At 36.2% G+C, this 288,358-nt stretch overlaps 2 protein-coding genes across 4 annotated transcripts in view; both read right to left on the bottom strand.

The window, feature by feature from the left end:
• Positions 1–47,332: 47,332 nt before the first annotated feature.
• On the bottom strand, positions 47,333–232,004 carry LOC150105404 (uncharacterized). 2 transcript variants are annotated; one of them, XM_090394131.1, is made up of 7 exons: positions 231,516–231,993; positions 202,171–202,205; positions 168,573–168,592; positions 134,481–134,520; positions 123,517–123,558; positions 59,237–59,354; positions 47,333–50,217 (listed from the first exon to the last, which is right to left on the bottom strand). In XM_090394131.1, the coding sequence occupies exons 1-7, from the start codon at positions 231,751–231,753 to the stop codon at positions 50,171–50,173; spliced, it is 540 nt and encodes a 179-aa protein (XP_090250257.1). In that variant the 5' UTR covers positions 231,754–231,993; the 3' UTR covers positions 47,333–50,170. The 2 variants fall into 2 exon arrangements, 1 of the variants encoding a protein (XP_090250257.1); XR_016548446.1 differs by lacking the exon at positions 47,333–50,217 and adding an exon at positions 79,319–79,799 and having other exon boundaries at positions 231,516–232,004.
• A 29,466-nt stretch (positions 232,005–261,470) lies between these two features.
• The window catches only part of Mob4 (MOB kinase activator 4), a 132,461-nt gene continuing 105,573 nt past the window's right edge, over positions 261,471–288,358 (bottom strand). For both annotated transcript variants that reach the window (XM_090394130.1, XM_090394129.1), the window contains exon 7: positions 261,471–262,967. In XM_090394130.1, coding sequence (XP_090250256.1) covers positions 262,845–262,967 — 123 coding nt within the window. In that variant the 3' untranslated portion in view covers positions 261,471–262,844. The remainder of the gene's footprint in view (positions 262,968–288,358) is intronic.

The following is a 288,358-nucleotide window of genomic DNA, read 5'->3' as shown; positions in this document are numbered from 1 at the left end:
TGCCAAAGTGTAATAATGTCTTCTTAAAATCTGGACCCAAGTCACTTGTACACTACTTTTCATGCAGCAGCTTGCCAGATGTTTTCAACCCATTGCACAGAATCAAAATATATCACTGCATATAAGTCTTCCTTGTCTAGTACCTTAGACATTTTTTATAAAACGCAAATTGACTGCTAAAGCAAGATCATTGTTGATAATAATTCTCTCTAAGTAAATCTGTATAAGTAATATAAGTATAAGTAAATGGTCTTCTCCAAAAACTAAGTGATCCTTCAGCTCACTCTAACCTCAATGCATGACCCAGGGGATCATTTTAATTCTCGATCACTCAAAGATACTCTGCGGTGGTTCTACACAGTAACAGCCATATCCTATCCTATCACTGAGCAGAACTGCTCATCTCCCATTAAAATGCATCTACCGAAGGATCCCAATAAAGACCACGGCAGTAGAAGTTTTATTATTATTATTCAGGCCTCCATGGAGTCAAGAGTCTCATCGTGGGAGTTTCTTCTTAGGAAACACAAAGTCTATCATACCACTCCTTGAACTCAATGACCGTTCTTGCTCTCTCACCACGGTTCCACCATCCTCCACGCAAAGAAACCACTCCTCATCCTCTTGATCATAGCTTCCTTTCGTAACTTCCAGGGATGGCTTCTTGTCATCGCTCCTTCTTGCTGTTCCACGAAGCAAAAGAACTCCCCATTGTCCATCCTGTAGCTGCCTCTCAACAGTTTAAAAGTCTCGATCATATCACTTCTCCTTTTATGCAGTCCCACATTTCCCTCAGCCAATCCTCATAAATGATATTGTAGAGGCCTGAAACCATCTTTGTTATCCACCTCTGTACCCTTTCCACAGTTAATTTATTCCCTTCAAATCCTGGGGACCAAATTTCAGAACAATAGTCCAAGTGTGGTCTGATCAGGGTCTTATACAATGGAATGATAACTCTTATCTCTGCAGATCCTTCTCAGTATTGCAGCAATCCTCTGGATTACCTTCACCACCTTGCAGTATGTTCCCTGAATTCCAGTTTTCTATCAATCATCACCCCCCAGATCTCTTGTCTCCACTGCTACGTCCAGTACAGCTCCTCAAATCGAGTATGCAGCCTCCCATTGATGGATCCCAAACTTCAAGACTTTACATTTTGCTTCATTAAACCGACACCGCCTATTCATTTGCCCATCTGTCTATTTTATTCAAATCCTCTTGCAGGGCTGCCACATGTGGACTATTACTGATAACCCTCCCCCAGCTTCACATCATCTGCAAAGAAATGAATATCCCCTTGCAATCCATTGACAATGGCATTAATATAAAGGTTGAACAGGTCCCAGTACTGAGCCCTCTGGAACCCCACATATAACCTTCTGCTTCCTTGATATTGCCCCACCATACACAACTCTCTGATACCTATCAGACAGCCAATCCTGAATCCAGTTGACTAAACAACATTAACAACTAAACAACTCATGTGCTGCAACTTAAATATCAGCTTATCATGTGGCACACTGTCAAATGCCTTTGCAAAATCCAAAAATAATGGCAGTATATGCTTTTCCCTCATCAATTTCTCGTCACTTTATTAAAAAAGGCAATCAAATTACTAAAGCAAGAGCACCCCTTAACAAATCCATGTTGATTCTCACAGATAACATTACATTTAACATAACATTATAAGATAACATTTTTATGTGCAAACATAGTTTGCACAGAACAATTGAAGATACCAAGAAATTCTTAGTTTCATCCATTAACCAAGTGTAAGCAAAGTCTATGTACAAGTTTGCACACTTGTACATAGAGGCAAATTACTTCACATCAATTGCCTTAGTGTCCCATAATGCAATGCACATATCCTTAAGGACATGTATAATGCTATGCATTATGGGAAGAACACTACCCAGACCAGTTTTGATCTTTGAGGTCACATCAGTGGGAGCAAGAAGTGATACTAAGGTTAAAGTAATTCAGAAGTCATATTTCTATATACAAGTATGCCAAAAGGTGTCACACTTTATTACTAAAATACTCTGGGATAGAGATAGATGTTGATAGTTTTTCATGTGATTATATTAGATAGAAATTAAGGATGCCAAGAAATTATATTCTTGGTTTCATCCATTATCCAAGTAAATGAACAGTTTGCACGGGAAGTCACTTCACATATTAGGAGTGTATCAGTTATTTGTGCCTGACTTCTGATTTTGATATTGTAATGCTTTGCTTTTATCATTCTTGTTTTTTTGAGAGGTACAGATGGTATGCAACTATATATATATATATATTTCATTCTGCAAACAATATGGTCCTGGTTTAAGGCCATTTTAGGTGGTGGATGTGAAATTTGAAGATCCTGAAAGATAGGCACCCCCCCCCTTTTTTTTTTAATGATTCTTTTTAGATTCGTATATTTAGTACATTTAATACTATATAAAAAAATAAAATAAAAACACTAATGCCTTTTATTCTCTATAATTAGTAGGCTATATAAGGTTAAAGTATAAGGCTATTTTAGTCCTATCTAACTTTTGGACACCAAAACCATCAGTAATTATAAATGAAATCCAAGAGACAGACGTGCCAAATGCCACCATCTCATCACCCCCTAACACAGCATGTTATTTAGCAGAAACACTGTGGGTTCTACTATCAATTTTCTTGAGTTACAGGGAAAAAACCTAGAGTTTCTGGGATTAAAAACCCACTTTCCTGTATCCGAGATTAGCTTACTTGGGAACTAGTTGAAGAAAGAATTAGAAGTTCTCTAGTGAAGAACTGTTAAATTAAGATTTTTTTAAAAAATGGCACCAAAAATGTGGCAGAACAACAAAGCAGTGTTGAAAGCTAAAGATAATTTTGAAAGATAATGTTGAAAGCATGCCTGGTTGGCCGAGTGGTTAGCGTATCTGCTCTCCAGCCAAAAGGCTGCGGGTTCGAATCCTGCCGTGAGCATGGATGTTTGTGATTGTCTATGAAAGTACTAGTGGTATTAGTCAGTGTTGGTGTTAGGTGATGAAGGTTCATGGAGTAGTGAGATGTAGAGTAGATGCCCTCCCTCAATGAGTCTTTAGACTCCCTGGAGGTGTGATGTAATAATAATAATAATAATGATAAACCTAGAAACAAGAACCTCTATACTGATGACACAAATGAAAAAAAATTATTTCCTTGACTTCCATCGAGTCAAGACTCATCGCAGGAGGTCAACACAACTCAATACAATATTTTTCATACCACTCCTTTAACGCATCCACTGTTTGCACTTTCACCAGCCTCTCAGGCAATACATTCCATGCTTCTGCCACTCTCCATGGAAAAAACTTATTCTTACCCTTTTACTGACTACTGTTTTCTGTAACTTTCAGGGATAGCCCCTTGTCCACGTTCTTTCTTCTCGTCTTACTGTATGAAAAATTTCCTTCAGTATTAATTTGATAATATCCCTTCAACAGCTTGTCTGTCATGTCCCTCTTTGGCTTCTATTCACCAAACTCTGCAGTCTGATCAGTATATCCTCATAATCAAGATTTGTTCAGTATTGATATCATTTTTCTTATCTGTCTCTACACTCTCTCCAGGGTTACTTTATTCCCTTCTAATCCTGGTGACCAAATCTGAATACAGAAATCCAGATGTGATCTGATCAAAGCTTTATCCAATGACACAGCACTCTTCTCTTGTATGACATACTGCAAATTTTCTTCAAATTTTCAATTTATCTACAATTACCCCAAGATCAATTGATAACTTCACTTCTTCCAGTATAACTCTACCAAATGAGTATGAAGCATTTCATCTGTGGATCTCAAATTATATTTAGTTGCACTAAATCAACATCCCCATTCATTTGTTTTTATTCCCAGCTTATTCAAATATTCTTGAAGAGTCAAAACATCAGCACTATTACTAATTACTCTCCCAAGCTACACAGTCTATAAACAACAGATATCTCCCTGTCCAAATATCACTGACATAAAAAGATTGAACAGCAATGGCCTCAGTACTGAACCTTATTGAACTCAACTTGTAACCTTCCTACTGCCAGATACTGCCCCTCTGTATACAACTGTCTGATATCTCCTTTGTTCTCCACCTCTCTCTCTCTCTCTCTTTATATGCATTCCATAATCTCTTTTCTTCTGCAATTGACATTTTATGCTATTTGACAGCAATTTTTTATCTTCTTTACTAGAGATGAACAATTGTCTTTGCTGTTATTTATTTATTTTTCTTAATTTCTCATGCACTAATGTCTTCTCTTCTTTCAAATTCTTCATCCATTGTGCTGGTTTGTAAGTTTGTGATAGTTGCCTATCTTAAAATTCCTCATAAATTCCTTCTGCCTTGATATCTCTTCCTATTTATCCTCTACTTCAGGACTACATAATCACTCTAACTGGGGGGGAGGGACTAACAACGAGCAAATGAGGCTGAAGAGAGTAACTAACGTTGTTTCTAGAGTCCTAAAGGTGGTCCCTAGCAGGCTGAATTGGTGTGTCTTGGCTGTTGGGCTGATGTTCTCATTATGTGAGCTTCCCAAATTTGGGGTAGTTTCATGCACCCAAATTTGTTGAGGTTTGGAAAGGTTTTTAGAGCTAAGGCTGATTCCATGAACAATCTTTCTATATTTATATTTGCTGCGGTGTAGTAAAGCAGCTTTCTTCTAGCGTGTTCTGTGGCAGGTATCCAGAGCATGGTCTGCAAGCCCAGAGTGGTGTATTGGTAAAACTGGATGTAGTCTTTGTGTTTCGATATACTGATATTAGCTGTCCTGCCCGTTTTTACAGCTACAAGGGACCTGGTATACTCCAGGTAGGTCTAGGGGAAGTGGCCAGTCTTTGGTAGAGCAGATAAGGAATGCCAATTTCTTATATGGTTTGTAACAGGTTGTCAGGTCATATTTTTTTTTAGGATTTTGGTTAACTTTTCAGAGGTGCCCTAGATTACGGAATGGTGATAGATTTAGGGTAATCTTTTTATGAAGGGGTGAGGGTAGTGGTTAACTGGTTTTAATATTTTCTAGATTTTTGGGGGGGGGGGGGGTTGTAGCCATTGGCTAAGAACGTGTTAAGGATATGGTTCAGTTCAGTGGTCAAGGAATTGTCATCTGAACAGATTAATTTTGCCCTGTTATATAGGGTTTTTATAACCCCATATTGTTGTGAGGGGGTGGAGGTGGGATTGCTGGTGAATGTATCTGCCTGTATGGGTTGGTTTTCTGTAAACTGAGAAAGCCAAGGATCCATCAGGCTGGCATGTAATCAGAGTATCTTCTTTTTTCAAGGTGAACTGGATTCTGGGGTGTTGGTTGTTTAAGCGTGTTAAGAAGATGTGGAGTGGGGCCATGTGGACAAATGGCGAACACATCATCCACGTAGCGAACAGTAGGTTTTTGTGGAGCTCAGTTTAAGGCTTTTTCTTCAAAAGTCTCCATAAAGAAGTTGGCCATGGGTGGGGAGAGTGGTGAACCCATGGCTGTCCCCTCTATCTGTTTGTAGAATTTTCCTTGCCAAACGAAATAGCCCGAGTTCATCGTGAACTGAAATAGGGCTGAGTATCAGGAGGAAATTTGGCTTGGATGAGTTCTAAGGTATCTTTGAGTGGGACATTCGTGAATAGGGAGGAGACATTAAAATTGACCATTATGTCAGGGTGTTGGAGTGAGAGGTTTTCTATACTGGCTTTGAAGTGGGCTGAGTTTTTTGTGTGTGATGCCAGTATAGTGTGTGAGTGCTTTGCTAAATGTTTAGCTAATTTGTATGTGGGGGGAATCAATGCCATCTAACCACGAATACTTCTTGGCCTCTTCCACAGGCCAAGAAGTAGCCTTCTTAAGGAGCTTTTGGAGTGTTCTGATTTGGGAGCTGTGGGATCACATTCAATAGTGAGGTAGGTGGACCAATCTAACAGTAAAGAAGTAAGATTATCTGTATAATCTGTTTGGTTGAGAACCACAGTCGCATTTCCCTTATCTGCTTTGGTGATTACTATTTGTCTGTTGTTCTTCATTTCTTGTAGAGCTTTATATTCTCCTTTGGGTAGGTTGGTTTTTGGTGTTTTTGCTTTGGTAAGAACACCTGCTACATCCAGTCTGATACTGTTGGAAATATGGTTGGAAAGGTTGCAGATTCCACATTCTACCTCTATCATTAGTTCTTCAATGCAACGGCAAAATTGTGGCCATGTGCAAGTGCACTGAGTGCTTCAGGCTTCAAGGTAATGGAAGACAAGTTAATTACCGTTTTGAGCGGTAGTTGAAGTTCAGAAGTAGAGTTCTCTTTCAGATTTTCAAATTTTTTGATGTGCCGACATATTGTTTTAAAAAAATTCTTTTTCTGCTGAAGCGTACGAGACGTTGTAGAGAATTGTCCAAAGGTCGTGGTTCAGCATAGTCGCAAGCTCTTTCTCCAACCCACGAATAGCCTCGTTGATGTCGGCCAAGAGAACAGGAGTAGTGGCAATTTGTTTGCGTAGTAGTGCGAAGCTCGTGCAGTTATAAATGCAGAGAGCCTTCTGTGAAGAGAAGCAGTGCTTTAATTTCACACAATTTAGGATTATCTTATTATCCCAGCAGTGTTTTAAGAAGGTCAAACGATTTAGTTGTCTTGATATCTTCAGCTTTAATTTGCCATGTTGGCAGGCCTTGCATAGAATAGAATCTCCATGGATGATTGTAATTCTAGTAGATAAGCTTATATACGTTGGTAACACTATTAAATTATTTCAAGAAATTACAACATATACTAAATATTAATTAAAATAAAATTTTAATCAATACTTTCAATATTTCAGCAATGTTACATGGCCATCTTCATGGGAAGATTTTTTTTTTTTCTTTTAATATTTAGTTGTTGTCGTCATCTGAGCAATTCAGGTAAAGGCTTTTTTATGTCCTTTTTTATGTTAGAAGTTTTTCCCACTTGGTTAGACTATAATAAATTTAGTTTAATCCTTTATCCAAGTGTAAGCAAACAAAGTTTGTGCCTGAAGTATCTTCAGGATTGAGGCAACTTGTGGTAAAGGTGGACCAAGCTCTCATCACTTGTCTTAGTATCTCCCATAATGCAAAGCACATCTCCTTGCAGACATGTATAATACTATGCATTAAGGGAAGGGCCACTAGGCCAAAAGCGATACCCAGATTGCTTTCGACCTTTATTGAGGTCTTGTCAGTGGGAGCCAGACCCAGAAGTGGTGATACTAAGGTGGAAGTAATGGAGAAATCATATTTACCTATACGAGTTGCGAAAAAAGGTGTCTCACCTTATTATTAAATAACTGTGGATTAGAGAAAGACGTTGGAAGTTTTTTCCCACTTGGTTAGACTATAATAAATTTATGTTAAAGATACCAAGCAATTTTATAAGCTAGGTTTTTAATCCTTTTTCCCAAGTAAGTCAAGTTTGCGGCTACACATAATGCAACACAATATATACCCAGGTATATATTGTATATATTATATAATATATATATAGGTATATAACATAATATATACCCAAGGTAAAAAACTTTCTACATCTTACTCTCATCCTGAAAATTTTATTTAATGAGGTCAAAGCACCTTATGGCAACTTGTTTAGGTAAAATTTATAAGCTCTGTATTACTTCACCCTTGGCAATTTTTAGGTCTGGCTCCCACTAATGAGACCTCAATAAAGGGCGAAACCAGTCTAGGTAGCAACCATTAGGGGAAAATTCTAAGGAAAGTGATCAGAACTTACTCCACCTTTATGAGTTGCACTACGTGCAGCCGCAAACTTGACTTACTTGTCTGTTTGCTTACTTGGGAAAAAGGATTAAAAACCTAGCTTATAAAATTGCTTGGTATCTTTAACATAATATATACCCAAGGTAAAAAACTTTCTATATAATAAATTTAGTTTAATTCTTTATCCAAGTGTAAGCAAGCATTATACATGTCTGCAAGGAGATGTGCTTTGCATTATGGGAGATACTAAGACAAGTGATGAGAGCTTGGTCCACCTTTATGAGTTGCCTCAGTTCCTGAAGATACTTCAGGTGCAAACTTTGTTTGCTTACACTTGGATAAAGTATTAAACTAAACTTTTTATGTCCTGTTCCTGCTCTGCAGATGAAGTTGGTCTTTCCATCTTAGTCTTGGATGTCCATGGTCTCTTCTTCCTGTAGGTTTATATTTATATGCTAGTTTGGGAATCTTATTGTTATTCATCCTTTTTATGTGGTGTAGCCAATTTTGCTGATATTATTATATTTCTTGTATGATGTTCTTTGTATCTAATCATTCTCTTATTTCTGTGTTTTTCTTTTTATCTAATCTAGTCTTCATCTGTGCTGCTTCCAATCTTTGTCTGTTTCTTTGTTTTAGAATCCAGGTTTCACTTCCAAATTTGAGAGATAGTTTAGAGATCATATTATGTAATCTTGAGTTTCTTTAGTCATTTGTTTTCCAAAATTTCTTTTAATTAAGCCATTCATTCTATAGTAAATTTGTAGTCTTGCTTCCAATTGTGAATCAGTATTGTATTGCAAGATTAGATTTCCTAAGTATTTGAATTCTGTAACTTGTTCTATTATTTTATTGTTAAGCATAATTTTGACATTTTGAATGGTGTTTCCACACAATGCCATAGCTTTTGTTTTTGTTTCAGAGATTTTCATTTAAAATATTTTTGCTATTTCATTTAGATGGTTAGTTGCTAATGGGTCAAGGGTTCACTTTAGTGAGTACGGGAGCGGCAAACCCCAAAGTACCTGATGATGGACCTTGCCTTACTTCATGTAATATACACCTCTATATTATCTGTAGACAGGTCTCTACTCTTCTTTCTTTCTTGTTGCTCCTTCCTAGTCTGATGTAGTTGGAATCGGGTGTAAAGAGTATATGGTATAATAATGTCCTATGTAGTAGTGAGTCTGAGGCTATCAGGTGTGAAATGGAGGCTAACAGGATGAAATATATGATGTGTGTTCCTACAGACATGGTGGTTCAGTTGCTGAGAATGAAGAAATGCATTACCAAATTATTCTAAATGCTAAACAAGAAATGATGACTGACAAACTTATTCAAACATCGATTTGGTAGTAGAGAGAACTCATAACAAAGGAAATTTATTGAGCTGGTGCTTAATGCTTAAACAGTTTAGGATGTGACTTTTGCCACTGTTAGTATCAGTGATCATTCTGTACAAAGCTGGCAATTATGACAAACTCAGGAGAATATTACCTTTGTTTTCATGGTATCAGTTACTGAATAGGAAAGATGTGAGCAGTGCATGGAAAACTTTGGAAAAAATGCTTAAATAATACAGTAACTGAATGTGAAGAATGTTAATACAATGCATAGAGCTACCAGAGAATTCAGCAATAGGGACAGATATGATATAAGCATATAATGCTAAAGGAATGTTTGGCCAAACTAGTTAGGCTTTTGACATATTTGAATAATTTGAGTCCTCGCTCAGGAAAAATCCCACAGGAATGGAAAACTTTATAATCCCACTGCACCAGGGTTGTGAAAGATTAATATGTCCAACTGCAGACCTGAGTATCTCTGGAGAAAGATGACTAAGAAAAAGATGTGGAAGGAATACGGTATGAGCCAGATGATGTCAACTATGAAAATTATAAGGTGCAGGTCTGAAGGATTATAACTCTTGTACAGAAAGCTAATATGAAAAGAAACTGGCTCTGCAAGCTAAAGGTAATCCAAATTCTATTGTTATGCAACATAAATTCTGTGTTCAAATTCAAATGCAACATGACAATTCTATTGTTATGTTGCATATAAAAGAAAGACTAGCAATACAGAAGAGATCATTTAATTGAGTACTGATTTTTCTAAAAGCTATCAACCTAGTGCATGCAATGTTGATCTCGACAATATCTACATTGGAAGAAGAAATGCATGTATGTATGTGAGGATGAGTTACTAGAGCTCATGCATAAACTGAGTATGAATTTGGCAATAGGGACTGAATAGACATCAGCAGATGTTAACAGCTGAACTGGCTGTTTCTTTGATCTGGCTGTATAATTTAAATCAAAGGAACAGCCAGAGTCTGCATGGTTAGCCGAGTGGCTATGTGCTTCACAACCATATGTCTGGGAAAGGAGTGTACTGGGTTTTGATTCTCGTCACTGACGTGAGGAGCTTAGCATCTTTCACAAACATAGCCAAGTCTTGGGCGTGGATGGCAGGGTTTTTCTCCCCAGTTTATCTGGGGTTCTTCATCACAGAAAGCAGGCAAACCAGCCTTGAGAACTCAATGCTTCTACAGACATAGGATACACTGGGAGGAATAGGGCTAAATGTGTATGGTTGCATTTAAATGAATAGAAAACTCTCGACACTGCAAGGTAAAAGAGGGAAAAAGGAAGGAGGAACAGCCAGTTCAGCTGAACACTTTTAGCATTTGTGCTGATGGCAGCATGGTACAAAGACTGATGTCTGATTTGTTAGTATCTCTGGAGTGGTGGTGAAAATTTTGGTAAGAGATTGCATACAGAATCTATGCTTTGCAATGGACAGCACCGGTTTACTAAAGGAAGGTCATGTTTTAAATAGCTTGTTGACATTTTATAATAATGTAATGAATGAGTTAGACAAAGGAAATGTATACCCTGATGCTTTTGAACTTTAGCTTTTGACAGGATGATTCAGCATGGAATGTTGTTGCATAAGTTGGAAGATAAGAGATTTGATTATAAATTACTAGTTTGGATAACAGGATGGCTGCATGATAGAAGTGGTGTATGAGGGATGCAAGACTAAAAGATTTAATATTACTAGTGGTATACCTTGGTCCACTGTTATTCGGTCTTTGCATTAGTGATATTGGGAAAGATATAACAGGTGACATATTTGCTGATAATGCAAAGATAGGCAGGGTAATCAGGAATGCAAATGATATTCAATACTTGCATAATTTGAATAAGCTTGGAATTGTGGGCATGTGAAAATGGCTATCAGTTGAATGTTAGAAAATGCCAAGTTATGCACTTGGACATAAAGTATTCAATGGCATGTTATATATTGGTGGGAATAATCCCACCAATATTTCTTCTAGCATATGCTAGAAGAAATTGACCAGGCTAGGAATCTTGGAGTTTTAATAGACAGGAAGGTGAAGTTCAGAGGTCATACAGCAAAAATTGCATAAGCAACATAGAGGATAATTGCAATACTGAAGACAGGTAAGAAAATCATTTACAGGGCTTTAACATGACCTCATCTGGACTATTGGAAACAGATCTGGTTTTTGAGATGATGCAGATACAGTGGAGAGAGATGATGCAAAAACTTCTGAAAGGATCATACAAGATCCCAGTAGATAGAATTTTTCATTTTATGGAGGGCAGGGAGAGGACATCAGTGGAAGTTGAAAATGTCAAAGGGGTAAGAGCTAGGTTTTTCTCTTATAATGGCATGTAACTTGAATGGCTTGCTTTTGGTATAGGACTTATGAGTGCAAATAGCATCGATGAAGTCAAGAGAATGTATGATTCAGTGTGAGTGATGTGGCTTCCCTTGATGAGACCCGGACTCTGTAATAAAAATAATAACAATAGACACTGCATTTTACTGTATATACAAAGAAACAAGTTACATTATAATTCTAACCACAATATATAGCTAGCCTAGTTGGCTGAGTGAATAGTAGACTATGCTCTCTTACCATCAAGGCTGCAGGTTCAATTCCTGCTGTGGACATCGATATTTGTTAATGTTTTTATGTGGACAATGTATTTCATTACCTGATGTGAGATAATTTCAATTATATAAAAAAAAAACAATCTACCTATTAATAATGCACTATAAGTTTACAATCCATTTTTGGATTGTAAACCTATAGTTTACAATCCAAAAATGGGTAGAAGTTGGACAAAAAAAAAAGAAGTGGTCTCCATAATTTTTTTTTTATAATGAATACTGATGCTATGTAACAATGATATATTTGTGCTTTTATATTTGTCCCTTTTTTTTACATACATATCAATAGAAGCTTTTGGTTCTAGCCAAGTTGTAATACATATTTTATTATGACTTAAGAATTTGGTTAATGATAGGTGGTGCTTATATCTGTCATATTTTATGGCTGACTTGACAGTTCTGTACTCTTTCCATAACTTTCTTACATATATTTCTTTGAGAACTTGATTACTTGTTCATCGAACCTCAGATTTATGAATTTACTGCTCAGAATAAATTTATACATTAAATTATGAAAGATATCTTTCAGAATTATCCATTTTTCTCTACTGTCACGTCCACTGAATAATTCATCAGTGATTTTTGCTTGCACACCACCAAAGGAAAGAAATAAGATCCTTTCCCTCATGGTTACATGGTGAGTGGAATTCATTATAAAAATTATGGAAACAATTAATGGTTGGCATAAAAATCCCAAGAATTTGGGTGGTACACATTTAGTTCTTCAAGTTTTCCAAGCAAACCCTGACTTCAGGACTCTGGCAATTACTTCAGCTTTTATTGGCCACCTAGTGTTGTAGTAAGTTTTTCTTTTTCCACCAGAGGCCAGTAGTTTTAATGGTTGACCAAATCGATATAACTTTAGCATACCATGTAGATTGTAGTGCAACTTATTTCTTTGTATATATATATACACACAGTGGTATCTCGCTAATCCGAACCCTCCAGTAATCCGAACTGCGGTTTGAAAGAGAAAAAAAAAAGTTTTATTTATTACGTATTATTATTTTGTGTGCTATTATTTTTATTTAATAATTATTTTAAATATTATTTATTTTATTATTATTACAGTACAGTGCAGTATTTTTTTCATATTGTCGATTGTACGATTATACTGTAGACCTATTTTGATTTATTGTGTGTTCACGTTTGCTTTTATATACTGTACAGTACGTACCGTATTGTCGGCATGTATCACCGCTGTCCTTAATGAACTGATTAGTCACCAGTATTGCACAGTGTTTATCTTTACGTTCCTTCAACAACGACTTAGCCTAAAGCCTGGTTGTATATAACGCTCAGTTTTTCTTTGGTTATTGAAATCAAATGTTGTCTGAGTTGTCGTTTATTGTTTTGTGTTTTCGTAAGTTTTCAGTGAATGATTATCGATTGTTTTAGTGATTTTATTTTTCAGATAAATTTTAAAAGTGACAGTTTTATTGTTTATTAACTTCATTTTTTATTTTACTGTTTTTAACACTAAAATTTACTTCGTTAAAATGGCTACCGGGTCGAAGCCTAATAAAAGAAAACACGTAACATTATCATTGTCGGATAAGTGTAAAATAATTCAGTGTCTGAAAAAAGGTGAAGCAGCTGTACAACTTGCTAATAAATACAATGTCGGCAAATCTACAATCAGTGATATAAAAAACAAAACAAAGATAGGATTTTAACTTATGTTTCAACCATAGAAGAAGGACCAAGATACAAACTCTGAAAACAAGTGATTTTTCTTTACTTGATTCTGCTGTTTACACGTGGTTTCTTCAAGAAAGAAGTCGTCTTACTCCCATCTCCGGAGACATTTTAAAGCAGAAACTTAAGCATTTCCATTCACAAATTTACCCGGATCAGAAATTCAAAGCAAGTGATGGTTGGCTAGAAAAATTTAAGACACGCCAGGGTATTCGGTACCTATCAATATCAGGGGAAAAACTGTCTAGTGACTTTTCCACCGTAGAACTATTCCAAAAAGCTTTTTTAGAAAAAAAAAACTTGAATTAAATTTAACAGATGATCAAATTTATAATGCGGACGAAAGTGGTCTTTCTTGGAGATCGTTACCAGAGAAAACTCTAGTTCACAGAAATGAAGCCTCAGCACCCGGTCGAAAAATGTTCAAAGAGTGTGTCACGATAATGCCTTGTGCAAACGACTCAGGAAAACCTAAATGAAAGTTACTTATGATTGTAAAATCAAGAAACCCAAGACCATTTAAGAACTCCTGCCTTCTGGTTTTGTACCGAAGTCAACGTAAAGGATCAATGAATATCGAACTTTTTTCAAACTGGTTTCCCAACGATTTCGTACCGTCTGTTAAAACTTATTTAAAATCCCAGAATATGGAACAGAAAGCACTTTTATTATTGGATAACTGTCCTGAACATCCTCCGGCAGATGAACTGATTAGTACGGATGGAAATTTTACGGTTATGTTTTTGCCTCCAAACTGTATTTCATTGTTGCAACCAATGGATCAGAACATAATACAATCCATTAAATTAAAATAGCGTAAAGACCTGCTTTTAAATGAAATTTCCTAAAATTATGACGTTACCACATCGATAAAAAAATATAAATTGGAAGGATGTAGCATTCTCAGTTGCTGCTGTTTGGGAAGCCTCGGACCTGAAGCAATTCGAGCGTCATGGAAAAAACTGTGGCCTTCTAGAATTTACTAAGATAACTACGGTGATACACAGAATGAGGAAATTTAAAACGTGCATAATTTAGATAAAAATATAAATCCAGATGGTGATATTTCGCAAACAGATGTTACGGAATGGATTACAGGTAGCACCGAAAGTGAATTCGAAATCAAATCAGATGATGAAATTATAAATATGACGTTACAGAATGAATTAGAATACGATGATGACGATGAAGAACTCGAAGAAAAAAAGTAAAACATGAAGAGGCAGTTGACAGTTTTAATGTGTGTATAGAATGGGCTAAGCCGAATGATACGCCATCCCACAAAATTTTATTGCTAATGCAGCTCCGAGAAGAAGCATTCGAAAAAAGTTTAGCTTCCAAGAAGCAAAAGAAAATCAATGATTTTTTTACAAAGAAAAAAAAAACTTTTTGTGTTATTTTGTGAAACTTTTGTTTGTGTTCTGTACAAGAAAGTGATATTTTTTACGCAAATTAAATTATGTACTGAACTATGCAATTTTATTAAATCAGAGTCCTCAACAATACAGTACATACAAAACTAAATTTTTACGTTACAGTACAGTAGCTTTTTTCTATTAGTTACTTCATTTATTTACAGAATTAAATTGACGTATCATTAGAATCTGCTTATTTTTGTCTTAAACGCTAGTTGTTGTCTCTTGGGGGTAAATTCTCTAATCTGAACGAGCACGGTTTTTATTAGTTCAGATTAGCGAGATACCACTGTATATATACTCCATATGATGACCTTGATTTTGGTTTATATTAAACTGCAGGTTTACTCTAACATGGTAGTTGTTTCCATAATTTTTATAACGAAAGAAATGATATTTAGCTATTAATGTTTTGTCGATTTATGGTTAACATCTTCAGATCACAAAGTTTGCAAGACACAAGCCCTAACAATCAGTTCTTGGTGGCAACAATTTAAAAGTACAATGGACAAATGAAAAGAACTAAAGTTGTAATTTGGGGCCCCCTCTACTTTTGCATAAAAAAAGGTTTGCAGGTGATCTGAAATACTGTCTCCTTGATTTTTTTGGAAACTAGTAACCACACATTGATGTTTGGGGAGTACTTCATTTCTGCTACTGATTTCAAAAACCAACCCTCCAACTTGATTTCTATGTAGAACTCTGGTTTTCTTCCATTTAATCTTGTGTGAAGATGTATCTAAAGCATTGTTTGCCAGACTCAGGAAATGTATGTGTTCTGAGGCAGAGGTCACAGATCAGATCTTCCTGTCTATCCACATGGAATAATGACAGTTCTATTGTGGTCTTACATATTAAGGGAAGCAGAAGGAAGTATTTAGTATTTTGTCCATTTTATGAGGTTATTGCTATTGGTTAAAATTTGTGATAATAGTTTCTCAGACTAGCCTGTGACTTTTGAAGGGGAGTCTTTTCAGGATAGTCAATTTTTTCCCTCCATTTAATTTTGCATGGCCTGCAACTCCACTTTGCTCATATTGGTGTTCTTAGTAAGGGAATTTACATTGGCAGTATACAATCTGTATACTCCTCTCAATGATAACGGATAATTTCATCTATTGGAGAGCAGATAAGAAAAGATAACTTAAATATTGGTTTATGAACAATTTGTAATTGTTATTTAAGGAGTTTCCCCCTTCCCCTTCAAAGACTTCTTTAACATAAGGAACCACTAGTATTTTGGAGTGGTCTAATTGATTAGGTGCAGCATTTAACAATATGCTTATTTGTTAGGACAGTAGCCACTGTTGGTGAAATTATTAAAAATACATTCTTTTTGGAATATATTATCATTTGATTAAATAGCTCTAGGTCTGCATGCAATACCATTGTGCAGTATGATAGAGGAAGAATTTAATGCTCAGATGTGCAGATTAGGTTAGATTAGCAAGAAAGAGATCCATCTGAGAGTCTGGCAACTAATACAGTAAACATTAGTTATTTTCAATTAAAACTCATATATATATACTAATAGGCAAGTATACTAACAAATTGCCTTCCATCTAAGAAGTTTATGTAAAAGTGTTGTATTCTCCCACCTTTCCCTGATTATATTATTTAGGATATACAGGTAACTCGTATAACATGGTACTTATACAATGCAGTCTACATATTGTAGTATCCCTTGTTGAACAGTTTCGATATAAGACGGTCTACATACTGTAGTAACCCTTTATCTTTTCATATATTTTTCAATGTGCAACTTAAAAATCAAATTTTATGTTTGTTAAATTTGCGTCTATAAGTAGTGAATTTATATTAGGGGAAATACCATTTAGCACACATGTACATCAATTATTTACTGTATAAAGTGTATTAATCCAAGCTAAGCACTTTATTTTTTGGTGAGTTACAAAATGTAATGTTTTTTTTTTCATGTAAAAAAAATTTATTTTTATAGTAAAGGCCACTTAGAGTACTTCTGCGATATGGTTGAAAATGAAATTAGTGAATTAATTGATGGGGAAATAGATTTAAATGAGAAGGAACTGGTACAATCAATAGATGATATCAAACCAAATGGTGGGGAAAGTTCTGCTGAAGATGCTGATTGTGATGAATCTGCTAAAGAATTCAGTTTAAAGAAATTAGCAGGACTGAACTTGGCAAGAAAGTTATTTTATGGATAATGATCTCTCAATGGAGTGCTCCGGAAAATTCACGAGACAATTGGATATTTGTTTAGCTCCATATTATGAACTTAATAAAAAATTGCAGCATAGTGGTAAGCAAGGTCTTATTACTGACTTCTTGATAACTAAATCAGCTGAAGTATCCAATGACAATTACACAAATGATGTCCAAGAGATTTCAAGTGATGCTGACGTCCGGCCACTTGTAAATAAAGAACATCTACGAAATATTAGTTTTGAAGGTGATGACGATTAAAATATACACTTTATTTTATTTTGCCTAAAACATTTATGCATTATGTGCAATGAAGTTTGCATACACTTTATATATTTTTTTAATAATTTTATACTATTTATTTATTTTTTTAATGTTGGGCCCATACACGAGAGGTTGGCTGGTCCCCTATAGTACATTCGTACAGTATATGGGTGGTGCATTGGGAAAGGAGAAACTTGTTTACATTTGATTTAAATGCCTGTATGTTGTATTCCTTGGGAAATACGTCAAGGGGGAAGACTGTTCCACAGTACTGCAGTAGCAGGGATGAATAAGGAGGAAAAGAAACTTGTTCTGTTGGTTTCAAAGTGTACTGTGAAAGGATGTTGGGAGGCAGCTGTACATTTTCCAGTAGGCTTGGTACAGAGTGGGGGAATTATTGATGCTGTTTCAGATGAACATTTCCCATGGAAATATTTATAGAATATACAGATTGCAGAGACCAAGTGTCTATTTCAAAGTGAGGGAGTGAGTTGGTGAGAGATGGGTCATTTATTAGTCTAATTGCTCTCTGTATTGAGTCAAGCATTTTAAGGGAACTTTTAGGAGCCCACACTCTAGATGTGAGAGCAGTATTCGATAGCTAGGCAGATTTGTGATTTGTATAATGTTAACTGTTTAGAGGTGAAGTAGCATCTTGAGCGAAAGATAAAAACCTAGTTTTTTTGAATCTGAGGATGCAATGGTTGTGATGTGTTTATGCCAGGAGAGGCTTGATGTCACGGTAATTCAGAGAAGAGAATTTCATCTTGTCTGGGAATTTGAGTGTTATCGAAAACAATGCTGGGGGAAATGGTTCTTTTTTGTGAAAAATAACACAGAACTGGGTTTTACTAGCATTGAAGTTGATGAGGTTATCTGAGCCCCATTGACAGATGGCTTGGATGTCAGAATTAAGGGCAGTGGTGTTTGTCAAATGAAAGGTAGGAATGTAATGTGCTGTCATCTGCAAAACTGTGTATTGGGTTAGAGGTCAACTGAAGTAGGTCATTGATATATAGAAGGAAGAGGGTCGGTGAGAGAACTGAACCTTGTGGGACCACAGCATTAGTTGAATGTGAGAGGATGGGGAGCCATCTACCATCACACATAGTGTGCATCCAGACATGAAGCTGGCAGTCCAAATGATGGGAGTTTGCTTAGTGAGCCTTTGTGCCAGACTCGGCCAAAGGCTTTAGACATATCGTGCAACTACTTGGGATTCACCGAATTTCTCCAAGGCATTTGTCCAGTGATGGGTGATGTGAGAGTATTTCCCCTGTTGAACGGCTTTGACGGAATCCGTATTGGTGGTCACTTAATAGCCGGGTATACCTTTAAGGTAGATTAGGAGTTGAGAGTTTTCTCCCTTACTTTAGATAGAACTGAAGTGAGTGAGATAGGGCGGTAGTTAGATGATTTGTCACCCTTTTTAGGAATGGGTTGAATATAGGCCAGTTTCCAGGCTTTGGGATATATACACCAGTGGAGTAAAAGAGTATTTACAGATGTCATAGTACAGATGTTTTACAGATGTCAAAAAGCAGGAAGCTTGCAGCTTGTCCAAACAGCCATTTGGACAGGCTGCAAGCTTCCTGCTTTTTGCCCGTTCAAATTCTGTTTTAGAAGTATTGATAATTTTCTTGCATCTGTTTCGGGCTTCAGTATAGGCTTTGAATAAGGATGGGGTTCTTGATTTGAGCCAGTTGTGTTATGCCTGATTTTTCATTTGTACAGCCTTGGCACATTTTTTGGAGAACCAGGGTTTAGTTAGGGGATGGCAGTTCTGAGCAGTGTGGGGAATATATGTTTTCATGCATGAGGATTACTTTGGTTATATGCTTGGAATGGAAACAAGTCCAACCATGGGAATGAAGCATAGTAGTCTCAGAGACTGTCCCATTTGGCACTGTTATAATGCCAAACCACTCTTGTGTGGGAGTGACTGTGTAAGCGTTGTTGCATAAGGGGGGGGGGGATAGGCACTAAGTTGTGGTCAGAATTACCCATAGGGCTCACTACATATTTGGAGTGGTCATTGGTAAGGAAGAGATCTAGGATATTTAGGGAACGGTTCGGGTTATCTGGTATTCTGGTCGGTTTTTGAACAATCAGTGTAAGGTCATTAGTGACTGCAAATGTTTCAGCATCTCTGCCTGCAGGATCTGTATAACTGGAAGAGGAAAGCCAACTGGTGTTGTGGACGTTGAAATCACCCAGGAGGATGATTTTGCTGTTAGGAGAGTGGGACTGGAGAAAATCAACTTTTAAGGAGAGGAAATGAAAGAGCTCAGAGTGATTGGTGGTATTAGGAGAGCGATAGAGACAGCAGATGAATTTGACAGAGTGGGGGAGGGATATCTTCAGTCAAAGAAGGTCGAAGTTGGGCAATAAGTTAGTTGCTCTCTGGCAGGGTAAGCCAGAGCGGATATAAGCACAGATGCCACCCTTGGGTCGAAAGGAGTTAAATAGTGTATAGTTAGGAAGGTTGAGATGAATAGTGTTGGGGGAAGGTGAGATTTGAGTTTCTGTTAAAAAGAGTAGGTGGGGTTTGGTGGACTGCAGATGGTAGTGGATGCTATTAAGGTTGGAGTTGAGGCCACAGATGTTGGTGAAGTGGATATGCAAGGTTCTGTGAGGTATAGATTTGACCCCAAGAGTCTTGCACATTTCCTATGCAGTGCCTGCATACTGGTGTACTTGGTGGCATCACTTGGTTTTTTACTAATTTGGTTTGTTTGTAGTCTATCATCCAACTGTTGTCTCCATTTTGGCATTTTTCTTCTAGTAATTGTTTCATAGTTTATATGTTTTCTTAACTTACATGAATTACCTGAATTAAATAAAAATATATTTTTTGTTGGATATGTCACCGTTTATATAATCTTGAAAAAAAAACAAAAAACAAAACGATTTCGGAACTTAACCCTACTTTTTCTATGTGATCTGAGTCTCGCATAATGCAATTTATATAACATGGCATTTCTATGGAATCTAACATTTGCGTTATACAAGGGTTACCTCTATCTTGTTTTGATATTCTTCTAGGGGAAATCAGCAGGATGAAACCCATTTCACAGAGTCAGGGAAAGTAGATCATCATGGGAATGGTGAGAGTGTGTGTGTTCAGACAAGATATGAATGTCAATAAGCATGGCTGTGAATCTAGTGAAAGGATGAGTTTGTATACTTTGTGTGAGGGGGGAGGATCAGTTGCCCAACTGAGCCAAGCAAATGTAGGTATATTAAAAAACCAAGAGGTAACTTATGTCTATACACAAATGCCAAGAGCATCAGGAACCAAGGAGTTGAGTTCCCTTGATGAATATGTTGTGGCTTAAGATTGTTGGAATTGGTGAAACCTGACTCAGTCAGATGTAGTAACTGAAACTGAGTGTAAAGGGTATACTATTTTTTGGAAGGACAGAATAAGAGGGGATGATACTAATGATTTGAGTCTGGTTAGGGTAGAAACTCATGTAAGTGAGAATAGTAATAACATTCATTATATCAATGCATTTGAAGCTGTCAGGTGTGACGTGAAGAAAACACGTCTGATGATAAATAACTAAATTATTCAGCTATTAAATTATTAAGCTGATAGAAGTATATGCAGAATTGAGTAAATTTGAAGTTAATAAAGCCTGTGGGATTTTATAGATCACCTATTTTGAGGGAATGTGCTAGATAGTTGACATATTTGTTTAATTTATGGGAGAACCATATCTGCTTATGCTAAAGATCGACAAACTCAGAAACCAGCAGAAAAGCCTAGGAAAAGTTTCTCTATTCTGACTTTATAGGTGGTTCTCACTAATGAAAGGTTATTAGTAAACCTATAGCATATTTCTTCCTTGAGTGCACTACAATCAAACCTATAGCAGTCTTTCTTCTGGCATTTTAGCACTATGGGAGCAAGCCAATATGATTTCTAGATCTACATGGCAGTTCCAAGATGCGTGTTAAAGTAAAAAAATCTGGTTAAAGTGATTCCACAACACTTTCATGACACTAAATTGTCAGAAAAGACTAGTTTTTTTTTCTGGTTGGTGACTAGAATTACTTTTTTTTTTGCCAGTTCCCAAATAAACAGCTGTATATCAATAAACAACAATACTAATAATTAGGAAAACACAATGGCAACCTGTCTAGTTTATTTATTATCATCACGAAGACTAAAAATACTAAGCAGAAATGAACTTACTGAATTCAAAAAGAGGGCCAAAAACATTTCCATCTGCTTCCTTCAGTCTGAAAAACTGTCTTAAAGGCTCTCTCCTCCTCATGTAGATGGTATAGTACAAGAGGTGCAAGTTATACACTGCTTGGAAAGAGGTCAACAGACACCAGAGTGTGAGGAACAAACAACCATGGAACCCACCATAATAAGATATAGGACATCCTTTTGCTGTGAAGACTGCAGCAATCCTACAGGGCATACAATAGTGATAATGAACATTTTGGACTATATTTCCTGTAGGCATGTAATCAGGTCCTGGACTGTTGTGGACATCCCTTGACCTATCCTGATGCTCCAATTTATTCCACAGAGGTTTGATAGGGTTGAGATCAGAGCTCTGTGGAGGCCACTCCAGTGTGGTGATGTTTATAGCTCTGGTAAGAGATATTCACTGGCATCTGTCACATCCATTCATCTGCTCAGAGGGTGTAGTGTGATTTGTCACTCCATAACACAGCTTTCCAAGCATCCACCTCCTGCTGTACATGCTCTTTGCACCACTGAAGACATCGCTGCATGTTGGTTCAGATAATTGTGGGATTTGCATATTGCAGTCCTACCATGTAAACCAATGTTGTGAATGAGCCTCTGTTCTGAATGTTTTTGTATTACAGTTGATGCCTGGAACTCCACATTCAACATGCTGGCCAACAAATGGCATTTTTTACATATTATCCTTCATAGTGCCCTAAGGTCACATTTGGTGAGTATGGGAGGCCATCTGTGGGCAGCCCTTGCATTGACTCCTAGCATTTCCATCTCAGTATGTACCACTGATTATTTTCCTGGAATGGCCCAATTTGTCAACAAATTTCCAAAGATAGCCCTGGAACATAGCATCCTATCACAATGCCTTTCAAACTCGTCAGTTCCTTTCTAGCAGCCATTTCACAGTTCCACTGACTTTGCAGCATCACATGCCTCCAATTCATACTGGCTACAAACACAGTAAACAAACAGATATATTGTGTTACATAGCACAATATACCTGCACATGGGAGTACCTGTTGACTTCTTTTTCCTCCTAATTCAAAGTTATCTTAACACCTTAGAGACAACTCCAATCTGATATCTTGGTTTCAACAACCTCAAATGAAAGTAGAATCATAACAAAAAGGCAAATTAATTACAATTGAGAAATTTTTTGAATCCAGTGCTGTAGGATTGTTCACAATTTAACATTGCATTTTACATAAATAAAACACCATACTCCATTGTCCACATAATATAGAATTTATTATATTATACAACTTGATTTCCAAATAACACCAAGATTTCTGTCTAGAAAACTTGCATTGAGGTTCATAATCTATCATTAACATTTTAATTTTTTATATAATATAATAAATTATAATAAATTAAAAACTGAGTTAAATATTTTCTATTATAACAATGATATCAAAATTTATGACACTATTTTTCAGAATGGAATTTAAGATCTGACTTTCTCAATAATATATAATATGATGCCTAAGTTTTTGATAGTTCAGGAGAACAAGTGAAAAACAACAACAAAACAAAACAAAAAAACAAGTTTAATATATGGCCAAAGTCAGCAAAGTAAACTGGAATGGTGTTTTTAAATTTTTCATTTCATGATGCTAAACTGAATTCACTGATTTATGAATGATGCAGAATTAAGGAGAGACTCCTCAATCTGTAACTGAATTATGCAGAAGCACCCCTGCTGAGTCAGAGGCTTAGCATGTAATGGTATGCATCTGTTGATGGGAATCCTCAGTAATGAATGATATAATGAAAGGGTTATACAACCATTAATCTTTTCTTTTAGTTATACATTGTTTTATACTTTTTTTTTTGTTTGTTTTATTAGTTTCTATTAGTTAAAAGAATCATCTTTTCCAAACAGGTTCTGATACCCATCCAGAATGAGAAATTAGTTTCATTTATACTTATTTTAATAAAGTAAGCTGAATTCATATTTTGGGCACTATAAAGGAAGTCAACTTAACTTGCAAATCTAAGTTTTCATTGACGAGTATTACTCAGTTGTGACATTCTATTATTTACCAGTTTGTAGTAGCAGGGACTGCAAGTACTAGAATAATTTAATTTTTAATGTGCTGAACGAGGGCATGGCGAAAGAGGCGCCCACCATGGGTGCAACTAGGTTTGGGGTGTAAAACGAAAAAAAAAAAAAAAGGATATAAAAGTTCACTATTTTATATCGTATTTTTAAATTTTGGCAATACGCTGCTTTAGACACACAAATTCTGCAACACACTGCAACTCATTTTGATGAGGTTAATAGTAAGTATTTAACATGTTGCATTCAGTAAAATTTAACTTGTTACACATTTAAAATTTTCAAAATTTTTGGGTTGGGGATGGGGGGCAAGTTAGACACTTGCCACAGGTGCTTCATATCCTCGTTACTGTACTGCTGTTATCACATATATGTAAAAATAAATAAAGCATTACAGATCCTTGCTTGTTACTTCATAAGAATGTTCAACAAGATAATCCCTTTTCTTCTCATGCCATGGGTATCTTCCAAACATGGCTCAATATTTAGAAATTATCCATCTAATTACAAAAACTTTTGTTGATATTTCATCAAAAAACTAGCAACAACTTCTTATACTTCACTGTTCCTATGAAAATGATAGTTTTTGATATATGTCATCCTGATACCTCTCATTAAAGTTTCTAAAGCATGCATGAGAAATTAAAAAAACTCATGCAGTAATTTTTACATATATAACACCACACAATTTTATCAAAGAGATATTTTATTAACTGCTTGTATTTCACTGAATTTCAACCCAGCATCATCAGAGCAAAACACACTTGTACTCCCAAATTGTCCAGACAAAAGATCTAATGTCCTATTTTTTGGCACCCTCGGGTTTCCTAAAATGAGTCTTAGTCCTTTAAGGAGGTGCCCATGCAATAATAAAGTAATTTATCGCTGTGCTTCACAAAATAAATTCTGCTTTCACATTCTGGCCCTAGCAGGGACATATAACAACAGGAAAAAAAAAAAAAAAAAAAACCAGTTCTGCGGGAGTTTCTCTTAGGATAACATTCTCCCAAATTTTTGACAAATTAATGCAACATATTTATTAAGGTTGGGAGAATTCTTCAAAGCCATTGCTGACTCAACAAGTAATCTTTCAGATCTGTAATGATTCCTAAATAGCACATTCGTTTTCCTCCATCTAATCCTGTGTGATGGTGTGTCCAAAGCATGGACACACCATCTATAGCAAGTCAGGACATGCTAGTCCTGACTTGCCATAGTAATAGTAGCGAATGTATTTTTCATGTTCTTCCAGGTGGATGTTAACTAATCTTCCTGTTTGCCCATAATAGGCCAACTCACAATCACAGGGAACTTGATATACTCCTGGGTGTGCTAAAGGATGAAGTTTATCCTTAGGCGAGCAGATCAGACTGATCCGCTTGATATAGGTATTACTGTGTTATAATTCATAAAACATCTCTTTGATAAAATTGTGTGGTGTTGTTAATACTGTTAAAAATAAGTCATGAATAACAGTCAACACCTAAGCTTATCTATTAGTTTTACATATATAGCCAAGTTCCTTGAGAAGTTTGAAGTAACTGCCTAAAAAATTAAGATACATTACCTTAATTTGTGATATGTTTGTTGTGAAAAACATATCACTATGACTTTGTAAAAGTATCTGAACATTAAATGAAGGTTATGCACTTTACAACTAGATTTTTTTTTTTAACTTATTTGTTTATTTGAGTTCTAGCTTAAATGAACATGCAGTGATGCAATTCTAATGTCCAATGTGGAGACAAATAGCATTTAGGATTTTCTCATAAGTTTTTATAATGAAAGCTGCATCATACTTAACAGTAAACAAAGGATAGTGTTAGAATAAGATTCTGTAAGCCCACAGATGCAAGACCCTTCTGCACATGTCAGAAGGAGAATCCATTTGGATAATAGGATAATCAATAGATCTTGTGAGATGAGTTTGTTTATTATTACAGGTCGGAAAATTAGCTTCTCTTTTATGAACATTGCAGATTTAAAGTGGTAACTATTTTGCTTGTATAAGAGTTGGAAAATTTTATTATAAAGCATGTGATTTCGCATGTTGGTGACCAATTCATGCATCCTTTATTTCTCCCCTTCAGCATGAATCGACTTTTCTTGGCACATTGCCAGACTGAGTTCTATGAAATGTGGGTGTATAATAAAAACACATCCACAGTAAAAATGTTTATTTAAAAGTATAAATTAGATAAGCAGTATAATTTGTTTCATAAGCCATTGTTGTTAACAAATGAATAATGGAAAAAATTAACAAAAAGTATTACGTAAACATATGGAGAATGGTAGACAACTATCAGTAAATTTGAACTTCATGAAAGAATGGAGAAATTACTTTCAAGAATTACTGAATGTTGATAATCCCCAACATTCAAGTCAGTTAGAGGACCTGCATCTAACCACTGCTCTACCAATAAACTGTGAAGACTTCACTGAAAAGGAACTAAAAATAGCAATAGATCAAACATACCCAGCATTTTTGAAAGCTTCCGCTCTGATTCCATCAATCCCTCGGGATTTTCCTGCTTTTAACACACATTCCAATCTGCAATTGCCTTAATGCCATAATGAATCATGCTTTAAACACTGGAATAATACTTCAACAATGGAAACACCTTATTGTCCCTATACCCAAAAAGGGCAGTCTGAATAGAATGGATAACTACAGAGGTATTACTTTGCTATAAACCACAATATGCTTAAAATCTACAATAGGATGATACTCAATAGAACCTTACTTAACACCACATTTAAGAAAAAACCAAGCTGGATTTCTAAAAAAAAATGATGTACAATAGAACAGATACGTTGCATCAGAAGAATCATAGAAGGTTCACATGATAAAAACTTACCACTCAAAAAAGCTTTTAACACCATTAATAGAGAAGCAATGTTTAAAATATTCAGCTTCTATGGTCTATCCTCAAAAATCATACAAGCAATCTCAGCACCTTATAAAGATTATAATACTACAGTAATCTTTAAAACAAACATTTGAATCCTTTCTGATGATGTACTAACACCTTATTGGTTCTTGGTATGCTTGGACTACATCTTCCAGACCATCAACACAGAAGATCTTGGTTTTAACATTAGAACATCCACCTACACCATGCAAATAACTGATCTTAGCTTTGATGATGTACTTATTGATACAGAACCAAGAAATGCACAAAAACATCTGTCTACTATAGGCACAGGCTAAACTTATTGGGCTGCAGATCAACATTCAAAAGTCCAAAGTATTTTCAATAGGTTATGAAAACTTTATACTTCATATCGACAATAAACCTTTAGAAAGAGTAAAGGACTTTCATATCTTGGATCGCACATCAGCAATACAGATAATGATATTAGAAAAATGTAAACAGCTGGCTCTAGTCTTCCATAACTCCACACTATCTAGTAATCATCATTAATAATATCATTAAAAACAAAATTAAGGCTATACCATTTAATCAGTAGATCCATCTTGCATGGTTCTCAAACCTGGATAATAAGAACCAAAAAAAAAAAACCTACAGATCTAATTAACTCCTTTGGAACTACATGTCTCAGACTGATCCTTGGATGGAATGTATCACTAACTCTACTGTGATAAATCTGACTAAGCAAGAACCACCTGTCAATATAGTCAAAAAATTACAACTCAGAATGGTTTGGACATCAACTCAGACATCCTGAAGTCTCACCCTTTTTGGAAATCCTTATAAACCAGAAGAAGGCAATCGCAGTAGAGGAAGACCATGGAAACAATTTTGGCAATACATATACATATGTGAAACCATCAATAGGCTGAAATGTAAAACTCCATCTGACATCTACCAGTTAGCGCAAGAAAGAGAGACTTGAAAGACCATAATTTGAAATCTTTAAATTTTCAATGTAAATCTCTTTTCCCTTTCACATTTTATTGTTTATTTCACAGTTTATTGTGAATAAACTATGATGATGGAGAATGGTATCTTCCCAAGTGTAGCTGTGAGAGGGCTGGGTTAAAACGTTTTGCACTCTTAGTATTCTAAACATTTGTGCCCACATACATGTATATTTAAAAAAATAATAATAATAAAATAAATAAACATTAAGAAGTAGGTTTCAATGAGAATGTGATTTCAGATCTGGATGATGAACTTCAGCATTGTCTTTAAACAGATATTCAAATTTGGTGCTCTTATATAGAAAGTGAAAAAATTAATTCTGTGTTTGTCAAAACCAGACTAATGACATTTATATTCAATATAAAATTGGTGAATATTCAGAAATACCATTTGTGAAGGAGTAGGCCATCTCTTCAAAATAGCATAAGTTGTAATTACAGAGAATTTAAGTTTCCAGATAGCAATAACAGTTGTACTTGAAATACAAATATTCCAGTTTATGAGACAGACTGAAATATTTCTATCTAATTTGTTCTTTTACCTTATTCTAATGGATTTTATAGTTCTTACTCCACCAAAGAAAGGATAATGTTGCACGTATTTAAAATATCAACGAAGTATATATATATATATATATATTCTTTTTATCACTCTCATATATGAGAGGGGTAAGCACCTATGTCACATCAGTGCTACGTGTGTGTGCTATGGATGAGTCAGTACCACATTGTGGCTTTTCCAGAGGACAACTAAAAAAGAAGGCAAGGTGTGTTTACAGTTGTACCGAAAGATGTTGGACATCCGACTGCTCTTTTAAAACAGGCCCAATGGAAAGTAGGATCATTCCTACACTTTCCATTGGGCCTGTTTTACAAGAGCCAGTTCAGTGGAAAAGTGACCATGGAAGTAGCTATAGGAAAGACAGCTAAAGCAGTGCATCTGTGAGATAAGTGGGTCCAGTGAACCAAATTGCTCTGCTCTGAAAAGTATCACCATTACATACTATTCATAATAAATTATCATACAAAACATAAAACTGATGGAAAATTAAAGAGGCTACCCACTATAAAATACTTTTATTACTAAGGTTTTACTGGTGTAAATTTAATTTAAATTTTGCTGAAGTCTTACCAAAGATTATGATACCAAAAGAACTCATCAAAATTCACTTGATTTTATTGAATTCAGGAAGCATTTCCCTTTTTTTTAATATTAATAGTCAATTTTTTTAGTAGGAAAGCAGACTTCCTAATATATATATATTTCATTAAAAATCTGTAGTTTCATACTATCATCCTTAAACAAAACATCTACGTACTCAAAATAAATGCTGAGGTAACAGTATCATGTTCCATGATAGTTATGCCACAAAACTATCCTACCTATGAGCCTCAATTTATCTGTTCAATTCTTAGAACTTTTTATGGAGCATTTAAAGAACTCTCTCTGCTACCCACTGCCAGTATGAGAAGTATGTATATGACATCTCCTCATAATTAATGTCCTGATGTTGAAACACAAATGGCTGAACCATTCAGCAAGACCTTTACCAAGTTATACTCTGCTGAAATTCTCTTTTAAAACAGACATAATTATCACTTGGTATATCCACAGAATCCTGAAGGGTTACTCCACCTATACACAAACTTTAATTAAACTTAGTGCTCATCAACTTATTTAAAAAAACAAACAATGATTCTCCCTTAACCAAAATTTTCAGGGATACTCTTGAGCTCACACAATGTCAGTACTTCCAAGTTAAATTTCTTCGATGTCAGAGTACTCAACACTTTTCAAGCAACATATTCCACAAATGCCAAGAAATTATATTATATTCTTGTTTTCATCTATAGGCAAAAAGTATTTGTGCATGAAGCATCTTCACATTACTAGTACTTTTATTTATATTATTTATATTTATTTATATACATACACACTGCTTGTAAAGAAGTAAATGGATACCCCCCCCCCCATGTGCAAAGTGCATTGTATTGAGTCATGTGTTTGTAGCTAGTAAAAATTGGAGGAATATGATACTCGGAAGTCAGTGCAACTGTGTATGGGTAAAATGGCTGCGAGAAGGGAACTGACGGAGTTTGGAAGAGGTGTTGTGATAGGATACCCTGTTGCAGGTTTTCTGTTCAGCAAATTGTTGACAAACTGGGCCACCAGATCAACAATCAGTGATACCATACCACGATGGAAGCACAGAAAGTCAACTGTAAGTGCTACCCGCAGTGGACAACCTATCACGAATGTTGCAGGTTTTCTGTTCAGCAAATTGTTGACAAACTGGGCCACCAGATCAACAATCAGTGATACCATACCACAATGGAAGCACAGAAAGTCAACTGTAAGTGCTACCCGCAGTGGACAACCTATCACACTGACCTAATGTGACTGTGGGGTGCTATGAAGAATATGTAAAAACTGCCATTTGTCAGCCAATACATTGAATGCATTGGTCCGGGCATTGGCTAACACAAACCTGCACTAAAGCATTCAGAACCAAGGCTCACAACATAGATTTGCATCATAGGACTGCAATATGCAAGCCCCACATTACCTGAATCAACATGCAATGATGACTTCAGTGGTGCAAAGAACATATACAATGGGACTTATACTGTGTTATGGAGCATCAAAACATGCTACATCCCCCACTGAGCAGATGGATGGGTGTGACAGATGCCTGGTGAATTTCTCTAGAGTGCATAATCCCAACTATGAAATTGGGAGGTGGTGATGTATGTAATAGTTATTATGGTCCTGTTTATCCTGGTTTGGCCTCTGACTTCTTGTGGTACATGAACATTGTGGACAAAGCAACGTTCCTACTTTGTGGTGTTTCTACAGAACTGACCATGGTCTCTTTCAGTAAGACAATGCATCATGTCATAAGGCTGCTGTAACTGCTTGGTTTATGGACATGCAGTAAAGTGTGATGTGATGTTCGTTTACTGGCCTCCACTGGCCCTGATCTAAACCCTATTGAACATCTGTGGGATGAATTAGAGCATTGGATGAGGTCACAGTCCAGGACCTTGCCTATGGAAGAATGGTCCAAAATTTCCATTGATTGCTATTGTATATCGTATGCTGGTGGAAAGTATGCCCTGTAAGATTTCAGCCATCATCGCAGCCAAAGGAGGTCCTATGTCTTAAGGTGGGCACCATGGCTGTTTGTTCCTCACACTATGGTGTCCGTTGACTTCTTTCCAAGTAGTGTGTGTATATACATAAGAATTAATGACACCTGTGATTATTCATCAGGTTGCTCATTGGATTCCAAAAATGCACAGCAGCACATTTTCTTCACAGGTATAATGTCATCCATTATGGTGAAATCACTTTCCAGCCTTTATTGAAATCAACAGAACTGAAAAGGGGCAGTTAACCAAATGATCCTTGAAATAGATTAGCATGTCAGGTGACCTATGGCACAGCACCATGTAACTGCACTTTTGTTAACTAACTCTTCAATTATTCAATCATCAAAAATTGAATTCCCACTCGATAATTGAGATTACTGTATATAAATATGCAAATCTAAGTGTTATCGACTAGAGGTTCAAGACAAGAATATGCATGATATCTGAAATGAAATAAAAAGAACACCATAAATTGCTTTAGAGCAGAATTAAAATGAATATCATATTAAAAAAATTTTTTTAGAAAGTTTTAAAAAAATCCAAGATGAACTGCTTTCAGACATCAACTGCAGACTAAAATGAGTTTGAAAAACATGAACCTTGAAGACATTGGCAAAATCTGCAGAAAACATTGAATGATTCAGTCAGCAAAGCATGTAGTCAAGTTGTCTCTCAGGACAGAAAAATCAGAACTATGCAGTGTACTCAAATGTTAAAAGGAAGTCCTGGAAAAGAAGAAATCACATCAAAAACCTGACAAATCAGTCAGAATGTGCATTTAGAAACTATAGAGAAAAATGTTTTATGTAAAAAGCTGTGTTTAAAAATAGTTAAACAAAGTAACAGAAGGCAAATATAGTGAAGTTGATAAAATATTCCACAGACTATTAATAGAGACAACAGTACAGTAAAAGTCATCTGAGATGACAAAAGTAAGAATATTCTGGATGTCTGAAGCAATTACACAGGCTATGGATTTCAAATTCCATTGTGAGTATACTATAAATTAAAAATGCCAAGAAATTATATTCTTGGTTTCATCCTTTATCCAAGTGTAAGCAAAACGTTTGAGCATGAAGTCATTTCATGACCAGGCCACTTGTGTGTGTGTGTGTGTGTGTGTGTGTGTATATATATATATATATATATAGATGCAAATAACTTCACATCAATTGCCTTAGTATCCCATAATGCAATGCACATATCCTTATGGACCTGTACAATGCTGTGCATTATGGGAAATGTCACTACTTAGACTGGTTTGGACCATTATTGAGATCTCATCAGTGGGAGCCACCAAGAGGGTTGCCAAAATTGAAGTAATGTAGAAATCATATTTCCATATACAAGTAGTCCAAAAGTGTCAAACCTAATTACTAAAATACTCTGGATTAGAGAAGGACAAAGTTTTATCTCTCAAGATAGATGTTGAAAGTTTTTTCACTTAGTTATATTATAAATTAAAGATGCCTAGAAATTGTATTCTTGGTTTCATCCTTTATCCAAGTGTAAGCAAATAAAGTTTGTACATTCTTGTAATAAACTTATACGTTGGTGATACATAACTGTCAATTTTTAGGGAAAGACAACGTATACTGTTATATTAATTAAAAAACTTTAATTAATACTTCCTATATTTTGGTAATGTTACATTACATCTTCAGAGAACATAAAATTAATGATATGTGTACGCAGGCACTAACACTGAACAAATATGGCGGAAGACAACAACTGAAGTCAGTCCTAGAGTCCTAAAAGATGCCACCTAGTGGGCTAAATTGGGTAGTAGTCTTGGCTATTGGGCTGATGTTGATGAAGGATGATGGTTAGTTTTGATGTCTCCTCCTTATTCACCAATATCCCACTCAAAGACACTTTGGACCTCATCCAAGCCAAATTTCCTCTCGATATCTCAGCCCTATTTCAGTTTACCATGAACTCAGGCTATTTCGTTTGGCAGGGAAAATTCTAGAAACAAATAGAGGGGACAGCTATGGGTTCACTCTCTCCACCTCTGGCCAACTTCTTTATGGAGACCTATGAAGAAAAAGCCTTAAACTGGGCTCTACTTAAACCTAGTATTTGGCTATGCTATGTAGATGATGTGTTCGCTATTTGGCCGCATGGCTTGGACACACTCCACAACTTCTTATCACACTTAAACAATCAACACCTCAGGATCCAGTTTACCTTGGAAAAAGAAAACAATAACAATCTCCCTTTCCTAGACACTGATTACATGCCAGCCTGATGGATCCTTGACTTTCTCAGTTTACAGAAAACCTACACATACAGGTAGATACATTCACCAACAATCATCCCTCCCAACAATATGGGATTATAAAAACCCTATATAACTGGGGCAAAATTAATCAGTTCAGATAACAATGCCCTTACCACTGGACTTAGCCATATTCTTAACACCTTTGTACTAAGGTGTTAAGAATATACTTAACACCTTTGTATTTTTTATGGGTACAACCCCAATAAAATCCAAAAAATATTAAAACTAATTAACCTCAATTCCCCCCCCCCCCCCCTTTAAAACAGACTACTCTAAATCTATCATCATTCCTTATATTCAGGGTACTTCTGAAAAGCTAACAAAAATCCTTAAAAAATATGACTTGACAACTTGTTATAAAACAATATAAAAAATTGCTATCTCTTATCTGCTCCCCCAAGGCCCAGCCACTTCCCCTAGACCTACCTGGAGTATACCAGGTCCCTTGTAGTTGCAAACTGTCTTACTATGGCTAAACAAGCAGGACAACTAATATCAGGATATCTGAACATGAGGATTATATCCGTTTCCACCAATACAGCCACTCAGGACTTGCTGACCATGCTTTGAACACCCGCCACAAAATACGCTGGAAGAAAGCTACCTTACTTCATCGCAGCAAGTATAAATATGAGAGATTATTCCTGGAATCAGCCTCAGCTCTAAAAAACTTCCCAAATCTCAATAAATTATGCATGAGACTGCCCCAAATATGGGAACTTGCATTCTTAGAACATCAGCCCAACAGCCAAGATATTACCCAATTTAGCCCACTAGGTGGCCCTTTTAGGACTCTAGGACTGACTTCAGTTGTTGTCTGCTGCCATATTTGTTCAGTGTTAATACCTGCATGCACATATCATTAATTTTATGTTCCCTGAAGATGGTAATGTAACATTACCAAAATACAGGAAGTATTAAAGTTTTTTTAATTAATAAAACAGTATACATTGTCTTTCCCTAAAAATTTACAGTTAAAATTTGTACATGAAGTCACTTCACGACTGGGCTACTTGTTATAGAGGCAACTGATGTGAATTCATTAGCCTCCATATACAAGTAGCACAGTCATGAAGTGACTTCATGTGCAAACTTTATTTGCTTACACTTGGATAAAGGATGAAACCAAGAATATATAATTTCTTGGCATCTTTAATATAGAGGCAATTGATGTGAATTCATTAGCCTCTATATACAAGTAGCACAGTCATGAAGTGACTTCATGTGCAAACTTTGTTTGCTTACACTTAGATAAAGGATGAAATCAAGAATATAATTTCTTGGCATCTTTAATTTATGGTATAACCAAGTGAAAAAACTTTCAACAGCTATCTCTAATCCGTGAATATACTTTGTTTCATAGTTACATGATCAGCATTCATTTAAAAAAATATATGAAGACAGCTAGCATGTTATAATAAAAACTTCAGGTTAATATAAACCAATATAACCATCCAATGTTTCGACCTTTGTATCAAAGTCATCATCTGGAGTGAACATATATACAGAGAAAAAAAAGCTATGTTACACATACTATACACAAAGTATGCTAAAGTCACACTAATTTGGTCAATAGTTACTGGCCTGGTTGGCCAAGTGGTTAGTGTACCTGCTCTCCAACCTACAAACTCGAATCCTGCTATGGTCATGAATGTTTGTGAAAGTCTTCAGGTAGAAGATGAATGTCATCACCCAGAGTGGTATTATCACCCTCTTATTGGAGGCCTGAAGTGGCTTGAAAGAGTTTGGTTTCTAGATCAGGGTTTCTGGACCATGTGAAGATATTTATATATATATAAAATTGATATAAATAGAAAAAAAATCCTTAGCCCACCCATGGTACAAAATGCACTATATAGGTATGAAAATAACCTTTCATAGGTGGAAGCAAGAGCAACATAAAACTAATGGTCTGGCTTCTGGTGGAAAAAACTTAATACACCAGAGCTGGAGCCTGTTCAAATCCTGCTGTGGAAATGGATCTGACTGTCATTAGGTAGGAGACTAATTTCATCTCCCAGCATGGGACTCTCCCCCTTCAACAAAATCCTGAATTAGCTTATTAGCTTCAAGATTTTATGTTTGGTCTCTAGAGCAGTTTCTGGACTATGTAAAAAATAAATACAAAAGTATATAAAAATTAATATGTAAAAAATAAATACAAAAGTATATAAAAATTAATAAATAGAAAAAAGTTCCTTCCCAAGTAAACCCACAGTATAAATACATTACAGGTTTACAAAAACCTTTCAATGATGGGAGTCACATAAAACTTGGCAGAATGGGCAAAGGAGAATGGATAACAGTTTAATGTAGAATTATCATTTTGGAATGAAAAGATTATTAGCTGTGTATTACACTGATGGTACTGTATTACAGGAAATTGATGAAGCTAGATTTTGAGGTGTTGGTGGATAAGTATTGAGGTTCAGAGGTTCAGGAGTAATTTAATAATAAGGTTGCACACCTTTTGGCAACTCCTATAGGTGGGGATGACCTCTCATTGCTTCTGCCTTGGTGTCTCCACTACTGGGCCTGGCTCCCACTGACGAGACCTCAATAAAGGTCGAAACCAGTCAGGGTAGTGGCCCTTGCCTTAATGCACAGCATTACACATCCGCAAGGAGATGTGCTTTGCATTATGGGAGATACTGAGATAGGAGTGATGATAGCTTTATCCACCTTTGCCACGAGTTGCCTTGGTGTTGCACCATGTTAGCTCAGTCCTGAAGATACTTTCAGGTGCAAACTTTGTTTGCTCACACTTGGATATATCCGCAAGGAGATGTGTTTTGCATTATGGGAAATACTGAGATAGGAGTGATGATAGCTTTATCCACCTTTGCCATGAGTTGCCTTGGTGTTGCACCATGTTAGCTCAGTCCTGAAGATACTTTCAGGTGCAAACTTTGTTTGCTCACACTTGGATAAAGGATTAAACTAAACTTATTATAGTCTAACCAAGTGAAAAATAAACTCTCAGTAGCTTCTAGAATTGCATGGTTATTGAAGAACACACACACACACACTAACAATTGATGATAAGGAAGTTCTTCTTTATAAGACTTTGGTATAGCCACATCTAGATTACTGTGAACATGTTTCCTGGTTTCTTATGATAGACTGAAAATTTGTGGATTGCTGATATTGACCAATGGGCACAGGGGCTATGACAAATTTTTCAGCACTTGGCTAGTTGGGGAAGGGGGGGGGCAAAGGACAAAAGGAGTCATCCCTTTAAACAGAGTAAGAATGTGAACAGCAAGGATATGAGGATTAAATTTTTCACTTGGAGAGTGGTGAACGAATATAATGGGTTACCCAGATCTGTGCTTTGTGAATGCATTCAAGAAGGCACAATAGATAGTGTGCCAAGTGCAAGTCTTTCATCTTCCACAAGTCTTTGGATTCTTTCAAATTTATTAGCTTATTATTATACAAGCATCTCTATGGAGTCAGAAGACTCATCATAGGAGATCCCTTATTCTTACAATACCTGTCATATCTCTCCTTGAACTCACTCACTCACTGATAAAGCACTCACAGTCACCTGTGGCAATCCATTCAAACCAATCGCCACTCTCCTCCAAAAAAAATCAGGTCTTAATACAATTGTTAACCACACTCTTACACATTTTCCACTGGTGACTTCTTGTTCTCCCCCTTCCTACCATGTACTGAAAAATCTTCAGTGTCAATCCCATAAAACCCCTTTAATAATTTATGTGCTTCTATTACGTCTCCTCTTTTTTGCCTATCAGCTAATTTTGAAGCCCACGGACTGTCAATCTATTCTTATGGGGGCATTCCATAGACATGCAACAATTTTTGGCAGTTGCCTCTGGATCCTTTCCACCACAGAATTTGTATGTCCAGATCTGTGCACAGTAGTCCAGATGTGACGTCCATTCAGTCCTGAATTCTGCCTTTCACCAATTACTCAAACAATTCAATCATCACTCCTGAGATGCTGATTGGTAAATAATTTGCACTTCTGTGTTCAAGCCTCCTTTATGCAGTAGGACTATTATGCTCTTTCCACTCCTGACACCTTCCCAGTACTGAGATTTAAATTGAACAGCTTGGTCAGAGGAGCTGGTAATTTCCTTGCACATTCTTATATAATATGCAGGCCTAAATGCCATCTAATCCCATTGCTGTGTTCTAATTGAGTTCTGCAATATTTTAAACACCTCCATTTCTTCAACCTATATTCTTCCATCAGTCAATGTCACCACCAGGATGGTACATCCCTACAAAATGACTTCAGTCAGTAATTCAACTGTTTGGTTTGCTTCTGTTATCACTTTTTAAAGTCATCCTTTCATTCCTCACCTCATCTTTCAAAACTAACCATAGTTTTCACACAGGATGTCAGCAAATACAGCAATTTGAAGCAATCGCTGAACTGCAATTCATACCTTAGCAAGTTTACAATGAAGGAAAAGATCTCAAATATGCATTACATATATCTCCTGCGAAGTTGGCTAATATTATTTAACATATAACAATATATCTGGATCTCACAAACTTCATTTTCTTATGATCTGGAACAATGCTGTAGATCACAAAAAGCTAAGTCACAAAAAGGGTGCACACTATCTTCACTTTTATTAATCATCTATATGGATCACATTATGAAAGAAAGTGGCATTAAATATGATCTGGAACAATGCTGTAGATCACAAAAAGCTAAGTCACAAAAAGGGTGCACACTATCTTCACTTTTATTAATCATCTATATGGATCACATTATGAAAGAAAGTGGCATTAAATGTGATATCAGAATCAGAGATCAGCTCTTTGCTTTATGCAGATGATGTACTCTTAAACAAATACAGTGCAAGTCTTCAGCATTCTTTAACTAAACTGAGCAACAGCTGTAACAAATTTGGCATGAAGATCAGCAATAGAAAGACCAAAATTATTAAAATAGGCAAAACAGAAAATTTCTTAGTGAAGTAAAATAGACAACAGAACAGGCAAAAAAAAAAACTGGTGTTGTGGATAACCAGTTGAATAAATTTATATGGAATAAGAGAGAAATTAGCCAAGACACTAAATTATCAGTATACAAGACAGTGTTCAAACTAGTTATGGATCTGAAAGTTGGGTTAAAAATAAAGCATCTAGACCTCAGATATGACAATAAAGGAGTGACAAGATGGCATCAGTGTCAGCATCATTAAAAATGAATATATTAGGTATTAGGAAGGATTGACATTATAAGTGTTCAAGAATGTGTGAATGAGCACAGCTAATCTAAGAAGATATAGTCACTTAAATATTAGGAAGGATTGACATTATAAGTGTTCAAGAATGTGTGAATGAGCACAGCTAATCTAAGAAGATATAGTCACTTAAACAAAATGAGAGAGCAAATGTTAGCAAAACAGGTGTTTCATGCCAGGTTGGCAACAAAGAGACCCAGAGAAAGACCAAGACTTAGGTGGATTAATGCAGTCAGGGGGTACCCTAGAAGTCAGAAATATACGACAATACTGGAGCACTGACAATTGATACTTATTTGGAGGAAAATTGTTGATAGGAGATGATATTTAGTAGTTTAAGTTGGAGATATTCCATAACACTGCATATAATTGTATGTTATTATCCAGACCAACTTCAGTATCTAATATACAACATAAACAACAGCTCAGCCCTATGGTACTTCATTGGTAATGTGCCTTCTCTTAGTTTTAGTTGCTTCTGTCTTAGCAGGGACTCATTGATGGAGGCCACATACTACATGTACCAGCTGTCATACTTTTCCACTTTTGTTATTGTTATTTTACCATTGTGTTTTACTGTTATTTATCACTTGCTAAGAATTACAACCATGCTGAGAGTACTAATTAAAGCAGTGCATAAACAAATTAGTATTAATAAAAGTACTATTAATTCTTTTATGCATTGCTAGTCTACTTGGCTAGGTGGTTAAGATACTCAACGCTTCAACCAACAGTATACAGGTTCAAATTCCACCATGAATACGGATGTTTGTAATTGTCTTTAGGTAGGAAATGAATTTCATTGTTGCCTGATGCAAGCCCACCACCTGAAGTACTGTATGTCTGAAGCTGCTTGAATATTATTATTATTAGTGAAGACTCATTGCGGGAGGAAACTTACCGTACAACTCTCTGCCTCCATCACCACTACACCGAACCTCTACTACCAATCATCTACATCAACACCATCTACTGCCCACCACCACAGCTAGTACTTTTTTGTCTGTAAATTGCATGTATTCTGAAGGGCCGATTTGTCTGTATGCGGGATGAAAAACCTGAGCTTCCGGGAAAAATAACTCTGCTACCTCCGTATGAGATCGGCAAACTCGCCTTCAATTGAAAAAGTCCATATAAAGATTCCTCCCATCATGACGAGAATCGAACTTAGGCCTTTTCTAATTGAAGGGCGCAACGTACTGTCGTTTCCAGTTGAGCTACGGGAGCACTTAAAAACCTGGACGGATGCAAACTGAAAACATCTCAAACACGCCGAATAACAGATTACATACCTCACGGCTTGGAGTTTCTTGATTATGTACGAAATGAATTCATTAAAAAAATCGTCTCACACATGTTGCTAATGTACAATAAGTTTTCAGCCTTTTTTGTGGATTTTGGGGAATAACATTTAAAAAAAAAATCCTGTAGCATCCTTGACGATATCTCATCCAATCACTTGTGTTAAAATCAAGCTCTTGCAATAGTTTTCAACACTTCAAGCTCATCCTTCTTCCCCTTATCTAGTTCCGCTTCATGACACAAAGAGTGTCTGTAGTTTTTTATTTATTTTTTACATAATCCAGAAACCCTGAATGAAATCACTATATTAAACAAAAGCCTTAATTTTGCTATATCCCCAAGATATGTTCCATGTATAGATATTATTATTGAAACCCAGATCAAGCTCTTGCAATAGTTTTCAACACTTCAAGCTCATCCTTCTTCCCCTTATCTAGTTCTGCTTCATGACACAAAAAGTGTCTGTAGTTTTTTATTTTTTACATAATCCAGAAACCCTGCTCTGAAGACCAAACATCAAACTATAGCCCTACATCGTATGAAATCACTATATTAAACAAAAGCCTTAATTTTGCTATATCCCCAAGATATGTTCCATGTATAGATATTATTATTGAAACCCAGACAAAACTGAAAATGGACCCCCCCCAGAAAGAAGCCATTTTTGATAAAATAAATAACATCATTAATTGTAAAATAAAAATAGTCTAACCTCTCTCTTAATCTGCTTTCTGCAGATTAAGAGAGAGCCCTAATATCGTTAAAAAGAAATCCAGACATCATTAAAGCTGATAAAGGTGTCATCAGAAATAAAGTTGATTATTATAATAAAATAGACGAAACTTTGAATGACAAAAAAATAAAAAACTCTGGACTACTTGCTCTCCACATATCTTCAAACAATGATTTTACTTCAGATGAGTAAAAATTCATAAGGACACTTAGCCAATACATCCAATCATTTTGTATAAAGATACCAACATCACCTCTAACAAAATTATTTAAACCCTTATTAACTACATCTAAATTTAGGACTAAAAACACCAATGACTTTTCACAAAATATCAAACCTAACTGTATTCATAATGACATTCTAACTTAACTAGATGCAATGGCTTTGTACTCCAACATCCCCAGGGGATTAGACTTTGTTCACCTTGCTTATAGAAGACAATTCTTTAGACTCCCGCACAAAATTAACTCCTTATGGCCTCTCACTCTCAATAGGCCAAAATATTAGTGGGAAACTTGAACTATTTTTGGCTCATCTAAATTAGGAGACATGTATAACTTTTCTACAAACCTCAATGATTTTATCAATAGACTTAAATTTATCATGGAATCAGAACATGAAAAATCTATAAACTTCCCAAATTGAATGGTAATTAGATTTGACAACAACATAACTACAGGAAAATCTTGCCTAATGCGAATTTGATATGGTGATAATTGGTTAGTGTGATTGAGTGAAATTATATCATTTCCCGCTTTAAGCGAGTGATAAACAGTTAATGAGATTTTCTTACATTATGCAAAATTTTTTATCGCCAATCTGCAGCGAGCGGAAAAGCTGAAAATCATTAAGAGAAATGAAAGTAGCGCTAATAATACAAGGTTTGTGTGAGACCTTGGATACAGTGAGTCTACAGTTTTGACTGTATTAAATAAGAGCAAAGATTACAAAGAACAAGGAAAAATTGCTACTGCTTCTTTAAGAATGCAGATCACCCGAAATAGAAGCCATTTAATGATCGAGTTGATTGAGAATTATAACCAAAAAAGAGTATCTCTTAGTACAGGGAATATTCAGGCCAAAGTTCTGAATATTTTTACCTCACTGAAAGAGACCAAATTTCGAGAGGAATGCGAAAGCTTTACTGTGAGTACAGGATGGCTTGACCATTTTAAAAATCAAACTGGACTGCATAACATAATAACGGTAAATCTGCTAGTGCTGATAAAGATTCTGTGGCCAAGTTTCCTCAAGAATTGCAAAGGATAATTCAGGAGGGTGATTATGACAATTGCCAAATATTCAACGTAGACAAAATTGGTCTCCTTTGGATGTGTATGCCAACAAAAACTTTCCTAGCTACAACTGAAGCATCTCAACCAGGATACAAAGTATCTAAAGATCGTCTTACGTTTTTATTAGGAGGCAATGCAGAAAGTGACTTTAAACTCAAGCCTATGTTAGTTTATTGGGCACAAAATCCAAGATCTAACATTATTGAAGAACTCAGCATAATTGGAAAAGAACTTGGATTTAATGGATTGGATAATGATAATGTGAGAAACTTGCTCAATTCCCATTCAGAACAGTTAAGCGAGAATGATCTCCTTCAATATCAGTAAAGAAGAACAACATGCATATGAAGATAAGGAGTACAAACAAGAAGAGAATGTTACTACTAAGAAGCTAACTGCAAAAGAACTTGAGCTAGTTTTCAATCACATTGAGTATGCTAAGGAAACTTTGTTTGATGCTGATCCTGAATTGCAACGAAGCTTCGAAGTCCGCTGAAATCTATGCCAGCTATCGCAAATTGAATGACATGATGAAAATGTCGAGCATGATTCAAACATCTTTAATTTTTTTTTTTGTAAAAAAGTAGCTCAATCAAATGTTCAGACATTAAATAAAAATTCAAGTATTTAATTTTTATTAACTTGATTTTATCCTTTAATATAGCTTATACTGTAATTTTTTTTTACAAATTTATGCTAACTGATAGATGAATTATAATTATTCCTAGTTTATTGTATTCACTTAGCACGCATTAATTGATGGATTAATTAATCGCGTTAAGCGAGGTTTTCCTGTACAAAAATATTCCATAAATCTATACGTATTGGAAACTATCTGGATTTTAACTCCTACCATCCATACTCCATTAATGGTTCAGTTATTTTTTTCACAGTTCATAAACACCTATAAATTCTCGACAACAAACAGATATCTTAATAATGAAATTAAAAAATTAACACATTTTCAAAAACCATGAATATTCTATGCAATTAATAAATTATGAAAACCTAACAGCCAAGATTCGATTAACCACTCCAACTATTAAAGAAAATTTCCCATCACAAAAAATAATAAAATTACCCTATATTCAAAATGCATATAAAGCACTTAAACACATTTTTTAAACATACAGACTATAAATTAGTTTTCACCACCAATCACAAACTGGCTACCCATCTGAAACCCACCAAAATTCACACTCACAAAGAAATATTGGAATATCATGATGTGGTATACAAGTTCAATAATCAGATCTCTAGGTTACAGTTACATGAACATTTTTGTGACTTTTAACATTCCCAAATATCTAAGCCATAATAATAAAAAGAATAAAAATAAAACCTAATATCGACAAAACTAAAATCAATCCACACATTCCTCAAAGTGAAAAAGCTACCATACTGGACTTCCAAAAGAAAAACCATGTTATGGGTTTCAGAAAATAAAGCCATAAGAATTATAGCTTTTATTTTCTGAAATGACAGCAATTATATAAACATCCACCACCACTACGTGACTTCAGAGAATTGGAAATTCCACCATATTAAAATTACCCCCAAGTTTCTGCCAATGAGTAATGACTAGCAATTTGATGTAGCCATTTAAGTAAGCTCAGCCACCTGTTTTACTTTTTCATCTATTTTCTCACTTTTACCTTCAGTGCAACACTTTTTTTCACTTCTGATGATGCCACAATGAAACAGTTCATACACCATAATTATGTAACATTTTTATTCATTCATTCTTTTCGAAGTTTCATTATGTCCCCACGTCGCTTATCCTTTTCTGGTGTTATAATCTTTGATTATGTATTTTTAACCTTGATTTTTAATTTTTAATTATTTACTGTTGTGTTTATTTCTTTTGTAACTTATTATTTTATGGTCGTTTAGTTTGTTATGCTTCTAAACAATTTATTGGTGACAGTAATAAAAAAAAAAAAAATCAGCTAACGCCTTTTTATTCCCGTATACGGGGAGTAGGCGAGGCCATTTAGCCCTATCTAACTTTTGGAGACTGAGTGGGCAGTTCAATCTCCACTGGTACCAATCAGAGATAGATGGCCCAAGGCTATCACTAATTAAGTGGTACACAGTGAAGAGAGACGGCTCAAATGTGCCGCCATCTCGTGGTCCCTAACCCTAACACAATATATTTAACGTCTGAAATAATGAGAGTTCTACGGTCGATTTTCTTGAGTTTACGGGACGAAAAACCCGCTTGCCCGTGCCAGAGATCGACTAACTCGGGAACCGGTCAAAAAAAGGCTTAGAAAAATTTCCTCTATTCACCGACTAGACTTGAAACCAAGTCTTCCTTCGTGCAGCCAAGCGCCGGGGTGTGCAAATGCCACATCCACTGAGCTACACAAGCTCATTGGTGACAGTATTATGCCAATTATGTTCCAAGTTATAAATATCAATGTTATGAGGATAGAAACACGAAGTACTCCAGGTCTACATGCTTAACACAAAGGGATGCTCCTTAGCAAAATAAGTATGGTACGTTATATTGATTTGTAATTACAAAAGCTACACGAGAAATTTTCAGAAATATAATGTAGTATGTGGAACCTTTTTCCAAGACACTTCAGTCCTCTAATAGGGGTCTCATACTAGGTAATGAAATCCATCTCCCACCTAAAAAGTATGCTAAACCTCGATCAACCATTCTAGCAAATTCCACTTTTCTACCTTCCACATTTATTAAGGTTATTCTTTACTTGCCACTTTTCAAATTAAAATTACAAGATCATTCTCTCTTCAACTGGAGGCAAAACATCTACCTCATTTTTATACATAGAAATTCACAGATGCTATTATTAGAGTACTGCAGAAGATAGTTTTTTTTCCTCTCTCTCTCTCTCTCTCTCTCTCTCAGTAACTCAATATAAATTTATTTTACCCATCAGCAAGCTTCTTATACACTCCAGTCTATATTCCATAGTTGAAATCACCCATAATAAGAACCAGATAAAGGTTCCTCACATCACATCACAGAAAGATCTGGATTCGATTCCCATCTGACATGAAGAACCTTTATCTGGTCTCAATGAAAGGTGAGTTAGCCAGTCTCACACGGAGGTAGAGGTTTTTTTCACCTGGAAACTCTGGTTTTTCGTCCCCCCCCAGAACAGGCAAACCAGCCCATGAACACATATGGATTACAGTCAAGAATACTTTTCCTGACTGTAAAACGGTTCCTCCAGCCATAGGTCTGATTCGTCAGCATGCCACAGATAAAAATTGTGTGTGTGTGTGTGGGGGGGGGGGGGGAACTGAGATACGAAATGGCACTTTATTCAATCTGTTACCTGTTAAAGATTCCAACATTATCAGATCTTATATTTTTGTCTTCTAAGGCAGCGCTTCTCAAACTGCGGGCCACGACCCCCCCCCCCGCCCGCGGGGGCCGTAGGTTTTGTTGAGGGGAACCATGAAATAATGAAAACAAATTTAAAATTGTTTTAAGACTACATAGATTTTTTTTTATTTTAAAAGAAACGTATTTAACTTTTATTATTTCTTTTTTGTTTTTTTTATATTTTAATGGAAAAATTCACACATTGGTGTTGGTTCACAAACTTTGCTTCCTGTGTATTTCAGCACTTAATGAATATTAGTAAATATTGCTTATTCATATGTTTCATTTCAAAGCAGTAGTTAATTGTATTTACTTCGAATGCTCTCCAAGGAAGCTCCAAATCTTCCTGTCCCTTTCATCATGCGTTTGTAATTAGGCACTGTTGATATTGACTTTATATACATATCAAAACTCGTTTTATATTATCACTGTCATCCGAGCTAGTATTCTGTTACCAATAAAAGTTTCTCATATACTTCACACATGAAAAAAAGCTTAAACAAGTTCATGTGGGGAGATAGTAACTCGTTTGTAGTGGTAAACAACACGCCCTCCCTAACAGCCACTATACTGCAGAGGCAATAAAAACAAGTACTTTTATTATGCCAGTGAATAAGGTATAAGCAGTCTGTGTAATATATTTCTCAACAAATAGTGCAATTAGAGACAACTGGGATAAAAACACTAATTAATGAATCACATGTTCCCTCATACAGAAACTATGCTGTATAGATATAGATAGACTGAAACAAAACCATATGTTGCATGGGCAAACACAGTATCTAACTAAAAACTATTGTTATTAATTAGATGTGTGTGAGTTCGATTTCCCAAGGCAGCAATAAAATTCAACCGAACGCGTTAAAATTCGCAAAAGTGTTAAAACTAAGTAATAAGTAATATATACATAATGAATGTTATGGCAGTTTCACATATGGAATTCGGTTGAAGAGAGTTAGCATTTCAACTCAATTGTTAGCTATGCTCGTGTCTTTCGGTTGCACAATCTTTTTTTAATACCGAAATAATCATATGCACGTTTTAATAACCTGCCTTTGCTGTCTGTTTCACGTTAGGCTTAATTACCGTAAAGGGAGAAAAGTCACAAAAAAGAAAAATGTTCCTGGTCCGGGGATTCCCTTATTCAGGTAATATTCACTAATTTCATGTTGTCAGTCTGTGGTGAGCCAGTATCAGTAAGTGGTGTTATTATTTGATCTATTCTACGTTAAAAAATTTAACTCTGAGATGGATAAGTGGCTGATAAAAAATAAAAAAAAAATCCCGCGAACAATCAGAAGCAGACTCAAAAAAAGGGACAGTATTTCATATTTTACCAGAACAGCCCGCATCGTCTTCAGAACCAAACAGTAAGAGGCAAAAAATGTAATATATGCATTTGATTTTTGCGATATTCACTGTGTATGTTTTGTATTGAATATAAATACAATAAATATTATAATAATATATCTCTCTATTACGATTTTTTTTCGAGGGGAGCCATGAAATATTTTAATTTTTGCGAAGGGGGCCCTGATATCCAGAAGTTTGGGAAGCACTGTTGTATACAGCTAATTTAGTGTTTTGTCTAATTTCTCTCTTATTCCATATAAATTTATTCAGTTGACTTCCTACCATACCAGCTTTGTTGATTCTGTTGACTATTTCCATATTTAATTTACCATTGTCGCTAAAAATTTTGCCTAGGTAGCTGAAATGTTTTACTTGTTTTATAGGTTCTCCATTCACAATGCAGTTAATATTTTCAGTGCTTCTGCTATTTTCATTCTCTTTGTTTTCTATTTGGCCTGAATCCAGCTTTGTTTTTCACCAAACTTCCCTTCCACAATTCTTCTCAATTCAAGCATACTTGCATAAATCTCACCAGGAACACTCAGTAGAGAAATACCTCTGTAATTCTCACATTCAGTTTTATTTCCCTTTTTATATATGGGTACAAATTTGTTTGTATATTATATGGTGATGAATCTAACATAGTGTTTCATATGTCAATATATAATATTCATAAAACTAAATGTTAATTAAAGGTTGAAACATTTCTCATATTTGATCATATATGAGAAATGAATCATAATTGATTCATTTCTCATATAAATGATAGATAATATTTGTCGTTATTTATAATATTTACTAAATTTCCCCCCATAAGTATAACTGATTTCCATGGTATTTTTCTAATTATTTTGAATATGTGCAGGCTATTTAGTTTATGCAACATCCAACATGACATAACTTAGAAATAAAAAAAAGTCATATTTTAATGCAGCTACCACAAAGGACAGGTGACTTACGTAAAACCATTGTGCGCTTAAGCATACGAATATTCCAAAATTTTTACCACCATTATGTAAAATTTACAAGTTCTATTCTAATCTATTTTCAGAATCTCACAAAATGACTTAAATGTGTTTGCCATTCATTAGTAATTTACATAACGTTTCTCTTAGAATTAAAATCACCAGTACAAACTATATATCATAAAACAAGAACATAAATGTACCACTCGTGATACTCTCAGTTCAGTACATAAAACTGATACATGGATATTTATTATCATGCAGAAAAGGGTTGTGCACATGCCTGAGAACTGTAGATGCTAGAATAGCAAGCATAATAAATACTTATGCTGTGCATTAAGTCATTTCAAGATTAAAATACTGCAAAAATTGTATATTTTATACATAAATAGTATATTCTTATATCTGATTGAATAAGAGAAATTTATTTCATTTAAATTTGTGTGTGTCTGCATAAGAGAAAAGCCAAGGACATTATTTCTGTTGATGCTTACGACAGCACTTAAAATCTAAGTATACATAAATATATTGAACATGTGAATGAGAAGGAAATTATATGTTTATATGTATGACCTGTTGGACTTCACAGTTTTCAACTTTGATAATATAACTTGACTAAGGACACACCCGCATCGTACATAAACAAAGCTAAAATTAGCATATTTTTGGCACTTTGTTGTAGACACCGTTTTCTATGTTCTAGCTTAGCTTAGGTTCCAATTCACTGAGGACTAAAATGAGACAAAATTAAATCAATTACAAAGGAAGACTTTTGTATTATTTCTTCCTTACCACACACACACACACACACACACACACACAGTGATCCCTTCCTTAATTATCTGACCAGAGCAGGAAATCAGTTTTCTAGCTGGATAACTGTAGGTAGAAAGTTGTATAATACTATACCAGAAGTTTTGGTTGACAAAATAATCCTTTTGAAGGTTGGATAATCAAGATCACTGTGTGTGTGTGTGTGTGTGCAAATTTGAAGAACAGGAATGATATATATATATATATATATATATATATATATATTAAAAATTAATTACAAGAGCTAACATTTTAGCAATCTTTTCATCATATCGAAACTTAAAAAATACTCATTGTGCAAGTTTATTTATTTCAAATTTATTCAATTATGAATAAGAGTACTTTGAACATATAGTCTTATTCATAATTGGAGAGCTCAAAAAATTTGAAGTCATATGCAAATACAAAACAAATAAGTGCTGTATATAGCATCAATGTCCAGCCACAGATTCCCCCCCATTCAGGAGAAAACAATGAAATTTCATCTCACAAAATTTGAATGCATTAACAAATACTGCTCAAACGATACAACATATGTAGTATTCAGAAATGTTCAATAATAAGAAATACAGTAAGTCATATGATATCTATCTGTTCTTTCATTCAAAGGTATGGAAAGTTTGTAAAATGTCAACATTTCACCATTCACCAGAAATTAGTCCATGTCAGAAGTAATGTTTTCTTAACCAATAAACTAGCCAGAGTTCATAAACAATGTTCCTTCCCCACAAATAAAGTGAAAGATATTGTGCTCAAGAATAAAGCTCATTCTTTTCAGATACTTTCTAAATTAAGTGGAAGAAAAAACATTTTTTGAGAAATGGAATGTATGGATAGTTGTCATTACTTTCAAGCCATACTGCTTATTAATATTATTGAGAGTCACAGGAAAGACAAAAGAAATTTATTAAATCATAGCATGTGCTTTACTATCTTTCACTATCCCACTTTCCCAATAGCTACCTTAGTCCTCTAAGTTTTTTTTGAAATGGCTGCTGCAGCTGATCCTCAATATCCTGTTCTCAGACAATGAAAGATGTGTTTTCAACATGTTGACTTCCCTGAGACAGGAATGGAGCCATCTATGCTGGCTGCAGAAATGTGGCATTCTATGATCATGAAAATATACATTTTTATTTAAAATTTTTAGGAAAAAATATTTTTGATCAAATCAAGTCATGATCTTTTAAAAATGAGAGTTTAGGATTTTCAGTTCATTTATGATTATACTGGGACTTGTAGTATTTATGAAGGAGGTAAAAAAAGGAAGTCAGACACTCAGATTTTTTTTTTTTTTTTTTTTTTTTTTTGTTAAACAACAGTGTATCTGTAATCAACAAGCAATACTGAAATTGCCTAGTAGTGAGAAAAGATAGATGACTTCTACAGTTTCTAACAAAAATAAATTGATGATAAAACACAACAAGCAGCATGAGCATTTTTATACTCTGCAAATTCTGGTAATGTCTGCAGTTATCTATAATCAAAACAAGAAACAAAATCACTAGCTAAATATTTTTTTTTTCTGTTATAGAATATAGAATAAAGAAATATAAAACCTATTATGCTGTTTCATTATCAGTTTTAAGGTCTTCCCAATGCACTCAGATAAAACATGACTTAATGTATGTTATATTAAACACATTTTACAGCAGACAGATTTAGGAATATGAATTGCAAAATATAAACCAAGCTTATTTTATATACTGGTTGAAATACATTTCACATTTATATGTATTCAACTCTCACTATAACAAAACTCAGACAACAAGAACAGTTTATTGTAGTGTATAATCTATAGTGACTTTTCTTCAGAACAGCATTGTGTCTATGAAGATTTGATCATAACTTTTTGGTAGTTTGTTAATTACAGTGAGAGATGACTATATTTTTCAGCAGTCTTTCAATTTGCTAGTATATATTACTTATCAATATGGAATACCAGCAAATATTGCATATTTCATTTTTATTCTGAAGCAAAATTGATTTGTAAAAGTCTGAATTTTGAAACACATCATCAACATCACTTTTTGATCTTCATGGCAGTCTTTTTTCCTTTTATGAATGTATTATTTATGATGACAGAAGAGCATAATTAATGGAATTAGGGCTAAATACCACTAAGAAATGGCAATTGTGCAACACAGTTGCTACTACTATTACTGCATATGAGAAGAATATCATAAGATTAAAAATTTCTGAAGATGGATTTTTTTTTTCATCTGGCAGGTTAATGTCAATCCTTTAAAGCACCATTGATTGTGACCATCATCTTTCTTGATCCTAAAGAAAATATATATAATTATAATTTTTATCAATAATAATTCATAACTCCCTTTCAAAACAGTTAAAACATTATAAATTATGGAATGAAAGAATAATAGAAGCGAGAATAAAAAGAGATAGAGACTATTTAACAATAATTGGTTTATATGTCCCAGAAGAAGGAAGAGAACAGGATAATATTGATTTTTTTAATCAGCTACAAAACATATATAATAAAATAAATAAAAATGATTACATAATTTTAGCAGGAGACTTAAATGCAAGAATTGGAAACATGAAAATTAATAATAATATAGGAATACATGGAGAACATACTCTAAACAGGAATGGTAAAAATCTGATTGACTTTGTAGTTTATAATAACCTAAAAATAATGAATTCCTTCTATAAACATAAAGACATACATAAATATACTTGGGCAGCAAGAGGATGGAAATCAATATTAGATTATTTTATATTAAATGAAAAGACATCAAAATTTTCACTAGATGTTAGAGTTCAAGGATATGAAATAAGCAGTGACCACTTCCTTGTTAAAATAAAATTAAGATTACCGCCTAAATGACTACAAGTAACAAGAACAGAAAGAAAAATTGAAACATTTGTTTATAAAATTAGACTACTGAATGAAACAAATGTACAATGGCTATATGAACAAAGAATTAACCAATATTTAGATAAAATAAAACAAAATGAAGAAATGGAAATAGAATGGCTTAATATAAAAACGATACTAAATGCAGCAGCAAATGAAAGCTTAGGAAAGACCAAAAAATTCAATAAAAGGAAAAAACTGAAGATCTGGGATGATACAATCAAAGAAATAATCAAAAAGAAAAAAAGAAGCCTTTCACAAATGGTTAAGCAGTAAAAGATTAGAAGATGAAATAGACTATAAAAGAATAACAGCCATAGCTAAAAGAGAAGTCAGAAAAAGACAGAGAATCATGGAACAAATTTGTTTCTAATTTAGAACATGATTTATATAAAATAAGACCCAATGTATATAAGATTTTGAAACACTTCAATGCAGATACCAAAGAAAACATAAAATTAAACACCGAATTGAAATTATTCGGATTTCTAAATTACTACACAGAATTGTGGACAGACAAATATTTTAAAAAAGACAACTGGCAAACAATGAACAAAAATGAAAAGGAAATAACTAAAGAGGAATTAGAAATCGGCCTGAAAGAAACAAGAAACGGAAAATCACCTGGAGAAGATAAGCTAGGTTCAGAACCATAATATGCAGGAACAAGATTCAAAGAAAGACTCTTATTATTTTTAAATAAAATTTATTCAACTGGTATCACCCCAATAGAATGGAAAAAAGGAATTGTGATTCCTATCTTTAAACCGGTCGCTGGGCTGTCATGGCGTTCCTCTCGGTGGTGGATGAGGGGGGGGGGGAATGTTTGGTGGCACTACTTTGTACGCCTCCCAGATAGGTTCATGGGACCCGCTAATCACGACAGCTGCGGTCCTCCATTCATATTGGGGGTTGGATGGTTCTGGTGGCCCATTCCGCAAAAAATGCCACTGTGTAAAGCATCATGTCTACACAGAAAAGAATTAAAGCCCGGGTAGTCTCAATATGTCCGGAACGGTGGTGTCAGGGCGATATAGCAGGCCCTGACCACGTTAAAGATCCAAGTTATATTCAATAGCTATGTCCAACCAGAAATAATAAAAATCAATAATGATGAAATTAAACAAGTTGTCATTATGTATATTGACTACTTGTTTAACAGGTATAGGACAACAGAGATCAATGGTACAAAATATGGACAAAATTAAAAGATGCACAATGCTTGGGTGGAAAGCATTTAGAAAATTACATTCAATATTCAAAAGCCAACTACCAGTAGTTATACCTGAAGAGAAAAGTTTTTAATTAATGTATTCTTCCAATATTGACATATGGCTGTGAAACATGCATACATGGATTTAGTATGGAAAGAAGTATGCTTGGTATCGCAAAAAGAGTACGTGGATAAGGAATCAAACCAAAGTCTCTGACATCATAGGAAGAGTGACACATCTGAAGTGGCAAAGGGCTGGGCATACATATTGCTTGAGGACAAGATCAATGATGAACAAAAGAAGTACTGGATTGGATTCCATAAGAGGAAAAATAACCACAACGGTGACCTAAATCATGGTAAAATTTGGAAAGGCCTTCATCCAACAGTGGATTGACAGCTGATGATATACATAAATAATTTCTGATCATCAGAATTATCCACCCGTTTGTGAATCCTACATTCATTACATAAGTTTATTTTCTTCTTTCTCATCAGCTCTTCTGTCTTATCAATAATAGATATCTCACATATTATAATATTTTGTTGAAGATTGACAGATTCAGTCCACTTATAATGAGGGAAACAAAATTTCTATGCGGATTGATATAGAGGACGAAGCATGAGCTGGAGCAAATGCAAAAATGTCTGGAGTGGTTCACCTGAAAACAGAAAGAAGTACAAGAAAAGAGAAAGGAATCTTGACTAAGAGCAAAGGAAAAATTAAGGAGTCTTTTTTCTTTTAAGGTTATTACATGGTGATCAGCATTCATAGTAAAGAATTTATGGAGACACAACACACGTTAGAATAATTGCTTTACTTGACATTAGGAAAGTAACATTCGACATTTCGACCTCTGTATCGAGGTCATCATTAGGAAAAATACATATGTATGAGATACAAGCTACATGACACTACTATACAAAGGTAAAATGAATCTAGATTCTTGTTAATCTTTTAACCTAGCCTGACCTCTCGTGGAAAAAAAAAATGAATAAATAAAATCCAACATCATTTCAAAGCCGAACATAGAAAATATAAAAATTTCATGCGAAAACTGACCAGAGAGCTTGCAGGAATACACTGCCACTATATATGAGTTGCCTTAACCGAAACTAATAGGCGAATCACGAACGTTAAAAGAGCCCGTATATTGCCTTTCTAGTCCATTTTGATAGGTTTGACAGCTGTTTCAAACTCAATGGTTTTCATCAGAGACTAGGCAGAAATCTAAGAGAGCAAAAACTCTCAGCACTAGGGAATTTGAAGCATCGGAAAGGTGTATTTTCCTTAAGCGAACTCTCAGTCGGTGCTTAAAGTATTAAAGTATTTACTAAAATAAAGAGCCAAAGGCTTCATTTTGGTGATGCAAAATTATATAAATTAAGTGGATATTAAATCCAACATCATTTCAAAGCCGAATACAGAAACTATAAAAGTTTCGTGTGGCTAGTTTCTGCATGAAACTTTTATAGTTTCTGAATTTGGCTTTGAAATGATGTTGGATTTAATATCCACTTAATTTATATAATTTTGCATCACTAAAATGAAGGGGTGATTAAGGGTCAAAGCTGTATAACTGAGAGGAGACCTCCACATAGCCTTTCAAGGAATGCAGAGAACCAACCAGGGCTTCTGACCTAATGTCCAATCCTCACCTTCTCGTGGTGCATCCTGTCGGGTATCTTCTTTGATACTGAACGAATGAGGATGGGCTGGCAATTTGGGATTTAGCCGACCAAATTGTATTCTTATTGGTTAAACCAAAATAAAAAATGATGGTACAACATGACAAAATTTCATGCCGGCTGGGGCGTCGCCCAGTTAAACAAGGCCCCCGTTGTTTTCGCCAGGGAACCTGGGCGAACAGCGAAAAGTCAGCTACTGGAACAAATCTGAAAACAAACCCCAACTCAACATCACCAGAGTTAAAGATCGGTACTATCAATGTAAGAAGCCTGAATGGCAAAGAAATGGAGCTAGCTGAGGAATTAGATAAGTACCAGATCGACATAATAGGGGTGACTGAAACAAAAAAGACCAAAACTGGTGAGATCTTTCTGAGCAATAAATACAAAATGTTATATTCAGGCAATGACAATCAAGGAAAAGAAGGAGTAGCCATAGTATTCAACACAAAATACGAGGCTAATCTTCTTGAATGGCAGCCAGTCTCAAGTAGAGTAATGTGGGAAAATATGAGAATGGAGAACTGGACAATGAGACTTATTTGTGCATATGGTCCCACAGAAGGTTCTACTAAGGTAGAAGTGGAGGAATTTTTTGATGCTTTAGAAAAAGCAACTGACACAATGAAAAAGGAAAAGTTGGTCCTTGTTGGGGATCTAAATAGCAGAGTAGGAAATGATTGTGAGACATACAAAAATATTTTGGGAAAATTTGGAGAAAAGAGCAAAGCTAATAATAATGGCAAATATCTGTTGGATTTCTGCTCAGGACATGGACTGGTTATTACTAACATCATGTTCCAACATAAAAATGTGCACAAATTCACATGGAGAGAAGAGGCTAGGAATAAGAAAAGTCTCATTGACTATGTTATTGTTGATAGTGATGTTTTCTCCCTGGTGCAGGACACCAGAGTGTACAGAGGATTTGAAATTGGAAGTGATCACTATTTAGTCTTGAGCAGGATAAAATTAAATTTCATATTGAAAAGAATAACATGTAAGAAAGTTTTAAAGCGAATAAAAGTTGAGCAGCTCTCAGATGTGAACTGTAGACTAAAATACAGAAAGATTATTGAAAAAAAAATGAAAGAGTTTGAGAACAGGAATCAAACCTTGGAGATTCAGTGGCAAACTCTGAAGAAAACATTGATTGATTCTGTCAGAGAGGCATGTGGCGAGGTTGTGTACAAGGATAAAAAAATCAGAACTCCCTGGTGGACACAGGAAGTTAAAGAAGCAGTGAAGGAAAAGAAGAAAGCATATCAAAAGTTCCTGGCAAATAAGTCAGCTTTTACTCTTACAGAATACAGAGACAAATGTAAGAAAGCTAAACAGTGTGTAAAACTAGCTAAACAAAAGTCATGGGAGGATTTTGGCAAGAATATAGAAAATAAATATCAAGAAGGTGGCAAAATATTCTGGAAGTTGTTGAAGAAGCTTAGGAATGGAGGAAAGAGTGCTGTAAAAGGAGTTAGAGATGAAAACGGTAGAAAAAGATATCCTTGAAGTATGGAGTAATTACTTTGAAAAACTGCTAAATGAAACAAGCAGTGATGACAGCACAGTGATAAAAAACACTGACCAGGCATGCAGTCAGGAATACATATCCATACTTGAAGTAGAAAAAGCCATCAAAGGCTTGAAATGTGGAAAGGCAGTAGGAGTAAATGATATTCGACCAGAAATGCTGAAGTATGGTGGTATAAAAGTCTTACAGTGGCTGCACTGCATAGTTCAGAGCCTGGACAGAGGGACGAATTCCCGATGATTGGAATAGAGCTCTCATAATACCCATATATAAAAAGGGAAATAAAACTGAATGTGAGAATTACAGAGGTATTTCCCTACTGAGTGTTCCTGGCAAGATCTATACTTGAGAAACGGTTGAGAAGAATTGTGGAAGAAAAGCTTGGTGAAGAACAAGTTGGATTCAGGCAAAATAGAGGCTGTCAGGATCAGATCTTCACTTTACGACAAATAGTCGAGAAAGCATGGGAATATAACAAAGATCTGTATTTAAGTTTTGTCGATTTGGAAAAGGCATATGACAAGGTGCCAAGAGAGAAGCTATTCAATACGCTGCAGTTATATGGTGTCAATCGGGCATTATATCAAGCAATACTTAGTCTTTATTTAAGTTGTAAGTCAGCAGTTAGAATTGAAGGAAGTACAGGAAGATGGTTTAATGTTAAATCTGGTGTGAGACAAGGATGTACATTATCCCCTCTGTTATTCATTATCTATATGGATCACCTTATGAAGGAAAGTGGTATTAAACCTGATATCAAAATTGGAGATGTTAATGTCGGCTCTTTGCTTTATGCAGATGATGTTATACTTCTAAATAAATCTGCAAGATTCTCTGACTAAATTCAATTGCTGTTGTAATAGATATGGTATGAAGGTCAGCAATAAAAAGACAAAGACAATGAAAATAGGCAGAATCATTGAACATGTCAACTGTGTTGTGAATGGAGAACCTGTGGAACAAGTAAAACAATTCAGCTACTTAGGCACGATTTTTACTGAAGATAGTAAATTAAATATAGAAATAGACAACAGAATCAGCAAAGCTGGTATGGTGGGAAGTCAATTGAATAAATTCATATGGAATAAGAGAGAAATTAGTCGGAACACTAAATTAGCTGTATACAACAGTGTTCAAACCAGTTTTAACTTATGGATCTGAGAGCTGGGTTAGAAGTAAAACACTTGACCAAAGACTAGAGACCGCAGATATGAGAGTCCTGAGAAAGATTAGAGGCGTGAACAGATGGCATCAATGGCAATATCATATTAAAAATGAGGATATTAGGAAAGAACTTGACATTGTCAGCATCCAAGAATGCGTTAGCAGAGCTAATCTCAGGTGGTATGGTCACTTAAATAGAATGGGAGAGGAAAGATTAGCAAAACAAGTGTTCTCTGCCAGGTTGGCAGGAAAACGACCCAGAGGAAGACCAAGATATAGGTGGATTGATACGGTACAAAGTGCCTTAGACGATAGAAATATAAGATCTGATAATGTTGGAGTCTTGACAAGTAACAGACTGATTTGGAGGAAAATTGTAGATAGGAAGTTAGTAATGATGTAATTTTTTCATGTAGTACTGTCATATTCTGTACACCCCTTGAGGGTACATGGCAGGAATTTGATGATGATGATGATAAAATGAAGCCTTTGATTCTTTATTTAAGAAATAAATAAAATAAAAAATTAAAATACAAATAAATTAAAAATGGAACTACATTAAACATTTCTAAAGTCCTGTTGTATTGAGATTTTCTTCTGTGCTCGTTCTGGTTATAAGGAGAGTTACACTATCTGATCAAAAGTATCCAGACACCTGATTTAATATCAAACCATCCTCCTGTACCAACTCCAATTATAACTGCTAACCTACATAATGCTTATACAAAGATTATGTATTTGCTCAACACAATGTCCCATTTCACCATATAACTGTAGCCTTTTGAAGAGCTTTCCTCTTGGCATCTTGTCATATGCCTTTTCCAGATCAACAAAACTTAAATACAAATCCTTGTTATATTTCCAAGATTACTCAACTATTTGTCTTAAATTGAAAATCTGATCCTGACCACCTCTATTTAGCTTGAATCTGGCTCATTCTTCACCAAGCTTCCCTTCCACAATTTTTCTTAGATGTTTTTCTTGTGTACTTGCATAAATCTTACCAGGAACACTCAGTAGGGAAATACTTCTGTAATTTTCACATTCAGTTTTATTTCCTTTTTCATAGATGGATACTATGATAACTCTACTCTAATCATCTGCAATTCAACCCTCTGACCAGGCTTTCTGAATTATGCAGTGAACCACTGTAAAACTTTTCTTCTTCTTCTCACCTGCTCATGACAGGTTGAGTTCCTCAAAGACGAATTTTTGCCATTTCTTTCTGTCTGCTGTTTTTTTATGTAGTTCTATTATAGAGTTTAAGTGGGTTCTTTCTTTAATGTTGTCAATCCATTTCTACCTTGGTCTTCCTCTGTTGGGCTGTCAAAAATTCTACCATTTAATAATATGTCTGGTAGTCTTTCTGGGTTCATTCTTGAAACATGCCCAAACCAGCTTAGTTGGCTATTTTTTAGTGCCAATTATTGTTTATATCTTTTAATTATTGTTTCTTTAAAGGTAAGTTCATCTCTGACTTTTTCATTTGTTTTTCTTTCTGTGCAGCTTGTCTACTGATTTTTCTCTTAAGCGTTTTATTTTAAAAGCACTGAGTTTATCCATTTCTTTTTTTCTTAAGATCCAAGCACTCTGAGCCATAGAGTACTATGGAAAATATCATTGTTTTATATATCTTTAGTTTGAGTTCTTTGCTTAATCTTTTATTGTTCCATATTTTTTGTAGTCTGCTCATTGTTATCCATCCATTACTGATTCTATGTTTTATGATTTCAAAATAGTCTAGATCTTCAGTGTTCACTGAACCTAGGTAATTGAATTTTTTTACTTGTTCTATATTATTGTTTCCTATTTTCATTTGGATTGCTCTCTTTTTCTTCTTATTACCATTCATTTTGTTTTACTAAAATTGATTTTTGATATTATATTTATTACTTGTTGGATGCAGCTTGGTCAGGATATTGTCTCATTTTTCTCGGCTGTCTGTAGCGATTACTATGTTGTCAGCATACTTTAAATGTGTTATATTTCTTCCATTTACAGTTATGCCTTCACACATCTATAGTCCTTTGTCTACTACTTCTTTTAGGTACAGGTTAAATAAATATGGTAACAATGGGAAGCCTTGCATAACTCTTTTTTGAATTGTTATTTGATTTGTTTCTATGTTTTTGTATTCACTACTGCTTGAGTTTCTGGATAGTAATTCTTGATACAATTTAATAGGTATTTGTCGAACTCTCTGTTTTCTAGAATTTCAATGAGTTTGCTTATGTTTATTGAGTCAAAACAGCAGTAGAGTTTTATTTTTGTCTCTCATAAGATCTGCTAATCTGTTTAATATGAAAATTGCATCTATTGTGCTATTTATAAATCCCATTTGTTCTTCATATGGGATTTAACTCTGTTTTGGAGAATCCTGATAAATATTTTATAGCAGTAGCTTAGAAGGGTAATATATCTATAATTAGAGCAAGATCTGACATCTTGCACTAATAATTTCGCCAGAAATGGTTGAATTTCATCTACTCCAGCTGCCCTTCCATATTTTAGGTTTCTAATGACTTTTCAATTTCAAGTATGGATATGTATTTCTGACTGCATTCCCATTGGGAGTTTTCTACCACTGTGCTGACACTTGTGGTTTCATTTAGTAATCTTTCAAAGTAATTCCAGAAGATCAAAATTACAAATTTTTTGTAGTATTTATAATTCAAATCAGTATTACTAGTATAACATCCATATATCAATCTTAACAACAAGCTTAGTCTTCATTTATAAATTAATGAGGTAATAATCAGAATCACTTTGATATCTAAGGAAAAAAAAATGATCTGCATTACAAATTTTTTTAATACATATTTACCTGCTCTATTTCGGTGTTCACACAACCAAACACCTTGCCAAGTGCCAAGATTTAGCTGGCCATCAGTAATTGGAATGGTAAGACTGGACCCAAGAAAGCATGACTTGATATGTGCAGGCTAACAAATTAATATAGAGGTTCATACAAATTTACAAATTACAAGTTATAAAATTTGAATTTTCATGAAAAAAAAAAAGCAATATGTTTGTGCTATTTTTCATGTGCTTTAAAATCTTACAATAGAAATAAATATTACCTTGACAAGATTTTAACAACACTGGAATACAAAAATGATATTCTTTCCACAGGCAGTTTTAGAATTTGGGAATGTTTCAATTTTTTCACTTTCATGGTTCTTAAGCAATACACAATTTAAGTTTTATCTTCCAACAACATACATGTTCAGAAACAGACATACAAACACACCAGTCCCTGTAGGACTGCTGTTTGCTCCCAGAGTTCTAGTCATCACAAAGGAAGGATGTTTTAGGCTCAATTCTAAATGTCAAGTAGAGAAACTTTTTTTTTGGTGGAAGGAACACAAGGATCAAGAGTTTTGGATTTGGTCATAGCATCAGAAGTTCTGATAAACACCTAGAACAAAAATGATATTAAAGCAACTGATACAACCACAAGAAAGAAAGAAAATATAAGAACACAAGTTACCTTCATAACTCTACTAATAGTATCTTCTTTCTTGTGGTTATCAGTTGCTTAAATATAATGCACAAAAATAATGACATGGTATGTAGACGGAAGTGGTATAGACAGTTGGTTGAGTGGTATGGCCTCCCACAATGAATCCTTGGTCTTTGGAGGTATGATGTCATAATAAATGCAGAAATTAGTGAATGAAGTAAGAATGAAAGCATGAGCTGGAAGAAAGAGGAAACAAAATAAATGAAGAAAGATGAGAAGAAAGAACAAGGTGGCTTTAGTGAATGAAACAGTGTGCATATGCAGTCTTTTACAGGACAGTGTGAGCTTGACTGGAGAAGCAACTAGTAAACATCACAAAAGAGGAGTAAGAAAAAAAAAAGAGTTAAGGGAAAATTAAAGAGTATTACAAGAGAGAAAAAAAAAAAGCAGAGTAGGAGACTAAACTGCATGATGGCATGAATAGGAATGCGCTCAAGTGTATGATGAAATTGTGCTTTTGTGGTGAGAAGATTAAAGGCTTTGCAACACATGCAATCTAGACATAAGAACAAGAGTTACGAGTTCTCTAGCATTGTTAGCTTAGATTGGTAAAAATTCCAGAATTTAGACTTGGTTGACAGGAGAAAATAATGTCTTAGGGAAAGAATGGGATACATTTTTGGGGAGGATGCTACCAATGATAATAGTAAAAGAAACTAAGCAGCAGAAGTTCAACAGGAATGCAGAGTTAAGGGAGGTATTGTATTTGAATCTATTTGGTATGAGATAAAAGCCAATAAGACAAAAGATACAGTGGATGCTGCAAATATAGTCAGCTATCACTCATTGAATACATGGTGAGTAATTTGCTGATATATGCATCAGCAAATTACCCATCCCATAATCAATAAACACAGGCAACAGTAATCTCATTATTACAAAAGCAGACAAAGGAAGAGCCACAGTAGTTATGGACTCTAAATTACAAATTAAAAATCTCTCTCTCTATTACTACGCGACAGATCAACTTACTAGGAATTGGATTACAATCCCACAAATAATCAACACAGAAAATTATACTCACTGTTAGATGAAATCACAAGCTTTGATGGAGATACATATACAAACTTAAAACAAACTTATTTTGCTAGAACCCCATGCTTCTATGGTTTGAAAAAGATTCACAAGGAAGGTTTCCCCCCCCCCCCTCTTTGTTCTATTGCATAGAATCTCCCATATTGCATACCCACATTCTGAGCAAGTTTATTAAAAGCTCATATTGGAAACTCCCACTCTTTCATGAAAACTTCCTCCAATTTTCTGGATAAAGTGAAAAAAATCTTTCCCTCCATAATGATTTAATGGTTAATTTTGATATCGAATCCCTTTTGACCATACCTCTAGAAGATGCACCACTTCTGCTCTTACAAGCCTTTCTGCAAGATATAGTGATATTATTTGACACTGTCATTCACTCTGGTTATTTTCAATGTCAAAATAGAATCTATAGAAAAGTTAAAGGAAATACCATGGGGAGTCCACTCTCTTCTGTTCTAGCTACATTCTATTTGGAATTTAGAAGACATCTTTTTCTCATCCATACACCTTCAACCTTTGTTTTGGTTGTGTTATATAGATTATGTTTTTGTGATCTGGTCCCACAATGAAGATGCATTATCTGTTGTCCTAGGAAACAATCTACATCCATAAATTAATTTCACTACAGAAATAGAAAAAGAAAAATTATCCTTTCTAGACATAGAACTCTACTACTCACTGTCAGGTGAACTAATTACTTCCATAAGGTTAAAATTATTAAAACTATTGCGCTGTTCTCATATTATATGCTCTACACAGCAACAAATTCAGCAAGAAAACTTTTAAACATCAAATGATACATGAATCTCAGTGGCTTCTCAGAGTGGACTACATAACATATTTTTGATTTCTATAATCCTAGCTCAAATCACAAGGAAACAGTATGTAGACTCCCTATCTTGTACATTTTTGTCGTCTTTTAACCAATCTTTAGAATACTTAATAAGTATAATCTAGTGGCTACATTTATTCCATTCAACCTACTATTAGAATGGTTCTCATCTTCTAAAGATAAATGCTCCCCCTGGCTCTTCACTCACTCTTCCTGGCATTGACCAAGTTCCATGTGACTGCAATCTTTCTTACTTCAGACAAACTCGCCGTTTCCAGAGGAGAAAAGAATGCAAGGACACCACCTTACATCATGAATAGGAAATCTCAGAGATTTAGTCTTGTACAACATGGAGCAGATATCAATTACAATATCTTATGGGCTGAAACATGCTTACTCCATATCCAAACTGAATTGGAAATGACTGTTTCTTACTATGGAAGATGTGGAAGAGTATTATTCTAATCACACATCATTGTTATTCAATTAATTAGTAATACAATTAATTAATCCTTAATACAATATTTCCCCACTTATTCCTTTGTATTGTTTTATCTATAACATAGCATGCTTCTCACTATTTTAAATTAATCCATTGTTTGTGTTAACTTGCATTCAACTGCATGTTGCCACAGATAACCTGCAATTTTCAGGTCGAAAGATATGGCCTTTAAATAAATATTATTCACTCCTTTCCTTGCGTTATCATGTGAATTTTATGAAACATTATGGCATAAGTATTTCTAAAATAACAAGTAATCCTGTGAGCTACCCTGGCTACTTTAGCAATATGCCCTCTAAACTCCAATTCTCTAAATGTTACTATCCTCAAATCTCTGGTTTCATTAGTTTCCTGGAGTACACATATCATAAACATACCTCCATGGAGTTAAGAAACTCATTATGGGAGGTCCCACCTCACATGTGCAGCTCATCATACCTTGACTTAAATGTATTCACAGTGTCCCTGCACTCACCACACTCTCAGGCAATGCATTCTAATCGCCCACTGCTCTCCATGCAAAAAATCTACTTCGCATCCCTTTGCTCCCACCAATCTTATACAATCTCCAGATATTCCATGAAAAATTTCATCCATGCTAATCTGGTAATTACTTCTTACCAACTTATACGTCTTGATTTCCTCAATGTGAAACACTGCTTGTAATCTATTTCTCCCAAAATGCATAATTTTACACTTCTGCATATTAAAATTGACATCCATCATATTTTGCCCATACTATCAACATATTTAAATTATCTTGCAAGTTCCCTACATCACTTTGATTAACTATTAGCAAACCCAACTTTGTATCATTAGCAAACAACTGGATGTCTCCTTCAAATTATTTCCTATATCATTTATGTGCAAGTTAAACAGCAATGATCCAAGTACAGAGCCCTGTACACACCACTGGTCACCTGGTTCCTTAATACACTACTTTTGGTATCTGTCCATCAGCCATCCTTGAATCCATATCATATAAGAAAAGAAGTAAATCAGAAATATACTTTGTATATTTGCTCTATTGTTTATCTATTACAAGAATAAAACATTAGAATGCCATATCAAGCACAATTAACAGATTACCTAACAAGAAACCAAAATTAATGAAGATATAAAAGAATTTAAAACTTGGACAAACATAATTATTAAAGCAGCCTCTGAAGCACTTGGAAAGAAAAATAAAATATTAAAAAGAAAAACATTAAAAGAAAAATGGTATACAAATCATTCCTTCAAAAACTACAAAGGAAACAGAAGAAATATAGTTAAACCACAGTACAGCCAGCTCACCAAGATTCTTGGTATAGATTTATTAATAAAATAAAAGACAAAACATAGTGTATAAAATATTAAGGAAATTAAACAATGAAGGGGATATAGCACAAATCAACATAATACAAGAGAAACAATGGATCGAACATTATAAGAATTTATGGTATGAACCAAATTTAATAACAGAAAACAATGAAGAAATCAGTATTGATATAGAACCAATTAGATTAGAATTAAAAGAAGCAATAAAGTTATCAAAAAATAGAAAATCAACCAGATTAGATGGCATAAATACAGAGCTTTGGAAGCATAGTGGAGAAGATTTAATCACAGATTGTTTATGAGAAAAACTGCAAAATACTCTATTCAATCACAAAAGAAATGAAGAAATTATAAAAGAATTAAACCAGGAATCAGTAACAGAAAAAATTTAAAAAAATAAACATAAATGGATGGAACATGTTGAAAGAATGAAAACAGAAAGATTACCAAAACAACCATTAGGAAAAAGAAAACTAGGACGTCCTCTAAAGAGATTCAACGATGACTTCTAAGGCCAGAACAGGCCACGCTAGGCCTAAAACCTTGAAATGGATCATGATGATTGTTAAAATTAATAACTGTTGGAAGAAATGTGAGGTTCCATCAGACTGGTCAAAAGCCAAGGTTATATCAATATTTAAGAAAGGAAACACAGATGAATCAGTCTATTAAATACAGGTTACAAAATTTAGATTAAATCCTCAATAAAGAACTCAGATATATTGCAAACAATCTACTCTCAGAAGAATGAAATGCTTTCAGACATGAAAGATCATGTATAGATATTTATGTGTTAAAACAAATTACTGAAAAAAAAAAAAGATGAAAACTTAATTTAGAGATTTGTCTGGCCTTCAGAGATGGGAAATATGAGAAAGATTTTGATAAAATACACAAAGAAAAATAATGCAATATAATGAAAAAACAAGGATATCCATTACATTTGGTATAAGCTATACAAAGTCTACACTATCTATCAATAATTGTTCTGACATCCCTGTTATTTGAAGTTATGAAATATTCCAGGTATGTTAATAACATAAAAACTGGTGTGTAGGAAGCAGTATTTCATTGTAGCAGTTGAATACAGGTAGTATGCAACACAACGTGAACTCAGTGACTTCGAGAGATGTGTCATCGTGGGCTGTCACATTGGTGGCATGTCCATATGTGCCATTGCCAATCAACTGGAGCATCCAAAATCAATGGCTTGCAATGTAATCAACAAATGGAGAAGTTCTAGCATCACTAGTGCAGGAAAACACTCAGGGTAGCTACCAAAAATGATTGACAGGGACAGGAGGGAGTTAAAATGGGTGGCATGCAAAAACCAGCTATAATTGGCACAGACCATCCTTGAGTTCCAGAGCACCAGTAACATTATGGTGGGCACTAATGCTGTACAAAAAGAACTCCATTTACTGGGTTTCCACAGAAAAGCATCACACAAGCTGAACATCACAACAATGAACAAGGTGGCTTGTCAGGCCTGGTACAAAGAGTGTGTGATCTGGACAACTAACCATTGGAAAACAGTACTCTGGAGTGATGAATCAAGGTTCACCTGCTTCTAGTGTGATGACAGGAAGTGGAGGTAGCCTGTTGTATTCACAGTAAAGTTTGATGGTGTGGGATGCATTCAGCTGGTTTGGAGTGGGACCAATAGTCATTGTCCATGATTCCATGTAGGCAGCAGTACCTGATTATCCAGAATATCAAGTTTCTGACAGGGATATATCTTATCTCCATCTCTGTTTAATATATATATACTGATCAGATTATTAAAATATTGAAAACAATAAAACATGGGATCGGGTTAACCAGGAAAACTTATCAATACAATGATGTATGACTGCCCTGGCCTGAGTAGAGTCCTGATCTCAACCCCATCGAACACCTGTGGGATGAACTGAAGTGGACTGAGGTCCAGAGAGTATGTCCTCAATCTGTCACTGAACTCAGTGCTGCTTTGATGGAGGAATGCAGAAAAATTCCACCTGATGTCTGCTGCACATTGGTGGAAAGCCTCCCTCAAAGGGTGCAGGAGGTGATCAAAACCAAAGATGATGATATTAGGGTCGCCTGCTGGTATCAGCTGCAAATTGCTAAACAGTCTGGACAATTATTGGTAGACAGTGTACATAAAGATACAAAAATAGTTATAGTTAGGTAATAAATTAACATAAGAGATTGAAATTAATGATGATTTTAGACAGGGTTATATCTTATCTCCATCTCTGCTCAATATATATATATATATATATACTGATCAGATTATTAAAATATGGAAAACAATAAAACATGAGATCAGGTTAACCAGGAAAACTTATCAATACAATGATATATGCTGATGATCAGATTACATTATCATTGCATTACATTACATTTTTATAATATAATGTAATATAATAATAAAATTTTATTATTTTGTTTAACAATCCAACAATAAAATTGAACAATTTCCCAAAAGAAAACAAAAGGTAGGCATAGTAACATATCAGATGAAATTCTGAAAATCTGTGGAACAATTAAAAGAAGACACTCAAATAAAAAAACAAAATGGGAAACAACTAAAATTTTATAAAGTAATGACCATTCCCACTCTATTATATAGTTCAGAAACATGGACTGTTAAAAAAAGAAAGATGAAAGTAAAATACAGGCTGCAGGAATGAGATTTTTAAGAGCAATTAAAGGATGCAAAATTGGAACCATATAAAAAATGAAGACATCAGAAGAGAACTATATATATATATATATATATAGGAAAGAACATCTATTTTGGATGGAAAAATCTTGGCTACCCAAAGAGAGAGAGAAAGAGAGAGAGAGAGACAGGAAGACCAGCTGCAAGTTGGAAAAACCAGTGAAGCCAGAAGAGGAAAATGCCTAATCCTTAAAGAGAAGAGGAAGAAGAATTGCAGGAGGTGATCAATACATTCACACTTGATTACTTCTGGGGGGATGCATGGAATTGTAGAAGACAGCAGAGCTAGGGTAAGTAACTTTTCTTTATGGTCAAATTCCATGCACTTCTGGGTAGCACCTCACATTAAAAAAAAGTTAGTAAATTACTACAGCAAAAGAGAACCTTCATGAACCCATGCTGCTCCTCATACAGCAGTACATTCTTATCTACCTGCTCCTGAATTCTCTTTTCAATTTTTCCAGTAATTTTACAATCAGCACTTTTAACTTCTGAGATATGATAGGTATATAATTTTCTACCACATAATTTGATCCTCCTTTATGCAAAATAATTATTTTGCCCTCCTTACACTCATTTGGAACTCTTGTCAGAGCTGCGACTTAAATTAAACAGCCTAGTCAACAGCATCACCAGTTCTCTTGCAGATTCTAGTAAAACGTGTGCCAATATCCTACTTAATCCCACAGCTGTATTTGCATTCAGATTCTGCAATATTCTAAGCACCTCCACTTCACCAACTTCTGTTCTCAACATCAGTCACCTTTGCCATAACAATACCCCAAATTGGATGATATACTCTTGCAAAGCAGAGTAGCCCAACATTTTTACTTTTCTCTGTGACCTCTCTACCATCAATACTCATTAAAGCTATTCTTCCATAGTCATTCTTTCTCCTGCTTGCCACATAATAAAAAGTCTAGGATTTCTTTTGGTCTGCTAAGCTAATTTCTTCTCATAATCTGATTTTGCCTTCCTTACCATGCTGGTCACTTCTTTTCTGACCCATGTACTGTTCATGAGCTTGTTGATCACCTTTCTCCTTATATACCTTCTATAACATTTTCTTTTTTTTTGCAATCCAATGCTTAATGATATTACTCCACCTGACCTTGGTATACAGTGTGATATTGATTCCACCCAGATATCCCTTAATTATCTTCCATGCACTGTGAACATCCTTCCCTTGCAAATCTTTATGCCATGGCACTGCTTCAATCTGCCACTCCCCCTCAACTGGAATTTCCCTATGTTTTGCTATCTTCCAAGTCAAAACAACACGATCATTCTGTGCAGTTTGGAGTCAATGTGGCCACCTTAATTTATGGACAGATCTACTCTACTCTAGACAGAAAATAAAATAATAGAACAGGTGACACAGTTTAATTATTTAGGCATATATAGATCTAATTCTATAACTTCATCCAACACTCTTGTATCCAGAGTCCCCTTCCATCATATGCTGCTTCAAGTAATTACTTCTCGGTAAGTGTATAAATTCCATTTCCTTCCTGCCATTTGATTGTTACTCCTTCTAGTCTACTGTCCAAAGTTGAAGTCTTCCATAATAATTACTTGACTTGCCCTCACTGTACTGATCTGCTGTTGCACATCTTCCAAATCACCCCTAGCATATAGCAACACCCAATTTTATACTGGTGTGTTGACCTCAAACTCACCCCTCATTTCCTCAAAAGAAATACCATCTTCCCAATTGACTCCTACTCCTGCAGTTCATCATTGCTTTCATAAGCAGTAATTCACCTCCTGTCCTGTCTACTCTATCCTTTCTGAAAATATTATATCCACCATATTCTGTTCCTGTAACCACAACATTTGCTGTTATCCAAGTCTCACTAATGCCTATAACTTTTGGCAAGGTTGTTTTGCAAAGAAGAGGAAGTTTTGCACTACCCAATGGCAAAACTTCCTCTTCCTTATTCCTGATACTTCTAGTGCTAGTATAGAGAAACTGTAGCATCCTGTTAGGCACCCAAATACCACTGCATCCTAAAGTGACTACCCCATTCATTATTGTTCTCTGAGAGACTAGATTTGGCATTTTTTGTTCATTCACACACTCATTTGCTTCATGGGTGCCTTCACACACACACACTTACCTGCATCCATCCTAATTTTTTTAGTTTTCTTGACTTTGTGCTTCCACGGTCTCAGTGAACAGAGATCTCTAGACACCTAACTCCAAATCCATTCAAGTGTAATTCATCAGTATTATATACATCTTTCTGTTCATCGAACTCAGACATAGGCTCACAACGTCTACAATATTCCTTCTGCATATCTACATATTGAATTCATTAGTTATCATTGCCCTCCTTAGTTTGCCTCTATCATAGTGAGGTAGCAGACTTACAATCTTCACTCTCTTGCTTCTTCCAATAACTTCACATCCTCTCTTATACAACACCTCTCAGGTCATTGGTGCCAGCCAAAACAATCAATTCTTTCATCTTCTCTTTCTATATTCAATTAGTATTAATATTATTAATTTTCACACCAAGAAAACAAGATTTCATCGCACTTTTGTGAAGTATCCCTCTTATCAGGGGGATACCTTGTTAAGGGTGCTCGTGTTTTAGTAATCTGATTGCCTTTTATAATAAAGTAAGAAGAGGGATTGAGGAGGGAAAGGTACCTACTGCCACATTTCTGGATTTTATAAAGGCATTTAACAGGGTGCCACATGATAAGCTAATATTTAATTGGAAGTTTTTCCACTTGGTTATACTATAAATTAAAGTAAACAAGAATTATATACTTGGTTTAATCCTTTATCCAAAAGTAAGCAAACAAAGTTTGTACCTGAAGTATTTTTAGGACTGGGGCAACTCGTATAGAAGTTGACTTCGTATCACTTCTGGGTCTGCCTCCCACTGATGAGACCCTTCCCATAATGCATAGCATTATACATATCCGTCAGGATAATATGTGCTTTGCATTATGGGATATTAAGACAAGTGATGTGAAGTCATCAGCTTCTATATATGAGTTGCCCCAGTCCTGAAAATACTTCAGGTGCAAACTTTGTTTGCTTACACTTGGATAAAGGATTAAACCAAGTATATAATTTCTTGGTATATTTAATTTAAGCTAATATTTAAGTTAAAGCTCATTGGTTTAGATTTCAAATTAGCGAATTGGATTGGAATTGGCTGTCTGATAGATATGAAAGAGTTGTATAAGAGGGAGCAGTATCAAGGAAGCAGGTTGCAAGTGGGCTTCCACAAAGCTCAGTAGTGGTACCTGTATTGTTTAACTTCTATATCAATGACATTGTCAATGGACTGCAAGAGGTATTCAGATGCTTGCAGATGATGTGAATTTGGGAAGGGTTATTAGTAATAGTGTAGATATTGCAGCCCTTCAAGAGGATTTGAATAAGTTGGACAGATTGGCAAATAAATGGGGAGGAGGGGAAGTTTCATGCAACTAAATGTTAGCTGTTGAAGTTTGTGATCAATTGATAGGAGGCACATACTCGATGGAACTGTACCAGAGGAAGTAGAGGAGGCAAAGGACTTCAAGTGTGATAACTGATAGCAACTAGAAGTTTAGGGACATATTGCAAAGGTAGTGGAGGTTATCCAGAGGACTGTTAAATACTGACTAGCAGAGATAGAAGAGTGGTGATTCCATTGTATAAATGCGTTGATTAGACTCCATCTGGATTACTATGGTCAGATTTGGTAACCAGGATTTAAAAGGTATAAATTAAACTTGGAAAGGGTGCAGAGACAGTTGGTAGATAGACGAAAGGTAGAAACGTGATATGATTGAGAGTTTTAAACTGAGATGTACTTACACGGTTGATACTGAAGAGTTGTTTTGCATAGTAGAGAAAAGGGGGAAGGAACAAGGACAAGGGGACATCCATGTAGGTTACGAATGGAAGTGGTGAGCAAGAAGGTGAGGAGTGAATTTTCTGCATGGAGGGTAGTTGGACTGTGGAAATACATTGCCTGATAGGGTAGCGGAGAGCACGAACGGTGAATGAGTCTAAAGGAGTGGTATGATAGATACTGTTGTCTAGGATGGGTTAGTTATTTTTGATTTTTATGGTGCAAAGACATCAAAGATCATACTGCACTAGGACACAGGTAACAACAGTACTTGCAGAAAATGGTTAATAGGATACTATAAACATCCATGCCCATGATGGGATTCGAACCTGTTACTAGGTCAACCAGACTGGCTCTAGGCCTACCACAATGAGCCTTGCAACTTCATGCAATAATAATCTCAGGGATGGTTTTTTTCATAAGGTTATGTTACTAATGGGAGAGAATTCTCTGTCAAAAAGAAATACATTACTTTCCTCTTGTATTAAATAATCAAAAGATGACTATATCAGCATAGTAAGACAGCAGATTTACTACAGCAAACACCATTAAAACAAACTATTTGAAAGTCCTGACCACATTCCCATTATATACATAATACTGTTATAAAGGAAATTTAATATCAACTATCCACTACAAACTATTCCTAAGTTTCTTATGTGTACATTATCATCTAACAATAATACTTTAAGAACATTGCAAATTAACAGTCACCTAATATTCTTTTCAGCTTTGCTTGTTGGATGTGAATTGCCAATTGTGAGGACAAAATATTTTAGTTATGAGAAAAGGGACTACTGAGTGGCTTTGGACCAGTTCACACATGGTATACAAATTAAAATGATTGAAAGAGGCATGGCTAATGATTAATCTACTTCAGCATGAACCCTCAAACTCCATTATTTTAATTTCGTCTGATTTTAATCCACAGCTAAGATTTTTATAACTGTTTTGGCTTATATTTTCACTTGTATATCACTTTTTCATTTTTTATATGATATGAAAATACCATCTCTACTTACTGGAGGCCTGAAATGGTTTGCCAAAGTAGTGTGTTTGGTCTCTAGAAATTGGGGGGAATTAGTCATGAGTGAACATAATGGTAAATTTGGGCTGTGCTAGAAAGTGTTTTTAAATAGTGTACAGTGTGGCTCTTTATCATAAATTATGCTGCATTTTTATCATTCTGAATACAAGAGTCCTTCAGTAGAACTGTTGGCGAAATTTTTGTCTGTTTATATTATGTTTTGTTCTTACTGCTTCTGGTTCTGAAAATGGTGTCCATAAAGAAGCACATCAGTGATACTGAAAGCTTCGTCAGAAAGATCAAGTTCTGCCTTGGATTTTCTTTCCCAGTGGATGCAATGTGAAAACTACATCTATGCACTGAAAAATGTGAAAGATTTGTGGACCGTTAGGGTAAACAAAAAGAAGGAAAGCATTAGCATATCTGAAAAGTGTGTTGATAGATTAGAGCAATTAGAAATAGAAGCAAGAGTCAGGACCATACTATAGGAGGGCTGTTGCTCCCATTTCTAATCACTCTAATCTCTCAACACACTTTCACGTTATCATAATGCATTTTATGATAAGGTAACAAGTGTGTTAGATAAGGGAGAATCATATACAGCAATATTCTTGGACTTTGCAAAAGCATTTGATAGATTACTACATGATAAGTTGGTGTACAAGCTGCAGGGATAGCAATAGATAGCATATTGATTAGATGGATTGGAGATTGGCTCTCTGAAGAACGATACCAACAAGTTGTGTATGAATGGGGCTCTGTCTCAAAAAAAAAAAAAAAAGGAGGGTAACCAGTAGCATGCTCCAGGGGTCTGTTCTTGGGCCACTACTGTTTAACTTGTTTGCAAATGATATATTGCATAGATTAGGGATTCCCAAAGTGGATGGTACCGTCCCCTGGTGGGCGGTGGGATTACCTAGGGGGGGACACTAAGAAGCAAAGGGGAAGCAAGGGGGGGTCACTGAAGGTGTGTTGAAAAATGCTGAAATATGCAATAATTAATTGCTGCTGTTTGATATTATTATTATTGTTATTTCCAAGACATATACTGTTGTTTTCCAGACATATGCTGTTGTTTTCAAGACATTTTTCGTTGGTAATTTCTCAAGTGGTCCTTTTTTTACATTAATAGTACTGAGTGTGTTATAATGTATTTTCCCATATTCTTGTTTACTGAACAAAAGTGTGAAGCTTTTAGCTATTAAGTGTTGTGTCACAGCTTGGCAAATTATAGGTTATGTTCTATTGTGAGGATATAAAGATAAAAATTATTATTTACAAAAACTGCTTTCAAATATGTATGTATGCTTATTTCTGCATGTTCCAGAATAGAAATGGCATATACGTCAAAGAAGAAATGCAGGCAGTTGAGGTAAATTGTGCCAGGGTGACTAGTCTATATAACAGAACTAGGACAAAAGAAACAAATTATCAAAATGATAGACAACTGAGGATAAAAGTTAGTAACAGAGAACAGAACTTCTACCCTGAAAGGACAATATCACATTATAAGTGTAGCAATCAAAATTCTCCCTATGATAAAAACAACAAGAACTTAAGTGGAGAAGTGCAGAAAGGTAAATACATAGACTGTAATAAAAAATTTAATCATGTTCAAACTAAGTGCTATTTAAGATCTTGGAAGGAAGATAAGAACTCAATTTTCTCCACTTGTGAGTCTGGTGTGAAAAATTTTTCTTTAAAGAAAAATTTTTCAAAGGAAGAGTAAGCCTTTGTTGGATTCTGATTATGTAGAGATTAGAGTAATTATTATTTGCTTCAGAATCCAACATGATCTTCCATCACAAAGGCTAGACTTGTAAATATTATTTAATGTATATAACTTATTTTAAAACTTAATATTCATATAACTACCTTAATTTTGTCAAATATTTAATTGTTTAATCAAAGGAATGTGTTAATGATAATAAGATTCTGTATTAAATATTATTAAGCTACTTTATTTATTGTTGTGTCAATATTATAATAACTTATACTTGTAATTTAATTGCGCATTTATTGAAAAGCAAATATTCTAATTATTCCTGTTTTGTGAAAGCTTAATGTTATGTAATAACTCAATGTAGTTGTATAGCCTAATGTAACATTCGCGAGAATGTTTACGTTTATCGGTTGTCATGGAGACGCGTGAAATAAACAAGTGCGAGTGGAACAGAGCGTGGACTAAATATAGAGGAGAAAATGTATACGAAGTAAGGGAGTCGGAACGGAATTTTGGAAGTAAAAGGTAGCAAGGAGATAAACTAGAGAAGTAAAAGTAAATAAAAGGTTCTTAAGGGTAGGAGTTAAGTGGATAAATTTTTATAAGTGAGCAAGGACGAAACGGATTTAATAGTTAGCTGAAAGTGTAATCAGCAGTAATAATAAAAAGGAAATTAATGCTACAATCGGATAAAATAAAAAGCTGGACGTTTAAGGAAGAATTCTGAATGAACCTGGCTATTCTAGAATTGTGGCTTATTTCCGATTTGCTCTAAAAAGAACCTCAAAGCGTTTTAGTTAGTTTATGAGTGGTAACGTCGATAGTTGAAGTACCCCGTAATTTGATGTCTAGAATTCTGAAGTGCGTTTGATAGTGCTTTAAGTATAACTGTGGATAAGTCTTGTTGATGTTTTTTTTTTTTTTTAGTAAGATAAATAAGTTCCAAAGGTTTGCTCACAACACAATTGATGTACTAGGAACTATTTCCGGTAAGGTCTATCACAGTGTATTATTTCTATGCTTGAAGAATTGTGTTAATTACACTATGCTTAACGCTACTTTAACTGTGGAAACTCTTCGTGAATGAGAGTTAGAGATAACAATTGCTTGAAAGATATTTCCTACTATTTGTGCCTGTGATATTTTGAACTTATAGCATGACTGAGAATTGTGTGAAAACTGACTAGATTGGATGTTCCATTATATTAATTTAAGTGTAGAAACTTTGTAACCCAGAAGCTGAGAAGGTGCATGTGAAGACTTAGAAGATTGTGCTAATGTGATTAACTTGACTTAATGTTTGACTTGTTTCTGCTATAAAAATTAGAAGTAATATTTATGTATGTGTTATGTAACCTATATTAAATGTTTCATTTGTTAATCTAACTATTGTATTTGCCTGAATTTCTTTTTACTGCACCGTTCACAAAAATTCGAATCTAGCGGGAATCCCAGAAAGAAAATAAATACTTCGGCCTGAATGAATGAAAAGACTGCTAACTAACTTTAAATTGATCCTACTATTTCATATAGACTTATCTAAGGATAGAGTGGCGCAGTATAATAGAAATTTCTCTACCCTTGGATTAGTGATCAATTTACAATTAGTTGTGTTTTATTTTATGAAAGTGACTTGTAACAAGATGGCGGATTAGAACACAACATGAAAATAGAACGTCACGACAAACTGGACGAGTCAACTTTCCCAGGCAATAAATCTTTGCTTTTAGTTTATGTGTGCTTTGTAAAGGAAGAAAGTTTGGTTCAAGAATTGCTATTTGCAAAGCTACTAGATACATACACTAAAAGGGGAGTCAATATTTTGTGTTATTGAGCAGTTCATCAAAGATAAGGAAATCCCACTTACTAACATACTTTCTTGTGCAAGTGATGGAGCACCATCAATGACAGGTCGCTACAGTGGGTTTGTCGCCTACTTGAAAAAAGGCAGTACCAAATATATTTACCATTCACTGTGTCATTCATCGCCAACATCTGGTTGCAAAAAACCTCAGCGATTGCTTGCACAATTCACTACACACTGTCATTACTGCAGTGAATAACATTAAAGTCCATGCTCTCAATGATAGACTTTTTCAAGAGCTCTGTGATGAAAATGATGAACATTTTGAACGTTTGCTGCTCCATACTGAAGTTCGTTGGCTGTCAAGAGGCAACTGTTTGAGACGGTTTTATTATCTTTTTGATACCGTTGTAGAATTTTTTGAAGACAAAAAGGCTTTGCTCAGTGATGAATTCAAAGCTATCAGGTACGATGTTGCTTATTTATGAGATATATTTGCAAAATTTAATGAAATTAATTTGCAGCTGCAAGGCAATCAAGGCCAAATCTTCTATCTCAACATTTATTTCAAAGTTAAATCCGTTGAAGAGGAACCTAGGCCGTCATGAGCTCTAGCAATTTTCCAGCTTGTCCGAGTTAGATGGAAAGCATAGGGTGCAAACTGATGTTCTGCAAGTTTACTGTGACTATTTGAATATGCTGCATGAAAATATGACTAAGCGATTTAAGAATCTACTTTTGTTGGAATTTCCAGATTGGGTAATAAATCCATTTTCCGATACCGAGGTAGTGGGAGCCATGGAGGAAGAACTAATTGAGCTACAAAATGACTGAGCTGAAGCCAAAATTTAAGAAATCTTATCAAGAGTTTTGGTTGCAGAAAGATCTCTGCTCGCTATCCATCACTGTGGGGAGTGGTTAAGAAGCGCCTAGTTGCATTTCCAACATCATATTTAGTGGAATGTGGTTTTAATGTGGTCATGCAACTTCTTTCGAAACAAAAAAATAGACACCAGATAACTCAACGTGGAGATTTAAGGCTCCTGCTAAGTGATATTAAACCAGACATAGGAAAACAGGTATCACTCCATGAAGCCCATCCATCACATTAAGGATCTGCTGAACATTCAAGTCAGTAGCTGCTATTGAATAGCATTATAATACAATGTTTTATTAGATTTTAATGTAAAGTTGCTATTAAAGTTATATGTTTTTTGGATTTAAAATAAATATAAATTGTAAATTAATAATTTGTTTTAAAAATGTTATTATCGTTCTTTGTGGGTTGTGTGAATCGCTTTTCTGAATGTAGGGTGGGGGTCAGGTAAGGAAGGGGGGGATACTGACGATGAGTTTATGGAGTTGGGGGGGGGGCGAAAAAGTTTGGGAACACTGACATAGATTGACTGGAGATCTTCAGTTGTTTGAGGGCAAAGTTGGGAAGAATAATAAGCAGCACACTGCTGATGTTAATTCCCTTCAGCAAGATTTGATTAGATTTTTGGCTTGGACAAATGAGCAGCATTGTAGTTTTAATATTAATAAAAGTGCCAGGTGTTGCATTTTGGAGTGCAGAAACATAAGGCTGTGTACTATAGTGCTGTACTGCAGGAAGTAGATGAGATTTGAGATCTGGAAATGATGGTTGACAGTATACTTATTATTACTGATAAGAAGTACATTAACATGTAAAGATAAGGAGGTGGTAGTGCCACTGTATAAAGCACTGGTCAGACTACAACATAGGGACTATTGTACTCATATTAGGTCACTTGGTTTTCAATGTGATGTGGAAACATTAGAGAGAGTACAGAGGCGAGTGACTAAGACAATATCAGGACTTTGGAATGCTGGCTATGGAGAAAGGTTAAAGAATTGTGAATTGAGTTTGTTGGTGGATAGGAGGAAAAAAAAAAGTGATATGATAAAGATGTTTAAGTTGGTGAGAGGATTTTATCAGATTAATCCAGAGGGATTATAAAAAAGAGTAGAAGGTGAGAGGGGAAGAACACCAGAGGCCACCCCCTGGAAGTTATGTAAGAGTGTGGTGAAGAGAGGGTGCGAGGAGGAGCAGATTTTTTAGATGGAGAATTGTCCCTGAATTGAACGCATTACCAGAATATGTTGTTAATGCAAGGATATTTGGTATGATAAATATGTTGTCAGTTGAATGAACCCCCACAATGAGTCTGCCAACTCCATGGAAGGTGCAATAACAATAATAATAATAATTTTTTAGAAAAAAAAGGGGAGGGAGATTTTAGGGCCATGCAAACTAGCTTGACCATTAGACATGTCTCTTTTCATTATTTTGACCTACGAATGTGTCCAAACCTCAGCAGTTCCTCTTCTTCTAATAACTAAAATCATTTTCCTTAAAACTTGGTAATTCACATTCAATAAGCAATGTTAAAGAGAGTAATCTTAATTGTTATGCTATTCACATAAAAAGAAAAGATCAAAATTATGCCCTGTCAAAAATAAATGTAGATAATTAGGATGAATACTGATTTTTGTGTTGGTGCAGTAGTTAATGAGTGTCCATTAACAAGTTTACTCTTGGTTTAATGACCCTCAATGTAGAGAATCCTCAAGATTAAAAAAAAAAAAAAAAAAAAAAAAAAAAAAAAAAAAAAAAATCCAAATTATTGTAAGAATTTAATGCACCTGCTTGCCTGTTGGCCATTGCCAGCACCTCCCCTTTTCCAATCAGGCTGTAAATTTGAATCAATCCAACTATAAAGACATGGATTTCTATGAATCTTATGATTCTCTTTAATGTCTCTGATGTTTCAGCATAAAAATAATTTCCAAAGAGCAAGGGCCTTCCATGTGAAAAAATTTGATAACTTAGCAAAAAGAAACAAACTCCTCAGTTTCCCACCATAAATTGTAATCAACCTATCTTTGTGTCAGTTCAACAAAGAATAGTTTGAAAATATGACCTTAACTGCTACTCCACTAAAATCCAAAATATGGCTGTCAGTGCCCTCAAGCCTTACAATTATGTAATAGTGCCAAAGAAAATACCTACTTTACAAATTTACAAATCAGTGCCAAAATTAAATGAGGCATCTATAGCCCCCCCCGCTAGTAAAACTGCCAATAATATCCAGAGAGACATTGCTAACATTCTGAAGTTTGCATAGCTACAATAAAGAACTTTGCCCATTGCTGAACCACACTCAAAAAACTGCGAATATCATCACCATCATTGAAGTAGATGAAAGTAATGCTATGTAGTCCTTGTTCACTCTGAACATGACTGAAAAATGTCGATCCAACTCAAGGATTGATCAACATACTGCTTAACTGACACCACCCACACACAAAAAATACTAAAAAAAAAATAAAAAAAATATTAAGCAATGTAATATCCTAGTTTCCTGAAACTGTCAAATACAATAGCCTCACTTCCTCCTAGATAAAAATTTCTATGTACTTCAAATCCTACTTGTTAGATATATTCCTTAAAGATACTAACATTACAGTCAGGTTTGACATAGTCTCTCCATTCACAAAAGTATTATTATTATTACATAGTAATCTCCATAGAATCCAAAGACTCATTGTAGGAGACATGCTACCCACACTATCTATCATACCCCTCTCCTTGAATGCACTTAGACTCTGGCAACCTATTACACTTATTCACCACTCTACAACCAAAAATCTTGTCCTTGCATTCTTAACTCAATTTTCAGAGATGAAACCTTGTTCTGCTTCCATCTAGCCTTGTGTTGATATATTTCCTCTGTATCAATCCTATAAAACCCTTTTCGTAACTTCAATGTTTTTATCATATCCCCCTCTTTTCTGCCTATCAGCCAACTTTTGAAAGACACACAAAAAAAGGAAACTTCAGAACTTATTCAGACTTTCTTCATCTCGGACATAACAGACGTATTCACTTTTACCACACATACTGGTTATTTCACAATTAGCAGGAATTACCCCAAATCCTTTTCAAGAATATTTTGAAAACATAGTCTTAACCTCTACACCACTGAAACCCAGAAAATTGGGTTGGATATGTTGAAAACATTTTTAACATATCTTAAAAGTCAACATCCCAGAATCCATTTCACCATTGAAAAAGAAAGCAATAATTGTTTTCTCTTACTTGACATTCAGCAGACCACCCAACAGATTATCTTTTACTGTTTGCATGAAACCTACCCACACTGGTAGGTGCATCATTCATCATCCTTCTCAGCAGTATGGTGTTATTGAAACTTTAGTAAATAGAGCAAGAAACATCTGCTTGGGCAATAGAGTCTATCTGAGAAATCAATCACATACAAGACACAATTTTGTTAATTTCCCTAGTATAATCCCTAGACATGCATTTTATCCTTTAAACAATAACATGAGTGATGGTATATATATATATATATATATATATATGAAGCACGTTTGGATAGATGTCATGAGGGGAAAAAAATCACATAAAAATTAGGCAAATTAAAACTAAGATATATATAAAAGGCTATACAAAAAGAAACACACACACACACACACAGTTAATCACTTTATAGAGTACCAATAAAATATTAGTTTCCAAACTTACTGAACTATCCATGCAGTTGCATCACACTGTGATCATTGTTGCATTTTTAGAGTTGGTCTAGTATAACCTAAGATTCTGAGATCACAACCTTTGATCAAGGTTTTCCACATATTGTGAAGTTCATCCACTGGTTATATTCGGTGCGATGACCTCTGCTAATGCTTCTCGAACACCTCTTATAAATACATTCTGCTATGAATGGAAATAAAGATGTTATGATGTCCTTCTCTTGTCATCTACTGTTACCTGAGAAAAGATCTGTTCTATTCTTTGAATGATGTTGAATATTGCTTATATAATCTCCAGAGTAAATCTAAACCAATCTTCTAAGTTGGCCCACATAGATTTTAAGGCAATCATAATCTTGTATGCATCTTGATATTTCATAGAAAGTTGTACTTATGATATTTGTTTGGATGTAGCCAATGTTCTTACCAAATCTACACCCTCTAAAAACAATATTTGGCAGAAAGAAATAGCTCTAAAAAAGTTATACAAAAACAAAGATTACAACCGAAGATGATAAAGGATAATGCTGTAATAAAAAAAGCAAACTAAATAAGACAAAAAAAAATGCATAAACTTCTAAAAAAAAAAAAAAAAACCTTATAATTACAGCTCATGAGCCATTTAACACATAAAATAAAAAAAAGTGCAAATTAACAAAAAATATTGTACTTCTTGGACCAAAGAAATTAATAACAAGCAAGTTGAAATCATACCCTAAATATACGTGATCCTAAATATTCACAAATACAATTTAGTGGCTGATAATAAACTTTTCCACTTAAACTTGCAAAAAAGCAACTTCACCCTTTCTATTTGCAAACAATTTTTTTTTTCTTTGTAAAAAAATTCCATTGTTTCAAAACTATTTTAAAAATTTATTCATAAATTCAGACATCTTGATTAAATAGGATATTACATTTCTGTTTACTAAAAGAGACCCTTGATCTTAAGTCCCAAAATCTCTACACCTCTGACATTTCTGAATAATACTTGTCTCTTTATTACTCATTTTCATAAAACATTTTGTTATAGCAGTTATTCAATTTAGTCAAGGAATCCTGCAGACTTGTACTGGATTGATTATGGAGTAAACATCTGTATAAAATAAACAGCCAAGGTGAACATCTCTAATTTTCACAACGGGTCATGATATCAATATAATGACCCATTTTGGGCATCTAATTTTGAGCCAGAATTTCAGACCGCTAATGGGCAAAAACGTGCAGAAGATACAACCTTTCTGTCAAATCAACACAACCTTCCCATGGTGTGGCCTGTTTCCACAAAAGGGACTCTTGTGCATGCAGTGAGCATTCCCTGCAAGAAAGATATCTTCTAGTTAGAGGAAAGGCCAACCAGACCACTAGGTGGTAGATGACCATCACCTGGTGAAATACCACCACCAGGCTTATTGGAGACAAAGTAGCATATGCCATGTTTGGTATCCAGTGCAGGGATTCCAGTTTCTCTTTGCAATGCTCCCTTCTCTGTGCAACGAGAGTGATACCCTTAAAGATCATGCCACACATACTTAGAGACTCATGACCCTCTCCATTTTGAGGGTATATCTGTTAAAACAATGGTGCTGCAGGCAAACTGCTAGTGAGGGAAGAGGCAGAAACTTGACAATAATGAGTCAGAAAGCTTCTGATCAATTTCCACATAATACCATTGCTGCACAACCTGGCAGAGTATGTGGCAATTGATCAGATTGTGCCTGGAGAGGGAGTTTAAGTAGTGGTATGTGGGAGGCACTCTCAAGATGTTATGACAAGGAGACTGGTCACTCTCTGTATGGACTACATACATCCTTCCATCTAACCATGAACAAACTAATGACTCTTATAAACAATGAGTGACACTGGAAAGAAAAAGCATCTTCTTCATAAGTGAATTCCAATAAATAAAATACACAATGCAACCAATCACTTCATACAAATCATGAAAGAATCTTCAAATTAAAAACTCACTTTCACATCCACCTCTCTAACATCTGTAGCATTAACAAGTTTCTTTTGTCACAAGGGTGGCACCTGTGCCTTTGTAAGATCTCTTTCTCTTCTCACTGTATGACAGAGAGAGAGGCAAAGGGCTCAAAATTTCCTTGTCCCACCAGAGTAATATTCATCAGATGCATTTACAGTTCTCTAAACTCATAAAACTACTCAGACCTCTTTCCATTCCTCTTCATGAAACAAGACCATCTACAATCAAGCCATCCAAATAGCAATGTCATCTTCCTAGGCGACCTCAATGTCCATAATTCTAACCTGTTCCCCTTTTCACCACTGACCAAGCTGGACAAGAGATGGAAATCTTTGCCATAAGTAATGACCTACCGAAAATCATTCATCTACCAACATGAATTTCTGATAATCCTCTTCACTCACCCAATACTTTGGATCTCTTTTTAACCAGTTCTCCCTCCAAATACTCTGCAAAGGTTACCCCCCCCCTCCCCCTCTTGGCACTCAGGCCACAATTTTATACAGGTCTCCTCTCTCAAGAATGCCCTTCCTGAAGCTACTCTGCAACTCGCACCCTCTTGCACTTCAAAGGTGCTAAATGGGATTGATTGCCAGAAATTCTACTCCTCCTTTCTATGGTCAGACTATTGCTTCAGCTCATCCAACCCTGACAACTGCTCCAAACGAGTTGCAAAAATTATCCTCAACTGACACGAAGGCCTTCATCCTCCATTCTACTCAGAATATACTCATCTTCTTTCCAAGCCCTAGTTCAACAGAAAGTTGTATCAGAGTAGTTGAAGAAAAAAATTCAGATTATTGCAGTTGGCTTGCATCTAGAACTCCAGCACCATACCTTGCTTATATTAACGTGTGCAACAAATGCAAAGCAGTCATCAGCAGATCCAAATCAGATTTCATAATGGCCAACAGCAGAAAACTTGCCTCCTGTCTAAACAGAAGTTGTGCCTTCTGGTCCCTTGCTAAGGCTGTTGGACACAACTTCTGCTCACCTTCATCATGCACTGATGACCAAGGGAAATCAAAACCTACCATACCAGAATCTAAGCACTATATGCCTCCTGTAGTTTTTTGACAAAAAAAGACATCAGAAAATTACTAAATAACTTGGACACTAATGTAGTTTGGTCTCCTGGTCCTGATTCCATCTCTCCATTTGTTTTCAAACATTGTGTTCAGAGCTAACACCTGTCTTGTATTGTCTTTACAATCTATTACAACCCAATATGTGGATGCAATCTCATATCCAGCCTATTCCAAAAAAGCGAGATAAAAGTCTACTGTCAAACTACCATCCACTTGCCATCACCTCAGTCCTCTCCAAAATAATTGAATAATTGAGTGAATGGGCATGGGAATGGTGATGCCATTCCCAGTTCAATGTTGCAAAATGTAAGGTTTTAAAATGGAAATGAAGATGGGATGTAGAATTTATGCTTGGTGGGGATATATTGTTGAAGGTGGAGGAAATAAAATATCTTGGGGTTGATAGTGGATAAGGATCTGAAATTTAGGGGATATTTAGGGGATATTGCTAAAATTGTGAAGACAACACAAAGAATTCTGGGAATGCTGTGGAGGACACTGACTTGTAGAAGTAAGGAGGTTCTTGTTCCATTGTATAGGGCTTTGATTAGGCCACACACATGAACTACTGTGCACAGATTTGGTCACCTGGTTTTCATGACTGACTAAGGTAGTTTCTGACCTCTGGGATGTCGAATATGAGGAAAGGTTGAGAAGATACAATTTACAGAGTCTAGTGGATAGGAGGAGAAAGAGAGGCGATATGAGAAAGACCTACAAGTTAGTAAGGGATTGTTATAGGATCAATGTTGGAGAGGTTTTACAGAAAACAGTGGGAGATTGGGGGTGGGGGAGAACTAGAGGTCATTCGTGGAAGCTGTATAAGGAGGCTGTGAGCAGGAGAGTGAGAAGTAGGCTTTTTTGCATGCAGAGCTTTGAATGATTGGAATGTCTTGCCTGAGAGTGTGGTGTCTGCAGAGAATTTGAGTGTGTTTAAGGTGCAGTATGATGAGCTGTGTATGACAAAAGGACATCCTAGATGAGTCTTTGACTTCATGGGGTTTTGAGATAATAATAATAATGGAGAAAGCCATCAATACCTAGCCAACTTCTCCACTACCTAGAAGCCCATTAATTAATCATTGACCATTAGTATGGATTCCACCATTCACTATTGGACATGTGCAATGAAAAGGCTCAGCAAAATTTGTGCTGTCGCTCTTGACATTTCCAGGTGCCTTTGATTGTGTCTGGCATCAAGGCCTGCTAAACAAACTGCCATTCTTTCATCTACCCACCACCCCTGTGTAAATGGGTTTAGCTTCCTCTCTTCAAACTATACCACCAATGTAGGACTACTTCATGGCTCTGTTTTATCACACTCTTTCTCATGTACATAAACTATCTACTCTCAATCACCACTAATCCTATCCACAGCTTCGTAGACAATAGTACTCTCCATTCATCTTAGTTATTTGACAAACCACACTGATCTACATATTATCCTTCAATGGGGTAAGGGTAATCTGGTCATGCTCAGTGCTACCAAAAACAGTCTTGCCTCTTCTCTTGCAAAAAGAAATCTCAGCTCACATTCCCTTATCCTCAGTAATACATAGATTATCAGACACTTTCTCCACATTCTGCTGCACCTGCTAACACAAGAGCAGCAGCTTCATAGCATCTCTTTACTGTGCATCTGCAAACAGACTAAACCTGCTTTTCTTCTTCCTCTTTTGTTCCAACAGTTTCGTTCTACCTCCGTCCTCTAGAACAACTTACTGCAAGAAGTGTTTCCAAACAGCTATAACCCACAACTCTTCAAAAAATTGTTAATAAATGCTATATTTCTGAAAATTTTTCATGTGTCTCCTCTAAATATAAATCAATAAAACACAGTAATGCTTATAATAAATTTAGTTTAATCCTTTATCCAAGTGTGAGCAAACAAAGTTTGCGCCTGAAAGTATCTTCAGGACTGGGGTAAGGTGATACAACACCAGGGCAACTCGTTGCAAAGGTGTAGCAAGCTACCAACACTCCTGTCTCAGTATCTCCTTTAATGCAAAACACATCTCCTTGTAGATATGTCTAATGTTATGCATTAGCCCTTCCCTTAATGCATAACATTAGACATATCAGCAAGGAGATGTGTTTTGACAAACCACCTTTGACAAAGGAGATACTGAGACAGGAGTGTTGGTAGCTTGCTACACCTTTGCAACGAGTTGCCCTGGTGTTGTATCACCTTACCCCAGTCCTGAAGATACTTTCAGGCACAAACTTTGTTTGCTCACACTTGGATAAAGGATTAAACTAAATTTATTATACTCTAACCAAGTGAAAAATAAACTTTCAACAGTAATGCTTATTTTCTTATGGAGCACCCGTGTTTTGAATGCACTGGCTTTTACCTGATTTTAATGAATAAAAATGACATAAATAATGCATATTCAGACATATTCCTAGGGTAGACCCGGAGCACTTCATGTTCTTGTTTTACTAACTTTAAAGTTTACTTGGAACATGAACTGAAATAACACATCACTGATAAGTAGTACAGAATCATAAAACTAAGCAATCATAAAAAAAATAATAAATTGCAAGGGAATTAAAACTGAACTGCAAAATAAAAATTAAAAGCAAAGATTAAAAATACATAGCAAATTTAAAACCAGAAAGGAATAAATGATATGATGACATAATGAAACCTCCAAGAAAGAATGAATGAATATAATAAAAATGATTTTACATTACAGTGTACGAGTCATTTTAACTTTGGCATTGTCATCAGAGGTGTGAAGAGTTTCCCTTTCCTCAACTGAGGGAAGTGAAAATAGATGGAAGGGTGAAGCCGGTGACAGAAACCTTGAGGTAAAATATTCAGTGCAACTATTTAAGTAAAATCTTAAAATTACCAAGACTCAAAAAGAACATACTCACTTTTTTTTTTTACTATAAAGTGATAGCTTACTTGGATAAAGGAATGGTTACAGCATGACATTACTAGGCTTTTCAAAGGCAGTTGAAAAGATAATGCACAGTAATTCATTATATAAAATAGAGCAAATGAGAAAAGATACGAAGCTGATATCAATAAGAAAATGACTGAGGAACAAATATCAGATAAGTATATGCTCATATGTTAACAGTATAGGGAAGAGGGGGGGGAGGAAATATCCAGTCAACTATTGATGCTAAACTAAGGATGGTAGATAGTAATCGTAAATCACCTTGTAGGGTGATTTACACAGACTGACAGCATAGATAGTTCTATATATGAAAATGTAAATTCATGCACTTAATGCTGAAAAAGTGCAGCATTGTTTTGTACAAAAAATTATGTACACATTTTTTTTAAATTTTTTTTATTGCTAAGATTACTTCAGCTGTTACATGTTTTTCATATAGAATGCAACTTATATCAAAATTAAAATAAAAAAAAATACTGTATTATTATTAGGAAATTAAATCTGCAATACTGAAATTTCAGTCTTTTCCTCAATTCCTACAACTTACTGTTCTGTTTGTTATATATCAATTTTCTGAAATTATTCATAACAAACCAGATATTCTGAAGCAAATATGGTGCAAAGATGTTTAATGTAGCCGCTGTAGCACAATTGGAAGAATAGCAGAACATTGCGCCCTTCGATTGGAAAAGACCTCGGTTCATTTCTTGTTGTGACGAGGGGAATCCTTATATGGGCTTTTTCAGTTGAAGGTGAGTTAGCCGATCTCATACAGTGGTAGCAGAGTTTTTTCTCCTGGAAATTCAGGTTTTTCATCCCACGTATTGGCCTTCAGAACACACGCAATTTACAGACAAAAAATACTGTTGGTGATGATGGGCGATAGATGACGTTAATGGTAGTATCATAGTTGGAGAATTAAATAGTAGTGGAGAGGATGAGATGTATTTAGCGAAGTAGAGGTGTGCCCTCGCACAATGAGTCCTTGGACCCCCTAGAGGTGTCACGTAATAGTAATAATAATAATGTAATCCTGCTGATGCACTAATATAAACATTTTTTGATACTATCTATCAACTGCATCACTACAAAAGTATGTTACATTCTTGTCAACGAATGCACCAACTGAATGTTCTCTTAAATGAAGGAAATATTACTATTTCCATTATGTTACTATTTTGTTCTATTAGCAATATAATAACAAAAGAGAATATTCCCCCCTCCCCATAACCATAACTAGGTTCATATCTGCTTTTTGGAATACTTATATACACACATCCTCAATTTTAATTTCAATGTTAGTATACACACATCCTCAATTAGGATGTGTGTATATTAACATTGAAACACACAACTCAGTATGTAGAATATATTCTCTAGAATAATGGGTCATCTTAGAATATGAAATAAGAATTTTATTTCATACTTTATCTAGATAATTTATTCTATAGAATAAAAGTAATTCTGAAGTATATATATAAAAAAAAATAAATTTTGGTTGGCAAAATGTTGCAATGGTCAATTATTTCACTAAAATAAAGAACATGATTTTCACTGTTATAAATTTATAAATCTAATGAATATATGTGAAAAATAAAATAGTAAAAATAATATGTTAATGTAAACAGTGTGAAATGAAAATTAATTTATTTCAACATGAACTATAATGGCATTTCAAATGGCACAAAACATTTCACAAAACTCTGACCTATATCGGTTGATATAAAAGAAACACTTTCTGGAGAAAAAAGATTTGTCAAAAACACCAAATTATGACTATGCATATAATTATTCTATAATTCTGAATGCCAAATTTATAAAACCATTCTCTGTTTCTTCAAGCATAATGCTAATACAGAGTGATCATCACCCTTTCCAAAGTTTACTTCAGGAATTCTAATGCATATAGTAGAACAGATACAAGTTTGAAGATATCTAGAATCAAATCAAAAATTTCTTTCTTTCTCTCTCGCTTTTGCTTGCAAACTTAACCCTCTTTTGCCTGTTCTTGTTTTTCTAAATTAGTTTTCTTTTTTGCTGCATGAAAGACAAAATCTGTTTGAGCCAAACCCATCAGGCTCATCATCTACATCTAATCCACATATTTGCACTCAATGCAAATGTGTGCAATTTTTTAAAACATACCTGTTTCATTTTGTTAGAACTTTCATCATTCATTTCTACATTTTCATTTGCATTTACTGTAGAAATTTCAGTCTTCTTCTTGGTTGTGTTCATCAGAAAAATTACTTTCATTCTGAATGCTTTCCAAAGGCATGTTTAAATTTTCATCTTTCCTTCTCCTAAATATATCTCCAGGAAATGATGTATACAAACCTATCTTTGGCTTGAACTGAAGCAGCACTCAAAACTGCTTTATAGGAGTTCTTTTAATACCTGGGGGGGGGGGGGTATGAGCTATTTTTCACAAACTGGATTAATGAGTGCCTTACTCCCTTTACCTTGCATCCATGAAGTCAATATATTTTCAATATCTTAATTTGCTCTTTCCACACCCTGACTTTGGCTGTACCTTGGTTGGCCATGTACAATTTTCAATGGTTACAAATCTTATTTCTTTCTCCATTATCAAACTGTAGAATATAAGGTTTTCCAAAGTAAAAATATATCAACAATTTGACATGTAACTTTCTCTGCAAGTTTAGTTTCTAAAGGTTTTAGCACTACAAATGTAGATAAATGATGAACTTTCCATTAGGGTGAGATTAAAGTGTTAAAATCTACTTGATTATCTTGGAGTTCAGTGCAGCTCGAGTAGAAATTAACAAATCAGGCTACGAGAAATCCTAGAGTTTTTTTTTTTCAATATGTGGCAAGCAGAAAGAAGAATGATAATGGCAAGATGATGTAAATCAAAGAAAGTGGTAGATTTGTAATTGCTTCAAAGTGAGCAATTCATCAGGGTATTTTATCCTCAGTGTGAAATCAGGAAAAGCTCAAGTAGAGAAAGAAATGAGAGAAGACTTACTGGTAAGCAAATAAGAGGTATATAAGGAGTCAAGTAAACTAGACGTTAATAAGGCAATAGTACTTGATGACATATCACGTCTTAAACGAATGTTCCAGGGAGTTTACATTAGCCTTTGCCTACCTGTTTAATAAGTCTTAGAACATCACAACTCCAAAAGGAGTGGAAAGGAGAGAAAACTGTTCCACTTCACAAAGGTGATAATAAGGCTGTGCTATACATTATAGGCCAATAAGTATGTCTGGAGTTGGAGTCTGCTGCACTTGGTAACTAAATTGCAGCAGATGGGATTGGATGCTGGATTAGTGAGTTGGATAGGTGACCTGTTATCAGACAAGTATCAGCAAGTGAGCAATTCATCAGGATATTTCATCCTCAGTGTGAGATCAAGAAAAGCTCAAGTGTAGAGAAAGAAATGAGAGAAGACTTACTGGTAAGCAAGTAAGAGGTATATAAGGAGTTAAGTAAACTAGATGTCAATAGGGCAATAGTACTTGATGACATATCACATCTTAAGAGAATGTTCCAGGGAGTTTTCATGTGCAGTATCCCAGAAGAGGAAAGTCACTAGTGGTGTGCCAGAGGGGTATGTTTTGGGACCATTATTTAATTTGTATGCTAATGAGACCGAGATGGGTCTGACTGTTTGCAGATGATATAAAACTGGGGAAAACGATGAAGAATCAAGCAGATGTGGCCTTACAGGAGAACTTAAATGAAATGCATGAGTAGGCAAGTGTGTGTGGAACTCTCAGTTCAATGTTGCAAAGTGTAAAGTTCTGAAATTTGGTAGGCAACAATAGGATGCAAAAGTATACACTTGATGAGAAAATTTTGGAGGAGGAAACAAAAGAGACCTTGGAGTGATGGTGGACAAGATCTGAAGTTTTGAGGCCACACTGTATCATTGTCATATTCTGATGTGATGACTTCACAACATTGTGCATGAGGATATTAATGTGAAGAAATAAATAGGGTTCCATTTTATAAGGCCTCATATGATCATTGTGCACAGATTTGGTCCCTCGATTTTGCTGGTGATGAGTATATATATTGGAAAGGGTCCAGAGAAGACTAAGTAACTTGGTAACTGGGCTTTGGGGTGTGAAATATGAAGAAAGATTGAGGGAATGCAATATGCAAAGTCTTGTGAATAAGATGCAAAGAGGGATATTATTGAGACATTTAAATTGGTAACATTTAACGTGCTTAAAGTTGTTACTGGGTTAATGTGGATGAAATATTTGATAAAATGGGAGAAAGGGTAGAACAAGAGGCCATCTATATAAGAAAAGTGTGAATAAAGGCAAAGACATAAGAAGCAGGTGCTTTGTATGAAGGTTGGCGAGTGGAATGCATTGTCAGCCAATGTGGGGAATGGAGATACATTGAATGCACAGTTTGATGGGCTTTGTGTGTAACATTATGTACCAACCACTATGAGTCTTGGCTCCATGGTCTATTGTTAATAATAATAATAATAATTAATAGATATTCATTGCAAATCAATGCACAGCTAACATTTGTTTCCAGCTTATTTAATAATTCATTAAATTTCATTTTAGTTTTAATGCCCAAGTTTGCCTACTTTTTCTATCTTTAATGTAGGTTTCCATTTATGATATTATCCTCATTTATGATATACCTAACATCATGTCAAGAACAACTATTCATTAGATTATATATTAGATTACATATCTAATTATAAGAATAAGCTAGGTGGCAATTTATTATGCCTATACACAAATGCTTGGAGCATCAGAAACAAAGTGAACGAGTTCGTTGCTTCATTGAATATGATGTGACAAAAGAAAGATTGAGCGTAATGGATATACTATTTTTAGGAATGACAGAAGAGACACGTGAGGAGGAGGAGTACTACTAATATATCAGATGACTTAAGTCCAGTCTGGATAGAAATGCAAGAAAATAATGACGGCAACAATATCCCATGTAGTGGTGAGTTTGAGTCTATCTGGTGTGAAGTGGAGGCTAACAAAATGAAATATATGGCAGGGTGAAGAAATTAATTGCCAATTTAGCCTTATGGGTGCCACACAAGTGATCATTATGGCTGACTTTAATTTTCCAAACACTGATTGGGTAGAAGAGAAATCTGATAAGAAAGAAGAGGAATTTATTGCATTGTTGCGAGACAACTTTCTCAAGCAGCATGTGAAAGAAGGAACTCTAGGTCAAAGAGTGTTGGATTTGCTCATAGCATCAGAAGTCTCTGTCAAGAATATGGCTATTTTACCACAAATTGGTGACAGTGATCATGCTGTACTTTCTTGGGAAGTATCTAATTGTACTGATACTCTGATTAAAACAGGTTACATGCTGAGCAACAAAGCTGGAAATTATGATCAACTTAGAAGAATACTATCTTTGATCCCATGGTATCAGGTATTGAATGGGAAAAATGTTAGCAGTTCAGGGGAATCTTTGAAAAGTGCTTAAATGAGTGATATCTGAACGTATCCCCTAGTGTTCGAAGAATAAATAGGTTGGGAGTGAAATGGATGTGCAACCTTATTAAGCAAGTGATTCACAAAAAGATGACGTGGAAAGAATATCATAAGAACAAGAGTGAGAGAGAGTTATGAAATAAAGCTCAGGCCAGAAAATTAACCTCCCAACCGGCTGGTGTGGATGATATAGTCAGCTCTCCCTAGCTTTTTTCATGGATCAAAACTTCGTCAGCATTCTACCTTTTATCATGACATTACCTTCCTCTGCCGTTAATCTCGTTACGGCTATTCTATAGCCATTAGTGGATTAACTGTTGCTGAGTGACCTTTGTGTCCCCCTGTCTTTATGTCTATTGTGTTGCTTAGAATTTCATTTATTGTCCTAAGTTATTTGACCTTTCTTGCCTCTAAAATGATTTATTGTGTCTCTTCCCAAAAACTGAAACGAATTTCACATATGCAAAAGAAATCAATTCTGAAATGACCACTGATCAGCTTTTGCAATGAATCTATTTAATGATAGTAAATTTGGTGTATTTTATTCTACAAATCAGTGCACCGGAAGAGTTGCACTGATTGTTCTTTCACTTTCTTTATAATAATTGAATACTTTTTTTTCGGATTTCAGAATTTTCAAATGTTTGCTTTGAAAATATTATGTCAAATATTAATATTTTTAAATAATATTTATTGAAATAAATATGTCCTTTTGCTTTCGTTTCTAGCCAAATAGCATTATATGGATCATCACATTTCAGTTTTAGAAATGATTTCTTGTTATTCATAAAGACAAAATAAAAAAAAAAATGTTAAAATGCTAAATTGCATTACTCGGTTTCCGATTGCATCTTTTTGGTATCAAAAATTTATATCCAATGATATTTTAGCAGTGATTCTTCGCCTTCATCTTTTATTTATTTATTTGTATTATGCATATTACGATAATATTTAATGCATATCCTCGTAGATATGTTGAAAATATGAAAAATATCATATACGGAATGATTCAAAATTTTTGCTCATTTTGAAGATTTTCTAATGCTTCCCCCCCACCTCCTTATCCTCTTCTGGAACTGAATTGCATAACTACTCTAAATTTCTATACAGGTTTGAAAGCTTTTCTAGACATCATTCAAAATCAATTACTTCATTTTACCATTTTGACAAAAGATATACGGCAATCAGATTGTACCGTGAAGTTTCTAATTCTGTTCTATTTATTTGCAATCTAAAACCAGCTGTTTTACTGTCCACTGAAATTATGTGAAATTTTAGAAATAATGTTATATTTTCACCATGCAAAATTGTTTATATGCATACCACATACCACACAAAAGAAAGTTCAGTAGTATTATTTTTGTTTGTTTTTCTTTAAAAAAATCTAAATATTACTTCTGCTGCTGGAAGCTATTTCTGAAATAATCTACGTCATAATTATGAATGCTCAGTAATATCCTCTTAGCTGGAGGAAAAGTTGAAGGCTTACGCAGTGCTATTGAGAAGAAAGGGGAGAACACTGAAGTGCCTCAGGCTGTAGCGCAGAATATGTCAAGAATGTCTTGTTTCCTTTTCGATTGTTGATTGCCTATATCCTAACAGAAATACTGACATTTCATTTACATGCTTATACATTATTTATGCCAAAATAATTGCTTAATTTGTAATGATCAGTTTCACTTTTATTATCAAAAATTAGAAATTAAATCATACAATTATCTTGTAAAAGAGGATTTGAATTATTTTCAAAGAAAAGGTGCATATGCGTTTCATAATCTTTTTTTTTGGGGGGGGGGGGGTATAGACCTAATCAATCTGCGGATATTTCAGATAATTTATTTCATAAATCGTTCGCAAGACAGCTGTTACAAACGTAAATCACTTGGGGAACATACCTATTCATTTTAGTGTAAAATAATAGCAAAGGTTCAGTTACTTTAGATATGTAATCTAGAAGAAAATGTTATGTCTGCTGAGATTAGAATCTTACGTGAATAATTTTTCTGACATGATTTCACTATTCGTTATAATGTAACCAATTTCCAGATTTTTTCCCTCATGCAGACTCCATGTTATATGCAGTGATTTCTTCTTTGTACAACAAGAAAAAAAAATCAGATAACAGAAGAAAATATGTAGTATTTTCTTTTCCACTAGCTGAATTTACAATGTTCTTTCTTTGTGTTCTGAAGAGAAAGTGCAAATGACTTTTTTTTCTTACTATTTTTGCCATTATACCATCTCATATAATTATAAGAGTGACATTTCTCCCACACGAGAAACAGAAATAAGGTAGTAATAATATTGTTGATTATGTCAAACTTCATTGTAGCAGAACTTTTTATTACAAAACTTTGTAATATATCTCCAAAACAAGAAATTTGGAACCCATATCACATCAATGTTGAGTGTTGGCAAGGTAAAAATGTTCCCGTTAATATTTATATATTTCATTTATTAACTAGGGGGGCTATGCCCAAACCCCTGTGTTCCGGTCTGGTAGGCCAGTTCTCCTTCAATTGTGATAACTCGAAAGGGGGTTCCGCCCCTGAATTCCGATGACTCGAATTTTTAAGACTCGACACTCAGGGTAGCCCCTGAGTTTCAAAACGCTTCGAAAAACATGACATAAAAAGGCTTATCATTTTATATGTATATAGGGTAGATTTTATTTCATTATTTTTTTATTGTTTTGGTGAAATACTTTACCTGGAATGCTCTTTCCAGTTCCAGAGGAACTGGAAAGAGTATTCCAGTTCCTCTTATATTTTATTCCTTCGAAAATATCATTCTGTCATAAAAAGAACTTAAAAATTCGCCTTCAAGATGAAAAGGAAACAGTTCATTCAGGTATCCCTCTATCAATATTTGTAGTCCTGAAAAGGACTGTTTTGAAGGCCTTGAAAACAAACATTTTTTATTTCATACTGTTCAGAATTTAAAATTCTTGGACAGTGTGGAACACCTTGAAGCAAGGGTAAACACACAAAGCAGTTTTACATTCAGGGCACCAGATTTTTGTTTCCTTTCCGATTTTTTTTTATTACATACATAACATTTGCGTGCAGGTTTTTTTTTTATAAGCCGTTAGTGGTAAATTTTTGGGAAAATGGTTGGAGTTAGCAGCGTTCAACCTCAGATGTCTGGCAGGATTTCCCGTTTTTCTGCTTGCTGAAGGCGCATGTGCATGCAGCAATGCTTTCGCAATTTCTATTCTGTATTCTAGATACGTTATGGTAGACAAACATTTTTTCTTGTGCAGGAGGAAACTGTTCCAAATAACAAAATCTAATACATGTCCCAACACTTTTTTGTAATATTTTTTATGCTGTTTCCTCATTACAGAGTAGAATGATAACTGCTGATCGCAACTGTCGACTCCACCCATAGTGTCGTTGTATGCACACACAGCAATGGGTTTTTCTTTCTTCAAACCATGCTTCTCCACGGATTCCGTTGATGGATTGTGCAGAGAAGACAGCAGAAAAACATCTTTTTTGTCTTTCCAACGTAGTGCAAAGACTTTCCCTCGCTGATAAGCTCGGATTTCCCCCCCTTCGATAGCTTTCTTGAAGCCAGATCTGGAGGTCGCCTTTTTGCATTTACAGTACCATAACTATCTGTACAATGCTGTAAAAGCAAATCAGCGAGTTCAGGATATATAGAGTAATTATCCATTGTAATGCAGTAACCTTTCCCCAGTAAAGGGTCTCTCAATATCAGACAATATATATAAATAATAGGTATATTGTCTGATTTATAATTTGTTAATTTGTAATAATCACCACATAGTTTCAGTATCGAAAAATTAAAGTTATGTGGAACAATTACTAGAGAAAAATAACGAATTAAATAAAAACTGTACCTATGTTTCATAACAGTTTTCGGATGTGTGATAGTAATGCCACGGGGGGGGGGTTAAACTATCAGAGGCGAAATAAAGTTCAATTCTATTGTGAAAGGAAATGAAATTTTGATATACATATTTTGAATGATAAAAATAAGCAAATCTATCGCTTACTTTAAAAATTGGAGAATAAATATCTGAATTATGCAGAAAATATAAATTTAAATCATAACTGTTAATTTCATTTTGTAATGACCAATTATACAAGGAAACCAAGAAAGTGAACGTACAAAGAAGAGTAGATTACTATTCAACATGAAGAAAAAATTTAGTAATATGATTAAAGAATTTCATGTTATTCTCTATAAAGCAAAGTTGCTCAAGCGTGTGTCCTAAAGGAAATCTGTGAAGTATTATTCGATTTCGAAGGTTTTGTACAAAAATAAAAATAATCTAAACTGGAACGTCGGCAGCCGGTTTTCTTTTCTTTTTTTAAAAGAATATTTCAAATAATTATCGTGAATTAATTTCTTCGAGAACAAAGAAAAATCTTTTGTCTAGTAAGCAATTATAAAAAAATTAGCACAATAAAATAAAAAATTAAATTGATTCTCCAAGGTAAGGCTTTGTTCACTTAAATATTTTTAAGTGAACAAATTATACAAGATCTTTATTTTGTCCAGACATTAAAATTGTATTGTATAATAAAAAGAGAAAACAAAAATATAAATAATTTCTCTATTTTTAGTCTATCCTATATAACTAAAATCCAGTTGACCAGAATGAAACAAGGAAGTGCGTTTCTTGTTATAGGCAACTGAGAAGCAGCTACGAACGCAAGATAATCCGATTAACCATTCTCTTCAGCGTGAGGGTTTATCACACTTTCTAATGGACATGAGGGTCAAATTGCACTTCTTATCCAGGTTCTTTAAACAGGTGGGCTGAAACATATCCAGATTTAGTTGGACGTCTATAGACGTCCTAGCCGTTTGGAAGGTTAATGACTGTGAGGAAAGCTAAATCAGAGTATAAAAAGAAATTGGCCATGCAAGCTTAAGGCAATCCAAAAAAATTTTATTATGCCTCAAGCAAAAGAAAGAATGAATGAATGTGGAAGAATAACTTGATTGAATGCAGATGGTACTTGAATGCTGGAAACTAATAAGATTGTTCAGTTAATGAGTGCTCACTTTGCTAAGATATCAACCAGTTGTATGTATTGTAATATGTGTGCTATTGTTTCTTGTTATTTATAAAGCTTTTTACAGAGCTTGTTCAGTTATTGCGCCTTTGAAATACGTTATTCTAATTAGCAGTGCATGCTTTCTCTCTCTCTCGTAACCTTTCTTGCTTATACTATTGCATACTATGTTTATCTGCCTTTCGCACTATGAGTCTTATGCCTATGGATACTAGAAAATTTATTTTTATTGAGACTGCACCACTAATATCTTTTAACTGACATAAAACTCAGTAATGCGACTGGTTGATTTCTCCCTCTCTTTTTCTAACACAAATTCCTAAAGTAAAACTTTACATAAACAGTTGTGGTCTATTTGCACTTAACTATATGCTTCGGCTATCTCACCTGGTTTCCTGCTCACAAGTACGATAATTTTATGGACCACTGCATTGTAAAATAAACAATCAAGTGGCACTCTATTGACATATAAACACATTTATTTACATAAAAAAGAACAAAGTACATTAAATAAGCGATAGGGAGGTTTCTTTCTCTACCTATCCTTTGTACTTTTGGTATAAAGAAACAAACTTTCCCTTTTCAATATTAAATGACTATACAATATATATTATTACTCTGTTACTTCTCTGCTTAAAAAAATCTAATTGCCAAGAGTAAATTACTCATAAAGAGATTAGCTAGCTATGGCAAGTTATCTTACAATTTATATTCCAGTTAACAACAACTCAGAGGACTCCAGAGATTAGCTAGTTATGGCAAGTTATCTTACAATTTATAATAATTAACAACAAATCAGAGGACTCTCTTATAGATATTTCTTATTACTATTTCTTATCAGTCCATTTATGACATATCTCCTAAATTACAAGAAGAATGTACATTAAAGGATGTAATACACTTACAGAGGCTCTTTGTCACAACACCTTCCAAAAGTCCTGCATCAAAGGCTCTATGGTTTTTCTCTCATCTCAGGTTTCTGTCCGGAGAGGCTTGTTTCGGGGGGGGGGGGGGGGCGCTTCATCGAAAAATCAGCGGGTCTTGGACCGCAATCTTCCAGGTGCTCAAAAGTTCAAGCAAGAAGTTTCAGCATTCCGGCTTGAAGATTGTTCTGTGGCTTTTGGCTTTGGTTGACATCCCGCAGCACTAGGACATTTGACCGGCACTTGGTATCGCATCGGCTGTTCTCCCAATTTTTCCTCTGGGCCCGACTGCTTCTGGTTCTCTGCCGACTGCCATGGCTCTCTTCGGTAACAGTGCTTCGCCTCTGCTCTCTCGGCAACTAGATCTCGGTCTCCTCTGTCAGCAACTGGCCCTCACCTCTTCTCTCTTGACAATTGGACCTGGACTCTCCTCTCGATGTTCGGCTCAGTCCCCTTTTATTTTCGCTTTCTTGGGACCTTACACCAAGGGTTGTAAACCCCGAAGAAATCGGCAGTTATCCTTGATCTTTTTGATAAGGCCGGTCCGTTCTTTCTTCTCCTCCGTGCGCTCTTTTTTCCTTGTCTTGTCGGGCAGCAGAAACTTCTCTGAAACTAGCGGACCTCTTTGATACTAGCTTTGAAGGTGTTCATGCGCAGAGCTTACAAACAACTTTCTCACACACTTAATCGTAAACAACTTTCTTGTGCTCTTATACATAGCTATTATACATTATGCAAAGTTCCGATAGCAAAGCATTGCCTTTGTTTTTAACATTCTAGAAACTTTAGTTAAAACTGTAAATACAATCAATTCCCATAGGGTTATTTACATTAATTTTAACATAAGATACATAGAGATAAACACGTTTATTTTTGTAACAGTTCTCATGAGACTTGACCTCTGTAAAAATCGATGTAAAGTGCTTTGTTATTTTTAAACTACATCGAGTTTTACAAAGGCCCACCCCTTCATGAAAAATTTTTTAACCCAGCCAAGGTGGAGGAGCCAAGAAAGGACACTGTTGAAGACTTGCCGGTCTCAAGCGAGGAGAAATGGAGAGGGTTAGCGAGGGGCCAATCACCCCTCCTGTAAAAAGCCTCTGGTTACCAAAGAAGCCCCTTGGAATTCGGATGCCTTTGTTAAGATGATTACTAATCATTTTGGGACCTGGAATATACGCAGTTTGTTGAAAGAAGGTGCTCTTTTTAATGCGATGAATGTCTTAAGACAGTATAAAACTGGACTTTGTGGTATACAAGTGCATTGGCTGGGCCATGGTTTGACCCATAATCAGGGGTACATGCTATTCTGTAGTGGTGACGACAGAGGACGAAGAGCCCTCGGAACTACGTTTTTAATTAGGGATAAATTTCTGTGTAATATTTTAGATTTTAAACCTGTGAACAATCGACTGTGCACTATTAGAGTTAAGGGACGTTTTCAAAAGTGTCCAATGTGAACTGTTATGTGCCTACAGAAGAGAGCTCGGAGGAAACCAAAGATTGTTTCTACGAAGTGCTTGAGTGCACTTGTGTTAATCTACCATCTTATGACGTCAAGCTAGTGGTGGGAGATTTCGATGCCAAGTTGGGGAGAGAGCATGTGTTGCACCCATTTGTGGGAAGTGAGAGTCTACACGAGGAGTGCAACGATAATGGGACCTGACTTGCGAGTTTCGCCTCAGCCACAGGATGCTTTGTAAAGAGTACTATGTTCGCACACAAAGATGTCCACAAGCAGACCTAGATAACGTCGGATGGTAGAACAGCTAAACAAATAGACTAGTATTAGTGTATCAACGTCACCATAGCTCCATCTTGAATGTGAGGAGTTTTAGAGGAGCAGACAGAGATAGTGACTATTACCTGGTGGCCTACGATTTCAGGCACAGAATTGTGGTCCAGAAGCCTTCGTGTCCTACCACACGACCTGCATGGGACCTGGACAAATTGAAAACAGCGGAAAGGCAGGCAGGCTTTCCAGTTAGAGCTGCAGAACCACTTTGAGGAGGAGGAGGAGGGTGAGCCTGATAGGATGTGGGACACCATCAAATATATGGTCGTGTCTGCTGCCTCGAGAACTGTGGGAAAGAGAAGAAGAAAGGCATGGTTTAATAGAGAGTGTGAAGAAGCTGTAGTGAAACAAAGGGAAGCACTATTGAACTACTTAGCGGACAGCAGGAAGAAGGCTGCATATGAGAAGGTGAGAAGAGTGGCGACTATATGTCTACGTAAGGAAAAGCGAAAATATCTTAATGAGAAGCTGGCCAGCATAGAGAGTAATAGGGTGGCAAAAATGGGTGGGAAATGTACTGGACGATTAAAGTCATGCAAGGTGGCCAGACACAAGTGGCAACCGTAAGAGATGGGAGTGGAAATCTTCTAACAAACACAAAAGACCCTCTCACTCAGTGGCATAGATATTTTGAGAATTTGCTAAATGTCAATGCTGAAACGTCAATACTGAAGAACCATACCCCTTACCAAACTGCTAAACCATATATTGAAGATCCAACATTTAGTGAGATTACTCATGCTGTCCGCATGCTGACAAATAATAAGGCTCCAGGAGTGGACTGCATTCCAGCAGAGGTTTTGATGAGCTGCACAAGCTCATCTTGCTGCTCTGGTGGGAAGAACGTCTCTGCCGGATGAGTGGAAGGAGGCGCTGATCACCCCTGTATATAAGAAAGGAGATGTCTCAATGCAGCAACTATAGGGGCATCTCATTGCTGACGACTGGCTACAAGATACTTTCTAACATCACGCTAATACACCTCATACCATATGAGGAAGAGTGCCTTGGTGATTATCAGATGGATTTTAGGAGGAACTGTTCTACAATAGACCAACTCTTCACGCTGCGCCAAGTTTTTGAAAAGTGCTGAGAATATAACTGCGAAGTCCATAATATTTTCATAGACTTTTCTAAAGCCTATGACTCAATTTTATGCCCAAAAATGTGGCAGGTGTTAGAAGAGCTGGGAATTCCTCGAAAACTCCAAAAAATGGTGCAGGTGTGTGTAGCTTTTCTGGTGTGAAGCACTGGTCAAGTACAGACCGGTGTGAAGCAAGGTGATGGGCTTTCTCTGATTCTCTTCAATCTAGTGCTGGAAAAAGTAATTAGAAACATACAGCAAGCAGACGACCTGAACGTCATGGCTCACCAATGGGAAGATGCAGTGGCACTAGTTACTGCAATTGAAGAAGCTGTGGAAGATGTTGGCCTGAAGATAAACACCAAGAAGACGAAGTACCTTTTCATAAGTCGCCATGCTACACAAGATCTAGAGGGAGCTGCTCAGTTTCAGAGGGTGACGGAATTTAGGTACCTGGGATCTACTGTGACGGAAGACAACAAAGTCGAAGCTGATGTCCAGGGTCGGGTGAATGCCGCGAATGTGGCCTACTACCAAATGCTCCCCCCTTTTCGCCTCGTGTTTACTGTCTTGGACTACAAAGGTAGGACTATAAAAGACTTTGATCAGACCTGTTCTGCTCTATGGTGCTGAAGCATGGACTCTCACGGGTACTGAGAGTCCATGCTTCACTACCATCTGAGAGTATTCGAGAATAAGATGCTACGATGTAACTATGGAGGGGTCATAGCAGACAGAGTTTGGAGGAGGCGGTCTAACGCTGCTATACACGCTTTGTACAACTCGGCAGACGTCATGACGGAGCTGCGAGCCCGGCATCTACAGTGGCTGGGGCACCTGACCCATATGGGCCCCGAAAGGACTGTGAGACAAGTGTGGGAGGCCAGACCCTGATCAGGCAGGCGATGGAGACCGAGGATATGGGCAGATAAGGAGGAGGATCTGCAGGCTGTCAGCTGGAGACTGAAACGTGGTGAATAGTCGCAGAGGACTGTGTCCAGTGGCATTACGTAGTGCTTGCGGCCAAAAGTCCACCCTAGGCTGACAGCGCCTAGATAAGTCAAGTTTCTGTGTCATGGGTCGGACAACACTCAGATTTGTAATTTAATTTTGAACAGGAAACACCATCAGCCTGATCTGTGGGCTCTTTTGGGTGCGACTGATGTTGTGACTCATGTTTGTCACTATCCCTCGGGCAATTTACCCCTTTATGACAACCTGCTCTCATTATTCTATTTCTTCCATTACCTGGGTGGTGAATATCATTACTACTTCTCTCTATTTCTAATGTGTTCACCTCTATTTCATTCTTATTTGTGGCCTCTAATTCCTCTTTCTCATTTGAAAAGTGCTGAATATCAGCAAAAATTACAAAATGATTTGAATAGACTGGAAATTTGGACAAATGAAAATGGCTATCAGTTTAATGTTAGTAAGTGTAAAGTTATGCACTTTGGCGTGATTAGAGTTCCAGCAGCATATTATATTAATGGGGTTATGCTACAAGAAACTGAAGAGTCAAGGGATTTTGGTGTGTTGATGGATAGGAATTTAAAAGTTCAATGGTCACATAGCAAAAGTTGCAAATACAACTCAGAGGATAATTGCGATGTTGAAGCAAACCTTGACATCTAAGGATAAGAAAGGCATTTTGTCTCTTTATAAGGCTTTGATAAGACTACACCTGGATTATTGTGTGCAGATTTGGTCTCCCAGATTCCAAGGGGAATAAAGAAGTGTGGAAAGGGTGCAAAGAAGAGTTACAAAAATTATATCCAGATTATGGGATTTAAATTATGAGGATAGACTGCAAGTATGTGAATTACTGATACGAGAGAGGTCTATAAACTTTTGAATGGGTGTTATAAGTTATTATCTGATGAAAATTTTTTGTTACATAAAAAGTGGGGAATGTGGGGGGGGGAGGGGGGCATCCATGAAAGTTAAGTTTGTTCACAGTTAAGAAAGGGGAAAGAGCTAGGGTTTTCTCTCACAGAGCAGCAAGTGAGTGGAATAGTTTGCCTTAACGGGATAGTGAGTGCATGTAGTGAGAATGAATTTAAGGGAAGGTATGACAGCTGGTTTAGGTGATTTATAGCTTCACTCAATGAGTCCTTGACTCCTGGAGGTCCCAGATAATAATCGCATTTCCTCAACATCATTTTATTATTATTTTCCTATCTCCATGTGTGATGTCAATGTTAAGACAATGTTGATCGTAAAACTCCAACTCATCCCAATTTTTGTATGTTTACCATCATTTCAGGCAATGCATTTCATGCTTCTACCACTCTCCATGCAAAAAAAAAAAAAAAAAAAAAAAAAAAAAAAAACTTCTCATCTCCTTATTCAGCACTTTGTTTTGTAGCTTCCAGGGAGATGACTCAGTAGGAAATGACAACCAAGGAAAAGAACGAGTAGCCATATATTCAACACTAAATACGAGGCTAATCTTCCTGAATGGCAGGCAGTCTCAAGTAGAGTGATGTGGGCAAATATCAGAATGGGAAATTGGACAATGAGACTTAATTGTGCCTACGGTCCCACAGAAGGTTCTACTAAGGTAGAAGTGAAGGAAATTTTTGAGGCTTTAGAAAAGGCAACTGACACAATGAAAAACGAAAAGTTGGTCCTTGTTGGGGATCTAAATAGCAGAGTAGGAAATGATTGCCAGACATACAAAAATATTTTGGGAAAATTTGGAGAAAAGAGCAAAGCTAATAATACAGGCAATTATTTGTTGGATTTCTGCTCAGGACATGGATTGGTGACTGGTTTTTACTAACACCATGTTTCAACATAAAAATGTGCATAAATTCAGATGGAGAGAAGAGGCAAGAAATAAGAAAAGTCTCATTGACTATGTTACTGTTGATAGTGATGTTTTCTCCATGGTGCAGGACACCAGAGTGTACAGAGGATTTGAAATAAGAAGTGATCACTCTTTAGTCTTAAGCAAGATAAAATTGAATTTCATATTGAGAAGAATAACATGTAAGAAAGCTTTAAAGCGAATAAAAGTTGAGCAGCTCTCAGATGTGAACTGTAGACTAAAATACACAAAGATTACTGAAGAAAAAATGAAAGAGTTTAAGAACAGGAACCAAACTTTAGAGTATCAGTGACAAGCCTTGAAGAAAACCTTGATTGATTCAGCCAGAGAGGAATGTGGTTAGGTTGTCTGCAAGGATAGAAAAATCAGAACTCCATGGTGGACACAGGAAGCTAAAGAGGTAGTGAAGGAAAAGAAGAAAGCATATCAAAAGTTCCTGGCAAATAAGTCAGCTTTTGCTCTTAGAGAATACAGAGACAAATGTAAGAAAGCTAAACACTGTGTAAAACTAGCTAAGTAAAAGTCATGGGAGGACTTTGGCAAGAACATTGAAAATAAATATCAAGAAGGTGGCAAAATATTTTGAAGGTTATTGAAGAAGCTTAGAAATGGAGGAAAGGGTACGGTAAAAGAGTTAGAGATGATAAAGGTGACATGAAAACGGGAGAAAAAGATATCCTTGAAGTATGGAGTAATTACTTTGAAAAATTGCTAAATGAAACAAGCAACGATAGCACAGTGGGAAAAGACACTCAATAGGCATACAGTCAGGAATACATACCCATACTTGAAGTAGAAAAAAGCCATCAAAGGCTTAAAATGTGGAAAGGCAGCAGGATATAAAATATAAACGTCTTGCAGTGGATGCACTGCATAGTTCGGAAGGCCTGGACAGAGGGACAAATTCCTGATGATTGGAATAGAGCTCTCATACTACCCGTATATAAAAAGGGAAATAAAACTGAATGTGAGAATTACAGAAGTATATCCCTACTGAGTATTCCTGGTAAGATATATGCAAGTATACTTGAGAAACGGTTGAGAAGAATTGTGGAAGAAAAACTTGGTGAAGAACAAGCTGGATCCACAAATAGAGGATGTCAGGATCAGATCTTCACTTTACGACAATAATGAAGAAATCATGGGAATATAACAAAGATCTCTATTTGAGTTTTGTAGATCTGGAAAAGGCATATGATAAGGTGCCAAGAGAGAAGCTATTCAATACGCTACAGTTATATGGTGTTAATAGGGCATTATATCAAGCAATACTTAGTCTTTATTTGAGTTGTAAGTCAGCAGTTAGGATTGAAGGAAGTACAGGAAGATGGTTTAATGTTAAATCTGGTGTGAGACAAGGATGTACATTATCCCCTCTGTTGTTCATTATCTATATGGATCATATTATGAAGGAAAGTGGTATTAAACATGATATCAAAATTGGAGATGTTAATGTCAACTCTTTGCTTTATGCGGACGATGTTATACTTCTAAATAAATCCGCTACAAGTTTGCAAGATTTTGTGACTAAATTGAAAAACTGTTATAATAGATATGGTATGAAGGTCAGCAATAAAGAGACAATGAAAATAGGTAGAATCGTTGAAAATGTCAACTGCATTGTGAACGGAGAACCTGTGGAAAAAGTAAAACATTTCAGCTACTTAGGCATGATTTTTAGTGAAGATGGTAAATTAAATATAGAAATAGACAACAGAATCAGCAAATCTGGTATGGTGGGAAATCAACTGAATAAATTCATATGGAATAAGAGAGAAATTAGTCAGAATACTAAATTAGCTGTATACAAGACATTGTTCAAGCCAGTTTTAACTTATGGATCTGAGAGCTGGGTCAGAAGTAAAACACTTGACCAAAGACTAGAGACCGGAGATATGAGAGTCCTGAGAACGATTAGAGGCGTGAATAGATGGCATCAATGGCAATATCTTATTAAAAATGAGGATATATTAATAAAGAACTTGACATTGTCAGCATCCAGGAATGCGTTAACAGAGCTAATCTCAGGTGGTATGGTCATTTAAACAGAATGGGCAAGGAAAGATTGGCAAAACAAGTGTTCTCTGCCAGGTTAGCAGGAAAACAACCCAGAGGAAGACCAAAATAGAGGTGGTTTGATAGGGTACAAAGTATCTTAGACGACAGAATTATAAGATCTGATAATATTGGAGTCTTGCCAAGTAACAGACTGATCTGGAGGAAAATTGTAGATAGGAAGTTAGTAATGATGTAAATTTTCATGTAGTACTATCATATCCTGTACACCCCTTGAGGGTACATGGTAGAAATTTGATGATGACAAATAGTTGAGAAATTGTGGGAATATGACAAGGATCTGTACTGTCTGACCACTGATGTGAGACCTCTAGACACTTCTTCACATGGCAGAAGAAGGCAAATCCATTCCAATGATAGGGCAATCAGTGATGAGTGTTTATTATTATACATCAGAAAATTAGCTTTTCTCTTATGAAAATTCTCGTTTTTAAAGTGGTAACTATTTTGCTTGTACAACTGTTGGAAAATTTTACATATAATGTATGTGATTTCGTGTGTCGGTGACGAATTTGTACCCCAACTTATTCCTTTCTCCCCCTTCAATATGAATTGACTCTTCTTGCAACATTGCCAGCTAAGGTTCTAGCATCTGTAGTCAGACAGTACTTAAGTTTTGTAGATTTTTAAAAGGCATATGACAAGGTGCCCAGAAAAAAGCTTTTCAAAACACTACAATTATGTGGGGTGAACGGAATGTTATACAAAGCAATACTAAGTCTATATTTAAGTTATCAGTCAGCAGTTACAACTGAAGGAAATACAGGATGGTTTGATCTAAAATTAGGGGTAAGACAAGGGTGCACATTATTTCCACTGTTATTCATCAACTATATGGTTATGAAAGAAAGTGGCATTAGGCCTGATATTAAAATTGGACATGTCAAACTTAGGTCTTTGCTTTATGAGATGTATTCCTAAACACATCTAGTGAAAGTCTCTAGAATTCTCTAACTAAATAGAATAACAGTAGTAATAAATCAGGAAGGAAAATCAACAATAAAAAGACCAAAATTATGAAAATAGGCAGGAACATAGAAAACTTCAGCTACATTCTGAATGGAGATCCTATAGAACAAGTAAAATATTTCAGTTATTTAGGCAGTTTTTAGAGAAGATGGCAGGTTAAATCTGGAAATAGACAAAACAGATAAGCAAAGCTGATATGGTGGGTAACCAGCTGAATAAATTTATATGGAATAGGGGAGAAATTAGTCAAAACACCAAACTAATAGTATACAAGACAGTGTTCAAACCAGTTTTAAGTTATGGATATGAGAGTTAGGTTAGAAATAAAGCACTTGATCAAAGACTAGAGATCTCAGATATGAGGGATCTGAGAAAAATTAGGGGATTGAACCAATAACATCAATGGAAGAATCATATTAAAAATAACGATATTGGAAAGGATTTTGACACTATTAGCATTCAAGAATGTGTAAGAAGAGCTAATCTAAGGTGGTATGGTCACTTAAAATAGAATATGTGAGGAAAGGTTAGTAAAATGGGTGTTTGATGTCAAGATGGCAAGAAAGAGACCCAGAGGAAGACCAATTTCTAGGTGGATTGATTCAGTTACAAGTAATAGATCAATTTGGAGAAAAATTGTGGATAGGAGATTAATAATAATGTAAACTTAATCATGTAATGCTGTCATAGTGCACACCCTTGGGGGTACATATTAGGAAATTGATGATAATAAAGATTTTCAAAATAAAATAAAATGGAATACCTATCTGAAAGGATATTAAGAATAAAAACAAAATTGCAAAATAAAAGAAGGAAAACCATAAACAGAAACTGAATTCTAAGAAATGCTACAGAAAACTTTAAAAAAAATATCAGCTGAATTAAAATTTGCAGGAGACTTAAATGCAAGGACTGGAAACAACATAATACCAGGCACATGTTAAAGATTCAATGAAACAACTCAAAACTTAAGAATAAGATTGCTTCAGTTTTGTATAGATAACAAATTTCTTCTTCAAGTGCCATCCCCTAGAAGGAGGTTGGCAACCGTGTCGCAGAACTTTTTTTCTTTCTTTCGCTGCTCTGGAACATTTATGGTAATTCAAGTCAGTCCAGTCCTTAATGTCTTCAAACCACATTCTTTAGGGCTACCTCTCCTTTTTTCATCCAGTTTCCCTTCTAATATTAATTTCTGAATGCCTTCTTGTCTAATTAGATGTCCAAAATATTTAAATTTTCATTCTTTAATTATTTTCATTAATGTTCTTTTCATTTTTGCTTTCTTTCATTTTCTCTGTTCATGATATTTTCAACATTCTTCTGATAGTCCACATTTTGAAAGCTAATTTTTTCTCTGCTTCATTTAGAAAGAATGTTTCACTGTTGTAGAGAAGACTTGACCAGATGTAGCATTTTATTCATCTTTTTCTTGTGTCTATATTAATGTCTCTCGATGTTAGAACAGTTTTCATATCAATAAAGGTTTTTATTGATATGAAAACTTCTTTTTATTTCTTTAAGGGAATTTCTTTCATCTGTAAATGTTCCAAATATATAAAAGACTGAACCTGTTCAATTTTATTTTTGTTAACAGTGATGTTTAATTTCTTATTTATTGGTTCTTTTGATATAATCATGTGCTTTGTTTTCTTTAGGTTAATAATTAATCCCATGTCTAAGCTTCTGTTGTAAATTTCTGTGACTAAATTTTTAAGATCATCTTCAGATTCAGCTATAATGACTGTGTCATCTGCATACCTGAAGTTGCTACCCCCGACTTTTACACCCTTCAATTCTGAAATATCTTTAAAAACTTGCTCACTATATATATTGTACAGTACGGGTGATAAGACACATCCCTGTCTTACTCCTTTTTTGATTTCAAAGTTGTCAGAGTATGCATTTTTATATCTTATTGAGGCCATTTGATTCCAGTATATATTTGTAATTATATGTAGCTCTTTTCCTTTTAACCCATTATTCTGCAGGATATATATTAATTTCTTGTGATCTATTGAATCAAATGCTTTGGTGTAATCAATAAAATAAAGATATGCTTTTCTGGAGCATATTCTATTTTTTCATATGTAATTGGCTCACCATCCATACTTTGTATACCTGGTGCATCTGTGCGATCAGAGTCAAACAGTTTTTTTCATATTCTTTCCATCCTTTTAAGATATCTTGTGTCTCTGGTAGCATTTTTCCATTTTGATCTTTTATACAAAAATTATGATTGAAATTTTTCTTTTTATTTGTCAGAGCTTGGATTGACTTATGCATTTCTTTACTGTTGTGCTTATTGTTCAATTCCTCTATCTCTTGATATTTTTCATTTAGCCTTCCTGCATTCATTTTTTATAATTCTACTGAGTATTCTATACTGTTGTGTACTTTTCTTTTTTCATCTTTCATTCATAAGTTCTAATACTGATTCTGTCATCCAGGGTTTTTTCTTATTGTATTTAATTTTTGGAATAATCTTTTTAGCTGTCTCATATATTGCACTTCTAAAATTTGACCATCTGTTTTCAATTTCCTCTGTGTTGCAAAGTATATTGTCTTCTGTTTTGTATCCTACATGATCTAATTTCTTCCTAATTTCTAAATTACACACCATTATGTAGAGAGGTATATTCAGAGCTGTCAAGTCTTTCAGTATGATGTTTTTTATAAATGTTTTTTTTTTTTTAATTTTTAAAGAAGACACAACAGGGTTATGGTCTGAACCTATAACAGCACCTGGGTATGTTTTAATGTCGGTTATATTATTTTTGTATCTATTATTTATCATTATGAAATTTATTTGGTTTCTTATAGTTATCTGGGTTTGTCCAAGTATATAAGTTCTTACTTTGGATGCTGAAAGAAAGTATTCTATATACGTAGGTTGTTTTGAATGCAGAATTGTATCAATCTCTCGCCTCATTTCTTTTGCCCAATCCAAATTTTCCAAAAACTGGATTTTCCTCCCCTTCTCCAACCTTTGCATTCAAGTCACCCATCACTGAGTATCTCATTTAATTTTACATATTCTACAGATTTTTGTAAGTTATTATAAAAATCTTCTATTTTTTCATCACTGAGTCACTGTAAGGGAATAAACCTGGATAATTATGATGTTAAAAGGCTTTGCAGCTAATTTAATAAGCATCACTCTTTCATTTATGGGCCACAGCTCCACATTACAGATTTAAAGATGTCATTCTTAATCATGAAACCCACTTCATATTCATGCTTCTCTCCACCAGAATATACAAATGTAAAGCCATTCTTTTTCTAGTTTTCCCGTGTTAGGCCATCGTGTTTCACTAATTCCCATCCCATCAACTTTAAAGTCTTTTCATTTCCTGTATAAAGTTATCAAACTGTTCCAATTTTCAAGACTCTGTTTCTTGTTTTCAAAAGAGGAATATCAGATGCCAACCTTCCTTTTGGATTTAAGTTGATATCGTCATGGAGTGCATTTGCAGTGCTTGTTTTACCCACAGTTTCAGTGTCATCTTCTCCCTGTAACTATTTACAGCTTGGGACATTGCAGAGGTTCTAACTTCTGTATTTTATTGTAAGATATTGTCGACTATAGGATAGATAATGTGGTGAGGTCCCGATCTCTTCCACATCTGCAATAGCCAGATAATTGGCTCGAATTGCCAGCCATTGATTTGTATTCAGATTCTTCTGCCGGCCAGTTGTTTCACATTGCAGTCCTAACATCTTCGCCGAGCCCCTTTAGTCAGCTATTTTATCAAGGGTCTCTGTAAGCCTTCACGACTCCCGTATCAGCCTGAGGCAAACAAAGTCCTCACTGTGCTTCATAATACAAAGCAATCCTCTACTTTATGCTGCTTCCACCTTCCATGATATGGACACGGGATTGGACCTTGGAGGGTATAACGAATTTAGAATAAATAATACTTTCTTTAATCACAAGAATCAAGACAAAAATAACGTAATAAAATAACACAGGAGAGATGTCTATCATAGATTACATAAAAACAAACAGAATAGTAAATAGTAAACATAAATATACCAATCATAAAACTAGATGAAATATGGATATAATAGTTCTAACAGCTGCAGACATTGGCAGTGACCATAGATTACTGATGGGAAAATTTAGATACAAAGAAAATATCATCATTATTGTTATTATTCAGGCCTCCATGGAGTCAAAAGACTGATCGTGGGAGGTCCATCCTAGGAAACACAAAGTCTATCAAGACTCATCGTGAAAGGTCCCTCTTACGAAACAGAGTCTATCATACCACTCCTTAAACTCATTGACCGTTCTCACTCTCACCACTCTATCAGGCAATGCATTCCATGGTTCAACCACCCCTCCATGCAAAGAAACCACTCCTCACCCTCTTGCTCACAGTTTCCTTTTGTAACTTCCAGGGATGATCTCTTGTCATCACTCCTTCCCACTGTTCACCAAGCGAAAGAACTCCCCAGTGTCAACCCTGTAACCACCTCTGAACAGTTTAAAAGTCTCACTCATATCACCTCTCCTTCTTCTATCCACCAAACTCTGCAGTCCACATTCCTTCAGCCGATCCTCATAACACATTGTGCAGTCCTGAAACCATCCATTATCTACCTTTCTACAGTTAATTTATCCCCTTCAAATGCTGGGGACCAAATCTGCGAACACTAGTCTAAGTGTGGTCTGATCAGTCTTATACAACGGAATGATACCTCTTTTATCTCTGCTAGTCAGTGTCCTTCTCATTATTGCAGCAATCTCTGTGTTACCTTCACCATCTTTGCAATATGACCACTAAATTTCAGGTTTCTATCAATCATCAACCCCCAGATCTCTCGTCTCCCCTACTTCCTCCAGTATAGCTCCTCCAATAGAATATGCAGCGTCCCATCAATGTATCCCAAACCTCAAGACCTTACATTTTGCTGCATTAAACCGAAACCCCCATTCATTTGCCCATATGTCTAGATTATTCAAATCCTCTTGCAGGGCTACCACATCTGCACTATTACTAATAACCCTTCCCAGCTTCACATCATCTGCAAACAACTGAATATCCCCTTGCAATCCACTGACAATGTCATTGATATAAAGGTTAAACAACATAGGTCCCAGTACTGAGCCCTGTGAGACCCCACTTGTAACCCTCTGCTTCCTTGAAACTGCCCCACCATATACAACTCTGATACCTATCGGACAGCCAATCCTGAATCCAGTTGACCAACCTGACATCCCAACCCATGTGCTGCAACTTAAATATAAGCTTATCATGTGGCATTCTGTCAAATGCCTTCGTTAAATCCAAGAAAATGACAGCATATGCCTTTCCCTCCTCTACTGCTCTTATAACTTTATTATAAAAGGCTAGCATATTACTAAAACATGAGCACCCCCTTCAGAAATCCATGTTGGCTCTCACAGATAACATACCCTCATCTGCCCAATGCTGTATAGGGTCCTTCGCTACTTTCTCCACGATCTTAACAACTACTGATGACACACAAACTGGCCTATAATTAGACACTTCCAGTCTGCTACCACCCTTATGCAATGGCACTATCTTACCTTCCTTCCATTCCCTGGGCACCTTTCCTGTAGCCAGACTTTCATTGAAAAGCCAGGTCAAACCTTCCCTATCCCCCCCCCCTAGTATTAAAATTTACTCCTCCAGGATGAAATACTCCAATAAAGTGTTGATTGAACAATTCCACAATGTCCTCTACATCAGTCACTCTATTCCCATTTTTATCCACACAATGTAATTCTTCCATAGTCATTTCTCCTCCTACTGGCCACATAGCTAAATAATTCCTAGGATTTTCTTTGGATCTTAGGGCCAATCTCTTCTCATATTCCAGTTTGCCTTCCTTATCATACTAGTCATCTCTCCTGGCCTGTGTCTTATATTCTTCATGCATCTGCTCTTCACCTGTCTCCTTATATCTCTTCCATAGCCTCTTTTTCGCATGCAGTTCCTGTTGAATATTGTTTGTCATCCACTTTACTCCAAATTGTGTCCTCTTCTTCACTCGTGGAATACAGCTTACTATTGCTGCTAACAAATATTTCTTCACAATTTCAGGGATTTAGGCCGAGTGGCATGTTCCAGTCTCTTTTCATCTTTTCCTTGGTCATTCCTGAATTCTATATCCCCCAAATGGGTGGTATCGGAGTATTTTTTTGGAGTAGTCTTGAACTGTCCATTCTTTTGATATCTTCAATCCCTTTCTTTTGGTATTCATATGCTCGTCTAATACGAAGTCTAGTTTTAGTTCTTTACACATTTCTGTGCTTCTTTTGTCCCAGAGAGAGAGAGAGAGAGAGAGAGTATGGCCTGCCGTCCTTCATAGGAATTTCGTTTCTCCAGTAGAGAAGGTCTTGCTACAACTTTATAAACTCTTATTCTTGTATGCTTTTTGAACTTGGTTAAGTTTAAAAATATTATTGATCATTCCTGTTATCTTTAGAAAATTTGAAATTTTGATATCAATGTCAGATTCTATTGTATATGATACAGCACATCCAAGGTATCTGGAAGTAGTTTATTTGTTCTATAATTTTATTTTCAAACATGATTTTATTTCTGACTGGAAATGGTCCTTTAAAAGCCATGATTTTTTGTTTTGTCTGTGGATACCTGCATTCCAAATTTTTTGCACTTATGCTTAAAGCATATACTGATTTTTGGAGTTCATCTTCATAAAGAAATACAAGAAAATAAATTTAAGATTGAATTATTACATGAATACAGTATAAGAATACTCTAACTAAAATAGTCTAAAAGAGTAAATTACAAAAAAATGCTATCAGTAATAAAGAAAATATAGATTCTCATTGGGAAAAATTCAAAGTCAATATAGCACATAAAGCACTGGAACAACAATAACAAAAACTAGAAAATACAAAACAAGATGGACTCCCTGCTATATTAAAAAAAACCAAGACAACTGCATTTACAGGATAATATAGCTAAATATGAAAAACATAAAAGAATAAGGAATGAAATAAATAACAAAATAAGATTCAAAGCAAAATGTTCAGAAGACATTTTTGTGTGGTATCAAAGATATATATACAGACAAGGTGATTTTTTTTTTTAGTCTATTTAATATAATCAATGATGAAATAACAGAATTTAAGAAACAAATTAAATGGAATAAAAATTAAAAAACAATGTTTAAATTTGGTTGGAGATGCAGATGATGTAGAATTACTTGTAAAAAAAAAAAATCTCCAAAAGCAATTATTCAAACTGCAACAGATATGCAGCAGTTTTAAATTGCAAATCTCAAGAGAGAAATTAAAAACAATAGCAACTGCAAAAGAACTGATCAGATGTAAATTATAACTAAATGAAAAAATACTGGAATAAGTAATGAAATTTAAATACCTAGGAATAACTGTGAAGTGAAAATATAACACTGGATGAAGTAAATGAACAATCCCTGAAGGCTAATAAAATATTAGGATGTCTAAATTCATCTATATGGAAAACTAAAGATCTAACAAAAGTAAGAACATATAAATCATTAGTTCAACCAATACTGACATATGCATGTGAAATAAGAATAGAAACATCTAAAATATTACAGATAAATACATGTAAAATGAAAACAGTAAGAAAAATAGTTAACGAAGTAAAATTTGATATAATAAAAAATAATGAAAAGATTTATGAAGAGTGTCAATTACAGCCGATAAAGATGGTTGGAATGGAATCAACATGTTAATAGGACGGACCCAAAAAGAATATTTAAACTAGCAAGAGACTAGAAACAGATATGAAAAGACTAGCTGGTAGATGAAAAAAGTGATAGAAAGACTGAACGAATGGAAGTACTGGAGAGACTCAACAAGCTATTGTTTAAAACACTCCATGCTTAAAGCAAGAAGACGTCTTTGTATTTGCATAAAATTTCCTGCTCATCACCATCTGGGTGGAGATGGGAATTGAATGACTAAAGCAGATGACATAGCTGAGTTATTTAATGATCAGATTATTAATTTTCCATTCTGGTAATGCAATCTTTCTTCCTGGAGGGATAATCACTGGTGAAGTGTTGGAAATGAATGAACAGGATGTATTCTGAGTATGCTAAACATCAATGAGGGATTGGAGGCCTAAAAAGGAATTTCACTAAGTGTTTTAAAACAATGTGCTATGGAACTAACTGTTTGATGGAGAGTGGAAGGAGAGTAAGTAGTGTGGCATAAGGATGGTAGAATGAAGGTATCAAAAATATAAGCCTGTTGGTATTTCTTCTGTAGTTGTTAAGATTTTGGAGAAATTAGTAAGAACTGTATACAGAATTGAGCATTGAAGGTAATATTATTTACGCAGGCCAGCAGTAATCTGGTTACCTTTTACAACAGAGTAACATGAGAAGTGGATGCAGGTAAAGGCATATACTTTTTTTTTTTTTTTGTGAAAGGCATTTGACAGGGTGCCACATGACATTGATTTTTTTAAGTTGCATCATATAGATTTGGATGTCAGGTTAGTGGATCGGACTAGTGATTATCTCTCTGATAGATATCAGAGCTAATCACCAGAAGCTAATTACAAGTGAAGTTCTACAGGGTTCAGTCCTGAGATCCACTGCAATTCAATCTTCATGTCCGTGATATTGTCACAGGACTACAGAGAGATGTTCAGTTCTTTGCAGATGATGGTGAAGTTTGGGAGAATTATTATCAACAGTGTTGATATTTTGGCTCTTCAAGAGGATCTGAATAAGTTGGAAGGGTATATAAATGGGGATGTCAGTTTAATGCATTTAAATGTAAGGTTTTAAAATTTGGGATCTATAGTTAGGATGCTTCATATTCACTTGGTGGAGTTATATATGGAAGTGAAGGAAGCAAGGGATCTTGAGGTGATTGTTGACAAAGATTTGAAGTTCTGAGAACATATCGCAAAGGTTGTGAAGACATCTCAGAGAACTGCAGCAAAGTTGAGGAGAACACTGACCACAAGAGACAAGTGTGCTGGTCCCACTGTATAAAGCTTTGATCAGATCACAACTGGACATCTGTGCTCAGATATGGTAACTGGGATTTGAAGAAGAAGAAATAACTTTGGAGAGGGTGAAAAGACAGACAACAAAAATGATCTCAGGACTGTACAACTATATAATATTGATTATGAGGATAGACTATGGACTGCAGAGCTTGGTGAAGAGATTGTGTGCATCTGCGTGTGTGTGTGTGGCAGGGCGGGGGGGGGGGGGAATATGATCTAGACATTTAAGCTGCTGAAGGGTTATTATCATATTAACACTAAGGAGATTTTTCATGTGGCAGGAACGAGGGAAAAGAGCAAGGACAAAGGACCATTCCTGGAATTACAAAAGAAGATGCTGAGTACAAGGGTAAGAAGTACGTTTTTTGCATGGAGAGTGGTATGAGTATGGAATGCATTGCCTGAGAGGGTGGTGAACATGCAGACTGTGGATGAGTTTAAGGAGCAGTATGATAAACTTCATGTTGACGTCTCAAAGGGAGTCTTTTGACTCCATGGAGGTCAAGAAAATAGATCATTATTAACTATAATAATGATCTATATTTCCTGGTTTATAGCAACAACAAACTGAATGTCTTGTTTTATAAACTATCTTACATCAGACACTCTTAAATCTAGTGGCGGCCGGTGAAAACTTTAAGTGGGGGTGCAGCATATACAAAAAAAAAAATATTTTTTTCCTAATCAGTAACCAATTTATTAATAAATAAATTTACATATTAAAACTTTGCTTTATTAAAAATATTTCACTCATCATGAACACACACCAATAATAAAAGTTTCGTATCTCAGAAATAATGCGTGCAAGCATACGATACACCGCCCAAACGAGCAGTGTCAGAATGACTTGTGATGTGCAATCACAAGCGCAAACAAATATCGGCTAGTCTGACTGCGATTGGTTGAACGTGATAATATGAACACTGCGTTTAGATTGCAGTGTATTTTTTCATAATCTAGAGCGCTAATCGAACAATTCCAATTATTAACTATTCAATCACTGTCGAAACATAAGCTGTAACCCTTAATATGTTGTATTGCATTTATATAATGTTGTAATCATTGTTATTATTTATAAACACAAACAAAATTTAAATTTTTTATTTTTTTCTTGTGGGTGCTGCAGTGTCGCAGTGCTTATGTACAGGCTGCCACTGCTCAAATCCCTTAGTGTCATTTCCACTGATTCCTTATCCTGAAAGGGCACAATTCATCTCATCACGAGCGACTCTTCACCACATTTACCTTCCCTATCCTGCCAAAATATGCCTTTTGATTTCTATCCCTGCCAGAATATCCTCCTCAATTAACCAAGTTTCACTAATACCAACAATCTTTGGAGAGACCGAGTCAATCAATGCCATAAACTCATTCCCTTTATGCCTAACGCTCCTGACATTTATATACACAAATGTCCAGTGCATTACCAGTATTCATAGTCATTATTACTACGCCTATACTCCAACTAACTCTGCAATATACTATACCCTCACATTTTTCATGCAATTCTAGTTACACATCCCTACTCAGTTATTCCACAATAGACCTCACACACACACACACACACACACACACACACACAGTCTTGCCATAAATACTGTTACAACTTCTGCACAACTCCCCCACGCTGCCAGAGAATTGCATGAGCCTGGTTCCGTTAGTGGCACTGTGCACAGCCAACATTCACGTTTATTGGTGGAGGGAAGGAGAGGGGGGGGGAGAGAGAGATGCTAGTTGTACAGGTTAGCATGCAGTGGAGAGATTATGAGAACTGTGTAGCTGTAATAGTACTTCTTAAAGATGAAATGCAGCCACCTTCTATTTTCAACATGCTAAAAATGCTCGAGATCAGTTGGATGTTTGCGTATTGGACTATTCACCATTATAGCAATACAGAAGACGTATCTTACTACGAAATAACAGGTCGATCATGTTGCGTTAGGATGCTACACCTTGTGAGGGATGTAAAGAAACACCACAATCATAATTCCTGTGAGAATGCAGAAAGTGATGTCACGAGAGATGAACGTTTCACAAAGAATGATGTCACGTTTACTAACTGATGGCCTCAGAGTGAGAGCCTATCATCGTTCTACTGGATACTTCCTAACACCACAAGTTATGTGGCAGAGGATAATAAAATCAAAGGCACTTCTCTGGTGGTACACAAGCAACAGACACAGATACTGTGCGACCACAGATGTGAGACCTCTCGAAACTTCTGCGCATGGCAGAAGAAGGCGAATCCATTTCGATAATAGGGTAAATCGATGCATTTCATGGGATGAGTGTTCATTATTGCATGTCAGAAAATTAGCTTTTCTTTTATGAAAATTGTAGTTTTTAAAGTGGTAACTATTTTGCTTGTACAACAGTTGGAAAATTTTATGTATAAAGCATGTGATTTCATGTGTTGGTAACGAATTTGTACATCGCCTTATTCCTTTCTCCCCTAAAACATGAACTGACTCTTCTTGGTACATTGCCAGCTGAGGCCTTGGATCTGTGGTTGGACAGTATCCACATCAAAGAAGAGATTTTGATCATTGAAGAGTCGTTCAACTGCTAAAACAATCGGTATATACCTTAGATGGTCGCACAGCATGTGTGTGCCACAGCACCCAGGATTCAGAGCAGTCATCACCTTGCATCAGTGATGGTTTGGTGTGTGTGTGTGTGTGTGGTGTGACATATTGAGATATCAAAGTTGAATTTCTGCGAGAAAGTAGTCAATCTGTGCCAAAGTGCATCAAGACACCATGCTGGAACCTGTGATACGGTCCCTGAACAACATCTTGTTTCATGGTAGGCAGCAGACTTTCCAACAGGACCCTGCACACAAAGCAAGGCAAGGACCACACAATAGTGGTTGGAGGCGAATGTGTCTGACCAAATATCATAATTGTCCATATGGTATGGAAGTCCCAATTTGAATCTGTTGGACTTCAAATTGTGGTCAGAGCTTGGGAGAGAATCAAAAAATTTCACCTCAGCATTTCTGTTGGATGTGGTGCATGCTGATATGTTGATGACAGCTCTCCTGGCTAATGATATCCAGGATCTTCAAAATCTTCTCAAACTAGTGAATGAAGATAGTGAAAAAATGGGTTTAAGAATAAATATCACCAAAACTAAATTCATGGTCATAAGCAAGACACCAATTCTTAATTCTGTGTTTTCTTTAAATGGGAAGCAAATAGAAAGAGTGACAAAATTTAAATATCTCGGATGCTGGTCGAATTCTTCATTTAAAGAATTCAATCCAGAAATTAAAATAAAAGTTAGAATTGAACTGAAATTATTCCCAACATAATCGATATACAAATTAAAGAGTAATGGTCCTAGTACAGAACTCTGAGGTGCCTATTACATTAAAGAACCCATTAGACCATTATACTTTATGTATTCAACAAATAACATGGGGTGATATTTTTTTTTACATATAAAACTCCAGCTTGCTGATTTCCATTATGTTAGTTTATAAATATGTGCAGATAAGACATAAAAAGAATTCTCGTTTTTCTTTGCAAACATCGAATATTTTATTAAATGTTTATCTCCCAAAAATCATTTTTCATTCTTACATTCTCTATTTCGAATTCTCTTTCTGTATAGCCCAGCTGTTAGCATTCAACTATTAACTCAATAGTTCAGGCATCTTTATTATCATCATCATCAAATTCCTGATATGTACCCTCAAGAGGAGTACAGGATATGATAGTACTACATAAAAAATTTACATCATTACTAACTTCCTATCTACAATTTTCCTCCAGATCAGTCTGTTACTTGGCAAGACTCCAACATTATCAGATCTTATATTTCTATCGTCTAAGGCACTTTGTACCATATCAATCCACCTATATCTTGGTCTTCCTCTGGGTTTTGTACCATATCAATCCACCTATATCTTGGTCTTCCTCTGGGTTTTGTACCATATCAATCCACCTATATTATGGTCTTCTTCTGGGTCGTTTTCCTGCCAACCTGGAAGAGAACACTTGTTTTGCTAATCGTTCCTCGCCCATTCTGTTTAAGTGACCATACTACCTGAGATTAACACCACTAACGCATTCCTGGATGCAGACAATGTCAAGTTCTTTCCTAATATCCCCGTTTTTAATATGATATTGCCATTGATGCCATCTGTTCATGCCTCTAATCTTTCTCAGGACTCTCATATCTCCGGTCTCTAGGCTTTGCCAAAGTGTTTTACTTCTGACCCAGCTCTCAGATCCATAAGTTAAAACTGGTTTGAACAATGTCTTGTATACAGCTAATTTAGTATTCTGACTAATTTCTCTCTTATTCCATATGAATTTATTCAGTTGATTTCCCACCATACCAGATTTGCTGATTCTGTTGTCTATTTCTATATTTAATTTACCATCTTCACTAAAAATCATGCCTAAGTAGCTGAAATGTTTTACTTGTTCCACAGGTTCTCCGTTCACAATGCAGTTGACATTTTCAACGATTCTACCTATTTTCATTGTCTCTTTATTGCTGACCTTCATACCATATCTATTATAACAGTTTTTCAATTTAGTCACAAAATCTTGCAAACTTGTAGCGGATTTATTTAGAAGTATAACATCGTCCGCATAAAGCAAAGAGTTGACATTAACATCTCCAATTTTGATATCATGTTTAATACCACTTTCCTTCATAATATGATCCATATAGATAATGAACAACAGAGGGGATAATGTACATCCTTGTCTCACACCAGATTTAACATTAAACCATCTTCCTGTACTTCCTTCAATCCTAACTGCTGACTTACAACTCAAATAAAGACTAAGTATTGCTTGATATAATGCCCCATTGACACCATATAACTGTAGCGTATTGAATAGTTTCTCTCTTGGCACCTTGTCATATGCAATTTCCAGATCGACAAATCTTAAATACAAATCTTTGTTATAATATTAAGCTTTCTCAACTATTTGTCATAAAGTGAAGATCTGATCCTGACAGCTTCTATTTGGCCTTAATCCAGCTTGTTCTTCACCAAACTTTTCTTCCACAATTCTTCTCAACAGTTTCTCAAGTGTGCTTGCATAAATCTTGCCAGGAACACTCAGAGGGAAATACCTCTGTAATTCTCACATTCAGTTTTATTTCCCTTTTATATATGGGTACTATGAGAGCTCTACTCCAATCATAAAAATACAAAATTAATGATGGAAAATCTCACATAAAAAGATTTTTTTAATAGTATAATTTTCACCTGTGTGTCTCATGCATCTTCAGTACATGTTAAGCTCAAATTAAACAATAACTGACATTTCCAAAAAGCACCACCTACGTAGCTAGTGTAAGATAACTAAAAAGGTCAATAAAATTTCCTAACAAAAAAAAAACTATGTATACAATAAAAAGTTAGGAAAGATTAGCTGATTTGTAAAGTACTGTCTTCCATAAAGGGGATAGACATAAACCATCAGATCTGTTTAAGTTAGGAGAGTGGAGTAAAGTTTCACATGTTTCTTTATAAAGCCGTTCTATGAGAACCGACTTTTGTGAAGGACTCTTGTCTTTTTCCAATGAACTGTATGTCTGGTTAAGATGGCTGGCATGTTCTGCAAGTCCACACTCTTCAGGTTTAAGGTACTGAATATAAGCCTGGTGTTCTTCTAGTCGAATAGAGGCAGATTTTCTTCTTTGTCCGAAATAAGATAATCCACAAGAGCAAGGAATGTGGTAGCCACCTGGATAATTATGATGTGGAAGCTTGTCCTTAGGAGAAGTGAGAAAGGTGGAGATTTTTCTGACCAGTCGAAAGGCCACAAAAATATTCAGTGGTTTTAAAACTTTTGCTATATGTTCATTAATGCCGTGTGTACATAAGGGATAGGAATGCACATTATTTCTTCTGTATTTGAAGAGGAAGACATATTAAAACTACTCCATTAGATAGAAAGGAAGAAGTAATATATTGCAGTTCTTTCTATAAGATATCATCTGAAGAACAAAAGGAGTTGGCCCGATGAACCAGTGAGAAACTTTTTATTGTATATATAGTTTTTTTTTTTTTTTTTTTGTTGTTAGGAAATTTTAGTTATCTTAAACTAGCTACTTAGGTGGCGCTTTTTGGAATTGTCAGTTATTGTTTAATTTGAGCTTAACATGTACTGAAGATGCCTGTGACACACAGGCAAAAATTATACTATTAAAAAAATCTTTTTACATGAGATTTTCCGTCATTAATTTTGTATTTATATGTCTACTCACGGTATTCCCTTACTAAGAGTTACTCAAATCATCGGGAATTCGTCCCTCTGTGCAGGCTTTCTGAACTATGCAGTGCAGCCACTGTAAGACTCTTATACCACCATACTTCAGCATTTCTGGTCAAATATCAGCTACTCCTACTGCTTTTCCACATTTCAGCCTTTGATGGCTTTTTCTACTTCAAGTATGGATATGTATTCCTGACTGTATGCCTGTTGAGTGTTTTTTACCACTGTGCTATCACTGTTTGTTTCATTTAATATTTTGCCACCTTCTTGATATTTATTTTCTATATTCTTGCCAAAGTCCTCCCATGACTTTTGTTTAGCTAGTTTTACACAGTGTTTCGCTTTCTTACATTTGTCTCTGTATTCTCTAAGAGCACAAACTGACTTATTTGCCTGGAACTTTTGATAAGCTTTCTTTTTTTTCTTCACTGCCTCTTTAACTTCCCGTGTCCACCATGGAGTTCTGATTTTTCTATCCTTGTAGACAACCTCATCACATACGTCTTTGGCTGAATCAGTCAATATTTTCTTTAGGGCTTGCCATGGAATATCCAAGGTTTGGTTCCTGCTATCAAACTCTTTCATTTTTTCTTGAATAATGTTTGTGTATTTTAGACTACAGTTCGCATCTGAGAGCAGTTCAACTTTTATTCATTTTAAAACTTTCTTACATGATATTCTTTTCAATATGAAAGTCAATTTTATCCGGCTGAAGACTAAATGGTGATCACTTCCAATTTCAATCCTCTGTATACTCTAGTGTTCTGCACCAGTGAGAAAACATCACTATCATCAATAACATAGTCAATGAGACTTTTCTTATTCCTTGCGGCTTCTCTCCATGTCAATTTGTGCACATTTTTATGTTGGAACATTGTGTTAGTAATAATTAATCCATGACCTGAGCAGAAGTCCAACAGGTATTTGCCATTATTATTAACTTTGCTCTTTTCTCCAAATTTTCCCAAAACATTTTTGTATGTCTGACAATCATTTCCTACTATGCTATTTAATCCCCAACAAGGACCAACTTTTCCTTTTTCATTGTGTCAGATGCTTTCTCTAAAGCATCAAAAAATTCCTCCACTTCTACCTTAGTAGAACCTTCTGTGGGACCATATGCACAAATAAGTCTCATTGTCCAATTCCCCATTCTGATATTTGCCTACATCACTCTTCTTGAGACTGCCTGCCATTCAAGAAGAGTAGCCTCGTATTTTGTGTTGAACACTATGGCTACTCCTTCTTTTCCTCGATTGTATTGCGCTGAATATAACATTTTGAATTTATTGCTCAGAAAGATCTCACCAGTTTCTGTCTTTTTTTGTTTCAATCAACCCTATTATGTCAATCTGGTACTTTTATCTAATTCCTCAGCTAGCTCCATTTCTTTGCCATTCAAGCTTCTTATGTTGCTAGTACCGATCTTTAACCCTGGTGATGTTGAGTTGGAATGTGCTTTCAGATTTGTTCCAGTAGCTGTCTTTTCGCTGTTCGCCCTGGTTCCATGGCAAAAACAACGGGGGCCTTGTTTAATCGGGCAACGCCCCAGCCGGTATGAAATTTTGTCATGTTGTACCATCATTTTGTATACTGGTTTAAGCCAATAAGAATACAATTTGTTTATTGTATTCTTATTGCTAAATCCCAAATTGCCAGCCCATCCTCGTTTGTTCAGTATCCAGGTAGATACCCAACAGGGTGCACCACGAGAAGGTGAGGATTGGACATTAGGTAAGAAGCCGTGGTCGGTTCTCCACATTCCTTTAAAGGCTATGTGAAGGTCTTCTCTCAGTTATACAGCTTTGTCCCTTAAGCATCCCCCCATCTTTATTATTAATATTTTTTTTTTTATTTATTTCTTATTATTTTTATTATCTTTATTTTATTTATGTTTTACTTTATTTATTTATTTATTTATTTTTATTATTATTTTCTTATTTTTCTTATTATCTTTATTATTATTTTTATTTATTTATTATTTATTTATTAATTTTTTTTTATTTCTTATTTTTATTTATTTATTTCTTATTATCTTTATTATTATTTTATTTATTTATTAATATTTTTTATTATTATTTATTTATTATTTTTATTATCTTTATTATTTTTATTTATTTATTAATATTTTTTATTATTATTTATTTATTATTTTTATTATCTTTATTATTATTTTTATTTATTTATTAATATTTTTTATTATTATTTATTTATTATTTTTATTATCTTTATTATTATTTTTATTTATTTATTTTTTACTTTATTTTATTTATTTATTATTTATTTCTTATTTTTGTTCATCAATAATTTAAGTTTTTTTAATGCCTTATACATTTTTTTGAATTTGTGACATGACTACGGGCACTGGTGTGATCAGGAAATTCACATATATGACACAACACAATATGCTACACACTTGTGGATAATTGGAAAGTATTATTCTGGGTGGTGGTGGGGAGAGCTATGTGAAAAGTCCACTATCTGAGATGCCATTTCCCAAGCTATTTGGATAACACTGAGTTCAGTATATCATAAAATTATATGACCAAGTGAGCATGCATATATATTTTATTTTGTAAAAGTGAATATAATAAGCTCATTTAAATACAAATTTCTCAAAAGAAATAGAAAACATATTACAAATATTCATCTGAATTAGTTTTTTTTTTTTTTTTTTTTTTTTTTTTTTTTTTTTTTTTAGAAATTTGTTTATTATTTAAAAAAAAATTAAATAAAGGAATAAATATTGATTAACTCACCATATCATCTGGACCTTCACACGAGTGTCGAAATGGTGTACTCTGTGAAATTAAAATATTCAGTTTATCAGGAATAAAAACATTTAACATATTCAGAAACATATCTATAAAAAAAAATTGATATTTATAACAATGCATTGTGTTCACTTAAAGTCTAAGTACACCTATGCATCTAACCATTGTGATGTCTCGAAGCAGCTTCAAAATCAACTCTAGGAGACTTCTGAAATGTTCCATAGGTATCCAAAATATGCCAGAGGAGCTTGCATTCCCTCTCAGTTTCTGGTGGTACTTAGTCACATGATTGACTGTAGCATGTCTTTTGGATTTTGCAATCCTATTGATATCCATTACCTACTCCATTTGTCATTATTCTCACTTAATGTTTCAAAATTTTTACATGCTAGTCTGGTTGGCTGAATGAAAACTATCTATATTTTTTCAAACAAACATGCTGCTGTTGGTTTGAGTCTCAATGTATTTAGATGACAGATGAATTTCATCACCCAGTGTGAGCTCACCATCCTGCTTACTGGATGCCTAGAGTAGCCTGAAAAAGTATTTAGAGTCTCTAGAGCAGGGTATCAGATCATGAAACATTGTTCTATTTTAATACAGACGACAACCTTTTGTGGGTAGAATTATCATTATTCAAATTATCAGAATTATTAGAATTATCAATGTTCAAACCATGCTTTCTTACTAACTGAAACCTGCCAGCTTCCTTTGCGACCATGCATTTCTCCTTTTTGAACTACATTCTCTACAGCAATTAATCTTAAAAGATCTCTAGAGAATGTAGTTTGAAAATAAGTATTGGCAATGGCAACACAAAATTATGACCACCTGTTGTTTGAGCTGCCTTTTACCTGGATAATAGTATAAATACATAAGTCCTATTTGGTGGTGTGAAACTTATCTATATACTCATATTTCTTGTTCTCTATCCTAGTCAGAAATGTTTCTGATGAAGAAAGCCAAAGAGCAAATTAATTTTCCTCCTTTTATTTATTTATTTTTAAACCATATAGACTCACCCCAGAAAAACATATCACTATGTAGCAAAATATATTTGCGTAGCAATATGGCAGTGCTAACATTACAAGGATGCAAATAAGAAGTTAATCAGTAATATGCAAATTAATAAAAAAAAACTTCAAGATATTCATTAATTGTGCAATCTCAGCACCTTCTAATGGCATTACTGAGGATTACAACATTAAACGCATGTATACTATGGATTGCTTTGTTCTCTATCAAGTAGTTTGTTTTATACAGCAGTCTGAAGCAAAAGTGTTGTCTGTATTTATTAGTTTTATCCCTGGAAATGGATAAAATTGAATATCGTGCGTTAAACCTTCTTTTACAATTCTTTGTAAAAGAAGGTTTAACGACAAAAGAAATTCATTCAAAGTTCATAAAAGTTTATGGGCACTCTTCTCCTTCGTTTTCAACAATTAAGAAATGGGCTGCCGAGTTTAACTATGGCCATACCAGCGTTGAAGATGTCCGCTTGAAGGACATCCAAAAAGTGTAACAACACCAGAAATCATTGTTCAAGTGCATGATATGATGTTGGATGACCGGTGAGTCAAAGTGCATGAAATTGCTGAGACTATAGGCATTTCACAAGAACATGTAGGATATATTTTGCATGAAGAATTGCAAATGAAAAAGTTTTGTGCAAAATGGGTGTCACATTTGCTCACAGAAGATCAAAAACGCACTCCCATGAAAATCTCTGAACAGTGATTGGAGCATTTTAACAAGAATAAAACTGATTTTGTGCATCGATTTATTACTATGGATGAGACTTGGATTGACCATTACCCACCAGAATCCAAACAGCAATCAAAACAGCAGACAGAAGCCGGGCCAAAGAAGACAAATTTGGTTCTATCAGCAGGAAAGGTCATGGCATCGGTGTTTTGGGATGTTAAAGGCGTCTTATTTATTATCTATCTTGAAAAGGGTAAAACAATAACTGGGGAATATTATTCCGATCATTTAACCAGACTAGATGAAAAAATTTGGGAGAAAAGACCCAGTTTGCAGAAGAAAAAAAATCATCTTTCATCAGGACAATGCACCTGTCCACAAAGGTGTTTTGGCAATGGGAAAATTAAGGGATCTACACTATGAATTGTTGGAACATCCACCCTATTTCCCAGATATGGCTCCCTCTGACTTTTATCTCTTCCCAAAACTAAAACTCTTCCTTGCTGGTCAGCGTTTTTCTTCGAATCAAGAGGTGATTGCAGCTGTAGAGAGATAGATGTAGAAAGTTTTTTACCTTAGGTATAATATATGTTAAAGATACCAAGCTATTTTAAGCCTGGTTTTAATCCATTTCCCATATTATACCCAAGGCAAAAAATTTTCTACATCTATCTCTCATCCTGAGATTTTTATTTAATAAGGTCAAAGCACCTTATGGTAACTTGTTTTGATAAAATAGCTCTGTATTACTTAACCTTGGTATTTCTAAGCCTGGCTCCCACTGATGAGACCTCAATAAAGGTCGAAACCGGTCTGGGTAGTGGCCCCTTGCCTTTAATACATAGCATCATACATCTCCTCAAGGAGATGTGCTTTACATTAAGGGTAAATATTAAGAATAGTGATCAGAGCTTATTCCACCTTTACTACGAGTTGCCTAAGACTTGCACACTTTGTGGGTCACCCAGACTTGCACTACTCGCAGGTGCAAACTTGACTTACTTGTCTGTTTGCTTACTTGGGAAATGGATTAAAACCAGGTTTAAGATAGCTTGGTATCTTTAACATATATTATACCCAAGGTAAAAAACTTTATACGTAAACAAACAAAGTTTGCGCCTGAAATATAATCAGGACTAGGACAACTCGTATATAGAAGCTAATGACTTCACATCACTTGCCTTAGTATCCCATAATGCAAAGCACATATCCTTATGGGTACATAGTATAATGCTATGCATTGTGGGAAGGGTCACTACCTAGACTGGTTTGGACCTTTATTGAGGTCTTGTCAGTGGGAGTCAGACCCAGAGGTGATACTAAGTTTGAAGTAATGCAGAAGTCATTAGCTTCTATATATGAGTTACCCTAGTCCTGATTATATTTCAAGCGCAAACTTTGTTTGCTTACACTTGGATAAAGGATTAAACAAGTATATAATTTCTTGGTACAGTGGTGCCTCGCAATTCGAAAGTTGAATTTTGCGGACTGGTGCATGCACGTGCATGGAATTGTGTGATGTCATTTCTTATTTGTCATTTCTTGTTAGGCTACATTGGTGTTTGCTTGTGTTGTTTGTGCTAATTTTTGATTCTGCATTTTTCAGAAAGTAAAAATTATGTGCATCTGCAGTTATTATTTTTTTGAATGAAATTTAAGAATGGATCCAAAGAGAAGTGAATAGAGGAAAAAATTCAGGAAAAAAGCACACTTGGTTGAGCATAGAGAAGAAGAAAGAAATTGTAGATAAAGTGCAGAAAGGTAGAACAATTACAGATGTAGCTCAAGAGTATGGCATTCCTAGGTCAACTGTGGCAACAGAGAGAGAAGATTATGGGTGCTAGTAACTCAGGCGATGATCTGTGAGAAGGTTAGGTTAATTTTTCAAAAATTGTAGAAGAAAACTCTAGGATGAACCTCAGATGAAACTGAGAAATTCAAAGCAAGTTGAGGCTGGTTTCACAGAATTCAAGGTAGAACAGGCATCCATAGTGTTCTCAGACAGGGGGAAGCTGCTAGTGCAGATAAAGAGGCTGCAGAAAAGTTTGTGAAAAAATTTGATGATTTAATCAGGAAGGAAGGCTATTGCTACAGAAAATTTTTAACGAGGATGAAACTGGGTTATTTTGGAAGCGCTTGTCACAAATGCAAGCGGAGACTTTACCACTCAGAAAATCCTCAGTGGTTTTGGGAAGAAAATCATTAAGTCCAAACTGCCAGTGACATGGAAATCAAATGCAAAAGTCTGGGTAGACCAGCAAGTTTTCAAAGACTGGATTTTTGAGGTGTTTGCCCCAAGAACGAAGAAGTTCTTCACTGACAACAATTTGCCTTTGAAAGCACTATTGATCCTTGACAATGCGAGTGCCCATCCTCAAGACTTAGAGGACATTCTTGAAATCGACTTCATCAAAGTCCAGTTCTTGCCTCCAAACATGACATCACTGATCCAATCCATGGATCAAAAGTGATTGTGTGTTTTAAAAAACTTTACACCAAGGCTTTGTTCTCACGGCTTTTTGACGTGACTCACTCTTCTGACAAGACACTGAAGGACTTCTGGAAGACTGAGTCCAACATTCTCCACACTATTTCCTTTATTAAAACTACCTGGGATGGAGTAACACAAAGACCCCTTTGTGCATCGGGGAAGAAACTCGTTCCTAATTTTTCTCAGGATGACAACAGTGCAGACCAAGCAGCTACAGCCATTCGAGAGATCATTTCGACGGCAGAGAATCTTGACATAGAAGGGGTTGATGAGGCTCATGTAGAAGAACTTGTGGAGGATCATGTTGATGAACTGACTGTGGAAGAACTCAGAGCTCAGCAAACAAAGGAGAGAGAGAGAAAGAGGAATTTCACCTGAAGAAGAGGATGGCAGGGAAAAGGGGCTGATGCCAACAGCTGCCATTAAAGAAGTTTTATTCCACTGGGAGAAAGTGCAGTTTGTTTGTTTGGAATGGCACCCCAACACTGCTGACGTGAGTAGAATGACAGACTTCTTCAACAACACCATCATGCATCACTTCAAAACCATCTTGAAAAAGAGAGAGATAGAGACACAGTCCACCCTTGATCAGTTCTTCATCCCTGTTCAAGCTTTTGTGTGTTATACAATAGTAAGATACGTAAAGTAAATAATATGGTGAATTTCTCTCCCACTCCCCCTAATGGGAGAGTGAGGATAGGGATCCAAACGAATTAATCTATTTTCCATAGACTTATATGGGAAATATTGTTCCGCAATTCGATGTCAGTTCGGCAACGGATTAATGTCAAATTGCAAGGCACCACTGTAATTTAATACTGTTACCAAATATAATTATTAGGTAACTCCTTCATGAAGTCTAAAGGCTCACTGATGATACACCTCACAACGTGCACCTATACCACTTAATTAGCCAACCACACTACATCTACAACCAATAGTAGTTTTGCCTGCAAATTGCATGCAAGTGTGCATATGTGTGTGTTCTTTTATTGATTTGCCTGTACGTATGTACATACGCGCGCGCGCACACACACACACACCATAGTTGCATGCACCCAAATTGGTCAATTCATAATTTTCTGTTAATATCAACTAATATTTACACTATGTACACCAGCTGAAGGTGAAATGTTAACTACTTATACACCGGTGTCCAAAAGCTAAGGACAAACTACATTTTTATCTGTATATGAAAAAATTTTCATATTCACATTTTCATGACTGCAGCCAAATGTGGACATAAATTTATTGCCAGCATACTAATAAATTAATTACACAAAAAATGTGTTATAAATTTCATATGGACAACGAATGGAGCCGACTTGCAAGCCGAACTGCATTGGTGCATCGATTATGTTTTGCTTTTATGACCAAAAATCTGTCATTATGCTTTGTTGGTAGAACCAGGGTGATCTCTCAGCAAATGTCTGAACACATTCCATTGGTTTGAAATGCTGCCTAGATATAACACTATGTGAGATTCCAAACTCCCTGGCAATATCAGTAATTCTACGACCTTCAAGCTTTCTTTTGAATTCTTTCCCATGGGTTTGAAACTTTATTCCTTCAGGCAAAAAGTTCCTTCAAACACAATTTGCTTAGGCAGCCTTCTGCCTTTTATCCTGTTGAATGCTACCATGTTAACCCCTATAGGCGCAATTCAAAAATCTCAATGTGTACCTGCTTCCTACTGGAAATCATCAGTCATACAAAGTGCCACAAGTTGATTCATTTGCAGCTGTAATCTTCAGAAATAGTGTTCATCCTTAGGTTTTGGACATCAGTGTATATTAGTGTGTTTATCAGTCTTTGAGACATGAAGAGATTTCATGCATTTTATCAGTGATACATGACCATAAGGTGACTGAGAAAATATGAATTTTTTTTCTCTCAGTTATCAGTTTCTTTTGAAGCAGTGGGAAGTGAAAAATGCTATCGAGACACATTTAGGTTCCATTGAATGAATGGAACCTAAATGTGTTTTAAATGAATATAATTTTTTTATGTTTTTTAAATGAATATAATCAAATTATAAGTCATTCCTGACTTAAAATGGGGATTATGTTCTGGCAACCACATAAGTCAATATGGCAGTAAATCCGAAATCACTATATGCTATATAAACCACAATGCCATGTGCTACAGGTTTTCCAGTTCATGCTGCTCTATTTCAAAAAGTTGTTTTTCTCTTTCTTCTCTTCTATATATTACTACTCATATATTAATATGAGTATCAGTCTATGTACAAATTAAAAATACTAATTTATTAAGTAGTAATAAGCAATGAAGGATTAAATTGATAAATAGCAAATAAAAACCAACTATTAACATTTTTTAAAAATAATAATAGTGAAATTTCCAGTAATAGTACATAACAAGTACCTCAGAAATTTCATGCATCTTATCAGTGATACATGACCATAAGCAATAAACAGGTTCACTTTATAGAAAGAAGATTCATTTTATTGCTGACCATTTATCACAATAAAATAATGCCACCAAGAAAATCATCATCATCAGCTCTAAAAGGCACTCACATACCCATGACCTTCCTTAGATTTTGTAACTATAATTCCCTCCAGGATAAGATAGTTAGCCCTATGCTATAAATATGCTTTGTTTGCAAATTGTGTTCTACTGGTCAGTTTGCATGGTTGTGAAACAAGAAACCCTGTCACCAGCTAACTCACCTTCAGCTGAAAAGCTCTGATAAAGACTGTGTCCTAGACAGGCTTTGAACCCATGTCTTTCCAACCAAAAGACTTCATCTATACTAACTGAGCTATGGAGGTTCACTTAGAAAATCACAAATGAAAAATTTCATATTCAAATGAAATTGTTACAAGATGCTAGCAACACATGGTCAGCAATTGAGACTCGAATAAGAAACATGGTTGTCATTTGGACATGTGCAAACCCTGCTCTACTTCTCATAACTCGCCCCAACTTTGCATCATCTGCAAACAATTGTATGTCACCATTTTAAAGCCCTTTCCAATGTTATTTACATACAAATTAAACAACAATTGTCCCTAAACAGACCCCTGGGACACACTACTATTGACTTTCTCTTCTGGGATATCACTTCCTCATACAAAACCTGCTGATACCTATTATGCAGCCAATCTCTAATCCAATGCACTAATCTACTACCCAACCCCATCTGTTCCAATTTAACTACTAGTTTGTCTAAACATACTAAATATACTGCATCTCCTTTGTCCAAGGCATTTGTCACCTTGTTATAATAAGTAAGCAGATTACTAAAACTAGGCTTACCATACGTCCCAGCCAGTTTGTTCCAGTTATTTGGTAAAATTTTAAAGTGCAGCCTCGGAAAATGGCAATTAGGCAACACAAATACCCCACTTTGACTCTGGCCTGTACGCTGCATCGCAAGTCATTGTTGAGCATGCGAGTCGGTGTTTCTTTTCGGCATGTTGTTTGCGATTTTTTTTACTTCATTAAATTAATTTAACCCCAAAATGCCAAAAAGAAACTGTGTATTTACGGATGAATTAAAAAAGGATTATCTGTTTTTGAAAAACGTTTGTGGTCATATTGACAAAGTGAAATTTGAACAGTGCTCTTCAGAATTTTCTGTGGCTCATGGTGGGTGTTCACAGCAGACTACTGAAAATATTATATAGACATAAAATAAGTGAAAAAGCAGAATCGGAAGATCAAGAAAGAGATGGCATGAGACCAGAACAGGCCACCTGGCCTTAAATCCATGTTAGGAAGAAGAATTTATTATTTTTTATTTTTTTTGAAGAAATATTGAACCCTCCTCTTGACAGCTGATGTTTAATTTTTTTTAATTATAGGCACTCCAAGATTTGTAAGTTAAAATATATATACAGCAATCCCTCAATTAATGAGTCTCTGACTAATGTGTTTTCAATTAGTGCACCTCTACAATTTGATTAGCGCACTACATTTTCAAAATAAATGTCATAAATTTTAAAATTTTTTTCTATCTATACATTTTTTTTTATGGCTAACTCTTTTAAAAAATCACTCACCAGGATGAAATAATTTAGTTACCAATTTAAACCATTTACAAAGTTATTTTTAATAGCATACATTACTATACTATTTCCATGTACACTATGTTTCGAATTTACTGTCAAAATTTATATTGTCTGTTAATTACATAGCATTGTGCTGATCATATCTCGTGCCTCCATTGCAATTGTTTTCCTTAAAGTATTTTCCAACCTTTAATCATGATGAAAAAATCAGTGAGCAAAAAAGTGGAAGTGTGAAAAAGATTAGGAAAGTAATCTCATTGGAAGAAAAATTTGAAATAATAAAGAAAACTGAACAAGTTAAGTCCAGAGCAAAAATAGGACAATACAAAAATGGGTAAATCAACTATAAGAACAATTTTAAGCAAAGCTGCTGAATACAAAGAAAAAGGTAAGGCTGCTTCAAGTTCATCATGCATGCAGACCACTCAAAATCGAAGTACGAAGTGTGATAATTTAATTCCCAGAATGCACCTGTAAAAAAACCTATGCTCGGAACTATACATTAGTGACCACTGTCACCTTCGAAGTCATTACCTTGTGCATTTATACACTGGTTTAGACTGGGTTCCCAATTTTGGAAACAGGCCTGGAACTTTTTCTGGAATACACTCTAATTTCTTTACCATATTATGCTGGACATCAGCAAAATCTTTGTCCTTTTAGTGCAGTCTTTAATTTTGGAAACAGCCAGATATCACAGGGGGCTAAGTGGGGTGAATAAGTAGGATGACCTAATCCAGTAATCGATTTTTTGGCCAGAAACTCTCACGATGAGCACACTATCGCTAGGCGCAGTGATGGATGATCCACTTATCATGTCACAATTCAGGTCTTTTTCTCCAAACAGAATCTTGTAATCTTTTCAGTTTTATCTCTAAATAGCATTGTTGGTTGACCGTTTGTCCCCTGTTCAATGAATTCATAGCAGACTATCCCCTTGTGATCAAAGAAACACATCAGCATGGTCTTGAACTGCAAATGTGACAAGTGCATTTTTTTCAGACATGGCGAACTAGGGGTTTTCCACTGTATGCTCTGGCGTTTGTTTCGGGATCATACTGAAAGCACTAGGTTTCAGCATCCATAATTACTCCCGGAAACATGCTTATTTGAGAAAGATCAGTGCATATCTTCAAGTCGTAACTTGAAGCTGCTGCTGCTTCTGTTCATCTGTCAAGATCCGAGGCACAAACTTTGCAGAAATCTTTTGCATACCCAATTTTCAGTTAAAATGACCCTGACTGTGTCTCGATTAATTTGCAAATCATCAGCTATTAATCGCACACTTAATCATCTGTCAGATCGTACCAAATCTCACACTCTGTTCACATCTGCATCCATCATTTTTGTTTTTGGCTTCCCACTTCTGGGGTCATCATTTGCCTCTTCTTGTTCACCTTTGCTCTTATGCCACTTGAGTTTTTCAGAGCATCCCCACCCACATGCCACTTTCAACAGCTCCAACATTTCAGCAGCAGTTCTGCTGATTTTCACACAAAATTTGATGTTAACATGCTGCTCCAAATTTAGATCAAACATTTTTATACCAAAGTTTACACGCAGCTCTCTATTGATTTTGCAATAGCCAACTAGCTCTATCAGCATGAGGTTTATGCATGCATTAGTTAAAAGATGATTACTCACGAGACTCCAACCAAATCACCACACGGGTGACACTATGCAGCCATTCTGGAAATTAAATTGTCACACCTTGTGTTATAATGATTGAATTAGAGAGATATCTTTCTACATGGATCGAAGATGTAACCGAAAACAGTTCCAGCTAACCATTGACCTCATTAAATCAAAAGCATTAAGCCTCTTTGCAACCTTGAAAGGGCTATCAATGATGGAAAAGAAGAATTCCATGCTAATGCTGAGTGGTTTGAGCATTTCAAAAAGAGAACCAGCCTACATGTTCGAATTACAGGCAAAGCTGCAAGTGCAGATAAGGAGGCGGCTGCAAATTATCCAGAGATTCTGAAGAAAATTGTGGAATCAGGAGGCTATTGTGACCAACCAATATTTAATGTCGATGAAATCAGCCTTTTTTGGAAGCGAATGTCTTCCAAGACTTTTCTGGTCAAATCACAGAAATCTCAGCTTGGTTATAAAGTCGCAAAGTTGAATGAAATTACTGCTAGTAATATGCAAGCTGTTTGGAAGCACATTCTTCCACATTGTGCAAATGATTTCAGAGGCTTTTCAAATCAAATGGATAATGTTGTTGAGGAAATTGTCAACATCAAGCATGAACTGGATATTGATGAGATTGACAATGATAATGTCCAAGAGTTAAAAAAAAAAAAAAAAAAAAAAAAAAATTTGAGGAATGAATTGTATGTTTTCCCATAGGTTATTATATTTGATTAGTGCATTTTGGTTTAATATGCATTAATCGAGGGATTGCTGTATATATAAAAAACTATTCCAACCATTCTATGGCATAAAACATACCATAAACACAGAATGGCATTAAGTAAATAAAATGGAAGATATATGCACATTTTTCAAGCCTTGATCGCAATGCTTTGAAAGACAAGGTTCTTTTTATGAAATTTTATGAAAATTTGATAAGAAATGAAAAACAGTAAAAAAACATGGACTTATATAGAACTTAGCAAAAAAGGCCAAGAAAGAACTCCAATTTTGTCAGCTTTATTTTTATTATTTCTTTGACTAAAACTAAACAAAGATAAATTGTATGTCACTCTTACCTCTGGAATAAGTTCTGTCAGAAACATCTCCATATCTTCCCTGCAAGAAAAGGAGCATTATGTAAGTATATATTATTAAAAGAAGAATGTAAAAGTACAGCAAACAACTGTACTAACAAACTTCTTGAATGAACCAACAAAAATATGAAATGTTTCAGCATTTTACTGATGATAGGTAACTAAGTGATAAGTATATGCTATATTGGAAGGTTGCGTATGCTTTCTATGGAAAGCATACATAACCTTGCATTATAAAGCTTGAGCTGCAAAAAAAGAAACAACTATGGAGGGAATTTAAAGAAAGGGATGACCTGCAGGCACACGAACGGTATAAAGTGCAGGCCAGAAGGGTAACGAATGTGGTAAAAACAGCAAAAGCTGATTATGAAAGGAAACTAGCTATGCAAGCAAAAGAGAATCCCAAACAGTTCTTTCAATATGCTGCAAGCAAGAAAAAAACTGTACATGGCAAAATGATTTTAAGGAATGACGATGGTAAAGAGTTCACTGAACCAGTCGATATAGTGGAGTTACTGAGCGCGCACTTTGCAAAAGTATATCATCCAGGTGGTGACGTTGAAAAAATGAAGGAACCATTAGTTTATACGGGAATTGTGATGAATGAAGTGGAGGTGAATAGTCTATTACAGAACCTTAACATGAATACATCTGTGGGATTGGATGGTATACCGGCACGGGTCTTGCATGAAGCGGCTAAGGAATTATCAGTGCCCTTGACCATGTTGTTTAATCTGAGTCCCGGGTCTGGCTTAGTCCCGAAGGCGTGGAAAGAGGGGAAAATAGTTTCACTGCATAAAGGAGGATCCAAGACTATGGTTGCAAATTACCGACCGATCAGCATATCAGGAGTCGTTGTCAAGGTCTTGGAGAAAGTAGTCAAGGGAAAAATACAGGAATGGATTGATGAAAATGAGATACTGTACAGAGGACAGCATGGCTTTGTGAAGGGTAGATCATGCCTCAGTAACTTGCTCAAGTTTTATAACAAGGTGACGGCTGAACTGGATAAGGGAAATGGGTTTACAGTGATACAGTGATACCTGGCAAAGGTGTTTGACAGGATACCACATGGAATTCTAATCCGTAAACTACAACATATGGGAATGGATATAGGGTTGGTGAGATGGATAGCTGGGTGGTTGATGGAGAGATATCAAAGAGTAGTTTATTCAGGAGTAGAGTCCAAAAGACGGCCTGTGACTAGTGGTGTGCCACAGGGTTCTGTTCTTGGACCACTGCTGTTTAATCTGTTCATTAACGATATAGGGAAGAGTCTAAGTGGGACAGTTCATTTGTTCGCTGATGATGCAAAGTTGGGTAGGGCGATAGTGAACGCAGAAGATGTCAAAGTTTTGCAAGATGACTTAGATAGATTGGAGTTCTGGACTAAGGAGAATGGATGTCAATTTAATGTGACAAAATGTAAGGTTATGCATTTCGGAGTGAAAAGATTAGCAGTAGTATACCACATTGGCGGAACTGTACTCCAAGAGATTGACGAGGCCAGGGACTTGGGAGTGTTGGTGGATAGGGAGATGAAGTTTAGGGGGCACATTGCGAAAGTAGCTAAATCAGCTCATCAACTCACTTGGTTGTTGAAAAATACCTTGACGAGCAGAGACAAGCAAGTTATTGTACCTCTGTATCGAGCCATGATAAGACCTCATCTCGACTACTGTGCCCAGATTTGGTCACCTCGGTTCCTTCTTGATGGGGAGGAGGTGGAGAGGATCCAGAGGTGAGTGACTAAGATGATAGCAGGTCTATGGAATGAACCATATGAGAACAGGTTGAAGATTTGTGGGTTGCAGAAACTAGTTGATAGGTGGAAAAGGGGAGATATGATTGAGACATTCAAATTGCTAAAAGGATTCTATAGGATTAATTCAGAGGATATTTTTGAGATCAGGACTGGTGGTGGTGGGAGAACTAGGGGACACCCATGGAAGGGAGGGAGGCCCTAAACATCATGTTCACACAACTGTTCAAGGCAAGGTATGATAGATACTGTGAGAATGTTGAACAGTTGTGTGAAAATGATGTTTAGGGCCTCCCTCGATGAGTCTAAGGATTCCCTGGAGTAGCCCATAGTAATAATAATAATAATAATAATAGATATTTCGGAAACTTCATTGTCAAGTTGACTTATCTAACCGGCTATACCGTATGTTCTGCATGATAAAAATTTTTTCATTATTGGAATTAATAATTTTCCATTACCCTCTACTTGGCTAAGCAATTAACTTTATTATTTATTTATTTATAATTTACTGAAATCATTTCAACTCTTTCAACAGCTCTGAAGCTGTTTAATTTTTATTTTTTTATTTTTTTTAACTGATTCATTATGTACCTGAAAATATTCAATCATATGTTTCCAGTCATCAATACCACATCACTATTTTCATGGCACATTTACAAACTTGAGAATTTTAACTTGTGTATTTATTTCAAATAGTTCAGAATATGGATCAACAAAAAAAAAGCCTTTGACAAGTAGATCAATACTATAAGAAAATTTGTAAAAAAAAGTCAAAGGTGATATGCTCACAAAGAATACTCAATCATTATTTATCCATTAACACGCAAACATCATTTTAGTATGGCATCTTATACACCCTCTGTCCAAAAAAGAAACTGAACTTTTCGAAAATAGAAGAAACTAGCGGCGCCACCTGTTGTATCTTTTTGTTGTCGAAAGCAGCAACCTTCATTAGTGTTGTGTCAGCTGCTTATGACATTTGTTTCATCAGCGGTCTACAGCGATCACGGTATCAAAAAAATATCAACTCCTCCCCCATTCCCCTTCCTTCTCGTCAACAAGAATTTAAAAATGCCATCACCATACCCTACATCCGTGGCACATCTGAAAAAATAGCCAAGATACTAAAACAGTACAATCTACACACAGCATATAAGCCCCACCGCAAACTGGCTACCCTTATCCATTCTACGAAAGATCAGCTCCCTCCTCTCTCTCTGCCTGGAGTTTACAAAGTACCCTGTTCCTGTAAGCTGGCATACTTTGGACAGACAGGCAGATCAGCATCCATCCGTCTAGAGGAACACAAGTCTTACATCTTCAAACACAACTATGGCCATTCAGGCTTGGCTGACCATGTTTTGGACACCACCCACAGAGTATCATGGAAGAAAACCACCATGCTCCACCACAGCAAATTCAAGAAAGAGAGACTTTTCTTAGAAGCAGCAGCAGCTCTCAAAAACCAACCAAATCTCAATAAATATGATTGCATTAAGCTTCCGAAGATTTGGGAAACACTCATCACCAGAGTTCCCACCTTACATTCCAGGCCACCTACTACTGCCCTTAGAGGGCGCTCTACCTAGATAGGACTTTAGTGTCACCCACGTGGTTGGGCTTAGTATTGTTTGTTATTTGTGTATATGTTACATTAATTGTTTTTGTAATCCCCGTAGATGTCCTAGTGACTAGGACGAAATATAGGAAGTATTAAATTCTATTTCAATTCTTTTTGAGTGTTGTAAAAAATCCATTAAGCCTCCAACATGATGTCCTCACAGCACTTAAGCCTCTACACACGTAGAAGCCGAGTTATCGTGCCAAGAGTGACAGTGTGTTTTGATGAACGGTCAGAAAATGAGTTTCAAACAGAGAGCTGCGATCGACTTTTGTGTTAAACTTGGTAAAAGTTTTACTGAAACGCATCAAATGCTTCAAAAGCATATGGTGATGAATGTTTATCCGGTACAAAAGTTTACGAGTGGTTTAAGTGATTTCAAAGTGGTCGTGAGAAGCTTGAGGACGATGAAAAACTGGGCAATCCAAAAACTGGACTGAGCAAAGTTAACATCCAAAAAGTGTGTGATTTCATCAAAGAAAACCCGAAATGGTCCGTGAGATTGATTGAAGATGAACTGGAGATTCCAAAATCAACTGCACACAACATTTTGACCAAGAGTTTGGGCCTTCGTAAATTGAATTCGCGATTTGTTCCCCACAAGTTGACCGATGACCAAAAAATGTATCGAATTGAACACTGCAAGGACCTCATTAAAACTGATCGTAAGGATTCAAACTTCTGTGAAACGATCGTTACTGGCGACGAAACGTTTTGAGTATGAGCCTGAAACAAAGTGCCAGAGTGCTGAGTGGAGACCACCAGAAGAGGGGGAATCCGAAAAAAAAGTTGCTTGGAGAAGTCAAAAGTAAAGATAATGCTGATTTGTTTCTACGATTCCAAGGGCATTATCCACAAAGAATTCGTTCACCTGGCCAAATGGTCAATGGTGAGTTTTATCTTGAAGTTTTGAAGTGATTGATAGCGAGAATTCATCACGTACAGCATGAATATCATGATGCAGGCAGCTGGTCAGTTTTGCAAGATAATGCACCATCTCACCTTCGAACATTGCGAGACAGTTTTTGAGCAAAAACCAAGTTTGTGTGTTGGATCACTCACCGTATTCACCTGATTTAGCACCCTGCGACTTCTTTCTCTTCCCCCAACGTCATTTGCTGATGAAAGGAAAGCGATACAACACCACTTAAAACGTTCAAGCGGCAGTAACTATGACCCTCAACAGTATCTGAAAAACCGATATAAAAAACTAATTTCACAAATTAATTGACCGTGCCAAATGCTGTATTAAAGCTGAAGGAGAGTATATTGATTGAAATAAATTATTTGAATAATTATAATTGGCCTGTGTTTTATTTTCTATCAAAAGATCAGTTTCTTTTTGGACAGAGGGTGTACACCCATGAAGGAATGTACAAGATGCTATACTAAAAATATACTAAAATAATAGTTAGATCTATAACTCATTGTCTACATTTCTGTGGTAATAACTTTTTAATGACCTTATGACCTTTGTAAACATTCTGTAATATCTGGCAAAATATATAACCAATATATAAATATGAAATAAATTTGATCTCAACCAATCATGAGCTTGAAACATCAAATTTACCAGAAATTTGTCCTGAAAATGATTACTGAGAGAGAGAGGAAATCATAAGTACAGTTAACTCTCGCTACAATAGCCACCACTCTTAACAAACTAGTGAATAGTCCCAACTGAAGCCAAAGAGACACAATGCTGTTCTACAATGTTATGGAGGAGGTACAAGACAGCTGGTTGTTGCAATCAGATTCATGAGGAGTATAAAGTGCAGGCTATGAAGGTGATGGGCATGGTATGAGAGGAGATTAGCTGGTCAGACCAAGATTAATTCAAGGGAATTCTTTCACTAAATGAAAACATGTTGAAAGTTTATTTTTCACTTGGTTAGACTATAATAAATTTAGTTCAATCCTTTATCCAAGTGTGAGCAAACAAAGATTGCACCTGAAAATATCTTCAGGACTGAGGTAAGGTAGTACAACACTGGGAAACTCGCAGCAAAGGTAGATCAAGCTCTCAGCTCCTGGTCTCAGTATCTCCCATAATGCATAGCACATCTTCTTGCAGACATATATACTGCTATGCATTAAGGGGGGGGCACTACCCATATAGGTTTCGACCTTCTCGTCAGTGGAAGCCAGGCCCACTGACGAGACCTCAATAAAGGTTGAAACCAGTATGGGTAGTGCCCCCCCCCCTTAATGCATAGCAGTATACATGTCCACAAGATGTGCTGTGCATTATGGGAGATATTGAGACAAGGAGCTGAGAGCTTGATCCACCTCTGCTGCGAGTTGCCCGGTGTTGTACTACCTTACCTCAGTCCTGAAGATATTTTCAGGCACAAACTTTGTTTGCTCACACTTGGATAAAGGATTAAACTAAATTTATTATATATGGAAAACAAGAGGAGGACTGGTAGATGGTCAATGGCAGCAGATTGACCATTGCAGAAAGCATAGTGAAATTATTGAATGAGTACTTGATCATTGTATTTCATACCAGTATAGATGATGCTGTGCAATATGTAGAAGGGAGACAAAAGTCTTAGGAGGTAGACCAGATGGGAAGGTCAGGAGAGATCCGCATGTCTGAACATATAAAAGACATCAAAATAAGAATGGAGCACAAATCAGGTTTAGCATTCCACACAGCCACTACTGGTCATCAAGTACTCTGGCAACACACAAAAATGTCATATATTGATAATAACTGTTTCACAAGAAAATTTAAAGATGCTGCACAAATGCTTAGGATTCCTACACAGTGTAATAAAAATCAAGGCTTGATTTTACATCAAGTGTAGTCTGCCTTCATCAAAAATTTAACTGCCACAGACCTAGGATATAGCACATGTGAACCACAGATGACAACAATCAGCAATGTTCCAACATGCATACAGTAACAAATATATCATTTGTATTCTGGTTTCTCAATTATTTAAGAGTTGAGAAGTTATAAAAAAAACATGTAATATGTGTCATTAATTGTCATTAAGTTTTTGTTGTGTAAAACTTTTATGTACCATTATCCTTGATGATGTAAGTCTTACAATGCACGAAAGTTGTCAAGTTTTTTTAATTGTTTATTTTTAATACCTTTTTTATATTACTATGTGGTCTCAATACCGAAAACTACCTACAGAACTGCAGTTGTAGTCAAGGTGTTGGAGAGATTGGTTAGTAATAGAATACAAGATTAGATTGATAGACAGTGTTCTTTATAATGGTCAGCATGATTTGTAAAAGGTAGATACTTGTTTTATCAATTTACTTGTATTTTATGATAAGGTGATAAGTGTCTTAGATAAGGGAGAATCATATACAATGATATTCTTGGACTTTGCAAAAGCTTTTGATAGATTACCACATAAATTGGTATACATGCCACAGAGAATGTAACACACACGCACACGCGTGTGTGTGTGTGTTACACAGAGAGAGAGAACGTGCGCACACAGAGAGAGAGAACTGCACTGACTTGATGAAGAAGATATTTAATTTGTAAGGCATCAAGAGAAATTGATAAAAGAAAAGGCCTTTAGACAGTTTTTAAAAAACTGTCTAAAGAACAATTATTTTCTACTGAATTTTGCTGTGAGAAGTTAGATGTTATGTTAATAATATTCATTAATTTCTTTATTTCGTGAAACAAATTAGTAATAGTGTGAGTCAGAATATTATTATATTACATCTCCAGGGAGTCCAAAGACTCATCGAGGGAGGGCATCAACTCTGCATCTCACTACTCAACCAACCTTCATCATCTAACACCAACGCCATCTACTGTCGACCCACCACTAGTGCTTTCACAGACAATCACAAACATCCATGCCCACGGTGGATTTGAACCCGCAGCCTTTTGGCTGAAGAGCGGATACACTAACCACTCGGCCAACCAGGCTGGAAAATTAATGACTAATCTTCGTAACTCAAAAAACAAGCAACAACCACAATAATTTTAGTAATTAGCAGGAAGGAGTAGCCATAGTATTCAATACTAACTCATGTGTAGAGGCTTAAATGCTGTGAGGACATCATTATGGACTTTACAACAGTGTTATAAATAATTATAACATGTTGGAGGCTTAATGGATTGTATACAGCACTCAGAAAGGATTAAAACAGAATTTAATACTTCCTATATTTTGTCACAGTCACTGAGACATCTTCAGGGATTACAAAAAAACTAATGTAACATATACAAAAGCACAAATACCACACAATACTAAGCCCAACCACAAGGGTGACTCTAAAGTCCTATCTAGGTAGAGCTCCCTCTAAGGGCAGTTGTAGATGGCCTGGAATGTAAGGTGGGATCTCTGATGATAAGTGTTTCCCAAATCTTAGGAAGCTTAAAGAACCATATTTATTAAGATTTGGTTGATTTCTGAGAGCTGCTGCTGATTCTAAAAATAGTTTCTTTTTTGAATTTGCTGGGTGGAGCATGGTGTTTTTTTTCCCATATGATCCTCTGGGTTGTATCCAAGACATGGTCAGCAAGGCCTGACTGACCATAGTCGTGGTTGCAGATCTGCCTATCTGTCCAAAGTATGCCAGCTTACAGGAACAGGGTACTTTATAAACTCCAGGCACTGAGAGAGGAGGGAGCTGATCTTTTTTTAGAACAGATAAGGCAACAATATGGCATTATTAAAACTAAACAAGAGAGCCCACAATCTTTGTTCCAGTGGAACCGCCCTTACAACTGAGCCTGACCACATACATAACACTTTCCTCTCCAATGGCTACAGCTATCACAGTATTAAAAAAAAATCACTTCCTCCCCCATTCCCAGGTCTTCTCTTCAGAAAGAGTTTAGAAATGCCATCACCATACCCTACATCCGTGGCACATCAGAAAAAATAGCCAAGATTTTAAAAAAGTGCAACCTACACACAGCATTTAAGCCCCGCTGCAAACTTGCTACCCTTATCTGTTCTACAAAGGATCAGCTCCCTCCTCTCTCTCTCAGTGACTGGTGTTGATAAAGTACCCTGTTCCTGTAAGCTGGCATACTTTGGACAGGCAGTAAGATCAGCAACCATCTGCCTGCAGGAACACAAGTCATACATCTGCAACCACGACTATGGTCAGTCAGGCTTTGCTGACCATGTCTTGGATACAACCCACAGGATCTCATGAAAAAAAAAAACACCATGCTCCACCACAGCAAATTCAAAAAAGAGACTATTTTTAGAATCATCAGCAGCAGCTCTCAGAAATCAACCAAATCTTAATAAATATGGTTCTTTAAGCTTCCTAAGATTTGGGAAACACTTATCATCAGAGATCTCACCTTACATTCCAGGCCATCTACAACTGCCCTTAGAGGGAGCTCTACCTAGGTAGGACTTTAGAGTCACCCTTGTGGTTGGGCTTAGTATTGTGTGGTATTTGTGTTTTTGTATATGTTACATTAGTTTTTTCGTAATCCCTGAAGATGTCTCAGTGACTGAGATGAAATATAGGAAGTATTAAATTCTGTTTTAATCCTTTCTGAGTGTTGTATACAATCATTAAGTCATCAACATGATATTCAACACTAAATATGAGGCTACTCTTCTTGAATGGCAAACAATACCTTCTGTGCCTATGATCCCACAGAAGGTTCTACTAAGGTAGAAGAGGAATTTTTTGATGCTTTAGAGAAAACATCTGACACAATGAAAAAGGAAAAGTTGGTCCTTGTTGGGGATTAAATAGCAGAGTAGGAAATGATTGTCAGACATACAAAAATGTTTTGGGAAAATTTGGAGAAAAGAGCAAAGTTAATAATAATGGCAAATACCTGTTGGACTTCTGCTCAGGTCACGGACTAATTATTACTAACACAATGTTCCAACATAAAAATGCGCACAAATTGACACGGAGAGAAGATGCAAGGAATAAGAAAAGTCTCATTGACTATGTTATTGTTGATAGTGATGTTTTCTCACTGGTGCAGAACACTAGAGTATACAGAGGATTGAAATTGGAAGTGATCACCATTTAGTCTTCAGCAGGATAAAATTGACTTTCATATTGAAAAGAATATCATTTAAGAAAGTTTTAAAATGAATAAAAGTTAAGCAGCTCTCAGATGTGAACTGTAGTCTAAAATACACAAACATTATTCAAGAAAAAATGAAAGAGTTTGATAGCAGGAACCAAACCTTGGATATTCCATGGCAAGCCCTAAAGAAAATATTGACTGATTCAGCCAGAGACATATGTGATGAGGTTGTCTGCAAGGAGAGAAAAATTAGAACTCCATGGTGGACACAGGAAGTTAAAGAGGCAGTGAAGGAAAAAAAAGAAAGCTCATCAAAAGTTCCAGGAAAATAAGTCAGTTTGTGCTCTTAGAGAATACAGAGACAAATGTAAAAAAAAGCTAAACACTGTGTAAAATTAGCTAAACAAGTCATAGGAAGACTTAAAAAGCCATCAAATGCATGAAATGTGGAAAAGCAGCTGGAGTAGATGATATTCGACCAGAAATGCTGAAGCATAGAGGTATAAAAGTCTTACAGTGGCTGAACTGCATAGTTCAGAAAGTCTAGACAAAGCGATGAATTCCAGATGATTTCAGTAGAGTTCTCATAGTACCCATATATAAAAAGGGAAATAAAACTGAATGTGAGAATTACAGAGATATTTCCCTACTGAGTGTTCCTGGTAAGATTTATGAAAGTATACTTTAGAAACAATTCAGAAGGATTGTGGAAGGGAAGCTTAATGAAGAACAACCTGGATTCAGGACAAATAGAGGCTGTCAGGATTAGATTTTCACTTTATAACAAATAGTTGAGAAATCATGGGAATATAACAGAAATCTGTATTTAAGTTTTATAGATCTGGAAAACGCATATAATAAGGTGCAAAAAGAAAAGCTAAGCTATTCAAAATGCTACATTTGTATGGTGTTAATGGGGCATTATATCAAGTAATAGTTAGTCTTTATTTGAGTTGTAAGTCAGCAGTTAAAACTGAAGGAAGTAGGGAAGATGGTTTAATGTTAAATCTGGTGTCAGACAAGGATGTACATTATCCTCTCTGTTACTCATAATCTATATGGATCACATGAAGGAAAATGGTATTAAACCTGATATCAAACCTGATACTTTGTCTAATGGGTTCAATGAGAGGTATGATAGATTGTGTGGATAGTTTGTGTCTCTCTTGCGATGTAGCAACTTATGTTAGAGATCTGTTAAACAAAGATGAAAGCAATATGAACTGAAATGAATAGTGATGAGAGAGAGTCATAATGTGGAAATAAGTCTGGCAGAGGTTGAAGAAGCATTGAGGAAGATGAAGAATGGAAAATCCCCTAGGAGTGATGATTTGCTTATTGAGATAATCTCAAAATCAGAATCCAGCTGTTTCCAATTTTGTTACTAATGATCTAGCAAGTGACAAGTGTGATATTCAAGAAGATAAAATAGTTGTTGGTACCAGCAATAAGAAGATTAAGAAAGTAAACATTTTTATGCATGCTGCTTTGGTATGATAGAAGAGCCGAGATGAAGAGATATGATTGCAGATGAATCAGTGATGAGGTTATGTTTGGAGTTAGGTGCCTTGAGAAGTGTCATTCAGTGAAAATTCAGAAATGCAAAGTCTTGGAAACTAGAATATTTATAGGACATGATGAAGGCGAGTTTGAGTCCAAGGAACCTAGATGAAAGTATGTCGGAGAGTGAGTACATGCTAACTATACATGTAGCTCCCCAGGTTTTTAAATATTAGTGGAATGATCAATACAACGTGTAAGGGAGGTTATGGGATGAAGTGGATTTTGCAGTCTTTGTCACTAATTCAAGTATTCAGAATAAGGGAGAAGAGCTTTTGGCATTGGTTAGTTAAACTTAGCTGAAAGTTACAGGCCTTAATGAGACTTGGTTGACAAAGGATGCAACCGAATGGATAGAATGCAAAGGGTATAATATTTTCAGAAAGAACAGACATTGCAGAATAGGAGGAGGAGGTGGTTTTGCTAATCACAGCAAATGAATTCAAGCCAAAAAAGATCAACTACAACACAAAAAAATATATACTTCATCCGAGGTGATCTAAAATGAGACAGAATCTAGCAATGAAATATATAGTTGCTTGCTACTAGAAGCCAAGTGGTTGTGGTGGGGGGGATACAAGGGAGAAATAGATTGTATGTATGTATCGGCAAATTAGTGCAATGATTGCAGGTCTAATAATTATTATTATGGGGATACATCAACTATGGGGTCATAGATAAGAAAGAAGAATAGTCACAGGTATGGAAAAAAATGTAATTTATATAGCTGCTAAGAGATAACTATGCAAGACAACATGTCATGGAAGGGACAAGAGAGGCTGACTCCGATCAGAGAACTTATTGGCAGTGACCAATATAGCCACATTGCCTCTGCTTGGAGAAAGTGATTATGTGGTCTGGAATTGGAAGATTGCCAGACATGCAGAATTTTTTGTTAAGAAGGGATATATATGAAATTATAAAGTGGTTAAGAAAAACTATAGAGTGGTTTTGAGCAGAGCCATAGCATAAGAATTTGAAGGAAAAGATGTGGGCAGAAGATGGAAGATTATCAAGAGCTGCTTGAAAAAAAGCAATGTTAGACTGCATGCCCAGAGTCAGGAGGATATATTAGGTAGGAGTTAGATGAATAGCACAATTAAGCAGGAGTTGCAGAAAAGTTGAAGGGAATGTGAAAGAAAAACATGATCAATAAGCCCATGGGCAGCACAGGCACAGGTTAGAAGGGTGATCTGTACAGTAAGGAAGCCAAAGCTAGTTCTGAGAGGAAGCTAGCTGATGAGACCACAAGAAATTTTGAAGAGCTCTTAAGCTATGTGGCAAGAAAAAAGAAAACTATGGAAGGAGGACTTTTAAAGAGTTCTAATGGTAGGGAGATAACAAAAGCAAATGAAATAGATGAATTATTTTGCAAGTATATACTATCAAGGTGGAGATATTTGAAGCCCAGTGTGACACTGACTGATGGGAGAATAGAGGTAAATGAATTGAATATGTTTGCAATATTGCTGAAACTTAATGTGAACATAGCCAATATGCCATCTAATACCATTATTAGACTGCATATAAGTCTGTGTATTATGAGAATGTGCAAGGAAATTGGCAGACTCAAATTAAACAGAATAGTCATTCTGTTTAATTTGAGTCTCAATTTTGGGAAGGTGCCAACAGAATGGAAAGAGGACAAAAGAATTCAGCTGCATAAAGGAGGTTCCAAGATTCTAAGACAGAAGTAGCAAATTATAGGCCAATCAGCAGCTCAGAATGAGCGGTGGTGGTTAAGGTACTAGAGAAGTTGGTAAAAGACAGAATTCAGGAATGTGACACTTTATAGGGAACAACATAGTTTTGTTAAGGGGTATATCACACCTTAGTAATTTGTGTACTTTTTAAAATAAAGTGACATAGTTCCATGTGGAATCTTGTCAAATGCTTCTCCAAAGCCCCTCCACAGCACAATTGGAAGAACGGCGGTACGTTGTGCCCTTTGATTGGAAAAGGCCTAAGTTCGATTTTCGTCATGACGGGAAGAATCTTTATATGGACTTTTTTCAATTGAAGGTGAGTTAGCCGATCTCATACGGAGGTAGCAGGGTTTTTTCTCCTGCACACAGACAAATCGGCTCTTCATAACCCACAATTTACAGACAAAAAAAAAAAAAAAAAAAAACTAGCTATGGTGGTGGTGGCCAGTAGATGGCGCTGATGTTGTTGATTGGTAGTAGAGGTTTGGTGTAGTGGTGGAAACGGAGAGTTGTACAATAGGTGTCCTCCCACGATGAGTCTTCGGACTCCTTGGAGGTGTCACGAATAATAATAATAATAATAAAAAGTCCAGCAGTATTACTGAGTAACTATTTCCTTTATACGACTTATTGATGATGCTTATTGGAATCCTGCCAAATGCTGCAAAAGCATTTGGCAGGATTCCAATCTTTATTTTATTTTATTTTTTTTTTTAAACCCGAATTCCAAATTTATATTTGGAATTCGGGTTTACTTGGTGTGGAGATGAAAGTGAACAGAAAACTCAATGTGTTTTGTGTTATGAAGTGTTGTCGAACGAGTGCATGAAACCTGCGAAACTCTGACATTTAGAAACTAAACATTGTCATGCGAAAAATAAGCCAATTGAATTTTTTCAGTGACACTTAGGGACATTAAATCATGGGGAAAGATATGGGTTCCATTAATAGCAAAGCACTGGAAGCATCCTATCTCATAAGTTTGCGCATAACGAAAACAGGGAAACCTCATTCTATCAGGGAAAATTTGCTACTTCCAGCTATAAAAGATGTGGTAAAAATGATGTTTGGCAACAAATTACTAAAAGATGTTGATTTGATTCCTCTTTCAAATGATGCTGTCATTCACAGAATTAATGATATGGCAGGTGGCATAGAATCTCAGTTAAATGAAAGAGTTAAAAAGAGCCCTTATTATGCGTTACAAATAGACGAGACTACTGATGTTACAAGTGATGTGCAGTTAATATGCTATGTAAGATATGTGCATGATAACAACATTCATGATGATATTCTGTTTTGTAGAACTTTGCCATCCCAAACAACTTTAGAAGAAATATTTCACATGCTCAATAATTACATAATACACAAAGGGATCCAGTGGGAAAAATGTATAGGCTTCTGTTCGGATGGAGCTCGCACCCTTACAGGCAGGCATAGTGGGGTTGTTTCTATGCTCAAGGAAGTAGTCCGGATATGAATTGGGTACATGGTTTCATACATAGGGAAGCATTAACCTTCAAAGGAATGCCACCAGAATTTAAAACTGTGCTATATAACACTATAAAGCTAGTTAATCTTGTTAAAGCTCGACCATTAAATGACAGGTTATTTTCAGTAGTGTGCGGTGAAATGGGCAGTGAATATATACAACTTTTGCTTCATTCTGAAATTCGCTAGCTTTCCAGGGGCAAAGTACTAACAAAGTTATTTCGATTAAGGCATGAAGTTTTATTATTTGTAAATGAACGTAATTCTGATTTTGCATCACTCCTTGTTGACGAAGCATGGTTATCAACACTATCCTATCTTTCAGACATTTTTTCGAAATTTGACAAAATAAAGGCATTCAAGAAAGAACTGGTTTTATGGATTAATTATGTAAAAGATGGACAATTTGCACCTTTTCCAACATCGGAATCGTTTTTAGTGGAAAATTATATTTTTGTTCATTTCTGAGTTTCTGGAAAGGATTTGTGACCACCTCAAAAATCTGAAACGGAATTTTGGAACATATTTTCCGAATAACTTTTATAAGAAATTTCTGTGAGTTCGCAATCCATTTCAGGCTTGCAGTCACAAGAACGACCTTTCGTTATTGAAAAAAGAACAGTTAATTGAGCTTTGAAGTGACAGTGGACTTAAAATGCAATTCCGTGATCTTGGTTTAGCTTGATTTTGGATCTTGCCTTCAGTGAGAAGTGAATTTCCCGAATTATCTGAAGAAGCATTGAAAATCGTCATGTAGTTCTTTACAACCTCTCTTTGTGAGAAAGGATTTTCATCGCTCCTTCAAATAAAAACAAAATACAGAAATCGTCTTCGTGTGTGTGTGTGTGTGCCGATCTTCAACTGAATTTGACCAATACTGAGCCAGATATCCAGCAACTCTGCAATGGCCGAGAAGCTCAACCATCTCATTAAAAGTAAATAGTAACATAATTAGATCATATTATTTATTTGTTTAATAAAAATTAATTTTCTTCTTTGTTCAATGATGATAGACTTTTAATCTTTTACTTCCAATTTAATTATGTTTCCATGTGATGTATTCAAAACATGCTTTTAGATTTATTATGTTATAAATGGCACAGTTTTTCCCGAAATGTTGGTAATTCTAATTGGTTTTTAAAAAAATTATCAAAAGTCAAAACAACAGATAGGGAAATAAATTAAAAACACTGTGTTTGTTTTTGAACTAAAACTTTAATTCTAAAATTTTAAAATTCTAACATTCTAAAATGTTATTTTTATTGCTTTTCTGTTCGCAAAATCGTCGATGACATTGTCGAAGCCTATTTCATCACTCAGTTGCTGTTTTATAGACAGTAAGGCAAGATTTCTTAAATGCCAAAAAAGTGCCGCCTGGGGCAGATCGCTCCCCTGGCTATGCCTCTGTAACTTAGTGGTCCATAGAATTGTTGTCAGCATTTTACTAGTCCTTGGCCTTAGAAAGGTTGAGTAACGCTGCCATAGGATATGCGACTTAGATTGGCTGGGAGAAAGAACAGTCTCTGAAAAAAAGCATGGACAGGTTATGGTCCATATTTAGAGAGAGAGAACTGGTTAACAAAAGTTCTGGAATATTAGGAGCATGTAAGGGGTTATCTGGTGGTTGGTGGACAATTTGTTTTAGATCACTACAGACAGCTAACATTTGTGAATTATAAGATATTGAAATCTCCAAGGAAAATTATCTTATTGTTTGAGTTATTAGACTGTAATCAAAAAGTTGAATATAGTCAGAGTTAGGAGGATATTAAAGATAGCAAATGAAGGTAAAATAATGATACAAGGATTGGAGAAAGTTCTTGAAGTAAAGCAGTTCATATAAAGTGAATTCCAGTTCTGATAGTATTTGGCATGGGAAACAGACCTGACCAAAGCAAATGTAAGTGTTGTCCTTTTTAGAGAAGGCACATGCAGGATGTATGTGGAAAAGCAAAGATGGGCTGTAGTTTTAGAGGATACAACTTGGGGATCAGCAATAAATAACAGATTGGGTTTGGATGCCTATAAGTGCATCTAAACTGATATATTATCGAAATAATATTATTATTATTTCAGTATTAAAAATTGATATTAGTATTGAGATCCTGGAGGTTGGTAAAGTTGATCTGAAAGTGTTTATTTTGCTTTTTCGTTTTTGTTAGTTTTTAATGTGCATATTTTTTGGATTTTGTGGGATATATTAACAAATTATGGAGTTCTTCTGTGTCTAATTTGTTTTGCTAATTTTTATGGTAGTGAAATATTGGGAAAATATATAGCAAATATATAGTGCTCTATATACTATGTATATAGAGCACTACTCTATATACCATATACACTGCTCTATATATAACAAATATATATTGCAAATAGAGTAGTGACATGCAGCACTGGTGTAGGACTTGAAGACAACCTCCCATACAAGAAGTGCCTAGACTCTTAGCATAACCTCAGCAGTTCCCCTCACATGCTATTATACTTGGACTCCCTCCATCCTTGCAGAACATTCAGCAGCAGGGATGGTCATCAGCTGATCAGGAAGCCTCAATAAGCATTACCATCAGCTATATTCCTGTGTGCTATTTAGTAGCTAAGCTGGGGAAACTATTTTACTGTTTACCCCTGAATGGAGAAGGTGTCAGCACTCTAATTAATTATGATATGAAGAGTTTGCTCAGCAAGACTAGCATGAATAAAGGGTGGATATGAAAACTGGCACCCTACTCTACAGAAGAAATATGGTAATAGCTACTTCATGCCTCCTGTAAAAAAAAAAAGGGGGGGGGGTTTCACCAGATGATGAACATTCAGTTCATCATCTGGTGAAAAGTAGTATTCAGAGTAGTATTCAAAGTAGTATTCAGAGGCCTAGTTGACATTTCCTCGAACTAGAAAGATATGCTATAAGGTAGCAGCACTTATCTTGGCATAACTCCATTTGGGAAAATGAACCATAACATAACATGACGAGGTAGAGTTTAATGCTTGGGAAAGCCAATTTATTGCATGTCATCAGTCCATAAGGGCTAAAATACTTGATAGGAAGTAATTGAAATCTTATAGTTAAAAATCAATGGATGGCATTAATGTTGGGAAATAAGAGGTGAAAAACAGAGGTAAAAACATTTTAATAACGAAATTAACTATGTTGGAGCTATCCTTAGTGTTGAATGTTGACAAGAAGTTGGAATTTGTTATACATTTGTTTAACGTTTTTTCTTAATGAAATAAAAATTCTAAATGCTTTTCACAGACTGCAGTAAGCACTTATGCAAATGATTCTTGGGAACAGAGAGGGTAAAAAAAATCTCTCAAAATTATATGTTACAAACTGGGTGGAATGTAATGAAATGTATTTTCTTATATCGCTCTTACACATGCAGGGCCATACTTATACTTCTCCTGAAGAGGACGGGGTCTGGGGTGCTAGAGTGCTCCATGGCCCTTCCCTCATTGTTAGAGCCCTTAAATTAGCTATAATTTTTCAGGGGTTAGAAAACCTATAGCTCAGCAGTGCTGTGGTTAACCCTTTCTGACCTGAATTTTTTTTTACAAGTGAAAAAAAAAATTTCTTTCTATTTATTTTGTCTTTAGGTCTAAAAAAAGCAAGAGTATCAAGTATTTTGATGAAAAATACATTTCAGGATAGGAATTCTGACCGACTGATTCCATATGGAATCATTATATTCTGATATCACATATTCATCTTCTGAGCTTACTCTATAATCCAATATATGCATATTATTTTACTAAGTCATAACAACCGATATTGGCAAGATTTATACGTATAATACATACCTGTTATATTAAAGAAATGGAACTACGACGTACGATACCAATTGGAATCATTCGCCATGTAATATGGGCTACAAAAGCCAAGACAGTTAGTGATTCCAATTGGAATCACTAGGAATTTCTGCCCTAGTGATTCCAATTGGAATCACTAGGGCAGAAACGGTTAAGGGGAAAGCAGAAATTTGTCGTATGTATTTCTTGATCAACTGAGGGTTCTAGTTTGAGGAGGGAAGGAGAGGAGCTTGTCAAATTGCAGAATTAGATAAAATGAAATGGTTAATTGTTTTGGTAAGCTTGAAGCTATGTAAAATATCCTGTCTAAACAGAAAAGAAATAAGCCCAGGTGGTCTCGATATGCTCAGAACGGTACCGTCAGGGTGATGTAGCAGGCCCTGCAGTATCGTCAGTCCGTGACTGCTATAAAGAAACTCAATGCAGAAATTGCTTGAATATTGTTACTTGGAATGTAAGAGGATTGAATAAATGTGGGAAATTGGCTAATGTGATGAGAGAGAGAGAGATGGAGAGATTGACTATTAGTATACTAAGAATAAGTAAAACCTTTTGGAAAGGATCATCAGATTTTCAGTCGAAACTTCCAAATGGCAAGATATATAAAGTATATACATCAGGTGGCAAAATATCAAAGAGAGGTGTAGCATTCATTGTAGAGAAGAAAACTAATAAGAACATTATCCATGTCATCAAAAAATCAGATAGAGTAATGCCAATTCTAATGAAGTCTAAACCTAGAGATATGCTGATCATTCAAATATATGCTCCTACAGAACAGAATTAAGCAGAAATAGATAACATGTATGATGAAATAGAATGGTGTATAAAGGAAATTGGAGGCAAGAAAGATAGATATTTGTGCTATGGGTGACTAGAATGCAAAAGTTGGATCAGAGAGAACATCTACACATGTGGGTCCATTTGGACTTGGAATTCGGAATGAGAGAGGAAAAAAACGATTTTCTGTAACAAGCACAGTCTTTATCATAACTAACACTTATTTTGACAAAAAACCAACAGCAAGATACACATGGAAAGTCCAGATGGAAGATACAATAATCAATTAGACTATATTGTGGTCAGTAAATGTTACTTCAATAGAATATAGAGCTCAAAGGTGATGCCAAGTGCTGACTATGGATCTGATCATGGACTGGTCTTAATGAAGATGAATATTTGCCTGAAAACAATAAAAATTAAAAGAAGTCAAGGCTGAAATGAAATCTGCAAATGGTATAAAATCCAGTAGTAAAATCAAAATTTAATGAAAATGTTTCAGAACTGCTGTTTGTGCAGTTCTGAAACATTTCAGAAAGAAAAAAACCGTGGATAACACAAGAAGTAATCAGTCTTATTGATGAAAGAAGAACATTGAAAAGAGATGCAAATGAAGAAGTAAGATTAAGATATAAAACATTGGATAAAAGAATCAAACAGTTATGCAGGAGATTTGAAAGAAAACTGGATAAATAGGGAGTGCACTGAGATAGAAGAATTACAAAATAGGAACAAAACCAGAGAAGCATTCCTGAAAGTGAAAGAACTTAATGGGGAAAAAAATGTACACAGTCTAATAACATCAAGGACAAAGATGGAAACATAATCCTTGATAAGGAAAAGATAAACGGAAGATGGGTGGAGTACTTATGAGATCTCTATGTTGATGATAATGGTAACATGATAGATGATTCATGACACCTTAAGTTAAACGTAACAGCAGATACCAATCTACTGAAAAGAAAGGAGATAGAACATGCAATTAAGAATCTTCCTATTAACAAATCCCCTGGGTGCGATAATATCCCGCCTGAGTGCTGAAAGCTTTGACTGCCAATAATAACTATTTAGTGGAATCCATTCAGGACATCTATAAAACAATAGAATTACCTGAAGTTTTTACAACATCTATCTGCATATTACTGACTTCTTGATAATTAAACCATCCGAAGTATGCAATGAGAATTACACAAATGATGTCCAAGAGATATCAAGTGATGACGACATCTGACGTCATCACTTGATAACTCGTAAATAAAGAACATCTACGAAATGTTAGTTCTGAAGAGAGTGACGACAATTAAAATATACACTTTATTTTATTTTGCCTAAAACATTATGTATTAAGTGCAATGAAGTTTACGTACAATTTATAATTTTTTACTATGTATTTGTTTCATAGTTTATATGTTTTCTTAACTTACATGAATTACTTGAATTAAATAAAAATATATTTTTGTTGGATATGTCTTTGTTTATATAATCTTCAAAAAAAAAAAAAAAAAAAAAAAAAAAAAAAAAAAAAAAAAAAAAAAAAAAAAAAAATTGGAACCTAATCCTACTTTTTCTATGTGATCTGAGTCTCGCATAACACGATTTATATAATGCCCCATTTCTATGGGAACCTAACATCTGAGTTATACGAGGGTTACTTGTACATGCCTGATTGACTGCATTTAAATGGTTCTGGAGTTAGACGCTTGGAGAAAGTGTTGTTCAGGAAGAGCTTGGAAATGCAAAATCGGGGAAACTAGACATGTCAGAAGGGGAGGGGAGAGAAATCAAGCACGTGTCTAGCCACCCCAAATGAGTGAGTACAGGAACAACTATGCAGAAATAGCCACCTCTGGGATAGGCAAGTATAAGTGTAGGAATGATTGCGAAGAGCTGGTGCAATTTCCTAGGTATCAAATCTGAATGGCCAACATCCCCTTGAGCCCACAGCTACTCTCACATTATGTGCAACACCCTTGAGGTCAAACATATCACTCACAAAACCATAAACGGCCACAGATGTTAGTGAAGTGGATTAAATTCCAACCTTAATATGTCCACTACCACCTTCAACTGACCAAACCCCACATACTCTTTCAGGCAGAAACTGAAACTCACCTCTTCTGAGCACTACTCATCTCAACCTTCCAAACTACACACTCTTTAACTCCTTTTGACCCAAGGGTGGCATCTGTGGATACATCTGCTCCAACATAGCTTGCCAGAGAGCACCCAACCTAGAATTGCCCAACTTTGACCTTCTTTGGATGAAAATATCCCCTCCCAACTCAGTCAAATTCATATGCTGTCTCTATTGCTCCCTTAATGCAACCAACCACTCTGAGGTCTTTAATTTCCTCTGACTTTCTGAAGTGAAAAACTGACTTTCTGCAGTCCCACTTTCCCAACAGCAAAATCATCCTCCTAGGAGATTTTAATGTTCAGAAGACCAACTGGCATTCCTCCTCCAGCTTACAGATCTTTCAGGCAGAGATGCTGAAACATTTGCCATCACTAAGACCTTATAAAACTTGTTCAGATGCCAACCAGAATACCTGATAACCAGAACCACTCTCCAAATACCCTAGATCTCTTCTTGACCAATGACCCTTCCAAATACACAGTGAATGTAGAGGGGCCTCTAGGTAATTCTGACTATAACCTCGTGCTCATCTCCTCCTCCTCTATGCAACAACGCATACATAGCCACTCCCATACAAGAGTAGTTTGGCATTTTACCAGTGCCAAGTGGGACAGCCTCTGCAACTTCTATGCCTCATTCCCATGGTTGGAATATTGCATCTGACCTTCCAACCCAAACACATGCACTGAACTTATAACCAAAGTATTCCTCACTGGCATGGAAACATACATTCCCCACAGTACTCTGAGCTGCCATTCCTTAACTAAACCCTGGTTTTCCAAAAGATGCACTAAGGCTGTTCAAATGAAAAACCAAACATACCACAGCTGCCTCAAATCAAGAACCCCATCCTCCTTTAGAGCTTATACTTAAGCTCTCAAAATAAATGCTTCCAAAACAGTTCAAAAGTGCAAAAAACAGGAAATTAGCAGCCTGTCCAAACAGCAGCCAAGCCTTCTGGTCTCTCTCACCAAAGCAATCGATTGTAGCTTCTGCCCAACACTATTCCCACTCCTATCGTACCCAGATGGCTCAACATCAAAGGGATGTTGGAATAATATTGGATAAAGGATAGCTGATATGGTGGAGGGATACTGGTAGAGATCTGAAAGAGTGATTGCTCTTAAAATAAAGGCCAAACCTAGAAATATCTTTATAATTCAAGTATACTTGCCTCCAGCAGATCATATAGAGGAAGAAGTCGAAGAGATTTATCAACAAATAGTGGAATGCTTACATTTGAAAATGGGGAAAGAAAGAGAGGATGGTCTGGTGGGCCCTTGGGCATTGGGAGAAAGAAATGAAAGGGGAGACAGACTGGTGGAGTTTAGTAGAAGACACAAACTGATGACTCACACCTGGTTTCAACAACATGAGAGAAGACTGTATACTTGGAAAGCACCTGGACAGAGAGGTGAAGAAATGAGAAATCAGATTGATTACATACTAATTAACTCAAGATATAGAAATATAATAAAAAATGCAAAACTGTTCATCAGCTGCAGCCCCTCTTAAAAGAGAAGGCCACAGGATTAGATTGGATAGAGGAAATAGGGCAGGAGGAGAAATATTATTATTGATAGGTGAAGAACTTCAACAAAAATACAAGTTAAGAAAGATCTGAGGGAAATGGTTCATTTGAGGCTATTTGATGTGAGATAGAGGTCAATAAGACAAAATATATTGTTGGTTGCTGATACAGACCTGGGGATTCAGAAGAAGATGTGGACGACATGCATCACGAGATTAGCACAAGGACAGACCAAGCATTTTTTTTTTTTTTAATATGTTGTGCCTATACACAAGAGGTTGGTTGATCAACCTATAGTACATTAGGCATGTATTGGGAGTGAGTTGGGAAAGGAGGAACTTGTTTACATTTGATCTAAATGACTGTAAATTGTATTCCTTGGGAAAAACAGCAGGGGAAGACTGTTCCACAGTGCAGCAGCTGCAGGGATGAAGGAGGAGGAAAAGAAACTTGTTCTGTTTGTTTCTAGGTGTACCGTTAAGGGGATGTTGAGCAGCAGATGCACATGTTCCAATGAGCTTAGTACTGAGCGGAGGAATTATTGATGTTATTTCAGATGAGCATTTCCCATGGAAATATTTGTAGAATATACATGCAGAAACCAAACATCAAAAGTGGGGAGGGGAGAGAGAGTTGTAAGAGATGGACCATTAATAAGTCTAATTGCTCTCCTATGTATTGAGTTAAGCATTTTGAAAGAACTTTTAGGGGGCCCACCCCATATGTGGGAGCAGTATTCAGTAGCTGGGCAGATTTGTGATTTGTATAATGCTAGCAGCTGTTCAGAGGTGAAGTAACATCTGGAGAGAAAGAGAAATCCTAGTTTTTTTTTTGAAGCTGAGGATGCAATGGTCGTGATGTGTTTATGCTATTTGTTTAAGCAATTACCAATGGGACACTTCAACTATGCGCATATAAATCGGAAGGAGGAAAGGGCATATGACAAAATGTAAATGGAATTTATATAGTTACTAAGGAATAATTACCTGAAACAGCACATGATGGAAGGACCAGGGTTGGATCTGGTAATAGCATCAGAAGATCTATCTATCTATAACTACAGTAGCAATCCTTACCTCCAATTGGAGAAATTGATCATGCAGTCTTGTCCTGGGAAGTTGCTCAACATGTGGAAATTTCAGTCAAGAAAGGGTTTAAACCTTTTATTAAGAGGATTTAACTCTTAATACAAAGCTGGCAATTAAGACAAACTCAGGAGGCAACTTAGTACTGCCAGGGCATAAGAAAACACGGAATGAATGTCATTAGTGCACAGGAAGCAGTTCAAGGATTGTTTGAGCAATTTTGGGATTAAGTAGATGATTAGCAAAATAAAGCAGGAGGTGAAAAAAAAAAAAAAAAAAAAACATTGTGAAAGGAATATTAACAAAAAGGTGATCATCATGCTCATGAGCAATATAAAGTGCAAGCAAGAAAGGTAACTGCTATAGTAAAGAAGGCTAAATCAGATTTTGAGAGAAAATTAGCTAAGCAGGCCAAAGTGAATCCAAAAGTAATTGTTTGCTAAGCAGCAAGCAAGAGAAAGAAGATTATGGAAAGATTACTTTACTCAGTGCTGATGGTAGGAAAGTGACAGATGCAGAAGAAAGAGTTCAATTACTGAGTGATCACTTTGCAAGGGTATTTATTACCCAGGTGGTAACATTGCAGTTACTTATGTGAAAATTTAAGTAGATGAACTGGAGGTACTCAGTATATTGAAAAACATCAATGCGAATACAGCAGTGGGCTGGGCAGTATGTCAGCTCATGTGCTACGAGAACGTGCAAGTGCACTACCTCTGATGAAGTTATTAATCTAAGTCGCAGCTCTGGCAAGGTATGAAGGGAGAGGAAAGAGGGTAAGATAGTTTCATTACGTAAAAGTGGCTCTAAGACAGAAGTAGAAAATTACAGACTAATTAGTATCTCTGGAGTGATGGTTAAAGTATAGGAAAAGTTGATCAAAAGTAAAATTCAAAAATGAGCAAATAGGAATATGATGCTCTACAGAGGGCAGCATGGCTTTGTTAAAGGTAGGTTCTACCTCGGTAATTTATTCATATTTTATAAGGTGACAGTGGAACTGGATAAAAGAAATGGCTACACCATGATACTACTACAGTTTGCAAAAGCATCTGACAGAATATCACATCAGTTGGAGCAAATGGGAATGGATATTAAGCTGGTGGCATGGATAGAGGAGTGGGGTTGGGGTGGCTGATAGATAAATATCTGAGGGTGGTGTATGGTGGAGTGGAATCAAGGTGAATGAGAGTGACTAGCAGAGTGTCCCAGGGCTCTGGACTAGGACCAGTGCTATTTAACTTGTACATCAATGATATAGCAGAAGATTTGAAGGAGAAGTAATCAGTTGTTTGTCGAAGACTGAAGAGGACAATAGTTGATAAAGGTGATGTAAATACCTTACAGCAGGGCTGTCCAACTTCAGTTAATCTGAGGACTGCATTAAAAAAAATACTTATCCAAGTACCACACACAATGAGTATCTAGTAATTTGGTGAGCAGCAGTGGCACAACCGAGATAGCTGAAAAAATGAACAACACTAATTGCGTGCTCACATCCCCTGTGAGAGCTTGGAGTATGCGTGTTGGAACAAAACAATGTAAGAACGCTTCTTTGACACATCTAATATTTGAAAAACATGTGGGTATATAGTGATGTAAAAATACTAAATAAAATTATCAAAATCTAGATTATCGATTTGTGATAGAATTAAAATATCTAATGTGCATTCGATTCAAATTGTTATTTTATTTTTTCCCACGTGAAAATCAAAACCCATGGGCAGGTCACATAAAATTGCACCGTAGGCCGCATCTGGCCCACGAGCAATGCTTTGGACAGCCTTGCCTTACAAAATGATTTAAATAAATTGGCAGTGTGGGCAAAGGACAATGGTAGTCAATACACTTTGGGATGAAAAGACTACATACTTCACATCATATTAATGGTACAAGTTTACAGGAAATTGATGAGCTGGGGATCTGGGGGGGGGGGGGGAGAATAGAAATTTGAATTTTAGGAGATATAAGACTTGGCAAAATAGCTCAGAGGACTACTTGGATGTTGAACTCAATGACAAAGATAGGGAGGTTATTATCTTTCTTTATCATCATCAACAAATTCCTGCCATGTACCCTCAAGGGGATGTACAGGATATAATAGTACTAATTTCCTATCTACAATTTTCCTCCAAATCAGTCTGTTACTTGTCAAAACTCCAACATTATCAGATCTTATATTTCTATCATCTAAGGCACTTTGTAGCACATCAATCCACCTATATCTTGGTCCTCCTCTGGGTCGTTTTCCTGCCAACCTCGCAGAGAACACTTGTTCTGCTAATCTTTCCTTACCCATTCTGTTTAAGTGACCATACCAGCTGAGATCAGCTCTGCTAATGCATTCCTGGATGCTGACAATGTCAAGTTCTTTCCTAATATCCTCGTTTTTAATATGATATTGCCATTGATGCCATCTGTTCACGCCTCTAATCTTTCTCAGGATTCTCATATCGGCGATCTCTAGTCTTTGGTCAAGTGTTTTACTGCAGACCAAGCTTTCAGATCAATAAGTTAAAAACTAGTGTGAACACTGTCTTGTATATACAGCTAATTTAGTGTTAAGATTCATTTCTCTCTTATTCCATATGAATTTATTAAATTGGCTTCTTACCATACCAGCTTTGTTAATTCTGTTGTCTATTTCGATATTTAATTTACCATCTTCACTAAAAATTGTGCCTAAGTAGCTGAAATGTTTTACTTGTTCCACAGGTTCTCTGTTCACAACACAGTTGACATTTTCAACGATTCTGCCTATTTTCATTGTCTTTGTCTTTTTATTGCTGACCTTCATACCATATCTATTACAACACTTATTCAATTTAGTCAGGGAATCTTGTAGACTTGTAGCGGATTTCTTTAGAAGTATAACATCTTCCGCATAAAGCAAAAAGATGACATTAACATCTCCAATTTTGATATCAGAATTAATACCACTTTCCTTCATGTGATCCATATAGATAATGAATAACAAAGGGGATAATGTAAATCCTTGTCTCACACCAGATTTAACATTAAACCATCTTCCTGTACCTCCTTCAATTCTAACTGCTGACTTACAACTTAAAAAAAGACTAAGTATTGCTTGATATAATTCCCCAATGACACCATGTAACTGTAGTATTGAAAAGCTTCTCTCTTGGTACCTTGTCATATGCTTTTTCCAGATCGACAAAACTTAAATACAGATCTTTGTTATATTCCCATGCTTTCTCAACTATTTGTCGTAAAGTGAAGAACTGATCCTGACAGCCTCTATTTGGCATGAATCCAGTTTGTTCTTCACCAAGCTTTTCTTCCACAATTCTTCTCAACCGTTTCTCAAGTATACTTGCATAAATCATACCAGCAACACTAAGTAGGGAAATACCTCTGTAATTCACACATTCACTTTTATTTTCCTTTTTATATATGGGTATTATGAGAGCTCTACTCCAATCATTGGGAATTCGTTCCTCTGTTCAGGTCTTCTGAACTATGCAGTGCAGCCACTGTAAGACTTTTATACCACCATACTTCAGCATTTCTGGTTGAATATCATCTACTCCTGCTGCCTTTCCACATTTCAAGCCTTTGATGGCTTTTTCTACTTCAAGTATGGATATGTATTCCTGAGAGTATGCCTGTTGAGTGTTTTTAACCACTGTGCTATCACTGCTTGTTTCATTTAGCAATTTTTCAAAGTAATTACTCCATACTTCAAGGATATCTTTTTCTCACATTTTCATTTTACCATCTCTAACTCATTTCATAGCACGCTTTCCTCCATTTCTGAGCTTCAACAACCTCCAGAACGTTTTGCCACCTTCTTGATATTTATTTTCTATGTTCTTGCCAAAGTCCATCCATGACTTGTTTAGCTAGTTTGACACAGTGTTTCGCTTTCTTACATTTGTCTCTGTATTCTCAAAGAGCAAAAGCTGACTTATTTGCCAGGAACTTTTGATATGATTTCTTCTTTTCGTTCACTGCCTCATTAATTTCCTGTGTCGACCGTGGAGTTCTAATTTTGCTATCCTTGCAGACAACTTCACAAATGCCTCTCTGGCTGAATCAATCAAGATTTTCTTCAAGGCTTGCAACTGAATCTCCAAGGTTTGATTCCTGTTCTCAAACTCTTTCATTTTTAATTCAATAATCTTTGCGTATTTTAGTCTACAATTCGCATCTGAGAGCTGCTCAACTTTTATTTGCTTTAAAACTTTCTTACATGTTATTCTTCTCAATATGAAATTCAATTTTATCCTGCTCAAGACTAAATAGTGATCACTTCCAATTTCAAATCCTCTGTACACTCTGGTGTCCTGCACCAGGCAGAAAACATCACTATCAACAATAACATAGTCAATGAGACTTTTCTTATTCCTTGCCTCTTCTCTCCATGTGAATTTGTGCACATTTTTATGTTGGAACATGGTGTTAGTAATAACCAGTCCATGTCCTGAGTAGAAATCCCACAGGTATTGTTCGCCCACCGTTTGTAGGTCTCTTCTTGGCGTTTCGTCAAGAATAGTCGATTCATGCTGAAGGGAAGAAAGAAATGAAATATGTATAAACTGGTCCCCATAATGTGAAATCACGCTTTCTTGTCTGTCGCTGTACTAGTAGTAGCTTGATTTTTGTTGTCGCTTTTTTGCATTATTTTTTTATTATTAATTTGTATGATGGATTCAGTACAGTCAACAAGTTCTGTTGTTAAACGTTTTAGTAGCTCTTTCAAAAGAATATTGAATAATGTGCTGACATTCTGCAAAAAAGAATATTTAAAAGGCAGTCTCCTTGTTCCCCATTCTCAAGTCATAAAACCCGCAAGTGCAATTGTGGGCGTATCCGGGTCGACTGTTAAAAGAATTCGCAGGGATTCAAAAGGTAAAGGTAAGCCAAAATTTAAATCTCCTAAAAAAAGCGCTAGAGAAAGAAAACCATCGAAACCGTAGCTTTGAATGATTTTGATGTAGACATTATAAGAAGAACTATTCACAAATTTTATGTGGACGAGAAAAGGGTACCAACTGTTCCGAAATTGATTCCTGTGCTTAAAGAAAAAATTAATTTTCCTTGGAAATGAGAAACGTTAAGGAAAATACTTCATGAAATCGGATTTGTTTTAATGCTATTGCTATATTAATGCTATTAAGTATGTTTGGGCAGAAGTGAAAAGTTTCATTCGCCATCACAACGTAACTGTGGATATTGATATGTCGAAACTTTTAAAGCTTTCAGAACAAGCGACTGAAAGTATTACAGTTTCAAAACTGTGGAAAATATTGCTCTCGTGTCACCTCATTGGAAAATATGTATTGGGATAGAGACGGAATTATCTAAGAATTATGCGAACCTTTGGCGATTAGTTTAAGTAAAAGTGATGGCGATTCGGACACCGATTCAGATGACTATGAAGATTAAAAGGATTTGATAATGGTATTTTTTTCCAATCTTTTTTTTTTGCATGGGTTTGTTAAAGGAGTCACAACAAATCAAATAATTAATCGGTTTAGGACATTAAAGTGTCTTAGTTCTCTCAACTGTAAGTTTAGAATATCTAAGTTCATTTAAAAAAAAATTTCTGCTTTTCTGTATAATTATTTTTATTTTATAGAAACGTTCTTAAAAATAAATTTTGTTAAATTTTTGTTTTATGCTATACCTTTTTTTTAATTTTGTTAATACTATGTATATTTTTCCAACTGTTATACAAGCAAAATAGTTGTTCGTAAAAGAAAAGCTAAATTTTCTGACTTGCGATAATAAACAAACTCATCCCAGAAGACGGATTGATTACCCTATTATCGGAATGGATTCTCCTTTCTGGGACATGCGCAGAAGTGTCGAAGGGTCTCTAATTGGTTAGGCCAAATTATATTTGCCGTTATTATTAACTTTGCTCTTTTCCCCAAATTTTCTCAAAATGTTTTTGTATGTCTCACAATCATTTCCTACTCTGCTATTTAGATCCCCAACAAGGACCAACTTTTCCTTTTTCATTGTGTCAGTTGCTTTCTCTAAAGTCTCAAAAAATTCCTTCACCTACCTTAGTAGAACCTTCTGTGGGACCATAGGCTTAAATAAGTCTCATTGTCCAGTTTTCCATTCTCATATTTGCCCACATTACTCTACTTGAGACTGACTGCCATTCAAGAAGATTAGCCTCGTATTTAGTGTTAAATACCACGGCTACTCTTTCTTTTCTTTGATTTTCATTGCCCGAATATAACATTTTGTATTTATTGCTCAGTAAGATCTCACCAGTTTTTGTCTTTTTTGTTTCAGTCATCCCTATTATGTCGATCTGGTACTTATATAATTTCTCAGCTAGCTCCATTTCGTTGGCATTCAGGTTTCTTATGTTGATAGTACCGATCTTTAACTCTGGTGATGTTGAGTTAGGGTGTGTTTTCAGAATTGTTCCAGTAGTTAACTTTTCACTGTTCGCCCTGGTTCCCTGGTGAAAACAACGGAGGCCTCGTTTAACCGGGCGATGCCTCCAGCTGGCATGAAATTTTGTCATGTTGTGTCCCTTTTCATTAATTACTTTGTTAATTATGCTCTATATGTTATGTTCACCCTATGCTGTCACGTGGTGCTGTCTAAGTACAAAGGAATTGCCTCGGGGTTGAGCCAAATCCAACTGCAAAAACTTCTGAGGTTCTTCTCTTAAGGTCCTAAGACATTTATTTGTTAACGCTGCGCCACTTAGGACAATTAGTTTAAGAGAAAAAATCTTAAACAAGAAGAAGATACTCAGATATACCTTAATGATTTAACAACTTTGCAATCGTGACCATAAATTCACTACTTAATTCTCCCAACTAGGTTCGTATATTTAACAAGTGGTGCATCGGATAGTACATACAGACAACTGATTTAAAAGAAGCAAAAGGTTTATTTAACATACTAACATTTATACAGTGCATAGAAACTGGGTAAAATTCAATTCAATACTACAAAATATTATGCAAATATTGACAGCAAATGTGAGCGTCAAGTCACATGACTCATATAGGATAGACAATTGTGCTGTTCCAAACTATATCACACAAATTCTTCAAATTCCTCTCTAATAAAGTCTAGATAACATGCATTAGCTCCTTATAGACACACACATCCTTAGTTAACACTCTTAAATTTACATTCATTTCCCTTCACTGGTTTATAATATGCTACAGTCCTATTCTATCTCTGTTTAAGTTCTCAGATCTTGAATTACTTATCATTCATTCACATTAATTAACAAGAAAATTTCACGATACCGTTTTACAATGGGTTCCTGCACTTGTTCCTTTCCTTACTCGTCTCTGGATCCCCAAAATGATTTCTTCTTACTGGGGAAAGTATCTGGGATTTCTTGATCATGTATAGGCCTACTCGTTTCCAGTGAGTCATGTCCTCCTTTCAGGGAGATCTTTGGGCAAAGTAATTCCCTCGACGTGAAGCCTTCTACATAGACTCCGAGCCTTTCTGCAGATTATCTTCTCTCTTCCAGAATAATGTCATGCTCCTAGGGTTTGCGATACATAACCTTTCTTATAGATACATGGCACTTTCTGTTCTCTTCTGCCGGGAATCGGGGCAGAGATTCCCCCTTCATTCTGGAACCGTACCTCTACTCGCGAAGTCCACACAGCCTTGTGTGTGTGTGTGTGTGTTGGTGGTGGTGGTGGGGAGTTTCCTAACCCTTTTATCACCTCACCCTATCAGCACCTCCCGTAACCTTCTTCCTCCCCCCCGACGCATAGACAGCGCTCAACGTGGTGTCTTTTGGGGGTGGTTTTCTCCCCTTTTTTGCTTATTGATCGTGTGCCGTGTGCACACAATATGCTTGCAGCAACTTCTTTTAATCCTGTGCTTAAGCCCTAATTCTTGCTAACAAAATGAGAGTCATTTAGCCATGCTTTGACTATCTAAATTTTAGGAATATTATACTATTTCAATTTATACATTAATGTTCTTTTCCTAGAAAATTCACAGCCAATTCAACTAGCTCAAGTATTCTGTTTATATAATGGGATAACAATCTTTTCTTATACATTTTCACAAATATTTTCTCTTTGCTTAAAATATCCTAACTTTGTTCACATATATAATTTACACTTTGATGTATGCAATTTTCTTTTATAGGGTAATTGCTTGTTAAATTGTGAAAGAAATAAATTCTCTTAAGAACTTCATTAATCACAGTTTAACAGTACCATCATTTTGTATTTTGGTTTAATAAGAATTTTGGCCAAAATAAGAATACAATTTGGTCGGCTAAATCCCAAATTGCTAGTCCCAAGCTGGTGACAGGTCCATCCTCGTTCGTTCAGTATCCAGGTAGATACCCAACAGGGTGCACCACGAGAAGGTGAGGATTGGACATTAGGTCAGAAGCCCTGGTCGGTTCTCCGCATTCCTTTAAAGGCTATGTGGAGGTCTCCTCTCAGTTATACAGCTTTGACCCTTAAGCACCCCCATCTTTCTTTATAAGGCTATGAATTGGTCACATTTTGACTACTGTGAACAGATTTGGTCACCTGCATTTCTTCAGGATCAGGAAGTGTGGAAAGGATTCAGAGATGAACGACCAAGCTGGTGACAGGTCTGTGGAATGTTCCTTATGAGGATAAATTAAAGGTGTCTGGGTTGTAGAGTTTAGCTGACAGGCAAAGGAGAGGAGATATGATAGAAACTTATAAGTTACTAAAGGATTGACACAAGAAATTTTTCAATACATGGGGGAGTAGGAGTAAAAACAAAGGGTTACACTTGAAAGTTATCTAAGAGTGTGGTTAGTAAGAGTACGTGGACTAGGTTCTTTACTTGGAGTGTGGTGAATGAATGGAATGGATTGCCAGAAGTGGTTGTGAACACTCAACATTAAATAAGTTTAAGGAGTTGTATGATAGGTATTGTGTTTGTTAATGGATAGTGTGGGTCCCCCATGATGAATCTTCTAATTCTATGGAGTACCTGTATAAGCAATAAAAACAGTAATAAAAACTTGGTATTCTCTTTCATTCTAAGTATTACTTCTCTTCTGCACACAAATCCTAACTCCTTATGAAACTCATGTCCATTTGACCTTATGTTCTCTACAATTTGGATAGCCCAAACCTTCCTCAAATTGCTTGATTATACCAAGAAGGGAGAAATCCACATAATAGATACCTCTCTTTTTCACATCATCACTTTCTCATAGATGCACTGTTTTGGCATTATGTATTTTTATGGGTATTTCCATAGAGGTGCTGCTCCACAGAACTGGTCACCTCCATTTTTTTCACTTTCTGCTAATTCCACACAAACACAGGACTTTGATCATATTACTAGTGTGAATGTACTAGTCAGCAAACTGTACATATTTCAGCTACAACCTCATCAAACCAACTTCTTATCATCTTCTATCATTTGTTTATCTTACCTCTGTTTTCTGAAATGTACCTCTGTTCTGTAGAACAGTTTTTCCAATGAATAAAATCTCAGAGTTTCAAGAAACACAATAACAGATTTCTTCTTGCTTTCTCTCTCTCTAAACAATTACCTACAGAGCACTGTCATGCTATAGGTTTTGGAACTTCTCATGTGTGTTTGGAGTTAAAACATTAATTTTTTTTAGGCATCTAATAAGCTGGATAGTGATCTCATAGCAAGTGATGCAATTCATCTACCACTACATTACAGTATCAATTAATACTATAATAGATATTAAGTATTGCTGTTTCTAAACAAGTAATTGCTCACAATGCTCAGTTCAATTTGAAATATGTCCCAAGTATTGAAAATAAAAAACAGTAATTATTAATATTCACAACATTAAAATTAAGAATAAAATAGATGGTGAACTGAAATATTAGCAATAACAACTAACTATGGATATAAAAATTGAAGTCTTTATTTTCTCAAATATAAAAATATATTCCTTTTAAATCAGTTTTCCAGTGAAATCAAACATTTCAATAATCAATCAATCTATTCATTCCTTTTCTCCGTATCCTTCTCCCTAACAGATCACAACACATGAGATTTGATAGTCCAATTCATACTCATGTACTTAATATTATTTGTTCTCTTGTACTCAGTAGCTATTGTTTCATTCTTCTAGTCATATTTCATGCATTTAAAGATGAACATGGAAGAACTCCATTTTTTTCCTTCTCACTTACAGTATTGTATGCTAATTTTGTTAGCTCAGTCTTACAATTGGATTCTTTATATATGATCCTAGTTAGCCACTTTTTTTATCCCCTTTTCACTATTTCCAATACTACAATTCTGATACTATTTCCAATTAAGTCAGTCATTGTAGCTTATTATTACAACAATCTGTCATTTATTCAACTGCAGTAGGAAAACCATTGGCCATTCTGATAACGGAAGGGTCAGATAAGTGAAGCAGTTACAAGGTGCTATACTGTAAGTCAGCTATCATAACTAAATAATGACTACCTAGTAATATGTTGATAATAGCAATGATTAATTTGAGAAGTGCCTATCAATAATAACTTTTTAATTTGACTATGAAGTAAATCTCTTCTTATTACTCAGAAAGTTTAAATTAAGAAGATGGACAAATAATATTAACTATAAATTGCAGACAAAATTTCTCACCTTACATCAGGATCCCAATTCTGAAAATACAAACCACAGAACAATTAATGAGAAAATAACCACCTCCAATAAATAATTTTTTTATCTATGTATTCAGTCACATGAAAAAAGCATTCATCAATGTAAAATTAAATTAAGGAAAATAATTAAGCATTTAAATAAATTAAAAACAATTTTGATAAGTTAAAATTTGTTATTTTTTAAATTATTATTTTTTTAAAGTGGTTAAATGGCACAGGAAATGGGATAAGGAGAATATGGGAGAGATTTAAGCATTTAAATAAATTAATTAAATTAAGCATTTAAATAAATTAATAACAATTTTGATAAGTTAAAATTTGTTATTTTTAATTTATTTTTTATAAATGGTTAAATGGCATAGGAAATAGGATAAGGAGAATAAGGGTGAGAATTGGAGATAGCTTTGTTTGGAATTATGGATGAAGCTACTAAGGCTACAAAAGTCAGTATGACTCTTAACTATGTATTTTGCAATATAAAAATCACTGAGTTTCTGGGGGAGGACCCTGCAACCTCTGTATGAGACTGGCTAATTGACTTATAGCCAAGAAGATCTTATAATGGTTCCTCACTACCATATGGGATTTGAACCTAGAGTTTTTCCACCTACAACACTTTTACAACTACCCTATGGTGGTGCTGAGTGAGAGAGAGAGAGAGAGTAAGAATTATAACCTGATTAGAACGTTTCTTATCCAGCTAAAATGGCATCACTGTTCTTAATAACAACATCAGCAGAGCCATGAGTTTTTTCCTATTATTTTTTCCCCCCAATAAATCATGTGCCCAAGGTATGCATTAGTGTCTAACAGACACAAAATTAGCCAAGATCTTGATATTGTATATCAAGATCTTGATATACATCAAGATATTGGTGGTATCCTCATCCCAGCTGACAAACATATATTAAGGTGTAACTATAAGACCATAGGCTCTTCCCAACTGTCATAAAGCAAAGTTTCTGTCAACTTTTAAGCTCACTCTCTCTTTCTCCCATTTTATATTTATGTATAAATCAATGTTTCAGTATCTGAAACTCTTCAGTTCATGTTGCAAGCTTTCCTCCCTCCTGATATAATTAAATAGTTGAATTCTGTCATACATTCAGGTTGCTTAAGATTTAAAATAAATAAGCAGATTCAGTGTACAGCCACAACCTTCTTTCTAAGTGCAACATTACTCTAGATGACATTTTTGCTATGTAGCTACATCTTGAAACAAACCTCACTTCATACCAAACATGATCAACATCCTCAAGTCACTTTCATCATGGAAAATGAACAGAACAGACTGAAAAGTATTATAGTTTTTCTAGACATCCTCCTCTCCTCTTCTGCTTTGTCTGATGTGTTGACTTCAGTGTATTGTACACCTACCTTCAATAGTCAATACACACAATGTGACTTGTCACATTATCTCTAAGAAAAATCTGCTCCAACCTCTCTTCCATTTAAAATAAAACTGAACACCATCCAGAGGATTATGCAACAGAAATGCTTCAAACAAAGATCCAGTACATAACAGACTCAAGTCTATCTCTAATAACTCTGACCCTGTACATGGAGCTCCTATTCTGAGATCTATTCAGCAAATGCAAGAATCCTGGAAAAGTATAACTTAGTGCCTACTTTCTTTTCCTGTCAATAAACTATCCTCTGTACCCTTCTACCAAGAATAACCAGTTGCCTCTTTCTCTCCCTCATAGTTGTTTATCAGATCTACTGTGATTGTCTTCTATCAATATTTTTGAAAATAAAACATTTCACTGAGAAGGGAGTGCAGGAACATCAGTCCTACAGCACCAGATTTATTGGATTTTTTTTTTAAATAGAGGATACTCTATTAAAAATCCTGATAAATCTGATGTAGCTCAATGGAGTAGACACTGACCAGAATTTTCTGGTCTAAGATCCACCTTTAACATAGGTGTCATTTCAAATTTGATGATATGTCAGTACATATCATCAAATTTCTGATATGTACCCTTAGGTACATATCAGAAGGGAGATATACAGAATACTATCATAGTAATACATGAAAAACGTGCATCATTACTAACTTTCTATCAACAATTTTCCTCCAAATTCTGATGATATTAGAATCTTGAGATAAAGTAATTATCTCAAGATTCTGATATCATCAGATCTTATATTTCTGTCTTCTAAGCACTTCTTACTATATCAATTCATCCAGATTCTGGTCTTTATTCAGGTCTTTTTTCTACTATCATTGTATCAAATAACTGTTCTGCTAATCTACACTCTCCCATTCCATTTAAGTGACCATACCGTCTGAGACAGCACTGCTAAACATTCCTGAATGCTATCAATCAAGTTGTTTTCTATTAATCTCATTTTTAATATGATATTGCCAGTGATGCTATCTATTCCCTGTCCTAATCTTTCTCAGAACACACACATGTGGTTTCCAGTCTTTGATGAAGTGTTTTATTTCTAACCCAGCTCTCAGATCCATATGATAATTGTTTGAACACTAGTCTACAGCTAGTTTAGTATTCTGACTAATTTCTCAGTTATTCCATACAAATTAATTCAGTTGACTTCCTAGCATATCTGCTTTCAAATATTGTTATTTATTTCCATATTTATTTTTCCATCTTTGCTAAAAACTATGCTTAAATAGTTGAAATTTTTTACTTGTTCTATAGGTTCTTCATTCAAAATAGACAATTTTCTTGTCATCTTTTAATTGCTGATTTTCATATCAAATTTATTACAGCAGTTATTCAAATTAGTTTGGGAATCCTGCAGACTTGCACTACATTTATTTAGGAGTATAACATCATCTGCATAAAGTAAAGAGTTGAGATTAACATTTCCAACCTTGATATCAGATTTAATGCCAACTGCATAATGTGAACATTTTCCCAACCTGATTTAACATCAAACCATCTTCCCCATACCTCCTTCATTTCTAACTGCTGACTTTCAATTCAAATATAGACTATATACATTGCTTGCTAGTGTTTTGAACAGCTTTTCTCTTGACACCTTGTCATATTCCTTTTCCAGATCTACAAAACTTATTACAGATCCCTGTTAAATATTCTCATGATTTCTCAACTGTTTGTCTTAAAACGAAAATCCGAATCTGATCTGTTTGGCCTGAATACGGCTTTTTCTTCTCCAAGCTTTAATTCCGCAATGTTTATTAGCCTTTTCTTGAGTATACTTGCATAAACGTTACTTTCAGGAACACTCAGTAGGGAAATTCCTCTGTAATTTATGTCAACCTGGTTGGTTAAGTGGATAGCATACCTGTTTTCCAACCAACATGTTGTAGGTTGGAATCCCAACTTGGACATGAGTGTTTGTAAAGGCCTGGACTAGATGAGCACATATAGCTATATGAGTTAATAAGGCTTATCCTTTTATTTAAAATGAATAAAAAAAATTCTCCCATTCAGTTTTATTTATCTTTTTTATAGATTGGTACTATGAGAGCTCTACTCGCTCTCATAGTACCAATCATAGAAGGCCTAGTAATATTCATCTGGAATATAACTAGGCCTTCTGAATGATGCAGCAAATCCACTGTGAAACCTTTATACCACCTTATTCGAGTATAGGTGTGCTTAAGGGTCAAACCTCCACATAGCCTTTAAAGGAATGCGGAGAACTGACCAGGGTTTCTGACCTAATGTCCAATCCTCACCTTCTCGTGGTGCACCCTGTTGGGTATCTACTTGGATACTGAATGACCACGGATGGGCTGGCAATTTGGGATATAGCCGACCAAATTGTATTCTTATTGGTTAAACCAAAATAAAAAATGATGGTACAACATGACAAAATTTCATGCCAGCTGGGGCGTCACCTGGTTAAACAAGGCCCCCGTTGTTTTCACCAGGGAACTAGGGCGAACAACGAAAAGTCAGCTACTGGAACAAATCTGAAAACACCCCCCTACTCAACATCACCAGAGTTAAAGATCGGTACTATCAACATAAGAAGCCTGAATGGCAAAGAAATGGAGCTAGCTTAGGAATTAGATAAGTACCAGATCGACATAATAGGAGTGACTGAAACAAAAAACACAAAAACTGGCGAGATTTTACTGAGCAATAAATACAAAATGTTATATTCCGGCACTAAATACGAAGCTAATCTTCTTGAATGGCAGTCAGTCTCAAGTAGAGTAATGTGGGCAAATATGAGAATGGGCAACTGGACAATGAGACTTATATGAGCCTATGGTCCCACAGAAGGTTCTACTAAGGTAGAAGTGAAGGAAAGTTTTGAGGCTTTAGAAAAGGCAACTGACACAATGAAAAAGGAAAAGTTGGTCCTTGCAGAGTAGGAAATGATTGTCAGACATACAAAAATATTTTGGGAAAATTTGGAGAAAAGAGCAAAGTTAATAATAATGGCGAATATCTGTTGGATTTCTGCTCAGGACATGGACTGGTTATTACTAACACCATGTTCCAACATGAAAATATGCACAAATTCACATGGAGAGAAGAGGCAAGGAATGAGAAAAGTCTCATTGACTACGTTATTGTTGATAGTGATGTTTTCTCCCTGGTGCAGAACACCAGAGTGTACAGAGGATTTGAAATTGGAAGTGATCACTATTTAGTCTTGAGCAGGATAAAATTGAATTTCATATCGAGAAGAATAACATGTAAGAAAGTTTTAAAGCAAATAAAAGTTGAGCAGCTCTCAGATGTGAACTGTAGACTAAAATACACAAAGATTATTGAAGAAAAAATGAAAGAGTTTGAGAACACGAATCAAACCTTGGAGATTCGGTGGCAAGCCTTGAAGAAAGCCCTGATTGATTCAGCTAGAAAGGCATGTCGTGAAGTTGTCTGCAAGGATAGAAAAATTAGAACTCCATGGTGGACACAGGAAGTTAAAGAGGCAGTGAAGGAAAAGAAGAAAGCATATCAAAAGTTCCTGGCAAATAAGTGTCAGCTTGTGCTCTTAGAGAATACAGAGACAAATGTAAGAAAGCTAAACACTGTGTAAAACTAGCTAAGCAAAAGTCATGGGAGGACTTTGGCAAGAATATAGAAAATAAATATCAAGAAGGTGGCAAAAATATTCTGGAGGTTGGTGAAGCTTAGGAATGGAGAAAAGAGTGCTGAAAAGGAGTTAGAGATGATAAAGGTGACATGAAAACAGAAGAAAAAGATATCCTTGAAGTATAAAGTAATTACTTTGAAAAACTGCTAAATGAAACAAGCAGTGATGACAGCACAATGGTAAAAAACACTGACCAGGCATGCAGTCAGGAATACATATCCATACTTGAAGTAGAAAAAGCCATCAAAGGATTAAAATGTGGAAAGGCAGGAGTAGATGATATTTGACCAGAAATGCTGAAGTATGGTGGTATAAAAGTCCAACAGTGGCTGCACTGCATAGTTCAGAAAGCCTGGACAGAGGGACGAATTCCCGATGATTGGAGTAGAGCTCTCATAGTACCCATATATAAAAAAGGGAAATAAAACTGAATGTGAGAATTACAGAGGTATTTCCCTACTAAGTGTTCCTGGCAAAATATATGCAAGTATACTTGAGAAACGATTGAGAAGAATTGTGGAAGAAAAGCTGGGTGAAGAACAAGATGGATTCAGATCAAATAGAGGCTGTCAGGATCAGATCTTCGCTTTATGACAAATAGACAGCATGGGAATATAACAAAGATCTGTATTTAAGTTTTGTCGATTTGCAAAAGGCATATGACAAGGTGCCAAGAGAGAAGCTATTCAATACGCTACAGTTATATGATGTCAATGGGGCATTATATCAAGCAATACTTAGTCTTTATTTGAGTTGTAAGTCAGCAGTTAGAATTGAATGAAGTACAGGAAGATGGTTTAATGCTAAATCTGGTGCGAGACAAGAGTGTACATTATCCCCTCTGTTATTAATTATCTATATGGATTACATTATGAAGGAAAGTGGTGTTAAACATGATATCAAAATTGAAGATGTTAATGTCCGCTCTTTGCTTTATGCGGATGATGATGTTATACTTCTGAATAAATCTGCTACAAGTCTGCTAGATTTCCTGATTAAATTGAATAACTCTTGTAATAGATATGGTATGAAGGTCAGCAATAAAAAGACAAAGACAATGAAAATAGGCAGAATCATTGAAAATGTCAACTGTGTTGTGAATAGAGAACATGTGGAATAAGTAAAATATTTCAGCTACTTAGGCATGATTTTTAATGAAGATGGTAAATTCGATATAGAAATAGACAACAGAATCAGCAAAGCTGGTATGGTGGAAGTCAATTGAATAAATTCATATGGAATAAGAGAGAAATTCGGAACACTAAATTAGCTGTATACAAGACAGTGTTCAAACTAGTTTTAACTTATGGATCTGAGAGCTGGGTCAGAAATAAAACACTTCACCAAAGACTAGAGACCGCAGTTATGAGCGTCCTGAGCAAGATTAGAGGCGTGAACAGATGGTATCAATGGCAATATCATATTAAAAACGAGGCTGTTAGGAAAGAACTTGACATTGTCAGCATCCAGGAATGCATTAGCAGAGCTAATCTCAAGTGGTATGGTCACTTAAACAGAATGGGTGAAGAAAGATTAGCAAAACATGTGTTCTCTGCCAGGTTGGCAGCAAAACAACCCAGAGGAAGACCAAGATATAGGTGGATTGATACGATACAAAATGCCTTAGATGATAGAAATATAAGATCTGATAATGTTGGAGTCTTGACAAGTAACAGACTGATTTGGAGGAAAATTGTAGATAAGAAGTTAGTAATGATGTAATTTTTTTCATGTAGTACTATCATATCCTGTACACCCCCTTGAGTGTGTACAGGATATGATATGGGAATTTGATGATGATGATTATTCGAGAATTTCTGGTAGAATACAATTTACTCCAGCAGCTCTTCGACATTTCAGGATTTTGATGGATTTTTTTTCTATCTTAAATATTGATATGTATTCATAATTGCATTCCTCTTGAATATTTTCAAATGCCATAATATCGCTGCTTGTTTCAACTAGCAGCGATATCTAGTAATTACTCCAAACATCTAAAATAACTTTATCTTCAGTCTTCATGTCACTTTTATCATTTCTGATTCTTTTTACAGTACTCTCCTCCATTTCAAAGCTTTTTCAATCATCTCCAGAATATTTTTCTATCTTCCTGACATTTATTTCAAATATGTATACATGAGAAATAAGAGAAGTTCAAGAATGAAGGAAATGGGAGAAGATGGCTTGCCGATGAGCAAAAGAGGTATATGTGGAACAAGTCATTTTCTCCATTTTCCTCACATACTTCAGCTTCTCATGCTTTCACAATGATGAGGATGAAATACCCTGGTGAACTGTTCACTGAAGACTATGCAGTAGTTAACAATCTACTATCCTCATCCATTATCATCATCTTACCATAATTATTCTTCCTTCTATTTGCTACATTTCAGAATAACTTTGATTTTTCTTTGCACGATTTGCTAATTTCTGCTGATACTGTAAATTTGCTACCAGTTATCTGCTCTTAATACTCACTGTGCAATTGAATGTTACAATTATTCATCTTGTGCTACTGTACTGCCACCTTCTTTTATATTTCATGTTTAATCTCTTCACTCATCCATTCTGATACCTACCTTATTCATAATTTTGACCTTTGGCATTTATACATAGATGTTAAATATCTTCTTATGTATGTTAAAGGAAAATCATACTTTACAAATTATGAAGTATAGCAAGGTGACAAATGCATTGGACAGGGATGTGCATGTAGGTGGCCCAGAATTAGCTCTCAGTGAAATGAGACAAATTTTTTAAAATCTCATGTTTATTTGTGTTTATCATGTTTAATATGTTATAAATGTAAAAATTTCCAAATTATTTCATAATTTTATCTTCATCTCCTTTCAGAACCCTAACCCTAATAATGAATACACAAGAACACATCTTTGTTGTAATGTCCCATATCAAAGGAGTGTGATGTAATGAAATCAGAGAAAGATTTGCAAGGAAATTTCACAGAACTGGTCCTACAGACAAAGTGATTCGTGAACTTGTGAACAAATTTAAAAGACCTGGATCTGTATATGATGAGGCAGGAAAAGAACGCGCAAGGACAGCACATAACAGTATCGAAGGAGTATGACAACTGTTCGAGGATGAACCAACAATGCCAGCTAAGGAAGCCAGTCGAAGATTCAACATATCCAAGACAACAGTTCGTAGAATCTTGCATTCGACACTAATGAAAAAGGCTTATGATGTTCAGGTACTGCATGCAGAAAATTGATGGAGCACAATGTCATTATGCACTAATTGTCTGAGAATACCTCAACAGATGCTTTCCAAATTGGTGGATTAGACATGGAGGGACTCCATGTTCTCCAACACCTCTGGATTTCTTTGCATGGGATTTCATAAAAACAAAGATCTATCACCAAAAGATTAATAGTTTAGCTGAACTTAAAGAATGCATTCAGTTACCAGTGTAGGACATAACTTGCAGGTGGACTTGAAAGATTGTAGAATGGGCAAGTGAGCAGAACTAAGAGTTCAATGTTGCAAAGTGTAAAGTTCTGAAACTTGGTAGGGTATTGCCTACCAAGTTATGGGCTGCAATGTACACAATTCGTGGAGAAATTCTGAAAGAGGTAGAGATCTGGGAGTGGTGGTGGTGTGGATGACCTGAAGTTCAGTGTTGCATATTGCACAAGTTGTAAAGTTATCACATCGTATTATGGCAATGATGCAGAGGACCGTAATATGCAGAAATAAAGAGGTCATGGTTCAGTCTAGTATTTAGGCTTATGTGCTGGTTTAAATTCATAAGGTTTAATGGAATGAATACAGCAAAGAGGAACAATAAAATCCAAGTTCAATGAATTTAACTGGATTCTATATTTCATCTAGCCAACAGCACACATAGAGGATGCTCCTCATTGCACTTTAGGCTTTTAGTCTAATTTTTTCCACTCATTGTTTTGAGTGTTTTTTTGTGTGTGCCTTTAAAATTTTGAGATTGTATCTCTGATGATGTCTCTGTGAAAGAGACCAAATATAGGATCCAATAAACTTGTATTTCATTTTCATCTGTGCTGTATTCATTCCATTAAACCTTAAAATGAAGTTATAAGTGGTTAGCGTATCCACTCTCCAGCCTCCTCTTTTTTTTGAGAATGTGAGCAAAGGGGTGACGAGCAAGTTCTTTGCATGGAGAGTGGTTAGTGGAAATGCGACGACTGAGTGCAGTGAATGCAGACATTTTGAATGAGTTTATAATTAAGTAAGGTTTGATGAGCTTGTATATGATAAGTGCGTTTCCTATGATAAGTCTTTTTCTCCCCACAGAAATGTGGTATTAATAATAAATTATATTCTTGTTTTTTACTTATACCCAAGCAAGAGCAAACAAAAGTTTGTACATTTTGGTGAAGGAAATGATTTCATGACTGGGCTGCTAGTATATATGGAGGCAATGACTTCACATTAAACTGCTGCAGAAGTGGCAGAATTTGTTAATTTGTTTGCTCAAGCTTAGATAAAAGATAGAAGCAAGAATATTTAATTCTTGCCAAATATAATTTACTTCTGAGCTTCTTTCAACTCAAGTGTGATGTCTTTTTATATATTTGCACTGACATACCATGCCAGTCATCCAACCTAGAATTGCCTGAATTTGACCTTCTATGGCTAAAAATCTTCCTGCTCACTCAAGTTCACCTGCTGCCTCTCAGCTTCCAAGGATGCCCTCTTGTTCTTTTCCCACCCACTATAAATTGAAAAATTCCATGAAATGAAATCCTGTATGACCTTTCAAAAGTTTGTAAGTCTCAATCATATCACCCCTCTTTCTCCTGTTTGCTAGTGTCTGCAGTCTACAAATTCTCAATCTGTCTTCATAATCAATATTCCACAATCCTGATATCATTTTTAACATTCTCTCTCCAATATATCAGAATCACAATGGAAACCAGGAGACCAGATCTGCACACAATAGTCTAAGTGAGGTCTTATCAAGGCCTTGTAAAGAGGCAAAATGACATCCTTATCTTTACATGTGAATGTTCACATTTCAGCATTGCAATTATCTTTTGAGTTGTATTTGCAATCTTTGCTACATGGCCCAATGAACTTTGACTTCCTATGTACTAACATTCCAAGATCCCTAGCCTCTTCAGTTTCTTCTAGATTAATCCCAATATAATATGACATTGGATATCTAATCCTGCTGAAGTGAATGACCTTACATTTACTGACATCCATTTTCCCATGCCCACAATTCCAGCCCATTCAAATCATTCTGCAAGTACTGCATATCAGTAACATTCCTGATTACCCTATCTATCTTTGCATCATTAGTAAATAGCTGTGTGTCGCTTGTCAAATCCTTCCCAATATCATTAATGTACAGATTGAATAACAGTGGACAAAGCACTGATCCTTGTGGAACACCACTGGTTACCTTAAATCTTGCAGACTCGCATCCCCTGTATACCACTTTTTGATATCTGTCAGTCAGTCATCCTCTTATCCATGCTAATATTCTATAACCCAAACCCATATTCACCAATTTATGCAACCGTCTATCTACCATGCTGTATTCTGTCAAAAGCCTTAACAAAATCCAAAAGTATCATGGTGTAGCCATTCCTCCCCCTTGTCTAGTTCAATAGTAACATTGTTATAGAATGTGAGCAAGTGGCTAAAACATGACCTTCCCTTAGTAAACTAATTTACTCATTGCAAAGTAGAGATTCACTGTCAACCCATTTCTGAATGCAAGTCTTCATCAATTTTTCCAAAATCTTCACCACAACTCCTGAGATACTAATTAATCGATTATCTTTGTAGGAGACTTGAATATCCACAATATCAACTACCTCTCATCCTCCAAATGCACAGACCAAGCAGGTAGAGGATGCCTAGACATTTGAGACAAATATTGAGGCACTGGTCATTGTATAGGCTACAAAAAGATAAGTTAATTTTATATTTATTATGACAACATTGTGTATTTTTAGATTGAGTGTTGATGTGTGATATCTGTGATTAAAACATGATGTTTGATGAAATATTTTGGATAATGTTATTTCACAGTCAGTGCTTTGAAACAAAAACTAAGTGAAAGGGAGATGTTTGCATAAGTTGGTGCGAAAGACAAAGTGAATGGCATGGAGTCATGAGGTTAATATATATGTATGGGAAGATGTTACTGATGTTTATGTGGAAAGATTGAATAAGAGGAAGGAGCAAATGTGGCTGTGTAGGAAGTGATATGCACTGATGGCCCATTAGACTTGTTCAAAACACAGTAGGGAACATGGCAGCATAAGTGAAATGGATGTCAAGGAAGATCATACAAAATGTTAAGAAAGCATGAAAAACTGATGGAGAAGATAATAGTGCAACTGACCATAAGAAAGTGTGCGAGAATGACAGCAAAAAAACAGAGTGCAGCTAATGATAAGATGAAGCAGGACTGACATAATAAAAGAATGTGCCGCTGACAGAATAAGACTTGAAAGCCGAGATGGTAAGAAATGAAGCAAATGCAGAGTGAAATGAAGAGAATTGTAGATATGCATGAAAGAGAGAAAAAGGCTGAAATGCATGATGTTCAAATGAAAGCGGTAACAAAAGACTCTTAAGTAGTACTGTATGGAGACTCGATTATTAGAGGTGTGGTGAATAAGAAGATGCACAAGGTTTGTTTTCCAGGAGGTAGAATGAGTACAGTGAATGAAGCGTTGGATATGATGAGTAAGCAAGCAAAAGAGTTGATGCAGGAACAAATGATTTGACTGGGAAAAGGAGAATGTAAGATTGGATATTCCGAATTTGATAAGAATAAAAATATAATGACATGATAGGAAAGGTAGTCAAGTGTGATGCATAGATATGATAGAAGAGAAGGCAGAGAGCAAGGCTTGTGAATGATATGTTAGCAGAAATGTAAAAAGAGAAAGGAGTGCAGTTTGTGAGTGTGAGGGAGGAGTTTGAAGAACAAATGGAACTGAACAAGAGTGAAGGACTGCATTTGAATGGTTATGGTACGAGTCATTTGGAGAGGTTGCTGCTGAATGGGAAAATGTAATGAATGTAGAGAAAGGATAAGGCAAGTAAGAAGCAATGTGGACGAGCAGAAGAGTAAGGAAGGAGGGATTGAAATGGTGTTTTTGAATGCAGAAGTGAGTAGCACAAGTGCAGCGAGTCAGATAACAAGTGTACAAGATAGAGAGGGAAACAGGACTACAAGATAGAGAGGGAAACTTAGGGTGGACAGAAGGACACAGTGTGAGAAAGGTCAATGCTCAAAGAGGAAGTGAATGTGTAAGTAGACAAAGAAATAGGATAGCCTATGATGAAGGAGGACAGTTGAGTGTGAGGAGGATATTGAGTTGGGTCTCTTTCTCTACCTGAGAGAGAGAGAGAGGGGGGATGATTCGAAGAAGGCACTGAGAAGTTGCATCTAATAAGTGATATCAGAGAAACTTGTTATAGATCTAGAAATGAACAGTTACGTTTGTACATGAATGCTAGAAGTATTAGAAACATGGGGAACAAAATTAGTGCACTGAATGAATTCGTTCAGCCAAAAATTGTTGGAATAGTGAGAATTGGCTGGATGAGGATGACATCCTGATAAGAATAGAGATGGAAGGGTATGACATTTTTCATGAAGACAGAGTAAAATAGGAGGTGTGATACTGTTCATAATAGAAAAGGAGTTATTCCCATGCAAGGGGGAAAATAGTGAAAGTGGTTTTGAGGCAGTATGGTTTAAGATAGCGGTGAACAGAATGAAAAATGTAGTTGATGTTGCTACAGAACTGGTAATGTGGGGAGAAGTGACTGAAATGTATGAGCAAACCAAGCAAGCAAGAGAAGGGTCATTTTAATTATAGCAATATAGACTGGGATGACCAGATAGCATCTGGAAGAAAGAATCAATTCCATGAGGAGTACAAAGAACAGGTAAGAAGGGTGACTTATTATTACGTGCCACCACCAGGGGGGGTCCAAAGACTCATCGAGGGAGTGCACCTACTCTACAACTCTGTCTCCACCACCACTGCCAATACCAACTACAATGAACTGCAACCACCATCATCTTCTACACCAATGCCATCTACCACCCATCGCCACTAGTATTTTCACAGACAATCACAAACATCCATGCCCATGGCAGGATTTGAACCTGCAGCCTATTGGCTGGAGAGCAGATATACTAACCACTCAGCAAGCCAGACTGCCTTGATTGGTAAAGGTAGCAAAGTTGAGGTATAAGCAGTATAAGTATATGCAGCAATTCTTTTGACATGCAGTCAGCAGAAATGAAGAATGATTATGGAAGGATGACAGTGGTTGGAAAAAAAAAAAAGATAACGTGACATCATGCAAAGCTTGAGAGCAATGGAAGGGGAGGAGGAGAGACTGATTGTAAGTGAATTAGAGGTAAATGGGGAATTGAGCAAACTTTATGTTAAGGTCGTGGGACTTGCTATATCACGAGTTTTGAGGGAATGTGTCAGGGGGCTGACATCTGCCTTGGCATACTTGTTTAATATAAATCTTACACTGAGTCAGTTCCAAAAGAGTGGAAGAAAGACAAGAACTTGCAGCCTTTTGGCTGGAGAGCAGATATGCTAACCACTCAGCCAGCCAGGCTGGCTTGATAGGTAAAGGTAGTAAAGATGAGGTATAAGCAGTATAAGTATATGCAGCAATTCTTTTGACATGCAGCCAGCAAAAATGAAGAATGATTATGGAAGGATGACAGTGGTTGGGGGAAAGAAAAAAAAAATTACTGCTGTAGAGGATATAGCTAAGTTATTAAATGAACAGTTCATAAAATTATCCTTGTGAATGTGACATCATGCAAAGCTTGACAGCAATGGAAGGAGAGGAGGAGAGACTGACAGTGAGTGAATTAGAGATAAATGGGAGAATTAAGTAAACTTTATGTTAAGGTTGTGGGACTTGCTATATCACCATGAGTTTTGAGGGAATATGCCAGGGTGCTGACATCTGCCTTGGAATACTTAATATAAATCTTACAGTGAGTCAGTTCCAAAAGAGTGGAAGAAAGACAAGATTGTAACACTTCATAAGGAAGGCAACAGAACTAAAGCTTAAAATGATAAGCTAATTTGTATTTAAGTGTTGGAAAGAAGTTAGCAAAACCATGATCCAGAACTGGGTAGCGGTATTCTCTTTTGGACGGCATGGATTTGCTAAAGGAAGATCATGTTTTAGTAATCTGATTACTTATTACAATAAGATGACAGATGCACTGGAGAAGTGAGATGGATACACAGTAGTATACTTTAATTTTACAAATGCTTTTGACAGATTGCCACGTAAGTTGATAGTTAAACTAACACATGAAGTTGGATATTAGATAAGTGGATTAGGATTATAGATTGCCTATCTGATAAGTATCAGCAAGTTGTGTATGGGAAAACAATATCAAAGAGGAAAGTCACTAGTGATGTACATCAAGGGTTTTTAGGACTGCTGCTTTTTAATCTGGATGTTCATGATATTCAAGAAAGTTTTTGAATGGGGTAATTCAGTTTGCAGATAATGCAAAGTTGGGAAAAATTATAAGAAACTGAGCAGATGTGGCTTTACCGGACTTGAATAGATGGTGAATGGGCACAGGAGTGCAGTTACCAGTTCAATGTTGAAAAAATTAAAGTTTTAAAATCTGGACAATAAATGTATGTACAGTATACACTTGTTGAGATATATTGGAGGAGATCAGGGTGTGATGCTGGATAGGGATCTAAAGTTTTGAGGATGCACTGCTAAAATTGTGAAGACAACACAATGAATTCTGGCAATGATGTGGAGGACACCGACTTGTAGAGGTTAGGAGATTCTGGTTCCATTGTATAAGGCCTTGATATGGACCACTGTGCACAAATTTGGTCACCTGGTTTTCAAAAGGATGAGGAGATATTGGAAAGGGTCCAGAGGCAATTAACTAAAGCAGTTTCTGGTCAATGGAATGTTAAGTATGAAGAAAGGTTGAGAAGATGCAATTTACAGAGTCTAGTGTAGGAGGAGGAGGGGTGATATGATACACAGGTATAATTGTTGGTAAGAGGGTTCTTATCAAATTTGTGCTGAAGTGATTTTTCATAAAAAAAAAAAAATGTTGGGAGGGGGACAAAAAGTTGGAATGATTGGAATGCATTTAAGGGATGGTATAATGAGCTATGTGTAAGATAATGGAACCTCCCACAATGAGTTTTTGACTCCATGGAGATGTGAGGATAATAACAATAATATAATAATAATTTATCACTAATCACCTTACACAAATTGTTCCCATTGTACAAATTGTACCAGAATAACAGATAATCCAACCACTCACCACACCCTAGATATCTTCTTCGCTAAAGACCCTTCTAAGTACATAGAAAATTAGTGTTAGCTTGGTCCACCTACGAGTTGCCTGGTGTTGTATGATCCTTACCCCAGTAAGGTAGTACAACACCATATTCAGTCCTGAAGATATTTTCAGGTGCAAACTTTGTTTGCTCACACTTGGATAAAGGATTAAACTAAATTTATTATACATAGAAAATGTTTTGTCTCCTAGGTAATTCAGACCAAAATCTAGTGCTTACCTCCTTCCTGTGAAACAATGTTCACATATTCATTTTCAATCAAGAGCAGCAAGTATTATAATAAAGATAAGTGGTATGACTCATGATATCTATGCCTCATCCCATGCTTGGATTATTGTTTTCAGCTTTCCAACCAAACATATGCATATGAGCATATCAAAGTAATCTTTTTATGTTGAGTTCATAATTTGATTTTAAAGCCTGTATATTGTATTCATTGGGAAACACATAATGGACAACTGTTCCACAATACAGCAGTAGCAGGGATGAAAGAAAAGAAACTTGTTCTATGGATTCCAAGGTGTATGGTGAAGGGATGTTAGGTGGTGGCCGCACGTGCTTCAATGAGCTTAGTATTCAGTGGGAGAATTATTAATACTATTTCATATGAACATTTGCCATAGAAATATTTATAGACTACACATTGCAGAAACCAAATGTCTATGTGAAAGTGGGAGGAGTGAGTTGGTAAGAGATTGGTTATTAATCGATCTAATTTCCCTCCTCTGTATTAAGGCAAGCATTTCAAGGGAGCTCTTAGGGATCCCATCCCAAATGTGAGAGCAGTATTCAATAGCTGGAGGATTTGTGATTTGTCCAAGGTTAACAGCTGTTCAGAAGTGAAGTAGCATCTTGAGCAAAATAGAAATCCTAGTTTTTTAGAAGCTGAGGAGGCAATGGTTGTAATGTGTTTATACCAGGAGAGGCTTGATGTTAGGGTGATTTCAGGAAGAGAAACCTTGTTTTGCCTGGAAATTTGTTATCAAAGGTAATACTGGGAAATTTTTTTTTTTTCTTTTATGAGAAATAATGCAGAACTGGGTTTTGCTAGCATCACTGAAATTAACGTGATCTGAACCTCGCTGGAAGATTGCTTGGAGATCAGAATTGAGGGCAGTGGCGGTTGATGTTCTATTGATTGAATGATTTGGGTAGAGTAAGGTTTATCAAATGAAAGGGAGGAATGCAATGTGCTGTCATTTGTAAACTTGGGTTGGAGGTCAACTAAAGTAGTTCATTGATATATAGAAGGAAGAGGGTTGGTGAGAGAACAGAACTTTGTGAAACCCTGGCATCAGTTGAATGGTCAGAGGATAAGGAACCACCATCACACAGTGTGCATCCAGACAGAAAGCTGGCAATACAACTACAGAAGTCCTGGGACAGATCAAATGAGATGGGAGTCTGCTTAGTAAGCCTTGGTGCCAGACCTGGTCAAAAGCTTTGGAGATATCAATGGAAACAACTTGAGATTCACCAAACTTCTCCATAGCATTTATCCCGAGATGGGCAATATGTGTGAGTAGATCTCCTGTTGCGATGGAACCTATACTGGTAGTTGTTTATTAGCTGGCTGCCTTTGAGGTACTGCAGGAGTTGGGAATTGATGGTTCTCTCCATTACTTTAGACAGAACTGAGGTGACTGAGATAGGGTGATAATTTGATGGTAGAGATTTGTCACCCTTCTTGGGAATGAGGTTGAACATAGGCTAATTTGCAGGCTGTGGGGGTAGATACAAGTGGAGGAAGAGAATATAATAGGAGTCAGTTCTGGTGCACAAACTTTCAGGACAATTGGATGAATGCCATCAGGAGCAGCACTTTTTTTGTGTCTAATTTAGACAATATTTTTCTGATCTCTTTCTGGTGAAAGGACATGGGGGCATTGCGTATTTGGCATCTGGAATGGTTGAGAGCATTTACCATGGTCAATTAGGCATGAATTGGAGGCAAAGTGTGAAGCTAGGAGAGTGGCTTTTTCTGTGGGTGATGATGCAATAGAGCCATCTGGGTATGATAGGTGTAGGAATAGTGTTTGGCAAAAGTTATGATCAATTGCTTTGGCAAGAGACCAAAAGGCTTGGCTGCCATTTGGACAGGCTGCAAGTATCCTGCTTTTTGCACTTTCAAACTGTTTTGAAAGCATTGATAGTTTTCTTGTAGCTATTTTGGGCTTGAGAATAAGCAGCCTTGGCCCATCTTTTGGAGAACCAAGGCTTAGTTAAGGGATGGCAGCTCAGAGTAGTGTGGGAAATGTATGCTTCTATGCCAGTAAGGTTAACTTGTGATATTTTTGGTGCTTACAAAATTGGGTTGGAAGGCCACAGTGGTCCAACTGTGGGAATGAAGGATAGAAGTCACGGAGGCTGCTCCACTTGGCACTGTTTATAATGCCAAACTACTCTTGCAACAAACACTTACATGGGGGGGGGACAAGCACTAGATTGTGGTCGTAATTATCTGGAGGGGCCCACTACATCCACTGTGTATTTGGAAGGATCACTGGTGAGATATAAGGTGTTTGGGGAGTGGTAAAGGTTATCTGGTATTCTGGGTGGCACATGAATAATTTGTGTAAGGTCATTAGTTATGGCAAATATCTTAGCACCTCTGCCTGCTGGATCTGTACAACTGGAAGAAGAAAGTCAGTTGATGTGGACATTAAAATCTTCTGGGGGGGGGGGGGTGATTGTGCTGTTAGGAAAGTGGGACTGGAGAAGATCGAAGTTTAAGGAGAGGAAATTAAAGAGCTCAGAATGATTGGTGGCATTAGGAGAGCGATAGAGACAGCAAATGAATTTGACTGAGTGTGGAAGGGAGATTTTCAACTAAAGAAGGTCCAAGTAAGTTGATTCTAGGTTGGGTGCTTTCTGGAAAGGTGTGTGTGTGTGAGAGGATATATGTACAGAGTGTGTGTAGTTTGGAAAGTTGAAATTAATAGTCCTGGGGAGGGGGATTTCAGTTTCTGCCAAGAAAAGTAGGCTTTGATAGACTGGAGATGATAGTGAACCTATTAAGGTCAGAGTTGTGGCCACATATGTTAGTAAAGTAGATATGCGATAAGTAAAGTTGGCACTGTGTAGATATGCAAAACTCTGTGCACATCTACACAGTGCCAACTAGTGGTGTTACTTGATTTGTGCACCAATTTTCCTTGTATGAAGTCGATGACCCAATTGCTGTCTCCATTTTTGTTTTTCTTCAAGCTGTTTTTGAACTTGACATCCTTATTCTCTTTGGGAAAAAGTTAAGTCGGGTTGAGCACATATGCATTGGTGGGGTGGGGAGGGGGAAAGTGCCTTTGAACTTGTTATTAATTGCTGTTATTAGTTTAGATGTACTTGTTGGTGTGTTGCAAGTCACTTTCATAAAGAATGGAAAGTTCATTCCATCCTTTCTTTTATTTGTGGGTCCAAAACAATGGCACCTGGACATTACCTGGAAGATCTGATAATATTTCTTGAATCAAACTTGCATTCTCCTGCCAATTTGCTTGTCATTTTTTAGTGATTGACCAGTTTCTGTTGGAAATTTCAGAATAACTGTTGAATTTCTTGTTTTCGTCCTCAATCGAGTCATGTACTGTTGATGTAGTTTGGTTGTGTAGTTTGTTAATGTTGTCAGGCAAGGGTGCACTTGCATTGTGGTGCTGATCATAGAGTAGTTCAAGCTTGCTTCCAACATTCAGATTTTAGAGGAGAAAGTTTCGTTCATAGTGTTAAGGTGCTGTCCGAGGTTTTTTTTTTGACTCATTTACGTAAATTCAGAGGCCTGCATTACAGAAGGGAGGTCACAGTGAACAGGACTGGTTAAGGTCAATAAGTAGTTTGTGCATCAATTCCTCTATTTTTGCACAGGAAGCATGTATCCAGTGGCCATAAGAATTGCACAATATATCCTTTTTCTTATCAACAACATCGATTTTACAGCTGCAGCACTTTATATTATCACTGGGTTTGTCAGTGACTGATGGCGTTGCAATGGCAAGACATAAGGTGCTCTTCTTTTGTTGACCTTTGTTGCTGCCATCTCTGCTTTGTAGAGTAGGCATTTACATGTGGATGATTTTTAATTGAAAAGATAACTGACTCGATGCACTATAAGTACTTACAGGTTGTGAAGAAGTAATCAGCTCCTCAGTACTCTCTGTTGCAGTTTCCATTTATTGGTTAATTTGGATAATAACGATATAATGTGGGAACACAAGTTTAGAGTAACTTATTCACAGGACTAGAATGGAGACATACATTCCCCACACCACTCTAAACTGCTGTCCTCTATGTAAGTCTTGGTTGTCTGAAAGATGTATCAAGACTGTACAAATGAAAAATCAATTCTGCTGCTAATTACAGAACATTCCTGCATAACAACTGTTGATATCATACATGCTCCATGCAGCTGATGTACGCGTTCTTTTGTATTTGTAAAAAATACAATTGTATTCGGTTCATTCCTTCACAAACAGTTTCAGTTGTTTTGTATCTCTTTTATACACCCCGACGAAGCCAGACAGCTAAATTGGCGAAACTTGGCGTTTTTTACTTAGTATCGATTATTAAAATCCTTCGGCCAACATATAACCCAGTTTATGTTAAATTTTGCGCATTCATTAGATGGTCAAAAATAATATAATATAGAATCATGTTATAGACTGATCAATTGCAACCTCTCAACATAAACTTGCACGACTATCTCTTATAAAGGGTATTTTAACAGTATAGTAATATATAGCATTTTATTACCTTCATATCAAAATATGACTTTTATCATTGATTTAATTCTCAATATCTCCATGTCTAGTTCTTATTGATAACACCTCTGATAAAGGTAAAATACGCTGATAAAAAAAAAGTCTGGGTAGTAACCCTTTCTATAACATCCAAAATGTGTTTCGCATTATGCTATGCATATACTGGGACAATCTGATGGCAATGTTTGTACATACTAGAACAATTTGTTATGCAGCCATTTATGTCCAAATATAATTAGTCTCTTGAACACAAACCTTTGTTTCCCCACATTGTAGCTGTTCTTGTTATTTAGAATTATGGCCAAAACAATTAAAGTTATGAGATCAGGGTATATTAATTGAATGTGTTTCTCTGGTGGGTTTGCTTATTTTTGCCGGGTGAAAAATCCGATTTTCCTGGAGGTCAACCTTGCCACCTCAATAGAAGACTAGTTAATTTACTCCAAATGAAAAGCCTTTATAAAGGTTCTTGACATCTTAGATGGGATTCAAACTCAGATCTTTGCAATTAAAGGGCACTATCAAAAAACTAACTGAATCATGGAGACTATTCTCATAATCTCATTATGAGACAGATGTAGATCTACTTAAATATAAAGAGCTAATAAGCTTCATTTTGGCGATATAAAAAATATTTTAAATTAAGGGGATATAAAAGGCTGAAACCAGTCTGGGTAGTGACCTCCCTCCATAATGTAATAACAGCATACATTTCCTAGGAAATGTGTTTTTACATTATGGAAAATACCTAAGAATAGCGATCTGAACTTTCCCCACCTTTGCAACGAGTTGTCCGGTATTGTACTACATACTAGGGTTACTTGCATTAGCTCACGCTGGTGATCGCCGATACTTTATAGTTTACTATATTCAGCATGAAACTCTCTGATGATTCCAATCTTTGAGTTTCTTATTCGGTTTTAAAACAATGTGGATTTTATATCCCCTTAATTTAAAATATTGTTTATATCGCCAAAATGAAGCTTATTAGCTCTTTATATTTAAGTAACTTAATGGTTGCACCTCTTTGGAAACTCGTATAGCATAAGTTCTTTTCGCTATACACTTTGGTATTAATTTGGTCTAGCTACTCACTGATGAAGCCTCAAAAAAGGCTGAAACCGGTTGGGTAGTGACCTCCCTCCATAATGTAATAACACCATACATTTCCTAGGAAATGTGTTTTTACATTATGGAAAATACCTAAGAATAGCGATCTGAACTTTCCCCACCTTTGCAACGAGTTGTCCGGTATTGTACTACATACTAGGGTCACTTGCATTAGCTCACGCTAGTGATCGCCGATACTTTATAGTTTACTATATTCGGCATGAAACTCTCTGATGATTCCAATCTTTGAGTTTCTTATTCGGTTTTAAAACAATGTGGATTTTATATCCCCTTAATTTAAAAAGATGTAGATCTTTAATTTTTCTCTGATGATATCCACATAATGTTGGATGAAATACACTGGAGTTTTTGAATAAATTCCACATAATTTTTTTTATATGTGTAAGCCATGAAAGTTATTTAAATATGTCAAGTGTACATGTTCCATTACAGCTATTATTAATATGTTTTGTCATATTGGTCTATCTCGTACCAGACAGCTTCAAATGAACCACCTCCCAAGAACTAAAATATTCTAACTTCTATTTTTGTTCTTCGGTTACGATCAGCAACATCCCATTTCCTGTCCTATTCACTCTATCCTACCTGAATATGCAATCCTGTAACCATATCATTTTTCTGTCAGCCAGGTCTCACTGATGCCTATAATTTTGGTCATGTCGAGCTGACAAATACCAAAAGCTCCTCTCCTTTATTTTTGATACTTTTGGCATTTGGCATTCATGTGCATGCATTTGAACATCACTTTGGACTCGTAGTTACTCATTTCTGTAAACATACTCAATTTGTCTCAGGGGTGGCTAAGACAACACATGACTGCATTCCCTCTGCTCCAACACTTCTAGTTTCCCTGATGTTGCACTTCCACCTCTCACTGAACAACACTTTTTTTTTTCTCTTTCTCTTCAAATATGCAACTCCAAAACCATTCAAATGCAGTTCAGGAATATACAAGTACTTTCACTCCATATGTGTATAAGCTGCACACCATTCCTCCTGCACAATCTTCTCATCATCGACTCATTAGCATTCATGGCCCTTCTTAATTCAATCCTGCAATACTGAAGTAGCAGACTCACAATCTTTACTTTCTCACTGTTCTTTTTTGCTTTTATCAGCAACTTTTTCATTTCTTCTCTCATTGCATATTTCTTACCATCAAATCATTCGTGCCAGTCCAAATTATCAATTCTTTCACTTCCCTCCTCTGAAAACTAACAACTATACTAACATCCTTGATCTTTGCACCTGGAAAGCATATTCAAGAACTCTTGCCTTCTCCATCAGAAAAGGCAAGTCAGCATTAAAAGAATTTCAGAAATGTTATAACATTAGAGATGCTCTAGATAATGACACAGTATAGGAGAATGTGAGCACAAAACTATGAACAGCATGAAAAAATTTGTGGTTCAAAATTGTGCCTGATCTTGAATTGCAAGAACCCACCAATCAAGCTAAATAAGTAGCAGAGCTTCCCCCATCAGGCACTCAAAAATTTCTTACTGTTCGATGCACAACATCATGAGAGCAGGATAGTTCTCTGGTTTACATCCTCAAAAAAGAAATGCAGTGGTTCTGATTCCAAAATCAAATCTTGATTAGGGGGTGTTATCAGAAGCTGTGGGGCTTGTCCAGATGCATTCTGAAGACCTCTGTGAAAAAGAAATCCTCAGCATTGACAAAGAAGATCCGAGCCCATCAGAGACTACACTAAAAACCATAATGCAAAATCTGAAGGAAATGTAACTGAAATAGACACAAGTTAATTATTCAAGAATAAATGCAAGAATGTTACAAATCTGTCCCTTCAACATCATCACTGCCCATGGGTGTAATGCTAGTTGGGTGTCTGATGCATTTCACCATTCTTTATCATTTCTTTCTGTCCATTGCCAGGTGACTCAAATCCTGTAACTCTTTCCACACTGATCTTTCACATCACCTACCCACTCTCACCTTGGCCATCCTCTTCTGTTTATACCATCTACTGTACCAAGCATCAAGGTTTTGATCTTTCTACTATTGTCCATTCTGCAGATATTTCCAAAAATTGAGGTGATATCAAAACTCACTGTTAGGTCTGAACTATTTAAGGTGTGGTTTTCTAAAATACTTTTTAGGTGGGTAGAATTTTTAACAAAAGAGGGAGAATTGTTTGTGCAACCCATCTAAAAAGTATTTTAGAAAACCACACCTTAAATGGTTCAGACTTAATGGTGAGTTTTGATATCACCTCATTATTCACGAATGTACCATTAACTGAAACACTTAACTTACTAAATTCACAATTTCCCCCTGATATATTTCAGCTATTTAAATTCACAGTACAGGCAGGTTATTTTACATGGAAAGGGAAAATATACAAACAATTAGATGGGACAGCTATGGGATCCTCCTTTCTCCCCACCCCCTTAGCCAACTTCTACATAGAACACCTGGAAAAGTTAGCTATCAACACAGCCTCTCTTAAACCTAGTCTCTGCTATGCTATGTTCATGATGTGTTTGCTATTTGGCCACATGGCCCAGATACACTGAATACATTTTTAGTGCATCTAAATAGCCAGCACCCTAAAATCCACTTTACAATGGAACTAGAAGCCAATGACTGCCTCCCTTTCATGGACACACTGATCACACATCTTCCAGAAAGTTCCTTATCATTTTCAGTTTATAGAAAACCCACACATACAGGGAGATATTTACACAAACGATCACCCTTCTCAACAATATTATATCTTAAAAACACTAACCCATAGAGCTAGAGCAATTTGTTCCAATGACGTTGCTCTCACTGCTGAACTTTCTCCCCTGCATCACACCCTCCTGACCAATGGCTATAACCCTCAAAAGATGATAAAATACTAAATGTTACCCCAAAATCCCCCCCCCCACTATCTACCACAGAAGATTACGACAAAACTATCACCATCCCATACATTAAAGGCACACCTGAAAAGATATCTAGGGTGCTTCAAAGATATCTAAGATATCTATGAAGTGCCCTGTTCATCTCATCGAGCTTACTACGGACAGACAAAAAGAACTGTGGACATCCGCCTCAGTAAACACAAAATATTTCCGGCACTTTTGCTATGGCAAGTCGGGTCTGGCAGACCATGCTTTGGATACCCTCTACACACAGGATTAACTGGGGAAAAAAATAAAGTACTGCACAGAAGCTTCTATAAGTCAGAGAGGTTGTTCCTGGAATCAACAGAAGCCTTAAAACATACTCCAAACCTCAACAAGTATGGCTGTATAAATCTACCAAAGATTTGGGAGACAGTCATCCTAAGACCAAATTAATCTTTAATTTTTTTTTTTTTAAAACTTCGGACTACTATTTTTCAAAACTTTCAAAGACTACTATTTCGACTAGTATTTTTCAAAACTTCGGACTACTGTTCTTCTTCTTTTTTTTTTTTTAAACTTAGATGCCACCTAATTAGGACTTTTGTCTTGTGTTGCACGCTGCAATTACTTATACTAGTCCCACTGTTACACCGGATTGTGGTTGTCTCACTATTGTAACAAACTTTGTTTGTGTGCTCTGAAGATGCTGGATATAATACCAGCAAAATCTTTGCTTTTAAGTTAATAAATAGTTATTTTCTTATCAATCTGTATTCGCAAAACCATTAAAATCCAATTCAACATGTGTGAAGAACACATAAGCCTTTCCACACAGTTCTCCATATCTTGTCCATTTCTAGTTCATCTTTTTTTAATAATGACTATATCATCTGCAAATCATAAATTATTTATTTTTGTACTTTGAATTGAACTTCCCCTTAAATTATCCTTTATGACATCCATTATTCTCTTTTCAAAAGCATGATAGAGATGCTTGGGGATGATGGGTCTCCTTGTCTCATGTTGTCCAGAACTATCTTCCTATTTCTCACAGCAGCCTCTGCATTGTCACTGATGTTCTGCAAAACGCATAAAGTTCCTGTCCACTCCACAAGATTCAATTGTAGCCCATGCCACTTTCTGATATATACTGTAATGCTTTCTGAAAGTCAACAAAACAGATAGGAACATTTTTATTTTTATGTAGAGCTTTTCCCACGATTAATCTTAGAATTAATATTTGGTGCACAGTTCATCTGTTTCTCAATCCTGCTTGCTCGTTACTAGTTAGAGCAACTGTTGTGTTGTTTTATGAATTCCATTTTGTTTCCTTTTTTGTGAATGGGTTTTGAGATTGATCTTGTCCATTATTTTGGTGCTTTGCTTCATCCCATGTCTATGATTACCTTGTCACCATGTTTCAGCATCACTCCAGTGATCTCATCATTCCCAAGACTTTTATGGTTTCTCTGATGTTTTATTGCCTTTGCAACCTCATTCCTTAGTCTGCGTTTCTTTCTCTCTCTCTCTGTACTTGGTAGTGATATTTTCTTCAATTCATCAATTAACTTCTTTTGGACATGAACATCACCCTGTGTCTTATATGACTGAGCAGTATCTTGTCCATCTCCCTCCTATTTCTTCTGTGTTTGTCAGGATTTCACCATTTTCAGCTTTTATGATTCTCTGCTTGGCTTCATTTTTGATCATCTTATATACTTCTCTTGTTCTGTACTCAGCACAATATTTATTGATATCCTCGCACTGTTCCCTCTAGCTATTTTGATTTGTCTCTTCTAACAGCCTTCTTTACTTCACTGCATTTTGCTCTATACTGTTCTTCCATTTCCACAGAGATTTCTCTCCTAATTTTTAATGTTCTTTTTTCATGAATTATCTTTAAATGTCTCCTGTCCTCTTCTTTGGCTTTTCTGTCTCTAGGAGTGTTGGTTCCCCTGCTCTCTTGATTGCAGACCAGTGGCGGCCCATACATAAACACTGTGACACTGCAGCACCCCCCCCAAAGGAAAAAATGAAAAAATTAAATTTTGTTTGTGTTTATAAATAATAACAATGCTTACAACATTATATAAATGCAGTGCAACATGTTAAAGGTTACGACTTATGTTTTGACATTGATTGAATAGTTAATAATTGGAATTGTTCGATTAACGCTTTAGATTATGAAACAAATGCACTGCGATCTAATGCAGAGATTCGTTTGGGCTTGTCATTGCATGTTACATCATTCCCACACTGCTCAAACGGCAGTGTATATTTAGTATGCTTATGCACCTTATTTCTGTGAGATATGAACCGTTCATTATTGGTGCGTGTTCGTGGTGAACTATTTCTTGTAAATCTTATTTTATTTTGTTAAAATAACATATAATTATTTATTTATTATTGATAAATAATAAATAAATAAATTATGACACTGTTGAAAATAAGAAAAGAATTATATTTTTTCATTTGTTTCGTGTAACGATAATTGCAATCTAACGCTGATATTCATTTGCGCTTGCACGTTATGTCATACAATACACTGCCGTTTGGGCAGTGTATCATATGCTTCCGCTTGTTATTTCTGTGAGATATGAACTGTTTATTATTGGTGCGTGTTCGTGGTGAACTATTTCTTGTAAATCTTATTTTATTTTGTTAAAATAACAATTATTTATTTATTATAGATACAAGGCTGAATTATGATGAGTGTCACTGTTGAAAATATGAAAAGAATTATATTTTTTCAATTATCGTTACACAAAACAAATGCACTGCGACCTAATGCTGATATTCGTTTGCGCTTGTCATTGCTATTGATACGAAACTTTTATTATTGGTGTTTGTTCGTGGTGAGGATGAAATATTTTTAATAAAGTAATTTTTAATATGTAAATTTATTTATTAATAAATTCGTTATTGATTAGGAAAAAAAAAGTTTTTTTTTTTTTTTTTTTTTTTGTATATGCAGCACCCCCACGTAAAATTTTCACCGGCTGCCACTGTTGCAGACACCAATTTGTTTCTATCCTCCAGTTCCTTTTCATAATGAATTTCGGCATCTTCCTTCTTCTGGTCTTCAACAAGTGGAGGCACTCTGAAACTGTGCCTTAACTTATTGCTTGAGTTTCAACTTGATATTTGTAATCACAAGATATGATTCTATGTCTGCTCCTTGAAATGTTTGACTGCTGAACTGATGTGGCCCATCTCTTGCATGCGAGTACTATGTCTAACACGACCTTAGTTCTTCCATCAGGTGACTGTTGAATTTCTGCAGTCTTTTTGCTGGACTTCTGTGTTGCAAATTACCAATTCATGCTTCAAGCATTATTTTTCTTCTTCCATTGCTTTCCCCATATCCTTATTTGTCCATTATTCTTTTCCTGCCCTTCATTGTCCTTTCCATTGCATTCCAATCTCTTTCAATGATTAGTATATCTTTTTTGGTGCCGATTTCAAGTATTATTTCCAAGTTGCTACATAAGAACAATTTCTTCTTCAGTACTTTCTAAACCACTGGGATGTTACATGAACTTGCTGCAAATCTTGCCATTATTATTCTGTATCCTAATAATGAACGAGAATGAGATGAGAAGTATGAAAGATGAGATTAGGAGAATGGAAGAGATAAATGCAAGGTGAATCAGAGTGGGGGGGGGGAGAGAGAGAGTTTGGGGAATGATAGAAGAGGAGAGAATGGAAACAGTAGGAGAGAGGTATGGGAATGCTAGAAGAGGAGAGAATAGAAACAGTAGGAGACAGAGATATTGGAATGCTAGAAGAGGAGAGAATAGAAACAGTAGGAGACAGGTATTGGAATGCTAGAAGAGGAGAGAATAAGAGCAGTAGAGGAGAGGGAATGAGAACGACATATGGGAATTATAGAAGAGGAGAGAATAGAAACAGTAGAAGAGAGGGAGTGAGTGAGAGAGTTATGGGAATGATAGAGGTGAGAATGGAAACAGTCAGAGAGAGGAAATGAGAAGAATGCGAGGGAGTGCTGGAACCAGGGATAAAGAATCAAGATATGATTCTATGTCTGCTCCTTGAAATGTTTGACTGCTGAACTGATGTGGCCCATCTCTTGCATGCGAGTATTATGTCTAACATGTCCATAGTAGGGGAACACAGAGAGAAAGGTTAGTGGAGAGAGAATGAGGGATGCAGGTGAGCAATCAAGGAACAGAGTGGTTAAAAGTGTTATGTATGGAGACTCGATCTCTGGTGTGCAAGATAGGATGCCAGAGGTGTGTTTGCCTGGAGGGATGAGAGAAAATGTGGCTATGGCAATTAAGAGGGGTGAAAGGATGGATGAAATGATTGCGATGGGCACGAATGACATGAGAGGCAGTGTAAATCGGGTGGAGAGAGATCTGAGATTTTTGCTTGAAGTTGTGCCAAAGAAAACGCAGAGAGGGAAGATTGTGTGCGTGTTGCCCAGGTATGATAGTGACGAGTTGAGCAGAAGAGCAGTAATACCGAATCACATAATAGCCAGAACGTGTGAGAAGAGAGGATTGGAATACATGGAGGCTTGGAAGGCATTTGAGAACAGAAGAGAACTGTATATGTTAGAGATTGCTTGCATTTGAATGAGGAAGGACGAAGGCATCTGGAAAGATTGCTGTTTTCTGAACAAGTCAGTGTGTCAATGCAGGGAAACCAGAATTCCCAGTGTGGATGGTAGCAGGGATGGCCTCTTGTGGAAATGGGTGCTTGGGGAAAGGGGAACGACATCACGTAACATTGAGCCCAGGGGGGGGGGGTCGAGAGGAGGACAATGATAGGTATAGAAGCAGTGACATTTTTATGCTCTATACTAATGCCAGGAGTATCCAAAACAAAGGAGATGAATTGGTGGCACTGATAGCATCAACCTGGCCAAAGATTATTGGGATCTCCGAGATGTGGTTGATGGAGGATGATATAATAACCGGAATTGAAATGGCAGGATAGGAAAGGAAAAGGAGTAGTACAGCATTTTTCGGCAGGATAGGAAAGGAAAAAGTGATGACTTATGTCCTCTAAGAGTGGAGACCTTTGGAAGGCAGTGACACAGGTGGTTTTGAAAGCATATGGTGTGAGGTAGAAGTGACCAAGACAGGATATTTAGTGGGGGTGTTGCTATAGACCAGGGAGCACAGAAGGTGGGGACCAGGAGATGTTTAGGCAAGATGAGCTTGGCAAGTGCAGGAAGAATGATTGTTGTGGGAGATTTTAACTATAGCAGTATACGCTGGGAAGAGGAAAATGCAAGTAGTAAGAAGGGGATAGAGTTTCTGGAATTCTCGAGGGACAAATGTCTTCGGCAGCATGTAATAGAGGGAACAAGAGGTTTAAGAGTTTGGATTTGGATCATAGCATCAGAAGAGCTGATAATAAGTGAGATGACATCTCTCCCACCAGTTGGAGAGAGTGACCTTGTGGTTTTGACTTGGAAGATGAACAGACATGCAGGTGTATCAAAGAAAAGGGAATGTATATGGAATTATAAGGGGGGGGGTGATTATAATAGTTTTAGATATCAACTAGGGGGCAGTTCCATGGAGGGCAGAATTGGAAGGCCAGGATATCATTAGTGCTTGGGAAATTTTGAAAGAATATTTGTTAGCAGCAATAGTAAGCTGTATTCCACGGGTGAAGAAGCAGACACGATTTGGTGTAAAGTGGATGACAAACGATATCAAACAGGAACTGCAGTTGAAAAAGAGATTATGGAAGATATATAAGGAGACGGGTAGAGGATAGCTACACGAAGAATATAAGACGCAGGCTAGGAGAGTGACCAGAATGGTGAGGAGGGCAAAACTGGAATATGAGAAGAGATTGACACTAAGATCCAAAGAAAATCCTAGGGAATTTTTTAGCTATGTGGCCAGTAGGCAGAGAAACGATTGTGGAAGGATGACACTGCGGGATAAAAATGGAAATAGAGTGACTGATGGAGAGGAAATAGTGGAGTTGTTCAATGAGCACTTTATTGGAGTATTTCATCCTGGAGGAGGTTTTAATACTAGAAGGATAGGGCAGGTTCAGGGTTTAGAGGTGCATGAGGAGAGTGTGTTCCAAATACTGAGTACTGTAAATACCAGTAAAGCTGTTGAACTGGATGGTATTTGACCACGGATTTTGAGAGAATATGCTAGAGAACTGACAGCACCATTGACCCGGCTTTTCAATAAAAGTCTGGCTGTGGGAAAGGTACAGGGAATGGAAGGAAGGTAAGATAGTGGCGCTGCATAAGGGCAGTAGCAGACTGGAAGTGTCTAATTATAGGCTTTGTGTGCCATCAGTGGTTGTTAAGGCCTTGGAGAAATTAGTGAGGTACTATATACAGTGTTGGGCAGATGAGGGTAATGTTAACTGTGAGAATCAACATGGATTTGTTAAGGGGCTCTCTTGCTTGAGTAATATGATTGCCTTTTATAATAAAGTGACAAGAGCAATTGATGAGCGAAAGGCATATACTGCCATTTTTTTGGATTTTGCAAAGGCGTTAGATAGGGTGCCACATGATAAGCTGATATTTGAGTTGCAGCACATGGGTTTAAATGTTGGGTTAGTCAAATGGATTCAGGATTGGCTGACTGATAGGTATCAGAGTTGTGTATGGTGGGGCAATATCAAGGAAGCAGAAAGTTACAAGTGTGTGTGTGTGGGGGGGGGGTTCCACAGGGATCAGTACTGGGACCTGTATTATTCAACCTTTATATCAATGATATTATCAATAAATTGCAAGGGGAAATTCAGTTATTTGCAGATGATGTGAAGCTGGGAAGGGTCATCAGTAATACTGCAGATGTGGCAGCCCTGCAAGAGGATTTGAATAAACTAGACAGATGGGCAAATGAATGGGGGGGGGTGTTGGTTTAATGCAGTAAAATGTAAGGTCTTGAGGTTTAGGATCCATCGATGGGAGGATGCATACTCGGAGGAGCTGTACTGGAGGAGGTAGGGGAGACAAGAGATCCGGGAGTGATGATTGATAGAAAGCTGAAATTCAGGGAGCATATTGCAAAGGTGGTTAGGGTAACTCAGAAGATTGCAGCAATACTGAGAAGGACGCTGACCTGCAGAGATAAAAGAGTTATCATTCCGTTGTATAAGACCCTGATCAGACCACACTTAGACTATTGTTCTCAGATTTGGTCCCCAGGATTTGAAGGGGATAAATTGACTGTGGAAAGCGTACAGAGGCAGATAACAAAGATGGTTTCAGGACTGTACAATATGAGTTATGAGGATCGACTGAGGGAATGTGGATTGCAGAGTTTGGTGGATAGAAGAAGGAGAGGTGATATGATCGAGACTTAAACTGTTGAGAGGCAGTTACAGGATAGACATTGGAGAGTTCTTTTACTTGGTGGAAGGAGCAATGACAAGGGGCCATCCCTGGAAGTTATGAAAGGAGGCTGTGCACAAGAGGGTGAGGAGCGGTTTCTTTACATGGAGGATGGTTGAACCTTGGAATGCATTGCCTGAGAGAGTGGTTGGAGCGGGAACAATCAATGGGTTCAAGGAGTGGTATGATAAACTTTGTGTTTCCGAAAAACGACCTCCCACGATGAGTCTTGACTCAATGGAGGCCTGGATAATAATAATACTTCCCTTCCTCTTTTACCTGAGAAGAAATCCAATTCCTGCCTTATGTTTAATACTACTGTGAGACCAAATGATTCATCCAACTCTCATTTCCCCCAGCTATGTCCAGTGCATCTCTGTTAATTCAAGGATGTCTCCATCTCCTTGCAAAGTGAGTCTAGCTTTCCAGAAGCCATTGAGTTGGATAAAATATGGATATTCACCATTCCTATTGATAGTTTGCCCCCCCTCCCTCCTCCCAATCGTTTTCATCTTATTGCACTTCTTTCAGTAGCTAACTTGTCAATCCAACCCTGACTGCTCAGCTGGGCATGCAGATCCGAGCAATGTCTGATCTGGCATGTTGTACTTTTCCTTTGCACTTTCACAATGCACCAGATTTCAATTGTATTTGTTTCTATGGTCAGCGTATCAACACTCATCTGACCAACCTTAATGGCGAGGTGAGTGTCGATAACAACCGCCCCTAACAAGGGGAAATTGTATCTTCCTTGTTGGTTCCACGGGAGGAATTTTGTTTCCCTTTTACCATCATATCCACCACCACCAGATTGTGGATATGGGAATGCCACTGTATTACTTTTTTTTTAAACAGTTTGAAGCACATCATCATGAGATGTGGAATTTTGTTCGGTTTTTCCCTCAAAAAAGAAATGGAGTGACTAATTCCCCTCCCCAAATAGAATAAAATAAAATTGACTGAATAACTTCATCCAATAAAACTGTTTTTCTCTTATAGGGAATGCCCCTCATCTTTTATTAAATGTGTAGTGGCACTGTTCATCAAGGTTATAAACTGCAATTCCACAGATAGGGCTGGCTGCATTTTGTTTTAGAGAGAAAAACAAAAATTACTATTTTTAAATTTTTACTTGCAATGGATAGTTTTGTTTGTGTTGATTTCACTTTTTTTTTTTTTTTTTTAATGAAAAAAGTAGGTTTCAAAGAAAGGCATTTTTCATTTCAAGTTTTTTTTTTTTTTTAAATCAAAGTGTAATACGGGTGGTGCCATTGGTGTAGTTGCAGTCAGCTGGTGGATTGCAAGTGGTTGAGACAGAGTTGTAGAGTAGATGCCCTCCCTCGATGAGTCTTTGGACTCCCTGGAGGTGACAAATAATAATAATAATTAAAATTTTCAGCCCACTTCTCAATTATCTTGGCTAATCCTGCATCAAAAAAAAAAATTTAAATATGACTCACAATGAAATAAGCTCTTTTATCCAACTATTATCATTCTTGGATAGGTAGTACAGGATTTATTAACACAACTCTAACATATCTCTCTCTTAGTCATGTTTTTATTTTATTTTATTTTTTTGTCAGCCATTTGCTATGGACACTTGAACAATGATAAACAATGTAATGCCAGCATAATGTTGCACAATATTACGCATATAATTTGGCATAAATGAAGTCCTAAAATTTTAAACAAAACTTGAATAGTAAATATTCCAAATGTCAAATTTCATCAAATCTAACAAATAAAAAGAAATGCTCATTAAAAAAATACAAAAGAATGATTAGCTGTTTTGGAATTATGGCCAAAGCAGCTATAGCTATGAGGCTGTGTATAATTTGCATGTGTTTTTCTAGCTAGTTTGCCTGGTTTTGCAAGATGAAAATTTGAGTTCCTGGACAAAGCATAAAAAAGAACGGGTGGACAGAGAAACACTAACATAGTGTTTATGAACTCTCACAGATTGCAACTAAAAAAAAAAAAAAAAAAAAAAAAAAAAAAAATTCTAGCTATTTTAAGTGAAAAATGCAAATTCCAGTATGTAACTATTTATATCATTAAAAATAATGAAAGGATATCTTACTTCATTTAATGCCAGGCTTGCTGATGTATGCATAACTGAAAAGGAACACAAATAATTAGTTATGAGTATAATTTTTAGAATAATTTTGGCATAACACTTATGTTTATAACTACACATCAAAATTCAATGATATGCATGAATGCTTTGACAAGCAAATGTAAACAGAAGGTAAAGAACCTCTGGTGACAGAAAACCAATTCAATGTTCGCAATGAAGACATCTGAATATTCAAAAAACATGGATACATATATATCAAAAAATAAGCAAACATACATCATACAAACAAATTGTAGATGCTTTAAGATAAAGAAAAGAAAGCAAAGAAAAAAGTAAAAACATATGAATAAGTGTATACATTCACAGAAGCAAGAATGCAAAAGACTTCTCTACATCATGACCTACACAAGTCTTTATTTTTACACTAAAAAAAAAAAAAAAAACCGAATGAAGCTTGTGGTCATAATTTTTTTTTTTTAATGCATTAACTTGATCATATGTTATACTCATTAACAGAATAACCTGAGTATGGCTGTTTCAGCACCTTTGGATTAGGGAAGCATGACTCAAAATGTGATGAGAAAAAGAATTACCAAGCTAAATAAGGTATGAAACAAATTTTAATTCTGCAATGGCACAAAACTGATACTGTGTAATAATTTGATCACTTATATTTTATAATAAAATAAATATAATGTTTCATCTCAATCCCTGACCTTTTCATATTTTTAATCTAATACCACAAGTAGTATGTACTTAAAGCAATTAAAACAGCACCTCAAAGAATTAGAAGCCTCTAAAATATTTTCCAAACTCACAGAATATGTTAATCTGATACTGACTAGTTTTTTCATTTAGTTATAAATTAAAGTTATTTTAACTTAGTTAATTAAATTAAAGATTCATTTCTTGGCAAGTTTAATTTAATTGATACTGACTGTATATGAACTGTAATTATGAATATTGAATAAAACTATCATGAGTGAATTTCTGATTAGAATTAAAATAGAATGAGACATTCATGACAGGAATTGATCACCACTAGCAAATCTGAATAGTATTGCAGGAATCTGTTATGCTTGCTTAGGATATGCTATGCTGAATGTTACTAGACATTAAAAAAAAAAAATCACTGTCCTGGAATATGAAGGATATTCTGAAAGTTCAATTAGAGACTCATTATATGAGAAGCTTATGAACTGGCCACTTAGGATATATTATGAAACACTTTTAGATGGAGAATAAGAAAACTGAAAGGTATATTTTGGTTAAAGTGTCCATTATGGTTGCATGTGATGAACATTTAACCTACAACACAACTGAGCAGAAAAGTGACATTGTTATAACTCCGTCAACAGAACTGTTAGAGAAAAAAACTTTTTCTCTATAATGCTGAATATATGCTGCCTTATAATAAGGAAAAAAAATTAATAAAACCAGTTGATGTTTTTGTTCTTAATTTACTTGTTACATCTCATACAGTAAAAGTGTGAAGAACAGATGTAATTAGTTATGATTTCCATTAAATTCCTTGTGCAGTGCAGGTACTGAATATACTGATAGTTTGTATGCAAGGTACACACTGACTAAGTCACACTACAGACAGGAGACTGATTTAGTTTTAATTACAGCTGAACTTATTAAGGCAATAAAATCAGTGTATTAAAAATTTGAAGGTGGGAGAAGGGGACTATCAAAACATCAATTAAAAAAAAAATGCTTCCACTTCAATGTCTGTGGCATAAACACACAAATGATGTTTAGGCTCACATCTGAATATTCATGGTTAGGTTAGAAAAGTTTGGTCTGGATGTCTGTAAGTGATAGTCCAGACCAAATTTTTCTAACAGAACTTCAAACGGAAGCCACATCAACGGCACTCTCCTCCTTCCATTACAATTTGAACTGTTTTTGTGACTGCCTGATCGAGTGTGTTATGTACAGTAACAAATATTTCTGTACTCCACAGATGCCAGTTCGAAATCCACTGAAATATTACTAGCTTAATACATAAATTGACTTATTTTGCCCTTTTAGTTTTAGTTTGTATCATTAAGTATAAAATGAACAACTGCAAATCCTTAAACTTGCAACACACCTGAAGAGACTACATGGATATGATTTTGCTTGTTAAGAGGATGACAACTCTTGCCATGCCAATTTTTCCTTCCAAAAAAGATGCCAGGACACTAAACCAATTCTATTTATGTAAAATTTAAGCAAAGGTTCCAATCTGCTATAGCTAGATATTCACAAATGAGTGAACTAGGTAGTAATATGTAAAGAGATGAATAGCACAACTTTCATAGATGTTTTCAATTATATATAAAAAAAGTTATCAGTACTTTATATAAAGGACTATTTGAAACCTTGAATCTTGAAATGTCATCTATCTTCAAAGACACATCAACCAAATAACACACTACCTGCAATTATGACAGGATCATGTAGTTTATCATCATGATAATTAACAGAAGAAACTATTAAATGTAAACACCTTCAGTTAATGTAAATGTTAACACATTAACAGCTGCTTCTATCTTTGCCATCACACTCAACCAAGTACCTAAATTAGAAATTATAATGAACATTGAATATCTATGTTCATTTCACAGTAAGAAATTAAATCAAATTAAAATCCTTAAAACTAAAAGGTTACAGAGCAAGAAAATTATTATAACATAAAAGATCATAAGAATAATGCCACTGGCAAAAAAAAAAAAAATCTTAAAGGATTGTTCAACTTGTTAAGTTGATCAAAATCCTACTAACACACAAAAAAGCATGTGTTTGAAAGATTCTGTGGTTTTATGATTTAAAAAAAAAGTTAAACCCTTGCCCAAAGAAAACATTAAGTAATCTGAATGTATGGAGTTCCAAAATTCAGGAATTTGATATCTCTCCACTCCTTCATCCACAAACTGATATCAGAGAGTTCCACTTACAACATTGCCAAAGAGCAAAATTACTAGCTCTCATTACATGCAACTTCTCCCTCAATAAGCAGCTAAAAATTTATCCTAAAAAAATTCAGGCATCATGATTAGAGTTGATGTCTTAACTTTGTTTGCTTAATTGAATTCTGCATTTCACTGACAGAGAACCACGACCAGATAAAATTATTATTATTACCCAAGATCCCATGGAGTCAAAGACTCAATTGGGAGGTCCTTTTTTCATACACACAGCTCATCATACCATGCTTTAAACACAATCAAATTCTTTGCAGACACTACACTTTCAGGCAAAGCATTCCAATCATTCACAACTCTGCGTGAAAAATACCAGCTTCTCAGGGATGACTTCTGGTTCTCCCCTGATCTCCCACTATTTTCTGTAGAACCTCTCCAGCATTGATCCTATAACAACTCCTTACTAACTTATAGGTCTCTATCATGTATCCCCCTCTTCCTCTTGTCCACCAGACTCTGCAAGTTGCATCTTCTCAATCTTTCCTCATATTCAACATTCCAGAGGTTAGAAACTACCTTAGTAAGTCGTCTCTGGACCTTTTCCATCTTTTCATCCATCTGAAAACCAGGTGACCAAATCTGGGCACAACAGTCCATGTTTGGCCTAATCAAAGCCTTATACAATGGAACAAGAATCTCCCTACTTCTACAAGTCAGTCTCTTCCGCATCATTCCCAAAAGCCTTTGTGTTGTCTTCACAATTATGGCTATATGTCCCCTAAATTTCAGATCCTTATATTACCCCCAGATCTCTTATTTCCTCCACCTTTGACAATATATCCTCACACAAGCATAAATTCTGCATCCCATCTTTGTTTTCCAAAATTTTAAAACTTTACATTTTGCAACATTGAACTCGCATCCCCATTCCCGTGCCCAATCACTCAATTTATTCAAGTCTTCTTGTAAGGCCACAACATCTTCTCTACTCTTCATGGTTCATCCCAACTTTGCATTATCTGCAAACAACTGAATATCTCCATCCAAATCTTCATCAATATCATTAATATATGTAGGCTGTTCAATAAGTAATAAGACTATATTTATACAGAAAACAGATTACCTTTAATCGTCATCATTTGCATGGTATTTTTCGAAGTAACTACTGTGAGATGCGATGCATTTGTCCCAACGTTGCGTCCGCTTCTTAAACACATGTGAAAGTCCGTTTCTTGAGAGTTCTTTCAAAACCGCCTCCGCAGCTTTTACACATGCTTTATTACTTTCAAAATGGCAGCCTCTTAGTGGTTTCTTGAGCTGAGGAAACAGCCAGAAATCCACTGTGAGCAATCACGGTGTGAGATCAGGACTGTATGGAGGGTGTGGTAGGATATCTGCGTTGTTCTTCTGCAAAACGTCCGCTACACAACCAGCAATATGTGGCCTTGCATTATAATGGTGCAATAAGAAGCCCTTTTCAGCAATGGACGCTTCCTTTTGATGTACTTGATGATAATTGCTGCTGTGTTGATCATTGTCTCTGTGATGGACGTTGAAGGTCTTCCCTCACGTTCAAGATCTTCCGCAATCTGCCTTCCTTCCTTAAAAGTTTTATGCCAGCGAAAAACACTTGCCCTTGACATTGCTTCATCATGGAAAGCTTCGCGTATCATGTTAAAAGTGTCCAATGCCGATTTTTGCAAATGCCCACAAAAATTAATCGCATAATGATGTTCCAAGGACCCTTCCATTTCGAAGACTGGTCGCGCCTCGTAGGCGCGCCGAAACAAGCTTGTGTTTAGTCACGTGACACTCTGGCACATCAGCCCGTATATACCATCTATCAACCTCTTTTGTTAATACAGACAGCAACATTTTTTTATTCCACAGAAATTAATATTGTGATGAGTGGTTTCGCCACAGTAAAATTAGTCTTATTACTTATTGAACAGCACACGTACAAGTTAAACAGTAATGGCCCTAAAACAGATCCCTGAAGCACACCACTAGTGACTTTCCTTTTCCTGGATATTGCTCCCCCATACACAACTTGCTGATCGCTATCAGATATCCAGTCTCCAATCCAATGCACCCTAATATCCAACCCCATCTGCTCTAGTTTGACTATCAATTTATCATGATGTACTCTATCAAAAGCCTTTGCAAAATCCAAGTATATTACTGGATCCTAGTTCTCACAAGGTTCTCCAACAACTTGACTACAACACCTGACACACAGATAGGCCTATAGCTTGATGCTTGAGTTCTCTCACCTCCTTCATGAAGTGGCACAATCTTGCCCTCATTAGGAACTTGCCCAGTGAAGCACACCACTAGTGACTCATATTAAAAAAATATGTCAAGGCCGGTGTCGACTCCCTGGCACATTCCTTCAGCATACGTGGCGATATATTATCAAGTCCCACAGTCTTATTTACATCTAGTTTGATAAACTCCCCATGCACCTCTTGCTCACTTACAGTCAGTCTCTCCATCATCAACTGCTCTCAATCTCTCCATGAAGTCACATTCACAAGATTGAAAGACCTTTACGAACTGCTCATTAAGTATCTCCAACCACACCTTCCACAACTGCTGTCTTTATACCATTTTCTCCAATCAATGTTATCCTTCCATAATCATTCCTTCTTTTGCTGGCTACATATCGAAAGAACTCCTTAGGATTCTTTTTGGCTTCATTAGCTAACTGCTGTTCATACCTCTCTTTAGCTACCCTCACCAAACAAGTCACTCTCCTTGCCTGGTCGTTGTAGTGCTCATGGAGTTGGTTATTTCCACTTCTCTTATGTTGCCTCCATAATGCCCTTTTTTTCTCTGTATTTAATGTGCTTAATCTCTTTATTCATCCATTTCACACCTACCTTATTTAACCTTCTCACCCTTGGAATAAATTGAGACATTGCATCTACTAGATAGTTTTTATAAATCCCTCAAGCTGCACTGATCTCTTTTCCTGCTAACTCCTCCTTCCATGCTACACCCGCAAGCTGTCTCCTGAGCTCTTCATAATTACCCCCCTTTGTAGTTCCACATATACCCTTTTCTCACAGGGGTCCTCGCACTGCTGGCAACCACCCAGGTAATCACCTCATGGTCACTCTCACCAATTGGTGGATGATTTGGCACCTCATTTATAATTACATCCTCTGATGAGATGACCAAATCCAAGACCCTCAATCCACGTGTACCCTCTGTTACATACTATCTGAGGTAGTTATCCCTCAAAAACTCAAGAAACTCATTTTCTTTACTTCCAGTTGCTATCTCATCATTCTAGTCTATATTGCTATAATTAAAATCACCCATAATGATCAGTCTTTCCTTATTTGCTTGGCTAATTTGATTATACATTTCATAGTCGCTACCATCCACATTACCTGGTCTATAACAACATCTAACCAAGTATTTCATTCCATTCACCTCTATTTCACACCATACTGCCTCAAAACCACTGGCACTATTTCTCTCTTGCATCTCTACTTCGTATTGACATAACTCTTTCTCTATTATCAATAGCACTCCCCCCCCCCTCCCTTTTTACCTCTTCTATCCTCACGAAACACATCATACCCTTCCATCTTTATTCCTGTCAGGATGTCGTCCTCATCTAAACATGTCTCACTTATTTCAACAATTTTTGGGTGAACAGACTCAATTAGTACAACCATTTCATCTGCCTTGTTTCTTACACTTCTAGCATTTGTATACAAACACAATAGCTCATTCCTGTATCTAGAGCTAGTTCCATTGATACCACTCATTCGATGTAATCTCTCCATGCTCGACTGAGGCCATTTCCCTTTCTGCTTATTCATTTTAGAACCCTCTTCATTTCCAACTGTTTCGTCTTGATCCCAGGTCATCCCATTCCTTTCCTGTCTACACATGCTCTCACATCCTCTTGAAGTATCCTCCTTTCTCACGCTGTGTACCCCTGCCCACCTTGAGCTCCCCGTTTCCCTGTTTCCTTTGCACACCCATTCTCTTATTTTCCATACTCATGCCACTCACTTCCTCATTCGTAACCATCTCTTCAAATCTTACTTCTCCTACATATACAAATTAGGCCTGCAATGATTCTTTGCTCAACCCACAAAGTAAATTTCTATATAGAACACTTAGAGACTGCTACTTCAGCAATGTGTTTGCTATTTGGTCCAGTGGTGCAACACATTAAATATGTTTTCAATGCATTTAAAGAGCATGCAACAAAATACTTAATAGAAACAAAACAAGTAATTGTCTGTCTTCCCTATGCACATTAGTTACACATCTTCAAATAGTCATCTTTGTCAGTTCATATAAAATCTATATAAACAATGGCAGATACTTATATATAAAAAAAAAAAGTCCTGCCATTATCCAAGCTCCAACAGTATGGCATTCTTAAAACACTAAAGCATAGAGAAGAGCTATTTGTTCTAATAATATAGCTCTTGCCACAGAATTCAGTTATCTTTGATACACCTTTTTTAGCCAACAGCTACAATATAAAACAGAAATTACTACGTGTCCTTCTCTTTACCTCATATCTAAAACTACATGTCCTTCTCTTTACCTCATATCCAGGATCAAATGAAACTATTTCCCATCCCTTGAAAACTAAGTACATTTGAAAAGACAGTCAAAATAGTTAAATATAATCTCTCTATCATATCTAAACCACACTTTCACCTGACTATTTTTACCCTTTCTCCTACAGAAACACTTCAATCATTAAACATCCAAGAGTACGCCAATCTCTGTGCAATCGCTGTGCCTACTATGGGAAGACACGGGGAATCTGTTAACATCTGCCTTGAAGAACATAAAAAGCATATTCATTATCATCATCAGGGCAAGTCGGGTCTACTTTGGATACTATTTTGCACAAGGATAAATAAAAGGAAACCTACAGCACTGTACAGAGGTTATTACAAGTTACACTTTCAGAGGCAGCATCACCTAGGAAGGACTTCCTAAATTAATTTAACAAAAATTTGGGAGATATTTTAAGTTCACCTCTACCATAGTGGCGGTCTTAAAAGTAGTCTCTCCTTCACAGTTGTTCAACTGTGAATTAACTTCCTTATCTGGCTCTATAGCTAATGGTTCCATGATAGGATATCATGGATATCCATGGTTTTGTATGTATATGGCATGTGTTTGAGAAAAGAATGGAATTATACAGGTATAATAGGTTGCATTTAACACTGAGTCCTATTGATGTAAATATACATTGATATGTATATATCATCTGTGTGGTTAGCCTAGTGGCTGTGCACTTCGCAACCATATGCCTGGGGAAGGAGTGTCCTAGGTTCGATTCCTATCAGTGACGTGAGGAGCTGAAGGATCTTCCTCAGCCATAGCCAAGTTAGCTGGTTTTGGGCATGGACAGTAGGGTTCCCCCCCCCCCCCCAATTTATCCTGAGGTTTTTCATGCTGCAAAGCAGGCAGACTGGGCTTGAGAACTCAACACTACAGGACATAGGGCTGACCACCTTATCCTGTTAATGGTTTGAGGGCTGATGATCAATAAACCCTCGACACTGCAAGGCAAAAGAGAGTATAAAGAAGATGAGAGATGTATATATACCTATAGAACAGTGATGGCGAACCTATGACACATGTGTCAGCACTGACACACTTGAGGGTTTCAGGTGACACACCTTGGATGTTGAAAGATATTGGTATTCTGATAAAAAAAAACTGCGATAAATCGTGTAAGATTGCTCTCAGTTAAGGCGAAGGTAGGTTTCGGTTCATTGAAAGAATCATATTTTATAGTTAGCCTATTTCTATTTTATTTTGTAACTAGCCTATAAACAACACACTTTTTAAGTTTATGTTTTCTTTCTTAATCATTATAATTTCTGCATAGTCATATGATATTATAAAAACTTATAAAAATTATTATCAATATTATATACAAACTTATAAATACGTGCTTTATATATTATAAACTTAAAGTTTTCATTTGACTTCTGTGTGAAATTCGTTCATGCATGCATTCCTAGTCTCTCAACTGAGTAATAAAAGTTCTAAACATATTTAAAACCACTTTAACAGAAAATATAATTCTCAGCATTAAATATTGAATTTATCTGAGTAGATAATGCAAATAGTAACAAAACCTACTAAATAGCTGCTATTTAGTAGCATGATAGAGAGTAAAACGTAACAAGGTTGCTACAAATGTACCAGTAATAAATCTGGCAACCCTGCTGAAAGAAATAGTGGTAGTCTTGCATGGTCTGCCACTTAAGTAATTTGAGTTGCTGGTGTATAATTTATTTCCAGTAATTGTTAGTTCTTATTAATTATTACTGCTTAATTACTGCTGTATATAATTTTGCTCTTTTTTAATTTGTGAAACCTTTTACAATGACAGCTAGCACTAATAAAAAACTAAAATTATCACAGTGGGGAAGTGGAAGAAATTTCCAAGATGCCTGGACTGAACAATATGATGCTATTGATAGAGGCGATAAAGTTCTCTGTAAATTGTGTGGTGAGCTATCTGTGAGTAGAACTTGGAATGTAAGAAGACATTTTGAAACTAAGCACAAATGGCTCCTAGAAAAAACTTTTGAAGAACGCAAAGAATACATATCGCAACATCTAAAACTGGCAGAATCACAATCAGGGACTTTAATTAAATTTGTTTCAGGACCTTCAAATTTAATAGTTGCAAGTTACAGTATTTCACATACTACTGTTGAACATGGGAAACCACTTAGTGATGGTGATTATATTAAAGAAGCTTTTGTAAAGTGTGCACCATTTTTATTTGAGGACTTTCATAATAAGGAAGCTATTGTAAAGTGCATGAAAGAGTTACCATTAAGTAGGAATACTATTAAAGACAGAGTTATATCAATGAATGCTAGTATAGAAAATCAAATACAACAAGACTTGAACTCATGCCATTGTTTTTCCATTTGTCTCGACGAAATTACAGATGTTATGTCATCAGATCTATTGGCTATCATTGCAAGGTATGTTCACGGTGCTTCTATGCACAAGGAATTCATAAAGCTAGAAAATTTACCTCAAAACATGACAGGTAAAGACATATGCGACTGTGTTGTTAAAGTGCTCCATGAGAAACAGATAGATTTATCGAAAATATTTTCAATTACAACTGATGGCACGCCTAATATGGTTGGCCGTAATGCCGGTTTTATCAAACAATTTACAGAATATGTTGGTCATCCCCTGGTTTGTTTCCATTGTATTATACATCAGGAGACACTGTGTGATTTTACTTTATTAAATTAATTGTATAATATGAATTCATAGATTTTATATCAATGTCCTATTAAATAAATAGCCTAATATGATATGTATAAGTCACCATCTATGATTATGTTGTTAAATTTATAATGCATGTATGCAAGTGCCACATCAACACAAAAATGAAAGTCAATATTTAAAAAAAAAAAGATGTTTGACACACCTGGGTAAAAAGGTTTGCCATCACTGCTATAGAAGGTCTAGGACTCAAAGTGTTAAATGGCTCTGGAGTGAGTGTACAAGAGAAAGTGTTGCTAAATGAAAGTAGAGTGTGTGTGCTGAATGCAAAAGATCAAAAGTAAGAGATGAAGTGAGAGATCATGAGAGTGGTATTGAAGAGACAGGAATGCTTGGCAATGGAAACAATTGTAGTGTGAGAGAAGAAGAGAGAACGGGAAAATAGGGAGGCATGGTGTAGGGGGAGAGGATGTTGAAATCAGCAGTGAATGTGTGTATGGAGATGGAGTATATTGCATTGTGGGTGGGGAAGCTGAGACTGAGCAGATATATGTGGTAAGTGGTGATAAAGGTGATTGGGCAGGTGTGGTGGTGGTGGTGAAATCACAACCAACCAGTGGTTTGGGTAGGACTGGTTATAAACCTATGTGTTTGTTTACAAATGCCAGAAGTATCAGAAATAAGGGGATGAAGTGGTTTCAGTGATCGAGTTTATTCATCCCAAAATCATTAGAATAAGTGAAACATGGTTGAATGAAGGTAATATCTTAATAGGAATAGAAATGGAAGGATACAGTATTTTTCACAAGGATAGGAAGGGCAAAAAGGGAGGGGGAGTGCTGCTGATGATAGCAGGGGAATTAAGTCCACATGAGGTAGACATGAAAGAGGGAAATAGCAGCATTGGCTATGAGTGGTAACATGGAGGTTAACAGGGAGACATATTTAATTAGATGTTGCTATAGGCTAGGGAATGTGGAAGAAGGTGGTGAAGAAATGTATAAACAACTTGGATTAGTGAACAAAGGAAGGGTAATTATTATGGCAGTACAGATTGGAATGAAGAAACAGCATTTGGGAATAATGAAAATGAATTTCTTGAGAGATAACTATCTCAGGCAGCATGTAAAGGAAAGCAAGCAAGAATCAAGAGTTTTAGATCTGATCATATTGTCAAAGAATGTAATTCTGAGTGGAGTTTCACACTTTCCTCCAGTTGGTGAGTGGTCATGAAGTGATCAGTTGGATTGTGGCTAACCATATGCAGATTTCTGTGAGGAAAGGATATATGTAGAATTATAAGGCTGGTGATTATTATTATTATTATTATTTGACACCTCCAGGGGGTCTAAAGACTCATCGAGGGAGAGTGTGCCAACAGCATCGAATGATTGGATCCCTTCCAACTACTAACCGTGCTCAAACTTACTTGGAGCTATAGTATGGAATGAGGAGTTGAGCAGTAAGGAAATAAATGCTGCTTGGGAACTGACAAAGAAATACATAACATCAATCTGTGAATGTATTCTAAAGGCCAAAAGGCTGAATAAATGTAAATGGATAAATACAGGCTTAAGCATGAAATCTGGAAGAAGGCATTTTGGAGGCAGTACAAGATAAATAATGGTAATAATCAGTTTCATGAAGAGTATAAATTACAAGCCAGGAGAGTGACTCAGTAAGAAAAACAAAATTGTAGTATGAGCAGAAATTGGCAAATCAGGCGAAGAAAAACCCTGTGAAGTTTTTTTTTTTAGATATGTAGGAAGTATAAGGAAGAATGATCATGGAAAGATGATGTTAATGGATGAAAATAGTAGAATAGTAACTGCTGCAGAAGACATTGTTGAGGTATTCAGTGATCAATTTATAAGGGTGTTTCATCCTGATCAGGGTGGTTTCCTCATGAACTTAAGTGAAGAGGACATAGGACAGGATGGCTTAACTGTGAGTGAGCAGGAGGTATTTGAGGAAATAAATAACCTTAATGGGATTTGATGACATATCACCACACATCTTAAGGGAATGTTCCAGGGAATTGGCAGTAGCATTGGCGTGTTTGTTTAATAAGGCTTACAATAGCATTACACAGGTTCCAAGTAAAACTGTAAGAAGGTAAGACTGTTCCACTGAATAAAGGTGATAAGAGAGAGAGAGAGAGAGATTGGTGAGAAGTAGGATACAGAATTGGGTTTAAAACAGCAGTATTCTTTGTGGTTATCAGCATTGGTTTGTTAAGGGGAGATCATGTTTTACTAACTTACTTATGTACTATAACAATATAACAAGGGACAAATACCTTGGACAGGGGAAATGATTATACAGTGGTGTACTTGGATTTTGCAAAAGCTTTTGATAGGCTCCCAGATGACAAACTATTAAATAAATTGAAACAGATGGATTGGATAACAGACTTCCGAGTTAGATCAGGGACTAGCTATCAGATAGGTATCAGAAAGTTGTATATGGGGGTGCAGTATCCTGAAAGAAAAAGGTCACTAGTAGTGTACCACAGGGGTCAGTTTTGGAACCACTGTTGTTGTTCAATTTGTATATTAATGATATTGGGATGAGTTTAACTAGTGTTATGCAACTGTTTGCAGATGATGCAAAATTGGGGAGAGAAATGCAGAGTGCAGAGTCAAGCAAATGTTGTGGATTTGGGTATGAATTGATACCCAATATTTATGATCTAAAGATAATTTTTGAAATTCCACAAAAATAATGGCAGCTGAACAACAAAAGAACAAAATAATTTGTTTGTTAAGCTGCCATTATTTTTGTAGACTAAGTATTAAGTATACTAAGTATTAAGTATACATTGTATACTAAGATTAAGTATACAATGAACCATGGAGATGGAGAGAGAGAGAGAGAGAGAGAGAGAGAGATGAACATGTTAAATTTTTGTGTGAATGGTGATCAGGCACTGGGTGAGCAATGGTTGTTGCAAAAGAGGTAGCAAGCAAAGTGCACTGTTTGGCCGAAAGGACAATGATTTTGCTTTCAAAAAGATGGGATTCTAGGCTTATCTGGTTAATGTCAGAATTCTCTCTTTTTAATAGCAGAATCACTTATACTCTCCTGACAATGGGTTTTTGCCACTGCTTTTGCTTGTTACCCAGTGCTCGATCACTGTTCACACAAAACTGATTATGCCTACTCCATTCTTCAAAAACATAGGAATGATAACCTGCAAAGTTGTACCAAACATACTATAGAGGTGAATCTCTATAGTATGTTTGGCATGCCTAGTGAATCTTCCATTTGAGTGTACAATATTAAAGCTGATCTGTAGTCTGGCTGCCAGATAGTACATAGGACTAACCTAATGGTAACACATTAGAAGATTTCCCAATCAGCTGGTAAATTGACTGTGGAAGAATGATATTGCGGGATAAAAATGGGAATAGAGTGACTGATGCAGAGGACATAGTGGAATTGTTCAATGAACACTATTGGAGTATTTCATCAAATGTATTGGTCTTACCTGAGATTATGTTGAAAAATAAAAATAATTTTGAAATTATAAATTAGTTTTTTTCATTGTTAGGCCGAGAACTTTTCAGACAACTTGCGTATAACGAAACATGGTGGTGTGGAATCTTGTCGTTTTGCTCTAAAAACATCCAGAAAAAAAAGAAACTGTTGCCTCTTAATTCCATCACAAGTCTGACTCTGAAAATGTATTTGATTCTTCAATCAGAACTCAGATAAAATTTCAGAAGTATATAAACATGTCAAGGTACTTTGATAGCATTTTTAATGTGACAATGTAAATGAATGAACTATAGAAATCTCTCAAATATATGAATGTGGTGAAAATTAATTGTCATTTGACATACTAATCCATTCAAGGATCAGTTAAGTAAGGGTTTGGTAAATTATCTGACCCTCAAATAACCAAATTCGAGTGTCAGATAATTTAAGAGATCACTGTATAATGAAATAAGATAGCAAAACCAGATTGCAAAGTGGTCTGAAAACAGATCTGCACAAACAGATATGCTTTCATGCCAAGTCAGTTCATTACCTAGTCCAAATTATGGATATCAATTTCGCAGAGAACCTGAAGTATTATCTCAGATAATAATGAACTGCAAGAAACTAGGTCTGCTACAAATAATCAAAAACAGTTATCAAATGGAAAAAATATTATTAGTCAAAGACAAACATCAAGATTAACCCTTACATAAAAAGTACTGTGATGAAAAAATGAAAGGTATAGTAGTAGAACACTAACCAACTAACAAAATCTGGAAATCATTAACCTGTTCACTATGTATCTCAAAGAGAAATCATAGGCCTACAAAAACTATTTGAAAACATCAGACACTGTGAAGTTATTTGAACATTGCATCAGCATGTTCTTCCAATTCCAGGACAAATATTATGAACAGAAAGGACTAACAAAGAGCTCAAATCTCCACTTTCAGCCAACCTGTTCATGGAATCATTTGAAAAGCAAACACTGAGAAACTATAAATTAAGACCAAAACTTTAACTATACTATGTGGATCGTGTTGATCTTCAGTGAAATAAACAAGACATCTAAAGCTAATAATTAATTAAATTTATTTAGCAAATTAGATTACTAAGCTAATATTTCTTCAGCAGCACAAATATATATTGAGCATGTACATGCAAGCACACTAGTAGGAAGGCAAACACAGACTGATTGTAACAGCGAACTCCAACAGTTGTAACTGATGCCCTCTATGGATGTGGTGAAGGACATTTACTGATGGTCTCAAAAAAGATCTCCCAGATTTTTGACAATATGATGCAGCCAAATTTGTTTAAATTTGGGGAATGTTATAGTGCTCTGGAAGAGTCCAAAATGTGAATGATATGGGGACAAAAAAATATGTATTATATAAACATTACAAGACAAGACAGAGAATACACATCTTCAAAAAAAGTACAGAAAAAGAAGTCAAGAACTAAAATATCCTTATATATAGTCTTATCCATTCACACAATGGTTATAATCAAAAAAGTAGCAGAGAACATTCCAAACACACACACACACACACACACACACACACACACACACACACACACACACACACACACACACACACACACACACACACACACACACACTCCAGGACAAATATTATGAACAGAAAGGACTAGCAAAGAGCTAGTCTTTACACACAATCTGATCAAAAGTATCTGGACACCTACTCAAAACTATAATCAGACTTTCCCTGTGAAACTTTCCAGTAGTGGACATTAATACGGGGGTGGTCCACCCTTTGCTTCTATGACAGCTCTGACTCTGATGGGGAGACTTTCTACCAGGTGTTGGAACATCTCTGGAGGAATGGCAGCCATTCTTCCTAAAGAGCAGTTTGTGATGTGGGTCGTTGGGGTCTCGAGCAAAGTAGGAATTCTAATTCATCCCAAAGTGTTCTATGGGATGTGGCCAGTCCATTTCTGGAACATTATTGTCCACAAATCACTCCTTCACAGACATGGGTGTCTGCAGAAAATTTTCCAAAGGCAGGGGGGGGGGTAAAGCTTGGAGGCAAATAATTACATCAATAAATTTTTATTTAATTATTTCATCTTTTGGTTTATTTTTTCACAAGTAGATCGCGCGCGGGGGGGGGGGGGAAGTGCCCCATTTGTCCCCCCCCCCTCTGCAGATGCCCATGCCCACAGACCATGCTTTATGGCAGGTAGCACTGTCATGCTGATACAGACAATAGTCTTCACCGAATTGATCTTCTACCATAGACAGTATGCAACAGGTCAAAATCCTTGTACCCTTCTGCATTTAGATTTCCGTGTAGTGTTACGAGATGGCCAAGTCCATTTCATGAAAAACACCCCCACACTGTAATGGCACCTTCTCCAAATTTTCTGTTGGCACTACATATGCTTGCAGGAATCGTTCTCCAGGCATTCGCCACACACTCCCACATGATAAAACATGATTCATCACTCCAAATCACACATTTACTGTGCAGTGGCGTCGCTCTTTGCAAACACTGCAGGCGGCACTTAGCATTCACGGAAGAAATGTTTGGTTTATGGGCAGCTTCTTGACCCCATTCCTCTTAACTCTTGACGTATAGTCATGGTGCTGGCCGGACAGTTAGCAGCACTACGGAACTCCCAGGTATTGTTTCGCTCAATCTGGTGATTTCCACGAACGATCTTCTTCGATGCTCGACGGTCCCTGTCTGTCATTAAATCCAGCCTACCTGACTGTGGTTTTGTTCTGCCTTCATGTTTCCACTTCAAAATCATGTCACCAACTGTTGACTTGGGCAACTTGAGAAGGGTTGAAATATCTTTGCCAGATTTCTTACTGATGTGGCAACCAATAACTAGTTCACGTTTGAAGTCACTGAGCCTCCGTGAGGTTGTAGTGATATCTAGACATCAGTTTACAAATTAGAGAAGGGTGTACGGATACTTTTGATCAGATAGTGTATATATAGAAAAGGAGGAGAATATCACTCCCTTATACACAACCATTCACAAACAAGATCCTTTAGATATGAGAAGCACATGAGGAAGAGAATTAGTGGTGGTTATGGGACAAAATGATTTGGTTGAACATAAAGAGAATGTGATGGATATCAGGCAGTTATTAAAGAGATTGAAATATCGCTGACAGATTTCTTACTGATGTGGAAAGGGTGTCAGAATTTGGCCAAGATATGACCTAATGAGTTGACATGAGGAGCAAGAATCATGAATGGTATGTTGGCAGATCTGCATGATGAGAAGGAAGAAGGATGTAAATGTAAATATGTTGGATGCATTTGAAGGAAGAATGGATTTCATTTAAATGGATTTCGTGCGAGTCATCTGGAGAATATTGCTAGAAGGAAGTAAGGAAGTGCAATAAGTGATGTGAGCAAGGATCACAGAAAATAAGAAGTGAAGTGAAAGATCAATAGAGTGGAACAGGTGAGATTGAAATGCTTGTTCATCAAAACAGTAACAGTGCAAGAGATGATAAGAAAACAGGAGCGCAAGATGACAAGGAAACAGTACGATGGGGTGGGGGGGACAAGGATAGCAGATGTTGGACATAGCAGTGAATGTACATATAGGGATATGTCAGCATAGGAATGGGATGGCCCAGGTCATAAAGGAGTAGCTGAGTCTGAAAAGATATATGGAGTAAGTTGTGATAAAGGCAATAGGGCATGAGCAGGTGTGGGGAAATTGCAACTAACAGGTGGCATAGGTAAGACTTGCTGCAGGCATAAAAGTCAACTGCAGTGTTCATCTACAAATGCCAGGAGCACCAAAAATAAGGAAGATGAAACTCTTTCACCAATTGAGTTTATTAAGTCAAAAATTGTTGGAATAATTGAAACATGGTTAGATGAGAATGACATCCTGATGGGAATAAAAATGGAAGAGTATTTTTTTTTTTTAAATCCTTTAATTTCTTTTTGCACAGGAGAAGAATAGGATAGAAGAGAGTTATATGCATTAGATGGAATACATGAAGATTGAACAGTAATGGTCCCAGGACTGAACCCTGTGGAATTCCACTTATAACCTTCCTACTCCCTGACACTGCTCCCCCATATATAACTCTGATAGGTATCAGAGCCATTCACCAATCCACTAACCTGATATCGAAACCCATTTAAAAATCAATTTATCACGTGGTACCCTGTTAAATACCTTGAAAAAATCCAAAAGTATGACAATGTATTCATTATCCTCATCCACTGCTCTTGTTACTCTATTATAAAAAGTAACCAGATTACTAAATAAAAAAAGAGTACCCTTTAACGAATCCATGCTGGCCTGCATAAATAATATTACCCTCATCTACCCAATTTTGTATGCGAGTTCTTATCGATTTCTCCAAAATCTTAACTACAGAAGAAATATAAACAAGCCTATAGTTTGATACCTTCATTCTACCAATGAATGCAACAGGTCAAAATCCTTGTACCCTTCTGCATTTAGATTTCCGTGTAGTGTTACGAGACGGCCAAGTCCATTTCATGAAAAACACCCCCACACTGTAATGGCACCTTCTCCAAATTTTCTGTTGGCACTACATATGCTTGCAGGAATCGTTCTCCAGGCATTCGCCACACACTCCCACATGATAAAGCGCGATTCATCACTCCAAATCACACATTTCCAGTTGTCCACTGTGCAGTGGCGTCGCTCTTTGCAAACACTGCAGGCAGCACTTAGCATTCACGGAAGAAATGTTTGGTTTATGGGCAGCTTCTTGACCCCACTTATGCAATGGTACTATCTTACCCTCCTTCCACTCTCCAAGAACATGCCCCATTGCAAGACGTTGAAAAGCCGAGTTAATGACACAGTCAGTTCCATAGCACAATCCCTTAAAACACATGGAGAAATTCCAGCTGGCATCCCTGCCTTATTGACATTTAGCGTATTCAGTATTTGGAATCCAGTCTCTTTATTCACTTCTAACACTTCACCACTCATTATCCTTCTAGAAATAAAATACTGGGATGGAATACTATTAAAGCTATCATTGAATAGCTCAAATATGTCATCTTTGGTCATCCAATTTCCATCTCCATCAAGAATATAATCAGTCCACTATCAATTTTCGTGCTACCTGCCACATAGTAAAAAAAACTCATTTGATTGCAGTGCCAGTCTTCTTTCATATTCTAATTTTTCTCTCTTTACAATAATAGTCACTTTCCTAGCCTGAGTCTTGTATTCCTCATGTAACTGCTCTCTCCACCTCTCCTCACTTTATATTTCTTCCATAATCTCTTTCTTCTGCAATTCATCTAATTCCTTTTGTCATCCATTTTACGTTAAACTGCTTTATCTTCTTCTTCACTCAAAGTATACAGTATCATTGCTGTCAACAACATTTTCTTAAATATCTCCATTGAACCAATGACCTCTTCCCTTACAATTCTTTCACTCACTGTACTGCTGCAAGCTGGTTGCCAAGTCTATGATAATTGCCTGCCTTACAATTCCACATAACTTCTTTCTGTTTTTACTACCTTCACATGCCTATTCATCGTCTAAGTCAGGACTACATGGGACAAGTATGTCATCTCAGTCACAATCAGATACTCTGATGATATGACCAAATCCAAACTCTCACTAACACAATGTACTGTGTACATTGTGTTAGTGATTGCTAATTCCCTTTCAATGCAGAACTCTAATAGTTATTATAGATATTATTTTAAAATCCTCAGTGAAGAGCCAAAAATGAGCAACCAAGTGTTCAATAATATTCTTTAATCTAGAAATTTGTTGCAAATCTGACAAAGGGATAAAGGACCAAAGGCTGAATTTTGCCAGAATGATGACATTGATGATTAACAGTATGGTACTGAATCTCAGGACAAATGTCTCAAAAAATAGCACCAAGGAAGAAAATTTTATTATAAGAAAACTTACTGCCAATAGTCCACAACAGGTGAGCAAAGTGCTCAATAATCAACCTTAATCCAACAATTTCTGTTTTCTTTACAGATCCGACAAAGAGAGAAGGGACCAAAGGTCCAATCAATCAATCCATGGTAGTACGGTATGATTTCTGGCGAGAACTAACAATTCAAATGTAGGCCAATGAGAAGTACTAATAAAAGAAAACATACATATTCCTGGGCAGAGCCTGTAAAGTCTTAAGTAATGCAAATCAAGGCAACTCTGATGCTAAAGGTTATATTCTCATAAGCTCTTGTAAATTATTAAATCTTTGTTTCTTAAAGTTTCAATCTATGTTTGGCTATAAAATATTAGGCTGAATCCACATAATACTCCATCTTAATATCCTATTCTATGATAAGCATCATCTTACAGAATATGCAAAAATTTTACATTCTATTATGGAGCTCAAACTATTTCTAGGCAACTCCAATTCTTGACAATAAGTCTGTGGGAAGCAGTTCAATTTCTGGCTCACATAATGATGGTTTCCTAGGAACCAATCAGAGTATAAAAGGAGGAAGAAGTTTACTATTATCTCTGAGATGAAAAGAGCCCAACAGCATGTGAATGGGCAAGTAAGATGAGTAGAAAGCATAAAACAGAAAGCAAGCTGAATTTCAGGTATAATTTGGCAGATTTCACTTTGTCTTCTTTTGTGCTGAACAACTGGTTTCCGTCCACTGTTTTCACTGCTGTTTGGATTCTGGTGTGTAATGGTGAATCCAAGTCTCATCTATAGTAATAAATGAATGCACAAAATCAGTTTTATTCTTGTTGAAACACACTGTACGTTGTTCAGAGATTTTCATGCGAGTGCATTTTTGATCTGCTGTGAGCAAGCGCAGCACCCATCTTGAGCAAAGCTTTTTCATTTGCAATTCTTCTTGCAAAATACATCCTACATGTTCTTTTGAAAAGTCTCAGCAATTTCATGCACTTTGACTCGCTAGTCATCCAATACTATATCGCACACTTATCAATGATGTCTGGTGTTGTTACACTTTTTGGACGTCCTTCACATGGATCATTTTCAAGGCTGGTATGGCCATGTTTAAACTCAGCAGCCCATTTCTTAATTGTCAAAAATGAAGAAAAGGAGTTCCCATAGACTTTTATGAACTTCGAAAGAATTTCTTTTGGCGTTAAACCTTCTTTTACAAAGAATTTTATAACCGCATGATACTCAATTTTATTTCAAGGGATACACTTTTGCTTCAGAAAACTGTATAAATTATAAATCAAACTACTTGATAGAATGATTTGCAATGACTTGCAACACTATCAGTAAAATGTTGCTGATAGTGTTGCCATATATGGTCAAGGCCAAGAACTTTTAAGATGGCCCTCATATAACTCTGAAAACACGCATATTGTATGCTGGAAGAAGCTCCCAATAATCAGAACAGTAATATTACACTGCATGAATCATAAATCTCATTTACTAAATACTGTTGCCTAGTATTACAGAGAACTGGCCTTCTTTTTTGGGAGGAGGGGGATGGAAGTCACACTTTGATCCTTACCTAATTCAGTTTACTTCTAGGTAATTTTCTGTAGTCTGCTGATCAGTTTAATGACTGCTGGTTGGATGATATATCTAACCCTTAGTGCAGGCAGAGGATTAATTCCTAGAAAATGACAAAACTTCACCAAAATTCCTAAAATGTAAATGATTTCTAAGATTGATGTATTATTTAAGCCTTTGCCATTTACTGTAGCAGTCCTTTTACCAGTTATATCAAAGTATTATTGATGATGTCATTACAGATATTGAAATTTTAATGTGTAATGCACTTTAATTAAAAGTCATTTAAGTGACAGTTGTTCACAATTCCTATGAAATAAGTTTAACATTTTATAATGAAGCAGTGTATTAGTTTGTTATATCTATGTTTAGAGTTGACTGCTTTCCTAATTTTCAGGTTTACTGTGATGTCTCTTGTGAACTGATTTTTAATGAGTGGTGTTACAATTTTCTAGAGAGAGATATTTGCAAACAGAAACGTGACATCAAAATTTAGAAATTAAGTATAATCTAACAGACCATGTTGATAAGAATTAAGATTTTAATTTTTTTTTCTTCTTTAAATCTACATCATTCCCACCCTTCCCAATATGAGGAGGCAAAGCCTTCAGAAAGTTTTTTGGATAGATGTTTAGGCAATGTCTCCATCTTCAGCACCAACTAAAACAGGACACAAGCACCATCTCCAAAAACAACACTAGACAGTCAACTAAAATCAATATAGATTTTGTGACAAATGATCACATTCCTCAGAACATAAGATCAATAATTTGCTTTTCCCAAACTAAGGATAGTTCAACAAAAACTATCACCATTCTCTACCTTATATGGTACCAAAGAAAAATAGTGCAATTCTAAAAGTACAGTTGACTCTCATTATAGCAAACTAGTAAAGACTGCAGCAACAGTCTGTTACAGTGAATTTCACTTATAATAACATTGCACTTATGGTGGGGGGGGGGGGATCTAGTCAGGACTTTTCAGTAGCTTGTTACAGTGAGTGATTTTGTTATAACAATGTTCACTCAAATGACAAGCCAGTATTTACTGTCTGTGCTTATCAATAAGTTATCAAACTAGCTTCTTTCACTTTCCTGAAGATGAGATGCACTGTTTATTCATCACCAGCATTTATTAACATGTTGATTTAACATACTGATGAAACTTTATGCAGTAACCACTGTTCCACTTCTTGTGTGTGTGTGTGTGTGTGTGTCCTATTGCACCTTCTATGTTTGTGCATGAAGTAGAGCAGCTGTCACATTGGTTAAACAAAGATTACATAAAGTTTAATCAAGATATTAAATCCAGTCTGGCAGACCAAGCACATATTGAGAGTAAAGTAAAATGAAAAATACTGGAGTTAATCACTTGAAGTCTTCCCACTCTTACTAAATATGGTTATATTAAGCTGTTTAAGGTGCTGCCATAGCTCAGTCAGTAGTTCTGACTGAGCTACAGTCAGAAAGACCTGGGTTCAATTCCCGTCCAAGATGTGAGGAACCTTTATCTGGTCTCTTTCAACTAAAGGTGAGTTAGCTGGCTCATACAGAGGTAGGGTTTTTTTTACCACCCAGAAACTCTAGTTTTTACGAAACCCCCAGAACAGGCAAACCGGTCCCATGAACACATGCATCTACAGACATAGGACACACTGGGAGGCATAGGGCCAACCACCTTATCCTCGAGATGGTCGTGATTGTGAAGTCCACAGCTAAAGAACCCTCAATGGTTCGTGAAAAAGCTTAAGACAAGACGAGCTGTTTAAGAGATGTAACATTCCATGACAAAAAAGATCCTCAGCTCAAAAACCATGGATGAAAATCAAATGGAAAGCATATGAATTTTCCTAAGAAAGGCTGATATATGATCATTTGACACTTTATTTTTTTTAAGAAATATTATTCGTGTGTGTGTACATGCACATTTTGAGGAAATTATTAATGTATCAGCAGTGGTAAAGAAGTCAAATGAAGAAATATATGCACAATCCCAAATTATTTGCTACTAGTCACTTAGACCTGGTATATTACTCCATATGCTGTTCTGTTACACTGAATTTTTACTGTACTAGTGCATACTTTTGTTTTTAACAGTGTCTAAAATCTCTCATTTGATTTCATTTGCAAATAAAATTGATCTTCTCTTTTATATATTTTCTCTATTCTGACTACCATATCAATGCTGCTAAATGTATAATGCACTGCTGTTTATTTTCAAAAGGTGTTATAACTTATTAAAATACTCTGGATTAGAGTTAGGTAGTTGTTGAAAATTTTACCACTTGGTTATACTATAAATTAAAGACACCAAGAAATTATATACATGGTTTAATTCTTTATCCAAGTGTAAACAAACAAAATTTGCACCTGAAATATTTTCAGGACTGGGGCAACTCGTGGCAAAGGTGGTATTGACTTCACATAATTTGTCTTAGTACTCTAATCCAGAGTTTTTAATAATAAGGTGTGACACTTTTTGGCAACTTGCATAAAAAAATATGACTTCTGCATTACTTCAACCATGGCATCACCTCTGGGTCTGGCTTCCACTGATGAGACTTCAATAAAGATCGAAACCAGTCTGGGTAGTGACCCTTCCCATAATGCATAGCATTATATATGTCTGCAAGGAGATGTGCTTTGCATTATGGGATACTAAGGCAAGTGATGTGAAGTCAATACCACCTTTACCATGAGTTGCCTCAGTCCTGAAAATACTTCAGGTGCAAACTTTGTTTGCTTACACTTGGATAAAGAATTAAACCAAGTATATAATTTCTTGGTATCTTTAATTTATAGTATAACCAAGTGGAAAAACTTTCAACAATCATATATTCAATAACATGGGTGGGCTAAGAGTCAGATAATCAGGTAACCCCACTATGGAGACCTATATACTTTTCAAGTAACTTCGGTCTACAGCAGAGGGTGGCCAACCTTTTATGTTCCATGTGCTTTTTTCACGAATGAGTTCAGATGCACCATATAACTTTTGTACACTCAAAAACTCTCTGTAAAAATATGTTAATATAGACATATTTTTGAAAAAGTACAAAACTGCAAATGTTCACAAAAGGATGAACAAAGCACAATCCCCATAGTGCACAAGTATCAGCTGTAAACTGACTGACAAAAACTGCAACGCATCGCTGTTCCTAACACCACTTCAGGATCAAACAAGTGAATGTGCAAAAGAAGTGCATGAAACAATAAAATTGCTAAAATTATTGACTAAGTTTTAGATTTTTTTCTACAAATCAGTTTTTGGTTAATATGTATGTTCTGCATAAATAGGCTTACTTTTTTTTATTATTATTATCATTGGGGTTCAATGCACCATAGGTTGGCCATCCCTGGAGTGCAGTAAGTGGAATATGATCTGGGGATAGACACAGAAAACTGTATACTATCTTAAGCACCCAAATAAATAAAATACATATCAAAATTATAAGCTTTCTATAGTAGCCAAATGCTATATTAACTTTAATGGACACTTTACATCCATATAATTAATGACATGTAAACATGTCATGGCTGGGTCTGTGTTTAGAGACATGAAGAAATCCATGTTTCTAAACACTTCCATGTCTTCAATGTTATTGAAGGATGTTTTAACCAACCAAGATGATAAAGATGACATTGCCTAGGAGGATCCAGATGAAATTTCTTAATAGTTTTTTCAGAATATCCATTTTGTTTAAAGATAAGAGAAAGGTGATTAATTTCTTTTTGGAGCTCATTTGATAGATTTAAAATTTCTATATACAGAAAACCCACTCATACTAACAGATATCTGCATTGTCAATCTCATCACTTTCCACCACAAAATCTCGGAACTATTTCTACCTTAGGACACAGAGCACACTCTCTTTTAAATGAACCAGATGAGCTCCAAAAAGAAATTAATCACCTTTCTCTTATCTTTAAACAAAATGGATATTCTGAAAAAATGATTAAGAAATTTCTTCTGGATCCTCCTAGGCAGTGTACTATGGAAACTACTGATTTTAAAGATAGCATCTCAATCCCTTATTTTGGCTATTATTGGCTAAAGTCCTTAAAAAATACAACATCAGGATGTTTTTCACTACACTCCCTAGAGTCTGTTCTCTTATAAGCCATCCAAAGCCTATTCATCACAACCTGAAATATCCAGGTGTATACAAGTTATGGTGCGATTGTAATATTCCTTATTTTGGACAGACTAACAAATCTATTGAACTACGTATAGAGGAGCATAAGAGAGACATCTCCTATAAAAGATCACATGCATCTGCACTATCCAGTCATGTTCTTTTCTCAAACAATCCCCATGATGATCTACAGAGTCACTCAGTTTGCTGTGATAAATCCGAAAACATTTTCCGCTGCAGTGATGAGTTTGAAAGGAAAATCGTGGAGTCCAGGGTTATCCTCTTTAATCCTGAACATTTGAACAGCAATTTGAGTCACAACATCCCTGATAGCCATGCTGCAGTTGTTCAATACTGGCGTTCACGAGAACTTGCAAGCACGCATGCAACAAACAATGGCATGTTAGATAGAACAACTTGAAAAATATGTTTTCTGTGTCAATTATGTATTGCATTTTTTGCCAGTAAATCACAGTTTTTTGTAACTTCAATTTTTATTATTGTGTTCTACCTTTAGTGGATACCTGATGAAGGCTGTAAAAGGCTGAAACTAGTTGTATCATTTTCATTAAAACTTAATATTTTATCTCGGTTTAAAGTCATTAAATATTTATTTAAAAAATAAATAAATAAATAAATAAATATATATATATATATATATATATATATATATATTTTTTTTTTTTTTTTTTACACAGTCCAGAAATTCCACTCTAGAGAGCAAATCATGTCCTAAAGTGGCTAGAACTTTTTTCTAGCCACTTTAGGCCACGATTAAATGGGGTGGTAGTCTCATGCTGAGTAATGAAATTCATCTCCTACCTAATGACAATCACAAACATCTATGTGAAAGGCAGGATTTGAACCTGCACCCTGTTGGCTGGAGAGCAGATGCCAAATTCTCAGCCAATCAGACCAGTAAATAAAATATTGGATAGGTTAGAATTCCTAGCTTATCTAGCGCTAATCATCCAGAGTACAAAATGCGTTTCAGGTTACCAATGAGTTGCAATTAATAAAACTGTATGGGCCATACACAGGTAAGCAACTGACAGAGAAGGAATATTATTATAAATCACTAGACAATTATTTAAACCCTGTAGTGTCTCTAAAAACCAAAACTGGAAAGTCGCAAATTTTCTGGTGCTAATTTCCCTCCCCACCCATCACTAGATACACTATTACTATTATTATTATTATTTGGCACCTCCAGGGAGTCCAAAGACTCATTGAGGGAGGGAATCTACCCTACAACTCTCTGTCTCCACTACTCCATCAACCGTAACCATCATCTACACCAACACCATCTACTGCCGACCACCACCATTAGTATTTTCACAGACAATCACAAACATCCATTCCCACAGCAGGATTCAAACTGCAGCCTTTTGGCTGGAGAGCAGATACGCTTACCACTCAGCCAACCAGGCCGGCTACCAATAATCTCTAATTGGTACCTAATTGCTATAAAAAATCTCCAATAATCTCTAAAATCTAAAATAAACAAATATCCACCAATAATTGTCTGGACACCCCCTGTTATTCAAAGTTATGGCATTCCAAGTTTGTTAATAACATAAAAACCAATGTACAGACGGTAGGAAGCAGTATTTCATCGTAGCAGTTAAATACAAGTGGTATGGCAACACAACGTGAACTCAGTGACTTCGAGAGAGGTGTCATTGTGGGCGGTCAGTGCGACATGTCCATATGTGCCATTACCGCTCAACTGGAGCATCCAAAATCAATGGTTGGCAATGTGATCCACAAATGGAGATGTTCCGGCATCACTAGTGCAGGAAAACACCCAGGGCGACCGACAAAAATGACTGTCAGGGACAGGAGGGTGTTAATGTGCAAAAACTGGCTACAGTCAGCACATACCATCTGACTGTCAGTAACACCATGGTGAGCCCTAATACTGTACATAAAAAACTCTCCATCTACTGGGTTTCCACGAAAGAGCATCGGCACATGAGCTGAACATCACAACAACAAACAAGGGGCTTATCTGGTCTGGTGCAAAGACCGTGTGAACTGGACAACTGACCAGTGGAAGACAGTACTCTGAAGCAATGAATCGAGGTTCACCTGTTTCCAGTCTGATGAATGCTTGTTACAACAGTGTGCTGTACCCACAGAAAAGTTTGGTGGTGGAGAAATAATGGTAAAGGGTGCATTTAGCTAGTTTGGAATAGGACCACTGGTCGTTGTCCATAGTTCTGTGAAGGCAGCTCAGTTCCTTGATATTCTGGATAGTCAGGTGCTGCCTACACTGTGGAGTTTTTATAGAATGGATGCATGTTACTATCAAGACAACAATGCTTGATAGTAACATCAAAATCCCACAAAACTGCAGCTATGGTTGTTAAACGACTGGCATGGCCTGTGCAGAGTTCTGACCTTAATCACATTGAACACCTGCGGGACAAATTGAAACAGAGATTGAGGTCCAGAACAGCACGTCCTAGCTCTGTCGCTGAACTCAGTGCTATTTTAATGGAAGAATGGAGAATAATTCCACCTGATGTCTGCTGCATATTGGTGGAAAGCCTCCTCCCTCAAAGGATGCAGGAAGTTATCAAAGTCAAAAGATGACATACCTGATATTTGGGTTCGCTTGCTAGTATCAACTGTAAAATGCTGAAGAAACAATGATTGGTCCCGTCAGCATTTACTGGTAGATAGTGTGTAGGTTTCATACAGAATCTGTATTTCATACAGAATTCAATAGTGAGAGATTGTTTCAAAAATAGCTAATCAATATCACTTAACAGAATATATCAGTATTGGTATAAACTCCTTTTTAAACTGGGAGAATTGATGTCAAGATAAGCAAAATACATTAAATTTTTAAAAATAATAATTGTTACCCATTTTTGAAGGGCAAGTTAACACCAATATTAGGAAAACTGAATGAAGAAAATGTTATACACCAAGTTTTTGCATATTTACAAAATATACAGAAGTCTAGTGTACCCTTAAAAGGTAATAATAAAATATCAATGAAACTGGACTTGTTTGGATTCACCATCTGGTGACACCCCCCCCCCCCACTTGCTGGAGGTTGAAGTAACTTGAAATGTTCCATGTTTAGTTTTTAGAGCAGAGTTTATGGATTGTAAAAAAAGTCACATTAAAATTTTAAAAAATATATTAAAAATCCTTAGTCCATCCATATTACTAATGTGTTAATAGCTTTACAACTTTTCTTTTTGGGGAGTCATTTAAAAATAAGTCCTCCCCATCTGCATTTTGCTCCTGTTCATTCCACTGCAGTGACATGAACAATCATGTAGTAGGAACTGTGTGGATTTCTAGTATTGTATAAACAAAATTACGATGGTAGCATGGGTGAAAGACACTTTCCTGTCCTCCATGCTCAAGAATGTTTAGAATATATGCCGCCCTTTGGCAAGCAATATTTTGCCACCCTTAAAATTCAAGAAAATATACAAAATTAAAAGGTAGGGGATAGTTGCGATACAATTTTTCCAGGCTCCAAACTTGCTGCTCCTAGACATTGCCTTAGTTACTTGTGGGTTACGAACGGCAGTCATTCCACGACGGCTGTCCCTAATCATTCTAACTTCATGTTTCTTGGTTGTGCTTGTGTACAGTTGTTCAGATTTACTATGAAAGCGTGCTACAATGCACACTAGGTAGTTTTCAACTATTTTCTCTAACGTTCATTCACAGCTGATACATTTTATGACCTGTTTACGTTATAAACACTAACACCGTGATGTATTTCCCGCTGTCCATGTGCAGAATAGCATGCGTAAGTCATTCGTGTGCAAAATTACAGATTTACGGGATGGTCTTTAAAATATCAAAAGCTCTTCAATTACAAGTTCGAAACTGAAGGCACTCATTTTAGAGTGTAAAGTGTTAACCACATCAGTTGAACACTTTATACTCTAAAATAACATCAGAATTAAGGAACGCGTAACGGCTCACTAAACGCGGAAGAAGATACTATTTACAAGTAAATACACCATTAATGAAGGTCAAAAGAGATAAATGTGAATATTTCGTGAGATACTTAATATAATAGGAGTAACATAACTGTATATTTACGTACTTTCAATATGAAAAAGCCCAACAGCAAATCTTGCAATTTCAGGAACCTGTTTGAGAACCTCATCAGTAATGAGGTGACAGCCTCTGAATACTGGTCTTATATTAATTTTTCTTTGAAACCACGCAGATCCAATTTTAATTCCGCTTTCTGCAGCCATTGGTGCTTCACTTGGTTTAGGAGCGCTCCTTCCAAATGCGAAATGCCTTTTTGAGTACATATTGTTGAGGAAGCTTGGCATTAGATGGCAGACTGGTAGATTACCAGAATATGCGATTCAGAATCACAGGATCAGTAATAGGGTTAACAATCTTCCGAATAAAAGCATTACAGAAAATTTCACGCACCTACAATCATAGTTAAACGACCGTAACAATATTCATGATTTTTTATTATTATTACTTCATAACGGTAAGATTATGAAATATTTATAATATATATTACACTAACAGATACTACAAAAAAATTCTTATTTTCTTTCATTTCATCTCCAGAGTAGTATCCCCCGCCAAAAAAAGTAATGATTTACACGGAAAGACCGTTTCTAAAGGAACTGGTGTTAAGGCACTAGTTTCATTAGAACAATTAATGAATACTTTAGAGTAACTTGTAGCAGAGTCAACCTACTGTAAATAATTTTTTTTCAGATATTTATTTTTTAAGGTAGTCCTACCCTTGGAACCTTATTAATTTTTTGTTTTAGCATAAACCGACGAGAATTCTTCTGTTGACATCAAGTATGATAATTAATATGCTTCTTACTGCTGAAAATTAGCAGCGTGGTAGATGCTTTGCACATAAAAATTAGTATCACCTAAACACTTTCAAAATCATCCACAGGAGGAACATTCGAGCCTTCCCATCCCTGATAGCTTGGAAACCTCTAAGATATTAATTTTCGGTTTGACATAAACCGAGAATCCTACTCGTGACTTATGATAATTACATGCTGAAAAGCCGGGTAGTTGCTTCACAAGGAGCTATGGAAATCAAATATCACCTAAACACTTCTATAGTCATTCATGCCAGAGTAACATTTGATCCCATAATCTGTTAGTAGCAATGTGGAAACGCTGTCCACATCCTGGATGATCACCCAGGCGATTAAGCATTCTCCGCAATTGAATTACTTCGCGCGAAATTTTTTCTCTTTAATTAGATCAGGATACAATATGCTGAAAATAGGAATATAACTTCTTATCATTTATTGTATAATTTCACTTGAATTTATGTGGTTTAGAAGTAATTATAAACCTATCTGAACCACTAATAGACCAGCTGATGCACAAACATATAATCTCTTCATATCGCCAAGAAAAAATTACTTCTGCCAGCACAGCTCGCTCTCATAAACAAATCCCTGACCCGCCTGCGAGTATCGTCACTAAAAACGCAATGGCTTGAGGATATATATCCATAGTCCAGTTGGTGATAATAACTTCCATTGCTTAGCGAGCCACTATTTTGCTTATTGAACGTCTAAAGTGGTTGTCAGAGGAGTTGTTCTCCAGAGCAGTTTACAGGTTCTACACCTTATGCAGAGTGTAAAGGACACACTTTGAAGGCATTCGAAACATGCAATAGACTGTATCATCTGTTCAGTTTGAGAGTAGAGTAAGTAGCTCTTCCAGAATAGTACACGGGAATGATTCTGATGGTAACACATCAACATACTTCTCAACAAGGTAGCAAATAATTTCAGATAAGGAGTTATGTTGAAGATATTATGGAGTCACGAATAGCACAACAGACTGGGTATGAGTGGGGGGGGGGATATTTTCTCAAGTCTTTCACCTTATACTGAAAAACCTTCTTTGAAAACAAGATCAAATAATAAATAAGTAAAAATATAACCGAAAACATAGCAAACAACAACAATATTCACACAAAAAACAGTTCTACACCAACTTCGTCAAAATTTTCTTACCTCCATAAACATTATACACTTGCTGACATTTATTTCTGAGAGTAACTGGCAACCACAGCAACTGTCTACCTTGCCTGCTCAAAATAAGCCCCCGACAATTTCTTCCATCAAGAATAAGTGCATTCGTCAGATTTCATATCATATACCAAAGAGGGTGAAATCTAGACCCTCCTCTTTGATTTTCTTGGCCCAAAATTTCTTATCACCGATCTGTTGAATTCATAACAGTATCACCGGCTTCTGCTGTAGTCATTCTCGACCTTTCCCTTTGAGTGGAAGGATACGAAATCAAATCCCAGTGATCACATGATGAAACTTATGAGGACATTTCAAGAAGATAAGTTAGCAATTGTCACAGAAAGAGGTAGGGAGGTTTATTTCCCCCCCCCCACACACACACACGCAAAAATTACATACAATATGGGCACAGACAGGCGCAATTAATAGGCAGCATTCTAAATATGACAACACAGTAATCTTGTTTTGCCATATTCAGCTATGGATGCCTAAATATGATGTCTATATATGCTTAACTACAAACTATGATGATAAAATAAAAATAATAATACGCTAACGCCTTTTTATTCCCTTATCGGGAGTAGGCGACGCCTTTAAACCCTATCTAGCTTTTGGAAACTGAGTGGGCAGTTCAATCTCCACCGGTAGCCAATCAGAGATAGCTTGTCCACGTCTATCACTAATTATACACAGCCACCGATTAACAGACAGGCAAACAAGTGCTGCCATATGTTACTGTCTGAAATAATGTAGGTTCTACGGTCGAGTTTCTTGAGTTTATTGGATGAAAAACCCGAGTTTCCAAGAGAAAAAACCGCTTGCCAGTGCCAGAGATCGACTAACTCAGGAACCAGTTGAAGAAAGGCTTAGTAAAAGTTCCTCCAGTCGGCAAATAGACTAGAACTTCGGGCGATCTATCTTTGGGCGACTTCGCACAGAGGATGCAAGCACCACTTCCACCAAGCTATACAGGCCTAACTATGACGATAATTATAAATTCCGAAATTGTGATAATCACTATGATTTCTCTGCTTATTTAACATTTAAGCATGATCTTCTGAATTCCAAATGCCTCAGAAATAATATATTTTCAATGTTCATACTCAAAGCAGTTACTCTTCACTGCTTTCACCCATTAAGATGTACGAAGATGTAAGAATTGTTGGGAATGATCTCACACAAAGTGTACATCAACTCATTGCTAAGTTGACATATTGACATATGTCAATATGACTTATTCACATATTGGTAAGGTTGCTAATGTAGTCCATAAGATTACTTGGCTTTGAAGAACACATTAACAAGTAGAGATAAGGAAATTGCTATTTTGCTTTAAAAGTCCTCGATACGCCCACATCTGGATTACTGTACTCAGGTCTGTTCTTCTGGGTTTCTTATGGATGAGGGAAGCAGTGGAGAAGATTCAGAGGTAAGTGACCAAGGTTGTAAGTGGTCTATGGAATGTTCCCTATGAGATAGATTGAAGGTGTGTCATTGCAGAAGTTGGTTGATAGGAGAAAAAGAGGGGATATCATAGATACATTTAAGTTGCTTAAAGAGTTTTATAGGACTGATGCAGGGGAAATGTGTTAACCGTGGAAGGTGAATAATGGTGTGGTTAGTAGGGATTTGAGAACTAGTCTTTTTGCTTGGAGACCGGCACTCACAATAAGTCGAACAGGTTGACAGTCAGTGCTTTGTTAATGGGTTCAAGGAGAGGTATCATGGATTGTGTTGATAGTTTGAGTCTCCGTCGATGAGTCTTTAGAATCCATGATAGTTCCCGTTCAATAATAATAATAATAATAATAATAATAATAATAATAATAATAATAATAATAATAATTTACTAGAATACTATGTAATTTTTACTCTTTCCAACACCCTTCACATTTTGTTAACCAGTTCCCTTTACAAATATCCTGTGAATATCGACTCTCAGTTATACCATAATTTCATCCAAATTAAGTTTCTAGAGAACATGCTGAAGTAATCACTCCAATTTTCATGCATTGTTTCATGATAGTCATTCAAATCAGGGAAGGTGACCTCCCTGATTTCTCCTACTTTCCAGGGTGGATTACTCTCTTTTGATAACTTAAAATAATGAAAATGTTCTGTTTTCAGTCCACATGGTTAGCCGAGTGGCTATGCACTTTGCAACCATGTGCCTGGGAAAGGAGTGTCCTGTGTTCAATTCCTGTCGCGTCGTTAAGAGCTTAGGATTTTTGTCAGACATAGCCAAGTTAGCCGGTCTTGGGCATGGACTGCATGGTTTTCTTCCCGGTTTATTTGGGGTTTTCCAACAGCAAGTAGGCAAACCGGAAAAACTCCTACAGTCATAGGGCCAACCACCTTATCCTCGTATAACGGTTGCGGTCATAAGGAATAGAAACCCTCGACACCGTAAAGGTAAAAGAGGGAAAGATTAAGACAAGGCAAGAGTCTTAGTTTCAAGAAGGGTCTTATGTTCCAAATTTAATTCAAAATCCTTGATCACTATTATCCAACATGGATTTTCCCATGTTGCAGTTGGTGAAATAGAATCGAACCGTTACAGGTTCGATTCTATTTCACCAACTAGAGGTAGTTAATAGGCCTATCTTAAGCAGGTGACTGGTTTAGCCATTCGTTGACACGGGCAAATAAGGTTTTCCTGGAACTAGAATTTTAAATCCCTCGCTAAATAAAACGAACCAAAACAACCTCGTAGAACTCATACTATTTCACCCAACATATATGTTAGGGCCACCATAGCGCCTTTATCTCTCTCTCTCTCTCTCTCTCTCTCTCTCTTGCAAATTTCCATTCATCAATAGCCTCAAACTCAGTGATGGCTTAAGAGTAAACACGGGCTGCACAGTTGACTAAAGGAATTCCATCAATTCCCTTTAGGAATAACAAAAGTTAGACCGTTTTTTCCTAGGGAAAAAAACATTACATTTCAGCATTCCAATAACATTGGACAAAGTTTTCATGTCTATACTTATTGTATTTATCATGCAGCTGATAAATAATAGCAACACAATAGCAACATCACAAAAAAAGTGATAACCTACGGACATCATTCTTTCCTCTGAACTTCAGCACTTGTGAACATAAGAAACGCTCTCTGCTTCCCTTTCTTCACCAAAAAAAACAACAAAATAATTCTGAACAACGTAAATTCAAAGTCTTTTGAAATGGCATTACTCAATTGTGCTGAAATATCGTATTCTGGAATTGATTAATATCATATATCTTTACAATCTGGTATCTATCTTATAGTATGACAGGAAGTATATTCATCAACACATTCCAGGAATATATGGAATAAAGTAGCAACCAGAATATTGTTTTATTGCACACACATAAAATCTTTTGAAAGAATGAAGGTAATTGACACCCCACTTCTGACCGAAACTGACATTTCTCATAATATATTAAAAGTGCATATCATGCTGTATAGCCTGCTGTAGTGTCATTTGCATTCATAACTGTAGGCCATCTGAAGAAAGGCTGTTAGAAAACGTTTTTTGACCGGTTTCCGAGGTAGTTATCTTGCAAAATAATAAATAAATAAATAAATAAATAAATATATATATATATACACCACCGACCAGTAATAACATTTCCTCCTGTTAATTGCGTGTGTTCTCTTGCCAATTTCTGTGTGTAGGAGAAAAAATATAAGAGTGTCAATGAAGGAAAACCTTGCTTCCTCCTGATGAGATCAGCCAATTCACTTTCAAATAAATGTATCCATGTAAAGATAAGTATTAAAGTCAGGTAGTTTCTATTCGAAGGACGCGATTTCTCGCTTTCCGATTACACTGAGGAGGTGTTGAATTGCAAACACTCTTCCACAGTCAGTATTAAATTGTCGATACTAGATGCAAAACGTTTTCAAAGAATTTCCATTCTTATATTCAATTACAGAAAGCATAGCATTCTTAATTAAAGAATTCGCATTTTCATTGGAGAGAAGAAATCCTATTTACTCGTTTGGAAAGGTAATTTATTTTATTGAGTCTTAATTAGGAGGGCAGTATATTATATTTGAGAAGAAATTATATTCTTTACTGAATTCACGCATAAGCGAAGGAAGTTTGCTTAGGCGTGGTTGAAGGATCAATCATCGTGTAGAGTAGCAATTGATTTCATGTCAACAGCCTCCACAAATAAGAATACTAGTCGTCAAGAACATTCTTCAAACTCAAAAATTAATTGTTTATGCTTGAGTAAAGGATTAAACCAGGGATATAGTTTCTTGTTAGGTATAATATACTTGAGTATAGCATGTACAACATACGCTATCTATCAATATTTGTCGACACGCCTGTTATTTGAAGATTTGGAACATTCCAGGTACGTTAATAATATAAAAACTGGCGTGCAAATAGCAGGAAGCAGTATTTCATCGTAGCAGTTGAATACAGGTGGTATGGCAACACAATGTGAACTCAGTGACTTCGACAGAGGTGTCATCATGGGCTGTCGCATTGGTGGCATTTCCATATGTACCATTGCCGCTCAACTGGAGCATCCATAATCAACGGTTGGCGATATGATCAACAAAATGGAGACGTTCTCGTATCATTAGTGCAGGAAAACACCCAGAGCCGCCCGAAATGACCGACAGGGACAGGAGGCTATTAAAACTGGTGGCATGCAAAAACCGGTTACAATCAGCAGAGACCATCCATGATGAGTTCCAAAGTGCCAGTAACACCATGGGGAGCACTTATTAGTGCTCCCCGTGGTGTTACTGGCGTGGATAACGAAATACGTGGAGAACGAAAAGAACTCTATTTACTCGGTTTCCACGGAAGAGCAGCAGCACACAAGCCAACAACAAAAAACAAGGAGCTCGTCTGGCCTGATATAAAGAACATGTGAACTGGAAAATTTACCAGTGGAAAACGGTTCTCTGGGGTGATGAATCAAGGTTCACCTGTTTGCAGTCTGATGGTAGGGTGAGGAGGCAGCCCTGGTGAACGTTTGTTACTGCAGTGCGTTGTGGGCACATTAAAGTCGGTGGTGGAAGAATGATGGTGTGGGGTGCATTTAGTTGGTTTGGAGCGGGACTTCTGGTTATTGTCCGTGGTTTTATGAAGGCAGATCAGTACCTTGATACTCTGGATAATCAGATACTTCTTACACTGTGGAGTTTTTATGGAACGGACCAGTGTTAATATCAAGACAAAATGCCTCATGTCACAAAGCTCCGGTTTTTATGTAATGATATGAAGAAATGGGTGTTAAACAATAGCCCTGGCCTGCGCGGAGTCCTGACCTCAACACCATCAAACACCTGTTGGATGAATTGGAGCGCCATAGAGGTCCAGAGCAGATAGCAGCACATCATCGATCTGTCGCTGATTTCAGTCCTGCTTTGATGGAGGAATGGAAACAAATACCACCTGATGTCGTGCTGTTCGTTGATGGAAAGCCTTCCTCAAAGGGTGCAGGAAGTGACAAAGCCAAAGGTAGACATGCCGTATATTAGGGTTCGCCTGCTGGTATCAATTGTAAATTGCTAAAGTGTCCCAGCAATTATTCGTAGATAGCGTACTATGCATTACTTCGAAACCCAGCGGTAACACTTGCTGCTACGTTGGCATTATGCTAAAACAAACTATATTTTAGGAGATTTTACTCGTAAATTTATTATCGTAAGAAACAAAACCGCTACATCTTTCGCCGTAATTAACTAAGATTATCATCAAGGATATACGCTTATTACAAAATATAAAGAGAGTTAAATGCTTTTTGAAACAGTTGTTACATATCAGTCATATTTCATACGTGTGTAGCACATTACGATTCAATGTGTCGAGTAATATTTAACACATGAACTGCTATCCGTTCATTGTTGTACAGGGTCTTTAGATGGTTATTGGCGACTAAGATAGTTAAATCCAGGACATATGAGAGACTCAAATGCCACAAAAAAAAAGATGCCCAAATTCATGTACAAGATGTCATGTGATCTTATAACCTCGAGGTGTTCCTTAAACGTCATTGAAAAAGATTATATTTACATGAGACATGAAGGCAGAGGATCAATCCTGTTCACGATGTTCTAAAAAGATATGTGCGGTGATTCCAATTTTTCCTTCCTTTCATACTCAGAGTCACCCTGGTGTTCTTTCTGATGGATCTAAAAACTTCTTTGAGTCTGACCGACATAAGCTTTGCCTTAGTTATGGATTCTCATATGCTCTTGTATATTTCAGAGTCATTTTCTAAGGAAATGCTGTTTTGTGGAGAAAGAAGAAATCTTCGTACGATGAGAACTGATTTAAAAGCAGTGCTAATATTGACTTGTATATATATATATATATGAGTATTCTTTCTTTGTATTCTGCGATCTAGAAATATTTCACTGATTTCAGCCAGAGGTTAAAGTAATCTTACTTATACACTACTTGGAAAGAAGTCAATGGACAACATAATGTGAGGAACAAACAGCCATTTTCACTCAACTTAATAAGATGTTCCACCTCCTTTTCAACGATTGTAGCAATCCTGCAGGGCATGATTTCCACAAATGTACTATGGTCGATGGGAATTTTGGACCATTCTTCTTGTAGGCATGTAATGAGGTCCTGGACTGTCGTGGAACAGGCATCCATTGAACTTAACCGCACTCAAGCTCATCTAACAGATATTGAGTAGGTTTGAGATCAGGGTTCTGTGGAGGCCAGTCAAGTGTGGTCAGCAGTAGCCTTATGGCAGGGTGCATGTCTTGCTGAAAGAGACTGGCCAGTTTCATAGAAATGTCCCATAGTAGAAAGCATTGTATTGTCCAGAATGTTCGGCAACCTTTTGACGTTCAATATTCGTAGCACCACAAACGGAGTTCCGAGGCTGAACCAGGACCATAGCATCACACCGCCACCTCCGAATTTCATAGTGGGTTACACACTCTGGTACGAGTCGTTCACCGGGCATCCATCGCATTACATCTGCTAGGTAAAGTGTGTAACACAGCTTTCCAAGCTTCCACTCTCTACACGTTCCTTGCACCACTGAAGACGACACTGTATGCTGGTAGGGGTAATGTGGGGCTTGCATATTGCAGTCCTACCATGTCAGCTCATGTTCTGAACCTCAATTCTGAATGCTTCTGTGCAGATTCATGTTCCAGTCAGTGCACGAAACACCGCATTCACCGTATCGGCCGAAGAATGGCAGTTTTATATATTATCCTTCGTAACACCCTATGATCAAGATCGGTGTGTGGTGGTCATCCACTGTGGGAAGCAATTGCAGTTGACTCCCCACGTTTCCATCTCAGTATGGTATCACTGATTATTGACCTTGCATTGCCCAATTTGTCAACAATTTGCTGAACAGATAAGCCTACAATATTCCATTCTATCTCTATGCCTCTCTCTCCAACTTCTGAGCACTGTATACAAGAGACTAATAAGCCTGTGTGATATTAGGAAAGGAAATCTAGACGTCTCTATGAAGTGTTAGTTGTTTTACACATTGACATTACATGAAATCATAGCTAAACGTAAGTAATGTGAATTTTGCTCAATTAAAGCCATCTTATATGTTGATATCGATCTCAAGGCAGTAAGTCGTCTATGAGTATCAAGTATGGGTAATTTTGAATATCCATACTTGATAGTGGTTCCAGCTCCTGAACCTGCATTCAATAACGAGACCACTTTGTGATACGTTAAGCCCATGTGTTTACGTTGTCAATGACTGCCTGACTTGAAATCCTCCTATGGCCCACCTCGTCAAAGAATCATGTAAACTGAGATGACCTACATCCTGATGGTACTGCAAATGTAGTGAAAAAAGTAAAAAAAAGTCACATAATCGGACTATTGAAATAAAAAAGAGCAAGAGTATTCGAAGATTGCCGATGGAAAGAAGAGGTAGAAGTAGTAGGAAATGGAATTTAAAAGAAAAGTAGATCGCAGTTCATAGTTCTTATATCTTTAGGATCTATGAGTTCTGATGCTACCTCTCTCTCTATCTCTGTTCACCATAATTCCGGAGGGTTTTCAAGAGGGAAAGTACCATGGAGGTGACTGAAGCCAAGATGATCAGCCCATTCCAGGCAGTTTGACATTGGCTTGTTAAGAGACCTGAAGCAAGAAACCACTTATTCATGATGTTAGACTGCTAGATTTTCCTAGTAGAATTAATCAAAAATTAACAGTTCTGCTATCCACTGCGCACATGATAGGTGGACTACATCATTTGATACTAAGTTTCATGCTGCCCAGAGCTGCTCTCTCTCTCTCTAACCTTAGGAACTGCTATGAAACTTGTAAGAGATGATCTGCTGTAACTTAACTATTGTTGATAATTATCAATGTTAGCGTGCTTCTTTCCAACATTACAGATGTGGTACTTTAATTGAATTATGGGAAATATAAGGATTGTTTTTCTGCGTTTAATGGAGGTAGGAAGTGAAGAGGGATGACTTTTCTGTGATAGGAAAGGACTACGAAAGATACCTCTCGGCCTCCTAAACAATCTCAGAGAAGCTGGATACTGAAAGAAGACACGTTAAACCGTGTGTTCGCAATGGTCACAGAAAGAGTTTCGAACGTTAAGTGTAAGGCTGCGTATCCTCCCTGCCAGATCCTTTCGTAACGGATAGCCTTCATATTTATTTAAGTGATCGAACAATATGTTTATTGTCGGTGCTAAGTCTTAAACGTCCGCATATCGGATATTGAAGAAAATTTCGTACTAGGTCTTGTTGATCAGGAAGCTTTGATCATGTCAATACCTGAAGAGTGGAGTTATTCCAAAAATTGGTTGTAATGATCTGTGAAAATTTTCTCTTTGAGAACTTATTTTGTAATTGTTAAAGAAAAACTATAGGAGTTTTTTGTACAGATGGTAGTCTTTTTCTTCTGAGATGTTGGCAAACACTGTCGACAAGGACAGGTTAGGAAGATGACGCTTTTGATTTGCCCCTCTAGGGAAGTCATAGTTGTCCGTTTTCCCAGTCATCGAGGCTATCGACATTTATGGCTTTTTTATGGTTGATATTGAGTTCCCCTATTACTGAAAAGGGATCGCTTAGGATAATAAGGGAGTTCTTGCATAGGTGCTAGACCCATGGCAATGTTAATTGGCTTCTCAACTCTACAAACCTTAAGCTGGGATTTTTCTAGGGATTCGATGTTAATCCCAACAATTTGAGCTTTTCTAAGATGTTAACGAAGGTTATTTAAGGAAACGACTAAAACAAGAAATAACAATGATAGACAAAATCCAAGAAAGAAGACAGTGAGGGTTTGGCCACGTGACCAGAAAGATTTCTAACTAAAGCCATGTATACAACGATGGAAGGTAAAAGATCCAAAGGGCGGTCCAGAATTAGATGTATATATTATACATCTAATTCTGGACGCAAATTGTGAAATCGCACAATTCACGAAATGTGCAACACTTTTTCTCATTCCATGAACTGTATAACGCGCTTGTACAGTTAGTGGAATGTGTAGAATTTTGCACATTTCATGAAATAAACATTACGTTTTTAACATATGTTAAGCGCAGATTATGAAATCGCATAATTCACGGAATGTGCACCATTTTTGCGCATTCCATGAATTGTATAATGCGCTTCTACAGTTCGTGGAATGTGTAGAATTTTGTACAATTCATGAAATGAGCATTACGTTTTCTGCTTATTTCATGAATTGGGCCCTAACCTAACCTATTAGGTTAGGTTAGGGCCCAATTTTGGATGCAGAGATCTAAAAATTTTGGATGCAGAGATCTAAAAATTTAACAAATATGGATGTTTAAAACCTAATCGTCACATATTATATAAGCCGCGGGTCGTGCAACTCACGCCAATGAGAAACTAACTTTACTAAATACACACACAAAAAAAAAAAAACTAACACCTTTGGTTTCCGTATAGGAAGTAGGCGAGGCCGTTTTTTAGTCCTATCTAACTTTTGGAGACTGAGTAGGCAGTTCAATCTCCACTGGTAGCCAATCAGACATAGCTGGCCCAAGGCTATCTAATTAATTCGCACGCAGTGAAGAAGGCGGCTAGCAAGTGACGCCATCTGGTAATCCCTAACCTTAACACAATATTTTTAATGTCTGAAAATAGTGTGGCTTCGACGGCCGATTTTCTTGAGTTTTACTGGAGGAAAAACCCGCTAGCACATGCTAGAGATCGACTAACTCTGGAACCGCTGGAGAAAAAGGCTCAGAAAAAGTTCCTATAGTCAGCGACTAGATTCGAACGCCTTTCGTTGTGCGGTCAAGTGCTGTAGAGTGCAAACGCCACTTCTACTGAGCTGCACAGGCCCCATTATGACAAAAGGAATTCTGATGTTTAGGTACAAATTTACTGTAACACTTGACTAACTGGTTTGGTTCCATTTTGGATGTAGGGATCCAAAATATAACAAATATGCATGTTTAAAACCTAAACGTCACACATTATATACTCTGCGGGGCGTGCAACTCACGCCAATGAGAAACTAACCTTACTAAATACGACGAAAGGAATTCTGATGTTAGGTAAAAATTTACTGTAACACTTGACTAATGGGTTACAGTTATGTTTGGTCCCACTTTGGATACAGGAATCTAAAACTTAACGAATATAGATGTGCAAAACCTAATCGTCACATGTTATATATTATATAAGCCGCGGGTCGTGCATCTAATGCCAAATAAGAAACTAACCTTACTAAATACGACGAAAGGGTCCGCGCGGTTAGCCTAGTGGCTATGCACTTTTTAACCGTATGCCTCGGGAAGGAGTGTCCTTGGTTCGATTCCTGTCGACGACGCAAGGAGCCTAAGGATGTTCCTCAGCCATCGCCAAATTAGCTGGTCTTGGGCGTGGACAGCAGGGTTTGTTCCACCAGTTTATCTGGGGTTTTTAATCCCGCAAGCAGGAAAACTGGTCCAGTGAACACACACACGGATTAGTCAGGAATACTGACCCATGAATAGGTTGGGTTAGTATTCTTCAGTTATGCTGGTTCCGGAGCCCAGATAAAATTTTGGGAGACTGAGATGGTGCCGTACCTCCCCCGTAAAAGGGGACTCACGGCCGTCTATCATCATACGATTATTATTATTATTATTACGACGAAAGGAATTCTGATGTTAGGTACAAATTTACTGTAACACTTGACTAATTCGTTAGGTTAGGTAAGTTTCATTTTGGATACAGGGATCTAAAATTTAAGAAATATAGATGTTTAAAACCTAATCGCCACATATTATATAATCCGCGGGGTGCAACTCACGCCAATGAGACTCTAACCTTACTAAATACGACGAAAGGAATTCTGATGTTAGGTACAAATTTACTGTAACACTTGATTAATTGGTTAGGTTTGGTCAGATTAGGTTAGGTTCCATTTTTGATGTTTAAACAAATACATATGTTTAAAACCTAATCGTCACATATTATATAATTCGCAGGGCATGCAACTCACGCCAATGAGAAACTAACCTTACCAAATACGACGAAAGGAATTCTGATGTTAGGTACAAATTTACTGTAACATTTGACTAATAGATTAGGTTAGGTTCCATTTTCGATGTAGAGATCTAAAATTTAACAAATATGTATGTTTAAAACCTAATCGTCACATATTATATAATCCGTTGGTCGAGCAACTCACGCCAATGAGAAACTAACCTTACTAAATACGACGAATGGAATTCTGCTGTTGGGTATAAATTTACTGTAACACTTGACTAACTGGTTAGATTCCATTTTGGATATAGGGATCGAAAATTTAACAAATATGGATGTTTATAACATAATCGTCACATATTATATAAGCCACGGTTCGTGCAAGTCACGCCAATGAGAAGCTAACCTTACTTAATACAATGAAAGGGTCCGCTCGGTTAGCTGAGTGGCTATGTGCTTTGCAACCGTATGCCTGGGAAGGAGTGTCCTAGGTTCGATTCCTGTCGACGACGCGAAGAGCATAAGGATCTTCCTCAGCCATAGCCAAGTTAACTAATCTTGGGGTAAACAGCATGGTTTTTTCCAACAGTTTATCTGGGTTTTTTCATCCCGCAAGCAGGCAAACCAGTCTAGTGAACACACATGGATTACAGTCCAGAATGCTGAAACATCCATAGGTTGTGTGAGTAGTCTTCAGCTATGCCGGTTCCGGAGCCCGGATAAAATTTGGGGAGGGGATGAGATGGTGCCGTACCTACCCAGTGAGAGGGGACCCACGGCTGTGTATCATCATACGATTATCATATAGTATTACGACGGAAGGAATTCTGATGTTAGGTACAAATTTACTGTAACACTTGACTAACTGGTCAGGCTAGGTTAGGTTCCATTTTGGAAGTAGGGATCTAAAATTTAACAAATATGGATGTTTAAAGCCTAAGTATCACATATTACATAAGCCGCGGGTCGTGCATCTCACGCCAATGAGAAACCAACTTTACTATATATGACGAAAGGATTTCTGATGTTAGGTACAAATTTAGAGTAACACTTGACTAATACCATATTACAAAAAATCTTCTAAAAACACAGCAAACAAAAAAGAACGGCTCTTCACCAGTTTATCACGAGATGCACCCAATTCATGAATAGAGCATTATGTTTTCTGCTCATTTCATGAATTGCGCACAATTCTATACAATTCACGGGATGAGCAAAAGTGTTGCGCATTCCGTGAATTATGCGATTTCACAATTTGCGCGTAACATATACATAAAATAAAAAAGGACCTGAAAACCAAATCACAAGCGACACCAAACTGTACAGACTTTCTAGGGACAGACAGAAAGGGAAAGAATTTATTCGGTGTCATCTTTCACAAAGATGATGGAAGAGAGAAGACCTTATGGTCATTGTCTCTGAAAGAGGTGCTTACCATGTCATCCCAATTACTCTGGATTTCTCCATTGTCAAGGGGAGTGGAATCTTTCTGTGCAATCTCTCTTTCTTCAGGAAATTAACACAAGGATTAATTTCACTGATAATTTCATAAGAGCCATTGTAAAAGAAAAGAGAAGGGGAATAAGAGGGATCAATATAGTTTTGAGACAGCTATTACGTTAGCTAAGGATGGAGGTAGCAATTAGTCTTCAAAAAGTAAGGTCTAAATTGGCATCGCTGTACGTTACGTTAGCTAAGGATGGAAGTAGCAATTAGTCTTCAAAAAGTAAGGCCTAAATTGGCATTCACTTTGGGGAATAAAAGGCGTTTATTTACTTTTTTTTTGTTTTTGAGAGGCACCCGTGAATGATCCTTTTCTAGATTAATGGTCAGATAAATAAAAAGCCATCGAAGAGTACTACTGTAGCACCCCAGTATGATGGAAAGGAGTTTCCTACTGACCCAAAGGGCATTCTACTTTCAGAACAATGTTTGAGTAGAAACGGATAGTGGACGCTATCCGTTTCTACTTAATAGTATATTCAAGTTTATAAAAAAGCATTGCCATTGGAGAATTTTGATGTTTACTAGATGAAGCAGTTCTGTAATGAAAAACAGATTTATTTCTATCGCACAACATGAATGCCATATATCTGTGCACTGTGGGTAACCTATTTCCTCTTCAGCTTGAGTGACATGATTAAAAATCTTCTAGCACATGTGTCTAATGGGTATCCAATTCTTAATTAGGTAGAGAATACTTAGCTTTGGAGATGAACACAGTATGGCACTCCACGAACTCCCTTGGCACATAGGAAATGGAATAGTGCCAAAAGAACGAGAACAACAAAATCCCATGCCACATGATAACACTTTCCTCAATCCATCTAGCTCAGGTACCTTGGATGTGAGCAGGAAAGGCAGTGATATTCCCAAAGGAGTAATTTTGAGAGGTACTATCGTTCTGCAGTTATTCAATACGTTCAGATGATTCTAGGATGTCAGGCGCTGTTGTATTATTTTGACCACCTTTCTTTCTAGCATTGGCTCTTTCTTCTCAGAAGTTGGAAAAGTTGTTGTGGTGTCCCGAGTGCAGATAAAGCATTACTTTCGATCCACCCCTATGCCTTTCGTTTTCGGCGACTATCTCGAGATTAACATACATGATGTAAGCACATGGTATGCCTTGATGCTGATTAGGTGCTACCCAACTCCTCTCTTTGGATCTCTGAGTCAAAATCTGTAAAGGAATGCAATTTTAGTCCAATTCTATTATATTTGGTTTGTTGGTACATTTAGTTTGCCCACGTTCCATTCAGCATTGCTTCAGCTGGAGCAAGCGACGAAAATTTGGCGAGAAGGACAGGATATATGATATATGATAACTTCGAAGGACAGGACGAATTTCTACTTTATCAAGACGGTGATACGAGAGCACCACTGCGATGTTATTGCTGATATTTAGGTACCTTATACTTTTCGACGTTGGCAACACAGGGCGGTTACATTTTTTATGTAACAACGATCAGGACTCGTCTGGACTATGCGTGATAACGTGTGTAGGGATTGTGGATCGCAAGAGTTCTTGAGTTGGGCGTTCCTAATGTGAATTTCCAGTTGTCAGTAGCCAACCGGTTTAAATCTTGGTCATTTAGTGCTTTTTCCTTCACGTGCAATTAGGTCCAATTCAGATAACATATAATGGGTGTAGAGATAGTTGTCTTTAGGAAAACTGACTTTATTGCATTAGTACTTCTATACTTCCAGTCTGTGGCTAGATTTATGCACTGTGCATCCTCTGGATGTTGTGGAAGGCTTGTAGATGGAAATCAGTACCTCGACTGTTGCTCTGAGCTGTGCCAAAAGTCCAGCAACAGGTCATGCAGTAATTTTTGCCTAATTCCAGTATGTTTCTTTAGTTAAATCCTAGCATCAATTTCCACACAACTTCTGGGAATGGTGGAGAACAGAGCTCTCTTACATTGAGAGGCAATGCAGGAGGAAGTTTCATTTACGTCACATCCGGTCTAGTTGCTTGCTCTTTAATTGATTGGTAAATCGAATTCATTACTATTTGTAAGGATTGCCAGAATATGCAAACCCCTGCAAATTTTCTTCCAGCTTGGAGCATGTGATTATCACCTCACAGATAAAGTGCAAACTCTACTTCTTGATGATATCTGTTCTCTGGAGAGAGGGGGGGGGATTTCAGCTTCCTCTTTGAAATCAATAATGGATATTTCGTCATCTTTTTATTATCGGTTTAGAGATGGTTCATTCCAGTATGCTAAAATGACTTCCTTATTCTTAGATGTAAAGGTTCGTTTCAACATCGCAATTATTTTCTGAATTATATTTGCAATTTGTACTATGATTTTGAGTTTTTTCAAATCACTATCCGCTGTAATGCCAAGATCATCAGTCTCATCACTCTCGTACCATACACCCTGTTCTAAATGTCATCATACCAAGATGAATAACTTCTCACTTACTAACAGTGATAGAAAATATCATTTGCCAAGGTTCCAGCATATTCTAATATGCTGGATATCAATACATCCCAAAAGCCTATGTTTGCATCTTCAGTAAACAACTGACCATCTGTTAGATCCTGCTGATCCCTGCGGTTACTATTGATAACCTCAAATGTTGAAGATTCACTCACAGTATACCACTTTGCGTTACCTATCGACCACACACTTATCCCAAGCAAGGTCTATATTCCACTCATTCTCTAGTTATAAAAATCAAGTGGATATTATATTAAATCCAGCATTATTTCAAAGCCGAATACAGAACTATAAGTTTCATATGAAATTTGACCAGACAGTTTACGGGAATACACTCGCCGGCATTTACGAGTTGTCCTAGCCGGACTTTATACTCGTAGGAGTCACGATCGCTATGCCAAAGCGTCCATACATTCGCCTCCTATTGATCCATTTTGATAAAGTTTTACTGGCATGACAGCTGTTTCGAACTGGTTGGTTTTCGTCAGAGACCAGGCAGAAACTAAGAGAGCAAAAACTCTTTCAATATACTAACAACTTGAAACGTCGGAGAGGTATTTTTCATAAGTGAACTCTCGGTCGGTGCGTATTTACTAAAATAAAGAGCCAAAATGCATTAGTTCGACAGTTCAGTTTTAGCTCTTTATTTTAGTAAATTACATATTCTCTAGTTTATGCAACATCCTTTCACGTGGCATCCACTCAAATTCCTTAGCAAAATTCAAGTTATCATTCATTCATTACCTTTATACAACTCATTGGGAACATCCATGTGCTGTTCCTTGAGAGCAGTTTGTCAACCAATTTCTGTATGAAAGTTCTTATAAACTTCATGCTAATTTTTGTGCCACTCTTGTACAGCAGAACCATCATATATATATTCACTTTCCATTTCTATAGTTCGCCAACCGTTTGTAGGTCTCTGCTTGGCGTCTTGCCAAGAATAGTCGATTCATGCTGAAGGGGAGAAAGAAATGAAGGACGTACGAATTGGTCGCCAACACGCGAAATCACGTGCTTTATAGGTAAAATTTTCCAACTGCTATACAAGCAACATAGTTAACTACAATAATCATAACAGAGAAGTTAATTTTCTGACCTGTAATAATAAAGAACTCCCACAATGCGGATTGATTACCCTATTATCTGAATGGATTATCCTTTTTCTGACATGCGCAGAAGTGTCGAAGGACCTCTAAGCGGTGGGCGAACTATATATATAGTATCTTTACTGAACAGAATTTGCCAGTTCGGCTGAACATTCATTTCGCATAAGCACCATATATTGCACCTGTCCCCATTGTTGAATTCTTATACAGGCTATGAAACAGCTCTACACCATCATTCTCATGCACCTTTATTTCTTCATCCAATGCAGTATCACAGTGAATTATATTATATACAGCTGGTCGATATATATTAGCAAAGTGAGCACTCATTAAGCGAACAATCTCATCAGTTTTGTGAAGTCTTCCGTCTCATCACTGACACAAGAGTATCATTTGCATTTGTCAGATGACAACGGAAATCTCAGCGCAAAACGCTATCAGAAAGGGGAAAAAAGCTTTTTTGCTAAAATGTCCCACGCTAGTATATATACAGGGTGTTCGGGATAAATTTGACATATTTATAATTAATTATATTTTTCCGTAAGTTACATGTATTAACACACACTTCTCTTCATTTAAAAGTTTGGACCCTTCTTCATTCATATACAAGATGTCAGAAAGGATGGATAGCTGGAACCCACCTGAATCATGGAAGAGAATAACTTGTATCATGATGATTCGTGCCCGCCATCAAAATAAGGATATTACGACTGCTGCCCAATGCTCCCTGAATACAGTAAAAACAATCAGGCATGAACTAGAGACTTGCAATGGTGACTACGAGGATGTAGCAAGAAGAAAGATCCCTAGCAGACGATCTGATTGCGTTCGTACAGCAGAATTCCTCGCAAATCTGCAGGAACAGGTGTTGAAGAACCCTGGCATTGGAATTCGGGCTTTGTTCGTGGAGTTGCTAACTGTAGTCAAGCCCTGGATAACAAGGGTAGCCAATGGTAGGCCGTATGTATGGCAGCAGGATTCGGCCCCTTGCCACACCTCTGGGAAAAGTCAAAAATGGTTGTCTGAAAATTTCTACGACTTTACCAGTCCAAATGTTTGGCCTCCAAACTCCCCAGACCTTAACCCCATGGATTATTTTGTATGGGGCGCAGTTGAAAAAGACACCAATCGCACTTCCAGTAATACAAAAGCCCAGTTAATGGATAAAATTAAAACAGTTTTTGCGGCCCTTCCCAGGGAGACTGTAGCATCAGCTTGTTCGAGGTTCCGAAGCAGAATTGAAGCTGTGATCGATGCTAATGGTGGTTATTTTGAGTAAATCTTGTTGATAGTATTGTAATTAACTCTGCCTGTAATGTTTTTTTGTCAATTCATTAAATTTAATAGATACAAAGAAGATTTTCTTTTTCCTTACGAAACTGTCAAATTTATCCCGAACACCCTGTATATATATTTTTTTTCACACAAGCCCAAGTACTTTGTAAGAAAAAAAGACATGGGCAAACCTGCTGCAAAGCAGGTGAGTTGCCTGCACATTTCTGGTTGGCCACCCCACTAAGAAAGAAAAACAAACAACGGAATCATGTTTTCGTAGGCATGATTGATTTGCATTGTGCGCGGATATGTTGAATGGTAGATCAATTTCTTTTGAATACCTTTGTCAAATATTCACCTGCGGATTACTCAAGGCAATGAGGCACGTGACTAGGAGGCCTCAAGCCAAGACATTTCGTACGGTGTTTTAAAATAGATTGTTTTCAGTAAACATCATAAAAGTGCGCACTATCTACGCTTTAAATAATGCCGCAATACCGATGTTGGCGCTAGTTGACAAACTCTGTATTTTGAACAGCGCGCGCTACCTATGCTTTAAATTAAACTGCATTACCAATGTCGGCGCACGGCACTGTTGACAGCTTCGAGGTCACGAAAACTGATTGCATTGCCAAGATAGGAAGTTTCGCCTGGTTGCTCCTTAACTTCATTTGTTATTGAATCGTGTAACAGTGAGGTGTTTGTTTCAAAAATAACGTTTTGGTGTGACTTTTCGTGTTTTCATTATTTGGGTGTAGTGCAAGTAAAAAAAATCGTTTTATTATTTATCATCCTTTAACAGGCAGAAAAATCTATAAGTTCAAAATTTCATTTATTTATCACCCAAGGGGAAAGAATATTTTCAACCAAAGAAGGTCAAAGTTGGATGATTCTAGGTTGGTGCTCTCTGAAAAGGTACATCAGAGTGCACATGTATGCACAGACACCACACATAGATCAAAAGGAGTTAAAGTGCATAGTTTTTTTTTGGGGACCCCAAATATAATTTGCCTAGGGGCCCCAACTATCCTTAATCAGACAATGCCTGCAGAGACTGTTAAAAATAAAACAATTTGTTAATTTCATAAATAGCTGTAGTTGCCTATTGAGAGCTTCGGGAATGCACATTTTTCCATACATAACGCACTTATTGGTAGTATATATTCCATATGGGCTTCTTCAGTTGAAGGTAAGTTAGTCGATCTCATACGGTGGTAGCAGGGACTCCCAGAAACTCGGGTTTTTCATCCTATGTACAGACAAATCGACCTTCAGAACACATGCAATTTATGCAATTTACAGACAAAAAATACCGTTGTGATGGGCGATAGATGGAGGGTGGTAACCCAAGTGTTGTAGTTGGAGAATTACGTAGAAGTAGAGCGGATGTATTTAGCGAACTAGAGTAGTGTGCCCTCGCATGATGAGTCCTTTGACTCCCTGTAGGTGTCATGTAACAATAATGGTTACCACTGGGGGTGATATTTTTTTTTTGCCTGTAATCAGTGTGACAAGCAGATGATGGTATCTTCGAGAACTAACTGCAATCTCGTTTCTTAGTCCTAACATGCTTGGAATGGAACAGAGATGCATTTCCTATGATGGAGCTTCCATAAGTGAGAGATCAAACGTTGGAAGTGTACAAGGCTTCTTAGTAGCTGTGGAGGGCTTGAGTCTGTATTAATAATGTAGTTTTTGGTAGCGTTTCAATTTTATGTAATTTAGCTCTTATAGTATACAGCTCAGCCATTAAGTTGCAACCTTCTACCAGGATCGCACTGCTTATCATGCTGTCCAGAAAGGAGGCTTCTTAGTGGCTGTGGAGGGCTTGAGTCTGTATTAGTATTGTAGTTTTTGGTAGCGTTTCAATTTTATGTAATTTAGCTCTTATAGTATACAGCTCAGCCATTAAGTTGCAACCTTCTACCAGGATCGCACTGCTTATCATGCTGTCCAGAAAGATAGTGGCTGATCCCTGTAGACTGATGTTGAGGTATATAGGACATTCTGTTCTGTGAGCTTGAAAAAATCGACTGGTAAATAACTGGAGGGAAGAATGTTTGGATAACATGCAAAAAGAAAAGCTACATGGTAATATGTATGCCACAATAGTAGTCTATTTAGTGGCATGATGCAGTATTGTTATCTAAAACTATTAGTGAGGTTTTATTCGTCCTAAACAAAAGGGATGTATGGCAATTAGACATGTTACAACTTCTCTCATCGTGGAGAAAAGAATAGGCTACATAGCATAGTCGAGGGAGGATTTCAGTTAGCTTTGCAATACGCATCAGATTTACAAATTCAGCACGAATAACATTCGCATTTACTATAAATGGGCACACAGTATCCTCTGTACATAATCTGTAAAAGTTTTCCAGGAATAGGGAAATGTGTCATTTGGCTGTGGATAGATAGTGGGGGCCTGGAGGGTGGTGCCAGTATTTCAGAAACAACTGCACTTGTCGGTTGCTCCCATACTATTGTATCAAGGGTGTACCAGGACTGGATTAACCATGAACAGACATCCAGCAGAGGGCTCACATTGGTCAGTCACATATGATTGATCCCAGAAGTGAGCACTGGGTGTCACAACTGGTATCTCATTAATGATGTGCAAGTCGCAGGTTCCCCACGAATACAACAGCATGGCAGTTCAACCCATTTTCACATGTACTGTGCCTTGCTTCGCCAGGGGTTACACAGTCGTTGACTAACAAGGGTACTCATGATGGTAGAGGTCAGGCATCACAAACAATGCCTCGCATGAGCTAAGGAATGTTGGCAATGTACCCTTAATAGGTGGAAGAACGTAGTCTGGAGTGATGAGTCCCATTTTCTGCTGCACCATGCTAATTGCTAAGTTCTCATTTAGCATAAACAGTATGAAGTCTTATTCCCTAGTTGCAGTCAGAGATCAACAGGCCAGTGGAGGTGGTCTCATGGTCTGGAGAGCTTTCATATGCACCATGTCCCACAAACACTGAATGGTCAATGCTACAGGGACCTGTTAGCCAACCATCTCGAAAGGGTGGTCTTTTGGAGATCTTAGTAGTTTATGAATAGATTCTATTGGTTTAAATGTTACTCTTATTTTGTGTTGTTTGAGGAGGCTGGCAAGCTTGTAGGAGATGCCACTTACAAACGGAATTGCAATAGTTTTTATATATTGAATATCTTCTTTTTGTGGTGGTTCAGAGAAAAGGACTTTATTGACTACTCTTCTTGGATAGCCGTTCAAGTACAGATTGTTGGAAATTAATGTTAACTCATCTTGAAGGGTATCGTCTGTTGTGATGCGAATCGCTCTCTTCTTTAATATGTGTACAATGCTGAGTTTATGTGAGATGTGGTGAGAGGAGCTGAAAGGTAGGTAGCGACCAGTATTGGTCAGTTTTCTGTACACCGAGAGATTTATACTGCCATTAATTTGTTTTTTGATTAAGATGTCTAAAAACGGTAGTTGTTTTTCTCTTTCAAGTTCCAGAGTAAATTTAATAGAATGATGGAAGGAATTGATCTTTTTGAGAAAATCATATAGGTCATCTTTGTTGTTGTTCCACACGATGAAGATATCGTCCACATATCTGAACCAAATTTTAGGTTTGGGAATAATTTGGGATAGGATTTTATTTTCTAAGTCGTCCATAAAGAGGTCAGCACATGAAGGTGAGAGTGGGCTCCCCATGGCCAAGCCTGTTAATTGTTGGTAGATCTTATTTTTCCATGAAAAGTAGTTAGAATTTAGGCAGTGAGCAAACAATGAGGTTATATCTGGTGGGAACAAGGTACTTAAGATGTCAATGACCTCCACTACAGGAACGTTTGTAAAGAGAGAGGTGACATCTAGGCTGGCTAGAAGATCATTATCCGATATGGTGATGTTTTTAGCTTTTCCACAAAATGTTCGGAGTTTTTAACGGCAAAAAACTTGTTGTCAAAACATCTCTCGAAACTCTTACAACAATACATCCACAATTTGGAGAGTTACATTAAAAACTCCAAACATTTTGCGAAAAGCTAAAAAACATCAACATATTAAAAAAACACATTAAAAGTATAGGATTGTCAACTGCAATATGTCATTTTGTGATTGGTATCAGTTTGCCCACAAACTAATACCAAATATACACTTCAAAGCAAACTATCAAGGGCAATAGGTATTTCAAAAGTATTATTTTCTTGTGAAGAACAAAAGGTATCCAATGTTCCTTCTAAGCTGTGCTCACCAGCCCAAAAAAAAAGGGCACACATGCATAGTAACTGCATGCACAAAATTTTTACTTCCAGAATTTCTAATTTACAGTCAATACTTGAATGTACTATAAAAATGAATTATATGATCAATCATACCTATTTTATTTAGTAATTTCCCCAATGTCTCTCATCCACTGCAATGTGTGGACAAACCATGAACACACAGATCTACAGCCAAAAAATACTCCTACAGGGTGGAGCAGAGGAGTGACATATTGGCTGCATTAATTCTTCTCAACACGTAATCAGGGAACTCTATCTATCCTAAGGGATGGATGAGTTGAAGTGTGAGCAAAATGATACCAATGACTGTACTATCTAGATCGTCTAGACCAGTGGTTCTTAACCGGTGTTCTGCGAATTTGTTCCAAGTGTTCTGCCGGTGAAAGATGTCACATGACACAGTTCTGAGTAAATTGGCAACTGAGGACTGCTATGCATGTTGACTTCTAAACCAACAGAATAACGTTATAGATCAATGGTAGGCTCTATTAAAGGTTACCCTTGCAAAGAAAATAAACCAAATATTATATCTACCAGTGGCACATCCAGAGGATGAAGGGTCTCTGCCCCCGAAAGAAAAAGGAAAAAAAAACACTAGAAAATTTTCCAAAAATCTTTTCCTAATTAAAATTCTTTTTTTTTTTTTTTTTTTTTTAAATTTATGTTGTGTCGTGTCTTCTATTTCTATACTACTTATGAATTAGCGATCATTGCAGATGCTCAGTCATAGGTCATATGTGATGCATAGGGTTTCTCAAATCGTTTACTCAACTTGGCCCTTCCCCACAAGATTAAATCCTGAGTGTGCTACTGATATCTATTTTTCGAACTATTTTTTGCACAGAGAATTCCTAGTTTCAAAAACATTACTGGCAATATTAAAACCGTACTAGAACAAGTTGTAAATATGGTAAATTACATCAAGTCAAGATCTTTAAAAGCACGTCTTTTTAAAAAAACTTAGCATATCTATGGAAAGCCAGTACAAATCTTTGTTTTTGCACACTGAAATAAGATGGTTATCCAGGGATAAAGTGCTATTCTGAATTTCAGAAGTAAGAATGAATTATTGGCCTTTTTTTTTCAAAATGAAGGTACAGATGCTTTTGTAAAATGTCTTCAAAATTATTTGGTGTGCTAAAATGGCATAAGTAGCCGATATTTTTTTAATTACTTAAATAGCATTAATACAAGTATTCAAGGGAAAAATGAAAATATTCTGACATCCACTGACAAATTGAAAAACCACATATCAGAAAAAAAATACAGTAGTATGTTTTTTTGATCCATAATAAAAATGTCGAGGGAATTATTTCTATTATAACAAAACATTTACCAATTTTGGAAGAAAAGATTTCAAGTTACTTTCCTTCCTTAAATACACACAATTATGACTGGATACGAAATCCATTTGGCCGAGTTATACTTCGAGTTGTGAATTTTCATTACAAGAAGAAGAACAATTAATTACCTTGTAAATGGATCATACTCTAAAAGTGAAATTCTCTGAAATAACTCTTGAGGAAATTTGGATTTTTGTCCAAGCCAAATACCCAGCTCTCTCTCCACAAGGGCACTGGAAATTTTGTTACAGTTTTCAACATCATATTTGTGTGAGCTCGGTTTCTCAATATTAACCAGTATAAAAACTAAAAAGCATGCAAGTCTTAACTAATATACACAAAGAGATTAGGATAGCTATATCACATATTAGATCTGATATTGCTGAAATCTGCAAAAGCCGACAAGCCCAAGTATTGCTTTACAATAAGTTCCATTTTTATAAAAGGCAAGTCCATGCATATTTTTATTGTTATTTTTATGACCCGAATGCTTTTTGGTGTTCCCCAAATTTTTCTTATAATCAAAAGTGTTCAGTGACTTTGAAAAGGTTAAGAACCACTGGTCTAGGCAGTACAGTCACTCGAACTTGTAATTAATTTAAATGAATTTGCTTAAATCTTGATTGGCTACAAAAATCCATCCATGCAAGATTTAAGAGAATTCATTAAAATTAATTTTTCAGAATTTTACAGGTCATAGCTAGACAAAAAAAAAAAAAAGGAGAAGCAAAGTTAACATGAGAAATATTACATTAGACATGTTAAACCTTGAAAATACCACTATCAAAATTAAAGCTGAAGAGAACTATAAATTCATTCAAATTTGAATGGCTGGAGAAATGTGCTGAAACGACAATGCCAAGTCAAAGAACAACATGCACAGGCTACAACACCTATTGTCTGTGAAAGGAAACTTGCATATAAAATGTTTTTAATGCACACGTAAAGCTGACAAAAATTGCTAGTGAGGGAATATTGGAGGTATCTATCCCATGAAAAGCAAACCACACTGTTCAGGGTATGATAAAAACTGTGAGAAAGTAGGAGTCATTAGAGCTAAGGTCCTCTGACATTTTCTTTACAATGCATTCTCAGCATCAGAGAAGCCTGCTAGGTGCTGTTGCTAACATTGTGGGATACAGTATTTCCTCTCTGCCTCCTAATAGGAAATACTCTACTTGGTTTTGATTTTTGAATTCGTTTCATCCTACTTTTGGCATGCAAAAGCAGTGCAAAGGGTTTGTGATATACAAAATGGAACCTAAGAGGGTAGTGGAGATAGCCTACTTTCAATGATGGAGGTTTTGGTATACTGAATGTAAGGATGATATTCCAGATCAGAACCAGAGACTATTGCTGGGAATCACTCAGCAGTCCTTAAATTCACTCCAAATTGGGAGGGGAGAGGACAAACTCAGAGTTTGCTCCTTGAGATCAAGATCAGTTCAAGTTGTGTTGGTGTGTGAGGGATGCCATCATGGTGGTATTCTCCAATGGATGTTACAGGAAGGAGTTATGGTAAATATTTCTAGTGGCTGTTTCAACTGGGATCCTTCAGATTTTTTTTTTTTTTTTTTTTTTTTTTTTTTTTTTTTTTTTTTAAGACTTAAAGAAAAAAAGAAGGATCACTGATCCTTGCAGGCAGCTCACAAGTCAAATGATTCCAACCATGCCAAAAGGACAACCCGTCTTGCCAAAGTAGGGTAAAAAGTATTATCATGAGACCACCAGCATCCCCTTTCTTGATAGCAGGGTCATGCTTCATAGATCTCAGTGATGGTCTGGAATACAGAGTAATAGACAGAAGTATAGCAAAGACTACTGAAAGAAAAGTACAGAAAATGTGGAAGAATGAGTAGTCACAAAGAAACTTCAAGTGCAAACTTTGTCAATATTAAACAAGAATATAATCTCTTGGTAAGGCAAGTATAATTTACTTCGTAACCAAGAGAAAAAAACTTTCACAGTCTTTAAATCTGTTTTTATTTCTTTGATATGGTATGAAGTTACTGTTTTGTGTTATCCAATGATTTTGACTTTTCCTCTATATGTTAGGTTAATGGCGGTGTATAAAATATCTACACTAACTTCGAACAAGTACCACTTGCTTGGAAAGACATTTTCCTTTTCCACAGCAAAAGGTATATAAGAGCAAAACCTCAATCCATTCCAAGACTATTATGCTCTTTCTTTTATCACCACTCAAAACTACAATCTTGCAGTTTAAACAACCACAGAATGTGAAATTATTTATTTCATGCAGTTCAATATACATATACTAAAGATGTAACAGTAGATATTCAAGGATTTGAAGGATTGTTACTTATTTTCAAGTTTGAATGTCTCTTGAATATCTCCATAGTTCCCTAGACTCATAACTCCTTACACTCATTCAATGACAAAATACCTAATCATCAATGCTAACTCAGCTTTCAAGGGGGAAGCTACTTGTTCTCACTTCTCTCATCATGTATTGAAAAAATTTCTTGTGAATCCAACTCATAAAATTCTCTTTGCAATTTATGTTTCTAACATATCACATTACAGCCTATCAACAAAATTTTGTAACCACAAACTTTCAATCTATCCTTATAGACCTTGTAAAATGTTATTTCACAAGGTCTCTCATAAGGATCTTTGGATCCTCTTAAACCTCTTCCTTGAGAAACCCAAGTAATAATCTGCATGCAGCAGCAGTCCAGATGTTATATCAAAATCTTATAAAGATTGAACTTTCTTATCTATACCCGCCAGTATATTTTTGACACCCAAGTGATCCTTTGAACTATTCCATCCACTTCGCAACATATCCTATGTATTTCAACTTCATGACCACAATCATCTTCAAATCTCTAGCCTCAGTTTCTTGCAGTTCAGTTCAGCTTAGCTAAATCTATCACAGTCATTTAAATTATCCCGAGGTATGTGGAACATTGTTGATGTTAAACAGGGTGGGCAATTCAGTAATAATTATTAAGTAATAAAGGCAAACAAGTTGATATTTCTGTTAAATCATTCCCAATATCATTAATATACAAATAAAGAGCAGTCACCAAGCACAGAGCCCTGTGGCATACTGGTCACTTGAATTAGGAAAAAGCACATGAAAAGGTGCCTGAAAAAAGCTGTTCAAAACACTAATTATATGGTGTAAATGGGACATTATATCGAGCAGCATATAGTCTATATTTGAGTTGTAAGCCAGCAGTTAGAAATGAAAGAGGTACAGAAAGATGATTAGATGTTAAATTAGGTGAGTAACATGGGTAGATATCATCTCCATGTTAATCATTTATATGGATCACATTATGAAGGAAAGTGGTATTAAATCCAATATGAAAATTGGAGATGTTAATCTTAGTTCTTTACTTTATGCAGAAGACGTTATAATAATAAATAAATCCAGTACAAGCTCACAGGATTTCCTGATTAAACTGAATAACTGCTGTAACAAATTTGGAATGAAAATCAGTAAAAACACAAAGAAAATGAAAATAAGTTGAAACACTGAAGGCATCAACTATATCTTGAATGAGAAAGTAAAATATTTCTGCTATTTAAGCAAACTTTTTAGTGAAGATGGAAAATTAACATAGAAACAGCAGAAAAAGCAGGTATGGTAGGACGTCAAATGAATAAATTTATATGGAATAAGAGAAAAATTAGTCAAAACTCTAACTAGCTGCATACAAGAGTGTTCAAACCAATTAGACTTTTGGATCTGAGATACATATGAGTAAAATGATCAAAGATTGGAGACCACAGATGTAATCAATGGCACTAACATATTAGAAATGAGGATATCATGAAAGAACTAGATATTGTTAACATTCAAGAATGTATGAGCAGAGCCAATCTCAGGTGGTATGGTGAAAAACAGAATGGGACAGGAAAGGTTACCAAAACAAGTATCCACTGCCACAGGATGGAAAGAGCAATATTTTTTAAAATTTTTTAGGAGGTATGATGAGTAGAATGCATATATGCCACTAAATGGAAGTTTTCAATATACACCGACTGACAAAGTACTACATGTCATGCAGATAAACCAGAAGATGAAAACAAGAGTTTTGGTGGGTAGATCCTATTATCTATAAACGAATAACTCACTTTCAGTTGAAAATGCTGTTGTCAGGGTTCCTCAAGTTCTAGACAGAATTTGAAAACAGATTTTAACTAAGAAGCAAATGCCACATCACTGTTAACTGCACAATAGAGATGCTTGGAAATGAAGGAATTCATTGTCAGCCCGAGATAGAATACCTGTGAAGTGTTTCTGGAACTTTGTGGAATCAATGGCACCCGGTGGATATCTGTAATAAACTGGTCATTTGATATACATCATTTATTCTTACTTTATAATAACTTACAGTGAAATGTCTCAAGTATTATACTGGGAATCACTCAGCACAACATATTTTATAAGAATGATATTTATGACACTTATTAACTCTTCACACATGCTACAAATGTAGTATGAAATTTTTGACAACTGTGATTAACTGGAACTGAAAAAATAAGGAACTTCCCTAACTAGAAGAGGATGCACCATTAGGGATGCATGTTCACACTTATAGTATTTAGCATCCACAAATACAAATAAATATGTGAAGTGCTTGTTCATTTCATTTAATGATGAAGGGATTATAACTATAGTGTGTATTTGTTTTATTTTATAGGTATTGTAAAGTACAACACGCTATAATATAAACAAATATGCAAACTGCACAATGCTCTTATTTAAACATGTGAGTAGAATAATCATGTCTTATATTTACACTGTGCTGATTCACCAGAAGAGAACTGGTTGCTGATCATCTGTCCTAATTAGAAATAACATACAATATTAATATCTATTGAAACATAATGCACTAAACTTGCCATGTGACAGATGCTAGTAAATATACAAGAATCCATTCATCGACTATTCTAGGATAATAGGAAGAATGCTACGCTAAGTGCAGTGTTACACAGATTTGGACTGATGTAGTTAACTGTGTAAATTTCTTATACTTTTTCATCTGATGGTCTGAAAAATGAGAAATTTTCCAGAATCATGAGCATTAAAAATGCATAGGTACTTTTGCATTTTAATATTTGAAAAATTAAATTTCATACACTAAGATATACTATATGAAAATAACTTATGACTGAGACAACATATCAGAGGTATAAAAAAAAATAATAATAATAAAAAAAAAAAAAATATATATATATATATAGCTGCATACAGTTTTGCTTAAAGCAGTGAAGTTTATTACATGGAGGGATTGAAGTTATAGCATAAATGTTAACGTAAAACCAAATCAGGCTATAATACAACTCATATTTCACATTACATACATCTTTTTGATTTAGAGCATTAGGCATGCTGTGCATGCATGCACATGTATGAAAACACTCATTTGCAAAAAGTTTGAGTATATCTTCAATCGTAAGGAGAGAGAGAGAGAGAGAGAGAGAGAAAGCACTATTAAAAACTGTACACAATGTCCTACCAAGTCCACTGATTAATATTCCAAATCACTGCTAAGTGAATGTTACAATAAATATTGTTTATATGAACAGATAACTGAATGTTTAGCTTTAACATCTTCATGTGATTTACACGATTCTTCAAATTCCCGAGAAATCCAATATTCTAATCATCATTTCTCACCTGGATTGTCTATATCTTATAACAGCACATTAGTTCTATACAGTATATACACACACACACACACACACACACATATATATATATATATATATATATATATATATATATATATATATATATATATATACACTGACAAACTATTGGTTTTCAAAACCACTGAACTGTACCATTTAATTACTGGGCTGCAATACTCTTCAATAATAAATATTCACTATGCTAGAAAATACATACCACTCACATTTTAGTATGTCTAACTGCCATTTGAGAGGAACAAACACTTTCTGCAAAAGTCAACTGCTGTACAGATGACTGAAGTGTTGTGTGATATGGTTATTTCACTGAAGACACTTAAAGCAGTCCTGATTTTCATGCTTCACTCTCTGTTGCATTAGTATCTTCATCCAGAATGGGCACAATTAAATTATCCTTTGACATTAAATTATATTTTGTGACAAAGACTGTGAAACGGCGGCATAAGTATGTCTCATTCTAGAAAAGAGTGATTTGTTATTTATTAGATAATGTGAGATTTAAGATATCAGTAAGTTTCAGCATTTTCTCACAAATTATATTCAGAATGGAACAAGAGAATTACAATTTAAGAAATTCTGTATAATGCAGAATGATATTATATTATTCATTTAAGTATAAAGTTTTGGTAAAAAGCATATATTACAACACAAAATGGTATCTATATACAGACAATTAAAAAAGTTCATCAGCACCAATGACTATCTCTATGGATTAAATTACCGAGAAAGATATTCCACCAAGTAAGCAAAATAAAATTTATTTTTTTAATGAGAAAGTATATAAACAGTTTCTGCTGAAAATCTTAAAAGTGCTCACAGTGCAAATATTAGTTTGCTTGATTAAAGAGGAATATTTTATTCTTTTACTAAGAAGGATTTGCTGTCAGCTATATAAATTTAACACAACAGAATAAAGACACAAAAAAGGTACAGAAAACAAAAAGAACTTCAAATGACAATTAAAAAGAATATTTATAAATATCCATTATTGTTTTATAGCCAAATAACAAAACATTTCCTCATGGAAACTCAGTTGTGGTAAACAAGAGGTATAAAAAAATTACAACTGAAAGCAATATATTTTCATCTGCTCCTGTTTCTGATGAGCACCAATTCAAAAGTTCTTGGGACACTGAGCTCTTATCCAAAATCATAATGGCTAATGGACAGTTCATCCTTTAAGCAGTGGAATATCAAGTGCTGAAGATTGTATTCATGTAAGTCATCATCATCATCAAATTCCTGACATGTACCCTCAAGGAGTGTACAGGATATGATAGTACCACATGAAAAGTTTACATCATTACTAACTTCCTATCTACAATTTTCCTCTAAATCAGTCTGTTACTTGTCAAGACTCCAACATTATCAGATCTTATATTTCTATCATCTAAGGCACTTTGTACTGTATCAATCCACCTATATCTTGGTCTTCATCTGGGTCGTTTTCCTGCAAACCTGGCAGAGAACACTTGTTTTGCTAATCTTTTCTTGCCTATTCTGTTTAAGTGACCATACCACCTGAGATTAGCTCTGCTAACGCATTCCTGGATGCTGAAAATGTCCAGTTCTTTCCTAATATCCTCATTTTTAATATGATATTGCCATTGATGCCTCTGTTCACACCTCTAATCTTTCTCAGGACTCTCATATCTGTAGTTTCTAGTCTTTGGTCAAGTGTTTTACTTCTGACCCAGCTCTCAGATCCATAAGTTAAAACTAGTTTGAACAGTGTCTTGTATACAGCTAATTTAGTGTTCTGACTAATTTCTCTCTTATTCCATATGAATTTATTCAATTGACTGCCTACCATACCAGCTTTGTTGATTCTGCTGTCTATTTCCATATTTAATTTACCATCTTCAGTAAAAATCGTGCCTAAGTAGCTGAAATCTTTTACTTGTTCCACAGGTTCCCCATTCACAACATTCATGTAAGTGTCATAATACTTTCAAAAGTTTCCAAAAGGCAACCACTTGTGTTTTATGTGGCTATAAAATAATAATGGATATTTATTTATAGTACTTTCTTTTAACAGAAAGCAAAATAATTATTATATAAATTATAACCAATGTACACTAGAGTACAATGAAAAATTATAAATAGCAAAACAAAAGGTTTTCAGTTTGAATAAGAAAGATACAAGTTTAGACACAGCAAAAACTTGTCTACGAACAAAATACATAGCAATTTGTTTACCTTGGCTTTTTGGATAGTTAACTGCCAGAATGGTCAGCCAAGGAGATAACATCTCTACACTAGGTTGAATCAATTAGAATCCTGCTATGACATGGATGTTTGCGAATATTTTAAGATGGTTGATTTCTGTCACCTGTACAAAACTACTGGCCAATTTATTAAAAAAACAGTTCCATGTTTAATTTTAATCTCTGCAGTAGAGTTTATGAATTATCTAAAGCTTAGTCCACTATTCACAGTGTAAAATCTCTTATTATATGTAATAATTATGTTTACTTTTGCATGTTTTTTTTAAGAGGAATGCACTTAGAGAAATGTTATTTTGTCTGTAATAATCTTGTAATGAGCCTTTGTAAAAAATAATGTGGTGCATGACGTCATCATGTAATGCTGTTAACTCATGTCAAATTAATAAGTCTAATTCTAAGAATTGCCATAGAAAATATTTCTAAAGATGTGCGAAGAATGACATGTCCGAAGGTCCATACATAACCTTTGGACATGTATGGAAAGTTAAAGAAATGCATGCATGCATATAACGGAAGTTGAGGTGTATATAAGGCAAAATGTCGAGAAGGAATTTTGTCTTAGGATTTCCTATTTCTTCTTTTACTTGGGTCCACTGCCATGTTAGGTCTGCATTGGTAATCTAAAGAAAAGCACCACAAGTTCGAAATCTCTTACCTGAGTCCGCTGCCACATTTGAAGTATCATGTCGATCGTCTCGTTCTCATTAAGAAAGAGCTGAATATTGCCACCATATTGAGTGTCCTATACGGCATGGAATAATCGACAACTCGGACAAGGAAGAAATTTAGAGGGAAATCAAGAACGAGTCAGCAGATGAAAGCAAGACAAGAAGGCGCACTTATGTGTGAACAAAAAATGAATGTAAAAGCAACGTGCTGAATGAGAATGCATATCAAGTGTGTATGTTTATGAGATAATGTATATTGATATTGAATTAGGCTTACACAAGGTATGCCTTACTGTCAGTTAATGTATATATTAACTGACAGTAACCGGCACGTAATTCTAGATTGTGAATCAGCTTCAAAGGAAGAAAATTAGAACTAAGTCTGGATTAGGAAGAATTGAGAATAACAAGACAATTGTAATGAAACTGTATATATATGTTAATGTGAATCATTCTGTAAATATTCCTTTTTCATTTAATTAAATGGTTTGTGAACAACACATTGAACTGATTCTGTCAATGCACTATCCTAAAACAATTCAAACCTGCATAAGATAGAAGTTTATGTGATTTATAATTAAGCCACGACTAATCTGAGGTAAGGATTAATATAAGCGGGGAATACAAATGATATCTTTGTCTTCAGTTTAAAATCTTATAATCTCGCAGTGACTCAATACATAGTCTAACTGGCACAGTCATAAAACAATAAATTTGTTACACTACAGAGCATGAAGGCTAATAGATATAGTAGAAATATAGATGGTGACATAAATGGTCAAATGTTAAGGCATTCGACCATTTATGACATTCATGAATATTAAGTAAAGAAAATAAAGACAAAGCAGCGTAATAGAAAACAGAAATTATTACAACAACAGTATTTTAGGTGGTACGGGTTACTAAGCTGGTGGTGATGATGAGAATAATGCACAAAAACAAAAGGCCACTCATGTTTATCTTCCACTTAAAGCAACTGTGATGTAATTATAAATGGTATTTTCTTAGTCACTGAATTAAATGAATATTAAACATTTTTACTGAAATTCATTTATTTAATTTAAACACAGAAGAAATAACATGTTTTTTGGTGGATACAGCTGCATGAATTTATCTGGCAAGTGACAAAGTATTTGGCATCCCTCGACTCTTAGGCAGTGGATTGATGCGCAGTAAGATGTAATCCAGACAACTTTTAATATGTTTGTTCTTGCTTCTGCTGTAAAACAAATGTCAGCTCTTGTCGGTCGGAGGGTAATGCAACAGTTTTTAGTGATTTATCATGTGGATGGAGTACTAGTAGTTATTTTATGAAGTTAAAGGAAATTGTACTATATCACAGATATCATTTTTGGTTTAATGAAATGAACAAGGGGTGCTTAAGGGTCCAAGCTGTATAACTGAGAGGAGACCTCCAAATATCCTTTAAAGGAATGCGGGGAACCGATCAGGGCTTCTGACCGAATGTCCAATCCTCACCTTCTCGTGGTGCACCCTGTTGGGTATCTAATTGGATACTGAACGAACGAGAATGGGCAAATTTTGGATTTACCTGACCAAATTGTATTCTTATTGGCTTAAACCAATATACAAAATGATGGTACAACATGACAAAATTTCATGCTGGCTGGGGTGTGGCCTGGTTAAACAAGGCCCCCATTGTTATCGCCAGGGAACCAGAGCGAACAACGAAAAGTCAGCTAATGGAACAAATCTGAAAACACCCCAACTCAACATCACCAGAGTTAAAGATCAGTACTATCAACGTAAGAAGCCTGAATGGCAAAGAAATGGAGCTAGCTGAGGAATTAGATAAGTACCAGATCGACATAATAGGGGTGACTGAAACAAAAAACACAAAAACTGGTGAGATCTTCCTGAGCAATAAATACAAAATGTTATATTCATGCAAGGAAAAGAAGGAGTAGCCATAGTATTCAACACTAAATACGAGGCTAATCTTCTTGAATGGCAGTTAGCCTCAATTAGAGTGATGTGGGCAAATATGAGAATAGGGAACTGGACAATGAGACTTATTTGTGTCTATAGTCCCAGAGAAGGTTCTACTAAGGTAGAAGTGGAGGAATTTTTTGAGGCTTTAGAGAAAGCAACTGACACAATGAAAAAGGAAAAGTTGATGCTTGTTGGGAATCTAAATAGCAGAGTAGGAAATGATTGTCAGATATACAAAAATATTTTGGGAAAATTTGGAAAAAACAGCAAAGCTAATAATAATGGCAAATAACTGTGTGATTTCTGCTCAGGACATGGACTGGTTATTACTAACACCATGTTCCAACATTTAAATGTGCACAAATTCACATGGAGAGAAGAGGCAAGGAATAAGAAAAGTCTCGTTGACTATGTTATTGTTGATAGTGATGTTTTCTCCCTGGTGCAGGACACCAGAGTGTACAGAGGATTTGAAATTGGAAGTGATCACTATTTAGTCTTGAGCAGGATAAAACTGAATTTCATATTGAAAAGAATGACATGTAGGAAAGTTTTAAAGGGAATAAAAGTTGAGCAGCTCTCAGATGTGAACTGCAGACTAAAATACACAAAGATTATTGAAGAAAAAATGAAAGGGTTTGAGAACAAGAACCAAACCTTGGAGACTCAGTGGCAAGTTTTGAAGAAAATCCTGATCGATTCAGCCAGAGAGGCATGTGGTGAGGCTGTCAGGATCAGATCTTCACTTTACGACAAATAGCTGAGAAAGCATGGGAATATAACAAAGATCTGTATTTAAGTTTTGGCAATCTGGAAAAGGCACACGACAAGGTGCCAAAAGAGAAGCTATTCAATACACAACAGTTATATGGTGTCAATGGGGCATTATATCAAGCAATACTTAGTCTTTATCATCATCATCAAATTCCTGCCATGTACCCTCAAGGGGTGTAGTGTACAGGATATGATATTACTACATGGAAAAAATTACATCACCACATCATTACTAACTTCCTATCGAAAGTTTTCCTCCAAATCAGTCTGTTACTTGTCAAGACTCCACATTATCAGATCTTATATTTCTATCGTCTAAGGCACTTTGTACCGTATCAATCCACCTATATCTTGGTCTTCCTCTGAGTCGTTTTACTGCCAACCAGGCAGAGACCACTTGTTTTGCTAATCTCTCTTTGCCCATTCTGTTTAAGTGACCATACCACCTGAGATTAGCTCTGATAACGCATTCCTGGATGCTGACAATGTCAAGTTCTTTCCTAATATTCTCATTTTTAATATGATATTGCCATTGATGCTATCTGTTCATGCCTATAATCTTTCTCAGGACTCTCATATCTGCAGTCTCTATTCTTTGGTCAAGTGTTTTACTTCTGACTCAGCTCTCAGATACATAAATTAAAACTGGTTTGAACACTGTCTTGTATACAGCTAATTTAGTGTTCTGACAAATTTCTCTCTTATTCCATATGAATTTATTCATTTGACTTCCTACCATACCAGCTTTGTTGATTCTGTTGTCTATTTCCATATTTAATTTACCATCTTCACTAAAAATTGTGCCTAAGTAGCAGAAATGTTTTACTTGTTCCACAGGTTTTCCATTCACAACACAGTTGACATTTTCATCGATTCTGCCTATTTTCATTGTTTTTTCTTTTTATTGCTGACCTTCATACCATATCTATTACAACAGTTATTCAATTTAGTCAGGGAATTCTTCAAACTTGTAGCGGATTTATTTAGAAGTATAACATTGTCTGCATAAAGCAAAGAGCTGACATTAACATCTCCAATTCTGATATCATGTTTAATACCACTTTCCTTCATAATGTGATCCATATAGATAATGAATAACAGATGGGATAATGTACATCCTTGTCTCACACCAGATTTAACATTAAACCATCTTCGTGTACTTGCTTCAATTCTAACTGCCGACTTACAACTCAAATAAAGACTAAGTATTGCTTGATATAATGCCCCGTTGAGACCATATAACTGCAGCGTATTGAATAGTTTCTCTCTTGGCACCTTGTCATATGCCTTTTCCAAATTGACAAAACTTAAATACAGATCTTTGTTATATTCCCATGCTTTCTCGACTATTTGTAGTATAGTGCAGATATGATCCTGACAGCCTCTATTTGGCCTGAATCCAGCTTATTCTTCACCAAGCTTTTCTTCCAGAATTCTTCTCGACCGTTTCTCAAGTATACTTGCACATAAATCATACCAGGAACACTCAGTAGGGAAATACCTCTGTAATTCTCACATTCCGTTTTGTTTTCCTTTTTATATATGGGTACTATGAGAGCTCTACTCCAATCATCGGGAATTCGTCCCTCTGTCCAGGCTTTTTTAACTATGCAGTGCAACCACTTTAAGACTCTTATACCACCATACTTTAGCATTTCTGGTCGAATATCATCTACTCCTGCTGCCTTTCTACATTTCAAGCCTTTGATGGCTTTATCTACTTCAAGTATGGATATATATTCCTGACTGCATGTCTGGTGAGTGTTTTTATCACTGTGCTGTCACCACTCCTTGTTTCATTTAGCAGTTTTTCAAAGTAATTACTCCATACGTCAAGGATATCTTTTTCTCCTGTTTTCATGTCACCTTTATCATAGAATATTTTGCCACATTCTTGATATTTATTTTCTATATTGTTACCAAAGTCCTCCCATGACTTTTGTTTAGCTAGTTTTACACAGTGTTTAGCATTTTTGCATTTGTCTCTGTATTCTCTAAGAGCACAAACTGACTTATTTACCAGTAACTTTTGATATGCTTTCTTCTTTTCCTTCATTGCCTCTTTAACTTCCTGTGTCCACCATGGAGGTCTAATTTTTCTATCCTTGCAGACAACTTCACCACATGCCTCTCTAGCTGAATCAATCAGGGTTTGCCACTGAATCTCAAAGGTCTGATTCCTGTTTTCAAACTCTTTCATTTTATCTACAATAATTTTTGTGCATTTTAGTCTAGAGTTCACACCTGAGAGATGCTAAACTTTCATTCGCTTTAAAACTTTCTTACATGTTATTCTTTTCAACATGAAATTCAATTTTATCCTGCTCAAGAATAACTAGTGATCACATCCAATTTCAAATCTTCTGTACACTCTGGTGTCCTGCACCAGGGAGAAAACATCACTATCTACAATAACATAGTCAAATGAGACTTTTCTTATGCCTCTCCATGTGAATTTCTGCCCATTTTTATATTGGAACATGGTGTTAGTAATAACCAGTCCGTGTCCCAAGCAGAAATCCAATATTTGCCATTATTATTAGCTTTGTTCTTTTCTCCAAATTTTCCCAAAATATCCATTTTTGGAAATTATGGAGACAACTACCGTGTTTGAATAAAAACTTTAGTTTATTACTAAAATTTTATAATTCGACGTTTCGACCTTTATGTCAAGGTCATCTTCTGGAGCGTACAAATATACACAAGAAACAAGCTATACTACAATCATACTGGTTCGTTAAAGACACTGACTAACTGCTACCACAATTGTTGGCCTGACCTCTGGTGGGAAAAAAAAAAAAATTATACATCAACGCTAGAGTCCTATTATTTGTGTTGTCTACTATATGCATATATTAACATCATTCCATCCAGTTGGAGTGGAATGGTTTCTAATACTAGCGGATTGGCTAGAGTCCTGACTTATGTTGAATCTTTCATATTAGGTTGGCTGAATGTGTGCCATCCAGATCCTTGGAATTTTCATACCATCTTTATTGTTGATATTTGGGTGGTTTATCAGGATTTCGCAGGATTCTTTAAATTTTCTTTCGTACCATGTTTTTGTGTGATGTTAAGTGCATGGTCTGAGAGGCCTACTTCACCATACTGGTTATATTTAATGTGTCTAATGTGTTCTTTCTTGCGTATAGGGATTGTCTGTCCTGTTTCACCAATGGACGGTAAGTTACAGGTGCAGCGGATGCAATAGACTCCAGGATGTGCTAATGGGAGGAGAGGATCCTTAGAGGAGCTGAATATGGTTTTAAGTTTAGTGGGTGGTTTAAATGTGGCATTGAGGTTATAATGTTGTAGGATTCTGTTCATTTTTTCTGATAACCCTTTAATGTATGGGATGGCTATGGTTTTACTGTAATCTAGATTCGTTTTTGTTGTGGTTTTATAGAGTATTTTATTGACAGTATTTTTGTTATAGCCATTGTTTACGAATGTGTCAGTAATGATTTTTAGTTCTTGTTTCAGGGCTTGCTGGTTAGAGCAAATAGTTGTGACTCTGTTTTTAAGGGTGTTTATGACTCCATATTTTTGTGCTGGGTGGTGGTATGAATTCGCATGTATGTATTGGCTCGTGTGTGTCGGTTTTCAGTAGACCGTGAAGGATAGACTGCCTGAAGGATGACGTTTAACTAGTGTGTCTAGGAACGGGAGCGAATTTTGGTTTTCGATTTCGATGGTAAATTGTATGCGTTCGTGTTGTTTGTTTAGGTGGCTGAGGAATGTGTTTAGCGTTTGTCGCCCATGCGACCAGATCGCGAATACGTCGTCAACGTATTTGAGCCAGATTGTCGGTCGAAGCGTGGCGGAATCAAGAGCCCTTTGCTCAAAGGTTTCCATGTAGAAGTTCGCGATTGGGGGGGATAATGGTGAGCCCATGGCTGTACTTTCCTTTTGTAGGTAGAATTTGTTTTGCCACACAAAGTAACCGGACTTTACTACGCGGGCAAAGAGGGCCGTAATGTCGGGCGGAAATTTGTTCTGTAGTAGGATAATTGTGTCACTGATGGGGACATTAGTGAAAAGGGCAGAAACGTCAAACTGACTAATAAGTCGTCTTTGTCGAGTGTTATGTTTTTGATTTTGTTTATAAAGAAAGTGTTGTGTGTTTTTTATGTAGGAGGGGGAATGTCCTACCAACTCCTTGAGTGTTGCCGCTAATTTCTTGGCTAGGTGGTAATTGGGACTGTCTATTCCTTCCACTATTGGTCGAAGGGGCACATTTTGTTTGTGTATTTTCGGAACCCCATATATTCTGGGGGGGCGTAGTGGGGTTTGAGTTTTTTAACTGTGTCTGGTGGCCAAGAAGTGACGGACTTTAGTAGTCTTTCTGTTTTGTCCTTTATCCTTTTTGTTGGGTTATAATTTACCATTTTATATGTGTTATTATCGGCTACTAGTTGGTTCATTTGCAGTATGTATGTTGACCTGTCAAGGACAACAGTGGCACTGCCTTTATCAGCTTTCGTTATTATTATGTTTTGTTTGGCTTTTAATGATTTAATTGCTGCTAATTCTGTTTTAGTCAGGTTGTTCTGTATGGTTTTCTTGGTATTTAGGACATTACTGGTTTCTAGTCGTATTTTGTCTGCTATGTTGTTAGGTAGGGATCTGATGCCTCTTTCAATGTGGTAGATAAAATCCAGTTTGTTTACCTTTTTAGGCGCTATTGCGTAGTTCAGTCTTTTATTTAGCAGCGTGAGTTCGCCGTTGTTCAGGGTGTGGCTTGATATGTTGATCACATGGTTCTTGCTTGTCGGTGGTTGGTCGCTCCTTGTCTCCCTTGTTTGTTGTTCATTGTTGTTTCTCGGGGAGGAAGTCCTCTGATTGGCCGCCACATTTTGCCATTGTTTCAACCTGTGGAATTTTTTCTTGAGTTTTTCTTTGTTCTTTTCCAGGGTATGCTTGGCCGAATTGTCAGTAATTCTTTCAAGTGTTTGTAGAATGTCTGGATTAACATAGTTCGATAGTTCTGATTGTAATTTAGAAACTAGATTTTGTGTTGTAGCTAGGTTTCGGCAGGCCGTTTGGATCTGTTCTCTAAGCATTGCTTTTTCTGTGCGGTCATAGATACGGAGTGCCTTAGCGGACGTAAATTTCTTTTTTAGCCTGATGCAGATCGGAATGAGGTTATTGTCTCTGCATCTTTTTAAAAAGGCCAGTCGATTGATAAGGAGAGAAATACGAATCTTTAGCTTACCATAGCGATTGCAGTGCTTGTGGGTATCATTTCTATGGATGATCTGAATCCTTTCTTTTAGGCTTGCACGGTGATCCGAATGCATTTTTGGAAATTATGGAGACAACTACCGTGTTTGAATAAAAACTTTAGTTCCCCAACAAGGTCCAACTTTTCCTTTTTCATTGTGTCAGTTGCTTTCTCTAAAGCCTCAAAAAATTCCTCCACTTCTACTTTATTAGAACCTTCTGCGGAACCATAGGCACAAATAAGTCTCATTGTCCAGTTCCCAATTCTCATATTTGCACACATTACTCTACTTGAGACTGACTGCCATTCAAGAAGGTTAGCCTCGTATTTTGTGTTGTATATTATGGCTACTCCTCCTTTTCCTTGATTGTCATTGCCTGAATATAACATTTTGTATTTATTGCTCAGAAAGATCTCACCAGTTTTTGCCTTTTTTGTTTCAGTCACCCCTATTATGTCGATCTGGTACTTATATAATTTCTCAGCTAGCTCCATTTCGTTGGTATTCAGGTTTCTTATGTTGATAGTACCGATCTTTAACTCTGGTGATGTTGAGTTAGGGTGTGTTTTCAGAATTGTTCCAGTAGTTAACTTTTCACTGTTCGCCCTGGTTCCCTGGCAAAAACAATGGGGGCCTTGTTTAAATGGGCGACGCCCCAGCCGGCATGAAATTTTGTCATGTTGTACCATCATTTTTTATTTTGGTTTAACCAATTAGAATACAATTTGGTTGGCTAAATCCCAAATTGCCAGCGCATCCTCGTTCGTTTAGTATCCAAGTAGATACCCAACAGGGTGTGCCACGAGAAGGTGAGGATTAGACATTGGGTCAGAAGCCCTGATCGGTTCTCCGCATTCCTTTAAAGGCTATGTGGAGATCTCCTCTCAGTTATACAGCTTTGACCCTTAAGCACCCCTATTGAGTTACAAGTCAGCAGTTAGAATTGAAGGAAGTACAGGAAGATGGTTTAATGTTAAATCTGGTGCGAGACAAGGTTGTATATTACCCCCTCTGTTATTCATTATCTATATGACTCACACTATGAAGGAAAGTAGTATTGAACATAATATCAGAATTGGAGATGGTAATGTCAGCTCTTTGCTTTATGTGGACGACGTTATACTTCTAAATAAATCCGCTACGAGTTTGCAAAATTCCCTGAATAAATTGAATAACTGTTGTAATAGATATGGTATGAAGGTCACCAATAAAAAGACAAAGACAATGAAAATAGGTAGAATCGTTTAAAATGTGAACTGTGTTTTGAATGGTAAATCTGTGGAACAAGTAAAACATTTCAGCTACTTAAGCACGATTTTTAGTGAAGATGGTAATAAATATGGAAATAGACAACAGAATCGACAAAGCTGGTATTGCAGGAAGTCAATTGATTAAATTCATACGGAATAAGAGAGAAAATAGTCAGAACACTAAATTAGCTGTATACAAGACAGTGTTCAAACCGGTTTCAAGCTGGGTCAGAAGTAAAACACTTGACCAAAGTCTAGAGACAGCAGATATGAGAGTCCTGAGTAAGATTAGAGGCATGAACAGATGGCATCAATGGCAATATCATATTAACAACAAGGATATTAGGAAAGAACTTGACACTGTCAGCATCCAGGAACGCGTTAGCTGAGCTAATCTCAGGTGGTCACAAGTGTTCTCTGCCAGGTTGGCAGGAAAACGACCCGGATGAAGATCAAGATATAGGTGGTTTGATAGGATACAAAGTGTCTTAGACGATAGAAATATAAGATCTGATATTATTGCAGTCTTGACAAGTAACAGACTGATTTGGTGGAAAATTGTATATAGGAAGTTAGTAGTGATGTAAATTTTTCACGTAGTACTATCATATCCTGTACACCTCCTTGAGGGTACATGGCAGGAATGTGACGACGATGATGATGAAATGAACAAAGAATGAACTAAAAGATCATGTAAAGAATTCAAGAGTTTGTCACAGAGACACTGAGGGGTTACAACATAAGAACTGTAAAAGAAAACAAGTGATCAGACTGAAAGCCTCAAATTCTAGGAAGGGTGAATTCTATGGGTGCTAGGAAGTAGCCTTAATTGTTGGGTAGAAGTCTAAGGATTAGATTCCCATTTCTTGGGAGTTAAACATAACCATATTTACTGAAGGACTTCTAGGGAAGCATGAATCATGGAAAAACCACTGCGATCACTATACTGTCCAAGGGAGCTACTTCAAAGGAGATGGTGGAAACTAAGAGTTAGCATAATTTATTTTAATGGTCATGAACTTTTGGGTAACACCTTGTAGCTATGATAAGTCTGATGTTAGCAGAATCTGGAGAGTCACACATGCTGTGTAGGAATTTGAAAAAGTGCTACTGCAAAGTTAAGGCAGAGGCTAATGGTCACTTCAAATCTTTTGGAAGAAAGACATTGCTTGATGTTTCTTATTTTAAGAATTTCTTCATGTGCCATGCAGAATGACTCATAGTTCTGGGTTGAGTGAGCTCTGTTTGGAATTTTCAAACAAAAGACTAATAAGATTCAGTACAGCAAGCAAAAGTATGACACACACACACACACACACACACGTAGGCTGTTCAATAAGTTATAAGACAATATTAATACGGAAAACAGATTACCTTTAATTGTCATCATTTACATGGTCTTTTTCGAAGTAACTACTGTGAGACGCGATGCATTTGTCCCACCCTTGCGTCCACTTCTTAAACACATGTAAAAGTCCATTTTTTGAGTTCTTTCAAAACCACCTCTGCAGCTTTTACGCATGTTGTTGCTTTCGAAATGGCGACCTCTTAGTGGTTTCTTGAGCTGAGGAAACAGCCAGAAATCGCACGGTGCGAGATCAGGACCGTATAGAGGGGGTGGTAGGATATCTATGTTGTTCTTCTGCAAAACGTCCACTACACAGCCTTGTATTATTGTGGTGCAATAAGAAGCCATTCTTCAGCAATGGACGCTTCTTTTTGACGTGCTGTACCATTGTCCGTAAAACATCAGCATAGTATGAGCCATTTATAGTATTCCTGGGTTCTACAGCGTGTTGGTAAACAATGCCTTCGTAGTCAAAAAACATTATGGTCATAACTTTACCAGACGATTTTTACAGTTTTTGCTTTCTTGGGGGTAGGCGAAGACGTATGCTTCCATTCATTGCTTTGTTGTTTCATTATAGGGTCATAGTGATACAACCAAGCTTCATCTGCTGTAATGATGCGTTTTAAGAAGTTGTTGCCTTCTTGTTCCAGTCTTTCTTTCCATTCTGTGCACACATCCACTTGATGCTGCATTTGCTCCGGTGTCAAGAGTTTGGGAATCCATCAGGCGCAAACACGTTTCAGTCCGAAATGTTCAGCCATGATTGAGTGAACACTTCCCACAGAAATATTCAGGACAACATGCAGCTGGTGTACTGTAATTCTGCGATCCTTCTTGATGATAATCGCTGCTGTGTTGATCATTGTCTCTGTGATAAATGTTGAAGGTCTTCCCTCACGTTCAAGATCTTCCACATTTTGCATTCCTTCCTTAAAAGTTTTATGCCAGTGAAAAACACTTGCCCTCGGCATTGCTTCATCGTGGAAAGCCTCGCGTATCATGTTAAAAGTGTCCGATGCTGATTATTGCAAACCCACACAACATTTAATTGCATAACGCTGTTCCAAGAAAGCTTCTATTTCAATGACAGGTTGCAGCTTGTAGGCGCGCCGAAACAAGCTTGCGGTTAGTCACGTGACACTCTGGCATATCAGCCCATATATGCCATCTATCAACCTCTTTTGTTAATACAGACAGCAACATTTCTTTATTCCAGAAATTAATATTGTGATGAGTGATTTCGCGACAGTAAAATTAATCTTATTACTTATTGAACAGCCCTCGCATACATCATCATCAAATTCCTGCCATGTACCCTCAAGGGGTGTATAGGATATGATAGTAATACATGAAAAATATACATCATTACTAACTTCCTATCTACAATTTTCCCCCAAATCAGTCTGTTACTTGTCAAGACTTCAACATTATCAGATCTTATATTTCTATCGTCTAAGGCAGTGCTTCCCAAACTTCTGGATGTCTAGGCCCCCTTTGCAAAAATTAAAATATTTCACGGCCCCCCTCGAACAAAAAATCGTAATAGAGATATATTATTATAATATTTATTGTATTTATATTCAATACAAAACATACACAGCGAATATTGCAAAAATCAAATGCATATATTACATTTTTTGCCTCTTACCGTTTGGTTCTGAAGACGATACGGTCTGTTCTGGTAATATATGAAATACTGTCCTTTTTTTTTTTTTTTTTAAGTCTGTTTCTGCTTCTTCTGATTGTTCGCAGGATTTTTTTCTTATTTTTTTTATCAACCACTTATCCATCTCAGGGTTAAATTTTTTAACGTAGAATATATCAAATAATATCACCACTTACCAATACTGGCACACCACAGACTGATAACATGAAATTAGTGAATATTACCTGAATAAGGGAATCCCCGGACCAGGAACATTTTTCACTTTTGTGACTTTTCTCCTTTTACGGTAATTAAGCCTAACGCGAAACAGACAGCAAAGGCAGTCTGTTTATTAAAACGTGCATATGATTGGTGCGGTATTAACAAAAGATCACGCAACCGAAAGATAAAAGCATAGCTGACAATTGAGTTGAAATGCTAACTCTCTTCAACCGAATTCCATATGTGAAACTGCCATAACATTCATTATATATTACTTAGTTTCAACACTTTTACGAATTTTAACACGTTCCATTGAATTTTATTGCTGCCTTGGGAAATCGAACTCACATACATCTAATTAATAACAATAGTTTTAGTTAGATACTGTGTTTGCCCATGCAACATATGGTTTTGTTTCAGTCTATACAGCATAGACTGAAATGTATGAGGGGACACGTGATTCATTAATTAGTGTGTTTTTATCCCAGTTGTCTCTAATTGCACTATTTGTTGAGAAATATATCACACAGACTCCTCATACCTTATTCACTGGCATAATAAAATGTACTTATTTTTATTGCCTCTGCAATATAGTGGCTCTTAGGGAGGGCGTGTTGTTTACCACTGCAAGCGAGTTACTATATCGCCACATGAACAAGTGTTCATGTGGCGATATAGTAATGTGGCGACATGTGTGAAGTATATGCGAAACTTTTATTGGTAACAGAAAACTAGCTCGGATGACAGCGATAATATAAAACGAGTTTTGATATGTATATAAAGTCAATATCAACAGTCGCTGATTACGAACGCGTTAAGAAAGGGTTAGAAAGATTTGGAACTTCCCCGGAGAACATTCAAAGTAAATACAATTAACCACTGCTTTGAAATGAAACATATGAATAAGCAATATTTATTAATATTCGTTAAGCGGCAAAATACGCAGGAAGCAAAGTTTGTGAACCAACACCAATGTGTGAATTTTTCCATTAAAATATAAAAAATAACAAAAGAGAAATAAAAGTTGAATACGTTTCTTTCAAAATAAAAAAAAAATATACTTAGTCTTAAAACATTTTAAATTTGTTTTCATTATTTCACGGCCCCCCCTCAACAAAACCTACGTCCCCCAAGGGGGCCGCGGCCCACAGTTCGGGAAGCGCTGGTCTAAGGCACTTTGTACCATATCAATCCACCTATATCTTGGTCTTCCTCTGGGTCGTTTTCCTGCCAACCCGGCAGAGAACACTTGTTTTGCTAATCATTCCTCGCCCATTCTTACTACACGAGATTAACTCTGCTCATGCATTCCTGGATGCTGACAATGTCAAGTTCTTTCCTAATATCCTCGTTTTTAATATGATATTGCCATTGATGCCATATGTTCCCGAGTCTAATCTTTCTCAGGACTCTCTCATATCTGCTGTCTCCAGTCTTTGGTCAAGTGTTTTACTTCTGACCCAGCTTAAAACTGGTTTGAACACTGCCTTGTATACAGCTAATCTATCTTATTCCATATGAATTTATTGAATTTACTTCCTGCAATACCAGCTTTGTTGATTCTGTTGACTATTTCCATATTTAATTTATCGTCTTCACTAAAAAATTGTGCCTAAGTAGCTGAAATGTTTTATTTATTCAACAGGTTATCTGTTCACAAAGCAGTTGACATTTTCAACAATTCTACCTATTTTCATTATCTTTTTCTTTTTATTGCTGACCTTCACACCATATCTATTACAACAGTTATTCAATCTAGTCAGGGAATCTTGCAGATTTGTAGCAGATTTATTTAGAAGCATAACATCGTCTACATAAAGCAAAGAGCTGACATTAACATCTCCAATTTTGATATGTTTAATACCACTTTCCTTCATAATGTGATCCATATAGATAATGAATAACAGAGGGGATGATGTACATCCTTGTCTCACACCAGATTTAACATTAAACCATCTTCCTGTACTTCCTTCAATTCTAACTGCTGACTTACAACTCAAATAAAGACTAAGTATTGCTTGATATAATGCCCCATCGACACCATGTAACTGTAGCGTATTGAATAGTTTCTCTCTTGGCACCTTGTCATATGCCTTTTCCAAGTTGATAAAACTTAAATACAGATCTTTGTTATATTCCCATGCTTTCTCGACTATTTGTAGTATAGTGCAGATATGATCCTGACAGCCTCTATTTGGCCCGAATCCAGCTTATTCTTCACCAAGCTTTTCTTCCAGAATTCTTCTCGACCGTTTCTCAAGTATACTTGCACATAAATCATACCAGGAACACTCAGTAGGGAAATACCTCTGTAATTCTCACATTCCGTTTTATTTCCCTTTTTATATATGGGTACTATGAGAGCTCTACTCCAATCATCGGGAATTCGTCCCTCTGTCCAGGCTTTCTGAACTATGCAGTGCAACCACTTTAAAACTTTTATACCACCATACCTATTCGAATATCATCTACTCCTGCTGCCTTTCCACATTTCAAGCCTTTGATGGCTTTTTCTACCTCAAGTATGGATATGTATTCCTGACTGTATGCCTGTTGAGTGTTTTTTTACCACACTGCTATCACTGCTTGTTTCATTTAGCAATTTCTCGAAGTAATTACTCCATACGTCAAGGATATGTTTTTCTCCTGTTTTCTTGTCACCTTTATGATCTCCAACTCCTTTTACAGCACTCTTTTCTCCATTTCTAAGCTTTTAACAACCTACAGAATATTTTGCCACTTCTTGATATTTATTTTCTATGTTCTTGCCAAAGTCCTCCTATGACTTTTGTTTAGCTAGTTTTACAGTGTAAATTTTAGTCTACAGTTCACATCTGAGAGCTGCTCAACTTTTATTTGCTTTAAAACTTTCTTACATGTTATTCTTTTCAATATGAAATTCAATTTTATCCTGCTCAAGAATAAATAGTGATCACTTCCAATTTCAAATCCTCTGTACACACTGGTGTTCTGCACCAGGGAGAAAACATCACTATCAACAATAACATAGTCGATGAGACTTTTCTTATTCCTTGCCTCTTCTCTCCATGTGAATTTGTGCACATTTAAATGTTGGAACATGGTGTTAGTAATAACCAGTCCATGTCCTGAGCAGAAATCACACAGGTATTTGCCATTATTATTAGCTTTGCTCTTTTCTCCAAATTTTCCCAAAATATTTTTGTATATCTGACAATCATTTCCTACTCTGCTATTTAGATTCCCAACAAGCACCAACTTTTCCTTTTTCATTGTGTCAGTTGCTTTCTCTAAAGCCTCAAAAAATTCCTCCACTTCTATCTTATTAGAACCTTCTGTGGGACTGTAGACAGAAATAAGTCTCATTGTCCAGTTCCCTATTCTCATATTTGCCCACATCACTCTACTTGAGACCGACTGCCATTCAAGAAGATTAGCCTCGTATTTAGTGTTGAGCTATGGCTACTACTTTTCCTTGCATGAATATAATATTTTGTATTTATTGCTCAGAAAGATCTCACCAGTTTTGGTGATTTTTGTTTCAGTCACCCCTATTATGTCGATCTGGTACTTATCTAATTCCTCAGCTAGCTCCATTTCTTTGCCATTCAGGCTTCTTATGTTGATAGTACTGATCTTTAACTCTGGTGATGTTGAGTTGGGGATGTGTTTTTAGATTTGTATCAGTAGCTGACTTTTCACTGTTTGCCGTGGTTCCCTGGTGAAAACAATGGGATCTTGTTTAACTGGGCGACGCCCTAGCCGGCATGAAAATTTGTCATGTTGTACCATCATTTTGTATTTTGGTTTAAGCCAATAAGAATATAATTTGGCTGGCTCAATACCAAAATGACCAGCCCATCCTTGTTCGTGCAGTTTCCAGGTAGATACCCTACAGGGTGCACCATGAGAAGGTAAGGATTGGACATTAGGGAAGCCCTGGTCAGTTCTCCGCATTCCTTTAAAGGCCATGTTGAGGTCTCCTCTTAGTTATACAGCTTTGATCCTTAAGCATTCTATATATATATATATATATATATATTTTTTTTTTTTTTTTTTCTTTCTTTCTGGGAATCAGAAGATCTAATAAACATGGTTGTATGAAAATCTGCATGATATGTAAAATTAATGTTTTGATCTGCCAACAACCAAGGTTGCCTAGCAGGTAACCCATCCTAGGAGACAATCCAATCATTTTCACTTTACCACGTGTTTTAATGGAATGTGCTATGGAACTGATCACTCTATTAACTTGGCAGTTTAATGTAAGTCTTGCTATGCCGTATGTTCTTGGAGAGTGTAAGAATTATAAGATAGTACCATTGCATAAGGGTGGTGGTGGGAGAACGAAGTTATTAAACTAGAGGCCTGTTTATATTTCTTCTGTAGTTGTTAAGATTTTGGAGAAATTGGCAAGAACTCGTATACAGAATTGGGTAGATGAGAGTAATATTTATGCAGGGAGTATGGATCTGTTAAAGGATGCTCTTGTTTTATGGTAACTTTTTATAACAGAGTAACAAGACCAGTGGATAAGGGTAAGGCATATGCTGTCATTTTCTTGTATTTTTTCAAGGCACCTGACAAGTTGATTTTTATGTTTCATCATATGAATTTGGATATTAGATTAGTGGATTGGTGATTGGTTCTGATACCTATCAGAGTTGTATATGGGGGAGCAGTATCAGGGAGTAGGAAGGTTACAGGAACTCTCTTCTATCCTCTAACATACTCCAAGTATCCACACATTCCAGACTTCTTTTCCTACATATTTTTGCTATCACCTCAGTTGTTAGCACTGCTCTTCTCCTCCACTCTGCAAAATGCTCACTATCTTTCCTTGGATACACTTCTGTTGCACTATGTCTAACATCAACCTCAAATCTCATGCTACCTCTCAGGTCATTTGTCTCAACCATTACTACCATCTCCACATTTTCACCCCAGTGCCACACTATCATTTCACCAAAGGCAAGTACTCCCCTGGAACCCTACTCTGTACACCTTAACCCATTGAATATCTATACATGATGCAATGAACATTTATTCATCCTTTTCTCACAGACATCCCCAACTCTTATGGCTTCCAATATCTCTCTCTCTCTCTTCCCATTCTCTAACCTTCCTTGCTTCCATACTCACTTGCCTTTCTGCAATTTCCACTATCTCCACTGTTATTCCCATTCTCTCACCTTCCTCTCTGATGTTCTCCTTGCTTCTACACCGTCAACTTCCACTCTTCCCTTCTCTCTCTCTCTCTCTGATGCATACCATTATCTTACAGATATTCTCATTCTTTTTGCACTTGCCAACCTCTCTCTCTATTCTCCTAATATCTTCATTCAGCCCTCCACCAACCCAGTTTTCACTCCTTCAATCTGTGTGTTCTCGGCAGTTCCGTTTTTCTCTGAGTAAATCCATGTATATATCTTTAACATTCTTCTCACCCTCTGACACACTACTGGTATCTGCAAACTGAATTTCATCCATTTCCAAAGCACTATCTCCACCCAAATCCTGAGATACTTATGTCTCTCAGGGCCTTTCACTGCCTACATTTCATGCACACATACACATTTCATACCTGCTCCTGCCACATTTTTAAACAATGGAATTCATACATACCACAAGCAAGCAACACAATCAACTATGTTATGAATAATGTAGTCTTTAAATGGTGGGGCATTAGGTGTATTGTTACAACTGGAAGCCGACAGTCAACACAATCAGTACAGTTGGATACAACACCAAGACAAGAAAATACCACACAAAAAAAGTCAATTTGAATAGTGCAACCGTTTAAAAACCAATATTGGTATCCAAGTTTTCAGGACTTGGGAATAGGATTTTCAAAGTTTTCCAATGACTTTTTCGTTACTTTTACACATGCTTGCTTAGACTTTTCTCTGTATGCTCTCATAGACTTATATGCTAGGACCTTTTGATATGCTCTCATTTTTTTCTCCATAACTGTCTCTAACTTCTTGAGAGCACTATGGATTTTCTACCCTTGCAATTTTCTGTCTGGATGGATCATGAACAGTACCCGATTTCATCCTACTGAAAACTAAATGTTGATCACTTCCCATTTCAAATTTGTTTTATATTCTTGGATCCTGAACAAGCATGAAGATATTACTATGGAAAAAAATGAGAGTATATCAATAAAGATATTTGTTCCATATTCACAGGGAAGGCATAAGAAATAATGCCTTCTCTGTGAATATGGAACAAGTTCCAAATGGACTAAAGGTTAGTTCAGGTCCTAAAAAGAATCCAAGCAGAAACTTGATGTGAGGTGCTTTTTTTTTTTTTTTTAATGACAAACAAATTCCTCCAATATCTCTTTAGTAATTGATCATTCTGTGGATCAACATAAGCACAAAGAAAGTCTCATTGTTAAATTTCCATTTAACAATGAGACTGATGCTTGATGTTTTCTCATATTTTTGCAAAAATATGAGATTTTGCAAAGTGAAAGAGGATACTTGAGACTTCGTTTCTTGAACATTGAACCTGATATTGAAAAATTAGCAGGAACTCATCATGTTCAGGGTAGCCATTAATGGTTGGCTTATTAAGTTTGCTAGTAAGTTTACATCTTTTTTTGATAATAATTAATTTGTATGAGTCATTATTTTTTAATAACTATCAGTTCAACTATGTTGATGGTAATTTAGGTCTGCCTAATAATATATTATAATTATCTTATTAAGTCATTAGCCTAGTATAAAACTCAGTAGGGAATACCAAGCCATAGAAATAGTTGAAAGGGGGCAGCAGACAAAAAAAGATTAAGAACCACTGCCCTAAGGAATTAACTGCACTGTTGGCACACCTATTTAACATGAGCCCTGAAACCATTCCCAAAAGGAATAGAAGGTGGGAAAAATTGTTCCACTTCACAAAGGGGAAGGATAAGACTGAGGCAACAAATTGTAGGGTAGTCTGTGTGTGTGTCAAGGTGTTAGAGAAGTTAGTGAGGGATTCAGAAAAGGGTTGTCAATAGCAGTATTTTTTGAGGGTCAGCATGAGTTTGTTGGGGTAGGGGGGTCATGTTTTAGCAATCTGCTCATGTATTACAACAAAACAACAAATTCACTGGATAAAGGAGATGCATATACAGTGGTATACTTGGATTTTTCAAAGGCCTCCAATAGACTGCCACAAGACAAGCTAGTAGCTAAATTGAAAGAGATGGGATTAGATAACAGAATAGTGAATTGAATAGCTGTCAGACAGGTATCCCAAAACAGGAAGCTCCCTGCTACAGGGATCTGTTTCTGGACCATTGCTGTTTAACTTATCTTTTAATGCATTGGAATTAGCTTATCTGCAGATGATGCAAAGTTGGGAAGAACTATGAGAACTACAAGGGTGGTCTGAAAAGTTCTCGGCCTAACAATGAAAACACGAATTTATAATTTCAAAATTATTTTTATTTTTCAACATAGTCTCCCTTAAGACTAATACATTTATTCCAGTGATCCTCCAGTGCCATTATCCCATCCCTGTAATGGTTCTCAGTAAGAACTGCAAGATACCCCTCTACAGCTGAAATCATCTCATGATTCAAAGAAAAACAGTGACCAGCAAGGAAGAGTTTTAGTTTTGGGAAGAGACAGAAGTCAGAGGGAGCCAAATCCAAGGAACAGGGTAGATATTCCAACAATTAGTGCAGATCCCTTAATTTTCCCATTGCCAAAACACCTTTGTGGGCAGGTGCATTGTCCTGATGAAAGATGATTTTTTTCTTCTGCAAACTGGATCTTTTCTCACGAATTTTTCCGTTTAGTCTGGATAAAAGATCAGAATAATATTCCCTGGTTATTGTTTTATTCTTTTCAAGATAATTAATAAACAAAATGCCTTTAGTATCGATGCCATGACCTTTCCTTCTTTGGCACTGAAAAACCGGTTTCAGTCCACTGTTTTGACTGCTGTTTGGATTCTGGTGTGTAATGGAGAATACAAGCCTTATCCATTGTAATAAACCGATTCACAAAATCACTTTTATTCTTGTTAAAATGCTCCAAGCACTGTTCAGAGATTTTTGCACGAGTACGTTTTTGATCTAATGTGAGCAAGAGTGCCATCCATCTTGTGCAAAGCTTTTTCATTTGCAATTCAGTGGTATTAAACCTGATATCAAAATTGGAGATGTTAATGTCAGCTCTTTGCTTTATGCAGATGATGTTATACTTTTAAATAAATCCGCTACAAGTCTGCAAGATTCTCTGACTAAATTGAATAGCTGTTGTAATAGATATGGTATGAAGGCCAGCAATAAAAAGACAAAGACAATGAAAATAGGCAAAATCATTGAAAATGTCAACTGTGTTGTGAATGGAGAACCTGTGGAACAAGTAAAACATTTCAGCTACTTAGGCACAATTTTTACTGAAGATGGTAAATTAAATATAGAAATAGACAATAGAATCAGCAAAGCTGGTATGGTGGGAAGTCAATTGAATAAATTCATATGGAATAAGAAAGAAATTAGTCGGAACACTAAATTAGCTGTATACAAGACAGTGTTCAAACCAGTTTTAACTGAGAGTTGGGTCAGAAGTAAAACACTTGACCAAAGACTAGAGACCGCAGATATGAAAGTCCTGAGAAAGATTAGAGGCGTGAACAGATGGCATCAATGGCAATATCATATTAAAAATGAGGATATTAGGAAAGAACTTGACATTGTCAGCATCCAGGAATGCATTAGCAGAGCTAATCTCAGGTGGTATGATCACTTAAATAGAATGGAAGAGGAAAGATTAGCAAAACAAGTGTTCTCTGCCAGGTTGGCAGGAAAACGACCCAGAGGAAGACCAAGATATAGGTAGATTGATACGGTACAAAGTGCCTTAGACGATAGAAATATAAGATCTGATAATGTTGGAGTCTTGACAAGTAACAGACCGATTTGAAGGAAAATTGTAGATAGGAAGTTAGTAATGATGTAATTTTTTTCATGTAGTACTATAATATTCTGTACACCCCTTGAGGGTACATGGCAGGAATTTGATGATAATGATGATGAATTCTTCATGCAAAATATATTCTACACGTTCTTTTGAAATGCCAATAGTCTCTGTAATTTCACGCACTTTGACTCGCGGGTCATCCAATACCATTCAATATCGTGCACTTAATCGATGATTTCCGGTGTTACACTTTTTGGTGTCCTTCATGTGGATCATCTTCAAGGCTGGTATGGCCATGTTTAAACTCGGCAGCCCATTTCTTAATTGTCGAAAACGAAGGAGAAGAGTGCCCATAAACTTTTATGAACTTCGAATGAATTTCTTTTGCCGTTAAATCTTCTTTTACAAAGAATTTTATAACCACATGATACTCAATTTTATCCGTTTCAAGGGATACAGACAACACTTTTGTTTCAGACAGCTGTATAAATCACTGTATAAATGTATAAATCTTGTAGCTGTATAAATCTCGATAGAATGACTTCAATTTCACATGGATACTTACGAGAGATGTACCAACTTAGGGGAAAAAAAAATCTTGCTGATAGCGTTGCCATCTATGGTTGAGGCCAAGAACTTTTCAGACCACCCTCGTAGAGCAGATGTGGCATTGCAGGAGGATCTCAACAGACTGTGAGTGGACAAGAAAGTGGAGCTATCAGTTTAACGGTGTGAAGTGAAAGGTCCTGAAATTTGGCAGGCAAGGTTGAGATGCAGAGTATATAATAAATGGAGAAATTTTGAAGGAGGTAGAAGAGATGAGAGATTTGGGAGTGATAGTATGCAGACTTGAAGTTTAGGATTCACAATGCTAAAATTTTAAGATTATAATGGATTATGGCAATAATGAGAAGGACATTGACATGCAGAAAAAAAGGTTATGATGTCTTATGTAAGCATTGATCAGGCCACATATGGACTACTGTGTGCAGATTTGGTTGCCTGGTTTTCAAGGGAACATACTGAAGAGGGTTTAGAGAAGGTTTTTGAAGTCAGTGTCAAGTCTATGGAATGTCAGATATCAGGAGAAATTGAGGGAATGCTGCAGAGCCTTGTGAATAGAAGAAGGAGAGGGGTTATGATTGAGACAACTAATAAGTTGGTAAGTTGCTGTTATCAGATTAATATGGAAGAGATTTTTCATGAAGTAGAAGAGACAAGCATGGAAGCTGTATAAGGAGGGTGTGAGCAGGGGATTGAGAAGCAGGATCTTTGTATGGAGAGTGACTGGTGGGTGGAATGAATTGCATGGGGGGGGGGAGAATTTTGACTGGGTTTAAGGCACATTTTGATGATCTTTTTGTATGAGAGTATGGACCTCCTGCAATGAGTCCTTTGATCCCCTGGAGGTTAGATAATAATAATTTTTTTTTTTTTTCATTTTATTAACTTAAGGTTATTCAAATAGTTATTTCATCCTCAACATTAACATGTTAATACGTTGGTTAATCCTATCTGCATAGTAGGCTATGTCTGTCAAGTATTTTCTGGTAAGGTGTCAGAATTTTTGGCTGCCTCAATATTAGTCGACTTACCTTTAGATGAAAATGCTCGACATCTTAGATGGGA

This window comes from Typopeltis vanoorti, chromosome 6 (genome assembly GCF_054136105.1).
Source record: "Typopeltis vanoorti isolate ZY-2024b chromosome 6, IOZ_Tvanoo_1.0, whole genome shotgun sequence".
In the NCBI taxonomy this organism is placed as follows: domain Eukaryota; kingdom Metazoa; phylum Arthropoda; class Arachnida; order Uropygi; family Thelyphonidae; genus Typopeltis; species Typopeltis vanoorti.
The sequence above is the reverse complement of the archived record's forward strand: the minus strand, read 5'-3'. Positions and strand labels throughout refer to the sequence as shown.

What these genes read in the sequence shown, in the direction of transcription:
- LOC150105404 (XM_090394131.1), bottom strand. Translation starts at nt 231,753, where the DNA reads ATGCCAAGCTTCCTCAACAATATGTACTCAAAAAGGCATTTCGCATTT. An exon ending in GTGAAGGTCCAGATGATATG is followed by an intron (nt 59,355 to 123,516) that starts GTGAGTTAATCA and finishes TTAATTTGTTAG; the next exon opens with CCTGCACATATCAAGTCATG. An exon ending in TGAACACCGAAATAGAGCAG is followed by an intron (nt 50,218 to 59,236) that starts GTAAATATGTAT and finishes TATTTTCTTTAG; the next exon opens with GATCAAGAAAGATGATGGTC.